The sequence below is a fragment of the Falco biarmicus genome, chromosome 2 (assembly GCF_023638135.1).
Source record: "Falco biarmicus isolate bFalBia1 chromosome 2, bFalBia1.pri, whole genome shotgun sequence".
Taxonomy (NCBI): domain Eukaryota; kingdom Metazoa; phylum Chordata; class Aves; order Falconiformes; family Falconidae; genus Falco; species Falco biarmicus.
The window spans coordinates 106170015-106458372 of NC_079289.1; the positions used below are offsets into that span (position 1 = coordinate 106170015).

General features: G+C 38.3%; 3 protein-coding genes and 2 long non-coding RNA genes across 17 annotated transcripts; 4 read left to right on the forward strand and 1 right to left on the reverse strand.

The window, feature by feature from the left end:
• Positions 1 to 27636: 27636 nt before the first annotated feature.
• Positions 27637 to 85469, forward strand: TMPRSS15 (transmembrane serine protease 15). Its single transcript, XM_056329104.1, has 25 exons — positions 27637 to 27781; positions 30234 to 30364; positions 30638 to 30705; positions 31482 to 31526; positions 33765 to 33907; positions 40394 to 40588; positions 46219 to 46327; positions 49067 to 49176; positions 51137 to 51277; positions 52486 to 52635; positions 54932 to 55034; positions 55503 to 55653; positions 56862 to 57003; positions 61861 to 61950; positions 63233 to 63358; positions 63828 to 63959; positions 66322 to 66432; positions 69101 to 69233; positions 74955 to 75050; positions 78485 to 78534; positions 78981 to 79155; positions 81080 to 81261; positions 81510 to 81605; positions 82518 to 82657; positions 84371 to 85469. Exons 1-25 carry the CDS (start codon positions 27637 to 27639, stop codon positions 84524 to 84526), a joined length of 3120 nt encoding a protein of 1039 aa, XP_056185079.1. The 3' UTR covers positions 84527 to 85469.
• On the reverse strand, positions 72150 to 117448 carry CHODL (chondrolectin). 10 transcript variants are annotated; one of them, XR_008820270.1, is made up of 9 exons: positions 117265 to 117448; positions 100518 to 100830; positions 99591 to 99748; positions 96187 to 96234; positions 95721 to 95804; positions 93981 to 94083; positions 91491 to 91569; positions 89766 to 89844; positions 72150 to 77049 (listed from the first exon to the last, which is right to left on the reverse strand). XR_008820270.1 is itself a non-coding variant. In XM_056329069.1 (8 exons), exons 1-8 carry the CDS (start codon positions 117353 to 117355, stop codon positions 88098 to 88100), a joined length of 879 nt encoding a protein of 292 aa, XP_056185044.1. In that variant the 5' UTR covers positions 117356 to 117448; the 3' UTR covers positions 85607 to 88097. The 10 variants fall into 10 exon arrangements, 7 of the variants coding, with proteins under 7 accessions (XP_056185044.1, XP_056185043.1, XP_056185049.1 ...); XR_008820271.1 differs by lacking the exon at positions 72150 to 77049 and adding an exon at positions 85607 to 88100; XM_056329069.1 differs by lacking the exons at positions 72150 to 77049; positions 91491 to 91569 and adding an exon at positions 85607 to 88100.
• A 142-nt stretch (positions 117449 to 117590) lies between these two features.
• On the forward strand, positions 117591 to 203232 carry LOC130144747 (uncharacterized). The gene is made up of 4 exons (XR_008820231.1): positions 117591 to 118004; positions 121998 to 122093; positions 196942 to 197039; positions 201789 to 203232. It is a non-coding gene; the product is annotated as an uncharacterized LOC130144747 (long non-coding RNA).
• A 10840-nt stretch (positions 203233 to 214072) lies between these two features.
• On the forward strand, positions 214073 to 218384 carry LOC130144883 (uncharacterized). Its single transcript, XR_008820274.1, has 4 exons — positions 214073 to 214134; positions 214238 to 214646; positions 215972 to 217621; positions 217901 to 218384. It is a non-coding gene; the product is annotated as an uncharacterized LOC130144883 (long non-coding RNA).
• A 48602-nt stretch (positions 218385 to 266986) lies between these two features.
• C2H21orf91 (chromosome 2 C21orf91 homolog) lies at positions 266987 to 288004 on the forward strand. Of its 4 annotated transcripts, none has more exons than XM_056329005.1 (5): positions 266987 to 267140; positions 267555 to 267683; positions 281184 to 281717; positions 286451 to 286513; positions 287531 to 288004. In XM_056329005.1, exons 2-5 carry the CDS (start codon positions 267560 to 267562, stop codon positions 287689 to 287691), a joined length of 882 nt encoding a protein of 293 aa, XP_056184980.1. In that variant the 5' UTR covers positions 266987 to 267140; positions 267555 to 267559; the 3' UTR covers positions 287692 to 288004. The 4 variants fall into 4 exon arrangements, with proteins under 4 accessions (XP_056184980.1, XP_056184983.1, XP_056184982.1 ...); XM_056329007.1 differs by having other exon boundaries at positions 267077 to 267224; XM_056329006.1 differs by having other exon boundaries at positions 267081 to 267214.
• The last annotated feature ends 354 nt before the right edge of the window (positions 288005 to 288358 follow it).

Consider the following 288358-nt stretch of genomic DNA (forward strand, 5'->3'; position numbering starts at 1 on the left):
CCTGTTTGAGTGGGCTTTGTATCAGGACTATTAACAATTTCCAACTATGATCAACTGGATTTATAAGAGTTAGTTGACATTACTCCTAAAAAGCAGTGGACTATTCCTAAAGAAACAAATGTACTACACCCCTAAGATTAGCTGATCGTTACAGATATTAGAACATGTAACCTAATTATCTGTATCTGTCCATTTTGGGTGATAAAAGGGACATATTTCCTTGCTATCTAAATGCCAGTATACAAAAAAAGACCTAATGAAGCTGAACCCACAGCTCCAGGAAAGAACATTTTAGTTCTATTATTCTGCAAAATTGCAAGAGGACTAATACAGCCTGGGGAAGATTGTAAAATGAATTATCCTTAACTGCACTTTCCCTTATGGCCTGATTCCAAAGCAAAGCACTTTCCTTTCATTCCCTATAAATATCTTTTTCTGTCATCCCCTGGTTTATTTTACTTTAGGGACATGATCAACTTTTATCTGCTTTTAAAGATCCATTTCTGACAGCAGGTAATGGCATTTGGAACTTTTTGCCTTCACTATCACTTTAGACTTTTTGTGCCATGAAATTGGTCTTTTTTTTTTTTTTTTTTTTTCCTTAGTTTGCAGATAGTAAAAGCTGATGCATCAGCTTCCTTGATGTTTCCCATCGGACACCAAGAAATGACCAGACAAAAAGCCAAGTCTGAATGAGATCAACCCAGAGGAAAAAAAAAAAAAAAAAAAGCAACAATATTGTTTTTTCCTCAGCTATTCATTTAGCTAGAATTTTGTATTGACTCTACAAAGTAAAGACTGACTCTCCCCAAAACCACTTTATTTAACAACCAAAAACTAATGTCCTCCTTTACTGTGGATGGAGGGGACACTCTACAGTTTAGTCACTTTGCATACTGTGATGTCTAAGTTCAAGGGAGCAATGAATAATTCAGGGTGCTTGCAGGGCTACCACACTCTGGTTCCCTATATAGTCCACTGAATTGATCCTGGATATAGATCCTGAATTTGTCTCCTTTATCCATGCTACTTATCCTATATATCTATTCATCAGGACAAAATCCCCTGAATCATCTGCCTGGATACACTTTGATGTTGGTGATCAGTGTGAGGAGTCCATGTGCTCTGTTCTGTGAGCAGCTCAGTGGCGTGGAGTGAAGATTAAAGGTCTCTGACCCCTCTTCAGTCATGTCTGGCATGGCTGAGCCACTGCAAGGAGTACAATTTTACTCTGATACAGGCCAGTGGAAAAAAAATATTCTACTTTAGAGAGCCCAGAAAGCACTTTGGATCCATAAAAGGTACTGTGACTGAGAGAAATATGTCTGGTGTGCAGTTCACATGGGTTTTACCTAAATCTGCACTTAACTTAGAAGGATGTCATGCATGGTCTTAGTACAGCTTAAAATAAGGCATTTCCGACTTACATTGAAAGACAGCCTAATATGCTATCACATATTATCTCTGGGTGCTGCTTATGTTATAGAATGAAAAATTATGCCAAGAAAGGTTTAAAAGAGACAAGAAAAGTTAGATTAAACCAATTAATTTTTTTCTGAAAATATGAGATTTACAAAACGAAATAAGAGAGGGGTTTTATTAACATTTAGGCTTATATTCATAATTTTGTATTTATTAAAGATTTTTTAAAAGTTCATGTCTACTTAAATTATAATCATCACAGTATATACAACGTACTATGAAAAATAAATGCATTGGTTGGAAATAGATATTTGATTAGATTTCTAATTTGAATTAGTATTAAAGACAAAAGCTTAATGTCACTGAAGTAACTGTAATTATTAACTGGACTGAAGCAATTAGGGTGTGAATAAGAAATAATAGAAAAATAAAAAGTAAAATTTGCATACAGAAATTTTGAGGAAAGCATTTGAAGCTTTATGGTGTGTATTTTTCTGGGAAATCTCTTAATTTTTAATATACATGATAATAGAGAGAAATGTTCAGAAACTTTCTGAAGTCCTTGGAAAAGGTCCTTTGACATACCAGGAGCCTAAAATCTGTGTAGACTAACCATGCGTTATTAAGGGAGTGCTTTTAGAAGGATACATCTTAAGGTGCCTGAAAACAGGCTGCTGTCAGGCAGGTCCCAAAATCATGAGTACCGAACTGGTGTTCAGTGAGCACAGCATATACGCACAGTCAAGTGTCTGTTTAGAATTTTTAATGTCAACTCCACTGAGCAGTGAAGCATCACTATGAAAGTTAAACAGAATGGGCAATGTAACTACAGAAGCACAATGCAGAAACCCTAGTGATGCAGACAGCACTATAAAACCTCATCAGTAAGAGTCAAAAAACTTGGTTTCTAATTATGGAAAAAGAAAACAATGTTTTATTTGTCTGAGTTAAAATAGGAATAACATTAAAAGAATAAGCTTAAACAATAAATAAAATGGCTGCCTCTTGATACCTAATATGTTTTCCCCAAGAGGTGGCAAATTGAGCAAGGAACATAATTTTTAAACTCAGGACTCTGATGTTGAAAAATAAAAATGTTTTAGTTTGCCAGAAATGTTAAATCCTCTTTTGGAGTTGCAGTAACATGCAGAATAAAATTCACAAGAACTAAAGAGTGACTAGTAAGTAGTTCTCTTTTCTAGAACAAGAGACAGAACTAAAGGTTTTGGTGCAACTTCCTGAGAAATGAAATGTAACTCTGTAACTTATCAAATTATGACTAATATCTGACATATATTAGGCTTAACATTTTGGATTTTGATGTCTTAGAGCACATATCAGAAAGATTTTATTATTTGTTTATGAAGTCGTGGTAAGGGCTATATGTGGAACTGGAAAGTATCACAGTGAGTACATAGTATATCTAACTCAGCCTATGGGGCAGAGAAAGGAAGCATGGGGTAAACACAAATGAAAAGTTGTGTTGTTTTGGTTGCACTCCTAACTATTCCACTCTTCCATGTACTGCCATATTCAATATATTCAGTTATTTCATATATATACACCAGTAGTTTCCTATGTGAAGTGTGGATAATACAGGTTTCCAAACTACCTGGCAGTAGAAGAGTAGTGATAAACTAGCTAGCCTGTATAAAAAAAGATAAGGCAATCTATAAGACATAAGGTATTAATTTAAATTACAAGTAAAAGCTAAACATACAAAGCATTAAAAGTTCATTTTAATAACAGAAGTGCTGAATAAGATTACATAATGTTCATGTAGTGTAGTCTTATAGAAGAATTAACTTGTCATGTCATACATTATCTCTTTTAGTTGGCTTAAATGGTAAAGAAATGACATAAAAATTAAGAATTAACCAAGTGCCATCCATTTGTAACTCTGTTTCATTTTATCATGGGTTTTTTATTATAAAGTCATACAATACTCATACTAAACTATTTGCTTTTTAGGTACAGATAAACCCTTCTGGTTTTTAATGCATTTCTCCTTTCAGCCCAATCAGAAATTATTTTTATATTTTGAAGTCTGGGAATTTTCTGCTTTAACTTGATATCATTAGTTCTATTTTCAATAACTTTTGTAATGAATTTTTGTAATGAATTATGTAAACTGTAGCTGATAGAAAGATACAGGGGAGAAAAAAGGGCTTTAAACACAGGCAGATTCAAGAAAAACAAGTATACAATCTATGAGGAGTCCAGTATTCTCCGCTCTTACATTCTTTGCCAGCTGGTGCAAAAATATAAATATACCTTTTCAAAATTAGTTACTAAGAAATATAATTGAAAAAAAAAATATATCTTAATGAATGTTCCTGTAATCTAGAGTTGCACATTTGAAATTAATAAGCACAAGTACTGTACTGGTTCCACTGAATAAGTAAAATGTAATTGTCATTAACATACTACTTTTCATGACAGCCATTTTAAGGAATTTAACAATTAATGAGACATCTCTGGTCATGTGTCAATACAATTGAACCTTATGTCTAATCATAGAATGATAGAATGGTTTGGGTTGGCACTGACATTCAAAGATCATCTAGTCCAACCTCCCTGCCATGGGCGGGGACACCTTCCAGTAGATTAGGTTGCTCAAAGCCCCATCCAACCAGACCTTGAACACTTCCAATGACAGGGCATTGTCCTGGTTTTGACTCGGATAGAGGTAATTTTCTTCCTAGTAGGTGGTACTGTGCTGCGGTTTAGATTTAATGTAAGAATTTATCAATAACACACTGATGTGTTTAGTTGTTGCTAAGTAGTGCTTACCCTAGAGTCAAGGACTTTTCAGTTCCCCATGCTCTGCCATTGAGGAGGTGCATGAGAAGCCAGAAGGGAGCAGAGCCAGGACAGCTGACCTGAACTAGCCAAAGGGATATTCTGTAGAGGAATGAAGGTTGATTAGGATTGATAACATGCAGCTGTGGCCTTGCCTCAGAGGCAGTGGGTTGATTGACATGGATGATGTGCAGGTGTAGCTCGTTCCTGCTGAGTGGTTAAATAGCCCTGAGGATTGTGGGAGAGGGGGCTGGATGGAGGAGGAGTGGTGTGGTCTGATCTCTGGAGGAAGGAGAGACAGCACAGACAGTAGAATCTGACCAAGGGTAAAGCCTTGTTGCAGTCTACTGGTTTGATTGTGCTGCAACAATATTCCATAACAAAGAACATTATGCTAAGTATTTAAACTGGGAAGAGTTAGATGGGAGGAACCAATTGCTGCTGGGAGACTGGCTGGATATTGATCAGTGTGGGGTGAGCAATTGTATTGTGCATCACTTGTTTTTCTTGGGTTTTATTCTACTCTCTCCTTTTGTTACCTCCCTTTTCATTATAATTATTAGTTTTATATTTTAACTCTAATTCAATTATTAAACTGTTCTTACCTCAATCTATGGGTTTTACCTTTTTCCAATTCTCTTCCCATCCCATGGGGGGCAGGGGAAGTGAGCAAGCTGTATGGTACACAGCTGCCAGCTGGGGTCAAACCACAACAGTGCTTTTTGGTGCCTAATGTGGGGCACCAAGCATTGAGATAATGACAGATCTGACATCAGCATGTTAGAACAAATTTGTTATAAACATTCATTATATTAGTTTTGTCAATGTTGGTTTATTTGCTCTGAGTTGTGCTACTTGTCAGAGTTGGATTGTGTAACAACTTACTTGTACCATGTGTTGCCTGTTGGGCTGTTTTATCACCTTTGGGGACTGGGCTAAGGTTATTGCATTGTGTGTTGTAATACCGGTTTATGGCATGACAGATTAGCTGGTTGTGAAACTAGTCTGGTACTTGTACTCAGCATTGCTGTCACCTCTGTACTTCGGGAGCCATCTATTGGAAACTACTAATAATTACACCTTTTAACTTCTCAAAGAGCCAGCCTAAGGAGGAGACATCTTCCCATGTCTTCTCCTTCTTCCCCAGGCTAATTACAATAAAATTTGAAATACCCTTGGGATTTTGAAAACAGCATGGTCCTATTTCTAGGAACCAGAAACGTGGTTTAGGTCTTGTTTAGGGTTAAGCAACTATTTGTGGCTACTCCAACCCTCATGACAGGTGCTACAGCTACTCCAACCTCTGTGACAAGCACTGTGGCTATCCAAACCCCAACAACAGGCACTACAGCTACTCAGACACAAGCAATGGGTGATGCAGCTGAACCAGAGAACCAACCCGTGCTGGTATTAATCACCCCCATGCACAAGAAGACATGGATATGAAAGAGTGCATATAGTAAAGGAGGATGAAACAGGACCATTACAACAAGAGGAAGAGGCAGAACAAGAGGATAATCACTCAACCCCTATCCCTGAGTAAGCAGCAGGATATGCAAAGAGATTTCAGCCATCATTCAGGTGAGCATATTATCACCTGGCTGCTCCAACGCTGGGATAAGGAGGCTAGTATCCTGGATTTAGAGGGTAGGGAAACAAAGCAACTGGCATCACTTTCTAAGGAAGGCACTCATTGACAAGGCAATAGAAAGAGGGACACAAGTCCTCAGCCTCTGGAGGTGACTCCTTTCAACCATGAAGGAAAGGTACCTCTTCAAGGAAGATGTTATTTGTTGCCCAGGTAAGTGGACTGCAATAGAGAGAGGTATCCAGTACCCGAGGGAATTGGAGATGATGTATTATGATCTGAACAATGCACAGTTACCCACACATCCAGATGAAATCCAATGCACACAACCCATGTGGTGGAAATTGTACAGAGCATTGTCTTGTGCCAGCTTATTGGCAGTAACGACCTGGAGAGATGGAGAGACACTGATAATGGATGAAGTGGTTTTCCAGCTCCAAAAATATGAAGACAATCTCTCTTCCTCTATTGTCTCATCTGTGGAGAAACTATTCCAGTGACTTGACAAGGATAGATCCTATTCCCCACCTATATGGACCAGTATCAGCTATTAACATTATGAGTTCTTTTGCTCAAGAGAGAGGACATAGAAAGTACACACCATGGTGTGCTTTGTGTTTTTATCTGCAGGACCATGAAGAAGACATGAGGAAGTGGGAAGGAAAGCCTACCTTGACCCTGGAGACACAATTACATAACTTGCTATGGAAAACAATCACAAATGTGTGTTCTTCCAGGAAAATTGCTGCTCCAGTCTCCAGTTCCCCAAGAGGAGTGGAAGGGCTGATCTTACTCCTGACCCCAGAGAAAGGAATATATATTTTTTACATCTGTTTTTTCAAGAATTAAGTGTAGAATTCTATGACCAGTACTGCAGGGGCCCTGCCTTCAGCCAGGTGGAGGAGAGGGACAGCCAGGTTTACTGGATTATGAGGATCCAATAGCCTGGCACATCAGACCCACAGGAGTATAAGGAGTATAGACACCAGTGCACAGTGTACCCTAATGCCATCAAGCTCTACAGGGAAAAAACCTATTTGTATTTCTGTAGAGACAGCAGGATCCCAACAGCTAATTGTACTGGAGGCTGAAATAAACCTGTCTGGGAGTGAGTGGCAAAAGCACCCCATGGTGACTTGACAAGAAGCTTTATGCATCCTTGACTTAAATTCTCAGAGAGGGTATTTCAAGGACCTCAAAGGATACTGGTAGGCTTTTGTTGTAGCTGCCTTGGAGATAGAGGAAATTAAGCAGCTGTCTAACTTGCCTGGTGTCCCAAAGGACCCTTCTGCTATGGGATTGCTGAAGGTTGAAGAACAGGTGCTGATCACTACCACAGTAGTGATCCAGCAGCCATATCACGCCAACTGAGACTCTCTGATTCAAATTCATAAGCTGATTCATTGACTGGAGACCCAAGGAGTGAACAGCATGACCTGATGACCCTTTAATAGCTCCATATGGACAATGTGAAAGTCTAATGGAGACTAACAGTGGACTGTTGTGGCCTGAATGAAGTCACATGGCTGCTGAGTGCTGCTGTACCAAATATGCTAGAACTTCAAGACTAACTGGAGTCAAAGGCAGCCAAGTGGGATGCCACAACTGATATTGTTAATGCATTTCTCTCAATCCCTTTGGCAGCAGAGTGCAGGCCACAGATCACTTTCACTTGGAGGGGCATCCAGTACACCTAGACTCGACTGTCCCAGGGGTGGAAACACAGCTCTACTGTCTGCCATGGACTGATCCAGGCTGCACTGGAAAAGAGTGAAGCTCTAGAGCACCTGCAATGCATTGATGATATCAATCTGTGAAGCAATAAAGCAGAAGTTTTTGAGAAAGAGAAGAAAATAGTCCAAATGCTTCTGAAAGCTGGTTTTGTCATAAAACAAAGTAAGGTCAAAGGACCTGTAAAGGAGAACCAAGTTTTACAAATAAAAGAGCAAAATGGGTGTCATCAGATCCCACTGTATGTGAACAACAAAGAAAGGGCAATTTCTCCACCAACTAGTACAAAAGACACACACTTTCTTAGGTATTGTGGGGTTTTGGAGAATGCATATTCCAAATTACGGTCTGACTGTAAGCATTCTCTATCAAGTGCCCTGGAAGAAGAATGATTGCAACTGGGGCCCAGGGCAACAAGCAGCCTTTGAACAAATTAAATGGGAGATAGTTCATGCAGTAGCCTGTGGGCCAGTCCAGACAGGGCAAGATGTAAAAAATGTGCTTTAACACTGCAGCCAGGCCAAATGGTCCTACCTGGAGCCTCTGCCAGAAAGCACCAAGTCAGACTGGAGGTTAACTCTTAGGCTTTTGCATTCAGGAATACAGAGGATCGGAGGCCTACTATACCCCAGCTGAAAAAGATCCTGGCAGCTAATGGAGAGGTTTGAGCTGCTTCAGAAGTGATTGGCCACCTGCTGGCCACACTTTTTATGCAGTCCAGCATATGATTGGCTTTTGGAAGAGATAAGGGCTATAATTTTATATTAGAGGAAATAAAATGTGCACAAAGACCCAAAATTATCATCTTAGAGGGCAAAACTTCACACAGCAGTCAACATCCAATCAATTTGGATTTCTTTAATGAAAGTTTATAGTGTGCAGACTGTCTGGAAGAGTATGTGTACACACACACACTAACTGAGTAGTTACTGAATAAGGTTACTGAACCACTCAAATCAAAAGTAGCTTGTGTGACTCTTGGACATAGATATCCAACAGGTATGGATCTGTGAGGTGTCTTCCTTGAACTTGTGGGAAGGATCATACTGTGTCTTTTTGACTCTGAATTAACTGAGTAAGTGTATGTCTTGAATAACAGGAAGTTTCCTGTAAAATTGCACTGTTTACAGTATCTTCTTTTCTTTTTCTTTTCTATTTTGCATAAAGTTCCTGGTCCTGAATTCTTATCTGGTATTTTTGGAGGAGCACAGTTCAAGCAGAGGGCTCAATTACTAGAAGAGTTCAACTTTTAAAGTGTAAGTATGACATATGTTAGACTCTGTGAAGTCTGAAATCGGGTCATGCTGTTACATTAATATAGCTATAGTCTGCTGTTAGAAATCCAAGGGGATCCTAGTCCACCAAAGGATGAGTGGAGTACAACTATTAGCCAAGTCTTCCTCCCTGATTTGCATCTTACACAACTTAATGAATTTGTTTTTCTTCAGCCGTTTGCCAGCATCCAAATCCACACTTTTCATGAAGTTTTAGAACTGAGATGTGTGCAGTCATTATGAATTTAGGTCAGTAAAGTGAGTTGTTAGTCATAAACAAAAGGAGTTTTGCCTATGGGTTGATTTTTATTCTTTTTTTTTTTGTCCTATAAAGCCACTAGCACGTGGTAGGTGTAGCTGGCTGTGTTTTATACAAGCTCTTATTTTAACCCAAGTTCTAAATTTCTATAGCCAAATACATGCCTATGGGAAAAGCATATTTTCCTCCACTTTTCAAAAGCTGAAGAAATATCTTCACTTTTAAAAAAGGTGTGGTGGGCAACACCTGCTTGCATCATACTATTGCCTGTAGGACCTCCTACTCATCCACTCTTTACTGAGAACATGTGAAAAAGCACCGCCTATAATGTTGAAGTTTTTCAGGAGGGGGGACCATAGCTGCCTCTCAAAGTAGGCCTTCACAGCTGAGCCAACAACCTCTAGTATATCACTGCTGGCTCCCTGAGTCCTTTCAGATGAGTCTTATCTGGACTAAGGAATTTAGGAAGAACAGTAGAAAGATTGTAAGTTTGTGTTTTGTACTAAAAGTTTGAGCTATAAGACACATCCTTTTTGTTTCTTATATTACAAATCCATAATAAAGTCATGCACTACAAGCTTTCAAAGGGCAAACAGAAATTGCCATTTCCTCATGTAAGCTTAAAAAAAAAAAATCGGTACATCTGTGTGCTGCAGCTGACTCAAACAATTGTCTTTCCAACATATCATACAGAACTACAATAGCTCATTTTCCAAGAGACCTCTTGCATTTTTTTATTAAATTTTCTCCACAGTTTTACAGTAAAACGCCTCAGCACTCTTCTAGTCATTGGCTAAGTTAAGGCTAACTTTGAAACTTCTTTACTTACTGAAATTTGGTGATAAGCTTTTTCCTGTTCTTTACTCATTTGCTTTACTTGAAACATTTTAAAAGGGAAAATGTGTAACATGAAGCCTATATGACCTTTTCATTACATCTGTAACTGTTTCTTGCTGTTGATTTTTTTTCTTTCCTTCGGCTGACTATATCAAAAGCAGCCCTAAGTAACTGGGTGGATTTTACTTGTGCAATAACGGGTGTTTTTTTCATATCAAGCTATTCGGTCACCTTTGTCTAGCATTTTTCTTCCTTCTGTAGATACTGGTATCTCTTCCAGTCGAAGGTCTGAACTGTACAATTTCTTCTGTGAAGACCTGAACCACTTTCCCTTGATTTTTCTTTTTCCTGTTTTAGCTGGTTTTACTAGAAAACTTTGTAGTTCTGTTTTTCTCGGAGATCTATTTTTTTGTTCTCATCTTTCTCACTGAAATTATTATCATTTGTATTCAAGAACACCATACTCTCTGTGTTGTATAACCTGGAAAAAAATCCAGAACAAACATTCAATAACAATATCAGTTGCTATCTTGAAGGTGCAGAAGGTTTCCTTTTATGTTCCTGCATTTGGGTTTTTTTTGTGGAGCAAATTCCATCCTGAAAAAGAAAGTTAGATTGTAGCTAAACAATTGCTGCCCTATATCTGAAATCACTTGTGTGCTTTTATTATGGTAATGTCTAGAGGTCTTATGACTGATTTTTCTTTTTTTGTTATCTTGTAACATGCTGTGTCTGTTGTGATGTCTAAGGTCACTAAATTACTTATATTCAGCTTTTTTGTTTCAGTGTCAGTAAGGCTTAAGGACATATTTGCAAATAGGTGTGAGCTTGTGTGCTCTTCTAAATGTAAGTCTTAGGCTCTGCTTCAGCAACCAAATCTATGTAGGTGTACAGTGTCATTGCCATGGCCACACAGCTCTCTGCTCACAGCAAAGATGATTGAATGCTGAAGTCTTTGCTGAAAAATTAGACTGAAGGTAGAATGTGCACATCTGTAGGCATATAACTGTTGCTCTCAATTAATGAGAAATTACATATAGATGCTCAAAACTGAGAGGTATGTCTCTGCAGCCCTAATTACTAGTGGGCAATGTTTGAGTAGATACTGAATTGCTAAGTAAAAAATGTATTTGAAGGGCCTTTTATTAAATAGTTTTAATAAATACTTTTCTCATTCTTTTAAATATATACAATTTTAATTATTTATTTTGTGTGTGTTATGTAGATAAATAAAAATATTCCCACACAACCTTAGTGAAGTGTTTTACTACCCAACAGTACAACTGTTAAGAAGTTACTCACCAGAAATTTAAGTCCTGCCCTACAATGGATGGCTTAGGGATTTTTCAGGAAAACTAAGGGAGCTGTAGCCTTCTCTGATCTCTCACTCCAGTATGCATTTAGAGTCAGAAACTTCTGGTGTTTTTTTACTCTGTGTTTGTTCAGTAAATTTTTCCTAGTTGTGGTTAGTCACCTAAAGGTCACTGAGTTTTACAACCTCTTAGTTTAAACTATGAATACTTCAAATTAAGGTTTTATATTGAAAGAGGATGGAGGTATAGGAGACAGCTTAAAAATTACTTTAGCCTAGATTATTTTACATCCACTTTAATAAATTGAAGTTCTTATCACAGCTGATGGAAGCGGATTATTGCCTAGGGAAGGAGGTAAAAAAATCCAGGTAACTACAAAGAGTCAATGGGTTAAACAAAAACCCTAAGAGAAAGATTGCTAAAACTCTGGTTTTAGCATTAGACATTTACTCTGGTTATAATGATAGACAGTGACTTACTCAAATTCCTGCCTGATGTGAGATACATAAAGAGGAATAGAGAAAATTCAAGTAACTTATACTCCATAAAAAAAACAAACCAGCAAAAAAACTGAAAGAAGAAAAAAATACAGTCTGTTCTCTCTACTAAGTAAGCTGAAATGATCTCACTTTCTCCCAGAAGACTGTGCAGTAGAATAAAAATTTTCCTTTCTATGCCAGAAAGAGGCTCTCGCTGAATACTATGCCATGCGAGCAGAAGCTTTCAAATAGTACAACAATTTCTTGCAACTTTTAGGTTTGGTTTAACAAGAAGGAGTATGATTCTTCTTTGGGTGCAGTAATGAGAATACAACCTTAAAGTCAGTTTGTAATAGCCCTGCTTTTTATTTTCAGCTGTTACAAGAACTCCCACAGCCCCTTGATGAAAGAAAGAGTGCTGAAAGCCACAGACTTGAGCACTTCTCATTCAGAATCCCTTCGCATTTAAGGGAGCAGCAACGTGGCATCCTCTCTTGTGGCTCAGCTCTCCCAGAGGAGCATTTCTTCCACCTGGCTTGCTATTCTCCACTCTGTCCCAGGCTGAGTAGCTCACAGCAGTTTTTTCCTCAGTGTCCTATTCTCTCTAGCCACCATCCCAAATAAAGGTTGTTTCCAAAAGCCTTTCTAAATAGCACAACAAATGGAAGTTTCTAGTCATAAGAACTGCAGCTATAATGATGCCATTAACTCTTAGCCTCTACATCCACTGTGCTTGGATGCCCACTGCTAACGGAAAGAAATGGAAGTGCCTTTTGGTCTTCACCAGCTATGCTAATGTAAGAATGCTTCTAGATGCAAATACTTCTGTCCACTACCTAAAGTTACCTTTACCTGTGTCACTCTCTCAGTAGTGCATACTGACCTCTGTGAAAGATTTTTAATGATCCCCCTCTGTTTTTTGTTTGAGCATTTTGTTGTAAGGTTGTGAGCATTTGTTTTGTTTGGTTTTAATATGGACTTGATGGTGAAATCGATATTTTAGCCTATGACTTCCTAGATAATACATTTTTAGCTTGGTGATTACAATAGTTTGAGGCATGTAGATTTTATGTTAATAAAAGTGAACATGAAGTGTTAGATATGTTAAGGGCATGTGTATTCCCTCAGATTCCTACTCCGACACATTCAGACAGGAGATGAAATATTTGGCTGCACTCTATTACAACGATGTATTTACAAGACTAGGGTTAATATTGTACTTTTTCATCTGTTTTCTGCATTCCATTTTCCTGAATATTACTAGGATTATGTGACCTTCTGTTGCCATTCACAGAGAGGCTGAAACTGTCTTGTCCGTTATTGTATCATGTGAAGAATACAGCCTGTAAGCCCTGGCTAAGCCTTTATGATAGCATGGAAAGTGAAGCTAAATGCAACTAGTTATAAGCCAGTTACTACCCAAAACCGCAGGTAAGACCTAACCAACCTGAATTTTTTGCTGAACAGTAGTTCAGCAGAATCTGGTTTTACTTTCAGGAAAACTACAGTGTTTGACCATTCTATAACGTCATAAATTGCACATATAGTGCATTAATCTCTTTGGTAGCAGTGTGCCAATTAATACAAAATACGAAGTCTTTTTGTTGGCTATTATGAGCATACCTGTGAAATACAGTTGATGTGTTTCAGGTTTTTTGTCTCTAAAACTGGAAAATACATTTCCACTAATAAAACCTTGGACTACCAAATATTCTATTATATATCTTATTCCATAAAGAAAATAAAAACTTTTTTCTGTTGTTGTATAAACTTACCAGAAGGATTAGGTAGACTTTTGTGCCCCTTCATAGAACTCATCTCTTCAAACTAATGTGATGTAGTTTCTTTATCCAGCTGAAACCATATATATGTCATAAGCTTTATTAGGAAAGATCTTTTCAGAATTTTTAAAAATATATCTACACACACAATCACAGAAAGCTTTATTTAGACCAAATTTCTGGACTCTTGTAGAGAACAGGAGGTAAATTGATTTTTTTTTTTCTTCATACACTATATTAAGATTCTTAAGAAAAAAATATTTTGGATCTTTTCCTCTCACAAAAGGAGAATATATGGAACTACAAAACCTTCTTTGAAGATGAATGAATATTCTACTTGTTACAGAAATATAAAATCAGAGCAAGTGTGATTAATAATTGTTTTCTTTTGACTATTGTGAATTATATTGTGTTAATATATAAGCCCTAATATCTAAGTCAAATTTTTTCTAAATAACTATTTGAAGGAACTATACTCTCCTGATTCATTCAGGATATACAGAGCTGAGATTACAGAAATGAGAGAACTCCTGGAGAAGAAATTTGATCCAGAGAGTTGTATGCCTTCCTGCCTTTCTTTCCTTCTTTCTTTCTTTTTCTCCCTTCCTTCCTTTCTCTCTTTTTTTTTTTAAACCAGATGTTTAACTTCTGTAGTCAGGCACTCTTAAATTTTAAAATCATGTAACCCTCTACTGTCATTTTAAAGAGTATTTATTCTTCTTGCATCTTTGAAAAAAAAGATTATTTAAAATGAATTAACAAAAGTTCTTGAAATACTAAACAAAGCAGTAAGTAGTTAGACAAAGCAATTAAACTGAGTTAGGCTATGAATACAAGGATATGCTGTTATGTTTTGTACAACATGAAAACAAATTTATAAATTTAGTTTTAGGATAGCATTCTATCTAGATAGTATTCTACTTTGGCAGAGTACAAAAAGGAGAAAAGGACAGAACAAGACAGCTTAGAGACAAGTAAAAAGTAGCAGCATAGGGAAGATACTTCAGAAACAAGTATTTTTCAATCAGGGTCTTAAAAAATACACTTAAAAATGTCAGAGTTTTTTGAAGATGAAATAAGTAACGCAGTCATAAATTTTCTCAAAGTAGCTCTATCAAGTCTGACATGGTCCACAAATTAAGAGGCAGACACACTCACTGAAATTAATGCGTTTGGCAAATAAAGCATATCTTAAGCACTTCAGCCATCTGCTTTTCAGAAGTTACTGATATTTGTTAATGTTTGGTTATTTTTTCTATAGTACCTTTTGCTGCATGTTAGAGAACTGATTTAGAATTTACTCTAAGACGTATCGGAAAATTAAATTCAAAAGAAGTCGCATTTCATTTTCCAGATCACATCAGATCTAATACTGTGAAAATAACAAAATGCCTGGACTTATATCAAGGATGATATGGGTCTGGGCCCAAGTTGTTACGTGCAGGCTTGGTAGACTTCAGTGTAGGAGAACGTAGAAAATTCTATCATTAAATCATTTTTATACAGTGAATAACTATGTTCTTCAAACATTATACTTGTTATTCCATTCTTGTTATGTTATACAAAATATTGTAAAATAGAATTAGTAGCTTAGTACATATAAGCGCCACAACATTAAGTGTATAAGGTATATTGTGCCAACATTGCATTAGGTTAGACTAACTGGACCAAAGATGACCAGGATATATTAGAGATACCAGAAAGAGGTGAATTAGAGCTCACCACAGGTTAAAATGTCAGAATAAATAGCCTAACTGCCAAGTATCTCATAATTTACAGCTTATAAACTTATGTGATTCCCTGTGCTTAAGATGACAAAAGAAAGATATGACATGACAGTATGGGCCTGACCATGCAATTTGTTAATGCAGGGGTTCTTGACACTTTTCAGAATTGAGCTGTTAAGAGTTTCCTCCTCAGGAGGTTAAAATTTCCTACTACCGAAGTAGTGTTAACTGTTGAAATTATGACTTTTATGCATTAACTTTTTTCCTCTTTTTTTTCTTGATATTTAATACCCACAGTGTCACTGATGTGTATGCTTCATATCATTGTATTACATGTAATGTTTATCATATCTACTTCATTATTATTTACTTACTCAATACATTACATCACTAAATTAAGTATTCTTTTTATCTGTTGTGCTGGGTCCAGCTGGGTTGGAGCTGACTTTCTTCATAGCAGCCTGTATAGTTCTGTGGTTTGTATTTGTGGCTAAAAGTGTTTATAACTCACTAGTGTTTTGCCTATTGTTGAACAGTACTTGCACAGTGCCAAGGTTTTCTCTTCTTCCTATTCTGACCCTCCAGTGAGTAGGATGGGGGTGGGTAAGAAATTAGGCAGGGACAAAGCCAGGTCAGCTGATAGAATTTGGCCAAAGGGATATTCCAGGCCATATAACACCATGTTTGGCAATAAAAAAAGACTATAAATACTTACAATATTCTTGTACCTTTGTAACTCCTTGCTACTGTTTGGAAGTTGGGGTGTCAAGAAAAGAAGGATGGTACCTCTGTTACTGGGCGTGAGTCACTGGGCATGAATGTGCTTGTTCATATCCCGCTGTACTGCAGAGATGGCGTTCATTTGAAGAAAGTTACATTTGGTCGAGGAAATTTTGAGCACCTTTTCATATGCAGATCACTCCTGGGCTAGGAAGGGACCAGATTACTGGCACCACGCTGAAGCATCACAGGCAAATGTAGTGCTCTGACACATTTAGCAGTTGTATTAAGCTTTCCATACAAAAGTTTAGAGGTGAACATGTTTCTCATTCTTCACCAAGACAAGATAATCCAAATTCTGTTGAAGGCTCAGTAAGTATGTAAACTTGGGATAATTACTGGACTTATATTTAAAAATAAATTTAAAAAATAAAGCAACAATATATATATAAAGTAGGGTTTTAAAAAACGCAAGGCATGAACAACTTTGCCAGATCAATGGTCATCTATCCAGGTAATCTTAATAGAATGCTTTGTGTCTCAATAGGAAATACCACTTAGGAAGCATGTAGAAACCTGGTTACCCCCAAATCTAAAAACTTCAGTTGACCTGCTTTGTAACTCTCCTTAATGCTTCTCTGTTATTCTCCAGGTACAGAGAATGGAAACTGCTCATTCAGCAGAAGCTACACTCAAAATGGGAGTGCCCCAAGGGTTTTAAGTAGTGTTTTAAGTAAATTTTAATGATGTCCTCTTTATTGTTCCTATTAACCTTCCTAATGGTGCCCTCAATATTTAATTTGCTCTCCTGGATGCCACCATGCACTAAATTGAAGATTTCAGACAACTGCTAACAATTCTCCCAGGATCTTTTTCCTGAGTTATAACTGCTACTCCCAGCTTTAGCACCACATGGTCGTATTTTAGGTATTTTTTTTGTAGATGTATGATCTTGCATTTATCGATGCTGAAGGTCATGTTCCACCTTTTTTACCTGTTAATTCAGGTATGAGACATCCTTGTCATTAGTGCATCTGACAAGTACCCAAAGCTTAACGTCAGCAGCAAACAGAGATTTCACTGATTCTTCCTTTCTTTAGGTCATTGCTGAAGAAGCTGGCTCAAAAAAAATCCCAGCACCAGTCCTTGAAGGACTCTTTTCTACTCTGAAAAGTGAAAATTAAGCTTTCTTCTTTGCTTTCTGTACATAAATCAACTTTATGGGTCCCCATTAAGAGACCTATCCACTAGCTCTGTGGTAACTAATTTTCTTTAATACTTTTTCATGTGTAATCTTGCTAAAGTATTTTGAAAATTGAAATATTTCCACCATATCCCTTTATTTAAATGCCTATTGACACCCTCACTGCACATATTTAGAAAGAGTTGTGCATAATAATTAAGTCAGTATTTTGGAAATGACACATTTTGTTCATCCAAAAATAGACATTCAAAAACACTGAAGTAATTGTTTACATACTCGCCTGCTTACATTTTAAGATTTCAATTTAAAAAATATTTGTATCCTTCAGTTTACAACAAATTTACACTGTTTCCTTCAACAGTTTCTTTTAAAAATTGTGTTTATCAAACAATTTCTTTGCTGTTACATGTGAAATTCCACATTAATATAGAGAAGAGTAAACAATGAGTTCCTTTAAGAAAGAAAAACTGTAATAATTAACACATGAATTACTCCTGTTGGCAGAAAATATCTTTGCACATTATGTCACAACTCAGTCTATGCATTTTTATGTTTTTCAAAAGTTATGAGGAATCTTTTTTTACTTTTTTTTTAACTTTTCTCATATTTCTGGGTTCTTTTTACCTTAGTTTGCAGGGGGTTTACCTGGAATTTAGTTTTCTTCTGTGTTTGTCATGTCCTTCCAACATATTTTTTCTTTAATTTTTATCTCAGCAAATCTAAATCTCTTTTTGCCAGAATCTCTTAACCGTCTGAATTTTTATTTTCCACTGAGGACTGATTTTTTCAGAGTATGTTACTGCTTAAAAAAACCTGATTTTTCACCTCATTTGTATTTTATTTAACAAGGGAATTGTCTCCATCTCTGTGACTTTTGAATTAGCAAGTGTATTCTGTTGACTTTCACAAGGGCAGTGTAAATGCTGTTAACTATACCATCTGTTTCAAAAGTGTCATGTTTTTCATGCTCTTTTAGAAAATTGTTTAGAAATAATTTTCCAACAGAAATATCTCTAGTTACTTTGGTTTTGTTTCATGTAATTCTTAGTCAAAACATAAATGATATAACAGCAATAAATGCTATCTATAATTCTACCATGCCTTTATCTCTTAAATTTTTGATTTGTATAAATATTATTGTTTGCATAATCATATTACACCATTTAATAGGTATTTTACTAGACCACTTCATTCTGAGAAATTGCCTATTTTCTTTGTATTTGACTATTCATGTGATCACATGTGACTGCAGTGAAAACCATTGTTCTGGGAGATTATGCTCTTTTCAGCCTCTACATACTTTCCTTTTAAAAACACTGAAAAAATTCATGTGATGACACAGTTTGTGCCCTCAAAGGAAACTGTATGCTTATTGAAGAAAGTCAGATGTTTGCTAGTGTAGAAAAATATTTTATTTAAGAAAGAGGGGGGAAAAATCAAAGAAATTTCAATAAACCGGTTTTATTTTTCATGCCTGTTCTTTTAGGAGTCATCATCTATCATGGTTATTCTTCGTTACTTCAGGGGGAGGGGGAAGAAACTCAGGCTTAATATTTGTTATAAAAGATGTGGGACTCTGCTAATTAAGCATTTACAGATTCTGAATGTTACATCTGCATTGCCCTGACACCACCATAAATGTCTGAAAATGTGTTACATTTATGGGTCCTTATTCCTCCAGAGCAGAGCTTTGGAGGCCAGTTTCTAGCAGACTGTGCTAAAATTCTTTTGCCCCATGACAATAATAACTCCTAAATATATATGGATTTTTTTTAGCTCGTAGTAACAGCAAAACCTTGCAACACAGTTGTATCCTAACCATGATGCCTTAGAATGTATGTAGAACTCAATCTAATCTGCTAATTTTAAATTAGATCTTATTATTTTGTTACTGAAAACAGTTTAATTTTCCATTTAAAGTTTAAAGTATTGACAGCGGTATGAGTGTTACATTCTTGTTTATCAACAAAATTGAGAGTGTGGTTACACTTCTGTAATCTTTTATCACTTCTATATGTAAATGAGAACAGAGATCTCAAATCCATTTGCAGGGCTAGTTCTTAATAAGACACATTTTTAAAGGTAAATTATTCAAAATGGGTACTTATTCAAAGTTGGGGAAAATCAGAGGGTTCATAGGCAATGTAGTGATTACAGGCTTTTGACAATTCTATTGAAATAATTGACATATCTGTTAGCTGGAAATGCTGAAACTCTTCTATACTTGTATAGAAAAATTAAGATGGATAAATACAAGCTAAAATGCTAATATATTTACAAAATTTAAAATTATTTCTAGTAGAATTGTATTGAAGCATTGCCTTCTCATTCCCTGTCCCTCCCTTCCTATGAGGGAAAGAACATTGTATGAAATCTGAAATATTGGTCTTACCTACAGGGAAATTTTTAAGGCCTGATTTTTGGCAGCATTACTATTTAGTTAGTTTCTAACTATGTGGTGGGTTTTTTTACTTTTTGCCGCGTTTCAGACTGACTTAAAAGAGAACAGTTTTTCTTTTTGGCTTGTGGCTTTTTCCCCCTCCAAAGCATATCAAATCTGTCAGAGTTGATTTACACTTGTAAGTAAGACCTTTCATGCAGAGTAGTCCTGTGTTCTCAGCTGTCCAGTTTCATTGTATTTTGAGTGGCAATTCTGATTTTTAAATGGAGACAAACTGAGGCTGAAAGCTTGTCATAGAAAAAAGCTATCCAATTTCAAATATCACTGTTAGCATTTCATGTGTTATATATACATATTTGATACCAAGGGTATTTTCCTATTGTGAATGGACATTAAAATAAAGAATTAATCAACAGTTTTAACAACAGAAAGTTGTAAAACTTTTTGCCGTTCAGCATTTTTTGAAAGAGATAGTCTTATTTTTGTAACACTCTTAATGGATAATGAGGAACAATATGAACACAATGACCAAGACTTGAACTCATGTTCAAATAGATGAGTCCAATTATATGAACCTTTGAGAAAGCAATTACATGCTTAGTTGACCTCATTTTCAAGATCCAAGAGCATTTTTCTCATCTTTCTGTGTTACCTGTCAGCTATTGTTAAAATTATCATGAAAAAAAAATAATAGGAAACGCATTGTGCATTCTTTATTTCTCCATTGTTTTGTCAAATGTCCAATGTGAAAAGTTAATTTGGTGCAAGAAGCTAGATAGATTATCACAAAGGTCTAACCTGGATGCCTTTTCTCATGTGTTTAAAAATGTAAATTATCTTTTGCTCAGTAATTATTTTGAGGGTCAAGTATAGAGGACAAGAAAATCAGCAGTCAAACCATTTAGTGATCTAACTTTAGATCTGTGTTTTGTTCGAGGGACCTTGAAAGATAGAGTACAATAGTTTCCTTGTCATGTCTTTTCTTCAAAACAAGCACATATTGTCCTACTGTTATGTTGTTAGTGTAAAGTGGGATTTTTCAAAGGATTCTGCACAGATGTAATTCTTCCACAAGTCAGGCTCAGCTTCTGCTGAAAGTTCTACCACAAATTTCAAAAGGAAAGGAGCAAGACTGAGGCCAAATGGTTTTGGAAGGATGTGCAGACTATTTCTAACATCGAGAAGCATCATGTTGTCAAAATACCTTGGAATATGTGTATTTAGAGAGATCAAAGCATTTCAAATGTAAGCATAAATAAGCACCAGGTAAATGCTTATTAGTGCCCTTTGACAGTTTCTTTGGCCCTAGCTTTCTCCCCTTTTTGTGCACTGTTTTTATGAGTGAACTCCAGGGATTTCAGATTTACTACTTCTTAGTCTCCTTTAAATTGAGTATTCTCCATCTGGCCTGTGTATCTGATTATTCCTTTGCTCTGGCTGATGTGGTCAACCACAAATAAACCATATGAGGTGATAAAAAATGGCATAATAATGGAGATATTTGAGGGTTTGTTTCTTATGGTCTCCCTTTCAGAATTTGTCAGTTAAGAATGCTGTCACATCCATGATATAGTTACACAGGAGTACCAATGTTTCATAAAACCAAATTGGATTTTCTATACAGATTTCCCAAATCATTCCAAATGCTTATGTGCAAACTTTTTTGGTCTTTGTAGTATTGATTATATAGATTAGAAACAGAAATAATTATTGCTGCTTAGGCATTTCTCACTCTTCCTGCTAGGGTTTTCCAGGTTTGCAAGAAAAGACATCAGTTTTAAATGTGAATTTGCCTAAAAGAACCAGAGATTTAACAAGATGACCTGGAGACTGGGACTTCTAAAGCACTTAAATTTCAGACAAACAGCTGCTATTACCATTCTTAATGCTTTAATTCATATTTGAACATGAAATTTCCCATTTTTTGTATTTTTGAGACACATTTTTGAACACATATCAAGAATAACAGTTTGGTAACTAGCTTGGACAATCTTGGGAAAGATTTCCAGAGACTACACAAAAAGATAAGCATGCATTTTAATGACAGTTCTTGAAGTTTTAAAGCAGTATTTCTCCACATGTTTTGCAGAGGTTATAGATATCATGAAATGGTGTACATAAGGTGGGAAAAGGTTAGACTAGCCCATATCTAAGTATTTGTTTCAGATCTTTTTCTTTTCTGTGTTTTGTGGCCCTTTTGTGGCCAACAATTAAGAAGTTTTTATTCCAAAGCTTCTTTAGAAAAAAATACATACTGAAAAAAAACAGAAAAAGTATTTTGCATTTATTCTGTCATTTTGAGTAAAAGCTAAGGAAGGCAGAGGAGAACCATTCCCCTGCCATTTTAATTTTCAGTGCTTCCACATTGTAAGGCACAAATCTGTATGCACAGTAAAGCTGCTGTAATTGCTTTTATTCATAGAAACTATCACATTGTGCTAAATTTACTGCTGTTTCAGCTACCACTCCACATTGATTTTTACATTAATTCAATCACAGCAGCAATAATGCTGCTACTTCCTCTTGACCTTTGTCTTTTACCTGCTTATTTTGCCATTCAGTGTTATCAGTTAAGACTCTGATTCTTTCCCATGTGTGCCATATCTGTTCCTGCCTTGTCTTATTTGCTTGTCACAGAGAACTTTGCATTGACATGCTCTTTTCATTACTCAAATAGTTGCAAGCTATTTTCTGCTTTCTTCTGTCATCAGCCTCCACAAACTGGTGTTTCATTTATTGATTGCGGTTATCTTCACTTTGTTCCCACAATCCCCACCTTTTTTCTTCGAGTAATAAGGGGGAAAGTAAGGAAGCACATGCATCTAGGGGTGCAAAGCCAGCTAACTAATTCAATATGACTGAGTAAAATTGTTTCTGAATGGAAGGTATCATGTTATACTCAGCTCACGATTTTAACCACCTAAGCAGACATTTATGTTTAAGTATTTATTTATGATGTTTCTTTAGTCAATGAAGAAGGATTGACTGCCTCCAGCAGAAAATTCTTCCCTTCATGTTTAGATCTCTAAATTTAGCTGAAAAATCTTCCTTTACTCCCAGTGCTACCTGCGAGCAATGTGATCCTTTCTGCTGAAGCAAACTGGATTCATCACAGATTTCCTTTCTGGAAAATCTGTACCACTTTTTATTATAACCCATTAGGAAACACATCTCTCTGATTCTGACAAAATAGGATTCTTGGATTCTGTGCTGGGAATTGTTGGAAAAGTGGGTGAATGTTGAGCTGCAGCTACCCAGTCAGACAACGGTGTGGAAAAGAATCTCAATGCTTTCCTGTGGAATTTTTCTGGATGTGCTTAAAGAAAGGAAATTATGATATTGTTGGTGCTGGGTTGTTTGGTTTTTTGTTTGGGGTTGTTGGGGTTTTTTTTGGTGGGGTTTGGTTGTTGTTCACCTTCTTTTTAAAAGAAAATCTTCCTCCAAATTGTGGGGAAGGTAATATATTCCACTTTTGCTTTATGTAAATTTTCTGCTTTCACCAAGCTGGTCTGAAGAATTAAAACTGCTAATGACAGCAGTGGGTTCTAATTAGTTTCCAGATAGATCAATTAACATGGAGACTGATTAGTTCCCAGAAATCCATTTGGATAATTTAATTGAATAGTTAATTTTAATCCATATTTCTGAATGCTTTTCAAGGGTTGTGTAGGATCCATGGGGATTTTATGCTTTTTTATTTCCTTTTTTGTTATAGGCTTATTGGAAGTCAGAATTTAATTAAATTGTGAATGCTCAAAACAGCATAGGTATTAGCTTGTGTGATGGGAATCTAAAACTCCTCAGAACCCTTTGTCAGAGTTTCAGTATGATCCTCCATATAAACTAGATGTATCAGTTCCTTAATTGCATTCAGTTACCCATTACTGTATTATTTTGCACATTACACATCCCATATGTTTAGTGATCACCCCTAGGAAACTTATTTCTTGTCAGGTGTGTATGTGAAAGTTCTTGTGTAGTGTCTTAGAATAAACACCCTTTTCAGATGACCCCATGAGCATATCTTCCCACTACCAGTAAATCCTCCCATGTGATAAGATCTACCAGAGCACCTCCTTATAACACTTGTTATTTTAACATATACCTAGAGCCCCAATTTGGGGAATGCTTCAGGACTGAAGGCAGAGGTCAGTGTCCAGTTCCCTTCTCTATCTTCCCACCTTTGACATACCTTAGCCTAATGGAGACCTGAATTACCTAGCCCTCTGAGCAGTTATACTTATTACATGACCCAGAAACCAGGTTCATTTTTTGGTTTAGTTTTGGAGGGGGTTGGTTGGTTAGTTGGTTGATTTTTTAATAGCCCAAACGATGTATGATTTTGCAGGGAGAATGGAGACATTTTTCCTTCATACTTTTCACTTGACTAAAATACAGCTCTTTCCAATTTTTTTCACCATTTTTGTGTTCTAATAATAATAAATGATGAATTATACAAATTAAAATATTTTAACTACTAAAAGTTCTGATAACATATTTAGTAAATAAGGTCCATGTTTTTCTTTTCATACAAAGTTTGACAGCTGGCTGACCACTGCCACATACCTTCCTCATCTTCAGTACATGCAGTTGGAAGACTTAACGGTAATCAATATGCAGGTTTTGGATTTTTTAAATATGGCTTTACTGAGAAGCTGTGCTTCCATGTGAGATCCCTTTTAAACTTCTCTATATGATGTAATAGTTAAAATAAGCCTATAGTCTGTTTCTGCACTTTCACTGCAGATCCATTGATTTGCTTTTCTGCATCTCTCTATGGAAGTCTGCATAGCAAAAGGGACAAACCATAGACATCTGAAAACAGCTACCATAAGAAAGCTGATGAAAATAACATTCAAGTAGTTTCATTAGTTTCCTATTTGCAAAGTGTTTGCCAATAGAATGGATAATCTGGTTTATTATTTTTTTAATTCTATATTCATTTTGTTAGGGGGAGGGCAAGTCTCTGAGGGTAACCAAAACATTTTCCCATAGCTAGCTAGCTATTAATGGAATGTCAGGCTTTAGGTATGTTTGTGATAGACTGGGTATTAAGGAATTATCTGAACACAACATCCCCTCCTGTCTCAGCAGTATTTTCACCCTGTGCTGGAGACTGAACAAGAAACCAAAAGCAGCCCAATAAGGCTATAAAACCTGTGGGGCTGCAGATGTGGATACAACGTAAACAAATTAAATTGTGAATCTGTTAGGCTTCTACCATGGCAATGACCTATTTATTTAAAAATGACCTAATCTCATTTTTCACAGTATGATGATAGTAATAATTCCAAAAAATTATCAGTTTTCAATACTTAAGTTGCCATGTTTTTCTGCTTCTGAATACATTAATAGAGTATTTGCCTTTGTATCATTTAAGTTATATCATTTATATTGTTTTATCCTATAGTTCACAAGTGGTATAAAACTAGAACTTAGAAAATGACATTCAAGTAGTTTCATTAGTTTCCTATTTGCAAAGTGTTTGCCAATAGAATGGATAATCTGGTTTATTATTTTTAATTTTATATTATTTTCTTCAGTGAATAATTTCTGTGCTGCAGGTTGTTCGTTACCTGTGAATACTCACAACTTGCAGTAGATGGAAATCCTCTCTAATTTGGTAGTAACACTGGTTAATGCTCATTCTTTTCCTGAATGGATTGCACAGTTTCAACAGTTTAGCCATGTAGCAAACCAACCAAATCTGACTTTCAATAGTCCTATCAGTCTACAGAGGAAATGAAAGTGAAAAATGAACTTTAGAATGATAATGAAAAGAAAGAACTAGACAGCTAATAATGCAGAAGGGGAATGAACAGGAAGACAAGTAAAATACTGAGGAACAAAAGAGTAGAAGGAAGTGAATAGCTAGAGGAAAGTCCAGCTACAGGCAGTACTTGTCAGTAAAAGACAGAAATGGCCTGACAGAAACCTCATAAAGTTCAACAAAGTTCAACAAGTGCAAAGTACTGAATCTGGGATGGAATAAGCCCATGTACAAGTACTGGCTGGGGGGTGACAAGCTGGTAGGTGTGTCTGATTGCTGCCTTCAGCTACCTAAGGGATGTTTGCAGAGAGTATAGAGCCAGACTCTTTTGAGAACTGCATAGTGAATGAGCAGAAATTGAAGCAACTTAAATTCCAGTAAGACATAAGGATGCAGATAGGTACAGGTGTTTTTTCCAGAGTTGTTGTGGGGTCTTTTAGCTTAGAGATATTCAGATCCTGCCTGGACATGGCCCTGAACAGCCTGATCTAACTTCAAGGAACCGGCTGTGCCCGGCACGGGGCAGCCCCGGCCGCTCCCCACAGGGGCCGCCCCCAGCCCCCTGACAAACATGCCACACTCACGTCCTGTCTATCATGTATTTATGTAATTCTGCCAGACATGGAATAACTTAACAGGCATAACTGAGCAAAGCGAGGTATTTAGACGTATTCTGAATTTCTTTAATAGAGTGAGTATTCAGAAAAATATAGACACTTAACCCCCTTGTTTTATTGCTGAATAATCACAAATAGTTAGAGAGCTACTACTGTGCCATAAAATAGCCAAGCAAAGTGTTCACCAGTACAAATTTAATCTGCTCTTATATGCACATAATTGTATTTATATAAAAACACACATTCATGTATGTGTGTATGTCATACACAATATATACAAAAGCAATTCTTACTCTAATTCTAGCATCTAGCATGATGACTAAAAGATCTCATACATTTGCAGGATACAGACTGAGTTTACTCTTGCTCTATAAAGGCAGTATGATTAAGCTGCTCTGATTTTTTTTTTAATAGTTTTAAGGTAATTATTTATTGTTAGTAATGTGAAATATTACTGAATTTCTTTCATTCTGTTATGGTAATACACTAAAACAAGAATCCTACTGTCAGGCCAAGATTTTGACTGTGATTTAGAGTGCTTTCAATCTGAGCAGTTGTGTTGCAGATACTTTCAAATATCCCCGTTCTCAAAGACTGGGCAGACAACTGTTATATCATCCAAGAGTCTTATTCTGAGCTATTCTAATCTCTTCCAATTTTTATTATCTCAATTTCTGTCGATTTATAGGTAGCTACAGCCCCTGTCTTCCAAAGATTGACTCAGACTATTTTCCCTTTCCTTTTACAGGCAAGAATATGGCTGGTTTGCTCAGATTCGCCTGTTCCATAAGGAGTGCTGAGGAATGTCATACCATAAATCTGGATTTAGGGTCTCTGATCCAGAGTCAAAACCAGTAGCTCACAGGACATGAAACATAAAATCAGTATTACTTTACTCTTTTGGAGCTGATTTACTCAAAAGATTTGACAGATTAAATTTGTAATAAAAAGTTTTGGGCTGGATGGTACATTGTTTAATTTAGTCTTGTTTTTATTAAGGATGCAGCACTGGCCATCCACAATGCTTTAACTTTATCAGGGGCTTGTATTCCATGGCACATTTATGTCTGGCAAGAAAATACAATACAAGCATACATTTCATGTTTTCTCTGGTTCGTTCTCCAGATATATGGTCAAAGAACTACGTCTTACACAGATTAAATTTGTACTGCTCAATTACCGTTCAGTGCTGAACACATTGATGAACTGTGGCACAGTACTAAACAACTCATTTGCCAGCAGTTCCTGTATATATAAAATTACTGTTAAAGAAACTTTTTAAGCAGACTGATGAAAGATATGGCTTTCACTGTTGTCCTCGTAACTGCACTTGTGAAGAATTACCAAAAATAATGAATAAACAGTACATCTGACAGCAATATTTTATATTAAAACTAACTTTCAAACATCAAAAGACAAGAAATAGTGCAAATCCAGTGACCAACCTTACAATTCTGTGTTTTTGCTTATTCTTCATGACAGACACAATCTTAAATGTTTCCTTTCTGAAGACATTTCTTTTCTTCATATTTGCATATCTTGTGCGTGAATATGAGTGTTCAGGAATGTTGTAAAAGCTATGTCAGTGTAGTTTTATGGTGTAATTAATTTACGAGCATCTCCTATAAATATCTGTTCATGTAGATTATTACCCCCCTTTTCAGGTTGTGTCTGTTGTCAGTCCTTAATCATACAAGCTCTCAAGACAGAAATGAAGCTGCAAAAATCATCTGATAAGAAATATGTTCTTCTTAGTTACTATGAAATTTTGTTTGCTTCTCTGCTGGCACTTTTTGTGTGTGTTTGTGTTGGACTGATTGTACTTTCATGGTTATCAATCCAGGAGTTAGAACGAGGTAAGTAACCACTCTTTAACCTTTTCAGGAGTTCTTTAGCAGATGTTGATACTTTTGAAACCAGTAATATTATCATTGGAATTATGTTTCCTATTTCATGCTATTATTTTAATGCTGGGGGGTATAGGGGTGGGGGAGTATGATTTCCTCCTCTGCTGGAAATCGATGTGAACAAAATAGGCAAAAATACAAGTACTTGAAACATGTCCTGAAGCCACAGAAAAGAATTTACATGGTTTAGACATTAGGAGAGGTCCCTGGAATTCATAAACTAGAGAAAGTAATATAAGAAATTGCGAATTTTTGCTTTTTTTTCCAGGTATCAAGTTTTTCTCAGAAAGACATTGATAATCCACTGAAGTCTGTGGGGAGCTTTAGGTGTTCTACATCTCTTGGAATCTTCATTATTAAAATTAAAAAAATAAGTCATTTGTTGGTGTAAGAGAGATCCTGCACTAGACAGTGTCACAAACAAGTGGTTTAGCCACTTAACCTAAGCCACTCATTTGTAACAGTCCACTCCAGCCCCATGTAAAGTTAAGGTAATTTTTTTAGTATTTAGCCAGTGCTGAGAATGTGATAGAATCAAGCTACTAATGCTCAAAGTAAACTAAAATTAAAAATTGACATAGGATGACAATGGAACTAGAGTCTTGGTTTAAAGATCCTCTGGATATAAGTTAACTGTGCCCTGGTAAGGTCACACCTGGAATAATGTGTCCAATTCTGGTGAGCTACTGGTGAGAGCCCAGTGTAGAATTGTTGATGAGATTGTTGATGAGATATACAAAAGTTGTCTGGACGTGGTCCTTGCTAACTGGCTGTTGGTGGCCCTGCTTGAGCAGAGGGGTTGAAACAAATGACCTCCAGAGTTCTCTTCCAACCTCAGCCCTTCTGTGATCTAGATTTTGAATTGAAAGGAAAATGATTTAAGTCTATGGAGCTGTCACAGCTAATAGCAAAAATATGTTTTGAAATGAGGAGAAGGAAACAGGCTAGGCAAAAGGTTCAAAAAATGTATTTTTTCATTACAGTGAATTTTGTAGCTGAAAAAGTAATTCTGATACACTGAAGTTTTTGGTGCCTTCATTAACCAGAATTCCATACTATTTCATACAGAAGCACATGAAGACTAAACTAGCTGTAAGCCATATTTTAAAATAATCCTGTTTTGTCAGAATATTCATGTTTATACCTTTAGTTGGTAGTGTTTTTCATTCCAGATTTTAAAATTTGTTCTCCCTACTGACTTTCTTCCCTTCTTACCAGAATACTATCATATTCTTTTAAAATAAAATGAGCTTAAAGGTAATGGTGGTTTATTATTGCATCTAGAGACAGGCTTTAAATTAATGACTTAGGGTTTAGATGATAAATAGGCAAGAATTTAATCATGTACAAATAATAATTATAAAACATTGTAAAAATTATATTTGACATATATAACAAAAAACCACAAACCTTTACTATTTAAAAACGTTTGTTTAAATAGATTTGCAATTGTTGTAAGGATAAATGAATTTCAAAGAACCTCAAAGTAGTCTGCTGTTACTAGTTGATAGTAGCAAATTGGTGTCCCTAGGCTGTGCCTTCCATCACAAGCTGTTTATTGTAGTATTTTATTAGTTACCTGCTTTTGTCTTAAAATTTGTTTTGGATGTTAATGCCTTCACACGCAACCTAAAAATACCACTGGTATTGTAACAGGTAAGCAAAAGTCACTTTCTATCAATCAACCACATTAATTTGGGTCTTATCTGAAAATTTCCAGTGTGTTACACAGTAAGGAAATATTTAAAATGTATCATGAATTGCTTTATGCATACCTCATATGATGTAACGTATTAAAAATCAAGGTTAAATTTGCAATAAGGACCAGTCACCTAGTGTCCTCATAAAACCTCCCAACATTTCATGCATGTATTGATAAGAAAGGTCAGGTCAAAATTAGTTTAACTGGTCTGACACTAGTGTTTCCAGTGTTGTCAGCAAAAGCAGCATACATTTATATAAAAAGTGCACAGCATTCAATACAGAAAGTGTGAAAAAGTAATTTTTAATATTTTTAATCCAGAACACACAAAAATCTAATTCACTATTATTCTTCCCTTGTATCTTTGCTCCTTGTGTTAGACATAACTGGACATACCTCCCCTTTATACATTCACAGCACTGCTGGAAAACAGGATTTAAAACAGAAATAAAAGTAAGGAGAACCCAAAGACAAGTAGTATTCATATAAATTTGTTTGCAGTTGTAACTATTGTGAACATTGAAAAACATCTATCACTTTTTTTAAAACCGGAACTAGGCAAAATATCTCTGATTACAAAGCAAACCAGAAAGCTAAAACTTGTTGTATTGATGATCTGTGTGGAATAAAATCTAATGTAAAGTTTTTCATTTATTTCTATATAATTCAGAACACTTAATTTTATTTTTAATTATCTAGCTAAAGCAGATGGGAATGCTCATGGCTACATAGGAACATTTAAAATACTCTCTGGGACATCATTCATTCCTGCTTTGCAAAACAGATCATCAGCTGATTTCAAAGTCCTTGCCTTTGATGTTGAACAATTGGTAAGAACCTGTTGGTCCCCAGTTAATTAAAGAGTATTTGGTAAGTATATGAATTCCCTAACATGACCTGCTGTTGATGGCTTTTTCCTCTCTCCAAAATGAGATATTTCAGGTCCTGACTTCAGAATTCAGTATATTCCTTATTTGTGAAAATCAGTGAAGCATCAAAGAAAACGTTTGCTTGTGTAGTCTAGATTTGGGAATGAAAAAATATTTATTATTAAAAGTATGAATGCAGTCTGTATTGGTTCAAGATTTTCCTCTTCCATATAGATACAAAATGTCTTTCAAGCAAGTGATCTGAAAAACGAATTTCAGAGATGTGAAATTTCCCAGTTCAAGTAGGTACAGTTTAATTAATTTTTGCAAACATCAGAAGTCCTCACTTAGCCATTTCTCTCAGGAGTGCTTGCCAACACCTTGCTTTTCAAGAGACTCTTTGGAACTTCCTATATTATACTTTTCATGTCTTCCAAGTGCTACTGTGGGAAGTTTGGCAATAATGTTTCCCCTTGGGCAGACTTCCTTCTCAGACTCCTGTATGTCCATGCCTTCACCAAACTAGTAAGGCTGAGCCCTAAGACCAACTCACAAAACATCTACATTTTTACATTTTTAGGGTTGCTGGCCCTTGCCATCTAGAAGAAAGTTCAGGTTAGAGATCTGCTGGTATAAGCCAAGGTGAATGGAAATATACTCATATGTCCCTATGGACATGGATCTTCTTAACTCATACTCCTTCAGTTGTTAGCAAGTGAGGCTGTCATTTGACACCAGGTAAAGCTGTACCCTGTGTGTCCTAAGGAGTCCATAAAGTAGATACAGTAAGACCTGCTTAATTTATTAAAGTTTGTTTAACCTCATTTTTCAATATCCAGTTATGTTGGTTGTCCTACTAAAGGCCCACTGGCAAAAAAGTTCCATATATGCAGTGAGGTCTGTAGCGTTAATTTCATGTGCAATAAGGTCCTGATTCAGCAAAACACTTGTAATACTGTCTCCCATTACTAAACAGTTTCAGAACACACTTCCATCCTATCCACAACATTATAAACTCAAGGGGAATCACATTTTTTTGTGTTGTATTTCGTTTTATTGTTGGGGTTTTTTTCTACAGGAAACCTGAAGATGGCCATGAAAGATTCAAGAAACCAGAGACTGGGTAATTACATAAGACAAAGTTTACTTAAAATAAGGACAAAAGACAATGATGTTATTAATTTAGAAAGTTCTTCAGTGGACACTGAATAGATGAAAAAATACATCTTTAGAGACTGAATGAGGCCATCTAAAGAGCTTATGAAGCTTCAAGACATATCTTTACTTCAAAAACATGCTTTAGGATTAGAAGAAATAAAAAAGAAGCAATCCTTTCTGGGACTGCCAATTTAGAACGAAAAATGGGAAAGGTGATGACAGTGAAGTAGGTAGGAAATTAGCTAGTAAGAAGGGATATCAGTTTGTGCTGAGCTTGCTTGTGGAAAGCTGTTTAAGCTGGGGGCCAGATGTCACATTATCATTAGTAACTTAAGTTTTAGATAAATAAAGGTCCGATGACACACTGTGATAAGCAAGAACAAAACAGAGGACAAAAGATTAAGACTAGAAAAACTGGAAGACCTCGAGAAATAAATGATATAATTAGTTGTCTTATAGGTGAGACCACAAAATGAAAGTACATGCTACATGACAACAGACGATGCAGATCTGTGATTCTGTGACCCCAGCTGTTCTGATGATACAAATGTTTTCTTAAATATATACAGTGGATAAATATCCAGACAAGACAGTTCATTTGAATGACCATGCTTACAAAAGAAAAACGGATATTAGCCAACTCTGAAATCATGTAAGTCAAAAATGGAATGCCAATTTGGATTAGAGCAATCTTTTGACTGGAACAGTGAAGGCATAAGCCTAATTGGCTGCAAAGTTGAAGTATGATCACTTTGTGAAGGATTTCACAACATCAAGGGAATGGAGTGTACAGTGGCAGGAGTAGGTCAGTTCTAGGTTTTTGTCCTTGCGAAGGCAGATCCAGTCAGCACAATCTGATTTCTGTGCATACATTGGGGCTATTCTCATCAACATTTAGGCATCAGTAATGGAGACATCTCTGAGCTAGTTGCTCAAGACACTTTTTATAAGTGATGGGGTTTGAGTTTTCTCATCTGGTCAATTTAGGTGCCTTTCCTAGGAGGTCAGTTATGCCAAAGAACAGCTTATTTGTTTATATAGGAAATCTAGATATCTGCAATATAAATATCTGTATTTGGTAAAACCAATTCCATCCCTGTATCTTGATGTAAATACTACAGAAATCACAGAAAATCTGATGTCTGTGAGTGTTGGATCTGGCTTTTAATACATCAGTAAGGTTCTGTCTTCATTTCTGCTTTGAAATAATACTTGAAATATTACTTTGTCTCAGAAACTTTGTCTTTTAGTGTAAAAAGTGTTTACCTCTTTGGGCAATCTCCTTTTTACTTCATCCTTGAAACTCTGCTGAGTCACAAGAATAGCAGTAAAAGGTTTTGTTTGCTCAGCATGGCTTAGAGGTTATCAGAAACATGTAAGAAATTAAAGAGGAGTTTTTCCGTATATGGCAAAATGCAAACTATGCACAGAAAAATGGTGGAATTAATCAACCCTATCAAAAAGCACTATTGCGTCAGTTGCAATTGGGTCGTACAAGTGCATAAGAATAAAAAAGTTTGCACCTAAATTTAAGTAAATCTTTAGAAAGCACCATATTTTGACACTACCTTAATCTAGCTACAAATATGAAACTTAATAATAGTATCTAGAAAGGATGGGAGACAGTAAACAGAAAACTGGATAAAATTCATGCTCCATAGAATTCAAATGTAGTTTAATCGCTGATTTCAAAATATCTCTGCTTTCAGCCATTACTGTTTCCTTAGGACATCCTCAGAGATGCAGAATCCACAGATGATTTTTGCTTTATAGAAGTGATCACTTGGTATTATACTTTTGTAACATGAATATATTATGTAAATTCCATAACACTTGAAGATTCACTGTCAATATTTTACAGCTTAAACTAAAAGACCTGTTGAATAACAATAAACCCACTTCTCCTTTAGTTTATTCAAATTCAGCTCCATTGCAGCAATTGATATGAATGCTGTTTTGGTTTTTTTCCACCATGAAAATAAGAGTAGATAAAGAAAAAAAGCTCTGTTTCTTCAAGGTTCAAACCTACCTGATAATCAAGAGGTGTTTCTTTATGTGTCATCTTTGCCGGCCAACACTTAAAGATACTCTGACTTTGCAAATGGAACCTGTATTGGAATGAAATATTGTCTGGATAAGTCATGCAGCAGATTTACTTCATTAGCTTGCATAACCAATTACCTTCTCTGTTTTGTGTTGCTAGTGTTGTTGTGATCTTCACCCTTTATTTTACGTGGATGGTAACAGTTGAGAAAGTAAAAAATGAGCTGGTTTGGGGTATCAACACAAATAAAACTAATCTTACCCAGACTTTGAAAATTGATGTGAACAGCATACAAGTCACAGGTAATGCTAGTAAACGTTTTTCCTCTATATAAGTCATTGAGAACTACAGGTAATGCGAGTGAAAACTTTGGCTCCCAAACAACAAAGGGATTGTTACTTACACTCATGGGTGCCCTCCTTCCCCATTACAGAACTTTTCAGTAGCAGCTGAAGGAACCTTTTACAACCTTGTCAACTAGAAAGTATGAGTCAGCATTGTGCATGTTCACTAACGAGTGAGTAAAGGACAAAGTAGTGATTTACTAGTGAAACCCACTCAATTTCATCTTTTATGTAGCATAAAATTTGCAATTTTGTTATCCCCCAAATTAAAGCAATTAAGCCCCAACTGTGTTGTTTCATAAGTAAATGCAATTATCATTCTGTTTTGCTAAAGAATAAGGAAAAGGGCTTAGCTGCACAGTGAGTGAAGACTCATTTATTGAAAAGATGTCATCAAGAACAACAAACTGAATAGAGTGTAGCTTCTGGAAAAGTGCACCCAAGGAGCAGAATTCATATTCATCTAAAGCTTAGGTAAAGTGTAAATGGAAAAAAAGGAATGTGGCTTTAAAGACCAGGTAGTTTTAAATTCTGAAAATATACAAATATGGTGATTTTATGTAAGTAGTAGAAAATTTATTAAAGCCTAAGTGGAAGCCCAACAAGATCAAGGGGAATCCTCTTTTTACCTCAATAACCTTCAAACCAGACCTTTACTGAGGATGAGGATAAAAAGCATTTTCAATCCTTTGAAGCGGAAGTTGATTAGCTGACATTTGAAGACCTGCTGGTGATACTATTAAGTAGTAACTGGTTGCTTTAAGAGGAGTGGGACATCTGGCATGCAATGTCTCTTACTCCATCCTAAAAAGTGCATTTTTTACTGAGTAAGAACTTTAGATATACAAAGGCTAAATTCAGAGTCTTGACATCTTAATTTCTCTTCACTACTTGCAACGCATATAATAAGTTGTTCTAAACAACTGCACATCACTGTGGAAAGTGATTGCTCATTATACATCAAAAATGCCACCAAAGAAAATTATGAAGAGATTTTTAAATGGTTGCATATCTATTGACAAATTTCGAAGTAGTCAAACTTTTCTTGTTGTGGATCATTAAAATGCCTCTTTTCACATGAAGCATTTCATATCATCTGTCCATTCATCAGGAGGGCTTCAATAAAATAAGAACTGTTAACTAATTAACAATCATAATCATATATAGCACTTTTGCATCCTATATTTCATTTTGTTCTGCAAGAGAAGTCTTATTCCTATTTCAGAAGAGGGAGGGAACTAGAGCACAGGTGTAACTTGCTTGAAATCACAGTTTTCACAGTAATTAAAAGTAACTTAATTTCTTGCAAATTATCCCAAGTTAATTTTAACTCATTTATCTGAGTTAAATATTATTCTATAAGACACAGGTGCTCTGAAAATCTTCATAGTATATAAAGTGTCAAGACAGATTCCCCAGATGAAGACATTTTATATGTAATACAGTGAATAGGCACTGAGGATTGAAAGGGATTAATGTAGACCTTTCCTCCTTAGGAAGACCATAGAGTTTGAGAAAAGGCCGGGAACAGGGTGAGATGGTCAAAAGGAGGGAAGCAGGATGCTGCTAGTGACTCAAAGAAAAATAGTCACAGCTGTTGGTTTGGGTTTTTTTTTTAAGCTTTCTTTCTCTAAGTCCTATAAAACTAGATACTGTGTTATATAAAAGTTTGTAATGAGCTTGCTTTCTTCCAGAAGCTACTGAAAATCCTCCTACAATGATGCCTTTAACTTCATCAGGTCAGTCTCTCTCATAAATGAGAAACTATTTTTTGTTGCCATTACAATATGAAGAAACACAAGACTTGCTGTTCAGCTGGTATAACTTAGTAAAGCTGCCTTAGCTGTAGCTGGGGCTTGACAGCTAGGGTCCATTCAGTGGTAGTTAGCCACCCTCCAACATTTCTGACCATTTGAGAAAGCAGTGATCTGAAGTCTGTAAAAAAGCTCTAAGACTAAGACTTTAATTAGTTGATCAAAACAAAAGCTGAGTCTCCATCAGCCAGCTGAGTCACAAGCTGAAGTTTTCACAGATTTAGGCAGGTAGATGAGGCTGGGGAGTTCTACTCTCATGCTTTGGTTACTGATATACTGAGCAATGTTGGTTGACAGACTTTCTTTCCACTATCACTGGAAGTCTTCTGACGATAGGGTATGAAGCAGACCAACTCCTTGGTCTCACAAATTCACGGAGTGCACACCTGCCAAAAGCCAGCCAGACAGCTGAAGAGTACAATAGGTGCTTTGTAGCACTAGATGCAAGTAGAGTTGTTGCATACAAAATGCATACACATACAAATTATCACATACAAATTCTTTGGGGCAGGGTACCAGACCAGGAGCTTCATGCAATTTATGTGCGCTAAAGAAATGCAGCTATGAATATAGGAGCAAAGTGTTTCTTGATAGTCTAATTACAGCCATAATATTATTAGTCTAGTTATAAGTCTACTAACGTGTATAGTCCAAAGTATACCACTACTACAATATATTTCCAATGATACAGTTAAAACTGCTAACACACACATTTTCTCCTATCTTTCCCTTCCTCTGGTATGCTGTCTCAGTGCTCCCCTGAGTCCTAAGTTCAATGTTGTTAATCATCCTCAAGAAGAAATTGGGAGGTGGTGGAGGTGCCAGTGGAAGAGGGAAGGGAGCTGGGAGTTGTTAGTAGCCCAGGCTGGAAGGGCAATAATGTTCCTGGTGTGGATTCCTTCCCCCTTGCTCTTGGGTCTGCTTGAGGTCCTTTTTGTATATTTGCTAACATTGTTTGCATCCTTGCTCTTTTCAGTCCAAATCCCATATGCCAAAGTTTTACCATATGTGGTATGTTTACATCTGCTGAATGCTTGGGGTTTGGCTCTGTTGACCCTAAAACCATCCTTATCTGCCTCACGTGTTACTTCAGTGAGTTTGCACAGTAACTGACCATTTGTGATTTGTGCTTATACCACTCATGGATCTGTCACTGTCCTGTTTTTCCTTTCATGGCTTTTGCTGTCAATTTGCATGTGCACTTTTAGGAGTTCCTGTAACAATTCCAGGTTTTTTCAACAGTTTTCAAGACTTAACTTCCCCATAACTGCTTTATTAGAACTGCTTGCTCATGCATGCATCTATGTTTTAGGTCTTTGAATGTTTCATTCCTTCCAAAATAGCGATTCTTTAGAAAATATATAGGCAGATATGTAGGTAGATACATATGTATATAACACTTTGGAAACTACTATGAAGATAAGTATGAAGATTTCTTCTCTGAGTGTATCTGTGTGGAAACAGTCCATCCAGCTGCACCCTTCCTGCACTTTCTGCTGGGCTCTTCTCCCTCTGCCAGATGAACTGTGTCCTGAAATTTGCTGACATAGAATGCCCTGTAATCTGTTTAATACAACACGGCCTAGCACTTAACAGTGTTTGCTAAGTAAGCATGTTTTGATAGAAAATTGGTAGGAAGTCCTCATGCAAGTTTGTGCGCTAGTAGATCTGGGAGAGCAGGAACATTAGGAAAAGTAAGTCTGTGATGTCAAATGATCAGCAACTTCTACCAGCAAAACTGATAGACGACAAACTATAGAGAAGGCTTTACTAATCTCTCACTTTATTCCTTCTGGCCCTTCATTTTATAAACTAAGGGACAGGATCCGATAACTGTAGTCACACATAGATCTTTCTCATCTGAGGTCATCATCATCCTACTCACACATTTGAGACTTAATGTGGAAAGGAAAAATAGTAAATAGGGATGCTAATGCAAATTCAAAGAGGAAACAAAAGACTATTTGGGAGCTGGAAACTCCAGGGCCATCCTTAGTGACTTATTAAAAGCACCACCGAGTGGAAGTTGTGTTGGAGCAATCACAAATAAGCATTCTGTTTTTCCAGGATGTTTTGCAGTTTACTATCACTAATAGAAATCTACTTATGTACCAAGGCATTTGTTCACGTGTAAATATGTATACACACAGGTGTGTATGTATGCCTGTATGTAAATATGCAAATACTTAATAGGTTTGAGGCTCCACTGCTCACTGCGATAATTGATTTGTTGAGCAATGTTATTTATAAGAAAATCTACATACAACTTTTAGTACTAATATTAAAGTTGTCTTAACTTGTCGTGTTTCCACAGATCCCGTGAGTCTAATTACAAGCTCCCTGACACCAACTTCAGGTCAGAATTTTAACATACCAGGAGAAGACAGGAAAGCATTGCTGTTATTTTAGTGAAAAAAACCCCTAAACAACTCTAAGAGTCTTTTGAAATTATTTAAAAGCATGTCACTAAAGCTAAAAGAATATGACTGAAAATACACTTGGGTTCCACATTATTTTTCTTGTTTATTGTGACATTTGGCCTTCAGGATCAAGCCATTCAAGCTGGCATTACCATATCATTACCTAAGATGGGGTTTGGGGATACAACAAATAATGCAAGTATAAGAGCAGACTAGCTGCTGCTTAGTTCTGCCCAAGCAACTGCAGTGCTCCCAGACAGCCAGTAGAGTTTTAACCCTGGGTTGTGTTTTCCTAGGTCCAGGACAAGTCATCACAAGCAAGTCCTCAACAACTGTAGGTAGGTTACTACTGGGGAGAAGCAGGGAAGTAATATGAAACAGTCTGAGATCTTAGAGTTAACGCTGTTTGCATACAGCCTCTTCTCGCATCATTCAGTTCTCATATCCCATTCCTACTAATCGATGATATGTGGGTCCATTTGATTTGACTAACAAGACATCTTCAAAGAGAAGGGACTTCTAAGACTGTATATTGTAGAAAAATGGTATATGTGTTGTGTATACTGGTGTATGTATTGACAGTCATGCTGACTGCTTGTTTTTGTTTCCTATTATTTCTTGAGGCTTTTTGGGAAAAAAAATAACCCAAGCAACTTTTAGCAAACTCTCACATGACTTCCATGGACAGAAAGCCAAAGCTGTTTGAATCTTTGAAAACCTCCCCTAGCCTTATGAAATGGTGAAATATATATGACATTTATAAGCATTTTCAAATGGGTCTAATGTATTTACTGCCATTTTTTAGTTGAGTATAGCAATTACATTGCAATTTAGGGTAATTTGCTTTTTTTAAAAAAGTCAGTTTTATTAGAAAATGTTAATTTATTTCTATCCAGTAGGTGGCAATGCTGTTTAGTTTTCTGAGTTGAAGACTAAAGCTAAAATTGATCGTACATGTAAACAATGTTTTCTTTCGTATTGGGCTTATGCAAAACATATTCCTAGATTATTGATTGGGTTTTTGTTCTGGGTCTAGAATGCACAGTTTCATCTCTGTTCATCTGTGCCAATTCATTCATCAGCACTGTATCACTTTCAATGCTTGACTGAAGTATAATCAGTTTGTTTCAGTTACCAGTTGGATGCAAAATGGCAGCTCTTCTTCTTTACAGTCTCCATCGCTAATACTGAAGGTGTTCTGTAAAGCACTTTGAAATGTTACAATACATCCAAACCAATTTCAGTCTTTGTCACTTACACTGATATACAATAAAATATCATACAAGTGTTTGCTTAATCTGGTTACAGAACTAACAGTTTTATGAAAAAATAATTCAAACAATAATGGTTAAAGGCTGAAGATCAATTTTACAAATCAATAGTTTTCCTTCTTGCATAAGAAATTTTGACCTTTTCCAGTAAGCATTTCCTGAAGGAACTATGTGAATAGTGCTAGTTGAACAGTTTCCATACAATTCAATGCAATTTTCAAGAACTTTGAAATTGGTAGTTTTCCAAAGCTTATTTTAGCTGCATGTTTTTGTTCACTTTCATAGGACTACTTGAATTCTACAGATGTCTAATACCAAAACCACCTGAAGACTAAAAGAGCATGTTCACAGTAGATGAGCATTTATGCTCTAGGAAAACACTGTTAGTGGATTCCACAGTTTTAAGGATCTAATCATGTATTTTTTTGCAGAAAATTGTTGTTAACTTATAAATTTTATTTGTAAATATGAAAAGAATAGGATTTTTGATATTCCTGATATTTCAAAATCCAGTCTTAAAGGCTTTCATTTTCAAGATATGCTGGTTAGAAAATGAGATTCTTTAGCATCATGAACGCAACATTGCGATGTGTTGAACTTGAAGAACTGGATTCAACCAAAACCAGAGACTTTTCACTGGTATTTAAATCAAAGTACAGTTTTCTCGTGTTATTCAAGCATAAGAAATTGGAAAATGTCATTTATTATGTTGCATAAAGTAGTTTATTTGGGTAGAGGAAGGAAATGGGAATTCATGAAAAATTTCTTTTAGCCCTACTCCAAACTGAGTTTAAAAAAACATGTCACTTATGAGAACTTCCTCCATTCTATGGCAAATTTATCTTTTTAGTATGTGGCATTGTATTCTAGGCTTCTAAAAATGCAGTTTTGTAAAAAGCACAGTAGAGTGGTTGATTTGATTTGTGCTAAAGTAACCAGAGGTAAGTCAATTTTCCTTTGTGGTGAAACTGCATTACTGCTGTGCTGTTATTGGTATTGTCCTTATTATTTCAGCTGAGTGTTTGCCACCTGCTGAACTTTGTGATGATGGTGTAACCTGCATTAGAAAAGATTTATTTTGTGATGGAGTCTTGGACTGCCCAGATGGTTCAGATGAATCTGAAAAAAAATGTGGTAAGAATGTAAACCTCTATAAATTAGTCTTTTTAAACATACTTAAACTTGTCAGTAGTTTGTAAATAGTCTATAGCCAATGAAATGCACAGTGAAGTCCAAATCAATTCTACTAAAAATAGTAAGAGTGAGTCGCATAATTTTTATATTGTAAATGGAAACAATTTTTTTTAAAATTCTCATTAATGAGTAATATGTTTGATAAATAATAAAGAAATATTACAATATGCCTATATTAATATAAAATAATGTAAACATACTTTTTGCTGTATAAATATTAATGCTATAAGTAAATATTATCTAAATTACTAAATAATATAGACATTTTATATTAAGTTATGCACCAGTAATATCGAATTATATTCTTTCCAAATAAGTTAAAATTATGACCCTATACAGCTATGAAGTCACATTACCTAGTATCAGAAACCGTGTAATGGCCTATCTGGAATCAGAAAAGAGGTTCCTCTTTTGATTCCAGCAATAAGAATATCATCATACATCACTACAAACAGCTTTTCCCAGGTTACTGTGAACACTCAGATAAGTTGATATTGTACATCCAGAAACTTAACTGGGGTGGGACAGGGTGGAGGGGAGGCAGTGGCAGCATTTTGCAGCTGAGGCAGGTGAGTGTGACTGCTGCCAGAGCCCTGGCAGGAGCTCTAACTCTGTTGGCCACCCACCTGCACCTCACTACAGCAAGTACTAGGGAATGGGAGCATTTGTATGACTGACAGAAAATGTTTGAGTTGCTGGCAGCACATTGGGGATGCAGGATCATGACGTGAAAATTTGGGCAACCCAGCTCTAGGTGGACCTCGCTTGAGTAAGGAGTTGGATCAGATGGCCTCCAGAGGTCCCTACTCTAACCTCAGCCCTTCTGTGACTGTGAAAATCTTACGAACCTGAAACCCGATTGGTTTTTAATGGAAAAAGTTTATATCCTTCAGTGCCAGTGAGTGAGTTTGGCTTAATCAGACTGTCCAGTTGCCCTGAGCACTTTTTTGTGCAGAGCAACCACTGCTCCATGTAGCAGTGAACACTGTGAAATTGTACTAAGGAGTCTGACTACGTTGCCGCCTACCAAAGTGTGTGTGCAGCTTTTTTGTAGGGAGACATGCATGTCAATGTCTTCATTGCTCTTTACAGTCTCAACTCTCAGTTAAAAGTCTTTAAAGTTTTCTTGCAAAGATAACTTTGCAAATGTTTTAGGAAAAGTTGGAGCAATTAACTCCCTAAGCCTTTTTTTTGTTTGTTTTTTAAATGTAGAATTAGTTACTTGCAATCTGGAAAGCTTATTTCCCTTCTGCTCTGAGAACAGCTTTCTGAGCTTTCCTGAGAATAGTGGTGGAGGCAGTCTGGTCTGAGCTTTAAGAAACATGTAAAATACTGGGCTCTGGTTTAAAAACAAACAAGCAAGTAAAAGACCAGGGTTTTTTTTCAAGAATCTGCAAGCCTGATTCCTGAAGGCTGGTGACATGCTGACCCCTTCTGTCAGAAGTGGAATTTTTGCCAGAAAAAAAAGGTGAACTCAGAAGGGAGATTTAGCTGAACTTTTTGGGGAAGACAGCCATCAAAATACTTCAGTAGAACATCCACTGAAACATATCCAGATGTCTCTTTAGCATAACAGCTGCATCCAGCTAGATTGCAACAATGGTGGACTTTGAGTAAGTCCCTCTACAGCTGGGTAAAACAGAAGCCTCAGTTAGGCCTTTGTTCCATAGCAAACATTGAGCTAGCATAACCACAAAGAGTGATTCAGTCATTCATTTCTACCATTATACTGTTATTTTGAGACATGGATTTTGTTTGGGTTTTTTCTTTTGTTTTATTTTATTTTATTTTAGATATAGCTTAATAAAAATGCAGATCCTTATAGTTAAAAAGTAGTCTTATACATCTCATCAAAATAAATGCTTTTTAGTTACTATGAATGATTAGTTCTGAGTTTACAAGTTTTGCTCACATTTTGTTAAAGATATTACAGCCAAACCTGTTATATAGGACAGAATTTAAGTGGTATTCATACATGTGTATACAAACAAAAGTAAGCTCAGCTACATGCAGTTGAAGCTATGTAGATATGACTCAGCTGTGCCCTGGAAACTACACAGTGGCTTAAGTTATACATTGTGTTTGAGTAGAGTTTTTCAGCGTAGGCATAGCCTCTTATGCACACAGCTTTTGGTTCTGATTTGCATCTCTCCCTGAGCCTCTACCAAATATAAGTTGTGAATGTCCTGCTCCTTTGTAACTGAGGGTATTATTTCTTACTCAGTTTTAACAGTCACTAAAGAATATGCACAACTGAGCTGAAAATTTCAGGAATGTGCATACAAGTAAAAATAGACAGAAGTCATAAGGAAACTAGCTGTAGTTACAGTCCACTTCAGGGAGTTGGATGATTTGCCCCTGTTCGTCTTCACTGATGCATGGTATTTCCAAGAAATTCATTGTTACCATTCGTTTAGCAGTTTCAGCTTATAACCTTACAGAAATACAATTCTGCCTGGAGGACAAACTGTTGCTTCATTACTCTTATGTTACATTTTCAGTCTTAAAATTTTCCATCCAAAACCTCAGAGCTTTTACAAATTCATATATTTAGGTTTCTTAGTAGACTTTCCAAAACTAGTACAATGAGTGGCAATAAGCCATATGCACATTGGGGATACCTGCCAATTTCTCCACCTATTTGATTTTTCACTTATGTCCCATCCCTAGAGTAATTTAATACAGTCATATAAAAGCTAAAATTGTCTAGATTTTCAGAAGTGCTTCAGAGTTTCACAATGAGATTTACAGCCAATTAATAATTCATGCTACAAGTGCTTTTCACAAAACAGTTGCTGCCTTTTAGACAACTTCATCTTTCATTTTCATCTTTCTCATTATTCCCTCTAGTATTTCTGATTTTAGAATATGTTAGTGGCTTTAAAATATAGGATATAAGGGTGAATTTTAATAGTCTCTTCCTGCATTAGACAGAATTCAGTAAAATCTCACATTTTCAGTAGAGATTCAGGCAACTGAACACCTTTTATTTTTGTGGGGTTTGTTTGTTTGTTTTGTTTTATTGATTAAAAATTCCTTGAAAGGTTTCTTTCTGGCCCTGCAATGCAGTGCAGTGACAAAAGGCATTACAAAAATGTAGTTAGCAATTTCAATAAAAGGTTCTCTAGAGAAATATGAATGTCTGAACAGCATCTATTAATAATGGCTGGCATTGCTGAAAAGCAGCCATGTAGCATGTAAGTGTAAGGCAAGGGAGGCTGGAGGCTGATCCCAGGAGGTGTTTCTCTCTGCAGATTCTCTTTGTGGTTATTATATGGCTACACTAACATTTTGTGATTCCCTACCTCACAGCATCACTACAGTACTGAGGGAGTTTAATCATACGTAAGCCAGGAAGTAATGTACTGCCCTTGGCAGAGAAAGGTCCTGTCAAGTAAAATATGTGGGCTTGATCTGACCAGTTTGGGGAGATTGTCCCTGCAATTCAAGGATAACAGGATTAAGCCCTCCTAATGAGCTCTGTATGCAACATCAAGTGAATAGAAATGGACAGCAAGATGTATGTTGGGGAGCAGTGAAAGTGGTTCCTACAAAAGGTGTCTCCTGTCTTATTAGGAGAACAACTGAGGCTTTTCTGAGGGCTCCAGAAGGAGACAGAAATGTAATGATTTCTGTGATCCTGCCTTCCTTTGCCCACATCTGCCTCCTCCCTGCAATGCGGAAGCACTGGGAGGTTCTTCAAGGAAGTAGTCCCAGCTGTCCTCATGCTCATGCCTGATACTGAGCACTGACTATTGCCAGGCTGTGGATAAGCAACCTAAGGACTTTTGTCTGAATCTTTCTGTCCTGTTTCAAGTTACTCACTGTATCTTAAGAGATAAGAAGAATCAAATAAAAGGGAATAAGAACATAAATTAATTGTTGACAAGAACAAACTTCTGTCATTAATTTTATTAAAACAGTATGATCTATCTTTTTTTTATTTCTGCCAGTGTTCTGAACTCCTTTTTAGATCAGGATGTGTCTTGCTAACCCCTTGTTAACAGTACCACTTTTTTGCACATTTCATTAATAACAAGCTGGGCACTTTCCTTCTCACACTGATTTGATTCTTTCCAATGGGAAATGGTTGTAAATATTAGTCCATTAGTAAGGACAGGAAGCACATGAATTAAAATGGACAGAAAAATTACTTCTATACCAATACCTCACTCTAAAGCTGTAGCCTATTCTGTTACAAATGTAATACAATTAGTAACTCTTTCATTCATGGACCTTTTTTGTCTATCTATTTAAAATCTTGGTGTGTTCTGTTTTCCTCTCAAAGGCCATAAAGATTGCAAAAGGGAATATGTTTCTATTCCAGCTTATGCATTAAACATATCATTGTTAGTGAAGTTCATTCTGCAGTCTTTATTAATAGTGTATGCCTGAGCCTGTCTGAAATAAAGCTTAATTTTTATGTTGTGTTTGCTAGTGGTAGAAAGAAAGAATTTTACACATATAAAATGAACAGACAAGGAGTCCTGATTTATCATTTTACATATAAATTCCCAGAGGAGGACTACGCTCAATAAAATTTCCATTTAATTTTCAATATGATTGATTATTCATAATGTGGATAGTCATTATAGGTATGATTTCATTTCTGATGTTAATGAAAAGCTCTATCTAATTTCTGATTACCTGTCTCAAATTGATGAATTTGTCCTTACCCCTCCAGATAATCATGTACGGGACTGATTTGATCCTTATTTGAAAGCTATATCATGCTTTCTGAAAAACTGAATGAAAACCATCAGACAGATTCCTAACATAAAGTTCACGAGATGCAGCAAAAGCTTCAACAATGCTTCAGTATCTGCTGAAATAAAAAACTCTACATGAATAAGCATTTCCAATCTTGCTGAGGTTAAAATACCTTTTAAAAAAATTTAAACTGAAGAACATGCATAGGATGGAATAGCAGCATAAAGGGAACAAAACTAACAAAAGCTTTCTGAAAAAATATGTTATGATGGATGACATTTACGTCAGATGAATGAATTCGATAGCTGGCTGGAAACTTAGGCTATCCACTTATCTCTTTGAGTACTTTGTAATATATAAGGCAAGGAACTAGAAAGCTCATAAAAATGGAGGTAGAAATAGTGAGCCATATCCCTTCTTACTTTTATTCACATGATATCAAATTGTTTCTGGTAGTGCAAACACAGTTTCCTGATTTAAAGTAGCTGTAGATAAGAACTGTTAAGGCAAGATCCTGTTTCCCTACCAATGTACAACATAAAATGAAGGAAAGAGAGTTGGATTAGTCAAATCCAACTGTTGAGTTTAAATTGTTTGGACTAGTTTGGATTAGTTGGATTGTCTCTAATTTAAAAATGAATTATCTGTACTGCTTTTCTTCTCATATAGTACTTTGAGATCAAATAGTCATAGGAATTAGAAGTGGGAGTTGGTAGTGTTTACTTTGTCTTCCCATTGATGCTTACCAAGAATTTCCAAAGTAATCCACGTAAACCAGTACCTAAGGTCACCCTTATTTTGGTTCTGATTCTGTTTTTCAAATGGCATTTTGACAAATGTTCTTCATTATATCTTTACAGCTGCGGTTTGTGATGGAAAATTTATGTTGACTGATTCCTCTGGGTTTTTTCACTCTATGAATTATCCAAAACCGTATAATGCAAATATCGTTTGCCAATGGATTATACTGTAAGCCATTTTCCAATAATTTTCTACCTAACATTTTTTTTTATTATGAGGTGATATTATTTCCTGTACATCAGCTTTTTGCCATTTCTATTCTCCAATACTCCAGCATAAAAAATATGTAATAGCATTTTCTCCTTTGTATTTATGTAACTTTTTTAAAAAAAAAAACAAAATTGTATGCCTAAAACCCGTAAGTATATCAATAATTTTCCCATTTGCAAAAATTCTTTGGTATTATTTTGATACATCTTGTTTATAATATGCATGCACAGGAACATATTTATAAGCTCAAAATAAATCACATAAAATACTTGCAAGATATGTGTTTCAAAGTATTACAGTAGATACTAGTCACTAGGTAATGTTTTTATATTATATTACTGTTAATAACAGACAGAATTTTCAAGAATTGCCTTATAATTTATGGGTACACATTTCATCTGGGAGTTAATAGAACCCATGCTCCTAAGTCATGTAGGAATATGTTTTAAAAAAACATGAATATTATTTGACATACCAGCGCCAAATGCCTTTTAAGTCCTAAGCACAAGAAGTGGAATTTGTTTAATCAAGGATACATACCCACAGGGAGGGACAGCTATTTGACTTTGACATTCTAGGTCCACTTCATAGGCCAGGGAGAAAAAAAGACAGCCATAGTACGTGATAAATCTCATATTAAAGTACACATCTAAAATAAGTGAGATGATTGCAAGTTGAAGCTCCTAAAAATCCCTACAATGACTGCCAATTCAGAAGTTACTGCTTTGAAGGGCAGCAATTCTTATTATGTCTTTGTAATAATGGCTGTTCTTTGATTCTAAGAAGTGTTAAATTGGTAAAAGAGTTTCAAAGAAGATTAAGGAAATGCCTATAAAACTGGATAAGATTTGGATTTCTTATTCCCAGTGCTCCTTTGAAAGTGCTAGCCTTTAAGTTTGCTCAGGACTTTGGTCTTCACCATGAAATTTCAGGAAAAAGTAATGGTTTTCTTTCTGTTTAGTACATTAGTTTCTTCTTATCTTCAGCAACACTATTCACCAATAATTGCTGGCTGCACCCAGTTTTAAAATACAGGTGTGTCACAGTAAATGCACAAGATTGTATCCTTGAGAATTTAGACCGGACTTGTTCCTCAGTTTATGGTGTTGCAGAATTTGAGCATGATGAACAGTTATGTCTCAAGACACTACTTCCTTCTAAGCTGTTAATTTTGCTTCAAATGCTGTTATGGCTGCAAGGAACACTGTATTAGGTAGATATCTGTATCAGCTATGTAGCTAACAGAAGTTTAATTTTGAAAAGAATCATGAGTAATTGCAAATAATACAGGACGTGCTGCAGATCTGTGTAATTACAGATCAACCAATGACAAAAATAATTATATGGTTTTATTTTCCAAGTATCTGCTTTAAAAAAAACAGGCAACACTGACAATAAAGGCCTGAAAAATTCAATGTGGTGCCAAAGTTTGTCTCCCTTTTGAACAGAATTGTTTTTATGAGGGAACCTTTTGAGTTTTCCAGTACATAATGAGAGACATTTTGCCCTATGATTTGTATTATCCCTATAAAAATGTGTTAAAAGTCACCCTATAATATATCCAAGATTTGATTTCTCTTCTGCCTTTCTTTGCCTAGAAATATTTCCCCATTACCTTTAGGAAAAGGTTTTACGTTTTCACCCCATTTAACTCTTCTCCAAATGAAGGAGTTTCCTCTCCTTTTAAAAGTAAAAGCAGTATGCTCAATATTTCCTTGCAAGATTAGCTTCCTGAAAGAAAGATTACCTTTCAACTATGTTTTACTCTTTTAAAACCAAGGATAATTTTTTTTTTCTTAGGGAGAAATATATAACACACACAAAGGCAAATGCAAATATTCAAATATTTACTAATCAGTACTGACAAGCATCAGCAGGTTGCTGTTGAAAAGTGATCTTCATCGTGTGTCTCAATTCCTGAAAACAATAAATAGTGGTATAGGAAGCTAAACTGATTTTGATAGTAGAGTTTTAGAATTCAGGCTACCCTATATGTTTGGTGGAAAGCAATGGGAGAACTACTTAGATACAGATTACTGAAAGAACATACATAACTGCAGCAAAATAAAACCCAGCATTTTTTATACTTTAATTAAAGTGCCTTTTGTTATTAATCTTACTGGATGATGGTTAGGTTTGATAACATGTTCCCAAACAATGGATCTGCAATCCTCAAATCTTTATGCAAATCCTGTTTCTGTCATAAGAGACATTATTTTGGACTTTCAGGGGACAGATTTTGCTGTCTTGCTATTCATATTGATACCATGTTACTTTACTATTCCTCTGACTTTAGGAAATTCAGCTGAGCAGTGGTATGTTATCTATTAGTAACGTATTAAAAAGTAACTGTAAACTAATAAGATGCAAAGAAAGAGAAAAAAAACCCGCAAAAAACTGTTCAGCTGAATATCTCATTCTAGAGTTTAGAAGATTCAGTTCCTAAAATGTACTTAACTCCAGTGAGTAAGTGAGTACTTGCACAGTTACAAAAGGTTTATGCCCTATTCCTTTGGTAATTTTACAAACTAGAAGTCAGCCAAATAGGTCATCTTGATTAATTATCTTGATGAATGTAATTTCACGTTGTTTCTGAACTTAACATCATTCAAGCACGTAATGAGTTTACTACAGTCAAAAAATATTACTAGAACATGACTTTCATTTTTGAGGTTTATTTTTCTCTTGTTATCTTAGAGTGCCTCAAGGGTTATCCATTAAACTGAACTTCACTTCTTTTGATACACAGCAGTATGAGGACTATTTAAATATTTTTGAAGGTATAGGACAAAACAAGACCTTAAGAGGTAAGGTTATTTTTCAGCTGATATTATTTTCCATTAATACGATTTAAGTGGTAAAATAAGTACTTTTAAGTGACAAAAACTGAATGCATATGTTTAAGTGGAAGAATGCATCTGTAAATTTACTCTTTAGGTAACTGATCTTGATATACATATCTACTTTTATAAAGTGACCAAAAAATGCTTCCCTAATGTATTAAGAAATCTCTGGCTTTTTTTTTTTTCAAGATCCTATTTGAACAATCTTGATAACTTGACCAGAGCCATGGTGTTGTGGGGTCCATGTTTCATTGAAAATATACTGTCAGAAGGTCCTGTAACATAAAATGAAAGCATCCAAACTGAAAAGCGTTGGGAAAAGTACTATGTTGCTTACTGGAATTCGTTACAAGCATGGCATTGCTTTCCTCAGACCTTGAAGTATTGATTCTCTGTCTCTATATTCTTTTCTGGAAAACGGGGATTTTGCCCATTTTTCACAAGGCCTAGTCTATCCAGCTGAATTTCATCAGAGTCAGAAGACATATACTTGAAGATAAATATATAGAGATAAGTCAGAAAGATATTTTATTATTTATCCTTATTTTTGGAAGCAGAGAGGGAATGGGAATTAGAAAAGTAAGACTCATAAAATAAAGAATGGAGAAATTCTGCTTTTTCAGTACCGCTTTGAATTTGACGTCCCCTTTGGAATTTCAGTTTAGATGTGATTGCTTCAATAATGTTCTCTGCAGAAACGATTAACTTGCCATGTTTTTAAAGACTGCTGTGGGGCTGACCTGTGATACCACAAAGACAATGTCAGACTGTCCAGTGGATTGCTTAAACCTGTGCAATTTGAGGGATAGATTTCCAACTATTAGAAATGCCACATGTAGAGGAAAGAAGGACTACAAGACATTTCCAGATTAAGAGTCTCCACTTAACTAAAAGAGCCTGGGAATGAGGAAGGAAAATAATGCACATGTAATTAAAAGTGTGAAAGATGATGCCCATTGTCTTTCCATAATGGCACTGTTTCAAATATATATTATTACGAGTAGGTAAAGAGCTCCTCTTCCAAAAAGTAAAGTCTCTCTATCTGAACAAAACTGGGCAAGGAGAAGAGAAAGAGAGGAGGCATAAACTTCCACAGAACAGTGAGGAATTCAGGGTTTTCTTTACCCTGAATACAGTCATTATTCTAACTGTCATTGCCTGGCATCATAGCAGCTTTAGGTGGAGGAGAAACTATTTACAATTACTTGTATCAATCCTCTCATTTCACACATATGGAAATTATATAAGTGAATTTAAATTATTTTAAAATTCAAAGTCCAAATTTAGATTTAGATAGAATCATAGAACTGCTCAAGCTGGAAGGGGCCATGAAAGGTCCTCTGGTCTAACCTTTCATGGAAAAGGGAGCCTAGATGATTTAGCACACGGTCCAGTCACTTCTTGAATCATTACAATTGTTCCTGCGCCGTATGCTTCATGTCTACATCACAAAATGAAATTCCTATGTAATTTCACAGTTTCTTTTACTCTTTCATTATCTGTAAGTATATGTGCTAATTGTTAAACTGTGAGAGTAAGTATTTGTAACAAAAATATGTAATCAATACTGTGATTCTAGTTTCAGAGTGCATAGCTGTGAGTTTTGAGAACATTGATAGCATAATAAGCATGGTTATGAAGATTATAGTATTAAATATTTGTACTATAACAGGCATTTCTCCACTAGCTGATACCCATATTGATGAATATGAGAGATGGCATGTGCAGAATACTTATATGGCAGCCAAACAGCTAAATGCCTTCAGGGTTTTGAAGCTATTGTAGGCAGAACCATAGTACAAGAGGGAAAGCATTTTTTAAGACTCAAAAAGCTAATCCACAGTATTTTTGTAACAGCACTGGAGATTTTAATGTGCACGGGATTGTTTTCTTTCTGACTGTATTATTCTTTATTTTTTCTCAGCTTCTCTCTCAGGGACTAATCCTGAGAATATTTACATTTTTTCTCATGAGGCTACAGCACAGTTTATATCTGATTCTTCTTCTGAAAATTACAATGGCTTTAATGCAACATACACTACATTTAATGCAAATGAACTAAAGAGTAAGTGTTTTCTTCTGTCTGTATTTGTTTGTTATCCCTAAAGTTTGGTGAAATTATGTTTTCAGTTCGATAAAATGTAGATGAAAAGGGAAGCAGTATTTTCTGGCCTCAGTCCACTAACTAGATTGACTTGGAGAAATTTCATCCTATTTTAAAGATCAAATCATTGATTTCAGTAAAACTGTCCACAGGTTTACAGGCCTATATCTAGCGGTAGGATGATGCCTTACAAAGTTAATCGGTTTAAATAAGAGTAAAACTCTGACCATATCTCCATCAGATACCTTTCAGCTAGTTTGTTCACCTGTGAATACTGTTGAATCACCGACACTAATCATTATTCTTTGATCACCTGACAGTATCTGCTCTCCAGAGTTTCTGATGTCCTAACTCATTGCCACAAGCAGTAGTCCCAAATGTTAGAACTAACATACAGGAAAATACCTCTTCAGTAAATAGGCATTGGAAAAAGATGCAATAAAATCTACAGTGACAACTAAATTCAGCAATATGAGTCATGCATTGGTGTTCTTTGGTAATCAGGAAAAAAAAATCAGATGCAGTTTGGACATGTGAAGCGTTCTTCAGCTGCTAAATTTTGAGCAGGATGTGAATAGGGGATGTGACTGGGAAGGGATATGCTGCAGGAAGCATCCAGAGTGCAATCAAACCCTTGATATGTGGAAGCCCTTGCTGGAGGCTGACCTGTACTTCAGGGTGCTATGAAAAGACCCCGAGCAAAATTTCATGAGAAGTGATGAGAATGTGGCAGCAAATATGAGCAAAGAAGGAGCAAAGGAGAAGGACAAGGAAAAGGGCATCCGTGGTACTTTTCCAGCTGGAGCAATCCAGACCTTGGCAGAGAAAACAGGAAAAGGGCAGGGTTAGCCCTGAGTGTTAGCTATGCAAGGGGTCCTCTCATTCCTCCACCACATTACTGGTGAAGGATAAAAAAAAAAAAGGTTAGAAGGTTGGTGAATGAGTGCGAAAGCATGTAGGGCCATCTTCAGCAATAGTGTTCTGTTAATAAGTATAAATGTCACATTTATTTCAGTACTTATGTTGCATTGCATAGAAGAGGAAATTGAGTTACTGTGGGCTCCAGTTTTAAAGCATATTTAAACATTTGTATTATTTGTCACTCACTCCTTTGTAGTTCTGAGAAAATGTCTCTACCATTTTTATTTACTAGAGGTTCTTATTCACAGATTATGAGAAAGTCAATTGCACTTTTGAAGATGGCTTTTGTTACTGGATACAAGATTTAGATGATGATTCAAACTGGGAAAGAGTTCAGGGTCCTACCTTTCCCTTTATGAGTGGTCCTGATTTTGATCATACATTTGGCAACATGTCAGGTAAGATCAAACAGAAGTTGTTTGCAGATTAAAGGAAAAGTTTGATTCAGCTTATGTTAAAGCAATGTACAATGGATTCTTCATACTGTATTATTAGGATGTAATTTTATTCTGCCATAAAAATATGTAAGAGCTGCCAGACAAAATGTTTTATGCTACTAATTGCCATCTTGTAGAAATACATCAAAACTAAAAGAAGAAGTAAAGAAATATATGAAGTTATTAAAGTGTGAGGTATTGAAAAGTTTCAATGCTATTACTATAAAATATTAATATATATAGGTGCCTTACCTGAGAAAGGAATTTCTGTTACGCAACAGTACTATAGGTCAAATAACTGCATGTTTACCTTAAGGGAAAAAAAACATGTATAGGTACATTTTAATGGAATTGCTTCTATTTAATCCCTATCTACTGGTGACATCTGCATGGTCATCACAAAATAATTTTGGTTTTACATGAAGTGGACCTGCTGGGCAGCTGTGTCCCCAGTTAGAATCACACACCAGACACACTAATTTTCAACACATGTACAAAACATACAAACACTCCAGCAACTGCTATAGCAAACCAACTTAATTGGAAGAGTTGATTATATAAAAAGAGTCAATATTGATAGGAATCAGATTTGGAAAGTATATCATGAATGCTTATCCCAGAATTAAACTCCAAAAGTGGTTTTTTTTTTCTTCAGCGGGAAAATCAGTCAATCTCTCAGCTGATTCTTCAGTCCAGCTAAAATTAATTAATATAATTTAGATTTTGCAGTGGTTATATGTATTCTATGCAAGACTTATACAAAACTTATTCAGTTATGAATAACTGGAAAACGCAAATTAAGTTTTAACAAGTTACTTCCAGGAAAAGAAAAATATTATTTATCATGTTATTGGATAGAAATTATCCACCTCTCTCTGAGTAAATGCACATTTTCTAAACAATCTTCAGAACACTGTTTTGTCTTTCTGCTTGTTACTTAGAAATACAAATCAGATGAAAGAATGTAAAATTTGTTTAATAAAATACTTGACAAAGATGTCTAGCTCACTTGAAATGTTAATTTATTTTAGGTGCTCTGCTTCACTATCTAGATCTAAGCTGACATACGTAATGTTGCTATGTGTAATATTGCTAATGTATTGAATATTCAAATTTCTACAACGTGTTTGAACTAAAAACATGAGCTGCATCATTAATATCTAGCTACTACATACATTCAGTGAGAGTGTAGTTTTGTTTTGATGCTCTTTGAAAGCAAAGGACTTAATACATACTCAGCAACTTATTCTGAATACTCAGAGAACTGATGAAACGAAGACAGAGAACTGTCATTTTGACTATGTGAAAACCTTTTCTGAAAAACAATGCTATGCTCATTTTCTCAAAACTAGACACCATGTATATTTTAATGCATGCTTTCTAAGTCAACATAGGAAATGAAAGGTCTGATTCAGATTTTAGAGTAATTTTCAGGTACTTTAACCTCCCACATGAAAAAGCTAGCTAATCTAGAAGTATAAATAACAGAATATAGTGTGTATATAATCCATATTATATAATTATATTTATAATTATTTGTAGATTCTCTGAATATAATATTTGCAAATATATGTATTAGATAGAATAAAATCTAAAATTACAGATATTATTTCAATAGACTAAGAATTTTATTTCAGGACTTCAAACTCTGCCAAATTTTGCTTTTCTTGTGATGCAATGCCTCTGTAGGCTGGCCTCATGTTATATTTCTATATGGGAACATGAAGTCCAAATTCCCAGCTACAAGGATTAACTTAGAAAAAGCTAAAACCCCGGTTTCCCCAAATAATGTATTTTGCTTGTTTATAATGCTTCACCTTGCTATAAAATATTCATGTAGTCATTCCCTCACCACCCTCAAAATACAACTCATATTTCCCATTATTATGTGGATAAAAATTTTAAAATGTCAGGATTTTTTTCTGCAAAATCATAAGAAATGTCAAACAGGAAGACGTTTTTATAAACTAAGTAGAAATCAATCAGGTGAATCACTGCCTTCACCAAATAAAAGGCAGATCTCCCACTGACTTCAAAAGGACCTATTTCATGTCTACTTCTGAGGAGCGTCTGCAAGCTTACAAGTTGATTTTAATGTGTCATTGACTGATGAATATAATCATTCACGTTTATTGTGTCAGGAAACTTCTGTCATGCAACACTGACTGTGCTTGATATTATTTTTAATGTAAAAATTCTCATTAAAAATACAAATCATTAATTTTGTACTGACTAAAATGTGGTCATTATCCTGCAGGATTTTATATTTCAACACCCATAGGACTTGGATTCAGAGAAGAGAGAGTTCGGATTCTGAGTTTGCCTTTGAACTCTTCAGATTCATCTTGTCTTAGCTTTTGGTATCCTTACATAACTCCTAAACATATACTTTGTTTAAGAATAAAACCAAATAGCTTTCTTTCATATATAATATTAATCCAAGTCAGTATGCCAGCAACAGAAGCCTGCTTCTGTTTGGAATTCCATGATTGGTTTCAATTTCAGGCCTGAAAGTTTGGCTCCTTTAAAGGTTTGATTCTTTCAGGTAGCTTTAATTTATTTTATTTTTCACCTTGCATCCAATATTCCTCTCTATACAGAAATTATGTTAAGAATCCCTGAAATGTTTTTTGTTGTGAAGCTTAACTAGGCTTCTGCAGAAAGCTTAGCAAATAACCAAGTAAAACTTAGGTGTAATCTAAACATATGTTTCTTTTTCTTTTCATGTGCAAATTAGCCCTTGTTCCATAAAACATTTTGTAAAGTAAAAAGCTTGATATTTTTTCATGAAATTTCACTTTATTCTAAAATTGTTCTTTCCCCTCTAGGTATTTCATGTACAGTACTAATGTTTATCGTTTAAGAGTTAGTGTAAGTAATAAGCATGGTGTGGAAAAGATCATTTTCCAGAAAGAAGGAAACTATGGAAACAACTGGCATTATGGACAAGTAACTTTAAATGAAACATCTGAATTTAAGGTTTGTAAACTGCTAGTTCTTTTTTTTTTTTTTTTTTTTTTAGCTAATCTGACATCCGTTTTTTCTGCCAAATGAACCCAGTGATCCACAGATCCAAAGATAATATCTAGTACTATTTACTAATGCATGTCATCAAATAAATATTAACATGCAGAAGACAAGAGTCCCCATTTGAATTGTCACACCATCCCCTTCCCTACTCTGGAATTTAAAGTGTTATTATTGTAGAAAACAGAAAACCTTAACATTGTCATGGGATAATCGATCAATGTTATCATGAAAGAGAGCTTTCCACAAAACAAGGGTGTTCAAAGCCTATCAAAATCTGATGTGGAGTTTAACACCTCAAGAGCGAGTATATGAGGCACTAAGACTTGAGAAGATTTAAATTAAATAACTTCTTATTCTGAAGCAGTGTTTTCACTAACTGATTACAGAATAATTCACTGGAAGTGTGTTCCAGGCACTTGCTGGTGCCACATGGTTAACTGACCTGACTTTTATCTGTAAACAAAAGGAGGAGACTTATGTTAGGCGTGTCCCTCAGCAACTCCCCACTGAAACTTCTTTTTATAGGTATTTGGGATAGCTTGTCCTGCTATAATAGTTTTGATTGATGCAAAAACACTGCCAGAAAGATACATTTACCACTTGAGGAAGTAAGTGCCTCTGTGACCTGGCTGCATCTGATTCTCAGCAAGTGTGTGTTTTATTATGGCAGGAAGAGTGCTATACCTACTTATATTTCACCAGCACAACTTCCTTGACAGCAGGATTGCTTTAAATGTGTGGATATTAAAGTACAATAACAATTCCATTTTTCATGAAAGATTAATTCCAATTTTTCATGAAGATATGCCCGTAGATCAGGAGAAGTTTGGACTGGTGAGTGATACAGTATTTGTGTTTCAAAAGTTACATATATTTATATATAAAAAGTAAAGTTATTTAATAGCTTTAAATTATGTTCATAATTTATACAAAGAAGTTCCTGCATCTTTAGAATGAGGCACTTGGTTTACATAGTGCTGTTTTGTTTTGTGAGGAATTCTGTCTCATCCCTGATGCCCTCCTCTGAGTATAGCACCAGCATAAATTACAGTGGAAATAGGATCATTCAAGAAGGATGACACAATGGTTCAGTATAGGAAGCTGAAAAATATTTCATTAAATTATAAAATTCTATAATTTTTTTTCATGAACTTCAGGTTATTTTTGATGCCTTTAAAAAGCGTGGTCCCAGTGATATTGCCTTGGATGACATTGGCCTGACAAAGGGAAAGTGTAATGAAAGTTTGTATATAGAGCCAACTGCGATTCCAACTGTTACTACTGTTCCTTCAGCTCCTAGTAAGTAAACACTATATTACAGTTGATTGCCATTTCCTATTACTGTACTTGTGTATGAGTGATTCAGAATTTCCAGCTTTCACTTTTATAAAAATCTTTCTTCACCATTATAAAATTATTTTCAGGATAACGTACTAGGGAACAGGTTCCCTGCCCATGACTCTGTTGATAGCAACAGGACTGGTAGATTCACAGTTTAAGCTATGAGTACTTGAAAGAATGAAGGATAAAGAATTCAGAATTTTCCTCTAAAAGCTTTAATTAGTAAAGCTTCCAGGAAGCCACTGAAGGGGGAAGGAAGAAGAAGGAGAATTAAAATTATAACCATTGTATTTGAAATTATAAGTAATGTAGGTGGGGAATAAGAGAATGAGCAAAGTCACATAATGATATCAGTAGAGGTCTCAACAGTAAAAATTCACCAAGCTGTGAGAACACATGCACACTGAAAACTCCCCTATTTAGGGGAATTAATCTATTTGTGCCATAATGGTTTAAGAATGGAGCACAATATGAGTGTCTAATATCCAAAATGGAGGTATTACCTGGAACAAGGCTCAGAATGAATGAGTTCTTTCCAATGTGAAGCGATATTTGTTTCAACAAAAATTTAAATAGGGAAACAGAAAGGCAGGACAGTCAGCAGCTCAGGTAATGAGTAGACAAAAAAAAACCCCTATCAATGAACTCTTTCCACTCCCTAATCTAATGAGAGGTTTCAATATTTGCATAAATTATAGAATGTGTCAAAATCTAAGCCTAATACCTTCAATTTTGCCTTTGCTAACTCTACTATTTGTGGTAAGGCAAAAATTATAAGTGCTTGCTGTTAATAGTAATGGATGGGGCTTTTTTCCTGCTTGATGGTGCCTTAGCTCATTTGGTCTTACTGCCTTCTTGGCACCTCATCTAAGTCCCAGGTTCAGTGGGAAACTGGAAAAGGGTTGTTTTTATTTGCACATTTTTGAATCTTCTCCAAGTAGAAGTTAATGAAACATGAAACATCACTACCTATAGTGCATATGCACTTACCCAGACAGGTTGTACAGCCTGATGCAGACCTATCATGTTGCAGAGTCTTTTAGAGGAAAGCGGAGACATTTAAGCATCCTCAAAACATTCCAGTTTCACAGAGATACTTAGAAAAATCTCACTGAGAAAAATATGAAAAGTACCTGTACCCATCATTATAAATCCAGAAAATGTACATGAAAAATGAAGAAAGATTGCATACGATGTTAACCAGGTCCATGCACATTCATAGCAAAACCTGGTACAAATATGAATAGGTCTCACAGAAAAAAAATAATTAAAATATTTGATAGGGCTTTATAAATTATTGTGAAAGAGCCATGAACCTTTTGGGAAAAAAGAGATTTTTACAAAAGATCTATTCACAGATGGCTTCAAATCATTAAAACAAACTGAGCATGTTCCAGGAGCGTGTGCTATTAGATTTACTGTCACAAGGCACAGCTAGTTGCCCTCTTGACATCATATAGTAAATAAAAATGGTCTAAATTTAATAGAAAAAGACTGTTTGAGTTGTATTTATGTTGAAGCACTATGTACTAATGTTGTCATTCTATGAAATCTATCACTTCTAAATCTACCACATTAGGCCAGGTAAGAAAACAAACCCTTCTAACTATAAGAGCAAAATTTTGTTTTAGAGCTCCATCCTGAGACACAGGGAGATAAAGTTCAAGAACATGTCTCTGTCAGCAACATTAAATTTTAATAACACTAGTAATTTCAGTTATAATTTACCAAAGTGAATTTCGGAATTCGATTGTCATTTTCACTAAAGTAATACTGTGGAGAGGTGCTGATGTCTGCCACCTCCAGCCATCATTCAGGTGCTGTTGGTAAACATACCTCACAAGTTAGCATCAGTCTAAAGCAGGGGTCCTCAAACTTTTTAAACAGGGGCCGGCGCGCGGATGAAGTGGCAGATCTGCGGCTGCTTGGTTTCCCCCCCCAACCCGGGGGGGGGGGGGGGGGGGGGGGGGTGTCTGTAAATACCGGGGGCCGGATTGAGGACCCCTGGTCTAATGATTAGTGGTAGAGTGACCCTGTGGTAAATAGTAGCTTAGTGCTGCTGTGAAAATACCAAAGAAATATCGTTCAAATTATAGATGTCTACCCAATATATGGCGATGAAGTTTTAATATTCAAAAAAAGGAACTGGTCATGTGGCATAGAACTATTTACGAAACAGGTTAGAGAGGATCCATATTGTCCTTCAATATGATACAAAAGAACAGTCTAAGCTGTTGCTGGGTAAAAAACCTAATCTTTTGCATAAATTTGTTGAGGCATGCTAGGCATATGCTGTCTGTAACCTGCTGAAAAGAAAGTGAATATGTTATCAATCATCTTCAAAGAAGTCTGAAATTACTTTGATAGATATGGTATGAGCTTACTAACACTTGTTTTCACTACAAATGTCATGTCTGTAAACAAAAGATGAAAGAATCTGAGCTGAGCCAATTTCTTTTGCTAGACTTAGAGCTTCAGTAAGAGGCACTGGCATCATTCACACTGCCACAAAAGCTTATGGAATAATAAAAAAAATATATTTTAGTGGTGGGATAGGGAAGCTGGATTTGCTTTTGTCTTTTGCAGAAAACTGTCAGCCTTACACTTTCATCTAAACCGGATTGCTTTCATCTTCGTATTGATTTATAACTTGTCTCTTAACACAAACAGTGTGGAAATTACAGGGTAGATTCCACACTTAAGATGTGTATGTCGATATAAATTAATGTTTTGGACAAAGCACAGAGGATTATTTTATGAATATGTCATATATTTTCTACAGTGTTGAGAAAATTATCTGTTATGCTCAATGAAAGGACCAAGTTTATTGGTGCTGATTGCTATTTGGTTCTCTAACGAGTGACAGATATACAAATAACTCCACATAAGTTTGTGTTTAAAGATCACTGGAAATTTTTAAAACAGTTTTTCCAGACATGAGTAAAATCAATTACTTCCATCATTTTTCAGCGCAGGAGAACAAAGATCATTACTAATGTGTCTTGTAGTTAACACCAGATCAGATTTCACCATAAGTTGCCCCTACTCTGCTATTAAGAAAGTTGGTTTTGCTCTGCTTATATCATCAGATGATATGTCTAAGAATCATGTATTTTTCATGCAACTTTACAGTAGTTGTGTGTCTGTTTGTACGTGCAGTAATGTGCTATAAAAAAAGCCAGTGTAGTCTATATTTGTTTTCAATGGTATTTACAGAAAGTAGTCCTCACTGTGAGCCATACAGCTAAATCATAATATGCTTGGTGGTCAGTGTGTGATTGTTAACAGTTCCTTTTCCTTTTGGAGAGTTTGGCTTTTCTTGCCAGGAGTGATTTTGTGAAATAGAAAGTTCTAGAAGATGGCTGTCATGAGAAAGTTCGAATCTTTCTTGTATTTAGTGGGGCTTCCTCCCAGTGGGATTCAATTGGGCAAACTCAGTAGGACTTGTAGATTATGTCCCTAGTTCCCAGGCAAGTGGCTCAGAGTGTGCAATATGGACAGACATAATGAAACGCAAAATTTGAGCTATAAGGGGGTGAGCGTTAAAAGTTTAGCCAAAGTCTGAAAGTTAAAAATATAAAATCTAGTTCAAAGAATAAAACCACAACAAAGGAAAATAAAAAAAGGTAGATTTCTTCTGTTTTAACTTCTATTTCCTGAAGCAGGTGGAGGAGCCCTGTTTATTTTTGAATAAAGTAATTGCAAACAACAGAAGAGGGAACACACCAAAATTCATTCTTATGGTAAAGCTGAAATGAAAAGAAATAAGATTTCTTAACATGAAGTAAAGATTTTGAATATGAAGCTGACATATTTTGGATGTAAACCACCACCTAAACTATATATTGAAAGATAATATTGAATATGTAATGTACTGTTGGATATGTCTATGTGTGTGAATGTTTACATCTGTGTATATACATATCTACAATATTTGCTTTTAAATTTTGTTCATTTTTATATATAAGTACATACACAAGTTTATGATAAAAACCTTTCTTACTCGAGCAGTTTTTTCAAAGAAAAAAAAATGGGTACTTTGACCATTTACACAGTTTAACTGTAAAAGTTTTTGGGGTCCTGCTGATGAAATCTAACAGTGTAAGGGTGTTTTTGATATAAAGTTTATTTTCTAGATGACAAAATGGGCTTTATACTTGAGTATCTCTGCTAATGCTGCAAGATCAATTGGGTAATAAGCAAGGCATACAAGTCAACTGCATAAACAGGTTATATTTGGGAGGGTGGGAGAGTGGGAACAGCTTTCCCTCTTTCTTTGACATTTTCTACCTTTTACAATAATGTCCTATTAAATTATACAGTTGACTGTATCACACCTTTTTTTCTTCATATTTTCTGTCATATGCACAGCTTCCAGAACAATAATCACCAAAGGAAGGACAGCCTGTGTCCTTCACCTAGCTACATGCCAAAGACTTCTCATAGCACCACCGTGAATACAGTTGTGTACCTGGGCACTAGCACTTCACAAACAGCAATATATGGACTATAGCTGTACATAACACTATGCATCCATTGTATGTGTCAGCAGGTCTGACTTTGACACTATAACTAATAAGGACAGTGAAATTCTTACACGTGTTTTTTCCTCAATGCTGTGTCCTTATCAGTGTTGGCTTCTAACAACTCACCATTCAAGCTTTATATTAATGACACTGTAACTGAACCCTTACAGTGATGAAGTTAGCTTGAATATCCTCTTCAGAATTTTTTTTTCTAAATTATCTTTGATACAATGGAAGGCAAAAGTAAGACAATAGGTTAATTATGGTTTTGAAATGTTTTCTTTTTCAGCTGACTGTGGAGGTCCAGTTGAACTGTGGGAGCCAAACAGTACATTCAGCTCTGAAAACTTCCCAAACCATTATCCTAATCAAGCTTTCTGTAAGTCATTCTTCTCCAAGTCTTGGGAAAAGTTTAGCCATATAAAAGTAGATACTAAATCTGCTTTCCCAAGTCAGATGTTGTCAAGCAAATATTAAGCCATACACAATGGGATCTTTTAAGTAAACTCTGTATGGCACTTAGCAGAAGCTAAGGAGTTGTGCCATTTGAATAAAAAGTGATGAAGACAAGGATAATCCCTTGGAACGGGTTCAGACAGGCCAATTCCATCATGCATGCCTATTATGTTAAATACCTTTATGCCAATGCCACAACAAACAAAGTGCTGAAAGTCCCCATTTTAACATTATAGCTCAATGTATTTGCCAGGTTAATATCATCTCTTCTGTTAAGTAGTTTACCTAGGGGCAAAGAACGTGTGCATGCATTTTGGAAGGGATCCTCTCTTTATTGAGTGTTTCTTAACATACCAGTGAAAATGTTATTCTACTGATGTTATTTGATTTACATCGAGCTACAGATGACAAAAGTGAAAAAGTTTCAATGTGGCCCACTATGTGCTGTTGATGGATGAAGCAAGGAAGAGAATTTTGCCATTGCTTCTTAATGAAATTTTAATTATTTATTACTTCACCTTTAACTGGAGAATTGTGTTGGGATGCTCATCACAAGAGCTGTAATTTTGTGTTTCTGTCCCGCTTGAGATATGGCTTTCATTTCCAGGCATTAATTTCACAAGTTCCCAAATGAGATTCCTACTAGTGAGAAGATACTTCTCATTCTATGAATAGATTAAAAAAAATGTTTGGTGTTTTTTTTTTTACTTTCTTTACAAGATTTCCATAGTATCCATACTAACATAGGTTACATATGATAAAGCATAGGTTAAACAAGCAAATACTTCTCTTGAAAGACATCTAACTTGAAAGACAGGCTTCTGTCACTGATTATACAAATTATCTTACTATCAAGTAAGACTTAAGTCACAAGACTATTTGTCACATTTTCACAGTTACAAAAGAATTAGCTTTGCTATTTTAGGGACACAGTTATCAGAATGGTAAAAACATGCATGTGTATATGTCTTAGGAGCCTAAATCCAGTTTTCAAAAGTGTTTTAGAGAATGAATCAATTGAATTTTGGATCTTGACAGCATAAGTTGCTTTCAAAGATAAGATTTAGACTTCTGTGTCCCCTGGGTGATTCTTAACAGTTTAGCAGAGACAATTTTCCCAAAAAATACTTCAACATGAAAATGACACTTTAAATGTAACAACCAAAAAGCTGATTTTAGTGTGTGCATGTGTTATTATTTTCTAGGTGTATGGTACTTAAATGCTGAAAATGGAAAAAACATTCAACTTCATTTTCAGGTTTTTGATCTGGAAAATATTTATGATGTAGTTGAAATCAGAGATGGCAGAGGAGCCAATTCCTTACTTTTGGGCAAGTAACACCATTGGGTACTAAAATGAATGTAATCAGAGAGCTGGAAGCAAACTGATGGATATAATATAAAGAAAACTAATTATCCCTAATTTCATTCTACTTTTCTTCACATTTTTGGGTCTCAGAAATTATGAGGAAAATGAGAAAGCATACTGTATGTGACCTCACATTTCCCAAATGTTTGCATACACTCTGCTTTCTATGCAATCCAAATGAAATTAACTTCTCAATAAATAAGACTGCTCATGTATGTGGAAAAACAAGCATAATCTCTTAGCTGAACCTTATTTTTTATATGGCTATGTCAAATTTGGGCTTGAACTTTGATCATTGCAGTCTAATAACAGTTAGGTTTGGCAGAATAATTGTATTCATGTAGTAGCAATATTTGTTTTCGAACCCCAAACACTTTGAAATGCATAAGAACAAAACTGGTTAAATGTATTCATGTTCTGCTGGAGAACAGCTGTCTATACAGGACAAGGGCTATTGCCAGATGTCTTCTCTACAACAAACCAGATGACAGTAATCCTCCTTACGGATAAATCTGCAACAAAGAAGGGATTTCTTGCAAACTTTACTACTGGATACCATCTAGGTAAGCACATGAACACCTGTATTTAAGAGGTTATACACTGGTCAAATACATTGGAGAAAAAGGGGAAAGTGGAAGGTGACTCTCACCATTTGATCAACGAAATATGAAAATGTTAAAGAGAAAAAGCCTAGCAGTTACCCATCTGTACTTTATGTTTTCCAGCATGAAAAGTGATGGGTTTGTTGCTTTAGTGTAATTGGACCAATGTCTGTATCTCCTGCAAATCTGTATGATATTATGTGAAAAATTGACTCAAAATGTACCAAAACCTATTCAATTATTGAAGGTAAATACAAACTATTCCCTATACAAGACCCCAAAAAGAGTATCACTTTGTGACTCATTTGAAAGTGTTGTTAATGTATTCTTAAATGCATATGTAAGATATTATCAGTCACACCACTAGAAGAGAAAAATGTATATGGTAACTCTAATTACTGTTTGCAATATGGTCTTTCTTGCACTTTTAGAAATTTGGTCCTTAAGGTGTGAAGGACCTGGAAAGACAGTCTTTCACATATTTGCTCAGCAGTGTTTATGGTCCCAGCCAGTTCCCTTCTGAAAGACTTCTGTTTTTTTGGGGGGCTGCAATTAGACTGTCACTCATATAAGTAATTCACCAACCAGCTCTCTAAAACTATGCAAAGTGGACCCAAATGCTGAAGTATGTGGAAGAGCGATATGCTTACTAGGACAAACACTCACTCTAAGCCAAATCTTGATGGAGTTAATTAGAGGCTTTTTATTGCTTCTGTGGAAGTCTGATAGCAGAACAAAGTGAAGGAAAAAGTAGTTTGTATTCAGAGATGTGTGAAGTACCATTCGTTTCCATGAACAGAAAGTCAACAAGAATATATGATATTTTTCTTACTTTAAGCATCATAAAAAGGTATCTCCCAGCATGTTTAGCTAGCTGCAGCTTTTTTGTAGATTAACAGTAAGATCAATTTTCATAATCTTTAAAAAAAGTCTTAAGCATTGATTTACTTTTGAAAATCAGCTCCATTTAGTCCCATTGTGCAAGGCTGAGAGGTAGGTTTATATGGACATATGACCATTTTGCTGCTTCTTGTTCTACCTTCTCTATCCCATTTGTTCAGTCCAACACTATGCTTTTTATTTTTAGCTGGTTCAGCATCTTTGCTGAGCCAGCTTTGCCCATATTTTGTTGTAAAATAAAAATCAAGCTTAGCAAGGCAGAGTTCTCGAAGATGCCATTGCCAGTTCTGGTTAAATATATTTTAAAAGTTCCATTTGCATGAAAATTATGCTTATTCATGATCCTTGCAGCCAAAGGACAGAGACTAGTGTCATTAACATGCAGGCCCAAGGATAAAAGGATTGTCAGTACATAAATTAATTTTACCAAAAAAAGCTAATTATTCTTTGTATTTTATTTTGCCATGAAATATTGAGTTTTTGAAAAGGAAGCATAATTTGAAAATAAATACTATTGGGTAGTATGCAGTATAATAAAAAGCTTGTCTGAGTAAGAACTGAATTCTGTGGAAAATCTGCATCAGTTATGGCCACTGAACACATGAAAATCTGGTTCAGTCCTTTTATAGACCATATTCTTTTGATTCCATATTGTACAACAGGCCTTACTGACTAATAAATAAATCATTTTATATAAATATTAAAAGTTCAAAAGCAAAGCAATTATCTTGCCTTAAATGAGACTTTTAGATAATTAAATGCTTCAGTCAGTAACTCCAGGAAGATAAAATAAAGAAAATAAATTTTCTATAGAATTTGAGTTTATGAGTGTATATTTTCCCCAAATATATAGAACAGTGCCATTAAAAATACACTTTGGCCATAGAAAGAATTATAACTTTATATTTGCTCTCTATCTGATCTGCTTCTGTTACGCAACTGATATTGAAATTTCTGTTACTTTTGTCTCTTCCCCTTTTCCTCCAAGATAGGTTTCGAAAGGAGACTCTTGCCTTTCAGTGATTCTTTACTACTGTGCTTGACTTGACATACTTTAAGGTCTCTAAACTTTTGTGAAAGTGCTGAACATCTGAAACTTGGAATCATTAGCCCCTTTTGACAGGATTTAATCAGGATTTGACTCCAAAGTTTATTACATGTAACAGAAGAACACTAGTAAACAAGCAATGCTAACTATAGCAGAAACTACAAGGTATAAAATCACAGACTTCATTCTTAATTGGCTTCTATTTATCTGAAAATAATCTTTATTTTGAAAAAGAGATGGATAGGAAAGAAAAGGAAATCAAGGGTTCTGCATACTATCCACTCAACTTTTCTTTCAGGTGAACTGTATGATCTCCAGTGAACATCAACCTTCCTCATAGTTACAGATTTGTTTTCCTTTCCTTTTTTCCTTCAGGAGCTTGTGCAATTGATGAGCATCAGTGTGGTAGTGGGGATTGTATACCATTGCACAACCTTTGTGACAACCTACCTCAGTGCGAAGACGGCTCTGATGAAGCAAAGTGCAGTAAGGTTTCCTTCATACAAAGAGAAGTAATACATGCATATTGGGCAAGAATTACCTAGGAGAATGGCCACAAAACCTCAGCTAGCATAAACTACTTACTGCAGCTGTGTGCAGCCCATGCCAACTTACACAGCAGTATCTCTTTGAGTTTCTCAGGGCCAAACAACAAAGTCACTTTTCTGAGAAAGCATATGTGAGGTCATGAAGACCTCTGGAAAAGGTAGGAAGTTCCTCTATGCTTAAAACGGTGGCTGCTTGTAATGGCCTCAAAATTAAATGGAAATTCATTACCTGCTTTCCTTCTGTATCCATTTCGTATTCCCAAATTCTATCACATTTTGCTGTAATTAATTTGATTCTCACAGCAGTATACATTCTGCAGCGCAGAGTAGAGTATAAGAATCTTCTTGTTGGAAACTCCTAGATAGTTTTGTGGGTGTGAAGCCAAACTGCAGCACATGGCACCCTGCAGCCTGCCTGGATTCCAGCTTGTGGAGGCATTGCCTTAGGGTGGCAGGATTGCACAGCTGCAAAAGCAGCATCCATTGCTCATAGTGGATGTGCAGGCTCCTACCAGGAGACCAACAGCTGCTGTTGCTTATTCCTCTGGTAAAATGGTACTTTCCAAAATGTAGGTTTACAGTATTTGGCTTCATTTCACGTAACATGGAAATAGCATTCTCTAAACAATAATGTAAATGTAAAACTAATGTTTAAATCATGTTGGGCCTAGCACAGAAATTAAATTGCTGTTTCCGACAGTCTATTATGGAGCACTAATGGAAAAGTTAAAAGTGGGCTTTTAAGCTCAGTACAACATAATTTTCCTTTGTTTTAAAGAGGACTGCTAGGGATCAGGTATGTCCTTGGATGTGTGCTGGCAGTTCTCATTGATTTCAACATCTTTTTCATGCAGATATATATGTCTGTCTGTGTATGTGTCATATATAACTATATGTATACATATATATGTCTGAAGGCACAGATTCAGTCTTCACATTAGTGCAATTAACTATTTTGTTGCAAACATATTCTTCCTTTAAAATGCATAGAATAAAATTCACTTCAGTTTCTTCTTAAGCAAAGAGGACTTGAATGGGTTTTTCCAGTCCTTGCTAAAGAACATCTGAACAAGGTAACCATCACCTACATTAACATGACGTACATTTTCCCAAAGATTTATTCTTCCATAGATTGTCTATTACTTCATAAAAAATTACTCCACATTAAAGAACTTGTTTCCAAAAACCCATTTAATCCAAACATAGGCTGAATCAATCTAAGCCTTTAAATAAAATGGAAATTAAATTAGACATCCTCACATCGAGTCTTTCCAGTGTCCAAAAGTCTTGCCCATTTTCCTGAAACCAATTTCAATTTCTTATCAGAAGTGGCAATTTGAACTAGACAAACTGTCATTTTCAAATAGTTCAATTTCTGAAACTTCTTGTGGACTGAAAAGGCATAGGATACCTTCTCCTTTGCAGAATTCTAAAATATATGACATTTTAATTAAGCAGTTTTTAAGTGCTCAGTGTTTTATTCCTTACCAACAATATATTTGGAGAACATGGATCTGATGAGGAGAAAGGAAAAGGAATTATAGTACAAGTAGAAGAGAGGAGAAATGTCAAAAGTAATTTGGAGAAATCTCACAATACAAACAATTTGATTTTTCAAGACTGCTCAAATATTTCTCTTGACTGAGGTTTATCATTAGTTTATCACTGTATATCACTTCTTTCATTCATGCACTCTAGGTGTCAAAAAGGCATTCCTAAAAATCTTTTTTTTCTTCTTTTTTTCTTTTCTTCTTTTTTTGCTATAGTATGTATGCTTTACTTTTTTTCTGGAAACATTTTGGTGGAAAAATGTTTTCTGGACAACTAAAATTTTTTATAATAATTATTTTGGCAACCAGTAAATTTCAAATGCATTATACATTTTCCCCTACTTTATGCTAGCAATAACTGTCCTTTGCCTGAAATGCAGCTTGTAGCTCCTGAGACATATGTGGGATTCTGTTGACCTTCTTAAGCCTTATGGTCCAACTTCCTTCCTTACTATGCCAATAGCATAAGATTTTTCACCAAATAGTTAATGAGTTTCTGAATTTTATTTCTGAATATTTTGTTTGGGGAGAAGTTTTGATAGGAAGATTGGTTTTCAGGGAGATTTGATTTTTTTGTGTGTGTGCTTTAACTAAAGATGCAATGAAAACAGTGAAAATTCTCATGGCAATTGGAACTGGAAGATCCAATTTTTCTGTCAGCTCTGATTTTAACCTTATTTCCAGTCAGTGTTACTGAGCTAAAGCTTCACATAGTGTCTGGAAATTATATATTGCTGGCTAAGGAAAAACATTGGTTAGAACTGATGGAAAATATACTGTTTATTGTCTATTCATGAGACATTTGCAAAATACAGGGTATGAAACTTTCCTGAGGCAGAAATATAGAAGGAGATGACAATAACATTTCCTTCCTGTGGGAACACAACATCCTGGAGATGCTGGGTTTATTACCACTGTAACTTATTTTAACATTTTTTTGGTCTTTGCTGCCAATACTATGTCTGTTAATATTACAGTTCTGTTTGCTTGGGGTGGTGGGGAATGTGGTTTGCCACCTATCTAAAATGCTTCTGTTCATTTTGGTTTGGTCTACAGTGAGATTGCTTAATGGTTCTCTAAGCACTGAAGGGCTGGTACAGGCAAGAATTGGGAAGACGTGGCACCTGGCATGTGCGGATGACTGGAATGAACAGACTTCAGACAGTGTTTGCCAGCTACTGGGGTTAGAGTGAGTGAAAAACATTTATTGTCCTTGTAACTTGTTTGCAGTATATTGGTGTTTTCCTCATCATTTTACTGGTGTCTTTACCATCAAAAAAAAGGGCAAAAGTATTTTTCTGTGGCAAGTGAAGTGCTTGGTGTGCCAACAAATTTGTAAGTGTTACAGACCCTGTTTTGATGGCATTCATTACAGGACTGATGACTGAATATAGCAGATTAGGCATGTGGATACATAATGGAGAATAATGAGAGACTGATGTGGAGGTATTAGTCTTTTGTCGCTTTATGTCACCATTTACATCTTAACTTTTATAAGGATGGCTCAAGAATAAAGCTGGAGCAAACGGCAGCCTTGGCTGCTCTGTTATCATACTAATGTTCATTTCAAGTAAATTCCAGATAATCACCTGGCTATTCTGCTATTGGGTTCCCAGTCCATTTCATACCTATCATTAGACCTGAGCTATTGGGTGAGGAAACTATTTCTCTTGAGGCACACTTAGAAGGGGGAGAGAGGAGGGAAGTATATGACTGAAAAAATACATTTGGCGTCAGTCACTGTTTAGCAGAATTTCCAGGGAAAAGGTGGGGAGGTTTGAGTGCAGAAGTGTTGTATTTTTCAATCTATGGTAAAATTAATAGCCTAAATTCTGGCCTTACTTACACTGTATGCAACTTCACTGCCATTCACCGAATAATAAATAGCTTTCCTACAGTGCTGAGGTTTTCAGGGAATGTCACTTATCCAAGTAATAATCAAATTAAATTCTAAGGTTGCAATTCATTATGTTGGTCTCTGACCAAAGTAGGATGTCTGCCAATGTCCTTCTGATAAATTAATTGTAGAAATCACAGAGTTAAGGGGACTTAGAAAAATATCCAAGTGTTATTTGAAAATACTTTTAGTCATTGGATGAATGTGTGCTGGATTTGATTTTTTTTATTTTTACTTTTTTCCCTTTGAGTAAGTACTGCATTTACATAAATATCAGATAACTGTATGCACAAATCCTGATTGTAATTTATGTGTGTAGTTAACTCATTTATGCATGCATATAAGAACATGCAAACGATGACTAAATGTTCTTCTAGTCAAATACCTTGTTCTTTACAGTAGCCAGTAGCCTTCTTCCTCTGATTCTTTCTCCACCTGCCCTGCCTCCTTTCCCTCTATAACTTCTGGACACTAGTCATTTTGTGGTCTACTAGTTTAATTTACATTTTTAATTTTTGATAGGCTTCAGTGAACTTTGTCTTCCATGGTACTTTCTGTTACCTTTTAAAAATTACTTCTGCTTTTGTCTCCATAACATTCTGTGGCAGTACACTTCAGTTTGTCTATATAAACTAGTTGGATATACTTGCTAAAAATAATCCTATTACATTCCCTAGTTACATGTTTTTAATTCCGTTTCTTAGTTTATTACATATTCCCATTGTCAAGAAAAAATATTTTTAAACCTGAATTGCATCACATTCTCATATCCCGGGTGCTACTGCTGTTACTGATCCTACAGAATAGGATAAAATACTCATATGTATATACATATATTTAACTCCTGTAAGCACTATGCTATTTCTGCCTTCCATGAATCCCCCTGTAGCAATTTTGTTACTAACAGATGTTTGTAACAACAGGTCTTGAGTAGGCTATAGCTCATGCTCCCATACTGAATAATTACCTAGAATCATGCTTCATTAGAGAAAGAGGCTAAGGTTCATCTGGAACAATTTACTTTTGCTGTTAATTGCTTATATATTTGTTAATCTCATTTACTGTTTAATTTATGAAAAGAACTGAAATTATAGGAGTCCTGTAGCATATCCCAATTATTCATGTAGCAGGGCTAGAAAGTGCAATGTTCCATGCAGATTCTAATAAAACACAAATGTGAATCTTTTTGCCTCCGTTTTTCAAATCTGTGACTGTCACATTTGTGATGTGTGCCAAACAGGAAGCAAATCTGCAGGCATGCTTATGCGTTCATCTACAAAATATAGCTTAGGTAAATCATTTACAAATATTCTTAATGAGTCTGGAGTGCAAGGTGCACAAATTGATGCACTTGAGAAACCTGAACAAGACCCTTTGCTCAGCTTGCACTTGCAACTGTGTGCATCTGACAACACTGTTAAAACCCGATTATTGTTAGCATCACTTTTCCTTGAACCAACATTGAGCTTTTCAACATTCTACTAGTCGGGTGTGAAACGTTCTTGTTTCTCTGGGAGCAGAGCCATCTGGGTCTTCACTGAATTGCATGCAGGAATGGGGACAGACTGCAATTTTGCCATACCCAGAAGTCTAACAAGGGCTGAGATTTTAAGCCTCACTCTCAGCCCTGCAGTGTATTTTCTTCATAAATGTGCAAAATTCTTGAGAAGGAAATGAGGTCATTGGAGTTGAGATTTCCAGGTCAGTTAGGTTTTCATCCTCCCCACAAATGAATGGTCAGTAGTAGCTACATGCCTAGTTCCTGGAGACACCTCAGAAAATCCTGCCTTTGAATGTCAGACCTAGGGTCTTCAGTGTGCTAAGAATGTAACACGTAGCCTGAAAGGGGTGGAAATGATCCCCAAAAATTTATACAAAAAAAAAATTGTGGTCTGATGGGTAAGTTAGGATAATAAACAGAGAGCATGATCTTACTCTTCTGTAGAGCCAATGAGTGTCATATGCTGGATGTAAGAACCTGGTTCTCAATGTTTTCAGCATTAAGAACCAGAATTAGGACATTCCTAATAATCTGGTGATAGAATTAATTTCCCGATAGTTGTCACCAAGTAATAATATGCACTTTGACCTGAAAGCCACAGGAGGAATCTCAATGACTTTTTTTGGCTTTGTAGGTCCACAGCTTCACTTCGGATCAGACACTGCTTAAACCCATTGCTTAAGAAGCTTCATTTCAAATCCAGAAAGTATAGAGAGGTTACTTCTATTTATCATCTTCAAATTTTCATATATAAAATTGTGTGCACACAAGCATTTAGAAAACCGCAGCTCTTCATTTAAATTCACATGACCAAAGCTTTTTTTATGCCCAAGAAAATGTTCCCTGTTTGTAATTTACTACTATTCTTCATTGTTTGTTTTTCTGTCAGAAAAATCAGTGGATGAAAAAGAAACACTGCCCTGTGTCTCAAACACAAATTAAACAAACTGCAAACATTCCACAGCCTGAGAACTAAACAATTAATTGCAAAATGTGTGAACATGTTTTCTTCAAATAAGAAAATAGTTGGTTTGTTGGTTTTTTTTTAAACAGGGAAAAGAACTGGAGCTATCAATCATACTTCTTTCTATCCTTATTCTGAATTTTTTTTTCAGCATGGTACCACTTAATGTGAATCTTTCACAACATTTGTAACTCCTTATCGTTACTGAGCACTTACGAAACAGAAAGGCTGAAGTCATAGTGATCCATAGAGTATTTAGGTACATGAAAACCAATAATATCTGAGGAATTCACTGCACAGATATCTCTTTACATCTGTGCATAATAAACTTCCAAGACTGTTCTCTAAGTTTTCTGAAAGTTTTGCCTGGTGAACATGTTGAATAGATTGAGAGTTACTTAACACCTAGGTTAGCCTCTTAAAGAGCATTTTTGTCACAACCTGAAAGATTTCTAAAAGATCATCTTCCAAAACAGAAATTAGAGACCTGTGACACTGCATTTGGGGACCTGCAGAAGAGACTATATTCCTGTTACTAAACTGAATATCTCCAGGAAAAAAAGTACAAGATTTCTTATACTTACAGGAATGCTTAATCCTCATCATTTACCAATAAAAGGCTTAGAGATCTCCAGTTGTGTGTGCTTCAGTGCACTAAATAACTAAATGAAATTATCAATGTTTTTCTCAAAAAAGGGCTTAGATTTTATTTCAAAAAGCTTAATAAAGCTCCTGTGGTTACAGAGAAGCTCAGAGAAGTGCCAAACTGTAATCCAGAAATTTCAGCAGAGGAGTGGGAAATAGTTTGCTCAGTCTTTGCTGAAAAAGACCAAGAAAGATACTGAGGTGAGTCAAGAGATCTTCACGACTATTATGAGGTTGGTGGAAGCTTTGACTTGGAAGGTTTATAGTGTTTGCCCTATTACAGAGTCTGTTAGAGTAATCTAGTAAAGCACACGTGCATTCATTTGAAGTTTCCTGGTATAATATGCCATGTAATATATAAGCCAGTGATATTCATAAATGTACATACTCTAAGCTTTTCCTGACAACATGTTTATTTTTTACATCGGTAAAAGCTCCTGGCCCACTCTTTTCAAAGAAACAATTTAGTGCCTTTTTCACACATTTGTACTTACTGTAGCTCAGTGATTAGACTGGTCTCACTTAAGTTCTTCATTGTATAATTTGACTTTACCTACCTGGGTTGGCACTTCACTACTCTCCCAGACCATCTAACAGGTCAAGTCAGGGTTCTGGGGTAATTTCTGAAATACGTATTAGTGTACTGGTGTTTTATCAATATAAAAGTCTGTGAACTAGAGTGTACAGACACTATCTACCTATCTATCTAGAGACAGCATTAAGGCCTTGATCATTTCCAGGCTGAGAAATGCTGCAGTAATTACTTTTTCAGTAGGGTAGGTCATGCAGCTGTCCTAGTGGCACAGCAGAGCTATTGAACCCCTTTCTCCTATGGCCGGTCTTACTCTCCATACACAGCAAATTTGCAGGATGATTCTAGACTTCCCAGGAGAATGAGATTTACTGCACTTGAAGAGAAGAGATGGTGCTTCCTTCTACACAGGTGCTCCCTGTGTATTAAACCTGCACAAATTGTTCTCCTCTTGCACCTGAGATAATGTATGGCTAAAGGCTCAGGTGGGAGTACACTGTCACCCCTCAAAAAATTATGTAGTCTGACCACAGCTATCTTTTTTCCCCATGCTTCCTCAAGAGAAAGCAAATATGTTTCTTGAGTGTATGTTCCAAGCTGGTCATATGCAGTATCACAAAATATATGGTGCATAATGGGTTATAAAGTAAATCTGGATATGGGTTGTAAACATTAAAACAATTTATCTCACTGATAACACACAGAATTCTTGGTGTTCAAAAGGCCATAATTACAAAAAAACAGTTAGTTGAGGAATATACCCCACTTCAGAGGAATTGTCCTGTTCAATAGCAAACATGACACCCTTGACTCTACTCCACAAACAGTTATTTTGATTTGAACAGATCTACAAGGTGGAACTAATTTCTAAGGAAGGTGGCATTTATTCCATTAGGTTCTTCATGATATAAAATAGTTTCATTTCTTCTTTAGGCACAGAAGTATAGTATCGATGTAATTATCTCCCCTCAAAAAAGCAAAACTGTGATCTTCCAAGGTTCATCTATTATGGTTCCATTTTGCATGCTAAGTTTTAGATCCATATATTTAAAAATTGGTACTGCAAACCCTTCATTGTTACACAGAAAAACAGAAATTGATCTTTTATGCTATTAAAATAATTAATTTCTGTCTTTTTCAATATTATTGTAGTATTATAAATCTTAGAGTAAGATGTAAGAGTGAAAGTAGGTGAGTTGCATTTTAATTCATGTGAGTTCAAGCCTCAAATATCAACTGATAAATAGTAATTATTTCAGGAATAAAATGATGCAGTTTATTCAACCACCATAATCATTTCTCAAACATTCCTCCACTGGTGGAACAGGAAAAAAATACCTACAACTATGCACGTGTGTCTTTTCCTTCCAGGGATGCAAATATGTCATCAACTGTATTATTCACTGGAGATGGCCCATTTGTCAACATCACCACAACAGTGAACCACAGCCTAATATTTACAAAAAGGTGGGTAGATGGAGGTTTCTTCCTCATACAAAAAATAAAGTATGGTGGTGATCATTTCTACACTAATTTCTAGCTCAAGTTTATCTGAGAGGTAACATGATTCTATATGAAGTCTGGACTATAAACATACCCAGATTTTATTCTCTGTCTGCTGCTAAATTCTGTGTAACACTGGGCAACTCACTCTTCCCCTTTCCATTCTTGTCCATCTATCGTAAACTTAAAAGGAGATGCTTGCTACATTTTTAGCTAGCATTCAGGACAATCTTAAGTGAAGTCTTCATACATTTACTTTAGAAACGATAAATAATGCTATTTTTACAAAACATTTCTTATCTAGAAATCTTTAATTATGAATATGTAATATAGTAGAAGAATGGGAGTGGCATTCACCCATAGTTACATAGTGGTTATCACACTAGGTTCTCTGTGTAGTCAATGTAAAAATAAGCACTCCAAAGTGTGATCCATGAAGGTGATGTCTTGAAATATGATGAGTGAACTTCTGTAAACCATTGACTTTATTAATACAGACTTAGGACTAATTACTAAAGTAAGCAACCCACATACAGATATCTATATATAGACAAATCATTCCCTCTCAAAAATGACTTCTGGATTTGTCTCCACGTTTAGAAGTGAATCATTAGATGAGATGATCCTTGGCATACATTCAATTATATTCTAATCTTTCTCAGTCCAAATAACAGCTGAAGTGATTCTGAAGGGTCCTATACTCTGGTAAAGTTTCTTGCAGATTACATAAAAATTTAACTTTAGCACAGTATTATATTCTCAGGTAATTCTGGGATTTACAGTACACCTCCAAAAGGAGAAAGGCTTGCTATGATCAAATTATATATATATATATATATGACTTCAAGTATTATCTTTCTACTTATAAGAAGGGTTATTATACACATTTTTCTGGAATCCTACCAAAAGCACTAAGGCAGAAAATTATGTCTAATTGCTTTAAATGCTGAAACCATGTTGAATACAGCGAGTCCACATTCTTTTACATTTCCTTCATAAACATACCACATAGTAACAAAGTAGGAATTAATTCATAATTTGCCATGCTGTATTTTATCTACAGTAAAAAAAAAAAATACATTTTATGGTTTAATCTTACTCTGCTGATCCCAAACATTTGTCATTCTCATTGGTAATGCAAGTATCTTAAACTAATGAAATATCATTGCAAGCTATTTTTCTTTTTTCTTGAGTGGATATCTAAACCAGCATTGCCACAAGAGATCTTAAAGAGTAATGATTTAAAGATGTCTTCTGTTAATATCTATTAAACACTAGAGAGTGATTAATGCAGGAGGAAATGGAATAAGTTCATTTATCTTAGTTGTATATCTGCTGAAGAAATAGGTATCTTCTACCATGTTTCATCTGGACAGCTGATAGGAATCGTTTCACAGGGTGACACCATTTGCACATTTGCACACTTTTTTGGTACATATAATGAATAATAGAAAGATGACACAGATTTGATAACTTAAAAAAAAAAACCCACACCAAATTCATTAACTGGTAATCAAATTATAAATTGTATTTCTCACATTGTCTTTGGTCTTTATTCAAGCGTAACTACCATAGAAGCAAAAGAGGGTGCATATCATAGGACTTGAAAGCTGTGGTGGCAGAGACAGCGAAACTGTTCTCTGATGCCCTTAGGTAATGTATTTCTTGGCAGGATAGCTTTGTAACAGGGCAAAATCCTGCCTTGAATATATATGTGAGGAGATTCCACAGGCATAATTGCTTTTGCTAGTCCTAAGTGAAGATCATATTTACAGACGTCTCAACCACTCCACATTTCTTCCCGGCATGCTGCTTCATAGATGAGACTCAGAGAAGCACACAGGATGGGTATTCAGCACATGCAATGCCTCTGTTGCCTTTTGGACTCTCCTGTGCTGACCAAGAGGCAACTGAGGACCGGTGAATGGAAGTGCAGGCAAGGAAGTGGTTTTCATACTGGCAGCTAGGTTCAGAAAGAAAAAGTAGAAGCCCATGAAGTAATTTCTACTAAAGCAATCAGTAGGTACTAGTGGTGGGACAGAGACTCTCATTACATGCAACTCCCTGCTTCAATGTGAAAAAAAGGGGACAAATCTGTCATGTTGGATGTTAGTTTGACTAGTTTATAAATCTATCTAAAAGGAAGGTAGGATTGGATAAAGGAGCTAATATATAGTACCATTGCCCACCTCCTATGGAGGGAGCTTGGTCAAGAGTATTTAGTTGCCATGAAATTTATGCAGAAAATGGTATTGGTTTCCTGCAGGTTTATGCATTTCTGGTTGTCTTCCTTGTGTTTGTCTCACTACCAAGGCACACCTTTATGAAGTCAATACAGATTTGAATACAAATCACAGATTTTGGTTTTCAGTTTTTAAATTACAGATTTAAAATTATCTATCTTGAAGTGGAAAATGGCTATGTGAGAATATTCAGGGCTGGAGGCATGTCTCATTCTTACCTGCTCTGTAGTGAAAATCTAACTGGGGAGGTGGGGGGTGGTTACAGTTCCCACTTGCCCTTGCACCACTCTGCCATTGTGAAAACGCTGGGTCACATCATGCATTATTTCCCTCACAACGGATACCAAATTTTAGAGCAGAGTGAAGGATACATAGTACCGTTTCATGTTTAAAGTATCCTTCCCTTTTTTTATTTTTAAATTATGTGGAAATGCATACTGCAAACTAACCATTGGCAGATTTTTTTTCCCCTCTCTGATATATTTCTGTATGTATCAGATTTAAACTGCTAACACACACACTGTCCCAAGTGTTCAGATTCATTACCAGCTATGAAGATAATCTTAAAACCTCTGGGTACCAGAAATGCTTAGTAGTTTTGATCTGTGGTCATGTGCTCTTCAGGCTCTGGCTTTATATCTCTGCTAAATAATTTCTAATCCTGTATATGCAGCTATATATTTTAGAGTGCATTGTAACTGGTAAAAAAATACAGTCATATCAAACTAGGCTCTTGAATTCTTTGGTCACACTGATCTCTAGTGGCAAGGTATTGAAAACATCTCAAAAGGTAGAAAAAATAGCATATGCAGTTACAATTTTGTTGAGAATCTGTCACAGACAGATGACTCATTTCCCTAAAATTCAAGGGGAGTCTACTTTTATTTCTGCAATATAACACAAGTTAAGTGTTCATTGAAGAGGAATGTGTATAATTAGTATTATATATAATATAATGTTGTGTATTTATAATAAATATCTAATTAAATTTTGTTGGACAATTTAACCATTTGATACTGATAATCTAATGTACTTATATATTTAAGTATATATATATGCTTATATACACTTCTATATATGTGTGTGTATATATTTGACAGTCACTTAGAGGTATCTGGTGTGTAGATACTATGATTAATTGCATTTTCATTCTAGAGAACACTGTCTGAACAACCTGGTGGTTCATCTGCAATGTAATATAAAATGTAAGTACACATACCCTGGGAATATTTCACACAGAAATCAAATTGTTCAGTCCATAAAGCCTAATGTTTATAGCTTGAATTGAAAGGTTAGGGAATGGACTGTAAAAGCTATACTTGTAATCAGATAAACACAGGAAAAGTTACAGTCTTCACTTGTTTTCAGAGTTAAGTATACACTAGAGATGGGTCTATACTGAAAACACATATATAAAAAATCCAGAAGGTCTGAGGAAGAACATATCTAAATCTAAGTTATAAAGTTGCACCTTGATTTCAGCTATAAACCACCAAACTTTAATCCACAATAATAGTATTTTTGAATAGCAGTTCGGATACTACTACAAAGCCTATTTTTTCTAAGAATATTCACTAGTCTAATAAAACATGCTATATCCCCCTAAAAATCTACAAATCTATTTTATTTTATTGTTATTATTTTTTTTTAGCTTGTGGAAAACAACTAGTAACTCAGAACAATGGAACAAGGATTGTAGGTGGAAGTGATGCCAGAAGAGGGACTTGGCCTTGGATAGTTTCACTCCATTTTAATTCCAGACCCATTTGTGGAGCCTCTCTTGTCAGTGATGAATGGCTGGTGACAGCAGCACACTGTGTATACGGGTAATGTTCAGAAGCTCACACATTCTGACAATCCCACAACATACAAGTATCCAAATGGTGGACAGTCATCAATCAGTAAAGCTGGGCTGAAGCATGACCTGAGCCATCGATCAATTCCGGATAGAGCAAAACACACTTTCAAAGGAAATCACTGGGGAGTGGCACTTTTTAGAGGGTTTCTAGATGTTTACTGTTATATGAAGTTAATATAAATTCACAAGTACCTCTCTCTCCACTGACTCCAGGGCATCTTTGCAACTAGCTAAGATAGCCATATGACACCCATGCCATGTCTTTTTTATTTTAATGATGATGAAACACTTGTTTTATATGCAGTTTCCTTAAGGATGCATCAGATTACAAATAATTTATGACACTGATACAAAAAATTGACAGCCAGCTCACTGTTTAATTACTATGTTTTGAACCACTTGTGGGCTCAGCTAAAGGCTCCTTTACATTCTGGTAAACCTTCAGTCCTTACTTTAAAGCAGAGAATCACAGAAACTAAGCACCATTTTATGAACAATGAAGAATTGCACTTTAAATATATGGTATTAGCACTGAGCATTTGCACTTAACCCATAATTAATGTGGGCCTCCATTAATTAGTTGAATCTCTGCCAGTGGTATAAAGGATGACATCATACCTCATAAAGGTAAACTCAGTGTTGCCTGTTCCTCCTGTATATTACCATAAATTGATCAAGATTTACTGTTCATCATTGGAATGAATCTAGATTTATGTGCATTGATTAGGCAGTATTACCTATCCTCTAGATGGTGTTATTTGTACCACTCGAAGAAATTATGCATATTTAAATATTTTCTAGTGTTTGTTTCCATAACATCTGTAATAAACCCAAGTCTTGTAGAAAACTTGGAATGGCAAGAAGAAGAAACTGGAATGGCAAAAAAAAAAATCTATTAATATTCAAAATTACAGTAGAACTTTCATTATAAATAGCTAAGTAGTAAGGCAGTGGAGACTATGCCAATACAGTAATGGAGCTATATTCCACACAAAGACACTGAAATGAGAAGGACTAAGCCATCTTAGTTCTCATACAACAAATCCACACCTGTCTTGGTACTTCCTTTTCACTTAAATCACGTTTTTATTTTCACTTAAATCTCTTAAATTTTATCATCTTGACTTTGCTGGAATGTTCCTAAGTGGGAGCTTGCAGTTTCACACCTTAATTCTGAACATTTAACTTAAATGCTCATAGTTTAGAACGAGATAACCTCTTGATGTCAAACCAAAAGATCAGCAGAAACCAATTCAGTACAACAATCAGGCTGAAAACATATTTTTTTACAATTTTTAAAACTATGAACTGGTTGATTAAAAATAGCAAATAATTAATTTCCCTAACTTAAATACAGCCTCAAAAAAGCATGTGTAGCTCAGCAAAAAATGCAGATTATGTCACATTTTGTCTTGGCATTTTTTTTTATTTAGATTAAAAAATTAAGAGAGCAATTTTCTGAGCCTATGAGCTGCAGCACTTCCAGCGACATCTTAGACCTATTATTCTTTATATATTCCATAACAATTTTCTAACTGGGACTGATATTAATTGCCTGGTGGGCAGTCAGCAGTATTCTTCACAGTGTTTAAAAAGCCACAGTAATTTAGTTAATGTATTTTCCTCCTCTGCACTACTGCTTGATTAATTCTTTATAAATAATGCATTATAAGCTTAACACAAAAAATGAACCACATATTTCTACAGTGTAGATGTTTAAGATAGTATTACTATCACAAAATTGTAAGTACATCCACTACACTCTATTTATTTTGACAAAATGTGCAAATGCTATGAATTACCATGAGGTTAAAGATTAGCATTTTACCTAACATATTTTTTAAAACTTTCATTAATCATTCATAATTGTGAATATTCCTTGCAACTTCTAGGAGACAATTAAAACCATCTCAATGGAAAGCAGTTCTTGGCTTGTATGACCAATCAGATATGACACAGCCTGCAACAGTAGTTCAAATTATTGATCAAATAGTTATAAATCCTCATTATGTGAAGCGTACAAAGGATAGTGATATTGCTCTCATGCACCTTCAATACAAAGTGCAATATACAGGTGAGTCGTTATTTTCCCACAAAACAGATTTACTCTATTATGCAAAACTCTTAACTATGCTAAGAATACGAGGGTGATGGGGTGGGTGTACATTTTTCACAACTTAATCATTCTGGAGTCATTCCAGTACTTCCTGGGTATTTTGCTCAAAAAGTGAGTGTGAATTAATGAACATTTTCTTATGTGACTTCATAAAACCCTGAATACAGGGAAGAGGCTGACAGTGATTGCTTGTTTCTCATTCACAGATTACATACAACCTATTTGTTTACCAGAAAAAAATCAGCAGTTTTTACCAGGAATTTACTGCTCTGTTGCTGGCTGGGGTCGTATTATGAATGAAGGTGGGTCATCTGCTTGGAAAATTATGACAGGCATGAAGCTGTGAGGGAAAGCTTGCTCCTGATTCCACAGGGGTTGCTAAGGTAAAATAGTTTAGAGAGGTATTCCTCCATAGGAAAATTTGGGAACTATGCTCCTCCACTGTTCTTTCTCTAAAGCAAAGTAATAGAGTTATAAAATAATTATTAGAGAAAATATACATACCTAGGATCATTAAACTATGAAAAAAACTTATTGCATCCCCTTAGATGTTACGATGACTACTTTTCTCAACATGAAATATGTACATCTTATTGTCAGATACTGGGTGGGGGAGGAGGAAGATTAGTCTTTCTGACAATGTGCAAATGATTTTCCCCAGAAGTCAAGCATACTGACTGTAGTGTAAAATGTTATGTTCTGTTTGCATATCATTTGAAATCTCTGTGAAATCATAAATATGCCATTTCACTTCTACAGTTGCTTGTACACATTTGTTTCTACATTTTCAGAATAAAATTGCATTAAAAATTTTGAGTAGGAATTAGTAAAAGAAATTTTTAAAAAACTTGAAATAATCAAAGTTACATAATGAATAGTGAGGAAACATTGGACAATCCAAGCTCCTAAGCCCTTAATGATCCCTTAGATCTCCTCATTGTGAGTTCATAGTCACTGATTTTAGCAATCTTGATTTAATTATAACCAAATTCAGTCCCATTACACAAATGAAAGACAGGATTCAGTTAATGAGCACCAGTTAATCAGTGACTGTGTTACAGGGGTATAAGCCTGAATAGGACAGCAGCGAGGCAGGGTTTCCTGCTGCTCGGTAGCATGCTTAGCATGCTGGAACTGGAACAAAACCATCAGTGTTCTGAGCGGGATGTACGCTATTTATCACAGCAGCTAAACATACTTTGTATTTTCATCAGGTCCCACTTCAGATATATTGCAAGAAGCAAAGGTCCCTCTCATTTTGAATGAAAAATGCCAACAACAGATGCCAGAATACACTATTACTGAGAATATGATCTGTGCGGGATATGACATGGGAGGAACAGATTCCTGTCAGGTAAATACAAGTAACTTATTTCCACTGCTAGCATATACCACATCTAATTATTGAGTAAAATGCTCCCTGATCCCCTAATCATTAAAACCAGAACCATCACTGTCCATTAATGTGATTTCTACTCGCAGTGTTTTGCCCATTTAATACTTTATCAGGATACAAGTTGAAAAGATAAAAACCTATTATTTTGTGTCACGTTGACATAAACAACCATGGAAGGAAGATAAATATTTTCTGCACTAAGCTTTGAATAATTACTGATGAGTCATTCCCTGAAGGAAAGAGGGTCAAGCTTAGGGAAAAGCAGACTACAGAGAAATAAATACCAAATGGACTGAAGTCTCAGAAATGCTTCATACAGGAAAGGAGAGAGAGCGATGTTGGTTTCCCCCAGAATCTGTAGACTGGAGACCTTCTGTAAGTAGATGCCACAGTATGTTGGAGAGGCTGCCTTTCTGCATTGATCACATATGCTGCTTCCTGGGGATCTGGTTTTTATCCATTCCAGATCTGCTTATAACACAGTGCTTCTCCTTGAGGATATGGTCAGAATTGGCTGTCACATAATTTTTCTTCGAGCAACATGGAGTCTATAGCATGGAGACTGGCTGGTTCTCCTCAAGTCTGATGAGAAGCACTATCAAATAATTTCTCTTGCCTTGCACTCACAACCTAAGCCTTCATCAGGTGCAGTGACTTCGACTAGTTTAGTCTAGAAGGAAGAGTGTATGCAAATTTCCTTTGCCATTCCTGCAGCCTCCGTGGCTTTCCTCTTTCCTTTTTGCTTCTGAACCTCATACTGAAAAGAAAGCAGTGCAGCACCATAGGCTGATACAGAGTACCAGTGGCCAGTCTTGTGATCAGTGACCATTCAACCACAAGGAAAGATGAACAAGTGAGTCCTGATAGTGCGTCAGCCTTTAGGCTGCTGTCACAGGCTTTGAACATTTGTGGATGCCCTAGAGTTATGGGCAGAAGTATTTTAATGGCTGAATCCTTGCAGAATGTTCCTGTAAAACTCCATTCACAAGGCTGTGAGAAGACAAAAATAATTCTGGTTCAACTAACTTGATAGACAATGAAAAATAGTCACTGTTTTCTTCCTCATCAAAACAAGACACTCATGGCTGACTCATCCACCACTCAGGCTGTGGGATCAATCAAATTTGGTATCCCACACTATTGCAATGTGACCTCTGCTAAACTACTCAGAAGGAGGTGTGAGAAAAGGACGCCTCCTCTTCTGGCAGACTTGCCATCTTTTTCTCTAAATTCAAAACCGCTGAAACTTTGGGGCAACTGAAACTAAAAGTACATTTTGGCTGAATAGACTCAACTGAAAAATAATCCTACACATTTATGCAGGCTTTGTGGAAGATGAAGGGCTAAACTTAAAAGTAATAAGCAAAAAAAAAAGATCAGTTAAAACTCAGTCCTGTGCTGAAAGACTGGTAAGAGCTTAAGACTGCATCCTTTTTTTTTTAAAAAAAAAAAAAAAAAAGAAAAGAAAAAAATGAAAAAGAAAAAAAAGGAAATGGATTATCCCAATAATTTTTCCACTTGGAAGAATTCATATTGATCTCACTTCTGCTGCCCAAGATATATAGGGATACAATTTCTACGATTAAAGATCAACACAAACAAAGCATCATAAACAGGCTCTGCTTCAGAGTTGACAATGTTCAATTTTAACTTTTGAATTTCATATTGCAGGGAGATTCAGGTGGCCCTCTGACATCTGAAGATGATAACAAGTGGTTTTTGGTTGGTGTAACATCATTTGGCTATAAATGTGCACTTCACGAAAGACCAGGAGTGTATGTTCGAGTCACCATGTTTGTGGACTGGATCAAAAAAATAATCTATTAGCTTGATATCTTTTAATGATAGCAATAGAATTTAAAGGTTGAAAGTAAGCCATTGTATAATGATGTAAACCAGAGTGGCATTTCAGTCTCATAGTTAGATAAACTGAATAAATATTTAAATTATGGGGAGGAAAATATTAATTATTGAAAACTCCATTACCAGTGGAAAGCAAAATTTTGAAATAGATGCTGCGGGTTTTTTAATAAATAGTTATATAATTTATTTTTTCTTTTACATGAGCCCATGGGAAAAGTTTCTTTGAACATCAGTGCATTAAATGCATAGTGGAGGGCTTTACAAAACATGGGCATTAAAAAAAAAAGTTTACAAACTGCAAATGCTTTATTGAAAAATGGTCTAAAATTATTTTTTTCAGGTCAAACATTACCTGTTTTTATGTTTTTACACTGTATTTTTCAATGTGCATTTTCATTTCAATTCATAGTAAACTCTTCAGGAATCTCACCACATCCAAAGTGAAGGCATATGTTATCTTTTTAAACTGGGCTCATGGGAGTTCTTCTGTCTTGTCTATTATAAAAAGCTCTGGAATGAGGTTTATGGATTGTGCATAAAAGCTGGTATCTTGTATCATGCTGCTTTCTAATGAATAAACTGACTGTAAGCCAAAAGTTCTCTCTTGTGTAATTTGTTTGGAATGAATAGAGTTAAATAAGGTTTGAACACAGCTTTTTAGCTTTCTTTTTAGACAAGTGTTTTGGCAATTTTTCAAGCAATTATAGATATGTGCTTCTGTACACCAAGGCTCACAATACTGCAACCTCCTCTCATGAAAAGTAATGTTTTCTAAAAATGTTTGACAATAAGGAGTATTGGCTATTCCTGGTGAGTAAGAAGTAATAGGCTTCCTTTGATATATGACATGCTTTTCCTGTACTAGTGACTTTTAATACTGATTTTGTGCTTGTATAAAAACTATCATGACAGCCCCTTACAGCATTCTAAAGGGGAAAGAATATGAAGAAGGGTTTTTATCTTCTTGAGCTTTTTTCTAGATAGGTTTCTATTAAAATATAATTATCTACTTGTTGAAATGCCTTAAGTTCAATGGTGTCTTAGTGTAATATGATGTATTTCCTTTATTTGTTTTCAGCCTAATGTACAAATTTAATATCTCTTTAATTCCAAAGTACTGCATGAAAACATAAAATGCATTCTAACTTACTGTGTATGTGTATCTACACATGATGTATGATTCTTGTAAGCAGCTCCCACACTTGGTGCTTACAACACTAAATGCAGATATGAAGCGCTCAAAATACAAGGCTAGCTTACAAGCACAGGTTGGTGGTCACTGATAAAAAACACCAGGTCCCAAACTGTTTTCAGGTCTTCATAAGCATTAGGGGACTAGTTCAAGCATAAAATATTTAGTTTTATCAACACATCTGTAACCACAAGGAACACAGGCAGATATAATGAAGCCAGACAGAAGATAAAATGTTTTAGACTCTTTCATATAAACCACACAGTTTTTAACATTAAAATGTTAAAGTTGCAAATCCTGTCTTTTGTAGTGGATTACTGTTTCCCCTTTACTAGAAAACAGCCACTGAAAATAAAGTGTATTCTGCTATCAGTATAAATTGATTTGGATGAAGCAATTACATTAAAATGCTCAATTAAAATGTGACATGGTTTCTTCATTATTTACTATACATCACTATCGTAAATTGTGTTTCAGTCTGTTAATATAATACAAGAGCCATCTCAAAGCAGATACAGTCACTGGAAAAACGTGCTTCCAAGAAATACAGTAATATACTTTTACTTATGTGTAATTTTTGCTTCCCAAAATGCAATACATACATGTATTTTCAGTTATACTGTAATAAACCAGCCCATCAGACTGAAAAAATTGATATTATAAACTCTGGTACAGAAACATATATGTAATATAGACTAGCATAATTAAAAATTAAAATTTATAAAAATAAACTAATTTATATCTAGATAGAACTAACATAACCTTAGTTGACCACATTCTAACCTCCGTTCAGCTTCCACTACGTCAGTTGCCTGCATATTAACCTGTGGAGAAACCAGTCGTTACCAAGTTAAAATACATGGGCAGCATGGATTATTTTCAATTGAGTCACAGTTCCAAAATACTTTGAAATGGGATGGTAGAAGCTTGATGCTGACTTACACTCACTTGCACCCAAAAAAGGTTAAAAGATTAGAGAAGGAAACAAGAGCTTTCCTCTCAGACACTTCTTGCTTGCAAAAGGCCGCGATCACTACAGAAATAAAACAAAAATTATATTCCCTGGGGAAAATAAGGGCAGTGGGAATATAATGTTTTTAAAATGACAAACTGAAGCCATGCCATCTATCGGAGGACTAGCTAAGGTTTACTGTCCTTCCTTCAGTTCCTTGCCTCACCTACTGCTGCCATTTGGAAGTGATTTAGAGAGGCAGTGAGCAGAAGGGAATGTGGTCACTGCAAGGGGACCCCATAGCTATACATAAAAGCCAACAGGCTTATTTGAAGTGGCTTTAGTTGATGAAAACTGTCACCTGAAACTGGAAGTAATTTTCCTTTCTCTGTTCTGTAGGTTTTAATGTGAATATGAAAGACAGAAGGTCAAGGGGTGGTTTTTTTGTTTGCTTTTCTTATTAAACAGCAATTCTGTTGCTACTAATGGACCATGTCACATATATACCTGTGGGTTTTCTGGATTCTCTAAACCCAAACAAAATCCAAACATAATACCAGCTTAAAGTCTAATTTGTAAGTATTCTCTCTGGAAGTGTGCAGCACACCTATTTCCCCCCCTTTCTGCTCTTATCCTTACTCCTATCTCCCTTTTGAGTGTGGAAATAAGGAAAATAAAGACAAAAGAATTCGTGTATGTATGGGATTTGTATGTTTTGCATGGAAAAGAATTACCAGATTAAAGTTGAGAGTTATAATACTGTAGGATTGATCTGTGCATCATTTGTAGTCTTCCACATAAGAAGTTGTTCCTAGATACTAGGTAAAAGCTAAAGAAACTTAAAAATCCTAAGTAAAGGAAATACATGGAAGGAAACTATTTCCTTCCCCTAAGCAGGTGATATGATATGGAAATATTTTGTCCCAATAACCAATATTTCTTATTTACGTATAGAATCTGAGTACATTATAATAAAAGCATTGCATGCCACCTTCCGTTGGCCTTCACACAGAGTTTAAGACTGGCCCATACTGATAACTGCCCAGTAATCAATCACGTTCACCCTTGTAAGAAAGGCATCTGAAGGTGTTTGCTTTCTCCTAATTGCTGCATGGAAATCACTTCTGTGCCATTAATCATAATATCAACAGTTACACTTTTACACATCCTTTGGAAGTACAAAGGATGAAGAAATAATTAATCCTTAAATTAAGTTAAAGGGAGTTAATTCTTCAAGACCATAAAAAGAACTAAGTTCTTTTTACCCAACCGTTCCCAAGAAAGTGGAGTCTCTTGCCCTCAGTTGAGTGAAGCAATGATTAAGTCAGGAGAAAAACAATTCTGGTCTTGGTGATCATGCAGAATCATAGTATTTTTTGGTCTGTTTATAATCACTACAAAGGAAATTGAAGTAAGTGATCAAGCAAAGAAAGTTGTGACTTACAAGAAAAACTACAGAATATTTGAAGTAGGAATAGCAACACTTAAACTCAACTACAGAAGGCAGCTTCTTCAAAGAGGAAGTAAAAACATAGCATAACAGTAACTTTAAGATGCTTCCAAAAGTGCTTCAGCAATAGCATTGCACAATTAGTACTAGTGATATTGAACTTTTAAATGTTTTTTCTTTATCTAGAAAAATACACATACACATTTGTCTCTGAACTCAAAGCTGTGGTCAACACCAGCTAGCACAGCGTAGGTAACCCAGAGTAATACAGTTTTGCTTCTGTTCGTCTCTCCCCAGCTTCCACACAGTAGTAGTTTTGAATCTGTGTTAATGTAAAGCCAAATAGCTTGAACTCATGCTCTTGAACTCTTGCTGAAACTGCAGGAAAATCCCTTAACTTTCCACTACTGCACCAGGCTGTCATCAACAAATCAGAGTGCTATTGCTACCACGCAAAGATCTGCGCCTAATGGCTGGTGAAACTATTCTTATGGCACAGAAAGCTCTTATGGAACCAAAGAGAATGGACATTAATGATATTAACAATAACTCTAAAAGAAGACTTTAAATGCATTAGGGTTACATCTAAACCTGTCTATCAATTAACATAATAAACGCTTTTCTAGCTAATAGTCTGAGTAATGCTGGGATCAATCTATTAGTGCCACTTCCAAGAAAAGCCATTTGTCTTCACTCTGATACCTTACATTATTCCTAACAAACTATGAGCTATATTTAAATGATCTTTAATGCATTTTTTAAATAGGTTTACTGAAAAAAAGTAATTTTAATCTTAAAACTCTTGTCCACTGTGATATTATTTTTTTTCCTCAGAAAAAGTAAAGAATATTTTACTTAAACAACTAACGACTGCTTTCAAACGACAGCGCATTAACGAGGTATCACTCGCCAAGTTATTTATGTTGACCTTGGACCATTATGTCAAAAACTTATGATCATTCCCTGGAAAAATGGATTCATTATATGACATCAAATTACTTTTATGAATCCTTGAATTTTGCCACATCAGATCAATGTCACAACATTGCAGCTATCTCTGCCAGCAACCATGTTAATGTTTAATAAAACAATGTGTGTCTGAGAATCAAAAACTGTAAGTGTGCAAATAAATACTAAACAAATATTTTGTATAAAACATTTATGCAAAGATAAATAATTGTTACACTGTAAAATTGTCAGTTCCATTTACAGTACATCAACTAGGGTACAATGCATGAGAGACTAAAGAAAACAAAGAGGGTTTGTTTAACTACAAACAGTCTTAAAACTGATATACATTGTACATATTTCCCCATAAAAACTTCAAATGCTCTTCATTTCATTGCTCTCACAACTAGCTAACTTACAACTTTTAGCAAAATAAACACATACCCTTTATTTAGCATGGCATATTTTGTTACTGAATTAATAATCAAACATTATATAAAAATGATCTGAACATTCACCTCAAGGGGGAGCTTACAGTTCATTCTTGTAGATCCTTTGCATTTTCAAGCCATTCCAAGCTAATGTTCTCTGATAACATTATAATACAGCCTGACTGCAAAATGTTATTTTTGCTTTGTTTTCAGTCAGTAAATCATTATACCTCCATGCTACTGTCCTTCCTAGGCGTCTTTGAAATCCATAGTGTGGACTGGTTTGGACTGGTTTTTGTTCTTCCTTTACTGAAAAATAAAAATATAAACTGTTTTCAGTGCATTTGTGCCTTTGCAGTCCTGATTCAGGTTTGTGATCAGACCTGGGTATTTCATTCCCTGTTTAAAGGCCACCTTTTGTTGCTTTCATAACATAGGTTCCCCATCCACAAAAGGGTCGTGCCCATGCTGCAGTAAGCGTAACACCACAGCAGCGGGACAAGGTGAACAACTGTTACCAAAGTTACCAGACCACCCTGCTTAGCAGTGCTCCTCCCAGGAACTGAACTGACTTGGTCCACATTTTTTTTTTTTTAATTATTGTTTTCAGTTCCCATTCAACTGCACCTACTCATTCAGAGTGGTCTTTTCAGAGGTGGGTGTGGACACCAAGCAGGGTGGCGACAGGCTGGCTGCCTCCCTTGTCTGGGGGAACGGATAAGGGACAGGAGCACACATGCCCCCAGGCCCACACCAACATGCTCAAGGTGCAGCCCACCCACCCCGAGGGGCTACCACAACCCTGCCCGTGTGAATCCTGGAGCTGCACCCCTGTGACCGCGATACACCAATGGGTGCCAGTGGGTACTGGTACGCCAGAAAGCCTCTTCCCTTCAGGGCTTGACCTACTTCTAATGAAGTAATGGCACATGAATCAGACTCCTAGCAATGAATGATGAGTAGAAAGCTTCCTTAAGCCTAGTTTTCATTCAAAACTGTCAATAGCAGGTTTTGTATTGTGGTGGGTTTTTTTTAATAAAAGGCAAAAAACTTGTTCCAAAAGTACCTGTTCTGCAATACTGAAAAAAATGTTCACTCTAATCTTTACAGGAAGCCCTGAGGTACCCTGTAACTTGAAGCAGCATCTCTGCTACGGCTGCCTTAACACACCACTTTCCCTCACTTACCTGGCAGATGACAGCACGCTGCAGTCTACTGAGTAGAAGAGGTGGTTCATGAGCTACTGCAGCTGCATTTCTATCAAAATGTTTTTGTCTCTGGCCAGAATATTTCACGCTGTTGTTATTTTCAAATTAAGTGAAAGTCAGAGGTGGAGAAGCAGCCCTACATAATTCTGTAAGTTGGAAACCTGAGAGTCAAGATCCCAACAGGCCTACACATTTAGTTTTACTCCTTTCCTGGTGTGTAAATGTAAGCGAGTCTGCATTGATTTTAAATGTACTTTGAGGGAGCTGGACAGTACAGTAGGTTTTAGTCTCTCCAGACTTACCTCTGAAGTCCTACAAAGTAATGCATTATGTACCTGCGCCCATTGGACTAATTGAAAAGACTCCCTTTGGTTTCAGTGGACTTTAGATCAGGCCACAATGCTATAAACAAAGCAACTGCAATGAATCAAGTAGTTTCAGCACTTCTTTAAAAAACTGATTCACTACTTTCTTCCAGATTAATACAGCAAAATCGGGTATGTTCTGTAAATTAATTTGAATGGACAGCCCTTGCCACACAGCAGGAACATTTTTTTAATAACTTGGATCAGAACTTCAGTTGTATAAAATGAGCTTATCTTCAGCAAACCTATGCTAATTTTCAACAGCTATACATCTGGTTCAGGAAATAGGATTTGGTAAGAAAGGTAAGGAAGATGCAATAAATAGCTTGAGCATATCGCTGTTTCAACCATGAAATGCAATCATAGAAACTGAGAAATATACCAGGTTGGAATTTAAACTTTCTGCAAGGCATTCAGATGATAATGGAGATGGGTCTTTGAAGCAGTTTCTCCTTGCTTCCCTGGAAGAAATGAAAGGGAGAGCATCTAAGCATGAATGAGCTGATCATTTCTACTAGCTACAGGGAAGATGTTTTGTTTTGCCTTATTACTACCCTTTAAGAGCCCAACGCCAGGCAAAATTAGTCATGACCTTTCAAGCTAGGCATGTCCTGGTTGGCCATGGATTGTGGCTTTCAGAGGAAAGGTCACCATGTTGTGGAAGCCTAAAAAAGAATGAGAAGTCAGGTTCATTTGGGAAGTTGGGGATCCCTCCTTCCCCAGCAGGACAGAATCCCTTTCCTAAAGCTCTACAGTGTCCATCTAATCAGTTCAAGTGGTTGCCTCTTTTTTAAGTTTGCTTTTTGCCCAAGAATTGTGTTATTTGTGATGAACCAAAACAATTTGCAAGGTAGATCACATGTGAAATATAATTTAAAATATATGGGGAAACATTTTTTTAAAACAAAGTTATTTTTCAACAGATGAAAAATAAAATACTTCATTTTTGGTGATACCAGAATATCATCTTTTGACTTAAATTAATTTTAAAGAAAATTTGTTTTATTTAATTGACAGCTTTGGTGCAACCCAAAATGAACATTCTGAAAAAATTACCTGGTTTTATTCAAATCCATTTTCTCCCTGATTCTTGTATCATTTAATCTACCAAACTAATCAGCTAACAGAAAAAGTACAATCTTCCAAGATGTATTTCCAATATCTGTGTCATGCATTTTTTAAATCTTGGAAGTTCAGGTGAATTACTTCTGGATGAACTGCTATAGCATTCAAAGGCCTGATCAAAGCCCACTGAAGTCAATACTACTATTTCTATTGATTTCAGTGGGCCATGAATCAATCACTGTTTTCCTAGGAATATTTGAGAGCTGAACCTTTTCTGGAGAGAAAAAGAGCTGCCAGAAAAGTTATGACCACATATATCATACTTACCAGGAAATCCAGGTCCATTATAATAAGGGTTCCCAGATTTAGATTACTTATATCATTGCTATTTTTACACATATTATTCTTTTATTACACTTTTTGCTTTGAGTTTCCAACCATTTACCGTGCCAGGGCTGAGGTTTGGATACAAACTTTCACAAGCAGAGATTTGTCTACCATAAGACATGTTGGACAGTTCACATTTTCCTTTTCTTTATAGGAAAGAGCATAAAATAAAGACACTATCTAGTTTATGATGCAGACCTCACAATATCTTTTCTTTATGGTTACTTGTTTCAATGAGACACATTACTAAGGAGTGCTGCAAACATCACCGTACACTCACTCATACAGATATAATCAGACTTGGCATTTGGAATGTTTTCTCACTTGAAATAAAGTATTTCAGTCATTTGAAGAAAATGCTAAACAGAAATGACAAAAAAAAATACAGACTAAAAAGAGGAAATTTTTTTCTAATTTCCTAAAACACTGATGTGATATATTTCTTACTAATATTCCTGCTCTTCAACAGGGATAACAGCTTGTGATTCTGTTTATTACTCTTGTTATTTTACCAAAATAGTGTTTACCCATAAAATATACTTCAGTTTATACTCTTCTGGATTACATTAACTTGAGAACTTCCTGAAAAAAACCTGCAGAATGAAAAGTATCCTTGAAAGTTTCAGAATTACTAGATCAGGGGAGAAAAAAAAAAAATATGTTGTCATATCTTGGTATATCCTATTTTAAGAAAGATAAAAAATCCAAAGAATTTTAAAGCATGGACCAAAACATATCCTGTTTCATAGGCTGAAGTGTTTCCTATTTGCATAACACATCTGTTTGATACTACATCTATGTACACATATCTATATACTTTATACATCTTCAGCAGATATATGATGTACAAAGGAGTTGCACTGGCGTGTGGCTCAAAACATGTTTTTTCATTTTGTTTTCAATTTGTCTGCTCTAGTGGCCCATCTGCTGCTGGTATGGTACGCACACTGAAACAGTATCAAACAGCTGATGACCCCTTTGGTTCATCCTTGGAACAAACTGCACTTTTGGTCAGAAAGTGAGATGAGTCCTTGCATTCACACTGTATCAGTGAGAACCTCACTATTATTTCCTATAGCCCAGATGCTGTGTAGGTAGTAATCATGATGGAAGAGATGAAGCAAAAGTGCTGACAATAGCTGAGCCTATCAAATGGTCAGCAAAGATATCTTCTTCAGAAACAGGTGAAGTCCAAATGGTAATATACTTTGAGAGACCTGGAACTATTTCAGCATGTTGTGGAAAAACCTGAAGGTGAATGTTCAGTTGTAACAGCTGTAAATGACTTGGATTTTAATAGATGAAAAGATGCTTATTTGCATATTTGGGGACAGGTGTAAGCAGTCTTTCAGTATGAATAGCTTGCCAATGGAAATATGAATTCTGCATTATAAGACCATTATGGATTAGTATATTTTACCTTTTATGAAGCATCTGGAAACAGCAAGTCCCAAAAGCCACCAGTATCAACAGCAGTAGTGGTATAGTGGGTATTACGACATAAATTAGGTTTGGAATTATACCTACAAGACAAAAGTTCTCATTAATGTCTCCCATGTTGAAATACTCTTAACCATGTGAGTAAAAAATCAGAAATACATTCTTACACAAAAGAACATTTATACATTCCTTCTATACAAAAAGCTCAAAAAAGATTCAGCAATATCAAGAATAAAATAGCACTTCCACTGCAATATGCAAAACATATCTTAAGGATTTAAATTCTACATTTTATATATGCATCAATGAGAGATTTCCAATTTTGTAAGTGAAATTTCAAGTATTTTAACAGAGTACATTTCGCAGCCTATTAATTTTACAGTCCATACAACCTGTCTACTGAGTTGCCCTTACATGTTGGATTCTCACCCATGCAGGACCACAAGAGGAACAAATCCTGCTCTTGTTTCCCTGTTCCCCTTAGAAGACAAATATACACTCCCCTGACTAATCAGGAGTGAGCTAAAGGTGCTCCCCTGCAGGTCCCTGGATAAAAGGAGTAGGAAATGGTACAAGCTAAGACTTTGTTATCTGCCTACAGTACAAGACGGGATCTACAACTTCCAGAAGGGTCCGACTATTTTTCAGTAACTATATGCCCATGTTTTATAACAGTATGCATTTAACATACAAATTGTGGAGACTTTCTTATCCATTGTCCTCTTTTGAACATATTTTCACTAGCAAGAATAAATATGAATGTTCAGGTTAGGTTCGTTCATGAGTTTTATATAAACAGTATTATTCCTTTCAAAATACACTTCATCAGTATATCCATTCCTCCGGGGTTACAAACAACGGGAAAATCAGTTAGGAAAACCAGCTCAAATCCAGCCAAACAGTGTGGAAACGGAGCACCAGCTTTCATTAATCCTATGGTGTAATCCTGTAAAATCCTGAGTTGCTCCTGAGAGATGTTCAATTCCTTGAATTGAGGCCATGCTACAATTCTTCATGAACCTCGGGCCTCCAGTCAGGACATAAATTGCTAAATGAAGTAGCTGGGGCATTACAGCAAACTCCTAGGCAGTAGGTATCCATTTCCAAGATATGAAGTGCCATCTCTACTAGAAATCTCAGCAAAGAATTTAACTCCTCTTAGCATGTGGTGTTCCTTAAACACAGGGTACTTGGGGAGCTATGGCACAGTGCTTATTCTACAGATAACTGAACAATTCATGCTCTATTGGGAACGACTCATTTGTGTCTTTGTTATGAGTACCGAGTATCAGATATAAAAGATAATATATGCATCACATGTTTGTTACATGTGTTGGGAAAGAGGTGGGGAGGAGATGGAGAGGGGCAAGGCACTGGTTACCACAGCCTAGAAGGAGACGCTCCTTAGCTGAGTGCATACTGGTGAAATCTTGCACCTTGACAGAGACTCACCAGGATCAGACACAACGGTGCAGATTTCAAGGACTGGTAAACTGTAGATGTGGTTCAGTGTTTGGGGAGACATGGAAATGATTTGTTTCCACAGTTACAAAGAGAATGACTCTTGAAATGTTATTCAAAAGTATACATTTCCAGGGCATTTCCTGGGAAAACAGACTGCTTCCTCCCATTGACAATAATGGAAGTTGCTACAGATCCATTTAACAGAGTCCACTGTTAATATTTTTACCAGAACACTCAATTCATACAACCACATTACCTGTTTCAGTAGCAATAACATGATACTGATCTTCTGGTTTGCTCGTGTCGTAAGGATTTCCTGCTGGCACAGTTGGAAAGGTATCTGAAAAGGATATCAGACATTTTAGGAAAATAATGAGTAAAAAATATGGCTGTTATGTTGTTAAAAAAATTAATACTAATTACATCTTAATTTATACTGGAAAATGAGCATTTTCAGGATTGATTAAACTGCTGGATATATAAGTGTAAACACAATTTTATTGCAAAATCGGGATTACATCTGGAACAAGAATTATGAATGGTGCTGTTCTGAACAAAAGCCATATATTTGAAGATATTGCTCTCTGAAGAATTCATTTTTCCTATGTTTCAGTTCTAAACTATGCCTGTTATATTTGAGTTATTTTGTAAATTCTCGTAAACTATCCTTACAATTATGTGTTTACCATTGCAAGTCAATTTAATGTTTCAAAATTTCTTACCGTAATCTGGCTCCGCTCTGTCTCCTAATTCTTTTTGTAAGACATTATCTGTTAAATCAATATTTGAAATTGATTGTTGAAGAACAAAAAAATTTGTGTAATAAAACAGGTGTTTTCATCATTTTGCATGCAGTATCAGAGAAACAGACACACTCCTCAAAACAATAATTGTTTAATTCTTCAGCATTTAATCTTTTTACCAGAGGCTATTTGCAAACTAGTGTCAAATCACTTCCAGTTCATATTTTTTTGCTCCTTAGAAAAGGGCTATAGTTTATTCTAGTTGCAATTCTTGGTGGCCTCTGCTAGGTTACCGACTAAATTACTGAATACCTTAATTTCTTGGGCTGAATAAAACTCCTAACATATTCAAAGTTACATTTGTGCAGACGATCCTAAAACAACATAAGAAAAGAAGTGCTTCTGTTTAATACTTATAGTCTTATTCACCTTTCCAAAGTAAAGCTTACAGAATGTTGGCTATGAAGCAAAACAAAACAGTGCAAGTTTGTGAGGTTAGATGTCAGCTTCATGTAGTCTAGTTTTGCAAAAGGCAGCCCTAAAATACAAATCAAGGGCCGTGGATTCTAACACATCACATAAGGAAGTGAAATCACCGAAACAGGAATTATAGTATCATATTTCTTGTAATGCATCAGAACTGGAGAACCAATTCATCACTTTGAGCTGGATTGCAGAGGTTTGCAAGTTAAACTTTTGGCTCTTGTTACACGTAAATGTTTACAAATATTACAGAATTAATTACCTCATACTGGGCATAGGAATGGAACCTGCATGATTGTTTGAATAACATTACTTTAACGTAAGATTATATTAGCATGATAGCGTTATGAGCATGCAGTTCCAAGGGTCCTGACGAAAGACCAAAATGCTGGGAGAAATCAAAGAAGAAATAAAGCCTACTAGAACAAAGGCAATTATTTCATCTGCTCTGGTAAAAACTGGTTATGTTTGGCCATATGTAAAGACATCAAAATATCAGAGTTGCTGGCTTTAGTCAGCAGAAGGGGAGATGAGTTTTTAATTTGATTGCACAATCAAAACTACAGGAGCTGGACAGGAACTAAATGTGGTTGCAATTACCAACCCATAATTAAATTTAAGATTGCTGAATGATCAATATGATATAAAGCCAGACTGAATATTGCAACAGTAAATGTTGTCAAGGGAGGTACTATAAAAAGGGCTTAGGAAAATGAATGTGACTACCAGAAATGTAGTTGCTGCTTGAATAAGACTGCTTAATGAGCACTGCCCCGAATTTGCTGCTGATACAATTAGATGCAACTTCATCATGGTCACCTACAGCCTCTGTGTTTTGGCCTATGACTGGTATCATACACCAATATACTAAAGAGACAGGAAAGTTGTGGAAAAACAATATACTCAGATAACAAAGTGAAATTCAATCTGCATGTGGCACTTTAATACTCCTGGTAAAATGGATGTATTTTGTATTGCAAATGGTTGATGCTGAAGCTATTACAGCGATTTCGGGAGGAAAAAAAAAAAGTCATTTGTAAGTCTCACTAGGTTTTAGATAGCAAATGTAATTTTCTTACAAACACTGTGGTACTTTCTTCAGGTAGTGAAAGAAATACCATACACCTATTTATATACATTTATACATCTGCTCCTCCATGTGATAGAAAAATACATTTCTGGAGAATAGTCTGTTTTGCTAGAAAGCACTATTCCAACAGCTTGAAAAATAAATAGCTACAATTCAGTTGTACTATATTTAGCTGCATAACAATGTCAGTCATAATAATAATCTACCTATATATGGTCTGCCTTATTATGTACCTCATTACACAGCAGTAATATATTTCAACATAGTGAAAGAAATACAAATTCATTTTCATTGTTACTGTTGTCATTTTGTTTTCTGCCAAGCCAAAATACCCAGCATTTTTTCAGATGGTGAAAACAATATAAAAAAAAATTATTTATTATATCTCAACTAGAATGGTAGCAGTTCATTGTTATAGAATAATTATTTCACTTAAATTTGTTTGTTTTTAAAGATATGAAATATACTTGAACCAGCTCTTTTAATCAAACCTGCATTGTCTGACATAAAAATGTTGTTATTTTAACAACTTAAAATATTTTTAGTGTTCTCTTATTTCAAAATACTTGTTATCAGTTGTAAAAGTGATAAAACTGTTTATGTCACAGTTCCTTGAATGGCCTATGTGACCAAGATGGTAACTGAGCTCCTGGAGATAGTGATAGTCAATAATAATTTTATAAGCAGGATCAGATTTGGGGCAGGGTGGGGTGGGGTGAGTGGGTGGGTGGGTAAAATATGTGGGTATATCAAGTCTTCCAAGTATTTAATATTTGCTTGCAATATTAATTGTCATTAATATCCCCATTAAGATATTAGACAGTGAGAAAACTGTCTACCAAAACTGCAGGAAGAAAATAGCCTGAATCTCTGCAGACAGATGGATCTCTACAAAGAGTATGATTATTTCTAGATCATAAGCATAAAGAAAGCAGGTAGCAAACTGAAGAATTAGGTAGGTCAAATAGCTGCTAAGAGTAGGATTTCATATGCATTCTTACTTTCAGCTTAGTTTTTGAAAAGCAGACGTGTCATAAATTATTTGAAAATATTTGCATGATCTTGCTGAAAAACAAGTTTTCATTTACTGTAAGTACCACCAAAACTAGAAACTGTTACAGGCTCAACTTGAAAGTTTACTTTTCATGTCCTTTTTCTGTTTGCACTAAGTTCTAGTTTATAGTTCATGTTTCCTCTATTGACATACACAGAACCTATGTCATGTCTGGAAGTATAGCCAAATTGCCCAAGATCTGGCTTCTTCTGTCACCATCTGAACTAGTGTGCATCTGCTTTTCATATGTATAAATTTACATTCACAAATGCAGAATTTTCTTCCTGCTGTTCTGGACTTCACTATTTAAGCCAAAACTTATTGAAACAGCCATCACACAAGTTGGTCTAAAATGGTAGAGGTCTGCAACTACAAGGACAGTGTAGTTGTTTTACAGTAAGACCAAGAGATGTCTTGGTCATTGTACTTGATAGCAAGCAAGGGAGATAGGAAGTGGACACTTAAAACACTTTGTGGAGAATAAAATAACTAGTGAATGAGTTAAATCAAAGTAAACTGGGCAATGCATGGCAGTGAAGCTAACCATCATTCTTATTGAATACAAACAGGTTTATTTAAATTACCACTAGATTTGATAAGTTACATCCCATGTTAATGTCAGCTCAGGCACTCACAGACCAAAGCAATCAGTACCACAGGCCGCAAGACATTTGCAGATTCCCTAATAAAAGAAGAGGCAATTGCTTTTTCTAAAAAAGTGTCCCTCCTGTGGAATATAATTTTATTTACACCTACCTGGGCCATACTTGCAGATAAAATTGTGCTTCATGTTGCATCTATCATCATTCCATTGATAAAGGTATGGCCCCCCCAGACCAGGGTTTGCAGTCGGCTGATGATACATCACAACACAGGCTTCACTTCCACAGGAAGGCTCATCTGTATACCAATTTCTAGTGGTACACATAAAGACAAACTTTCACATTTTGAAGGTAAGGTTCATCAGGATGCCAAGTAAAGGAGTTTACATCAGTGAAGATGTGTCAGTCCCAATGGCCCCATCCTCTTCAAAGATATGCTTCCTTTCCCACAACTCCTTCTGTGAAAGGAGTTTAGGACCTGGGCTCCACATCTCTGTATCTTAAAAAAATCTCTGAGGTTTTTTTAAGCAGCTCTGAGGAACTAACACTCCACCGCTCTGCTACCTCTTTTCCTTCTTACCTGACTCTTACCCGTCCCTTTGCCCTGGGTCCTGTGAGCTGCTGCTACCCTGTTTTTTTACTTAGTCAGGAAATTAAAGGCTTTTCAAAGGACAGGGTAGAAACAGAACAATTTCCTCTAAATAACATGCATTCATTCACTTGGTGGATAGCTCCCTGATTCAAGCTGCCCAGAGTCTTGAAGAATTCGTCTGCCGGCTCTCAGCCCACATCCTAAAGACTCCATGCGTGGCAGAAAAGTCGCCAAAAGCCATACAGAGGCAAACTCATGAGATGGGAACAAAGAAAATTGTAGGCTGAAGCCATACTATGCCATCCCTTTACAGCTTCAAATTCAAAACAGTGGCTGGCAGCTCCTCTTTATCTGTAGAAGTTAAGGAATAATGCTACTAACTTCATAGGGCAACAAGTTTTCAAAACTTCTTTCTAGAAGACTTGCCAGACATTTCACTTTCCATTTCTTTCCATGAAACCTTCTCTATAAGCAGTTTTACAGACTTACCTGAATGGTGAAATACTTCCATCGGCCCACTGGTAGAGGTCAGGGCAAGCACTTGAGCTGGCTAGTCCATCACCACTTCTCCACAACCCAATCCAGAAATCACCATCAGAAATCCCGGAGCCTGATTTAGTGAGGTTTTGTAACATGTTTTCTATTAGTTGCTGCTCAGCTTCACTTTCCAAGCTCAGTAAAGCCCCACCATCAATTTCACAAGCTTGGCGGGCCTCCTGAAAGCCCACACGTCTAGACAAGTCCTGGAAGTAAGCTAACTTGTAACAAGAATGCTTGAAGTCACCATAGCACACCTTTTGACCTGAAAAGTATAAATATGACAGTGTTTAGAGTATAGTAACAAATACCACAACTGGAAAAAAAAAAAAAGAAAAAAAAAAAGAAAAACAAACCAACAAAAAAACCCTAAAGAAACCCACCCCAAAAACAGCACAGCATACATACAGTGATGGAGGACAGTAGGTTTTTATTCTTGTGCCTCCATGTGAAAGGACTTAAGGTAACACACTGACACTGCTGAAAACCCTAGCTTTAACTTAAATATCAGATGTCATACAATTAATGGGAATATATGGCTTTCTTCCCAAGGCCTGTGAAGCTCTCTAAGACACTGAAGCGTCCCACTACCTTCTGGAAAAACGTTCTCTGCTTTAAGAACTGCACCATCAGACCCCTCTATTAAAGCCAGGATCTGTGTGTAGGGTATCTTCTTAACTTTTTAATACTAATAGACCAACTCCACTTCTACTTTGAAATCAAAGCTATTTGATCAGGAAAAAAAAAAAGTTTAAAATTCTCAATGTTAGTGGCAGGAAGCAGCTAGCAATTCCTTGATTCTGCTATTTAACCTTGAGAGGCTGTATTTACAAGGACCTCACAGTTACTATTTGCTATAATTTGCTAAATACAACCTGTAAGGATGTGTGGAAGGAGAGTGTCTGCCTTTTTAAGGGTATCTGGTCAATGACTTTTCCAGTGCAAAAAGGAATACTAAGAAAAGAAACAAAGTACAGAGACATAAACCTGACAGGAAAACATAATGGCAAGACACACACAAAAAAACACCTTCTCAGGCACACAAATTGGTGGTCTACCAAGAAACTGCAGACAAACAGCATTTTGCAACTTGATAAGGATGTTGTGGGGTCTGATTGGAATATGCAGTCTGATGAGGGAACATATGGGGTTAGGGAATGGGGAGGAACAAAAGGGGAATAGACAGAAGGGGGTATAAGAGAAGTGGTGTAAGAAAGGCCAGTCATAAGTAAAACATGATGTGTGCGTGTCTGGATGTGTGTCTCCCCTAGTGACCTTCTGTCCCTGCCAGCTGACAAGGAGGGAACTTGCCTGTCTGTGTTTCTGTGGGTCCTGCACATGGGTGCTGCTGAAGGCAGCGCCTTCTCTGTGGCAGTCTGCATGATGGCCATGGCCATGTCCTGTCGGTGTGGCACTGAGATACTTGCTCAGTTTTGCTACTGTTTGAACCAGTGAAGGGGAAGGCAGCAGCCACATTCCTCATCTCAGAGAGGGGCCCTGGGTACCGCGCTGGGCACCAGTGGCCAGGCAGGAGGGAGCCCTGGGGCTGGAGGGAGCCCTGGGGCTAGAGGTGCTGGAGGAGGCAGGCACACTCTTAACAACCCTTAACACAGCCAACAGAAACTCCAGGTATTGCCAGATACCACAATACTATCCAGATACCATAAAAAAAAACCCTGTGATGCTTTCAGAGCTGTATCTGTGGAAAGAATCAAAAGCCAATGAAGAAATAGTGCTTATCCATCCCCGTTCTTTTGCCAAGACACATGCCTTTTTCCTAAAAAGAAAAAGCAGTTATCACCTTCTTCAACTAGTGAGATTCTTTAGAGCTTATTCAACATACACAAGATGTGGAATGAACAAACTCGCTGATCAGCTGCAGCTGAAATCCAGTATGTTTATTTAGGGACAGGAGAAGGGTTGTAAATATAAGGAAAAAAATTAACCAACTCTTAAAACAAGTATTGTCAGTATAGAAGTTTATCATTGGAAAAGAAAAGTAGGAGAGTTTATTTTACTAACTAAGGAAGAATTACTGAAGGATAACAAAGAAATAACAGGCAATACCTAGATTTTTAGAAATAAAAAAAAATTATCATTTTACTAGAAAATTTGGCAAGGACAGTATTTTGTTGTACCATGTCAGGTTTCTATTTGAAAAAATTGTATTTACTCTCATGCTTAAGCAAATCCAAATACATGATCATGTAAATAATCCTTTGGTTTAACTCTGAAGACATTTTATGCTGTTTTACCTTAGAAAATAAAATTGTAAATTGGGACTGGGAAACAGCAACATCATCCTATAATTTAAGCTGTACTTAAGGTTTTTAAGCCACTGTTTTTCTACACAGAATAAACATCAAAGTGAACAAAAAAGCCTAAAAGATACAATAAAGTTAATTCTTCTTGCTTTAGTGTTGCTTCATTTTTGTATGTAATGACAAGTAGCATACTTCCCATAGCAGACTGCATACAGCACAAGAGCTGACTGAAGACTTCTCTACTTGCATAGAGCACAGATCCAAGAATTTGCAGAGAATAAGCAGACTGTATCAAAGCTACATGAACATAGGAATGTAAAAACAGGATCATCTCACGACTTTTAGCTAAATCTGAAAGTAACTCTTATTTTTCAGATCTTTCTTATTGCGGAAAGCTAAATTACAGGGGCAGTAGGGATAAACACGTGTAGCCTTCTAGTGTTTCCCACAGTTCTTGCAATCTACCTAATTTTTTTTTTCTGAAACCTTTTCTTTATAATACCCTGTGAAAGTTCATTTGGGAAAAGGACCATTAGTAAGAGATGCATCTTTGCAGTCTCATTCTTACTTTGGCTTGGCAGGCAGACTTCTGAAAAGTCATTTGTTTATGAGTTGTTAATCTGCCAAAATTATACAGGAACAAGAATAACCTAATGTAAGGACAAGCTTATGCCACAGATATTTGTGGAAAAAAGCCAGGCTTTGAGATCAGAAAAGAGTACCTATTTGGACTTTCTCTGATAATGTCCTGACAATGCCATGTACATCCCAATTCCTTTCCTGCCATTTCCCTTTATTCATATAGGTTAAGAGCCTTGCTATCAATCAACTAGTAAGAGCCATAGTCCTAGCAGGGCAATAGTGCTGAAGAATCAAGGGGCAGACCCCTTGTTAGAGATGCATATAAGATAATGGGTTTATTTATAAAGCTTCTTTGAACAAAAGAAAAAATACCCCTATTACCAATGTATCAAAGCAATAACACCACATGCTCAAAAGTGGGAAGTGCAAGAATGAAAGCTGCATGTGAAATCACAGCTTGTTCCCTTCCTCTATAATGCTGCAATTCAAATTTTGTTAACATGATCATAACCTTTTTATTTTCCCAGGGAGCTCTGTCTCATTACAGGATAGAGTGCACAGTGAAGGAGAAGCTGATGAAAATGCTGCTCTTCTCCACTGGGTGAGTGACAATGGCTTATTGCCAGAGTACACATATGTCCATAACAGCACAAACATCCCAAGGCTGGCACTGAATTATGTAGGATACTAATATTTTGCAAGGAAAGGGGACCACACCTCTCCCTGCAATTAAAGATTGGATTGAAAACATCAGTTCAAGATGTATATGCAGATTTATGGAGAGTGCTTTGTCCACTGTCTTGTTCTTTTTATTTCCCTGAAAATTTTTAGAAATAAACTCTTTCACAATTCCTTTCATTCTGTGCACATACTCCTCCTTGAATAGTAAGTGAGCAATTCAGGTATCAAAATAACCCTGTCACTGTTTTAGTCATAAACATTCAATCCACCGAGATGAGTGGGCTGGCCACTATGGATCTCAATTCATGTGCTGTGCCTCCCTTCCACAGGAAACAGCTACAGCTTTCCATCTGTAACGCGTGCACCCACTCCCCTTCCCCATGTGTTTCTCAGGTGCCTGAAGCACCACCCTCACTTTCTGTTCTCATGCACGTTTCTGCTCTTCTGTGACGCTCCCAAAACCTGAATCAAATGACCTCTCCAACAGGACAAATAGGTCTTTTCTGGTTAACTGACAAAGCTTCTCCAGGGTACTTATCTCCCAGTCAGCTGCTGCACGGACACTCATGTTGCCAAATTTCTTAGCTGCTATAAAGCTTGTGCCTATAAGCCCTAAGCTGTGCTGTGTACTGCTCCAACACAGAGGTTGCATCAGTGTCAAGGCTCAGCTCCATCACCTGCACCAAGATGAGGAAAGCAGGTGGGACTGTACAGAGTGGGAGAAGGACATGCACTTGCAATGCACAACAGCAGCACAGCAGCTTGAGAGGTGCCACCACAGCCCCTAATACATGCCCAGCTTTCCAGTGTCGTGTGTTCGGAGCAGAAAGCCCTCTTGGAGCCTTCCAGAATACAGATGTGAAGGCCCAAGGGTTTATGTGAAATGAATAGTGAGTTAAAAATCTTGAAACTGTGTGAAGACTTTTTTCTTTTTTCCTTCCCCCAATCTTTGAGGATATTGTTATTGCAGATGCTTGTGCAGGGTTAAATAACTCTAAAATCAAGTATTACAAAGTGAAAGCATTGAAGTGAAAATTTCTGTACAACCCAACTCCTAAATTACTTCTCTTTCATTTGTTGCTCTCTACACCTGTGGCAAAAGAAGTAATATTTCCTTCTTACAGGTTGATCATTTGTGCAAGAATATACCTCTAGAAGACAACAAAGAAAACAGCAAGAAACCAAGAAATATTTGGCATTAAGACTCATCCGGTGTGAACAAAGTACGTGATGCAGAGTAGTAAGCTTTCTGGAAGAAGCTGTGAATTTTTTTTTTTTTTTGTAGTTAATTTAGTCCCTGTGTTTAGGCAATGACCTACTCTGAATTTTTTCTTTCTTCTTTTGAAGGGGACTTTTAGCTGCTGTAGCAAAGCTGGTTCAATGTGTTAATGGAAATCTGCAGTTGTGCCTTAATAGCTGGCAAATCAGTTGATGTTTTATACTCTTCTTGGAACATGCTGAGATGTCAAGTTTTCAAGCTTCATTTTTTTTTACAGCTTTCTCTACTAATTTCTGGACTACAAAGCAGAAATAATTTACCAATGAAAAATTACAGAATGGACTACCTTGTGTAGCAGACAAGGTAAGTATGGAAACATTAACTGTGGGCTATTTTACATTCTAACATCTTTGCAGCAAAGACTCCACTGTTAATTCTAAAGCAACATTTGCCATTTCAACTGCATAAATTGAATTCCAATTTTTCTATCACAATTGAATAGTAACTAGATTTGTAAGCATGTCTGTTGGAATGAATCAGCTAAGATACTATGCAACGTGAATAAATAGAGGCAAGTTAGGTTTTTACAACCTTCCCACAAAATCTGCCCTGTGCTGCTTGAGAGATGAAAGAAGGAAATAATTGTTTCCTCACAGGGTACCCAGAAAGGGAGAGGAAAAAAAAAAAAAGGCATGCTATTGTATTTAGTCCTCCCTTCAGCATGAGGCCAAAGATCTATTTAGTTTAATAAGATCCAAGAACTGATTCTTGTTTTCCCTTACAAATGCTCAGACAAGGTTTCAACCACCTCTACCTGACTATCTGCAGATGTGGAGTGCTTATATATTTCCTTTCATGAAGTGTATCAGCTCCTTAATCCTTGACCCATCTTCCCTCACTCAAGCAGAACAGAACAGACCCTAGTCAGAAGTAGGCAGAGAAATAGAAAAAAACCACTCTTGGCTTGGTGTCGTGAACCATTTTCTGTGAGCCTTACCTTTTCATCAGCAATTGCTTGCCTGCCTGTTGAGGGGAGAGTGCTGTGTTGAAGCAACAAGAAACGGACAAAGACTGTTCTCTTTTCGCAGCTGGAAAACTGCAAGATTGGGTCTCCCCAGTTTCCTTAATGGAAACATCGCCAGGTTTGTTCTTTCCACCCCTCCTACGTACACCAGCCATACCACACAGCTCTGGCCCTGTTCCCTCAGCCTCAGCAGCTCTAGTTGGCTACTGCAGAGAACATGAACTCACTTTGTCTCACCATCCTGTTAGCTGAAGAAAGCAAGAGTACAGCAGTACTTGCTCTAAGACGTGCTACCTACCATCTCCATCCATACAGATCAGTTTCCATCTTTGGATGTCACACAGCAGCTCCATAGCAAAATGTGTTGATATCAACATTAAAACAAGGATAGCTTTTAGCTGAAATACTTGGAACTTAGTTAAAACATTTCTACAGATAAATCGGGGGGGTGGGGGGGTGGAAATCACATCAAGAAAAGGAGAAACAACCAAGTTCTCAGCTGTTATTTCAGTCAGTTATGTCTCCATTATGTTTTAATAATGATGTTTCATTATGCAGAAATAATAGGTTCCTTTAGGTCTGTCATGACAGAAGTTATAGCAAAATGTCATTTAGAAGTGAAATTACTGATAAAATACCCAACTCAAAGACTTCTCTCCTTAAGAGCATCAGGCCCAGCTACACCCCCATGGGCCACGAGGGAGGGGTACTATTATCTTGAGGAATACCCATGACTCAGCTGGAGGTTTTGAAGATGTTAGGTAGAAGATAAGCTCCCTGCTGGTAAATCCCATTCCTCTTACTCTTGAACTTCACAAACTAAGTTCTGGGTCCGCTGCCATTAGAATCCACCTAGATTTGTGGGCAACAGCAGCCATATGTGCATAGCATGTGTGAGGAGAGAACAACGGGATGCACAAAGCCTGCTGTAGAAATGTCCATCACGGTTTCATACCGTGACTTTTTTCTTCCCAAGATAAAGGATTCAGCAGAAAACACGAAGAAGCATTTGGTACAAAGGAATGTGAAACATTTAACATTGATCAGAGTCCCAAAGGCAAGCATGAGGCTGATGGGGGCCTCTGAAAATAAGCAAAATAAAGACACAAGGACATAAGTGAAAGCGATCATGAAATAACAGCAAGATAGAAATCTACATAAATTACCAAAATATTCCACTGGCTAAAAAATATTTCTCTGCTTGTGTTGTGAAGATTAGTCTTGGTCTTAAACCTGTATGAGCATATTGGCCTCAGGGGCTGCGTAACCAGCATGCAGGACACTGGGCACCATTTGTTTTCACCTGCCCTCATGTCACAGGGTGCTCCAAGCCAAGTTCCAGTAATGCACTTCAGAATGTAACCAGTAAGAGGCTAAAAGGTATTAAATTTTCCTAATCACATTTTGATTCAAAGCTGATGCATCTTGTCAAGTGACCTTTGTATCATCCAGTCAGATTTTGATTGGGTTCAGCTGCTGGTCATGTTTTGCTCTATTATGTTACTGATGATGATGTTTTACTGCATCATATTTGTGTCCATCTACTGAATTTAATTTGGTTTTTTTGATGATTCATATTACTTTTTCTAAAAAAATACTACTGTGATAAGATTTCATAATTACATTCTGTCTTCATTTATGATAAAAGCAAATTGCCATCTTCTCTCCCAAGGTTTATGATACTGAAGACACATTGTTCTTTAGTTCAGCCAGTATTCAAATCACAGATATTGCTCAGCTCACGCTCCTGAGCAGCTTAAGGAATTCCACATGCTCACAACTCTGTCATTCAAAAACCAACTGCTATACAAATCATATGCCAGCCTATATCTGTATTAATATCTTCAAAGCTAACTCTTCCATACCTTAATAGGTACTTTTTTCTCCCACTCTCCTAATAACCAAGTCTGCAGAGAGAAAACACATTCATTATTGATTTATACTTTGTCTGCATTAGGGGGTGTGTCTAATTGTCTTAATACAGTTTGTCTAAAGTGATTTTTCTTCTGTGAAAAACTCCCAGAGGTTCCAAGTCCCTTTTAAAGGATTACATAAAATAGCTGAGGGCCACATTTGCCTATTAAGTAGCTGTACTTCAGGTAGATATGTATACAGGCAGACAGTTTGTATAAATCATATCATACAGCCATTAGCATGCAGACAATGTCTAAGGTGGCTTACCTTGGCTGGCCCCAACCTTTCTAATGTGCAAAACTCATCTATTAGCCAGGCTTCTTACAATACTGGTAATGGAGTCCCCTTCTTGCTAATTTCCTAGGCATTAGCATGTAAAACTTACAGATGTATAGATAGCATGTATAAAATAATAGGCAAAAAGCAAATTCTTCCTCTCTCAAACACAGGCCAGAATCTATCTTTAGCCATTAATCATCCCATATCTTGTGAATTAGCAAAGACGATGATAGAGGTCCTCAGACACCAGCCAAACAGCCATCTCTAGGATTACTGCAACTTTCACAGAGAAAGAAAACAGGGGATGATTGAAGTTGTCAGTAAAAAGTACTGTATTGTACCATTCATACAGAGATCTAACACAGTTATGCAGAATATGACACTACACAAGAAGCTTTGTCCCAACCCAGTCCCTGCCTTTATTTTTTTCTTTTGCCATGGGAAGTGTTTATCAGTTCATTTATTGCTGAAATTGACTTTTCATCTGTACATCAGCCTTTACTAGTTATGCTATTATGTTTCTAAGCACCTTTAGGGACAAGGAGTTGACTTGGTTATTACTGAATAACACTACTCTCAATAGACCCATAATAGCCACACTTGCACGAAACCCAGCAATCAGAAGACAGTCTGAAAGGAGCATTGGGCACTTTTGATTTAAATAGTAAAGATTATTACTTATCACTAACACCTGGATTTTGCCATGTGGCTGAATACAAACACAATTTAAATGAAATCTGATAGTTTCCCTGCATATTGCAGCAAGATAGCCAATTAGTAAAAGATGATTAAAAAATATATGCATACGACAAGTATTGATCTGAATAGATTATTATTGGGAAGGTTTGTTAAAGCCTCTATGTGCTTAGAACCTGTGCCATTCTAGGTCCTGGGAAGCTGCAAGCAAGAGTTCCTTGTCCTGCAAAACATAGGTAAGTTTTTCATTGTGTGGAATACAGTGCTGGGAGGATTTGCCTTCCCCAGAGCAGGCTACAAAGTTTGTCTAGATTTTCAAAGTCAGGGATGTGGAGTTTCAGACACCAGCTTGTTCTTGATGTACTGGGAACTAGAATACCTGCCCACATGAAAGGCTGCCATCTTCACCAAGCAGGTAAGCGACAGACAGACTGTCCTGGCTTTGGCTGGGATAATTTTCTTCCTATACCTGGTACAGTGCTGTATTTTTTTTTAAATTTAGTATGAGGATAAGGTTGAAAACATGCTGATCTTTTAGGTTTTGCTAAGTAGTGCTTACCCTAAGTAAAGGACTTTTCAGTTTTCCATGCTCTGCCAGTGAGCAGAGCCAGGACAGCTGACCCAACCTAGCCAAAGGGGTATTCCATTCCCTAGAGCATCATGCTCAGCATATAAACTGCGGGGAGGTTGGCCAGGAGGGGCTGATCACTGCTCAGGGACTGGCTGGGCATCAGTCAGCATGTGGTGAACAACTGTATGGTGCATCACTTATTTTTTCTTGGGTTTTATTCCTCTCTTTTTGTTAGCTCCCTTTTAATTGCAGTTGTTATTATATAATATTTTTTTTTCAGTTAAACTGTTCTTATCTCAACTCACAGGTTTTAACTTTCTCCAGTACTCCTCCCCGTCCCACTGGGAGGTGGGAGAGGGATAAGTGGCTGTGTGGTACTTCCTTGCTGGCTGGGGTTAAACCACAACATAGACTTATTCATTTCACAAAGTAACACACACATTCATTTCTTAGTTATCTTCTCAGCCCTGGCACATGTGGCAGGTATCTCAGGCCACTGATAACAGGGCTGTAAAGAAGTAGCTTGGTGTCTAAATCTCATTAGAAGCTAAGCAACACTTCAACATTCATAATTACCCTTGCAGGAAAACATATGATTAGAATTATGTAAATCAATACAGGGTGTCTCCAACTTGAAAATAAATATCCATTTTTATGAAACAGTTTTAGTCACTGATACAAGTGATACGTCAGTGTCAAAAAAAAGAAATCTATAGAAGTACTTCTTCCCCCTAGCCCAAATCAAATCATTACAATCCTGACAGTTTTCCGTTCCTTTGAGTGAAACACACCTACTTTTTGGCATCAGTTCTGTTTTAGATATCTAGCACATTGTAAATTTAAAGCCTGAGATTCATTTAGCTTTTCCTTAAATAACTTTTCCTCTCTTCTGATCATGTGAACTTTACAGGTATATATCGTAGGGCTCATCACAGCAGACAGACACTTGCTTCTATAAAGGTGTCTGCGCACAACTGCACTGTCCTAGGGGCTCATGCAAAGTGCTAACATAGTTGCCTTCCCTTCTCCTGCATTAAAAGGAACAGAGACTGCTGTCAGACCTGTGTTTTTCCCCTGTCTCTTTTTGAGAGGTCTAGTAACATTGTCACGGTGAGCAATGCAAGCTCCTTGGCATCACCAAGCATGAGGACAATGCACTTGGAAACTTAGCGCTGGTATCCATAGACATGATAAGCTTGCGTTTCAGCATGGTACAGTCTGCATCTTCTCAACTGGCAAGAAGAAAAAAGTCACCAAAAACATAGGGTATGGAACACAAGCATTTTATTTTGCAAGTTATACTTAGGATCTCAGGGTCCCTAACAATGAATTATGTTTGTTAAAAAATACATAACTACCCAAAGTATAACACTCTTCATGGGCATAAATAACCCTGTAGACACAAGCAGGTAGGCCAATGGTAACACCCAAGTATCAGTGGAATCTATTTGAGCCTATTCAAAGTAAGAGGAACTAAGATGTGTTAGAAAGATGTACACATCCTCAAGTCTGCTTCAGGATATGCACTATTTAACCAGAACTTTAAAAACCCACCTACTGCTGAAGCTGTTAGCAGTGTTTTTGCTTGACTGTTTTCATTTTTTCTAACGAGTCTTGTATACACACCAACGTATAATTTTTTAATACATCACAGCCTAAAGACACACCAAAAGTGTTCCATCATTTCAGCTGTTTAATAAAAAAAAAGCATAAGTAGTGACAAACACTGACATGACTGGCAAATTAAGTCCCTTCATCAATAGTTTTCGGTGTAGCTGTGAAGACCAGAACAGATTTCCCAGATGCTTTTAAGACAGACATAATATGGCAGCTAGTAAGTTGTTAGCATGTTGTCAAATAGACTTGACAAAAACTGTAGACTCTGAATGGCTCAAGTATAATGTGTGCCAGCCTAGGGGAGCAGGGAATATTCCTATTCTCCTGTCCCAAACCAGCAGGCATTTTCACACATACCTAATTTTATTTACATCAATATAGTCCCTCAACAGGATCCCACAGGCATAAATTCAAGTACTTCTGATAGTTTCTGCTAATTGCTTATTTCTTATTTTATTCTCTAGAAGGAAACAGTTCATAAGTCTTTAGTCACTGCAGATACACTCTTCATCAATCATTATCCAGAGAAAGCTCAGTCCATTCTCTTATTCTTTTTCAGCAAAATTTGACTGCCTTTTTCCAAGTGCATTTTCATGGATTTGTTACCAAGATACCTGTATTTGCCACAAATGTATGTAAAATTTAATACATGTGGATGTGAAATTAGTTTATTCTATTATATTCTATATATAGACTATAAATATATACTATATATAGAATATAAATATATAACTATATATAGACTATAAAAATATAAGAATATAAACTATATTCTATTAGTTTAGTCCATTATATACGGACTTAATTTCCTCGGGTAGAACACTTCACATACATCTCAGTACAAAAGTACAATAGGGTGACCATCTTTCTGCAGTAGTTCCACAATTAAAAGAGAAAGCAACAGCAAATTTGTTGCTTTTTTTTTGCTTTGCTCTTTCACCTTCTACTTTAAAAAAAAAGTGCAAAAAGCCAAACCACATGGGATCTTACAATTGGTGACAGTTCACTTAAAGCAAAAATAAAAAGGACCTTTGAGGGGAGAAGAAATAAGTTAGAATATTTTTCTCTTAGGGTAATTTATCCTTATAATAAGGTCATATGAAAGTAAAGCATGATTGGTTAATTCACATCACATGTATACAACCACGTATAGGAAGAAACTGTTGAGATACAGTGTGGGCTTCATCCCACCAAACTTTAGTTATTCACAGTCCACATCTGAGCTGACTCACTGGCCTCACTGTGTAGACAACTGCAAGAAAGAGGCATTTTTAGAGTGATTAGCTACATACTGCAGCTACATTTAGATTTAGTTAGGGACCCAGCATTTTCTAAGATTGCTTGGAACTGAAGGTCCTGCTGTCTGTCAGTGGTGGAATGGGGACTGCTTAAGCAAGAGACTCTAATTTCCAACTAGCAAGTGACAGGTATGAGTATGGGCTTACAGTGTAGAAATTACAATCAAGTCATTGCTTCATCTTATTTATCTCACATTAGTACTATATATATTTTCTGATCCATGAAAGATTTGCAAAGAGAAAATATTTATGAGAATAAGTTTCAAGAAAGTGCTGTACAGAGTGCTTTATGAACCATAGCATGTTTTCCTGCAAAAATCTCATAATCGGGTTTGATCTGCATAGGATCAGACCTGAACTAACAGCAAAGTCAAGGTACAGAACATGACTTCAACAAGGCAAGGGACTTTTCTGCACCTAGCTGCTGTGCTGGGACTGTACACCAGCCTTGTCTCACTGGGAGCAAGAAAAGGCTGTAGCAGACAAGCAGGCTATCCACACTGTCCTGCACTATGGTAGCTCCCTCCGTGGTAGGTATCTTTTCTTGAGCCCGTTAGCCAAGTATGGCACTGGGACTTGGCAATCATGAGTTTGAGAATTGCAATGCCTTCCTCTATGTTTAAACAAGATATTAAGAAGGGGAAGTTATATTCCTAGATAAGTAGCATGCTCACCTGAGACAAAACACTAGAAGTTTAAGTACTTTGATATTTCTACACTGCTGTAGGACTTATCCACCATCACACACCTCAGGTTATCAAAACTGTTTTCATCCATACACCAGTCACAGCAGTTGACCTCATACAATATATCTTCCCACAGGGTATTAGGGAATTTCTTGGTTAGGAGCAAGGCCTGTTTAGTAGAAACATGTATTATATCCAAGAGCCATCACCTCATTTCACTTTAAGAACCTAGATCATTGATTTGTCCCCAAGAAGCCACTGCTCAGAATAGGTGCATAAGGAAAGGAATTAAAAGGATTCTAGGAGTTAAGTGCCAAACTTCCCTCAGTTCTCAAAGTGTCAGCTTTAGTGATTACTGAGACCTACAGCTGAATAATAATAAAAAATAATCTCATACCATGTGGGCAAGTGTGTCTGTTAAAAGCTTTTCTAGTATGGAACTGGATGCTGGGCATTCCCAACAAAACATTACATTCAATACACAACTGTTGCATATGTATCCCATAGATGAGAGTGCCAGGTTTTTTTCAAATTATAAATTCTCAAGTTCTGAGCTACAAATTTAGTATAATTAGCAGTCCATGACAAAAAAAAGCCAACCCACAAACAAAAAAGACCAAAACCAAAAAACACAAAACCCCACAACACACTAGAAGGTTTCATCTACAGAAAATACTTGAAAGTCTAACAGAAAAAATTCAGGCGTAACAAGCAGGCCAAGCCAATTGAACTAAATTAAATTGTGCCTTTTAAAAAAGGGTTTGTTATCTATTCAGTTCACTACTTGTGAAGATACTTCTTTAATTATCTTACTTTATAATACTTTATGACCAGCTTAAACCTGGTCATAATCTGTGCGAATGAACGTATCCACACCTTTAAATGCATTTGAAGCAAATAGGCAAATAAGTTTAGGGGAAACTCTTGTCGTTTCATGACGCATCAAATATTTGTAGTTTTTTCCATTAAGTGTTTTATATATCCAAATACTGTTACACTCAATTAGATCCGTATTTCTTTAAAATACCATATTAGTATTTAGTTTGCTATTGATGCATAGCAACAAAGAGCAAAATTTAAGAAGCCATAGAAATACAAAAAGACAGCAAACAGCAGTCATTAAACTATAACATCTATGATTAATACATAGGCTGTTAAATGATTAGTAATAAGATTAGCTTGCATTTTTCCTGCCCAATAGATACTTAAGGTAATTGCATCTTTGCAAACTGCATTATCATCACCTCCTGTTCTTCATGATGTCATGGGACAGCAAGGCAGACTCAGCAGTTTCTCCTGAGCCTACTTTGATTTTTTTTCTTTAAGAATCAATTCTCTGGCAACACTAGATATTAGAATATGAAGGCTGTGAGCACTGTTCACAAAACATCTGTTTAACTACACTACAAATTACAAAGCATTTGTATTACTGCTCTTCAAGAATTCCTAAATTAAAGATTATGAAGAAATAACACCCAAGTGTGAATTTTTTTATGCCAATAATCACTTTAATTATATCCTGGGTAAGTTAAGTAACTTGGAATAAGAAACAGAAAACCTTTACCTAAGGAAGAGGCATTTTGAAAAGGCTGATCCTTCCTTCTCTGCCTTCGTGACACTATGGTCAAAATGGTTGCAGTTTTGCAATTATTTCTAGGTCTGCTGCAAACTAACTGCAGTAAATGGGAACCATTCTACAAGGTCCAACCAACACTCAAATCACTTTCAGGAACAGTTTCTATTCAAGTGATAGGAATATGCATTTAACTTTTTTGGAATGAGCAGCGAGATTTCCATGCATTCGATATTATCATGATTGAAGCATAAATCAGCAATTTTTCAGAAACAGGTCTGTTTAAGATGCAGACTTATGATTTTAAATGTAAGCCTGTAAGTCTAAACTGTTGACTCTTACCTAAGATATACAGATAAGCTAGAAGGAAGTCAGGTGGACAGCACACACTGCCCCCATAATTCAATAGTACTATTTCTTGTTTGAAAAAAAATGACAACTACCAGTAGTACTAGACCTATCCATGTGCATGTGGCAGGATAGGGGTGTGGTCCCTGAGGAAAAATGAAAAGTTCTCCTGCCAGTATATCAGAATATTCTGGCATAAGCACACTAAATAAATTTGGCTGTTACTGTCTAGAGAATCTTTATCTAAGGAATACAATTTCAGCTGATACACCTGATAGTACAGAAATGGTTCCTTCTGTAAGTCACTTCCAGATGTCTCCCGTATTCTATTAGCCACGCATTAGCTGCATAATACAGTGACATGACACGCATGCTTTGAAGTCCTTTGGGGAAATACGGTCTAGAGCCTATATTCTTTGAAAACCCCAAAGTCTTAAATGCATCCAGGAACAGTTTGACTAAGCAGCATACACATACTACACATTGTTTTAAAAGCTGGACCTCTATTCATTTTGCTGCATCTCACTTAAATGCAGAAGCTTCAGCTGTAAGATTAAGGGACAGGGTTTTCTTTGCCCCACATGGACTCCTGACTGAGGCTACTAATGTAAAATGCATCTCATGGATGAGTGATCTTCACTACTCCTGAAAATAAGTGTTACATAGTATTTACACAAATCAATAAACTAAGAGCTTTGCTGTATCATATATGACTCTATAATTCATATTACAACAGAGGCAGATGAACTATTTTGAGGTGCACTTCAGGCAGGCAAGCTTTTTCAAAACGTTGGAAGTACTGCTACTTAGAGATCGTTTCCTAGAAGGTGCAGTTTTACCAGAAGCCAAACAGCACATCACAGTTCCGCATGTAAACTTGCTTCAAATAAGACATCACAAGAACAGTCGCTTATTGCACTCCATCAGCAATGAAGAGAGGTATCTGAATTCAGTAACCAAATATTTGCTACCAAAAAAACCTACAAAAAAGTTTTCTTGACGTGCCACCATGACAGCCCCTGAAACAATCATTCAGAAGTAATTCGTGGTGTTCCTAGATCAGTTTGGAGAGAGGTAGGTACACAGAGATTTACACACAAGTGCAGTCAAGTGTGTAAATCTTCATTTCAAGAAAGACTTATGAATGCGCTTGCACACGCAACATGCCTCCAAGAGGGGGTTAGCTTTAACTTGGAGGATTTGACTCAAAATACAATTAAAAATAGCCTTTCCATTAAGTTTAGCTGCTTCTGAGCATATGCCTCTGTGTGATGGAAATACAGTGATCCTACAGCCCTTAAATTAAATCCAAGCTCGTGTTTAGATACAGATTCCTGAAGTATTGTCTTCCTCTCAATTTTGAGAGTTGTAGACATGCTTACATGTACCAGGACTACCCCGTATGCTCTCAGAAGTTTGCTTTTTCCTCCTAACTCTATTACAAAGAAGAAACATTCCTGCATAGATGCAAACCAACCTCAACGTACAGCTGTTCCTCAGCAAGGCAGCACAGCAGGTACACGCTCTGTCTTTCTGAACAATGAAAACGGAGCCGCGTTATGCAGGCGATCAATCAGCTCTACAGATCGGCCAGTGCAAGACGCCACCACACCGGCAGGAACCGACGAGACCGCGGCAGCGGCCGGACAGCCAGCCCAGCCCTCTGCCCCCGAAGACCCGCGGCTACAGCGGCTCCCCGCGCTGCCGGGCCCGGTCCCCCACCGGCCGCCGCACGCTACCGAGAGCGGCGGGACCGCCGGAGCCCTGGGGACCGCCGCGGCGGGGGCGCGCCCCCCAGCCGGTGTCACAGCCCGCCCGCAGCACGCGGGTCACTTCGCGGGCGGGTCCGGTGCCACTGCGTCCCCTCCGCGGTTCCGGCTCCCGTACGCGCGGAATTCCCACACCGGCCGCCGCACCGCACCGAGGCGCTCCGGCCACCGCACTCACCGCTGAGGACGCGGCCGGCCAGCCCCCCGGGCCCGCACAGCACGGCGACGGCCAGCACCGCTGCCAGCCCCAGCCCGCCTCCGGACCCCATAGCGGCCGCCCCGCTGCCGGGTCCCCTCCGAGAAACGCTCACGGCAGGCCGATGCCCGCCGGTGGTGAAGGGGCGCCCGCCCTGCTCCGCGCCGCCGCCGCCGCCCCTCCGCCCCGCGGCCCTGCCTATATCTGCTCCCCTCGCCGAGGGCCGGCCCAGGCGGGCGGCCGGGACCGCCCCCGCACCGCCCCCCGGCAGGCGCCGACGGCGGCCAGCCCGAGCCCCGACCCCGCCGTGGGGGCGCCCGGCGGCGCGGGGGCGGCGGCGACGCTGAGGGTCCCGCCCGGGGACAGCCCGCTTTCGGGTGGGCAGGGGGCCGGGGGCCGGCGAGCCCGCACCGAGCCCTTCGCCGGCCGCCGCGGAGCTGGGCAGGGAGCGGCAACGGTACCCGGTGCCCGGCGGCCACCCCCCGGCCACCCCCGCTCCGCGCCCGCGGCTCTCGGGGTGCGGCTGACGTCCAGCCCCCGCCGGCGGGCCGGCCGGGCTTAGGGACTGGCCTGCCGGCTGGCGAACGGGATCAAGAGCCAGGTCCGTGTGGATTTCCTATCTGTTAAAAGCTTTATAGACTTTCCCGCTCTGGGTTTTCCCTAGCAAGAACACAAATGTACTATGGCCAACTTATAAAATGTATTTCTATCCATCCATACAGGTATGTACATACTGGATAGTCCTTTTCTCGCTGCCCGAGAAGATACTGCAGTCAAATTCACCTTACTGTCACTCTGAAAATACCCTGGGGTAACTCTTTGGACCTCTTCAAAGGACCACTTTAAAGACTTTGTTCTTCCAGGTTAAGTTTTTTTCTACAAATAGGGTTTGTAGAGTTCCTTTGTTACTTTGTGTATTTGTGATTGCTTTGCTTTTTAAAAGGCATAGATCATTACAGATAGGTTTAAAAGACACCTTGTGTGCAAATTACTTGATGGTTTGCCAGTCAACTTCATCTTTTTCAGAACTCAGCTATAGACCATATATGTACAGCATATTGGTAAGTCATTTTCCATTTTGGTGTTTATAGCCAGGTTTTGAAGTCAATACATCTCAGATTAATCAGTTTTTTTAAACACTTCATGGATTTCCTACAGCTTTAAAGCTACCTGAGATCAGTTTCTTACTAAATAAAACCTTGGAAGTTTATAAGTAGCAATGGAAAGTTATTTCAAGCACTGCTGTGTTTTGCTACCAACTTTTTTGATTTAATGGCAGAATTATTTGTCTGATTGATACAGATTTTTTTACATGTAGGTTTTAGTCTTCCAAGCCAATAAATATTTTTTTCTACATCTATAGGTAAGTTGAGCTGTGATCTAAAACTGGATGTACTGAACAATGCATTCTGAAATGGAGAAGTTATCTTAAATCTCCATGACATCTGAGATTCAGCATTTTCTTCATGTAAAACTGATGGTATGCAGAAAAAGCATGACCAAAACCTGTCATGAATACAATAAGAATTTTAAAATATCTGGTAATCAAAGCCTTTCGGCTCTATATCTTTTTTAACTACTCCTGTGTTGCAAATATGAGGGAGTTCAAGTTTGTCTGAATTATCTTGGTTCTCAAGTGAAGTTCAGCCAAAGGAGGTGGGGAAAATTAGAAAGATGTTACAAGTTTTCCTGAGTGCAAAGTCTCCTGCTGTCTCAGAAATGACATATGGATAGCAATGGATGAAACCCTCCAAACTGATGGGAATCTTATGTTGAATACCAGCCATAGATACTGAAAAGGTCTTCTTTCTTTTTCTTACGTCTCTGCAAAACTTTGTTAGCTTGCCAACTCCTAAAGCCATGTTGAAATTAAATAGTCGTAGATTTGCATAGCTAAAGAAACTCTCCAAGCATCCACAATACCATCACTTTTCTAGTGGAATTAATAATATGCAGAGAAAAACCCAAATTCTGTCTTTAGTAAATTATGCAGCAATTTTTTGACATGCTTTATGCTGGTTTCTTAGCCAAAATTTTATATACAGTGATTTTTCCTGGCATTCCACTGTTTTCTGCACATCTCATCACACAAGTCTCTTGAGAGGAAGGGGTGGGGGTGGTGGGGTAGGGGTGAGAATAAATGCAGTTGTGTTGAGACCTTTTGAGTCTTTTTGTTGAGTATGATTTTTCATAATTATCTGCAGAAGTTTTCCAGGCTTGTCTTCATCTTACTTGCAGCCACTTGCTGCTTTCTTTCCTGCAGAAAGAAAACACAGAGCCTGGTGACATGGCATCAGAGGAGCTTTCCTTACCAGTGCTACTTTGCACCAGCTAAGAAGCTACCTATTAATCTCTGCTTCTCCCCATCCCTTTCATAGTTGAAGTTGTTTGGTGTTTTTTTTCAGGAAATGGTGATTTCACTTTCACTTAAAAATAATTGCTTCCCAGACCTGGCAACTGGATAATTTGCAAAAGTTCATCTGGGCCTTCTAAACAGTGGAAACAGGACTCACTGATTCACTCTGTTGCTGCTGTGGTTTCATCCACAATGTATGAACATAAGACACGGTGGCATTGTGAAGCAACAGAGCAACATAGAATTTTAAAAAATTACAGTATTTGTATTGCAACTCAAAAACCTAGCAATGCATATTTCAAGGTTCTGGTACCTAGAATAGGAATAACTTCTAGTGCATTAAAAGTTTATAATCGTTATTGCAAAATCCTAATATCTTGTATGTCCATGAAATAACTCTTTGAAAGGCAGACTGTCTTTTCTCTGGTATCATTATTTTGCCATATTGCAAGGTTTTATTTCCTAATCTGGAGAATATGAAATCAGAAAGCAAATAGTTTAGCTGAACATAAAGCTTTCAAAATATTTCAAAGTATTTCAAATCAGGGCTAGGTACTTTCCCAAGGTAACTTTTAGTCTAAGTCAAATTATTTGCCAAATGACAGAAGAAAATGAATAAACTTGAATGGTTTTGTTTTGTAAGGTACCTAAATCATTGGATAACTTCATGGTATTTAGCCTATGGATTTGTGAATAAATATGTCATTAAATGCTGATGTGTTTCTCCTTACTGCTTTTTGAACACTTTATAGACCAGATTTGACCGATCCTAAAAGATTGTTACTATTTAGTATCACTAATCAATTTTAAAACTAGCCTAGAAGGGGGGAAAGTGGAAATTAAGTTGGAATAGTTGTCCTCTGGGGTGCCTTAAGACTTCCTCTATCTATCTTACCATTCACCAAAGTGATAGTGCCATGTACTTTGATTTCATGAAGTGCTGTTTAAAATCTGAGTTACAGCTGTTAGCTCAGTTCATTTCTCAGCAATGTTTATTTTCATTTTTAGTTTAGTTTTCCCACTCATATCTAAAATTCTTCTGTCATTTGCCCATGAGCCTAGATGATGCAGTCTGAAGCTGCCCTGGTATACAACTGAAAGTAGGAGAAGAAAAGAATTTTGTACATTTACCATGTGCAATGGCTTGCACATGGATAATTTATTAAGTAACTTTGCTAGAGCTCTATCAATTTCATCTCTCATTGGCTTCCAAAAACGGTTTAAGCTACTTAGCTTCTCCTGCCAATTTCCTTGGGACTATAATAGCATTATATTTTTAATGTTGGTTTGTTGTGTTTTTTTATTCTGTAGTTACGGAAAAGAATTCAGTACAGATGCTAAAAACATTTGAGAAGATGTAAGATGTACTAGAGGAGGGAAGGGATTAGAGAAATTTTAAGATTCTTTCATGCCCCTTTAGCAGCATCTGAGGTACCATCCACCCCTAAAGATAACGTGAGTCCAAAGAAGAAGATGAACAGAAGAGAGGGGAGAAGAAAGGAAATGTGCCATCATTCGTTATTCAAGCATCTAAAAATGTTAGTGGTCTGCATAGCTGGGACCAGTGAGGTGCACTGACTTGAACTGCGATACCCCGGTTAGAATGGCACTGTTCCCACCTTCATCGGTACAGCTCTGAAGCCAGCTAATTCAGTGCTAACTCAGGTATTTCTGCATAATGCTGCATTGCACAGTGCAAAATGCCATTGTGGCTGTACGTGCAATGCAGTATGACTGACAGTTACACCAAGTTCTGCCAAGGAGGACCAAAGTAATTTAATTTCCTTCTATTATAATCCATTTAGATGTAACATATAGCAGAAGTAGCTTTTAAAAAAAATGAACAAACCATTTTAGATAAACAGGGTTTCTTAAAGGCCACGGGATATTTATTATATATTAGCACAGAAATTTTAAATTCACAGATTTTTAAAGCATTCTTAAACTGTGATATCTGGTATCTACTAAAATAACATGATTTTCCCTCCCCTTAAAATCCCATTAAAGCTATTCCTAAGCAAAATCTTCATGTCTACAAACTGAATTTATTAATATTTCTTGGGTTTGGATCACATTAATTGGTAGAATGAAACTCTGTATATGTTAATTCAGCCTGATTCTCCAACCAGATGTAAAATACTAACACTGAAGTGAGCAGCAGTTCTGTCAGTAAGTCATGTTTTGAATTGCCAAGATGAACTTTTTGAAAACTTTAAAGCTTTATTAGGAAAACATATTCAAGGCAAAGAGGTAACTGAAAACAAATATTGTTAGAAAATTCATCTTTCTGAGTAAAAATAGTGGTTCACTGGAGTTCACAGCTGAGTCAAATTCCTAGCCACTTCCTCTGTCCTCTCAGGGGAAGCAGCAAGTGCACAGCAATATCCTCTGAAGACGTGTGCCCAGCTTCGAAGTCCATGTGGCCTCTACTGGAGGAGATAAGCTATATCTTTGGGTGAGCGCAAGCATCTGCATACCTCTACTTGATTTGTCTCAATGAGAGCTTTAATCCTGGTTATTGGCATTCATCAAATACCATGTAGCAAATTTGTGACAGTAGAAATATTAAGAATAATATTGTTCTTTCACTGTGATACCCTGTTTTCCCTGTGTACCAGAGATGATGACAGGACTTCATTTGGATGTTAGGGTCTGTACCTATTACAGACACCAGCAGCTTTCTGTAAGCCTTGCTACTGTACCCTGCATGAAAGATGCACTGCACATTTCCTTTTTGCTATGACCTTTGTGATTGTCCAATCTTATTTTGTGCTCATATATTTTATCAAAATCTTTGCAGTCTGGAATTTTCTGTAGACTTTCTGGACAGCAGGTTTGTTCTTGAATGTCATGAGATTCACTCATTAAGTTTTCAGACCTTGTTTTTCTGCTTACTATTAAGTACTATTGTGACAACTGAGTTGGACAGGTATGCTAGAGGGTTGATCCAGTGCTTTTGTGAATCAGTAACAATGTGGGAGTGAGTACAGATCTTATCTTGTACTTCAGTCAAGTTGTTATTTACCCCTAAAAATTTTATCTGTTTCTTAAAGCATGACTACTAGGCTGATGCACCCATTCTTTCCTTCTCAGCTGCTTTCTAGCATTTAAAAAAAACAAACAACCCACGATTCAAAGAAGGCGTGGTAACCAATAGACTGATGACTATAAGGTCTGCTCAGCAGTAGCAGTTGTCTGACAGTCTCAGGATCCTTCCTTTCTCTGTGGAACCTGAGCTGTGGGTTGTGTTTTGCCGTTTCTTCTTACCGTTAGAGGTATTTGTGCCTATCAACAGAAAAGGTTCGTCTAGGCTGTCGGAGACAAAGTGAGAATAGTATATTATTTTTGAGGACATAGTGATGTTCCCTTTTCAGCACTTTATTGAAATGTATTTCTCAGTTTTTCACCACTCTACCAATGCTTATTCTTTACCAATCCTCTGCTCCTTACCCTGTTTTCCTAATTTGATAATCCTGTGAGTGTTACAGCGATTATCCTGCAATGTTAACATGTCTTGGCCCTCTTCTTTCAGCACTAGGTTTCCCCTAACTCTGCTGCAGCTCATTCTTCCTCCTCCTGCTAAGTCTGAATCATCTTCTGTAAACCCTGTAATACTGTGAAAGCAACTTTGTAGTGCAGCTTAGTCCTGATCTCCTGCTAACTGCAATGATACGGCCACATGCAGAACCTTCTTATTCCCTGCCACACCTGTCTTTTTCATCTCGATTCACCAATAAGCCCATTTGCCTTCTCAGGTTTAGCTGTCTTCTAATGCTGAGACATGGCATCTACATGTCAGCTGAAGAGGTGATAGTACTAGGCAGCTGTGAAAGGTTGGGGTGTCTTCTCCTTCTCTGGGAAGGACTTAATGTTTCTTAAGCAGAACAAGGAGTCCTGCCTGTCAGTGTTTTCTTTCGTCATAGTCTCAACTTTTCAATGCACTAAGCTGTAATGCAAATCGATGTTTGAAAAGAAGAAAAAAAATCCCCAAACCCACCTTTGTTTTACAACCTTTTTCTGTTTCCTAATATGTTCTGATCAAATCATGCAATTTGTTAGCAAGAACTCTCACCAAGCTTACATCTTTGTGTTACAAAGTTTGTAGAGCATCTGCTTCTCTCTCTTCCAAGCAGAGGAAAGAGGCAATGTTGATGCTGGCAACATTACTCAAAGTCTACATCATACAAATAGCTGTTTGAGTCTTTTCCTCCTGGCCTGGATAGGTCGGCTTGCATCCCATAGCCAGCCTACCTAATGACTAAGGACTTCCCATCCAGTGGCTTAGATCTTTAATTCCTCTGTAAGAGAAGGAATCATCCTAATTCTCAGGCTTCAGTACGAGGAGGATTAACAGCTAGGTGCTCCTGCCTTTGCTACCTTTGTCTTCTCCTTCGTTCCCACACAAAAACATGTTTCCTGCATGAAACCTTCACAGTCCTTCACAGCTCAGGCTTTGTTCTAGCCAGAAATCCTGCAAATCAAAGGCTCCCAAAAGCTGCCCCTTGCTGGAAGCAGCAGGGGTGGTAAGTGGTGGTGTTCCTCTAAAATTTCAAATTTCTGGCCTCCTGTCTTTTTGGTTCAGCTGCTGGCAACTGAATCCCAGGGCAGCTGGATCTCAGCCCTGTGCCTGAGCAGCCAGTGTTCCAGACTTGTGTACATTTGCACTTTTTGTGTATGGATACAGTTTAAAAGTAAAAGCTTTCTGTAACAAAGATGGGTTGCTTTTATAAGTATAAATTTGGGAAGAGGAATGGTGTGGTGGGGAACGTGTTCATCTGGTAGCTAGCTGTAAATAAGGCAAAATCTGCAAAAGCATGGACTTGTTACATCAAGCACACCTAACCTTTAGTATACCAATTAAGAAAAATGCTTGGTATTTACACAGTAAGATGATAGACTTATATTTGTATCCTACATTGCTATACCTACATTGTTCCCTGCTTTGTTTACTGGCCTTTTAGCATTTAATTTGAAAGACTAGACAGAATGGGTCATTGACATGATCTAGTTCTTTGACTGGAATCAAATGAACTGTGATGCTGAAGCTCTGGAATAAGCTAAACCAAATGTCATATTGCTATTCTGATGCTGCTATTGTAACCTAACAAGTAGCACTAAACCAGCAATCTCCATGGATTTGTACTCTTGAACAAACGGTGGTGTTTTCCAGATGCAAAGGCTGTTAAGGCTACCTACACCTTGAGGAATTGCTTCTCTAGTAAGGGGTAGCTTCATCATAGATCTCCCTTCAATAAGGAGAACTACCATGGTCTCAAAACATTCCGTAATTCAGATGGTGGTAATAGGGTGTCAGCAACTCCTCACGGTTTCGTGATTCTGATTCCTGGAGAACTGAGATTAATTCACTTGCAGATGTCAACCGTTGCTAATTCAGCGATAAGGTGGCTGATTCAGCAGGAAACAGAATTAATCAACTTCCAGACACATACTGGTATCTCTTTTCATGAGTTAAGCTATTTGTGATCCTCCTTACCTTGCAGAAGCAGGAACGCCAGTTTTAACTACTGTTCTTGCATTCCCAATGAGGTCTAATCAACGTTAGGGATGCCAGGAACTCTAAAGGCTTGGCTCTAACGCTTCTGTCTAAAACTGAGCTTTGGCAACTGATACCATCTGAACATGCTACTGATCCTAAATTGTGCTGTTTTCCTCCTTTCCTTTCATGCCTTTCTCCCAGCAACTTCCTGAAGAGAACCCCTCGGGGAGGGGCAAAGTCAATCCACACACAAAATACCCTGCAGCAGCTAGTTTAATGGATACAAAGCATGAAATACAAATTCATCCTCTCTAGAAAGTCTAATTAGTAGATTTTACTTTGTCTTTAAAGAGAAGACTGCATAACCTCATGTGACTACATTGCTGAATTAAAGCTTCAGTTGTTTTAAGGGTGAGAAGTTTTGTTCAAGGAGGAAGGAAAGACAACTGCTGCCAACTGCTGCCATGTGCAGCACAAAAAAGAAATCTAAACATTTAAGAAATAAGAATTCCTATATGAAAACTTTGATAAGCAAATCCCTGACAAAAACTGTATAGCTTTATAGAAGGAAATAGGTGTTGATTCTGTTCCTAGAGAACATTTGGCAAAGGCTATTTTTATTGCAATAGGATAGGCTACCCAGGATACTACTACAAAAACAAAAATATCTGGGGGATTTTGTCTTAGCTAAACCTAAACAAAAACAAATACTGGCATGCCATGAATGCTGAATACACTTCCTACAATGAAAGCTCTATGTAATAAGCTTATAGAATACGTATTCTGATTTTAAATATCTGGAATACCTTAACGATATCTGCTTGTTAAAGTGATTCTTGTCAAATGCTATATTGCACAAGCTGACCCATGGCTTCATGAGTTTCCAAACTTGGGATGCTTCAGGTCTCTAAGGTTAAATGTCAAATGACAGGCTGTATCTACGAGGGGATGGGATGGAAAATGTGTCATGTCCTCTTCGAGGAACTCACTGCAGAAAACTGATTTGAATGTTTATTGTTCCTTTTGCAGACACCTGGCCATTCTTCTGCATGTGGTGTAAACTCTTATGTTTAGTTTTGTGAACACGCTGTAGAACAACTCAGCTATTAGGGAATGTATATAATAAAACTGGAGAGTTAGTATTACTGGTAAAGCTTCCACTGTATGGCTAGTCCACAGGTGAAATAATTAAGTATTACTCTTAACCTTTCCAGATCATCTTCCTAAATGAAGGCCACTTCAGTAAGTTTCTGAGTGTGTTTGGATTCTCTTCTTTCCCAAAATCGTGCTAACACTTTGGTGAAATAATTATACTACTTAAGTAACAATAAAAGTTAGTTACTTTTCATAGCTCCATGAAATAAAACTAAATAAGCAATTATATTAAAATAGAACAAAAAAGGCTAAAAGTTACTATAGAATCAGTCTTTGACATTTCTTAGCTTCATACAAATTAGCAATTTGCAAGCATCAGGCTAGTAGAACTGCTCATGAGAATTGAAATTATACCCAAAAGCAGCAACAGAAAACCTTTTCATTCATCTTTGAAAGATCACATTGTGGACAAAACCTTTGGGATTTTTTGAGTTGTTTAATCATGATTGCTTCAGTAGGAGAAAAAGCTTGGAAAATTATTTTTTTTAGCACTTTGTTTCAGGGAGACCCAAGCTGCATCAAGAATTAGAGAATATGTATTATATAAACATATATATATGTAAAAATATACTAATATATGTAATGTTTTAGTATATATTCTATTTGTGTATGTATGAGTATAATATTCCCCACTTTCCAAGTAGAATGATGATAGCTACAAAATAATGAAGTGCTGTAAGCATGAGTTTATCTGTTTCAAACCACTGCAAAACCCTGCTAATTCCTGTGTTCTATATAAGCTGCCTCAGTAATAAAACTGAAAAAAATATTTGATTATATCATTTGGGGCATCCATCTTTTTGCTTGAATTTAGAGAGTTTATAGACATAACTGATGCAATTGGGAATGTTAGATTGCTGTGTCTTCCTAGATTGACTTTAGCCAAGTGACTAATGATAGATAGTTGTGCCTTTTAAAAGTGGATTAAGTTGGGTTTGGGGGGGGAACTGAAAATTTAACACACATGTAACTAAGCAAGTTATTAAATGATCAAGAGTGTGCCTGTCTGGGGTCAGGGGATGGTGACAACAAAGTGCCTTTGTACTTATAAAAGCATAACTACTACTTTCTTTTTCCTAGCTTTTATCATTTTCCCCAAAATACAAATATCAGGCTATTTTCCTCTTCTTTTCTATGTAGATTCTCCTTTTTCTTCCTAGATTTTTACACGAGACCAGCCCGTTCTCCTGTCTTCCACTGAAGCTGAGCAATCCCACTCCTGACAGAACCATGTGGTTTTGTCCAGAGAATTCCTGATTTTTCCTTTCTGTCATATATCTTGCTTAAACATTTAGTATTTTTCAAGTTAGGACTAAATTTCCCACTCGTAAATGTACTTTAATACATCATAATCTCTCACTAGTTGAATCCTTTCCTTTGGATATTGCTTTATCTCCATTTTAACCACCTTCATTTTCCCAACCTCTATTCCACTGATATGCTGTAGGCATATCTCTACATATGGTCCTCTTTTCTCTCTTCTTTTAGAAAAACACTGACAATATAAAGTTATTTTGCTGAAGATGAAAGAAAAAAATGTCGCATATACAAGGTACATGTTTCTGGACTATGAGCAGGGAGCAAAATTGGTTGAAACATTAAATGGAAAATATCTTAGTGTTTGTGGCTGTTCCAGCTGCCTAATATCAAAAACTTGAGAGCATTTCTTAGTAAGACGGACTAAAGGATTGCAGCCAAGTGGCTGCACAGGAACTGTCCTGGAAGTCGTGGTCTTAGCTGGCAGAATTGGCTACAGGTTTGTTGTGGTACTGAATTTGCTCAGGAAATAATTGGTTTTGCCTAATTGTTAAAAGCATCAGAAAAAGGCGTGAGTTAAATTACATATACAGTAAGGTACTGTATTTCAAACATTTTCCTAAGCATATTGGGGAAAGTAAAATAACAGCAAGGTATCTTAGAGAACTTGCAAATGTTTAAAAATAGTGCTGTAGGAAGGTCTGAGCAGAAATTAAATTTTAATTTAAATGTTGTTTTTCTTGTCTCTCCTTAACTGTTAGTTCCCAGTTGTCTAGTCATATCAAGATTGTCCCCATCTTGAAAGCACAGAAGCTAGAAACGAGTGGTTCAGCTGTCTGTTATAGGAACTGTATTTCAAAAGTTTTCAGTATCTGAGCATATTAAAGGTAGTTTTGCTGATCCAAATGTTATAAACAAAACTGAAATATCTCAAAGACCCCTATTCTGATTTCATCTGTGTTGCAGGCCTTGCCCTGCTTGCCCTAAGGCCCATGAGAGACTTACTGCTGATTTGAATGACTCAAGACCTGGGAATCCTCTTTCTACAAATAATACAAACTCAGTGTTTCTTCAGGGACTTTATTAATCTCGATTGACATGATGTCACTGAACTGTTCCCAAAGATCTAAGATATGTTCTCAGGCTGCCAGGACCCCACAGAGCCATATCTGAGATTGTCCTGAGCCATGTGATCTGTCCAAAATTGCTGGTAATCTTGCAGGGAAGCCGGGACTTAATTATGTGTTCTGCTTTAATTTGGGCTTATTATGTGGGAGATGTGAAGTATTAAAAGTCTTATTCTACAAATATCTTTGCTGGTGCTCCCCCAGTGTGAATGCACATTGCATGTTTGGGTAGCTGACATGCCCAAGGTCCTGGGGAATGGAAGGAAGCCTGGAAAACGATGGATTCCTCTGCAGTGAATGTGAATAAATTCATGGCACAAATTTTAATTTTTTTAAAAGTAATAATTTTAAAAGCACTACTGGTGGAAATTGGGCAAAACTGTTGCCCTACTATTACTTCCTAGAGAGTCCTACACTGCCATCTTCTGGGGGTATGAAGGGACAAGAACTAAAACAGTGAGGAAAGCACTGAGGAGCTGGAGAGCGCACTGTTTCCAAAGGCTGAAAAAGCTCCTCACTGACTTCTTAAACCAGTTTGCAAATTTCAGGAAAGAAGAGGACTACTGAACTCCATTTTGCATCTTTTTGACCTCTGAATAACCTGTACACTTACCTTTCTGATGACTGAGTACTCTGTTTCAGATTTTTCATCTGACTGTGGTATATGGATAAATAACCAAGAGGGTCTACTTGCATATTCAGGCCCTGACTAATAAAATATCATCATAGTTATGATAGAAGCTGGACAAAGTAACTTTGGAAGAGTTCTTAATGTTTGGTTAAAAATCTATTTGAGTTACACATTTGAGAAGTTTCACTTCTGTTTTATAAAAAAAAAAAAAGAAAATTTATTTTATAGAAACAAATCTTAGTTGGAAACTTCAGTCTGTGGAGGCATATTGGTTCAAATCCCCTACAAAGTAAATTGAGAGGAAACTATTATGTAGAGAATCTCTTTTGGTAAAATCAATTTTTACCTAATAATTCTAATTGCAATGAATCTGGAAGCCGATTGTCGTTTGAGATTCGCATTTGAGAACAGCAGATACTTAGGTTTTGTTTCGTATTTCTTCATTCTGTGGTATTAAATGAAATTACTCTTGTCATGTTACTACTTTCACATTAATACTTTCCACTTTATGACAAACCAGGTATTCCACATTAAAGCTTTGTACAGTTCGAGTCAAGGCTTCAGAGAATCCTAAAAACACAAGAAGTTTGCCAAACTGCATTTAACAAACAAACAAAAAAACCCCCAAAACCAAAACAACATAAAAAAAACCAAACCCCAAACCTGTTGTGATAGTGTGTCAAAATAAACCTTTGCAGTTTAGCATACTTTCTTCAAGCGGTGGACTTTTCACCCTGTTATGAGATCACATATTGTCCATATTCCATAATTTATATTTCATCGAGTTTTCAGATTTCAAACCTACTTGCTTATCCATGAAAATCAGTATAATTTCTGTATCCATTTATTAAGTTGTGATGGAAAGGACATGAGTCATCATTGGCTAACTTCACTTTGTTCAATACAGAATCAACTCAATAGCCTCTGAAGCTCTTGTAACATTTAGATATACACCACTACCGTGGCAACAACTTCTCCTTTAATAGTGATAGACAGATAGAAATATGTCTTACCACTTCCAATGTTATTAATGTTTCAGTCATTTCTAGCTATAGAGTTCTTCAAGTGTGCAATAGGTGTGCTTTCAAGTGTCATCACTACAGATGCAAGGTACAAAACAAAAGTGGCAAAGGAACATAAATGTTGATTTACTTCAAGGCTTTGTTTTTCTGTATTTGTAACCAAAAATACGACTGTGTTTATCCTTCCCCAAATGTCACCCTGATATCATCTTCAAGTGTTTGTTTAGTGGAAAAAAAAAAATATATTTGCAAGGACAATGACAAGGTCTGATTAAGGGTAAGTATGATCACATATAGCAATAATAAATAGCAAAGTAAGCAATTGTAACTTTGTAAGATCTAGAAAAGTGTTTCCCAAGCTTCTCGCTGAAGCTCTAGAGCTCTAGTTATCTTTACCTCTGTAACTGACTGAAATGGTTCTCTGAACTCATTAAGTCCACTTGTTGAAGGATCACCCTATTGAATCATCCTTAAAGATGCCTTGGATGCCACATTCATAATTTTTGTACTGCTTACGTACCTTAGGTACCCTTTTGATTCACTGATAAACTTGAGAAGCTCAGTAAGGCTGTTGTAATAGAAAGGACTTAAGTCATAACTGGCAGACTTTTAGGGCGTAGAGAGATTTTAGTGAGAGAAAACCCTTCAGCACTGATCTAGGTAATAAATTTAGCCATCAGAAATAAATTTTAGGTGTTCTAGTAAGTTCTTTATGGAAGTTGTTTGTGTTTGTGCATTAAAAAGGCCTGAGGTTTTCTTCTTCTTCATTTGAGGAACAGACCAGATAAAAATGCAATATTAAAAGTAAGCTGGGCAAGATAAACCCAAAACCCCAGTTTTGCAATCTGTAAGTGCAACTGTCAAGTTACTTCAGTTGTGGATGCCGAGAACTGTTTACTAAACAGCAAACAAGCTGTTAAAGAGGTCTCCAGATAAATACACTTTCACATGCCTTTTTATGAACTGTGGATTGAGGCAAGGGAATTGGATAAAAACTGTCTCAAGTCTTGTACAAAGGACCACGCTGAAGGCTAGACACAAAGTGGCATGAAACTAGTGGAAATGCTGCCAGTCATTTCCCTGGGCTCAGATCCATTCTGTAGCTATTTAACCTCATCTGCACTCGTTGGCATAACACTGATACTTGCAGCCAGGCAGGTGAAACCTCATCTAATCAGGGAGAACTGTGTTGTGACAACCTCACCCAGGACCACACACTGCACTGACTGGCATTACTGGGGTAACTCCTCACCTGCTATCTTGCCCTTTTGCAATATGCAAGCATTCATCCCCATAACTATTGGGAATTATAGCATGTGGATGGCATCTTTGAAAATTATACCATAATGAGTATTCTGCTTTTTAAAACATACTTCCTGAATAGTATTATGTGAACAGTAATTAATTCTGGTAGGCTCAAAACAGGATTATGAAACTACCGGCTAGTCTATCTAATCAATTTATTGCATCAAAACACCAAATAAAGAAACAGAAATGGGGAAAAAATACTCTGTCCACAAACTAGGTTTTCTTGTGCTGTGAATAAAAATATCAATCCCCTGAGGAGGAAGAGAATTGTGCTGCAAGTCTGCTGTAGCATCCATGGTACCAAAGCTAATATAATAATCATTACTCACGTCATCTTTGTGAAATAAAGAAAGAGAACAAAAGTTAACTGAATGATCACAAAAAGTGCTTGAGTTAGGGAGGATGCTTTTCTGGAAAGCTGACTTCTCTCCATACACTGGATTTAATCTTGACAATTTGAAACAGACTTGATCAGAAAGGAGAATTTTCCCCCTGTAGGAATAGTCTAATTTTTCTACCTGGAAGACCTAAAATGAAATGTGAATGAGAAGATTCAAGACCAATAATTACAATAAGGGCATTGTAAATGTATAAATACAGAGGTTTGTTTTCATTTTGGATCTGATCAATAATACCTTACTTCTAGTTCATAATGAAAGTGGAGTATTGAACCTGCAATTGAACACTGCAGTGGATTCACCTACTAAGAGAATCAAAACAAGTGAGCGTTTTCCTCCCAAGAGTGAATGACCACTTCTAAGCCTCTCCTCTTGACAGTGGCCAAATTCAGGGGACAACGTTATGACAAAAATGAAACACAAAGGAGACAGTTGCAGTATGGTGGGAAGGGACATATCCTGTAAGAAACTTAAATTACTTTAGGATTGAGAGTTAGTGTATGTAGCCCTTTTCTGAAAAACATTTAGCCTTAGGTTTGTTTCTAAAGGAACACAGTCTGGAATTTGGGCGTTGAAATGAGGATTAGGAAAGTGCACTCTTCAGTCTGTCTCTCTCCTCAGAAATCTGTGCTCCAGCACTCTAAAAGCATCCCAGCCTGCTGGGCAGAATGCCCTGTGGCTGATGCTGGGTCAGACTATTCTTCATGTTTCCCTCGTGCAACTACACCCTGGAACTGCAGCATACTGCTGAGGTCCTGAGTGTCTTACACATCTGTGTTGTGCTCAGCAGAGAGATTTGCCTTTCTGTTGTCTTTCTTGTTTCAAATTTGCCTAATGTCCAAAGTATGTATTTCATTTCAGGCCACCATAATTACTGAAAATCTGACACTAATTAGTTCCTATTTCGATTATCCCCTCCTGTCACTATTTCTCTCTATTACCCTTTACCCTCCTCACTTGCTTATCTCTGCATGTTTTCTTCTCTGAAGTTCACTCACGAAGTGCCAGCTCACAAAGCTGAGTGTTATTACTTGCATTTAAGGTCAGAATCCAGGAACAGTTGTCAAGATGGGTGTCAAATATTTTGTCAAATATCTGTGTGGCTATTTCAAAGTTTGAACATCTTGTACCCACTAAGGAAGGCTATTTCCCTAAGTCGGCTGGGCTGCTGGTGATCTGTAAGCTGGTGTCAATGGGTGGAAGCTTTGAGGCAGTGTGTGCAATCATAGTAAGTCTGCAGCACTGCCTAAGTCGTATTTGGTTCTGATTGCTAATCAAAGCCTAACCTTAGTAATACCTAAACCTCTTCTATTCTGATGTGAAAGCATATAAAGTGAGTTCATATGGGATCAAATAATTTGAAACATGTAACCATAATAACAGTATGTTAGCATTCAGAAGACCAGATGCAGCTTTCAGCCCTGTTTCAGTTGTCAGTCTTGTTCTAACAATAATTAAGTGAAAAGCTGATAAGACAGGGTAGTTTAGTCACCAAAGCTGAGCTTTGAGATGGGCTTCATTTCTAGCTTTTCCAGCATCCTGGAATGTATCTGGCAGTGCTTCAGATCCCAGTCGGTAAAATAAGGTTAACAGTACTGATTTTATATGTTACCTATGTTTTCTTTTTAAAGTAGTCTGCTACTTGAGACGGGCATGATTTCCTTCTGGATCGCACTAGCGAAGGTGGTAACCATAATGATCAGAGATTCTGGGCAACTGGGCAGCACAAAAAATAATGCTGAGCACAAAGTATTCCAGCAAAGAGCTGATGAGTATCTGCTTGCATAGAAACTCTGAGGATCTTTTTGCTTCTTTTTTATCGCTGGTGACTTGTATTGTCTTTGCTAGGGCATTGTGTTCCACTGTCTTACTCAAAGCAGAACTTTAGATTAGAATTCTCTCTTTTGATAAATTTAATCTGCAAGTTAATCATCCTCCTTTCTCCTGAAAGAGAAAAATGTCAGTTTTCTTCTGCCATTTGTGTTGGCTGGTATTTAGTCTTCTGACCTGTGTCACTGGGACACCATCAGGTGCTTGGAAATCTTGGCAACCTCTTCACTGCTAGATAAGGCAGTAAAAACAGTTCTGGTTTTATATTGTCTTCAATATTCAAAAATCTCTAATATTTACAGTATTCATAAGTTAGCCGCTCAGTATTCACATAACTATAGTCACTTCCCTACCTCAGCTCTTACCATAATGCTAACCATTGTAATTAATTTCATGTTTTTTTAAAAAAGATTTGCATACTGTACTTACAGACCTCGTGCAGCATGCCATTTGCACAAATAAACTGAGTGTAAAAAAATTAAGTGCTCAGAAGAACTAGAAATGGTAACAGCATAAAGTAAGTTCTGTACTGGAAGAGGTACTGTGTTAAATGCTCTATAAAAAACTTTGAACTTTCATTGTCAGACTACACAAAGTGTTAATAAGAATTTGTCAAAAAAGTGATTGGTGCAAAAGACCTGATTTTGTTTTATCTAAGTGTTCATTTATCTAAGTGCATATTTAAAGGGAGCAAGTACTGCAAGGTGTGTGGTTTCCTTTTGGGATTATCTTTGTAACAAACCAGAGGAGAATGGTTTACATCTGGTTGGTTGTCAGTTCTTACTTTCTTATGTGCTGTTTCCAAAATTTTGAAGGTTTTGGGGTTTTTTATTTTATTTTGACACACAGTTACAGCTGTGAAAATGCATTCCATGATATATTTGGTTTTATACGTGTAATCTCCTCATCTCTCACACCTTCTATAGAATTACACAGGTTGAAAACCCACCAGGGACAAGACTAGTCCCAGTTGAACCGCAGTGAAATTAGGCCATCACAGACCTTGCTTCTACTGGAGAATAAATGAGCTGGGGAAAAAAAAGAGTAGCTTGGCTTTCAGATTTACAGATGCTCTGAAAGAACTGGTAGTAATAAAATCCAAACAAAACGCCATTTTGCATGTGAACTGAGCAAATTTGGTCTGAAAGTTACTGATACGCAGTACACCCAGAAGTCTGAAATCAGTGTGGTGTGGCCTGTCTGAGGGCAACTATTTGCAACACCCAAGTTTTGTATACCATTCGTTATGTACCATTTTGAAGAAAACTCTAAGAGGTTCTATATGAAAATTAATAGAAAATGCCTGCCTGCCAATGGAAATAAATTGAGGTGAATCTGCCTGATCATAACAATATTTCAGAAATATATATGTATATGTATCAATATACCTATTGATCTGCATTTTTTAATGCACTTGTAATGCCTGCTACAGATGGTATTGTGTTCTCATGGACAACTTGATGGTTCTGTTAAAATTTTTGACAGCAGTCAGCCTGAAGGTTGTCTAACCAACCGCTCAGCCCACACACTGAGAGTTAAGTCCACCAAATGGATCCCTTTGCTATCTGGGTTTGTTAATTTACCAGCAAAACATTTGAAAAAAAATACATTTAAACCTTCCTGCCAACTGCATTAGATAGTCTAAGAATTGCTCTGTTAAGGTAAGGTTCTGGCCTGAATGCAGATCATTCTGGTTTATGGTGGCCCATCCAGATAAATAGGAGAGGATGATCTGTGGGTATCTATTTTACTTCTGCAGCTACCTTCCAGATAATTATTTTATGTGACCGTACCGTTTCAGTAAGTCTGAGGCTATTAGGAGTTAGAGGTCTTCATTACAGATCTTCTGTGGATGCTCCACTAAATATACAGATTTTTTTTCTTTAATTTTGAAGGAAAAATAGATAAAATGTATTTCCCATTTAATTCAAAGGAGCAATTCTATAGGGATGAGGTTAAAACCAGCTAAGCCATCTTAAGATATTTAAAACCTGACATTTATGACAGCATAAAAGCACACTTTTATTGGCTTACTACAGAATTTACAGTTACAGTTAAGAACATTACCTTACAGTGTGTTTCAAAGAATATTATCTGTACCACAGTACCTTAACTGGTAAATAGTTTGCTTGATGTATGTACATTACTTTGTTGACTTGCACTTTACTCCATGATAGATTTCACAGAATCATAGAATGGTTTGGGTTAGAGGGGACCTTAAAGACCATCCAGTTCCAACCCCTCTGCCATGGGCAGGGACACCTACCACTAGACCAGGTTGCTCAAAGCCCCGTCCAGCCTGGCCTTGAACACTTCTAGGAAGAAGCGTGCACAACTTCTCTGGGCAAGCTGTGCTAGTGTCTTGCCACCCTCACAGTAACCTAATACCTAATCTGCATCTAAACTCTTTAGCTTAAAACCATTACCCCTTGTCCTATCACTTATAGAAAGGGTACAGTGACACTGAAAGTAATAAATATAAGATTTCAAATGAAAAAAAAAAAAGAAAAAAACATTTTTATTGGCACAGTAGAGAGAGAAAGAAAAAACAGTGTATAAAATCTTGGCATAAGGAGTCTACACTTGTGAAATGAGGCCAAATCAGTGAGGAAAACCAGTTAAAACAGAGCTTCAGCATGCTGTTCATTTTCCAATAGTTTAAAAACAGAGAAAGACTGAAGGCTTAGTTGTGAATTTTTCACTGAAGTACAAGCAGTGGTATATTTTATTGCATTATGGAAAATGGAAGGAGTTTCCTCGTTCCAAAAATAACCCACTGCACTATTTGCCACAGTTCAATATTACTCTGTGTGCTGCTCAGAGGCGTACTATGGATGTGCAGTTCACTATAAGGGTTCATCATGTTGTGTAGGACTGAAAAAAAAGGCAATATCAGTGGTTTTTAGTGATAACTTTCACACAGCACATACCCTGAATGGGTTGCAATTAGATTTGTTCAGATAACTTGACAGAGAGACAGAGGTCAGGTCCTTCTTGTATGCATAACAAAAAGCTTAAGGGCTGTTTTGCACTGAGGAGGTGCCAGTTCTTTCCACACCACATGACATGCACAAGCACTTGCAAAGCAGATAACTGTTCATTAATATCTCAGAAAAGGTGATAGCCAGTTATAACTTATTTGTGATGCTGGAAACCCCAAGATGGTATGGTATCAGATGGACGTATGGTCAAGGCACAGCATGCTGCACATATCCCAGTTACAGTTCACCAGCTCTAAAATCGCTGGTATTCATATGGAGTCTGGGTCAAAGTACAGATTTCTCAGTCAATGATAGGAGTCAGTTCTGGAATATGGACTTAGCTTTGAGGAGTCCCTTGGATAATGCATTCTAATATTCTTATCTTGTTAAGAAAGCTGCAGTTCCTGAACAGGTGCATAAAATATTTCAACAGAACATGACAAGGTACTGTACCTATATTCAAGATTAACATGCTTTGACTACATGTACATCTACTAACTATACATTGACTCTCTTTATATGTTGACTAAATAGCAATCACATGACATCTATGATGAAGAGGCATACACCTAGATTAATCACTATGTGGATCACAGGCTCCTTGTGCAATATTTTTCCAGGCTAACCACTGCAAGGGCATTTTGTTCTTTGTTGTTAAGATCTGAACTAAAGGCAGGCTACTGTGAACAGACAGGAAGATTGACAGGTTTTGGGGAACTAAAATTTCCAATTAAAGTTAATATGAGCTAGCATTACAGGTTTTAATTTCTAGCCATTAGTGATTTAGTATAATGAACCTCAGATTCATTTTTACTTGGGGATATCTACATTAATGAAACCCATATTATTTAGCAAATCCATGAAGTGTCTTGAATTTTCTGTGTTAAAATTGATTACTGTCTCCATGCCTTACATACTGTCCTTACTTAACTCCTACCCTCCTTCACAGTGTTAGAAGTCTACCATGTAAGCCCTCTGAAGTCAGCAGAAATTAGTCAATAGGAATTAGTGAAGACAGGTCTATGTCAAATAACAGTGAAAAGATACCCGAGATATACCCCCATATTTTCCTCCCTTCTGATTTGTTTTCCTCTTATGTCTTCCTCCTGCTGCTCTCTCAGCACCTTGACCTTGAATACTGGCAGTGTGGTGTCATTCTACTTCTTATCTCTTCTATCTCCATTCTTGTCCTCAAGTCCTTCCCTGTATTCCTATTGTTTCAGGGAATTCCTATTAAACATTTCTAGTTTGTCATGCTATGAACCTGTATTGGGTTTGTGTGGCAAGGTTCTGGTTGTGGGGGGGGCTACAGGGGTGGCTTCTCTGAGAATGTTAGAAGCTTCACCCATGTCCGACAGAGCCAGTGCCAGCTGGCTCCAGGGTGGACCCGCCGCTGGCCAAGGCTGAGCCCATCAGCGATGGTGGTAGTGCCTCTGGGATAATGTATTTAAGAAAGGGGCAAAAAACTGCACAACAGCAACTACAGTCAGAAGATAGGAGTGAGACTATGTGAGAGAAACAGCCCTGAAGACACCCAGGTCAGTGCAGAAGAAGGGAGGAGGTCCCTGAGGCGCTGGAGCAGAGGTTCCCCTGCAGCCCATGGTAAAGCCCACGGTGAGGCAGGCTGTCCCCCTGCAGCCCATGGAGGTTAATGGTGGAGCAGATATCCACCTGTAGCCCATGGAGGACCCCACACTGGAGCAGGTGGATGCCTGGAGGAGGCTGAGACCCATAGGCAGCCCACATTGGAGCAGGCTTCTGGTAGGACCTGTGGCCCCATGGAGAGAGGAGCCCATGTTGGAGCAGGTTTGCTGGCAGGACTTGTGATCCTGCAGGGGACCCAAACTGGAGCAGGCTGTTCCTGAAGTACTGAACCCCATGGAAGGGACCCACGCTGGAGCAGGTCATGAAGAACTGCAGCCCATGGGAAGGACTCAAGCTGGAGTTCATGAAGGACTGTCTCCCATGGAAGGAACCCCGTGCTGGAGCAGGGGAAGAGTGTGAGGAGCCCCCCACCCCACCCCGAGGAGGAGGAGGAAAGAGCAGCAGAGACAACATGCGATGAACTGACCGCAATGCCCGTTCCCCGTCCCCCTGCACCACTGCGGGAGGAGGATGTAGAAGAAGTGAAGTTGAGCTCGGAAAGAAGAAAGGGGTGGGGGGAAGGTTTTTTAAGATTTAGTTTTTATCTCTCATTACCCTACTCTGATTTGATCTGTAATAAATTAATTTCCCCAAGTCGAGTCTGTTTTACCTGTGATGGTAATGGGTGAATGATCTCCCTGTCCTTATCTTGACCCAAGAGCCTTTTTTTATTTTCTCTCCCCTGTCCAGCTGAGGAGGGGAGTGACAGCGTGGCTTTTGTGGGCACTTGGTCTCCAGCCAAGGTAAACCCACCACAGAACCAGTCAATGAAAGTTTCATATGGACAACCAGCTATCAGCAAGCCAATATATCTTTCCCAAAATGGATAGATAGAAATCTTCTAGAGAACAATTGTGATTCAACATTTCTGGTGTTCAGCTCTCTGCACTTCCACTTCTGTTCTGCCAGTCATTCGTCTTTCAGCAGCCAGGCACGTGACACTGGGGTGATGGTCAAGAAGGAGGCGTAGACTGTGCAAATGGTCCTTATGTTTAGAGGGATAATAAAAATAAGTATATTCAAGTTATATCCTCTCTTTAAGGAGATCAAACCAGATCAATTTAGTATCAGCACATAAACCTCTCATCCCTTTTAATATTTACTAGCAAAGGCAGTAACTCATGCAGTTCCTTGTCAACCTGGCTTTAAGGCTGTGGGACTTTTCATTAACTGAGACTCCTCTGACCAGCTGAAAGGGGGCTATTTTGGGTCATCTGAAATACAGATGCTTACAGTGATGTTTCATTATGATCTTTGTCAAAGTTTGGCTATATAAATTCATCAGTGCCATGTGTCTGTTTTTATCTCTACATGGTTAATTAGACCATGCCAAATTTCCTGTTTTAACTAGGTAGCTATATAAATATATAGCTTATAAATCAGCTTGTTTAAAAGCTAAATTAAGAATCTCTACTACTATAAAACCTGTACTGTGCACACACTGTTGAACAGAATTCAATAATCTAGGTTAAGTAACAGTAGAAATTCCTCCTACCCATTCAAGCAACTAAGCAATTATGTTTATTTTATTATTTTATTAATTTTTAATATTTGTAAATGGTCTTCAAAACTACAAAGAACCAGCAGCATTGAATTGGGAGACCACTGTAGATCAGTCAGTGTGGTCTGGTAATAATATCAAGTAATTCTTCCCATAGCCTTGTAAATTGGACTGATCTGCTCATTCATGTTATGTATTTGCAGTGATATAGCTAATCATGTCTATTTTTATTTCTATTTACTGAAATCAGTGATGTCATCAGTGATGACAATTCACAATTGCTTTTTCTATTTATAGATGATGCTCATTTAAGGAACTTTTTGGAATAGCAGACTGCTATCTCATTGGTTATTTCATTAGATTTTAATCCTGAATCAGTTTAAATAGCAAAAATAATGAATTTTTTATCTTATGAATCAGATATGACAGTTTTCCATGGGAACATTGAATTTCACTGTTCAGCTATTTCTGATTAAAATCACTCAGAATTGAGATTTTGAGTTGTTTTGTGGCTGAGATTGCAAAACCAGACGTCCTGGCATTCAGAAGCATTCTTCCCTTATTGAATCTTACATAAACTCTCTGTCTAGCCTAAATCAGTTGTAATGCACCAATCAGTGTAAGTGGAAGAGTGAAGTGCATTATGGTAGATGCAGTGTGGCATCCTGGCAGTAGCTCTCCGTTACAAGATCCTGGCTCATGAGACAATGAATAGGTTATGCAGGTGAGTTGTTTTATCCATGAGCTCAGAATACACGGGGCGGGGGGGTGAGACGGGATGGATGGACAGGGAGTGTTTGTTTTGTTGGATTTTTTTTTTTTTGTTGAATGGTTTCTAGGACTTATTACAGCCATAAGTAAATAACTTCTTCAGAGTACAGACAGATGGGAATACATTGATCAGGGAACCTTTTTCCTTTTGACATCTCTGAGCACGTCTGCATTTCCATCATTCTTCATGGATTTTCCTCCCACTTACGTGTCAAAAGTTGTAGCCTATCCAGACATCAGCTTGCAAGTCTGATGGACATAAAATGCTGACTTCTATATATAGATATGTGATTAGGACATGCTTTTGCTGGACAGGCATAGCCATAGTCAGCAGTTAACATATCTGCAATGAGAAAGGCAGGAATTTACGTTTATTGAATTGGAATTAAGCTTTGCAGGTGCCAGCCCATAGAAGTTCACCGAAACTTCACGGCCAGCAGCCACGGAAATGGAGTATCTGCTGAATAGGGTGTTAAATTAGCAGGGCTGCTGAAGCAGGCTTGCTGATACAACGTTGTCATATTTTAGTCTGTCAGAACCGTTTTGTGCGTGTTTCTGACAAAAAAGATGAATTTCACATGACAGATCTCTTGTTTGGTGAGATGCAGGGTGATTAAGCTGTTAATACAGTTTTTTTATTATTCCTTTAGAAATATTCAAAGAGTATTTCTTTAAATACAGCTCAACATTGTGTGGCAAAGGTTGAGGCACCTGTGCAGCAGTGAAAGAAGGCTATCTAAATATGAATGACTAATTATCAGGGAACGGGAAAACACTAGTTTTCTTTCATAACTGAGATGGCTTCATCCTATTCAGAATAATCTGTTGGGAAAATAATTAGCATAAAGAAGATGGAGTTTTGATAAGTAACTTTGATGTTCATAATTATAGTAATTTCTGTATAATTTCTTTCATTTATGCTCATGTTTTATTTCAGTTTTCTCTTTCAGTCATAAAAGCTGATATTAAATTTTAGATTAAACCTATCTTGATGTAGACAGCCTCCTTAGGAAAAACTGTTATCTTTGTATGGTAACAGTGGACTTCACACAAATTTGCTGTTAGGATTTCATTCCATGTCTCCAAATTTGTCTTCCCTACCATAATAAAACACGCAGATTAAAGTGTTTGGAAAGGTCTAGAAGTATCAAGTTTAATATGGCAGAATAAGAAGCCTTTTTCATTTTGTTTGTATAATGTTCAATATTTTCCACGTTATTCTAGACAAAAACACATCATCCAAACTGTTGAGCAAAGAGTGGAAATATTTGGATTGTTGTGCCATCCAAACAATAAAGGCAAATCTTCCTGACTTAGCTTCTGAGTCTGAACAGGGAGTGTCTGCCAGAGGGTTCCAAAGGTTGCCAGCCTATACTTTGTGTTTCTTGTGCTTAGTGGCATATAAAGATTCTTATTCTGTCTTGCTTTCTGTAAAGGTCTGTAACGTATCTCAGTCAGCTGACAAATCCAATTTCTTACACAAAATTTCTTACACGAAAATGAAAAAATAGTTTAGACATTACTCATGCTTTTCAGATCTATTTAAAAATGACTCTATTGAATAATTGCCACATCCCTCCTCTCATTTGCTAAGGAATTAACTACTAGGTTATACTAGTAGCTGATTTGGTGTTACATTGCTCATATTGTTCCTCCCATTGAGGAACAGCACTGATAGGGAGACTTTATTTGTCTCCTTTTCTGTTTACTTTAGTGTTTGTGTTCACGCGTTGTTTCATAGGAATGCTTCGAATTCAGGATGCCTGCTCTCTGAAACCCGGCTTAAAAACACCAGATTGTTGTGAAGTACATTCTATCACTTTTTTTTCCCCACAAATACTATTATGCATAAAAGGTTAATGGAGTTCTCATGGTTTGTGTATTTAAACTATACTTCTGGCTGCGTACAGCACAGGGATTCTGGATATAACTTTTTAGATGGCTAGCTATGCTACAGGAGGAAGACACATAAAATGCAGGGGTGTTGAAGGATGAATTGTTGCATGTGTCCCACTGAAATACAGGGAGACTTTTGTGCAATAAAATTACTGTCCTGCGAGAGAGAGTTCTGGTCTGCTGCCATGCAACTCAGCCACAAACTGTTGAGCAAGACAGGGAGTTCATGACCCCCAGTGCAAACAAGCTATATATTGAGGATGCAAGCAGGGACAGGCTGCAAAGGAGGAATCCAGAAAAGTTGTTCAGGCATGAAGGGATGGTGCCAGGAAAACCAAAGTTCAGCTAGAGTCAAGACATATGAAGACATAAAGGGCAACATGAAGTGCTTCTACCACTATATCACAATGTTTCCCAGACCCCTGTGCTTAGTGGCAGTGTTCAATAAGGAGAGCTACCAGCAGCAGGTGAAGACTGAGTCAGGAATAACTTGACCAGTACAAGTCCACAAGACCATCCAGGGGTGGTGAGAGAACTGGTCAATGTCCTTGCAAAGCCACTATCATATTTGAAAGGGCATGGAAATCGCAGGGACTCCTTTGATGAATGGACCAAGGTGAATGTCACCCTCATTTCAAAAAATGGCCAAGTAATCAACCCAGGGAACTGCAGACTGGTCAGCTGCACTTCAGTCCCACAGAGCACTTCTGGGAACAGTCATCACAGATTTAGCAAGGGTAAATCATACCTAATCAGCCTGATTACTTTCCAAGATGAAATGTCTAGGTCTGTGGATTGAAGAGTAGCAGATGTCATTTACCTTGACTTTATCAAAGCTTTTGACACTGTCCTCCACAATATTTCTGTGTTCAAATTATGGTGTTATGGTCCAGATGAACAGACCAAATTGACTGGATGGTTAGGCTCAGAGACTGATGTAATAAGCCCTACTCTAACTGTAGGCCAGTACCAAGTGGAATACCAGTGGGGGTTATCCTGGGATCTGTCATGTTTGACATCTTTGTCAATGACCTGGAGGAGCTGATGGAGTGCGTGCTCAAGTTTGCAGCTGACATCAAATTGGGATGAGCTTTCACTACTCTTGAGGGCAGGGCTATCATCTAGAGACATCTAGACAGGCTTGAGGAATGGTCCAAAAGAAACCTTATGAAAATCATCAAGGGACAGATGAGTAGTCCTGCCCCTTGGAAGGAAGAATCACTGATAACAATATAGGCTGGTGACTGCCAGCCTGGGGAGCAGCTTTGCTGGAAAGCCCTGGGGCTCTGGCCAGCATCAAGCTGAGAATAAGCCAGCAGCCTCCCCTGGCAGCAGAGATGGCCAGCAGCACCCTGGGCTGTATGAGCAGGTGCACAGCCGATAGATCAAAGGAAAGGGTTATGCACCCCTGCTTGGCGCTTGGCATATCAGATCTATACTGCATCCTGTTTTGGACCTACTAATACAAGAAGGATTCCAATAAACTGGAGAAAGTTCAGCAGAAGGACAGCAGGACGGTCAAAGGCTGGAGCACTTGCCCTGTGAGGAGAGGCTGGTGGGCCATGGCTTCTTCAGGTTGAAAAGATGAAAAAACAGAGGTGGGGGGACCTAACAGCTGCCTGCCCATACATACAGGGAGGTTGCTGAAGAGGCAGGTACAGGATCTTTACAGCAGCACATGGCAGGAGAATGAGAGACAGTGGGCATGAGCTGAAACAAGAGAGGTCTATTCTGAGTATAGGGAGAAACATTTTTTTCTTAGAGGACAGAAAGACAACGGAGCAGGTTGCCCAGAGAGACTTCATGGGCTCCATCCCCTGAGGATTTTAAGACCAAGCTGGCCAAAGCCCTAAGCAGCCTATATGGCCTTGTAGCTGACCCTCCTTTGAGCTGGAGGTTGGATGACAGACCTCCAGAGGTCCTTTCCAAACTGAATTATCCTGTGATCTTAAGGATGGGTTTTGAGATGCTCAGTTACAGGAAATCATTGGCAGAATGGTCTGTTAATAGGTGAATTCCATTAAATTCTGCTTTTCTGTGATCCTGATATGGCTTTATTAATTGCAAATTACGTATTTCCCTAGAATATTATAGAAATAACATGATAGAAAGACATGTGGCAAATGAACTATCTGATGCATTCTGCAGAAGTTGATTCAATTCCAGTTCTTTTTTTCTGATTACTTAGTGTTTTGGACATCACAGATTAGGAAAAAGAAAAATATCTGTTTGGCTTTTTGAAGGCAGATTACTTAACCCTGTATAATCTGCTTTCCAGGAAAACACATATTTTCTTATTTTCTGTTTCCTATGCATCAGAGTAAAAGGACTTTCTGCCACATCATCATCAGAAGTCTATGGCAAAAATTCATAAAAAATGAAAATAATTTCCTTAATAATCAAAATAGGTTCTTTATTTTTGTTTATTTTTATTCCATTTATGGCCAGTTGCTACTAGAAGTAGTATGCAGTGACTTCTGAGGCACTTGCTGCTACCCACTAGTTCTTCCCAATGTGCAGCTGGCTTCCCAGCAAATTTTCTGGTCCTTTAAAATAGGCATACCCCCACCCCCAGCCACCCCCTCTTTCTATAAGAAATGCAGTTTTATCTTGAGGTGTACTTGCTCAGGCTAAGTTTTCTGAACATTCAGTTCCAGTTTGGTATTTTTGATGTCTTTGAGACCTCTGTACAGGAATGCTTTGATAGCACAGCTGTTTCCTAGTAGTTCCAGATTCTGGACCCTGGGGATAAAGTGAAAAGTATCGTCAGGGAAGTTGCTTTATTTCAGGATCTGTTTAGTAAGAAATAATAGGAAGGGTCCCCACTTGTTTTCCTGTGGTGGAGAATCATTTCCCATTTTTATTTGGCTTTGTTTTAGGATGAAATAGCAAAATAAAGCAGATCATTACCTAACTACAATTACATTACACAATTCAGTGATTTTTGTTAAGAAAATTAATAAGAAATCATCAATCACACTGCTCTGTAATTGCAGCTGATGAAGTCAGTTATTGACAGCAGTGCAAAAGAAATGCCATGAAAAGAGCGAAGATTAAAGGTTCTGGTCATTTTCACCAGTTTTGATGAAAAATATAAATGTATGATAAATTGATTTGTGGGTAGAGGCATATTCAAAGCATTCAATTATTGAATCTGACAACGATATTGAAGAAATAAAGATAAGACAAAATGTTTGAAATGTTGGCTAATTTATAGCAGTGAGACAATTAACTGGTGTGGCAATTACATTCAGGCCTTCTCTAAAAGCTGCTTCACCACATTGATGAGAATCTATTTGATTACTATACTTAACTGTAGTCCATTGCCTACATTGGCTGCACACACTGAACCAGCATCAATATTTGCTGCAGAGCTGAGACTGGTCTTCAGACACACAGCGTTGTGCTTGTCAGGAAATCCTACAGGCAGAAAAGGGACACGCCACGCCTCTGTTAATTTCTGTTTTTTCAGATTCTTTACTCTTTCTCAGTACCCTTGCACTTCATTCTGCTAAATACTTCCTATTTCTTCCCTTGTGTCATCTTTATATCCATGTGTCCATTTCTCTTTTATCCTTCTCTCATCAGGCAAATCTCCAACTCATCTAAGTCACTCACACAGACTACTTTACCACCTGATTGCTCTGTTCTAGTTCTCATATTTTAACATTTCTCCATCAAAATTACCTCTTTCATTTGATTCCTTCTCTTATTTGCATTCTAACGGGATGCTTGTTTCCACCAGTAACATCTCAACATCCAAAATAAAAGCATTATAGTCCTTTAACCTACACTGGTCAATTTTAATGGTAGTTTTTGGAAATGTTTATTTTGCATGCTTTTTAAATGACATTGTGTAAGAAGAGTAATGCGTCAAACTGCTTTGAGACTTCAAGGTGCTCCTATCTGACAGGAAAAATAAAGAACTACAAAGGCTGCATAATGTAGCTAGTCAATATAATACGTACTCGTCTTTGGTTTTGTTTAGCTGTAATTTTTGGTCTTCTGTTTTTGCTACATAAAACCCAAAAGAATACAAAAGTGAAATGGTTTAGGGCCATGTAGGGAAAAGAAATGTCATGTAAGTAGCACAACTTAAAAAACAAACAAACAAACAAACAAAAAACCCAGCAAAACAGAGACTGTAATATTTCAGGTCTAGAATATTTCAGGTCTAGATTTACCCTTCAGGTATTATTTGTTGCTACAAAACTCCAGCACATGTTTCTGGAATAAAGACAGCGAGTTTGAAGCAAAGCTGCAATGCAGACAAATACATACATAAGCAGGAAAGATACTGTCTTTGATAAGGAGGTGCTGAGGGGATTACCAGTCAAGTATATTTAGCAATTATCTACACTGAATTTGTGATATATTAAACCTTCACACAATATAACCAATGCTTTAGTCTTACAGCAAGCCATTATTTGTTCAGATAACAAAAGAGAAGAGATTCTTCTACCGTGAGTATGAAAGGAGATAATTTGTCATGCTAAAATGTCATTGATATTGCATCCTTAATATATCTGCTATGAAAAAACCCTGGGTTTAAACTACAAAAACTGTATTTGGATCATTATGATAAAACTGAGAGAACTCTTGCCTTAAAAGCAGCAATATTTTTCAGTCTAAACAGCTGCCGAAAAGCCACTCCATTTTGATGGGTTTGTGTAAGATTACCGTCATAGCCTGCAGGCCCATACCTGCTTGGTGAGTTGTGTTGGTAGATGTCTTGGTCAGTCTCCTCTTTCTGAAGAACCTTAGAATGCTTATATTTGAAACTTAAGTATGTTAATTTAGGTAAATCAGTTTTCTATTATTCTGTATGTATATTCTATTTGTCTCAAACCACAGAGTTAGATGTCACATGCATGATGCACCATGAGCCCAAATTATGTTGCTCTAACTTGAACAATCCACAAATGTCATCAGCCAGGCAAAATTCGTGGTGTGAACTCCAAACTTGTTTTACACATTTTTGTTTAGAAAATTCATTAAGACACTATTGCAGTGACTTGTCTCTAAACAGAAGTAACAAAGGCACTCAGAGATGCATTTCATATTAGAATTTGGCTCTACAGTGTATCATACCTATCATTCAAAGTAATTCTGAATACCATGTGTCAGACTAAACAATCACTTCAAAATACACAATGTATTATTCATCTGTCTTCCCTGACACAAAACAGGGAATCTATTGATTTTTTTAAGCCAATTTTTGTTGTCGTGTGAGGCATCGCAATTACTATTAACTATGATATTGTATGGGCAGTGAAATACTCAGTGCTATTAGTTAATGTGCAAGCAAATATCGACCAGTAATTTTCAACAAGAAATGTAATGATACGAGACATGAGTGTTTGTTCAGCATTTTATTTTGACAATCTAACAACAGGAGAAAACCTCAGAGTCAGAATGTAACTACCATCTAAATTTATGCAATGATTTCTATCCATCTAGGTTTGGCAACACTGTCTGTGAGCCAAAGGTCTAATGACTTTAGCTTTAGAAGAAAATCAATGGAATGCAAATAATTATTGAATTGTCATAGACTAAGCAAAGCAGCTCAAAGATTTAAACAAAAGGAGGGGGTCTGATTCAAAAAACAAAGACTTGCTACTTTTTCCCTTGAAATGCAGCAGCTTGTGTCAGTGGTGCTTTTGTTTTGTTCGGAAAGAATACTGGGAAGTGGAGTGGCAAGCACGTTTAAGACAAAAAACCATATACATTCTGTGATAGGAACAGTAATATTTTACTTTTTGCATCCAAGAGCATTTATGTAATAAACTGTCTGCCATGTGTCAGTGCAGCAACAGGCACTGTGGCATAGAACTTCTCGTGGTACCCCTTGGATTCAGTGATGCTGTGTTCCTTGCCACAGGGATGGCAGTACCTCTCAGGCTGCACCCCCACTGATGTCAGCGCTGAAGCATGGATGCAGTGTGTAACCCAGTAAATGTGATTTTGCCATTGCTACCAGAGGGCCACAGACCCTGGGCTTGCCTTAGGCTGAGCTGGCCTTAATAGGTGCCTCATGGCCAAGTGAGTGGGAATGGCTTGCTCTGGTAAAATAAGGCCTAAATTTGCAATGCAGAAAGGAAATTCACATTTCTCAGACTAAATAATTGTATAGCTAGGTGAATCTTTAATACTAGGAGGATTTATTTCGTGGTATCCTTTCAGGCATAAGTAATGTCCTTTTTCAGATCTGAATATTGGCGTTAGGTAATGTTGCTGAACACCTACAGGAAAATGAGAAGTATTTGCTACCTATTTTGTGTAACTCAGGATATGGTGAAATGAAGCAGAAGAGTGGCTGACCTCTTTATTGAAAGCCAAATGATTTTTCTGGTAACTTTGGCTATACCACTAAAAGATGAAAGATTTATTATCAGATTACTAGGAAACACAATGCATTCAATTAAGATTTGAATCTGTGGTCGCATGTTTTGAATTCTTCATCACAGGCAGCTCGTTCATGAATCACTCATCATTTATGAAATACATTATGAGAATGTATAATGTTCACTTTCTCGAAGAAGGAATTAGAAGGAAGTCAATTATTTCAACAGACTCTATACGATTAAAAACATTATTTCCCATCTCAGTTTCCTCAGCGTGAAATTAAGTACAGATTAGTCATATTCAGTGTAGCTTCCCTTTGTTTATTTTAAATTAACAGTACTATATTGTAACCCGGTAAGTATGGTTATACATGCCACTGCTGGGGGCAGGCATCAGGCTGTGGCAGGTCCCGGGGGTGGCTGGGCTGCCCCTGGCCTGGGCAGGGCTGAGCTGGGTTGACCAGGCGCCCCGTGGCCAAGCCCCATGGCCCAGCCTGGCTGAGCTCCAGCTCTGGGAGCGCTGCTGGGGAAGGGGCTGACAGCGCCTGCTGGACAAATGGCCCCGGGGATACTGGGGGGCTGCAGGGAAGATTTCACCCCCTCCCTGGGAGCAGGGGAAAGGGAAAAGGCTGGAGTGAGAAAATGTGTAACAAAGTGGAATGGGACATGAAGTTGAGGACACAACCACAGACAAGGGGTAAATAAATACTAGGAAGGTGGGTTTGTCCCTGTAACTACTTTGTTTTATTAATGAGGCTTTTTTTCATTGGATAATTTGAAGTATTTGACTGTAAAAATGCTAATTAGACAAGCAATAAATAGGATGCTGCCTTTACCCATAACAGTATTTTGAGTATAAAACTACCACAGACAATACATCTAATTTAAATTATGGTCATTAGTATAACTAATCATTGATTTGTTAAAAACATTACACCTTTATTTCAGAAAGACAGTTTTTTCCCATTGCACAACAATAGTTAAACCAACCTTGTCCCTCAGTTAATTTACGTATTAAGGATTTTCCAGACATAATTTGCTGCCTGTCCTTGTTTTCTTTGAACTGCCACAAGGCACATTTCAGCATCACAAACACCTGACTTTCTTCTCACTGACTCCAGAGCATGTATCCTTGCAAAATGCTTGAGAAACAGGGAAATTGCTGTGTAACTTATCACCTGAGGCAGAGAAATGGTGATTTAACAGTGGTTCACAGAGGTCTGTGGCAGAGTGGAGAGTTAAACCTTAGCACTGTAAGGCTCAAGATCCAGGTCCCTACAGCCACTAACAGCAAAGCTCATCCACAACGTTATGCATTGCTGACAGTATTAGTAACCGTAACACTAGCTAGGAGTTATGGGGAGGAACAAAGCCAGGTACAGACCTTGAAAGGAGCTATCTCTTGGACTGCTGGTTGCTCAGGAGCAGCTCATGGTCTGGAATTGTACTGTGTCATTCTCAAATGAAAGAACTGTCTTCAGGACTTCGGATGTGAAACGGTTCATATCTGAAGAATTATCTGCCTCTGGGCAGGAGGGGTCTTGTGCACTGAACAGGGGTAGTTTTGGTAGCTAGCTCTATGAAGCTGAAAAAATGCCAAGCATGCACAGAACCATGAAGTCACGGTTGATAAGAAAACAATATTCTCACTCTGACAAGATCTGTGGTGGTTGTGTGTGGCTTCACAGTTGACATGATCAAACTTCATAGCTTCCACTACCACTCTTCATCTGTTCACTCAACATATTGCTTTCCCAAAGGCACAAAAAGTGTGAGGTGTTTTCCTTTTCTCCCCTCTCAGAGTGAGAGGTGCCCTGGCAGGGAAGTGAGCAGATTCCACAGGACCCACTGTCTGTCGAACAGCACCACACAAGACTCTAGAGAGACAATTGTAAGCTAAAGGATATCAAAGGTGATTTTTTTTGTCAGGCCTCAGCAGCAGAAGTGCAGATGGTACACTAGCAGAAATTATTTGCTAATAGAATATTCCTTCTCTTTCAGTTTGAAAGCTTTTAAGTGTAACAGATGGCAGTCCTATCAACATAATGTAAGATAAGGGACATTGGCTCATACTGGAACACCACTGACCTGACTGATAATATTTATGCACTTGGAGACTTTTTTTTTATACCTTGATTCCCTTAATCAGGCAAGAGTTACTTCCAAAGAGGCACTGTTGCCGTCTGGAAGTCATCTGGAAACTATTCAAACGTCACAAAGGTCACATTAAGTGACTAGTCTTATTTCCAGTGTGATATATTTCAAACCATAAGATCCCTTCACAGCTGAAGCAATTCTGAACATTTGCTTACAGAGGGAGTGGATGTTTAATGAAGAATTACTGGGACAGTTTTCTGAAATCAGGTGAAAGCAAGCTGACAGGGTTGGAAGAATCCTATCAGTGCAGACATTGATTCACTTATTTTGTCTGTCTTGGATTCAATACTTATCGCTCAAGTAATACAAATAAGATCCAGTCATCCAGATTTTGGAGGCTTTCAGTGTTCACTGTATCTGCAAGCCAACCTTTTTTTAAACAGAACTATTATTGTGTATCTGAAACAATAGAGCACATGGACTAGTACTAACTAGACCTACATCCAAGACTGCTGAAAACATTAGACTAAAGGCACAATCCTAATCCTACTTGTCCCCTAGCTAATACACATTGCCAACATTTTGTCTGGATTGTAATTGTTGTTTGATTTTTCTTCTTAATCTATCTTATACATAATGATTGATGGAGCACTGTAAGATCTTTAAATTCTGACAAGCAAATCAAATATCTTTGCTACAGAATCTGATCTGGAATCTAAACCTATTAGCTTTTTAGGATATCTCACCAGTAGGAAATTATTTAATCTATTTATTTTAATTCTCCTGCCTGTAGGACATCTCTCTATGTCTTGGAAATAACATTTGACAAGGACTTCAACATTATAATGTTAGGATTATAATAATAATTAGATCCATTTGCAGCATTTCCTAGTCATATTATAATATAATAGTACTGTAGTAAGAACTATTCAGTGTTTAGAAGAAAAAGCTACAGACCTTGGCTTCTACTTTTTATACATTGTTTACAATATTATTTCAGAAGCATTGTGACGGTAATTCTTTCCCTGGCAATTGTTATTTTTTCCATTTGCAGGTTTTCTTTCCTCAATCTTGTTTTCATTGAAATAAAAATGAAGGATTTTTTTCACTTCAGCATTAGTTTAGTGATTTGATACATGATGCTTAGTTAGCATCAATTTTACTGACAAGAGGACAGACCTTTTTATCTCTATGTTGTCCAAAGATAAATGCTATAGAACCTTCATAAGTACTAACGATTTTTAATTTATTTGACAATCTAATAGGTGTTAGACATTTCCAGTTCCATATATAATGATATAATAGGCACTGTGTTAAAATGTCCTTCTGTCTGAGATCTGAGCAGGTTTTTCTATATATTTATACATATCAAGTGAAAGCTTCCATAAGATGTAGTAATGAAAATCACTGAACTTTGATTCCCTGTGTTCCAACTAAACTCACTGACAAACTTATCTTCTGCTAAACCTATTCTGTTCATAACTTTTCTGCTAACAGACCTGCCATTAGCTGTTAGTCTCCTGTGCAAAAATCAAGTTTATTATCTCCCAGTTCATAGTGCTTGCCAGCTTTTACTCTGCTTACAATTCGACTCCTGTATTTTTTGTTGCAGTTACACCTGTTCCCTATATTCCTTCCTTCCTGAAGATCATTTATGTCTTTTATCTTTCCTTCTAAAAAGCCACCTGTTTCCTGAGGTAACAGGGTAGCTCTTTTGCTCCAGTCCTCCATTCTGCTCTGTTGCACTGATTTGTTCATTTGCTTCACACTGTCTGAAATTCACTGGCACATTCTGGTCCCGTGCATCTATCTCCCCCTCCCTGTGACGGTGGTCTGCTCTTTGATCAATGAGGTATTTTCTCCTTTATGCGGGAAAATCTTTAGTGATGAGCAAAAATTGACCTAACATAGGAGGTCTTAAAGACCCACTTTTTTTTCCACAATTGGTATTACGTTGACCTTAATCCCACAGTAGATCTTTTCAGCATCAAGCTTCCAAAATTATGAAATGAGCCTACGTAACAAGCAAGTTATGATAGACTGAGAAAAAAAAAACCATGTGACATGACACCCACAATGGTGTATTGATACTGATAAATTGTGAAGACTGCAGAAAACACAGTTCCTCAAATGCAGGGAGTAAGGTTGCCTTCTACACATTTGTCTCAGATGGGATAATTTACAAGTTTTTTGTTCTAGCCAAGGTCTGAGCCTGGGAAGATGTGCCAAAGCAGTGCAACAGGGCAGTACCTGCTCAGTGGGATGGAGTGTTCCCTTGTATAGTATGAAATCTGTTTGGGAAAGGGTGATTTTGACTCTGAAATGGATTTCCACAAGAACAGCAGAATGTTTCACTCAGGGGTTGTGTTCTTTTCATGTACTGAAGCACTGCAGCAAATCATAGAGGGTAATGTCACTGCCGAGAGCAGGTTGCAAGAATATAAGTAAAAGTGTTAGCTGGATTTGGGATAGTAACTTCTATCCACTTCAATATAATAGTAGTTGTTTCAACTGGAACTGTTTAAGACGAGCAGTATTCAAAGGCAGTGGATAGATATTTGCTGCTCTGAAGGTACCATTTCTGGAGCAGTACCACATGCAACACCATCAGTCTCCCTGTAGATCAGACAAGAACTAAGACGTTAAGGTTGCTAAGGCATACTTTCAAGATGCTGGAGTATTCTGGGTAGCTTAATATGCCAAAGCAAACAACATCTGAAACAAAAACGTAATGAATTCTAACTAGCCCCAAAGGACTTGTAAGTGCTTTTAATTGTTCAGCCAGTTCCTTTCAACTGTTGACATCTGAAAACATTGTTTGCTGCTCTCAAATACGGAATTACTTCTGTTAATGACACTTTTCATTAACTAAATTTTCTTGAGATATTTAGCCTACTTGTTTGACCTCTCACCTGAAGGGCAACCTCTCAAACAATAAAGTTATTAGAATAGAAAACAATGTGTTCTTTTGTACTGAATGCATTTATCACTCTGTGCATGCAAAATTTTAGTGAGCTACAGGCAGAAGTCTGTAAATTTAGATATGCTGTAGGTCAAATCTGAGCTCTTCCTCTTAAGCTGATGGAAGAACTGATGGATTGTTATTCTCTTTTTCTCTTTTTTTTTTTCTTTTTTCTTTTTTAAGCTGTGTGATTTACAAAGCCCTACAAATCAGCACCATTTCAGTATACACGCTTGCTGTGCAATTTTGCTACTCAGTCACTTCTGAAATTGATTGTCAAGGCTCTTTGGTGCTTGGTTTGTATGAAGTAGAAGCCAGGTCACTTTGCTGATTATTAGGGATAAGCAAGCCGAGCCAGATAGACAATATTGCAAGACACTAAAAATAAGAATGATGATGATGATGATGATACTAATAATACTACTAATACTAATACTAATACTAACGTACATTTGAACAGGTTTCTCTAGTACTAAAAAGCCTTCCTAATGAGTAAATTGTAATAACCCATAATGTAAGAGCAGAGCTTTTTCCTGATCATGTTTTTAGTAACAGTTAGTGCCTGATAGTCCATGGGAAGTGACTACTAACCTGACTCATTTTTAAATGCAGTTCTCAGCTTGCAGCTTGCTTGTAAAGTCCTAATGTGTCTTTTGCTTTCTTTCCATGGGGAATAATGCTGGAAATATCATCCATCCACCCCTTCAGATGTAAGAGTAAGGTAGATGGATTCACAGCAAGATGATGATGATGTGTGTTTTAAGTCTCTTGAGATACTTGTCAGGTTGAAATATACTTAGCAAAATGTCTCGTGCTGAATAACAGAAGAGGCAGGTTGTTGTCTTTGGACTGCAGATATGATTTGTGTGAGGAACCTTGGGATTGTACCTTCTGTCTCCCTTGTTTCTGTTATGTTGGCTGGGTGGTGGACAGTAAAGGACAAGGCAAAAAAGCCATTGTGATGCCACTTTCCAGCATGTTGCTCCATTTGCAGCTGACTTCTAAATAGTTTCTTAGATCTGCCTGAGTAGAGATCAATAAAGCTTCTTTTAACAATAAACATGGATTTCTATTGGCATTTCTGTCAAAGAAATTGTGGAGAAATGGAAAGGAAGTCTTTAGCCACCAAGATGCCTAAAACCACACAAAAAGTATTGGAGACAGAGCAGTGACAGCACAATTTAGTTTGTTCTGTTTTTTTTCTTCCCTGTTAGTGAAATGAGTTCTCTGTGCCCATGCATCTAGCATTCCCTTCTAATGGAAACCTGAGTACTGAGGTCTCCTTCCACCACAAAATTACAGCATGTCTAGGCAAACACTTTTCCAATTGTATAGGTACAGGCAGTATCTGCAGGATTACAGGCATTAGCCTTGTTTCTTCACTGTTCTTCAACCCATAAATTCACTGTAAGGGAAGTTTTCACAAGTGTTTGGGTCAAAAAACATGGTCTGAGGATTTGTTGTCCCATGTGGCATAAAAGATCAAGGCTCACTTCCTAGGAATATTAAATACTTTTACTGAATAGAATTCATATTACTGTATTCATAAAACCTTTGATGATGACAGTTATATTAGATAACCCCACTTTGTATATCAAATTGAAGTTTGTAATAAGGTTTTGGTCTTTTGTGATACCTAGCATAACTGTAGAAGGGGAAGAGTGGACAGGAGTGCTAAGTGACAGTCTTCTGGCTCTTTCTGCACTTCACATCCCTTGTTTGTTTTCTGTCAATGTAACAAGCTCCATTGGAGGACCCAAGCCATTCTTTTCAGGCTGACAAACTGCAAAGTGAATGAAAGTATTAGCTGAAGTCTTAAGCACCAAAGAAAAGTGTTAAAGTTCCTAATTTAAAATCTGCCTCCTTCCTTCACATAGTGTGGTTGGAACACAGCAAAAGCAAGAGACAGAAAACAACAAAAAAAAAGTGTATTTTGGCTGCATCTGACTTAGGGAGAGCTTTTCCTCTGCACAGTTTTACTTCAAAGTAAAGAAAAACAAACAAACAAATGTATCTGAAAGTCTTGCTAACCTGGTAACAACTCTGTATAAAGGGAAAGCTGTTTTTCAGAGGGACAGGGGAGAGAACCAGAAGATTCATACAAAAGAACTTCAGGACTCACAACCAAAGATCACATGAGCTTGTGACAAGAAATGGCTATCTCGTAGTTTGGCAGGCAGTATAATCACTGCTTACTGTACCTTATACTGTGTGGTATCTGGTAATCTTTCAGTGCTGATGTCACAGGATTGGTATCTCCTGTAAGGATACAGGAGATTGTATTTTCCATAAACTGTATCTATTAAGGAAGTAATCAGTAACTGTAAAGCAACTGAGAAAATAGTGCATTTCTGTTTACTAAGCAGGGATATCATAACTAAGGCACACTCTAATGAAACACCTTGCATGTCATTAGTTATGTATTGCAGATGGGCTATTGCGTGAGCACACTATAGAAAAGAAGAGCATAAAGGAAAATATGATACTATAAAAAATGATGGGGAAAGTAATAATGGGATATGAACTTTTCATTTACCTTATGACTAAAAACATTTTTACACAATGGGACACCTGGTATTCCACCAGAGTGAATTAGCAAATTGGTATTGGTGGAATATGAGAAAGAGAATAGGAAATTGCATATTTTATTTGCATTCTGACAAATCTGATTAGAATAGCGTGTTCTGTGCAATGCTAATGATTTAAGCAGAAAGAGAATATATTATTTAAAAAAAAAAAAAAAAAAAAAGAGGACAAATTCTTGACTCCCTGGCTGAATGAGTTTTATATCTGTCTATGAAAACAGGCTGAGAGAGTTGGAGTTGTTCAGCCTGGAGAAGAAAATGCTCTGGGGAGACCTTGTAGCAGTTTTCCAGTACCTAAAGGGGGCCTACAGGAAAGCTGGAGAGGGGCTTTTCACAGATCATGTAGTGATAGGACAAAGAGGAATGGCTTTACACTGAAAAAGGATAGATTTAGATTAGATATAAGGAAGAAATTCTTTACTCTGAGGGTGGTGAGGCATTGGCACAGGTTGCCCAGAGGAGTTGTGGATGCCCCATCCCTGGGAGTGTTCAAGGCCAGGCTGGATGGGGCTTTGAGCAACCTGGTCTGGTGGAAGGTGTTCCTGCCCACAGCAGGGGGCTTGGAACCAGATGATCTTTAAGGTCCCTTCCAACCCAAAGCATTCTATAATTCTATGATATGAGCTTTAGCTTTAGCATATGGTAAATACCGATATGTCCACATATTTCTTGCTTTTACACCATTTCCTTGTATCTTCAGAGAATCTTACCATGGTTTAGTTATAAGAACTTCTGTGTCCTGCTTTTCATAAATGCTACTGCTGATTCCCACAAGCCCTAGTTTCACTGTCTTTTGACAGAGACAAGGATTACAATTTCATAGGCCAAAGAAGGGGCTGGCAATTTGGCAGTAATTAAAATGCAAGGAGGTAGGAGCATTTCCATCTTGCAGCGAAGCCAGAAGTAATATAGTAGAATCAGTAGAGCACTGATCCATAGCTGCTAAGTCACCCCAAGACTATAGCAATGTGGCAGTACGCTTAGGGAAGCAACTGTCTCTGTATAGCATCAGCCTGCACTGGACGACTATCCCTGTCCCATTTGGTACCACTCAGTGGATTCTCTGAACTCTTTGCTCAGTATGGATGTCCCTATAAATCTTTAGAAGCATGAAGTCCAGTATCCTCTTTTTCAGGTATTCAGCTTAGAAAAGTTGAAGTTTAAATACATATTTGAATCCATCTTCAGAAGCCTTATAGTGGTCATACCTTACAAGATCACTTAGCTCTGTGCTTTATAATAGATACCCAAGTTTGGAAACAAAGAATTCGATTTTTAGTTTCACTATAGTGTGATGGAATCTTTGCCTTATGTATAAGGAAACTGCATGTGGAAATCGTATAGCTATAGGGTGAATTAATTAAGCACTGGCCAAGCTTAACATTTTAGAGCAAAAGCATGATTATTACAAATAATTCAACTTACACATTGGTCAATGCTGCATTAAACATGGCAGATCCATTTAGATGTTATACAGCCTTGTGACCAACTCATTCTAAGCTATTTCTTTGTATTAATTTTCAAGCTTTATCTATTTTGATACATTGTTTTTGTTTACAATTAAAGTAGAGGTTTTTTACATTTAACCTATTAGTTAATCAAGATATATTTTTGAAGCACTCTAAGGCAATTTCTTTATTCTTCAGGTGTGTTTATTGCTATGTTCATCATTTTACTTTATGATGATCAGCCATTTTACTTTAGCAAGGAAAATTGAAGGAACCCTACTCATTTAGTTTCTCTCTGACTGGCCCAATATAAATGACATTTTTTGTATAAGTAATTATGCAGTACAAGAAGAAGAGGTTTCATCTACAGTTTTTCATAAAAGTTCTCTGTGGACTACTTTGCTGATAGTTAATTGCTTTGGACAGTAAAGCTGGCCTAGAACTCCTATAATTTTACTTTCTTCTTTTTACCTGGCAGGTTTCTCTACTCATCTAGACTTTTTATCACTCGCTTTGTACCACCTAAACCGTGTGCAAATCTTATACCTTTTCCTCAAAGCAAGGTCCTTTCTTCTTTTAAGTACACCTTTCTCATCCACAAGCCCATCACATCCAGTCAACTGCATTAGGTAACTCAGAGTAGCTTACAATGTAATGGGAGTGGAGTTCGAGCAATCCTAATCAAACTATCCGTGACTTTTAAACCATATCGCTGCATTTATCTTGAGAGTCACTCATGATTTTTGGACACTAGCAATTTAGGTTTTGCTAATCTCTGAATAAGTAATAGATTATATTTCCGTGGGTAGTATTTTTATGTGATAGCAACTCTTGTTTTAATATACAAGAAGAATAATTCTGAATTAATAAAAAAAGTAGTCTTGGGTCTTATTTTATAGAAAACTCACTGAAACTCCACCAAGGAACCCAGGTATTATTCGATCCCATTCGTTATGGGGAAATAAAAAGGCACTTTATTTTAACAATAAATTAGTTGTGCTTCAGTGGCACAATAAATTAAAAGCAATCAAGTAGAAATGAAGGTCAAAATTCAAGGTGCATGCACATAGAATATCCATAAATCTTAAAATAAAAAGGAGATGTTCTTTTCAAAATGGAGATGACGAAAGGAGAAGATGTTAGGTAAAGAGCCAGAGTGTGTTGAAAATGGAAGAAACTCAGAATGTCAAATTAATATAAATAGGACTAAAATGAAGCAATGTTTAGATGAAATGAAGTTCCACAAGATCCACCACAACTACAAGAAATAGGAAGGTAAAAGCACTGTTTCAGAACAGAGACATTCATCGTCACTCTGAGATTCCACCAGGTGGTACATCCCATTTTAGGCACTTGATCCACAGAGAGCACAGCTTAAGTTAACGAGAATACACAGAATGTGCTGCAATGTTAATTGCTTAAAAGGCTTTTATTTATTTATAAGCTGCAAGATAGAATAGCAAGAGAATAGGTCACAACTCAGACAACTCCTGAGGAGTGCATAAAGTTACTTTTTGCATGATTTCCCTCTTACTTATGGGACTGAAATTATTGTTTCATTTACTGCACATATGGGATGAGGACCTGAACAAATGTACAGCTTATAATCACTACTTCACTGTACGTCTGATGCATGCAGTTTTAGAAGCAGTGAAGGAAAACTTCTCAGTTTTCAGAGAAGTATGTAACTTTGTCAAGGTCCAGGTTGTCCTGACAGCTGAAATGGCACACAAAGTGTATTCAGCTGAAGGAGAGATCCCAGGGGATTTGTCTTCCCTGTATATCTTTTCTTCTGAGTCTCTGAGCTCACTTGAACAGAGGCAGTGTGCATCAGTGTAGTCTGAAGCTTTGGAACTCTAGGTTCTTGAACCTGTAAGAAAAAAGCTGGCTCCTTTCCTGCTGTAGTGGTTTATGTGAGTTCATGCAAAACATGTGAATAAACATTAACTATTTCCCTATGCTCTTTCGCCATCTGCTCTACTTCCTTAGTTTAAACTGTCCCAAAAAAAAAGCAGCTGAAACCTCCCATCATGGTTCTGCAGGGGGTGGTACCTTCTGACATGGGGGTGGCAGCAACCAGCTGAAAGAAAATCATTAGCTCCAGCATCTCCTTGCTTAGGGAATGTATGTCAGTACCATAGGACGTAGATAGTCAAAAGCTAGATCAAGAGGATTATCCTGCTACAATAAAGAAGACAAAATGCATGCTTGTGTACTGAGGAGTTCCTGAGCCTTTACATTAACCGTGGTGTATTCCTGTTATCCCAAAGGAACTGTAATAATCTGCCCAAGCTGATAACCTTCCCATAAAGCCAAACACATGACAGATTGAAGAATTCCATGAAATACCAACAACTAGACAGAAAGTGCAATCAGAAGGGTTACTTTTAAGACTATGAAGAGAAGACCTCTCCTATAGTCACAGATACCTCATGCTGGAAGTCTGCTTTATGTCTGTGGCTGCTTTTTGCTGTACCATGCCACCAAATAGGGACTGACTGTCAAAGGATTGAATGTCTTCTGCAGTCAAAGTGAGAAAAGCAGTTTTGACTGTTTGGCCCAGCTGTCCTTCTGTGGTGTGGGTTGTCTCCCTATAGCTGTTAAAGTCTACAGAGCGAACTGCTCACAGATCTCTGTGAAAAATAAGTGACTTAGCAGGACAGGTTGCTTTTAGTTCAGTGGTCAGGTCAGTTCACTAGTTGCATTTATATGATGGCCACTCAATGCAGTTGTCTGGGTGCACAACCAGGGAAGACAGAAGGTTAAGAAGCAAAGGACAGAGCTGTCAAAATAGGGACCTACTAAGCTGACTTCACAGCTGAAGGCAGGTTACTGTGAAAAAAGAGTTAAGCCAAGGCTTGGCATGCAAGAAACCCCATCTGAGGGCTTCCAGCCAGGATCACAGAATCATAGAATCATTTAGGTTGGAAAAGACCTTTAGATCATTGAGTCCAACTATTAAACTAGCACTGCCAAGTCCACCACCAGACCATGTCTTAAGTGTCACATCTACAGATCTTTTAAATACCTCCAGGGATGGTGACTCAACCATTTCTCTGGGCAGCCTGGTCCAATGCTTGACAACTTTTTTGGTGAAGAAATTTTTCCTAATATCCAATCTAAATTGTCCCTGGTACAACTTAAGGCCATTTCCTCTTGTCCTACCGCTTGCTACTTAGGGAAAGAAACTGACACTCACCTTGCTACAACCTCCTTTCAGGTAGTTTCAGTAGAGAGTGATAAGGTCTCCCCTGAACCTCCTTTTCTCCAGGCTAAACAACCCCAGTTCCCTCAGCTGCTCCTCATAAGACTTGTGCTCCAGATCCTTCAGCAGCTTTGCTGCCCTTCTCTGGACATGCTCCAGCACCTCAATGTCTTTCTTGTAGTGAGGGGCCGAAAACTGAGCACAGGATTCGAGGTGCGGCCTCACCAGTGCCCAGTACAGGGGGACAATCACTTCCCCAGTCCTGCTGGCCACACTGTTTCAGATACGGGTCAGGATGCTGTTGGCCTTCTTGGCCACCTGGGCACCCTGCTGACTCATGTTCAGTGGCTGTTGATCAACACCCCCAGGTCCTTTTCTGGCACACAGCTTTCCAGCCACCCTTCCCCAAGTCTGTAATTTTGCATGTGGTTGTTGTGACCCATGTACAGGAATTACTTGGCACTTCTCCATGTTGAACTTCATGCAGTTGGTCCATTTGTCCAGCCTGTCCTGATCCCTCTGCAGAACCTTTCTCCCCTCAAGCAGATCAATGCTCTCCCCCAGCTTGCTGTCATCTGCAAACTTATTGAGGGTCCACTCAATCGACTCGTCCAGTTCATAGATAAAGATATTAAACTCTCCCCAGCACTGAGCCCTGCGGAACACCACTTGTGACCAGCTGCCAACTGACTTTAACTCCATCCACCACCACACTTTGGGCTCAGCCAGCCAGCCAGCTTTTCATTAGTTTCCCCCCGCATCCAATAAAGGATGGAGATTCTCCTTAACCTTCTTTTTGTTGCTAACGTATTTATAGAAACAGTTTTAATTGTCTTTTATGGCAGTAGCCAGATTAAGTTCTAGTTGGGCTTTAGCCGTTCTAATTTCTTCCTGCGTAATCTCACGACATCCTTAGAGTCCTCCTGAGCTGCCTGCCCCTTGTTCCAAAGAACTCTCCTTTTTTTCCTGAGTTCCAGCCAAAGCTTTGGAACAACTCTCAGCTGTTCAGACAGGCTAGTCTTCTTCCCCACTGGCTTGTCTTTCAGCACGTAGGGACAGCCTTCCTCTGTGCCTTTAAAATTTCTTTTTTGACGAATGTCCAAAACATGGTGACCATGTGCTGTAAAGCCTTAATTTGATCTCAGTCTGCTGATTTAGTTTTCTTTTAAAAAATCTAGTAGGTTAACTGATCAGTTAGCAGGCTTTTTTATAGCAGACCAAATGCCAGTTCTCCTGAAGCTGATGTAAAGCCGACAGAAAGCTCTACATTTTGTGTGATCAGGCTGACTTCACACAAGTTCAACCGTATGTCCATGCTTCGTGTGGCCAAATTTTTCCTGTTGTGAGGCCTGCCAATACACAGATTTGTTATTTTATGATGGTAAATCTGTGCCATTATCCTTGTGTGCCCTACAGAATATGAAGTTGGATCTCAGTCTAATGGCAAGCAACATGCCTAGTGAAAGAGCATATTTACATATACCAACTGAAGCTTTACTCAATGTTAATTTGTATTTGTAAATATGTAGCTCTTGCAAAGGTCTTTTTTATATAAGTCACTGCTGAAAACTTCTAGGATGAGCTAGGTATCAGACGAAGTCAGATGTACCCTAAAAGAGAGTTAAAGTTGGAGGAATGTAATATAAGTTTAAAGAATAAACTTTAAAGCATTAAAGGATTTATGATAGGATTCCACATGAAGTATTTTTGCTTAAACTGCTTGAAAGTCTTTCTTGGTATAAGGGAAGGAAGTTATGGAACCCAGAAAAAAAATTGTTTGGTAATAACTACACAATCTTTTGTTGGCACGTTCTTAAATGTAGATGTTTAGTGTACATTGCCTTTCCAATTCTTTCCACACTGTTTTCAGTAAACAGACAGAACTGAAATAAGGATAGTGGATATTTCTCTAAATTACTCCACTTTCCCAAATGGATTCCTATTGATTTTGTGAATGCATCTTCCAAAAGAATAATGTTTCTGCCAGCTTGATGTGCCAGTCTCTACTTTAACTTAATTACCACACAATGTTGCATGAGATTGAAATAAAACCTTGCTAGCTGAAAATTAAGAAAAGAAATTTTATCATATCATGGTACATATGTGTCTTCAAGCAGATCAGAGAATAATTGCTGGTTGATTTATACTTCATCCCCTCTGCCCATGGAGTCAGCCCTCCCCGGTCAAAGTGTTTATGCTGTGGTCCCCGGTACTCAGCTTTTGCAGCATTACATTATTGGCTGTGTGAGCCAAAGCTATTGTTACTTCCTAATAGATTTATGTGTTATCTATGCAAATCCCTTGTGTTATGTACACAAACCATACTTCTCATGAGCTTAGAAATCCCTTAAGATAGTGCTGCCTAAATCATAGTCTCACTGAAAATACCTTTTAGTTTTTGAACAGCTGTGCATTTGAGCCCACTGTTAACGTAAGGTAATTGGAGCATCTGGCTAAACTTTTTTCAAGGTTTGCTTTGGCAGTAGCCTAGCTGATAAATATTGATGAATCTGTATTTGAAAGAAAACTCTTTGTGCAGAGGTCTCAGCAGAGAGGGCAGGCAAGGAATATAATTTGGAACTGCAGAGCTATACATCTGTGTTGGCCAGAGTCTGTGTTGTTGCTTTTCTTGCTGTGTGTTATACGAAAGGGACTGATTTGGAACAGGGTGAACTCTGCCTCTTTCCACTAGTTCCTTCCTTGTATGTTGGCCAAGTTGATATCTCTCAGGGGGAGCTTATGATTGTTCCTTCTGTGGGAGGAGCAAGCGATGTTCTGGGGAGAGAAGCTGCTGCCGTGCAGAGTGAGACAGGTGAAGAAACCAAAGGGGACACACAGAAAATGAGTACAGAGAAAGACTGTGGATTTCCAGAGAATATGAATACACATTTTGGGCAGTTATGTGGTGATTGTTATAGGGAAGTGGCTACAGCTCTGGCTTAGAGTCCTAGTCCCATCACTGTTTTAGGAACATAGGACTTCCAACATTCATCTCATCCCAGAGCTCATGTAAGACAGTTCTGAGGCCCAGATTCCTGGAAGTTTCCTGCAACAAGTTAATACAGAAAGGTCTTTACCCAAAGCATCATCTAATATTTGGGCCAGCAGCAGGGTTAAAATAGATATGATTGAAAATCAGTCTTCACAAAGGGGAAGTGACAGTATTCAAGGGAAGGTTCCATCTAAAGCCAGGAAATTTCTTTAAAAATTAATTGTAATTAATTTATTTACATTTTTAATTAATTTAATGAATAATATCTTAAGGTACATAGATGTACACTAGAGTTCCCAGACTCAAAAATACTACTGTAGATTATACGAAGGGAGGAGAAAGGTCAGGCTATAGTCTTCATATGTGGAGTGTACTGCTTTAATTGTTTATCTACTGAGTTCTAACACTTAATAGTGGCAATGGGGGTTAACGTCATTGTTTTGTCTTTAGCCTTATAACACTGATAGTTTACGGAAAGGTCAAGAGCTTAGAGAATCTAATTCATCTGATTCAAATTTTTTACTTTTCTTAAGTGCCCAGTGAATATGACTTGCAAAAGAAAGATTGAAAACATGACTCATACTACCAACCCTCGGCAAATAAGCACAAGATAATCTTTTTTTCCCTAAAACTAAGGTAAAAACACTGAAACTGTCTTATTATTTGCAGGTGGCAGTACTGTACCTATTAGTTTCCAATGGCTGCTTTTAGTTACTTTGCAAAGATTAATTAAATGGAAGAAAGTAATATGGTTTAGCAGAAAACTGGTGAGACCTAATTTCTTAGAGTTTTCTTTTAGCTTACACCTGAGAGAGCTGTAGCCCTACTACATCCATAATGAAAGACCCAAGAAGATGGGGATCTGTTATCCTAATAGTTATTCATCTGAATCTAGAAATATCAGGTCTACATCACGCATACACTGATAGGTTTAAAAAGTCATCATTGCCTCAAACAAGACAACTTGGGGTTTATTGAGCACTGCTAGACTGTGAACTCACACACTAGGATTCTGAGTCCAGAATACTAGTGGTTACTGTTTCAGCTGAAAACTCAATGTTGCATCATATTAGAAAGGTAAATAGAAAGAAGATGCTGTTTAATGTAATTTTATGGATTTTTAAAATATTAAGTTTAACATCTGCTACCAAATTAGAATCTGAAAACATTCTTCCAGCATGTTGCATTTACTAAAATTCTGGGTTTTTTAAAAGAATTAATATCCTAAATCTAAAACAAACAAAAATTAAATATTAGCTAAAGGGCTAGACTCATGGATGCACTTTGTATTATGGAATCTCCTATGTGAGTGCAAAATGAGGCTAAAACATTAGCTTCTGTATTTGCAGCATTTAAAAAACATTTTGCAACATTGCTAGTAAGTACACCTAGTGCAGCCTGTGGTGAATGAGTGTTGAAATTTTCCAGCAGAAAACAAATAGAGTCAAATTCCAACTTATGTTAAACTGATGCAAATCAATTTCCTGTCTGGGCTGAAAATCAAAGCAGGTTTTGATCCAAGTACTGTGCATAAATCAGGTATTCATCGTATGTAAATTGGTACAGTTTCGCTCCTTCCCTTTCAGTCATGTAATTTCAATGGATAATTTTTCTCCTGTATACATACGTACCCCACAAGCTGATCAGTTTAAAGCTCAGCCAAGAGTATATTCAAATCATTCATAAAAGCAGTATGAGTCACATAGGTGACTGAAGTATCATTCCTGTGGTTACGATGGCATTAACTATGTTTAGTGTTTGGGACTCTAAGGATTAAAGCTCTTTCTTTTCAGGTGTTTCTATCCACTTATAGTCCTCTAAAAAATATTGGAATTAAGACTGTAAAAAAAAACTCCAGTGAGGAAGATACTTCAAAAATATGTTTTAAATAAACCTATGGCATTGACAATTTTTATAACATGGAAGAATAAAATCTAAGATTATAAATGGACCAAGTCATATTCAGAAAACTTTGTCAGGTATAGGAGCATTGCTATGAAGCCGTTTCTAGTTTTAATATGTTTTATGAAGTTAAAAAGAATGTGCTTCAAAATGAGAAGAGATAAATCTTTGTACAGGGAGTGGTATGTTGGTGGAAGTCTTTTTTCATAGAAGAATGTAGGGTGTTTTAATTTGTAGATAGGTTCAGGAGGAAAATAAGCAAATAAGAAAAGAAATCCACTAAAACCACCAAGAGACTGTGAAAAGTACATAGAAATACAGGGATTTCTGTAGCTTGCTGAAGATGCTTTAGAAATATTTGGGAGAAATACCACATGTATGTGGGCTTTTGCCTTCTCTGAGCGTCTACTTAACATTACGCTTCTCTAACATGACACTGAGCAACACAGACCTTTATTCAGGCCCACTAAATTCTTGATCCTGAATCTTGGATTCAGCAAGACTTTGGGTCTCATTGCAAAGTTACAATTGCCTCTTCACTACAAAGTTAACTTCAGGGGCTGGCAATCCCATTTGATTTTTTGAAGGTGTGTATCCTAGTTGTACTCTTTGGTCCTTGCTGGTTTTGCATTCCTTTACTTGAAGCAGTGCTTCTGGAGACCTCCTGTGACCTGCAGTTATGCCATAGGCTCAGCTCCTTCAAAGCATGACTGTCATTTCCTAGGTCATGTGTGTGGAGATGTTGTTAATCAGTGCTATATTAGGATGCTTTAGGTTGCAGATTCCAGTTTCCATTTTAGTTCATGCCAAACTTTGAATCTTGCTATGGATAACAAACATAGGAAATGCTGGAATTACTACACAAGTAATTCACTTAAAACAAATGAGGTTAGTATTAGGTCCAGAATATGAAATAAAGCATTTTGGCTTCATTCTCTGAAAAACGAATGCAAGAGATCATTCTGTGTGCAGTGTGGTGGACTGGTGATTCTTAGAAACTTATGAAAAACAGCCGTCTATTTATAACTTCCATGTAATAAAGACAATGTATTTTGATTATGGCGAAATTTAACATAACCTGCAGCATGACCCTCCATAGTGACATCGACCATAGTCATGGGAGCAGGTGGATATTGTTATCTAAATTTTTATAAGTCAATTTGTTTACTAATTTGGCACAATCATGTATGAAGGCTCCTGTAAGTTGTCAACAGTTTTTTTTCACTACTGTTTTGATAGATCGCATTTATCTTGTCTGCTAGCCCACAGAGCCCTAACTCCATGTACAGGCTAGAAATGCAGTTGTAGTTGCATACCACAAAAATGCCCACCACAGAGTCATGCTGAGGTTAAGCCACCATTGAGCTGCAGTGCATGTAAAGGCTATTGGACATGCTCTGTGTTGTATATTATATGGGATAATATTGTAGATACAGGGGAATACTGAGTGAGTGATTTCTCATAAACTATTGGACTGGCCAAAGCTGCATACACTGCCAATGATTTCCAGTCCCACAGAAGGAAATAGGCAACTGGTTGGAAAATACTGCCTGCAGGAGGAGCTAAGACACTTGAGGGTCTCCCACCTCCTGTGCCAGTGACTTAGGTTTCCTAAATGAGGAAACAAATGGAATGCAGTGAAAGTAAATTGTAAGGAACTGGGTTTTCATGGGTGGTTCCCATAGGAGCCCACCAGGAAAAGCATGAGTGTTGCTGTGACTCTCGAAGGCAGGAAGAATGAAGAAGAAAGCACCTACCAATGTACACCTCTGTAGGATATGGCTTCCCCTTCTGCTCTACAAATTCAGAGCAGTTAAGTGGTGTCAATCAATATCCTGTTGGAGAACTCACACATCTATTTCTGTGTGAACTCCTCAGCGTACCTTTGTTAGCCAAAGGACTGAAAGCAGCCGGTACCCTGGCAGTAACACAACTGTTCCTGTTTCTAGCTCATTTTGCCCAGCAGTGAAGGTCATACTCCTTGTACCTTCTCTTTCAGAAGCTCTCTCTTCTGGAAAACGATTTCACTTCATACTACTAACAACCCCTCTGAGGGGTTTAGTGGTCAATTCAATTTGATTTCTCCATTAAGACAAAGGAAGTTGATAAAGCAAGTCAAAAAAACAAGTAAGGACCAGGTATGGGCCAGGTTAGAAACACAGGAATTCCAGGAAAAGAGGAACAGGATTTGCACATTGTTTAAAGTGAGGAATGGAAACAAGTAAACTCTTTGATGTGTGTTTTCAAACATTGTGCTTCATTTGAAAGGAAAAGGACTTGAAAATGCAACCTACAAATTCTAGCAGCAGCCTCCAGATAAGCATCGCTTATTAAGCTGATAATGTTCCTTCTCCCTGGAGGAGCTTTGTGGTCACAGACTCCTGAGAGCAAACCACTATCATATTTAGTGTATGATTCACCTGGAGCCCTGCCAGGCATGCTAGATGAAGAGGTTTATCACATCCCCTGTGCTTTCAATTGACCTGTTGCTTGTTGATGTAGGGGATGGTGTTCTGGGCAGTCTGAAGAAAGATAGAGAGGGCTCCATACAGAAATTCTCAGTATAATCCAATCTGTTCAAGCCCACGAGAGGTATGGTATTGATTAGAGATGGACAGGTCTCTTCACCTTTTCTGAATAAGACAGAATAGGGTAATGAACATGTCGGAAAGATGTCCACTTTCTTCTCACATGATACATTACCTTAACACATCTTTGGCCTATTCCCAGATTTCCTTTCAGACCCAGTTTCCCCTCAGGAGAGGAGGACTCCCACACTAATTGTAGTCTCATTTCTAGTGAGTTAGCAGCAGCTCTGCTTTATTACTCCCCCCTCATATGCAGAAAATGTGGCCTGATCATGAACCATTCCCATGGCAGCAGGCATATCAATTGCCCCAGCTGTTGTACTTTCATTTCTACCATCACATTGAATCCTTTAAGACATTTACAACTAAATTACCACGTGCAATGTAGGAATTTTGTTTTTATAAAAGAAGTCTAATTCATATCCAGGGTTTGATGGTGGTTGGTTTTGGGGGGAACCACATGCATATTTCTCATCTTCCTGGAAAGTGTAGGGGAAAGCAGGAGGTCAGTACAACAGCATAATTTTGCCAGTCTTTTACTGAGCAAATGCTTCAACTACAGGACGAAAGCTGGATAAAACATTGTCTGATATGATACAACTGAGCAAGCTACGATAGCTCTTCAGAAAGCCATGCCCAGTGTGGGGTAAGAGCTCCAAAAAGCACTGGCTTTTTAAAGCCTGTGGCCTTGTGGACTTTTTGGAGTGACAGATAAACCACAGCAGTGCACAAGTATTGAGGTTCTTTACTTAGGGCAATCACACGTTCCTCATCTGTCGTTGCAGGTGTTGAATGACTGGAATTAGAATTTGAGATTGACCAATGTTCAAATTTGTGCCACCTGTTCTGAGGCTCCATACACAGCCACATGCACCAGCAGGTGATGTTGGGCACAGGTGCTAAGCCAAGTGTAAGATGACAGTGTGGATTGGCCATTGCCATATGGAGCAGGTTGCCCACAAGATGTGTTGTGGCAGACCCCAGCCTGTCCTGGTGAAGTGATCAGCAGGTGCACCTGAGTGTGAATTCCATCATGCTACTGCTTCCATGTGTCTCTGCAGGTCATCAACTCAGTATCTGTATGTCCCCATTCTGAGAAAGCTGATTGCAAACCTTTTCCCATGTATTTGATCCATATTGTGAGGACAGAACTAGTTTCATACACAGATTCTTTTTTTTAGCCCATTAAATGCCAGCTAAAAATAATGAGTTATTTGTTCTTCTTTCAGAGAAAGAACAAGCTTTGAGAGTGTTGGATATTTTTTAGAAAGCTCAGAAAATGTTGCCTTTTCTTTGCAAAATTATGTTTTATAAGATCAAGACTGTGAGTGAAAAATAAAATTTCTGTTTACTGTTGAAACTAATTGATCTTCCTAACAACGTGAAATGTGCTTTTTTGTTTCAACTTGGTTATATAGTTCAGCTTTTATATAGAAAGCAGAGTGAGAGAAAGCTATTAGATCAGTGAGTCTAGATTTCCACAGTCTGAATTATTTTAAGAAGCATTCACTCATCAAAAATAATAAAAAAAACAACCAACTTACTAGGACCATTGTTTGATAAGCTGTTAAAGGATCAAGGGGAATTATAGAATTTAAATATTACTGCAGTCTTGTACATGTCCCTGGGCAATATTGACAAAATCTGACTGTTTCAGTAAAAACATCTCACCCAGAGTCATGATGGCCGGAACCCAGCTGCATGCCACCTCCTAGAAGTTGTTTGAGCCATGGATCTGCAGTTATGATTCCTTGCATTTTTTTCTGTTTCCAGAAAATTTGGAATCAGCACATTGACTGTGCAGTGACAAAAAGCCAACTGAAAAAAATAGATGGCAGATCAATAAATAACAACAACTGACAGAGTGACCCCACGAGCTGCTCTCTTGGTATTGTCTAGACTACTCTCCTGAAATCTGTAGGTTTGAATTACTTCTGGCAAAGGAACAATTGTGCCAATGACTAAGATATTTTGTAAAAGTAGTCATTGTAAGTGCTGTCACCAGCTGTAGATGTATTTGTGACCCAGGAGCTCTAAGTCACATGTCCCTCAAATGGAATTGGAATTCAAATACTCCTCCTTCCAAGCATTATTTTTTTTTTTTTTTTATTTAATTAGCTGTCTCCTTACTCAGCCATCGTGCTTCTGTGGATTTCATCCCTAAGTGTCTGAACAGGGCTGCATTGCCTAGTGGACCTGCATAAGGCAGCTGGACTATACTTTTAGAGAAATGAGGAAAAGCTGGACACTCTTAGGCTAGAATTTCCCACTGGTCCTAAATTCTGGTGAAACAGCAAGGAGAGAGAATAAAGAAATTCAAGAAATGTCCAGCTGTCAGCACTCAAACACAGAACATGAAATGGCTCCTTACTAGGGTTCCAGGTAACTGACTGACTGAACACAAAAAGAAAGATGGAAAGCCCAAACTATCTAGAGATGTAGGGATTAAAACTGTCGTTTGGAATAGCATGTAGGGAGCAAGCAGAAGGTGAGGGAGCTCTGTGATGTCCTGATGTGTCTCCAGGCTGAGGTGTAGCAACTGAATGATCGTATTTCTGCATGATCAGAAGTTTACTTATATCCTGCCTGTGACTCCAAATCCTTGTAAAGAACAGTTGGACAAGGCCTCCACTTGACTCCTGTGTTCAATGTCAGCTTGTGAGTTTATTGAGGAACATCTTTCAAGGCTTCCCTTTGGCTGCAAATTAAAAACAGTAGTGTATGGGGAAAAAACAAAAGCAAATTCCTTACCAAAGTAAAACTTCTCTGACAGTTATGTATATGAACACTTTAAAAAGTGTTTGTACTGCATGTTAGAGAGAGAGATAAGTATGTTTTGTAAGCTACAGTTATATTAAACTGGAGAAACCCACCATCCTCAGGCAGGCCAGAGTAAGCAGAGTTACTGAGGAATCTTAGCCTGTGCAATGAGGTGGGTATGCTCTAACATACAAAGTGGCAAGTGTCTCCCTTAGTTTTCACAGGCAGCTTGTATCACCTCCTCATTCACTGTGAGCTTGAGCAAGTTAGACCTCTGCCAAACCCTCTCAGCTACAAATTTCAATTTGGAGCCTTTGTTTTAGTCCAGGGAAGACTTGGACTGTGTTTCTGGTTTATGGTAAAGTCTCAGACCCCAGTGTCTTGGGTTATGGTTTTTACCACATTCACTTTGCTGCCCAGACTATGTACTTGCAATTGCAAACTTGACTTTTAACATAATTAGTGACAGAGCTCTGCTTTTTAATGTCAAGAGATTTCTTGGCTGCTTTTCCCAACCTGCTGCTCCCAGAGTTTGGAGCCTGTACTGAGCCTGAAAGCCCATTACTGGTTGTCATCAACGAAATAAGATATCAAAAAAAAATTGCTGATGCGTCATTTACTGCAACTGGACACGACTTAATTAATATACTGATTTTATGTATTTAGTAATAAGTTTAATTGATTCTTCTTCCTTATGAGCGTACAGAAGGGCTAACTACTCCTGCAACAAATGTTTTACTTATTGTTTTAAAGGCATTTGGAAATTGTCTTATAAGAACTAAAACATTCTCTTCATATGCTTCCCTTTTTCCCTTCCAGCTAGCTCATGAACTAAGAACTGAATCAGTAGAAATTATGCTCAGAGCTGATGGCTCATCTATTTCCTTTCTTTGGCTGCTTTTACAAGTAGGCAAAGAAGGTGCTGACTTGGCAGGCTTCAGAGCCAAGACTTTTTAAGACCAGCTAGTGATTTGGAGTTCTTATGTTTTATATGCCTGGCTCGAAACACTGTAGAGGCAATTGATTTTCAGAGGAATGGCACTCAGCACTTTGTAGAAATCCAAGCCCTTTCTAGCACTTTCAGAATTATTGAATACTTTTGAAAATCTGGGTCCAGGTCTTTGAGTTCAGGGTCTGACAGTGAAAATCTGGGTGCAGTTTTTCTCCAATGCCTCTGAGGGTTTGCCCTGGCAGAGCCCTTTAGAGGAGAGAGGTTCTCTTCGGGTGTTTCTTTTCCCCTTCACATGCTCCTTTTGTTTCCTGCCCTGTTTAGGAGCTGGGAGAACTTTACACAGCTTTCATTTCTCTAGATAAAAATAAAATCCATTATATATCCTGCTTTGGACCTCTGGAAGTACTTTGAAGTTCAGTTTGAGGCCATAGGTGATTTGGGTGGAAAACAGAATGACAGAATATTTTGAATTTTTCAAGTTTGTTAATTCGGATAAAATTACAGATAGATTCATAGAAGGGGGGGGGGGGGGGGGGGGGGTGTGTCTAATCTCTAGCCAGTGCCTGCTTCAAGTCACAAGTCAGAGCATACAGAGGATTGAAAGCAAGCCCACAAACCCAAAGGTGAATATATGTACATGCTGTCTCGTGGGATACAGCAATCTGTCAGTCAGAGCAGTCAGGGAAGTGTGCGCTTTCTGCCTTGCTTCCTGGGTCATCGGGAAACACACTAGCTGATTTCTCTGGCTTTCAGCAATATACGGCTACAAATGTCAGCTCCAGTGTGGGAACAGCCAGGGAGAGATAAAGCTATATATGTTTATGTCCCAATACTTTCTAACCAAATGAAAGTACTGAGGGAAGAGCGGTACCTACAAAGAAAGGATGAAATGTTTTTTTCCCTGAATACATAAAAAACAAAGGCAACATTTCACACAAGAAAAAGTGTCTCCATTTTTATCAATAGGGACTATTCTGTAGGCACTGCGTAGGATTTAGCTTGGATTGTGTCAAGTAGAATGGGCAGAGACTGAACAATACAATATAAATGGAATGAGATAAGAAAAAGTCTTGGGTTTGGGGGTTTTTTTCTGCAGATTAAGAAGCAGTTGACTTTAAACCAGCAGGTTAAGCTGCCAGCCTAAGACTGATAGCTGTGCTGTGCTATCCAAAGTTGAATAATGGGGTCCATAGACTGTTCTGAGTGGGTTAACTCAGCATCTCAAAACAATCTTAATATCAGTTTTATAGTTCTCCTAAACAACCTTGTGGTGCAAAATTGGAGTGGAGATGGGGGCATAATATAAAGAGCATTATGTTAATGATTTACCTATAAAATTAGGTAAATGCACAATCATTTTAAGAAGAAATGTAGTAAATTAATAAGTAGTGTGATGCATTCCTATTCTAAATTTCAAGGGCAAAAAACTATTCTGATTTCTTTTCTCACTGAAGTACTTTCCTTTTTGGCTATAATTATTTCACCCACATGTACAAATTTGGAAAGAATTTAAAAGAAAAAAATCAGGTGCAAGGCATCACATGGCAAATGGTATGCCAATTAACTCCATTTTAAACATACTTCCAAGGAAGAACCACTTCTGAAGGACTTGACTTATCAGATGAGTGCCAGGACAAGGAACATCTAAACATCCAAGAAGTTTCCTTTAGCTGTCCATAATCACTAGTTTTCCTCAATTCTCTCTGCTCCACTGCCATCATAAGAAGCAGTTTTCACTACTTTAAGATTGGGTATTTCCCCCACGTGTGAAAGCTAAGTGTTTTCATTGCAATATAAATCTGAATAATATTTATTGCCCTAATATAAAATAATCTCCTTAAAAATCCAGTATTGTGAAACTTTAAGTAGATAAAGCATAAGTGTTTTCTTTGGAATTCTGTTGCTAATCCCATGCCATACAGACTCAAATAATGAAAAAGAGTAGAATAGGGGAAAAAACTGCAAATCCTGAAATAGCCTGTTACTTTTTAACTGCAGTGAGCTTGTGCTAATTTATTATCAAAGAAGTTATTGCTCTTGGACAAGAATAAATTTAGTATATGAAACTCACTGATTGTCCTCCAATATGATGATAGTTATATAAAATTATTGTTACATATAGTATGCTGTCCAGTTGCACTTTGCTCATTTTACTTTGGCTTTCTGTTACACACCTGCTATCTTGGCTGTAAGCCCATAATACAAAAGAAAAAGGGATTTTTAAAAGTGTTTGTTTCCTCAAAAGAAAATCAGTGTAAAAGTCTCAAAAGAAATTCAGTGTAAAAGTCCATAATATTGGTCACTCTGAAGAAATACAAGACTATAAAAGAAACTAACTTGAGTTTTTAATGCCACTCTCCATAAGAACATCTTTGATTAGACATACCTGGTGCCTTTAAAAGTATCAAGGCTCGTTGAAAAAACTAAATAAATCACCAGTCCTTTTAAAATGTTGATTTATAAGTCAGTGTAATTAAAATAGATACTCATCAATTTCGCTGAAACTTTAAAAGGGAAACCAGACACAAAGGGCTCTCCTACTTCATACAGTCAAGTAGCAAAAAGCAAGCCAGTGGTTGGTTGGCTTGTCTGAGAAAAAAACATTCTAGGTGTATCGTCACATTAAAAAATATTTTAGCCCCAAATGCCAAACTGATCCACAGGATTTCAGAAGAGAAATGTTTATTTGCCAGCTATTTCTGTACTAAAATTAGCAGGCATACTGCACTGCTCAGACAAAGCAAGGGGAAAGACCTATACCATGGATATCATAAAAAGTAAGTATGTACACTCTCTTAGTTTTAGAAACATTAAGCCTGGGTAAATTCTAAGGAAAAATAATTATCTCAACCTACTTAATTTGCTAATTTAATACCCTGCATTACACCATTGTTCAAATGTGTAGTTCATATATGTTGTGGCTGAGAATATTTCTTGAGAAAGATTTGAAAAAATCAATAGTGAAGATTATATAATTGATATGAGGAAGAGGAGGAAGGAGAGGAAAACAATTTCAGTTAAATAGGGTAAAGTAAAATTTGTATTTATAATAATTTTTGCCAAATTCAAAACCTCAAAAATCATAGTTATGATCACCAGAATTTTTGTACATAAAACCTGTAGAAGCTGTATCTTAAAATGTCATATGTCAGCACTTGTTAGTACCTCAGAATGATAATGAAGATAATGAATTATTTTTTAATCTATGAAATTTCTTTGAAGTAAGTTAGCAACAGTTCCACATATCTCATACACAATTTGAAAAGCCATGTGTAAATAAATAAAATTTGGACAAACAAGGTCATTTGAGAACCGTCTTCTCTTCAAAATCATTCATCCTCTTGATCTGATGAAACTGACACCAAATAGGCCTGTATATAATACCAGAAATTTTAAAATGTTGCAAAATAACCATGAATCCAGCATCACTTTCACAGGAGTAACTTATGGTTGTCTTTTGCAGAGATAAAAATGTTAGAAAAATGGATTATCAAATAATTATATGGGGTTTTTTCCTCATAAAATATACAATAAGCCTGTGAAATAACCTATAAGTATTTAATCTGTATGTCATAAATGTTATTTAAATATTATGTTAACCTTAGAGGGATTGCATATGTAACACGATGGCTTGGTGCTGTCTAGCAAATTGACTCCACCCAAAATGTCTGTCACAGACTTCTCATACCTTGGAGAGAAGATAATGGCTGATGTAATTAGAAGCAAACACCAAGCCAAACACTAGAGCAATATTTATGTTTAAAGGCTTGTTTTATACTGTGCTGGGACCCAAATTCAATTGCATAGCAAGTGATTGAACAAAGGCTCGTACTTGTGTAGGTTTTGAGCTATCCTATGAGTACCTGCAAGAAGAACCTATGAGTCCATATTTTCCTCATAGGTACAATAATATATACAAGTGTCCATCAGCCTGCAGTGGGCATGTACATAACTGTGTGTTTACAGTTATCAGGTATCAACAGAAACTGAAGCAGTAGACAGGCAGGGTGTGAAAACTGTGCTACCCTGAGAAGGTCATGGATGTGTCTTAAATGCTGAAGCAATAGGCACTTAAAGATTGTCAGTGTAAATGAATGCAAACAAAACACCTGGGTGTGGCAACACAACAAAAGTGTCCTAGCCTATGTTTCAAGAAATTCAAGTAGACTTACATCTTCTATTTTGTTCTAAGGTCTGAGGTATAATCAATAAATGTTATTAAAATTAAACAACATCAATTCCTAGTCACAGGAAGGTGAAAGCAAAATATGCAACTACTATCACTGTCAGAGCTGCTGAAATAATCCGAAATATAAAAAAGTTGACATTTTAGGAAATGTTAAAATGTAAATCCTGAATTTATTTTAGAAAATTCTGCTTTAACAGTTCCTGTTTTCATTCTTTGTAACTTTCTCTTTTGTGCTGGACTCCCTATCTCTTATTTCCTATCAAATATTGGAGTCTTCACATTTGCTGAGCTGATGCTCAAGTCCTGTTCATAGTGCATGAAGGGCGACACAGTTTGAGGTGATCACTCCATAGAAGAGAAGAGAGGCAGCATGTAAATGAACCACAATTTGCATGAAGCAGCATAGTTTCCCTCCTGAATCAGAATTTTAGAAGTCTGGGGATATTATTTTCCTTTTTTTAAAAATTGAAGAAAAAAAATCTGTCTTGTATTTTTTATTACATTCAAAAATCTGAGAAAATCAGAAACTTATGAAAATATCCAATGAGTAGAAAATCTAATGGCATTGCCAAAAGTTTTGATGTGATCAATGTTTAAAATGTTCAGCAGAACCTCAAGCTGAATAACTTGATTGTAAGACCTCATTTTTTAATAATTTTGGTCACAAACTTATCAAAGTCTGTCATCTAGCCAAGCAGCCAAAATGTTACCGTGCAAATTCAATGATAATCACAAGATGGTAACATGAAGCCACCATCATGGTAACAAGAAAGATCATTGAAATTAACAGTCGTTGAACAAACCAAAGACATAATTGATTTGTGTGAACCAATCTGGTCAATCAGTCTGGTAAACAACAACAAAAAAAATATAAACATCTCAGCTAGTATTTCACAAGAATAATTTAGCCTGTTTATGCGCAAAATATATGTAAGGCTAGAGAAAATGAGGAAGATCAATTAAGCAAATGAATCCCCACCTCTGTGGTGCTGGCTGACCTATGCCAATCACTAAACCTGGGCATCCGTTCTGATGAGTGCTGCATTCAGGAGAGCGATACGTGCAGCAGATTTCGTCGCTTGTGTTTCATCAAGTAAATACTGCAGGTGGTATAATCAGCAGAATTAATTCAGTTAGACTGTGTAAGAGGCTGCCAAAAAACTGTGCTTGATGGTTCACTTTGCTAGAGTTTCCAGTAAGCATGTCGCTAGTGCTAAATGGCTTGGGAGCTGCTGCATGAGGAGCTAAAGAATATGCTGAGCTTTGTAAATGTGTCCATTTTATATAGTCCATGAAATTCACACTAATTGATCTGCAAGGAAAAGCAGGTCCCCATTCCATTACCATGTCTTCCAAGTGCCTTTTAGGAACCAGCAAAATCGATACGTTTCTGTAAATAAAATGTGAACTATAACTGTGTGGTTATAAATTTGATAAAAAGCTGGCAAATTTAAACTAATAACACTTTAATAAAATAAGTATCAGTGTATCAGTAATTATATCCCCATGGCCACATTTAACTTGAAAGAAAATAATATACATATGAAAATAAATACTTCATAATTTACCGTTATGAGAGGTGTTTGCCTCTACCTTTTACTGTTTCCTAAATGTGTTTTAGTGTTGTTACTTTACTTATATTTTAGTCATGTTGAAAAAAGACCTATGAAGATGCATGAGCAGTTTCATAGGCGGTCAGTCAGCAGCTGCTGCTGCAAGCCAAGGTGGCTGGGTTTATGCTATCCCAAGCTGTCCCAGATGATGAAGATGTGGATATGCCTGAGCTCAGCTCTCTGCCCCAAGTCCAGAGCTCAGCAAAAAAGGCCTAGCCTTACTGTCCGTGGCCCACATTTTCTGTTGGAGAAGCTTAGTCCTTGTAGGCTAGAGACTTTCCCTGTTTTCCCAAGCCCATAGCTAGTCATGCTTCAATGAAACAGCTTTCCACATAATACTATCAACAAGCTCCCCTGTGGTGTTCAGACAGTCTATGGGGGGCGTGTTGGTTGGATCTGCCGGTCCCTGGAGGAGGCCATTAGCTATGGTGACCAGTTCATTGCCTCTGGCTGTCCCAGCTCTTGTGGCCACATTGACTCAATGCTGCTTTTGACTTGTCTTTCCTGACTTTGCAAGAGATGTTGTCACTCATCTCGAGTGTGTCCAGCTAAAAGATTCATGTCTTGCAACCATGAAGCAACCTATTCTAACACAATTGTTCCTTTGCAATCTTTGTTACCCATCATGAAGTACTGTTGGCTCTCAAAAATGAAAAAATCCTGTCAGGCACTTTTATTTCAGTTTCTCTTATCTGTTTTTTTTCATTCTGCAAGTCCCCAGTGACTATTCCAGTTTAACATTCAATTTGCATCCATTTGTAGATATAGAAAAAAAATCATCTCTATTTTCAGTACATGATTAGTCTGCCAGGTGCCTTTTGACCACAGCGCTAATCAGTTTATGGGAAGTTTCAGCTGAGGCTGGCCTCTCATAGACAGAATTATACAGTTTTTATATAAATGGATGGAGGCCAAACCCACCTCCTTTCTTTGGGCAAGTGGCATTTTGTTTTTGCTCACACCCATTAACATACAAGCCACCAATCTGCCAGGCTGACTATTTTGTCAAGAAATTGAGTCCAAACTGCCCACTGAGCTGTGTACAGCCAGTTTAATTCTGTGCTTTCTGTTACAGTACCTCAGCAGTGCTAGAATCCCAAGCTCTCTATCAAGATTTAGAATCCATGAACACTGAACAGTTTTGCACATCAATGCTTTTAAGATACTATGTCTAGCAACATCACAGACAAATAACGTGCTGGCTTCATTTCTCTCCTGTGACATTTAATTTCCAATACACAGTATATAGCCATCTTTATTCAGTTGTGGGTCTGACAGTTTTAGAACTGGCATCTCAGTATCTCTCACCTTTTCAAAAATGCCTGTTGCTATGTTTTCACTACTTTTCCCAAAAGAGTAAGCAGGTTGTTTCTGTATTCATCATTCTCAATCCATACTATCAAGCTGCTGAATTTTTTAGTGAGATAAATGAACCAAATGATAGTCCCATACAATGGTGCTCTCCTGAAAGTTTTAAAAAAAACATAACTTAGCTTGTGCTCTGGTTTCATAACCAACCAGAGCCCTGGCAATCATTTAGGCAGCATAAATGGCATCAGCTAACTCCCCAGTAATTTTTCCCCTGTAAGTATTGTGGAAATATAGGATAAAATAGGTTGTAAGGCTAGTTGGTTTTGGAGGTTATATAGCCCAATCCCAACATGAGGAAGTGTTCACTTGTTTATGTTATATTCCTTAGAAGAAAAGAAAAAGGAGGAGGAGAAATTTTATAAAGACATAAATTGTAAATCTGTGGTAGGACTATAGTTCTGGTATTTAGTCCTTTGAAAATTCACCTACATCCTAAAAAACATTAACTGCCCTTCCAGAAGTGCACCTTCTTAACAGAGGGAGCAAGCAGACATGCTTTGAACCTGGTAATGTTCATTTTCTCTGATAATGCTACAAATTTAATGCCTTTCTACGTCTTTTGCCTCATTGCCTATATTACAGAGAAACTACAGTACAATGTTTGTTTTATCTTATCATCCTGCAATAACAATAAATAATCTGCAAATTTTATCTTCTACTCACAGTGCCAGTTTTGGCACCATGGACAGCCTTTATATTTATGCGCAGCATAAGTCAGTGAATGTTTCACTTCCTTTTATACTAATATTCCTATTAGTATAAAAGAGTATAAAAGCCCTGCAGAAACACTTTCCATTGCTTCTGTGAAGAATCCCTCAGTCGTGTTCTGTGTCCCCTACAACTGTGTTTGTACACACTTGCATGGCAATGGAGTATAGTTCTTGTTTTGGCATCTTTTTTCAAGCAGGCTTGGCATGTGCTGTGTATATGGTTTTCTACAGTCCTCTGTGGAGGTTGTTTTCAGCCTTGTTGCCACACACCTGTTTTATTTGTAGTTTGTAGTCTTCTCATGTCCTGTTTACTGTGGTCTTCCAAAGCCTCATGAGGCTCTGGGCAAGTCATGTGGGCTCAGAATTTCCTCAGCAAGGACATAAGGTTGGAGTTCAGAAAACAGGGCCAGTGCCAGGGGGTGGTGACCTGGCAATGAAGCTGTCTTGCAAGAATGTATCGCAGATGTGATAATCCTGATGGCTGCTGAATTAGAGCACTAATCACTCCCATTAGCTTCAGTCTGCCTTCCTTTTCTTGCCAATTTCAATGTCTTCCTAAGTGATTATTTCTGAATCTTAAAATAGTTTCTTTGGGGGGGACTTACCTAGTCAAATGAGAACACTCTGCAGTAAAGGTAACTACAACAGTGTTAGTTACTTAGACTGTAATCAACTACAGAAAATAGGTATTTCTAGCGAGCACTTCAACATACCCTAAAGTGGATTTCTAAAATAGATTAATCATGTTCCAAAAGATCATACTTCTCTCCAATGGCTATAGACAATTCTGTACAAATCATTCAGAGAAACACCATCACCCTAGGCATCTGAAGCCAAGTGAGGATTATTACTAGCCTTTAAATCTTCCCAGGTTTCCGTAAAGGACTCAGTAAAATCTACTGTTTAGCGTTATATTGGTAATGAGTTCTATGTTTTCACTTCTCTCAAGTGCTGTGTTTCAATTTTTTGTTAGAGAATGGAGAATCCACAGGTTTTGTATGATAAGTAGCTTCTCTACCTGTTTTAACTGGAAACAGTTAAACATGACTGTCAGGACCAGATATGCCCAGAAATAAAATTATTTTCTGCCTACACCTTCAGTTTTGATGGCACCTGTAGCTTGAAAGTGCAACATGGAGCACTGTTTAAATTCTCTCCAGCTGTGCTTCACACTCCAGAGAGTACTTTTGTTCTATCCCTACTATGCCTGGTGTTAGTGATCAACAGGTGCCTAAGAGATCTGCAGCAAATACATTGTTCTTGATGTGGTTCAACTAACTGGGCATGACAACAGCGAAAGCTATACCTTCTCTGCAGTCCCTTTTGCCTTCCTGTACTATTGCCAGTCTGGTCCTAAGGTTTTGCAGGAGGGATCTACTCCTGAGTTTGTAAGGACTTCGGTGGAAGTGAACTTGTTGGGGGAGCTGTGAAGGTTCCAAGACCCTTCCCTGCTGAGTGGACTGAAATTCATCTTGCCCAGAGAAAGGGAACGCAAAAAGGGTTGCCCTTTCTTCTTTCTGCTGCACCAGCAACAGAACAGCAATATGCTAACTATTTAGAGCACGAGCAGTCCAACTAACTTCTTACTCTGCTGGAAACGTGACAAGAAATGGGGAAGAATGCTCTAGAATACAAAAAGAGACAGATGGTCTGTTAAAAAAATTCAGCAGTGGCAAATCTTTCTAAGAGGCAGTTGGGGTCTACAAAAAACCTGAAAGAACCAGAGGAAGCTAAATTACTGCTGCTATTCCAATTTTGTGTGTGCACAGTTAGGCGAGCCTTCGAAATAGAGGGCCAGGGTCTTCACTGCATTTATTTAGGCAGAGATGCCAGTAGTGAATTTAGCAATCAGTCAGCTGTCAATGCAAGCCAGTCCAAATGTAATGTTTGTATTGAATTTTCTGTGGGAGGCAGAGGTAAGATGAGGTCGAACATTCTCTCTCTCCCTTTCTCTTGTCTCTAATTTAACTGTTGGAAGACTCAATGTGATGCATCTGTGACTAAGGTAGATGTGATGCTTAGAAGCAGAAAGGTATTAAAGCTATTATTCTATTGTGAAACAACTGATTAGGATTCCCATCTGAATATCGTATTTCTTTTTGCCATGTCTAGGTGCTGAGATGGGGAGCACCTCCCCATTTCTGCCAAACCACCAAGGCCCAATTTTGGCCCTGATTGGTTTAGTTCCATTACTTACATGCATGTTAACAGGAGCGGCAGTCTCTCATAGAAAAAAAAACAAAAAAACTTGAATTCTGTGACAATGGTATTTGCTTCGTTGTAACGAGGTAAATCATTACAGTTATAGAGGATATAAAGCATGACACAAGTGGTAAGGCTATCATCAGTGCTTGCAAAGAAAATAGTGGAAAATGTTTAGAATGAGAGCCTTGTGGCTCAGACCAGAAAAGGTGGCACTGGCTGCTAGGACAGCATGGACAGTATTGAAGGATGGCAGATGAATACAAAAGGTTCGGGAATTTAGTTTTTGGTTGATGGAGAAGAAACTAGGAAAACCTTGTGGAAGGTCACTGAGCTATCAAATATGTAATGGGACCTTTTCGAAGACATAATTAAGCCCTTTTTTTCAAACTCAGCATACAATTGAGAAAGTAGAGCCTGTGCACAAACCACAGATGCCACAGTAAGCACTGTGATGATGGCTGAGGTACTCAGCAGATGTCAGCATCTCCAGGCATTTGATCTGCCTAAGCAAGCTGCAGAGGACAGCTTTGTTACTATCTTAACAAGAATTCCCCATTTGGATTCAGCGGCATGTGCTATTATTTCTGTGCATTGTATCTTGGTTCTGGGGCCTTTATTTTTTTCCTTTCCATAGAAATCTAGCCAATTTCACAAAAACACCTTGTTTCTAGAGGAATGCAAGGAGGTGAGAAGTGCCTGCAATCCCTTTGAACTTCACCGGTTAAAAAGAAATTACTGTTCCTAATTACAATATTTTGTGACACCAATCACTCCTCAAAAATATAGCAGTGTGTGCGAAATAACTGCTTACCTCACCTGAGAAACCTTCAGCTGGAGAGGAAGAACTGGGGATGCTAAAGATAAATCTCATAGCAGCAAGGGCCAGAAAGCAATACACAGGAAGCTCAAAAGATGGAAAGGAGTTAAATTGTGGAGATTAAATTGAGGTGAAACTCACGCTGCTCTAGTTACATTTGCTGACTGACCACCAAATCAGTTCAGAGTGACTTTGTACTTCCAGCTTGTTAATGAGGCAAAGCACCAGATTCTCACCACCTGAAACCTGGTATGGAAAGCTGCTCCTTAGAAAGTGCCTGTCTTTCTGGGGATGTTAATATTGACACACGTTCCTGGCATCAGCATGCTTGCCAAGGAAACCACATTTTCTTGGACAAGTATTGCTGTACAGTCTTCAAACAAATACTGGTATCAGGTCATTCTGTGTCTGTTCTTTATTCTTTACTCTGCTGTACCATGCACTGATGAAGCCAGAAGCAATAGCTCTTTGAAATTATTAAGCGGTGTTTTCTCTAGAAGTGCTGTCTTAGATTTATGTAGATAGGGCAAGGGACCAACAAAAGATGCACCAGAGTAGAATGAGCAGAGGGGCTGTCTGGATGGAGAATGGATCAAGTTAGAAGACTGACACAAAATACTATTTTTCTCTTTCCCTATCCTTTAAGAATGGCAGGGAAACAAAGCCACACAAGAGTAAAAGGGAATCAAGTACTCTGTCATTTGTCAGGTGCCGGCCCTGGTCAGCTCTGCCACTGGCTCTCTGACAGACTTTCCAAGTAAGTGAAAGACGAATCAGAATTGGCTTTATGAGACAAGGTCCTATATACACGGTCTGTAGCTAGGACAGCATATCTACATTATTATTGTCCACGTAAAAGAGAAGACAAACTCGAACAGCACTAGAACAAGGAGACTCATTCTCATTTGCCTTCCCCTACAAAACTTGTTCCAGAAGGTGTTTCATCTTGCCATGTAAAAACTGCTGTCTTCATATCTCCTTAGATTAAGTTTTGATATATAATAATTTCCCTGGAGTTGAGCTACCCAAGACTTTGACCTGATTTCTCTTACTAGTTTTTAACCTCTCTAGTTTCATTATAATAAGACTAAAAGTGTGTTTCTAAATGTGAGGTTTCTAAAGCATTAGAGAAAACTGAAAGGCCTCTTGAGACAGAAAGTAGCCATCTGAAAATGCTGATCCATGTTTCTGGCCAAGAAGGAGGAGTATACCAACTCCATGCCTTCCTAATCCTGCAAGCTTCCCAGCATCAGTTCACTCCAGCACCAGTTCACAGCACAGGGCTGATTTGATTTTCACTGATTGCCAGCCGCCTCAAGGGGCCAGCTGCTCTAGCAGCTGGACACCAGCCAGGAGTAAAGTGGCCCTGGCCACCATCCCCTGTGCTGATGGCAGGGGAAGAAGGCATAGAAACTACTGCAGCAATTGCTTGAAGATTCCTGAAATAGAACAGAAGCCCAGCAGCTGCCAGCTACTCTAGTTTTCAGGTCATCTTTGACCCCACAAACTGGTGCAAAACTCTCCTCCTGGTTTGGTGGATCTAGCTCCATGAGTGTATGCTTTCTTATACTTTTTTCCACTTATCTTGTTATATTACAAACAAAAAGTGGTTGGCTGTACAAAAAAAAAATTGTATGTTTGCTTATTTTCTAAAATCAAACAATCTACATTAGTCAATTTAAAATCTGTGTATCACGGAACTGTAGATGGTCAATATATGAGACTAAAAGCAGAAAAAGTTCTTCTAGATCCTTACTTGAAGCAAGATTCATACAGATTTTAACATCTCAGATAAACTGTAGAGAGTTTAGAGAAGGATGGATTAGAGATTAGAGAATCTGGAAAAGCACAGACCTAGCTAGCTGTGGCACTTACCAAAGCACAGCAGAGCCCAGTTACAGAAACCTTTCCAGCTCCCAGTTACCCAAGCCAGGAAACCAGTACGGTACAGGATAGCATCCTGAAGGCTTGCTGGCTCAGACAGGCAGCGTGGTGTCTCTGAAACCATAGTACCAGCTCGACACAGGCCAATGCTATACTATGTTTATCATAGATCTAGTAAACAATGTAGAATCCACAGGTATAATTTTCTACATGTATGCTTACCTGCAGATCTGTCTTTTCTTATGCCAAGGAATAAAGGCATTAGAAAGGTACTAGTAGCGCTTCTTTAACAATATATGAGATTATTTTAAAGGTCAAAATATTTTCCCTTTTGAAAGCCACACTTTGGAGTAAAAATAAAATGTCTCTTTTCTAGTACTATAGACACATATACTAAATTATTTTTCACTATGAGCCACCAGTTATTAGTAAAAGTGGCATTTTCAAATGAAAAGGTGTTACAAAGTAGATACAGGTCAGTATGACAATAAACAGCAGTCTTACACTAAACCGAAATTTAAACTGGCAGTTGTGTTTAAATAAGTAGATTTTTAATAAGTAATAAATCACCTGATAAAATACATTATTATAGCTAAAGGAAGATGAAAACTTTTCAAAACTTTTTTTTTTTCCCGAATTTCATCTTTTTGCAATAAACCTTCCACGGGTCTAGGAGAAATGGAGAGACTCCAGAATATGCCACAGCCCAATATTTAAGGCATTAATCTGAGATGTGGGAGAGTTAAGCAGTCTGCACATAATACTTCTGAACCTAATTAATAACCCTAAACTCATTGCTTCTGCAGCCAGGCAGTCCACCAGCGGCACTCCAAATAAAAGCAACATTGGTGGTATATGTGCATAATTCATTCCCTAGAGTTGTTTTTTTCTTGCATTTATTTTGTGTATGTTAACAGAATCAATTGCCACCATACTCAGAAAAAAACATCTGTTAGGCTTTATTCTGGATTTGTTTTGTTTTCTTTTAACAAATACTTTTTTTGCCTTTTTTTTAAACAGACTTGTATCTTACACATTCTGCTAGAGCTATGGCAAAAAGACAAAAAATGCAAGTGAATATGTAGTTTTTAAACTTGATTTGTAGTTCTATCTATACTGTAACTACCCACTTTTTATTTCAAATTCTCATTTTTCATAGAAATATAATAGTCAACAGTACAGAACTGTTATACAATATCAACAGTGCTCTATTCAGTTAGCTACCTTCTAACCATCCACATATCTCTAGGTAAGCTCCCCTGGAATAAAATTTACAGTTAATATTGTTATAATACAGTTAATAAAATAAAATTTGTTACAGGCAAAGTGATTTGCTTGTATCCTATCTATTTTTGAGATAGTTATTTGCAATAACTGAAAAAAAACCACCCCTCTATAAATAATGGAGTTATTTACAGAATAGGATATTTTCCATCTTTTCAGACAAATTATTTTACATAAATATTTTCTAAAGTAGTTACTTAAATTTTTAGGTACTATTTTGTTCAATATGCAGACTTTGATACATGCTATAAACATACCGAAAAGTTGTTCAAAAGAAGGTAACAATGCCAGATTTTGCACAGTTTTTTAATTTGAAAGTTAAAAGATGTGATTTATTAAATACTAGTGATACTGATTTATGCTTCTTCAAGAGATGACCCTTTATAGGTATTTTCCGAGTTTATTCCCACAGGTTCAAAGATATTCTTAGTTAATTCTTAAGTGGGAAAATATCACAATAAAACCAGGTGGCTTCTGTCCCTCACCAATGCACATACACTAATAAGGCAACTATAGAAAAATTACATAAACACATTTGGTTGTAAACTCTAAGGCTTCATCCACCTAGACAGATGAAATCCCAAACACCTCTGGGTTCCTAACATTTCTAAATACCTGTTGTCAGAGGAAACCTATACTTTCAAATAAGCCTCTACATCAGCCTGCATGCACTTCAAAGGTCTCCGTATAGCTTTTGAAGTACACTATCCATATCCAATGCTAAAGCTTTTCTAAGTGGAGACTGGCAGCTGCAAAAATAGACTGTAAATCTGGTTTCAGCCAGACTGTAAGTAGATTTAAAGGCATATTTTAAAAAGTCCTGAGAGCCTGTCTTGAATACTGTGCCAAGAATTTCTACCTTGACATTTTCACTCAGTAACTCCTTTCCCTAGTGGCCCATCAGAAACCTCTCTGCTCCTCATCACCTTCCCCTTAATGCTTCTTAAGAAAAAACAGCGCTGCATATGAAGTCCCTGATGTATACTGCCTCCAATGAAAGGCCAGAGCAAATGGCCAAGGCTTTATCTGTAGATAAGAATGCAAGTATTCTTTCCACAGGCTGCCATATTGATAGTAATAGGAACAAGATAAACACACTGTGCTTTAGTCTTTAATTCTGTTATAGAAAGCAACTGCTGTGGACTGCGTTCTTCCATTCTTACTCAAAACGACCAGAAATCTCCTCTGTTATTCCTTTGCTCCACACTTGAGTCTTCAGTCCATAGCATCTTGAAGATAAAAAACAAGAATAAAAACTGGTGAACCTAGCTAAGTCACTTCTTCCTGTATCACGAGGTGTCAAAATGCTTTACAAAGACAGCAGTCATCGTTACCCTATGACTGCCGTAAAAATAAAGGTATATCAGTGACATACGCAACTTCTTTAAGGTCAAAGTTAGTTCTTTAAGCTCATCAGGCACATCAGTGTGATGGCAAGAAATAGGACCTTGCCACTCAGGTACCCAAATGAGTTATTACATCAATGAATCTGCAGTGATTTTTAGTCCATGGTATCTGGTATTCACAAAGAACACAGTTATTTGTTACAGGTGGATATTCCTTGTTTGAATGTCTCAATTCCCAGTCTTCTGAACCCAAATCTAGTACAGTAACTGTCAGCCTTTTCTATAACATGAGTTTCTGTTATTAAAGAAACTGGTTTGAGGGACAGTTTTCCTTAAGGAAATGGGATTTTTGCAAAGGACCTAATGACAATCATCAACAGGAAAAACACATAATTACTTAATACCCTCACATTAAGACTGAAAGAAGAAAAGAACTTCTGGATTCCTTTTACTGGGAATGGGACTTAATGCCATATTTAAGCCTCTTAGATTCAGCATATTCCTAAAATACGTTAATTAGTTTGAACTAGACCACCTTCATAGGCCTTTGAAGGAATGATGTCAGGTAACTTTGTAACATATAGGGCCCACTTTGTCCAGATTTAAAATAGGTAAGTGTCAGTGCTGGCAGGAGACTTGCCTTCTTCCTGGAAGATTGTTGCAGCACTCTCCAAACTACCCAGCTGCAACAAGGTCTTTTACCATCTCATACCAGCATACTCTTCATGCCAATCCCTCTGCTGCCTTCTCCTCATCTCACCTCATCCAGGGCCTACTCTCTCTCTTCTCTTACTTCTTTCTCCCCTCTTCTTCCTCGGCTGCTCTCTCTTCACTGGCTCTCAACCCCTTAACAGAACCAGCCACAGCTGCACCTTACCTACATCGGCCAACCCGCCGCCGCTGAAGCCAGCACACAGCTGTATATTATCAATGCTAATTAACCCAGCTTCATTCCTCTACAGCAGAGTACTAAATTATTTTTTTTTTTTATTTTATGTAGCAAAAGAGAAAAGAAAGGAGCATGAGAAGAACAGTTAAGACATTCTGGGTAAATGCAAAGTGCTTAAAAAATGTCCTAGGTGGTTAACAGGATGTTGAAGTGTCATTGTTTTTTTCTAAGGTAAACATAAGAAGTTACTGCTTTTGATAGCCCTGCCAGTGGCTTGAAGCCCTTGCTCCTCATTCTTGCCTAACAGATGTTTCAGAGGAACTGTTCCAGTACCTTCCTTTGCCCTTACTGACCCTTTTCTTGGGAACTAGGATTCAGTAGTGCTCTACAGCGGTGCAGGATTCGTCCCAAATTAAATCCCTTGTGAAGTATGTGTATTACAATCACAGGAGCTTTGTTTCACTTTGTGAGATTTACTGTGAGGTTTTAACATAAATATGGAGAAAACAAGTCCATCTCTTTTCATGTTTACCATTACAGCATCCATACAGTGTTTAGTGCTGTGGTATTTTGATAGGAAAAAAAAAATCTATCTAAATATTTAGACAGTACAGAATAACTTAGCAGTATTAATATTTGCATTGTTTTATTAGTAGTGTCATGATGCCAAAGAACTGTTGCTGAAAATTAATTATTGATGAAGAAATTAATTACAGTAAGAATTCACTGGAGGAACAGTAACATCTGGCTTCATTCTTTATGATTTCCATTCTGATAAGGCTGTAAAGTCTAACAAAATTAATCAGTAATAAAAAGCAAGCATCGTAATGTGTTCTGAGAGGTGGAACTATATATGCTATACTATAACTGCCTTGTCTAGGTCTGCTTTCCAGTGTATTTATTGTATTAAAATGTAACTGTTGACAGCTATGGAAAGGTGGTGGTGCTTTTTCCTTCAAAAAAGATTAGAGGACACCCACTCCACTGTGGCTGTTAAGCCATACAGCTTCTCCCAGAAAGGGATCAAGCCATTTCAAAATCCCTTAGCCCTTTTTCTCCCCTGCTGCCACTCAGGGCTTGCTTCACTTTCTTGATGAGAAACATCTCATATCCATCCTTGTCTTGGCTTTGTCATTGTCCTTGTTTTTTCCACGCTTCCCTTTTACTCTCTAACCTATATATGGTGAGGTCCTGTCCCCTAAAGTCCTCGTTTGGTTCAATTAGATACAGTGATAATTTTAGTGTATTAGATGTGGGAACACAGCTGTCAGCCAGGCCTTCCACCCTTCAGGACTGGGAATTGTCAAGCCCAATCTGAAAAGCATATGCATAAATATATGTATGCACATATGTATGCATCTGCTCCTGTATAATTCAGATGAGTTCCCCTCTCTCAGCTTGGCATTACCTTTGCGAGGCCAATGCTGAGCTCAAGCAGGGAGGCAAGAGCAGGGAAAGCAGTAGCAAGAAGCTATGGAAAATAACGTCAGCTGTGTTTGGGGAATGGGCTGTGAGTAGGATTTTACCAAACTCAAGCTGATTTTACCAAATGCAAGTGAGTTGTGTCTAGCACAGCTTCAGTGCCTTTGTCCTGTAAAATGGGTAAATTTCTCACAAGCTGGGATGTAAGCCCATGAGCCCACACAGCTTTGCCATGGAGGTTTACGAAGTCAGCTCCAGAAGTGATATGGCACCGCAGCTCTACACCTACTCGAACAAACCAGGGCATATCCTTCCTCTTCCATGAGCTCCAGACAGGGCTACAAACGTGACTAACCTGAAGCACATTTTGAAGCCCAGCTTTCTTTTCAACGTGCAATTTATATGCATCCTCTTATTAAAAATGATACATTTTTATCATATATATATATGATATACAGAAGTGCATTTCAACACACATATATATACACAAATATATATATATATACATAATATAAAAATACATATTAAGGAAGCACTAAGATGTTTTGTTGAATAACAAGCATAAAATCACTTCCTGAATTAAGGAAAGGAGGTTAAGAATGAAGTACACCTTGGACAGAAAGTACCTGCCTATAACTTAAGCAGTGATTTACCACAGAGACGGGGAGGGTAGTCTGACAACTTCCGTCACCTGAGACCTATGTTACTGATACAGCCCATAATAAGGAGACCCCTTGGGGAAAGGATTCTAGATCCGTGATCTATATATTCTCAGAAGAATGTCTCATAGAAACTGCAAAGATTTTAAATATCCTTTTCTAGGCTGTGTGCTGCAGTGGGGTCTGCAGGCCTGCTAGAAAGCTTTGCTCATTCAGCATCTGGAGGTGTCAGCTTCAAAAATGATGTTTTAGCCCAGGGGCTTAGCAATTAGACCCTGACCCATTAAGATGCTGTACTTAAGACCTCTCCAAACCCACTCCCTGCCCCCTCCTCAGTGCAGTACCAAGAAAAGTAACAGGGCTTTCTGTAAGTGGCATGCATTTCACCTTAATAGTATATCACACGAAATAAACCCAATTCCCAGCTCCATGGAGTTAATTGAGTTTCATATTTGCGGGATTCCTTTACATTGCAATTGATTTTCAAGTTTCCTTCTCTTCTTTCTTGAAATCTTTAATTATTCCTGGCTTTCCTCTACATTTTACCGTCCAGGCTTTATTACTATTGTTATTACTGTTCAGAAATTTTCCAATCCTGGTGGGCTTTTTTGCATTGCACAGAAAAGCATGAACTCTGTACCATTTCTGCAAGGCATGCTCTGTCATAATTCATGAACTTTATCTGTCCTGTAAATAAAGGTGAACTTCTTATATGCATTTCATGTTAGGGAAACACCACACACATTCTCATGATCAGGAATAGATTTTTTTGCAATAGGCACTACAGTTGGATGAAAAATATGGAGGAATATTTCTGAATGAAAAAAATCTGGTGACTATTTTTCTGAAGTTTGGGACCATTTGTCAAACTGTTCATAGGAGGGGAAAAGGGAACTCTGAAAAGCTATTTATTTCAGTGTTTTCTAAAGAAGTATTTAGCCTTATTATAGTAAAAAAAATTTTCATGTTTTTTTTTTCTTACACTTTTTATTTTAGAAATAGAAAAATATTCAATAAACCCAAATTTTTTGTATTACACTTAAATCAGATATTTTGTTCCAAGTTATTTAGATTCATCAGAAACCCAAAGAATTCATTTTTACTCAACTCCATCACGCAGGAATGTTCTTAGGCAATGCCATTTTAAGATACTTCTAACATATCTCATTGTTAGTATGGGCCAGAAAGTTTTCATTTGAGTGGCTCTTAGTCAAGCATAATTGGTATGGAAAGTGCTACTACTGAACCATCACAGAAGGAATATGGAGACACTGAAAAAGGACATAGTGATCAGCTACACAAGGTCTAGGGCTATGGCTTTATGAAGATACATTTTTACGTTATTTTACCCCAGTTCAGTAATTTGATTGTGATTTCCCACAAAACAAACAAAGAAACTGTGCTGAATGTAGGTGTAGATTGACTGTGGTTACTGCCAGTGTAACAACAGATAGTCTACCTGGAGACACCGATGTTTTCTAAAGCTCTCCAGTCTGAGAGACAACTCAACCTGCTCTGGCTGGAGCATCATGGTTTTGCATTCTGTCCTTTTCAGGAGAAACAGGTATCTGTAACCCAGATAGTGTCTAAAGCAGGAACAAAACCATTACCATTTTGTTGAGCCCTCGGTGAGTTACAGAGAGGCACACACAAAAGCACTTTTGTTTGCATTTTGTGTCATCAAAATGCCTGTAGGGCTGAATAGATTGCACTATAACTAATCCTAAAAGTTAAAAATAAAAAAGGTAGGGCAAGCCCTGCAAAAGTAATCATATTAGAACTGAAGTGATGAGATATTTCTATTTAAGGAGGATCATTTTGACATTCTGAGCTTTTACTCTGCATTTCTTTCATGCTTTCAACTTTTTGCTTATAGCCAAGAAGGCTAAAATCTTTTTTTTTTTCCCTTTTGCTGTTATTTTATGTAATGTTTTGACTCCAGGACCTAAGCTTTAAGAAAAATCTTATGTATCACAGGGCTCATAATAAAATTAAGAGAATGACTTCTTTTTTTTTAATTAAGGCTTTGTAGAAAGGAATTTTTTTTGAAGGCTACAAAAACTAGCACACATTTATATGCATATATGCACATGTGTACATACATATATGAATGACTAATGCTTGCCTATGTCCATTGGGGATTGTGAGCATGTTTGTTTTCTTGAAGTACCCAAAATTCTCTCTTCATAGCCTAAAGACTATATTTAGAAATTTATCCCTGGAATGCAAAGCTTTTTCAGTCAGATTCATAATGATTTTTCAGAATTTTATTTTGTCAAATAACTCAATACTGTGTGCCTCCGTGAAAGGTTTATTGCACATTTTCCTAGTTTGCTTTAGAATTCTGAAATATAGGTTGAGTAGATATTGTTCTATTATATCAGTTTCTAGACTCTGTAATCTTTTAATAACCTCTTCAACTGTTATCTATTCTGTTGCTAATTCCTCATTTTACTGTCTTGGTAATCTGATTCCTAGTGCAAGCAAATCTCCACCTTCCTCACTTTTTAAAGTCAATGCAACAATGACATTTTTCCTTATCTTTTGTGTATAATTCACCATTTCCTCTTAGCTGGATTTTTTTAATCCAAGTTTCTTCTGTGCATATTTAGAAAGAACATTACAGCAGAAATAGCTTGAGCTGTTACTAGCCTGCAACCCTACCAAAATGTACTACCAGTTCTCAGATACAGGGCGTGGAAAATTTAGGCTCAACTATGACATCTCGAAGTGCCACAAGAAATATTCATTTAGTGGAAAGCACCAATTCTTCTGAGTGAGCTCCAGTTCTTCTTTCTAGGGACCACTGAGCTGAAAATGTACCTTTTGACTGAATATCAGCTTAAAGTACTGATTACCCTGTTCATTAAAGATCTTGTTGCATCAGAATAGATTTGTCTAGCATTTGCTTCCTGTTTGTAATCCCATTCCCTTTTCCTAATACAGTGTACTGTATTAGGAAAATACTGTAATACAGTTCTTTTTCCTAAAAATCCTTCTAGTTCTAACACACACCTCAGCCACATTTCAGTGGTGCTCTCTGGCCTGACACAGCTGCTGTCCTGCACCCCTCTGCTGGCTGTTGCAGCATTGCATTAAATGACCCTCACAGATCTTTACAGATGGCAGCTCCTCCAGAAATCAACTGCAATTACAGTCACTGCCAGTGATGAAGAGAAAAGCAAGCCCAAGAGAAATCTTCCTGGCGTTCGTTATTGGTCCCTGGAGCTCAACGTAGTGGCCAGCAAATTCAATGGGAATCCCTCCACTGATTTGCAAGAGGTAGTATATTAAACCCATAGGGCTGTGTGAGCTCTACAGAGATCAAATCTGTGAACCATCAACAGTGTCCATGCTTCTTTGTTTGATGTAGATAGAGCAGGGGCCAGAAATCACCTGGAAGTCACCTGCTTCAGAAAAGAAATGCTGAAATTCCCCAGAAAGATGTGATCTCTTGGTCCTATTGCAATTCATTGAGTGCAATTTTTTCTAATGTCTGCTGGTATTGTGTTGATCAATGCTAGAGATGTATACAGTACAGATAAAAAGAGTTTTGCAACCTAGTAAACAAGTAATCTCTGTATTTTGGAAATAAATTAGGAAGTCCAGAAAAACATCTGGAAATTCTCTGGCCATACTTCTCCATGTGCAATATTTGTAACATTTTCACAGAGTTGTGATTTAGGGGGGGGGGGGGGGGGGGAGCGGAAATCCTGATCAGGTTTTGAGAGAATTTTTATGCTATCATGAAAGCTTCTGAATACTTCTAATTAACCTTGGTTTTGTTTTACCTATCGCAGCTTGTTGTCATAGCTTTCTTTGACAACAAAAGCCCAAAAAACTAAAAATCAAAACCCAAAGTCTTCATTTAAAGGTATTTTTTTTAATGGTCAATATAGCCTTCTTAGGGCTTTACTAGTTTCTTCACACATTAATGTTGCTTGCTTCCTGGAATGAAATTTACAGCAGTTTTCTTTAATACATCTCCCTCAGATTAACTGAAGCCACAGAATCTGACAAATATGAAGTAACAGCATGTCTTTATAAGCTACTTACTTGCATTTTTTAAAAAATTTTATTGCTGCACTCCAGCTAAAAATTAGATTCCTTTCAAACAACTTACCAATGCCGAACTCAATTTTCAGGCCAAAGAACTCTTAAGTGTTATTACATCCTGCACCTCATTAAATTTGTCTACAAATATTGCTTAATTCTCTTCTATATTAGGTGAGTAACTGTGATACATGTCTTTTAGCTCTGCTGAAGTTCTAGTATCTATCTCTCTCCTTTAACAAGCTGTATTTATTTTAACAGAGGCACATCTCTTTTCATAATATGAAATCTGAAGCTGAGATCTCTAGCAATCCATTGTATGGGGCCTACCTTATTATCCTTCACAAAATCACAGTTCCGTGTGTGCATTTCTGCAGCATGTCCCAGGTTTTGTTCTCATTATTTTACTCTGAAATTACTGGTCAGAGTGGTAGATACTCATGTCTGGAGATGCTTGGAGCAAAAAGCTTCTTCCAACAATGAACTAGCTGGTGCCTTGCTCTGTTTGGATACTGGGGAAGCAATTCCACAAGGAAGTCTTTTGCACTGTAAAAGGCAGCGGCTGTTTGCTGTCCTCCAAAGGGCAGGACTTCCAGCATCATTATATATTCCGCATAGGATGTAAAGAAATTGAGCTCTTGGCACCAACCTTTTCTCAATTAGTTGACATGTAGAGTGAACGGGTATCAAAAGGAGATAGCAATGAACACTGTGACGGTCAAGCTGCTGTCATCCATGATCCAACACCTAGCAGAGTCCACACCAGCAAAGCGTTTCACTGTGTGGCACTAGGAGGTAAGGGCGTGACTAGGAGTGGCTTGTTGCTGCTGCTATGTAAGCTTAGAGGCGGACATGGTTGGGTGTCAGCATAATATCCCCTTATTGAATAATACCTCAGGGGAATAAGGGGTGGGGGGCTTGAAGGAAGAAGGAAAAAGAAATTACCTCTGCCAAGGTTTGAAAACAGCTGGAGAATCAAGGATGCAAGTGAGAGAATGCTACAATTAAGTTTGCTCGTGCAAATTAACTCATTGTATGTTTCATTGCAGCCTTAGATTACTCAGTCAGAACACTTTCCATAGGGAGTTTTCCCTTTAAATTGTGCAGGATGAATCTCCTCTGCATAAAGAAGAGATTTGCGGTTACATCTACAAAATGCTGGACTTTCTTGCTGCATCTGTTGAAAGGTATATAATAAATAGAGCAGACTGCAGGAAGGGAAAGATGATATCCATCATAGGTGTTTGGGTATGATGTTGGGTACATTACTCAAAGGAGTATTTTTACAAACGTTCACCAGTTGAGTCCTCATTTTCCAGTCCATTGCCTTGCAATTTGGGTATTATCTTTGCAGAAATGCTGTGCACTTACTGTTGGAACCGAAGTTGGTGGGATACATACTTTAAATATCAATGTACAGTGAAGTCAGTGGGATACATACCTTAAATATTAATGTACAATGCTGTGCTGAAAGCAGTGTGTATCTGCATTTCTAATCCTGGACCAATTAACTTTCTGAGAAGTCTTACCTCATGATGCCGTATGGACATATAAACAAAGAACTTTATAGCGCTAAGTTCCTTGAAAAGTCAGATTATGTGTCTCATACTGAGCACTAAAATTAATAGATCATCAATTTTCTTCTCAGCCTCGATTGCCTTATCTGAAAAAATGAGACTAATGGGAGCCCCTTATCTCACATGAGTAGAATTAATGTTTATTATTAGAGTGAAACACTCTACTACTGACCAGACCTAAAAATAAAATAAAAAAAAAATTATGACAACTAGAACTGAAGATAAAATTAGTGATGAGAAAGACCATTTTATTTTCAGTGTTTCTGCTTGATGCATTGACCAGAGAGAAGACTGATGCAGGGATCCTGTGGAAAACAAGGTGTAATAATGAATTAAAGAAGACAATAGTGTTAGCAGATAAGAAGCTGTGAGTGGGTGTTGAAATGGCTCTGTTAAACTGTTCCTGACTTGAGGCTTTTTGTTCTTTTAAGGCTTTTTCAGGTGCAAATCCACTTCTGGGGAGGAGAACCATGGAGCAGAATCTGGACTGTTCCCCCTCTGCAGGTGCCGTCAATACATAACCCCACTGGTGGGTGCTTCTCTTTTCTTCCTAAAGGTGCACCTCTCTCTGCTCTGCAAGTGCATTTATGAAAACAAAATGGTTTGGGTTTTTCATAGCAGAGGCATATAAGCACAACTGAAAGCAGCTCTTTCCTCATGAGCACTTCCTCTGCAATTTTTGTTGTTGTTGTTTCTTTCTAAAAAAAGTATTCTGTTCTAGGCATTTCTTTCCTGGTATGTCATTTCTGGCATAGGCAGTTCCAGACAGAAGGTGGCTGGTTTATAACTGGCAGCTTAAGTAACTTTTCCACCAGTTTTTTATGCCTTCCTGTAGGTGTATTTTCCACAAATAATACTTCTCTCCTTGTAGGAGAGTTGGCACGTCTTTACAGTAGTGCTTGATTTTTCTGTGATTTCTGCCAACCCAAATTTCACAGTATATAGGAGCAATAAATTCTGCCTTGTCATAGATGGCTGGGATTTGAAGAGATGTTTCAATTTTAACCTCTACTCTCATCAGCATTAAGAAGTGACTGCTTGCCAATATAAACCACACAGTTGCCACAGCTGTTTTCCTATTCAGATGTGGACTAAAGATGAGTTTCTCAGACAGCATTAAAAGGACAAATGATAGCCTGTTACAGAAACTACTGCATTCTGCAACAGCAACGTTCCCTTTTCAGTGACTGGTCTGTAAAGCTGGAGCAATAATTAAGTCACTACATGATTTATGTATAAGTTCTCATAAATACACTGGTATTTGCTTGTATCATCTATTTAGCTTTGCCATAGTCAGCTTCATTGACTTGCATTTGACCACTGTTGCATCCTGCTGATGTATTCAGCTGAATAGAGATAGAAGTTGAGGAGCACTAAATGCCTGAGCTCCCCCGCCCTCTTCACCCCAGTTGTGTTATTTCTACCTTCTCTCACCCTCTCAGATCAGCATTTCTGGTACAGACAGGGCCTTGTACAGGCAGAAAGAAGCACCAAATGATTACAACTGCTACAGCTGAAAATATAGATTTTATGTGCTCAGCACCTCTAAAACATGATCCTTCCTTTATTCATAGCCAGTATTGGCTTTTGTTCCCTTCCTCTGTCCTAATACGTAGTTATGCACACACACACACGTGTGTGCACACACTCCAAGCACCAAATCCTCATTCTGCTCTGCAGAGCAAACTCCTGTGCATATTCTCCTTTCTGGTTTTGCTCTAGACTGTAGGTTTCTCACCAATTCACAGCCTCCTCTACCTACAGTAGCTTTTCACACCCAAGTCACAATCCTGTGCTGTTCTTAATGCCAGCTTCTGTGTGACCTGGGGTGGTATGTAGTGTTCTTCTCACCTTTCCCAGGCAGCTTTGGCCAGTGTACTGCTCAGAGGTCCAACTAGGTTTCTGCTCAGCTGCCTGCTGGCAATGCTTAGCAGCAGGAGCTGTTACTGTTACCCTTCATTACAGAACCAACTATCTCTCCCATAAAATCAATAAAACTATGGGGCTATCGATTAAGAGGCCAGACAACGGAGCTAGGATAGAATATCAGTAGTATATACTAATACATTCCACATGCTCTTGGCTCAGATAATATTCTTAAATGTTTGTCTTCTTCTGAGTGATCTCTTTGCTTTATCGTAGTAGATATTGACTCGGATTTTATCCATCCCCCAATAAAGTTGTTGCAAAACTGTAAAATAAGTAAAGAGTAACTCTAATGCAATTATACATTGATTTAATCCTGTTCCCAACATGGAAATGCTAAGTTCTGAAAAGCAGCTTTCAGCTGCAATCTATGGGATTTATCTCCAAAAGGGCATGGTATACAATTAGGTGAATACTGTTCCTCTCATCCGTTGTGCCATTTAACAATCAGTAAGCCCTTTCTCTTCACGCATAACTCTCTGCATAGCTGTCACAGAACCATAGAACAGAGCTGTTTATTCTCTAACATGACTTATTTTATATGGGTTTGTTGGCAATCAGACTTAGCTGTACATGCATAAGTTCCAAATCACTTGCTGTGGTCATCTTAATTGGCAATACTTTCTCACCTTTTCAGCCAACAAGGACTGGAAATGCTGGGCGGGGGTGGGGGAGGGGAACGGAACATTTCACATAGCTCTGCAGCCACCTGTCCACCTGAGTTAGCACTGATGGGTTCCTCAGAGAGCAAACCTCACCTGCCGGAAGACCAGGATGGAAAATACAACAGTGAAAACAGAGAGGTACTTTCCTCCTCTGCTCCACAAACTAGTGTTTCTGGAAGTAACCTTGGCTTGATTTACTGGAAAAGAATGATAAAAAATTTTGTAGATTGTAAGCCCTGCAATAATGAAATATCAATAACTCCATCAGCTGTTAAAACCCACTTGTACACAAACTTTACATTTATTTAGGTAATGCACCAGTTTACACTTTGGAGGAAAAAAAAAAAAGAAAAAAGAAAAGAAAAAGCATGAAAAAAAGAAGAAAAAAAAAACCAAGCAAAATAAAAATTAAATTGCATAGGCTACTTTAAACTGCAGCACAGAAGAATAATTATGTATTACTTCTATTTCCCAGTTCTCTGAAAACTATGGCAATAGACAATTGAATACATCTTTAGGTTTTGCTCAATCAATGGAATTGCTGCCAGAACTAAATATTTTGTTATGCCTATAAAAATTCTAGTGTGCTGTACTGACCGTGACTTTTTCCAGGGAGAAAATCTCTATAACTCAGAATCCAAGCAAAAAATTCATACTGCAGTCGTTCATACATTTAAACATAGTTATTTCCTGTATTTTAAAGAAATTATTTCTCATCATAATTCAATACCACTCCAAGGATTTAGACAGTTCTCATTTAAATCAAGTGGCTGAATCTCTAAATACAGTCATTGAGAACTTGTTACAAATCTTGTCAGATTTACACATATAAAATCAGACCCTAAACATTTTGCTGAGAGTTCAAAGCGAAGAAATTGGAGACTAAAAGAAATTTTGGCTCATTAATTATTGCACTGTTACCCTGGATTATACTGAACAGTTGTCTGTGGGTCCAAGTTCTTGTATGCAGAGAGGTCTGGCATTTCAGACACAATGATTCACATTAACATCTGTGGTAGGCATTTGCCATAGGTAGTGATGGGACTTTCCACAGCATACTCAAGGTAGGCAAAGTTCATAAGTAGTTTTTTTGCCTTGATGGTTTGTCTGTATTTCCAAATACGTGACCCTGGAGCTTTAAGTGAAGGAGAGTGTGCTAGAAAAATTGTTGGTCTAGGGATCCCACAAGGCACTTGATTTACTGCTGAAGGACTCTATTGAGAGAAGCTTATGACACAAGTGGAAGAGGCCTCGTATACATCTGATCAAATCACAGATTATTGGACGAGGACTTTATATTAAAATGTTTGTACTATAGAAGATGGGCTACTTGAAATTCTTCTGAATTCCTTAAGAAACTGCGTGTAAGCGTCAGGGTAGTCTAAGAAGCGTCATACTCAAATAACATAATTTTTATTCATTTATCAGTTAATTTAGATTAGAAATTCATTAAGCTGGCTACTCTGTGAGACTTCCAGAGGGCACAGATGGGTGGGTTTACTGGGAGAAAGAGAAGACCATCAGTAAACACAAGAGCAGGGGCTGTGCTTTGTATTTGTAAAGTCTCCTGTCCACACAGTGAGATGTATCCACCCAGACCCTTTGAGAGCTAGTGTAATAAAGATGCGAAGTGATAACAATAACATAGGGTAGTGAATGTGTAGAAAGTCACCTGTTCAAAACATACAAGCGGGCAGCCAGCTGCTGTGAGATATGTTTGGCTGCTACGTGCCCATTCAAGGCAACTGCCCTGGACAGAGCAAGGAGAATATGGGAGGGAATAGTCCCTCACTTTATCACCTACTGTGACTGTGTCACCTGCTGTGGCCAAGGAAGGATGAAGGACCTGGCATGTATTTTTTCCCTCCACACTCAGTATACACAATATCTAGCTCAGTTAGTCAAATTCTCGTGAGTCTCCCTTTTACTGAGCTGACCTTTCAAACTCCTGCATGCATGAGATCAATCACTTCGATTTTGGAACACGCTTCTCCACCCATCCATCCTCCCTAGTACAGAATAATTGGAGAGGATTAATCCAAACAAGCCAAACAGATGTTGGAGGAAGATTTCCTCCCACTCAGTCATCTTCTGACTGAAACTCATCTTGTCCTTATCACAGATGGCCCTTTCCATTTGTCAAGCATGTTAATTTACCATTTAAATATGTACCATTTAGCTACTACTCGAGACTTTTCCCTAACATTTTAGTGAGAGGTTTAGAAGACTCAAACAGGCTTGGTGCATGCAGAAGAAATTTGAAATCGTGACAGATTATAACTAAAATTTAGTTTTACCAATAGATTACATTTAAGTTACAGGCTTCAGTGATGGTGTTGATACAATAGTGCTGGTATCTTTGAAGGTAAATTTGTATTTTAAGTTTGTCCATTTTATGTAGACTGTGTTCCCATTGTGTATGGATCTTGTAATAATAATTAAAAGGCATATGCGTCAGAAATGGCTAATAACAGTAGGCGCATCATGGACAGCTTACCCCAGTAAGACCCCTTGGCCATTTTGATTTCCATGAGTATAATCTTCTAAATTCCATGAACTTCAAAGTAAAATGAACCTCGGCAGATTCAGTCTCTCACCTTTTACATGGAAAACAGGAGGGGCAAGAGGGAGGGAAGGAGGTAAGAAAAGCACTAAGGAAAAGTATCTGTCATATCTGTTTATCTCAGCTCCAGAAAGTCAGTAAACAATAAAGCAGGAATACAGACCAGATGGGACCAACAGAGACAACTGAAAGAAGATTTTCTTGGGAAGGACCAGAAAAAACCCTTGGAGGGAAGCTACAGATCTCCAAGATTAAAGTGTGCATAAAGCAGCAATTATGCAGGGAAGATGGCCAGCTTCATGGACCTGCTTGGGAAAAGCAGCAGCCTGGAGGCAGGCAGCACCTGAGAGCTGTGTTTCTGTGTTGAGCTGGAGCAAAGCAGGCAGCAGAGAGACAGTCCACAGGTGTCCAGAGGTGATGGACAGGCCCATTAGATTTTAGTATTATTGCTGAGAAGTCAGTGCTGCATTGTTTTGCGATGTGATGCTGCTCCACTAGGACCTGTGCTGTGTCAGTGAGCTGATTTGATATTCACTATCTAACATTTGCCTGATATTACTTAACAGTCAGTGCTTTCTGGTATCAAGCACCCTCTATTGGTTTAAAATATTGGGTTTGAGATTAATAAATTCCCCTCACTCCTATGTCCAGAAAATTTTCTGCTGCCAAAAATCCATGAGTAATTTTATTTAGGCAGTTTCGTAGCACTGTTGTGAGCAGAAAAGGTCATTTGCAGTTAAAAACATTTCCTCTCTGAAGCTAGTTTTACTACCAAAAATTGAAAATTACTATCTAGTCTTTGCTGAGAATAGAAATGCACTTTAAAATATGACATTAATTTTAAATGTTACTCTCATATGTCATGGAAATACAAGAGACTCTGCTATCTTCACCACCATTTTTATATACATATACATCTATATATATGTTAAACCTTTTTTCTGAGGTAGATAAAAAGTTAAATAGATGAAACAGAGCAGGTCACTAGCTGATTACTTTCACTTTTAGTTTGGTATCCTGCTGCAAAATTTAAATCTCCATTGAAAATACCGCAAAACTTGCGCATTTTCAGAGCGAAGAGTTAGGTTTTCACCCATTTTGAGTTTATAAATAAAAATCTAAGGTACCTAATCTACAGTAGGTGCTGGGTTTTGGTAGTAGTCATGGCCTTCAAAAGAAAAATAATAGAGTATCACTTCATAAAACCTTATTTTTTGGGTATAAGTATATAATATTCCATGATGCCATGTGAAGGTACTGGGGATTGTGAAGCAATGTGATACTCTCAGCCAAGGTAGCTAGACCAGGAGAAGTGCTGAGCTTCCTTCTGCACCTGAGATAACTAATTCAGAGTTAATCCAGGTTCCATCACACTGCGCTAAGCCTGGCCATGTAGATGTATGTATTACATTTTAACTGTCCCCATGTCTTCCAAAACCTACAGACAGCAGGCCTGCAAATACCACAGGTAAAATCAGAGCTCATGTAAAGTCCCTCATTAAATATTTTGCAGATACATTCATGTGCTATATGCCCCAGACTTGCTGAAATGTCAAGGTACAAACCAAAAATTAAAAACGTTTTTTTCCTGAGATAATCTACATGCTTGATTCACTCTCTTTTTTTTTTTTCATTTCCACCTGTTCATTGTCTGCTGTTCTCTTACTATAAATTAGTGACATATTTAAAGCTAGATTAAGTGATCAATGTAAATAACCTTTGCTTCCACACACTACAGAGTCAGATAAAGACCTGAAGACCAGTGAGCGTACACACTTAGAAGGTGTCTGCAGTATTACGTACTTTACCTAGCTTGAAACAAACATGTTGGAACATGCTAATTGTGTTTTCTTTTTCAATAGAAATCACATTCATTTCCTGATGTGCTTAGTAGATAAATAAAAGATTCAATTGGTACTACCAGAGGTCAATGAACTGGAATTCGGGAGGCAGAACTGAGGTATATGGGGAAGGATTATAGGAAATACATAAAACATTTGCATAAATTTAGCCTCAGAAATGGGTATTTATGTAGCTTTATCAGCAGCATCTAAGTTCAGCAGCAGCATAGAGCTCAATGCGTGTTGCATAAAACCAGCATGGAGGCCAGATACTCCAATGGGTTAGACTGGACCAACCATGTGTTTCTACATGTTGCTGCACCCAAGACCAAAGTTTCATGGTGCCAGCCTGGGGAGGAAAAGGCTGTCCAAGTTTGGGACCAGCATTAGCTGGGCCACTGCTTCAAGAATGCCGTTCAGATGATACCTGGCCATCTCCTGTGGGCCAAGGTGAGATGCAAAAGAGATTTCTGGACTGAAGTGTTACTTTTATGTGTTTCATGAATGACCTCTGGTTCTAGCTCCTGACGAGAGAGTGCATTCTTTTTTCCCCTGTACCTATTAAACTGGTGGTGGCTTTCACCCTTTGCCAAAGGTGATATTGCCACTGTCTTTGAGTGGTGGTTTCTGACATCTGCAAGAGTCATGGGCATTGCTGATCTTCTTTCTGAGGACAGATGAGCGAGAGAGAAAGTATGCGGGGGGGACTAGTTTTGACTTCTTTATCCTCTAGTGTGCTCGTCAAAATAGTGCAGATGGTACATAGTGAAAACAACTGCCCGCAACCAGTAAAAGAGACCATTTCCCTCCTACGGGTAGGACACTAAGACAGTTAAGTTTAACTGTGTCTTCTTAAGGATTGGTTCCTCTCCTAAGACACTCCAGTGTGTTTTGCACAGCTACATGCTACCCATTCAAAATATTTATATTGCTTCAGATTGGCCCTATATGTTAGGGTAACAGGACTGCTGGAAACATTCATGACAATCCGTAAAGCACCAGTCTTGCCAGAAAATCTTGATTGCTTTCTTCACCACAGTTATGAAATTAGTATGAAAGGCAAAGACTGTGGCCTTTTAGGCTGAACAGAAGCATTTAATCAGTGTGTCATGAAATCCTATTCTCAGAATTATTTTAATTGGTTTAGATAAGAACAGAACATATAGGTCAAAAATTAGCTGAGGGGCTATAAACAAAGGAGTGCACATGAGAAACCACTGTGCTGAATGCAAAGTAGAGAGTGAAGGGGTTTTCCTCCTTGTACAATTCCAGTGTTCAGCTCCAGAGCCATTATTTAATTTCTAGGAAACTGCTCATTAATAGACTTCAGGAAGGGTATTAAATTAAGGGCTGTGGCACCATAACTGAGCTAGAAAGAACTCACCAGGCCAAGACTGTAACTTACAAAAGCCCATAGCAAGGTGCCTAAATCCTCCAGTTCTCATCAGCTGCACTTCAAGCACATGCTTAATGAAGTTCCATTGCTAAGGTTCTTTTCCATCTCAGTCTTCTGAGTCTCGTGGTCCTTTATGTGCTGTGCTTTAGAGGGGAGCAAAAGGGCACTCTCACAGACTAGCTCATCAGAAATAGGGGGGGCTGAGGCAGGAGCTAATGCCAAATGGCTTTCCCTCCTTTCCAAATCTGGCAGTTCCCATGCAACAGTAGACTGTGGCAAGCATAGACAAACACGGCCAGCTGGAGTGGAGTAAAACTGCCAAGCAGGGTGGCATTTTCTCATGCAGAAAATGTATTAGAACTTCATGTTGTGTTTCAGATCCAGGAAAATGCTGCTGCAGGAGGAGAATGGCTAAAGGGCAACTAAAAATGCATGGTGAAGCACGGGTGGTCAGGGTTGCTATTTTTAAATTGCAGGCTCCTTGTATGGGGCAAAACACAAAGCTGTGCTTAAAAGCAACATGTATTTTGAGTGAAGTTTAAACTCCCTTCAGTTGAGGTCTGATTGAAACCTTTGTGTAAGGTGAGCACCCAGCGTTTGTTTTCTTCTCCAGCCTGTTTCACAGCAGTGTGGATGGGGTGGTTTGAGTCTGCTGTGAATTGCATCCCAGCGATTGTGCTGCTGAGGGTTGAATGGAGAGCTGTTCATGGAGTCTTGAGTTTTTTGGGGATAAGATAGGCACATTAAACTGTTTGCTGGCAAAGTGGAGAAGCAGCCCAAAAGAAGTTGAACATTTGTCATTTTTTGACGAAATGCTTGTGCCAAGCCTGATGACCACAATACATCCTGAAAATGTCTCTGTACATTGTGGTTTAACCCTAGCTAGAAACTAAGCCCCAATAGCTGCTCGCTCCGTTGCACCCCAGTAGGATGGGGGAGAAAACTGGAAGAGTAAAAGTGAGAAAACTCATGGGTTGAGCTAAAGGCAGTTCAACAGGTAAAGCAAAAGCTGCACATACAAGCAAAGCAAAACAAGGAATTCATTCACAACTTCCCATCGCAGGCAGGTGTTCAGCCATCCCCAGGAAAGCAGGGCTCCGTCACACATGATGGTTACTTGGGAAGACAAACCCCATCACTCTGACCGTCCACCCCTTCCTTCTTCTTTCCCCAGCTTTATATGTGGAGCATGATGTCATATGGTATGGAATATCCCTTTGGTCCATTGGGGTTCAGTTTCCCTGCTGTGCCCCCTCCCAGTTTTCCATGCACCCTCAGTCTGCTTACTGGTGGGGTGGGGTGAGAAGCAGGAAAGGCCTTGACTCTGTGTAGGAACTGCTCAGCAATAATAAAAATACCCCTCTATTATCAACCCTGTTTTCAGCACAAATCCAAACCCTAGCATGATACTAGTGACTATGAAGAAAACTAACTCTATCCCTGCCCAAACCAGCACAGTGTGTTTGCTAAAGGACTGATACCCACCAGAGACTAAAAACATTTTGACGTAAACTTTTTAGTTTCTTGGGTGCAGCATGTCTGGAACTCTAGATGAGATAATGGATGTCAGTCTAAACCATTAAGCACACCAGCTTTGTATTATCTCCTAGCTCTTAATGTAGCTTAAGTACTTAGGAAGCTTGTTAGTGATGTAGTGGATGTTAGTGTAATCAAATTTTACATTCAGCTTTAGGTGACAATGTTACTGTGGGCTTAGTTTTCATTTTCAGGTTTCTATGACAATTTGAATACTTTCAGTTGCTTATTACTCAGTCACTAAGAAAGGCTCTTAGTTTTTACACTCTTCCTAGAGCCTATACCTCTTGCTAAAACCCACTAATATGCTAGTGAAAGTTTTTTCCTGCGAAAATGACTGAGCATCCCTATATTGCAAGTACCATCACAAACTTCAGATTGTTTGTATTTTGTGCTACTGCAGGATTATCTACTACTAAATACAAATGTTTTGATGGTATTGTTTAGATAAAAGATAAAATTATTTAATTTCAGACCAGCTCTAATAATCTACAGTCCTGAATGCAAGCCAGTATGGCTGGGAAGCTGAAATCCAGCCTCTTCCTTCTTATTCTTTTTTTTTTTTTTTTTTCCCCATGACTATGCTAGCAGTGAGCAACTTTGCATGACCACATGGCATAAGAGCTGTTTTGCTGCTTCTCTGTAACAAGGGATGTACTGGAAGAATGGTACACACAACCTTTCTCTGTGCATCCATCCAGGACTAGCAATAATCTGGCCCTCAGGATTATAGTGGCAGTCGTGGATACTGATGTAGTGCCTAATTTGTCAGTTGTCTTGCAAATGGGTATTATTCAAACAAAGCAGAAAACAGCCTACAGTAAATTTTCATCAGCTGGGGGGGTGGGGGGGTGGGGTACAGGGAGAACCAAGTCAGTCTGTGAACATCAAAACTAATGTTGCCTGATGGGTTTTTATCTCAAAGTCTCTCTGCTGTGATTTTCCCATGCCTGTTGAAGGGTGAGCTCATGCGTGTGCCTTTTCCTCAGTACGCTTACTGATCGTAGACAAGTAGCATCTCTTCCCTCTATTCAGCCACTTGAAGGAACTTAATAACTTAATATCTTCTCCTCTTTTAGATTTGATCAAAATTGGACAGGAGATTCAAAAGATATTTGAAAGCAGAGTAGAAATAGACACACATATGCCTGCATACATAAAGTAATCACATAGCTGCCATTTCCTTATTAAACCATAATAAAACCAGTCATCACTGTAAAACACTGTGCAAGTAAGATATATCTCATATGCTTCTGCTTCAAACCTAGGACTTGCAGAAAGATTTTCCAATATATTTGTGTACCTTCTTAACTCTACTTGGTATCAATATTTAGGGTCCTATGCTCTCCAAGAATTTACTGCCAGATATATATATAGTGCAATACCTGAAGCACTTACAACTTTAGAAGAATATTTTTTATATTATTGAACGTTTTCTGAGACTTAAAACAAAGTATGAAAAATGTCTTTAAGATGTCCTTATAATTATATTCAGACTATTGTTAATTGTATTATATATTATATCATTTGTTTAAATCAAAACTTTAATTACCACTACCAAATAACTGCCTACCCTGGACAAGGTGCAACCATTTTTGCTAGTGTGGTGGTGCATTTTGCTGCCTTCTCTGGGCCAACCTGCAACCTCAGGAATCCCCATTAGGCCTTGGCATTTGTGCAAGGAGTTGGGCGGTTCAGCACCCCTGAACCGTACCAGTCACTCTTGCATGGCTAAGGTGGGGAATGACACTGTCTGTACCAACCACTGTGGCCTGGCCAAGGCAGAGAACAAGAGCGGGGACAGTCAGTTATTCCCTGACAGACCTGGTGCATTCCTGACCTGGATCTAACCTGAGTGGAACAGTACCATTGTTATTGGAACTTTGAAAAAATTACTGACTCAAGTCATGGCCAGGATGGAAATTTACTGATGACTGAAGCCAATCATCTCACAACCTTATAAACAGTGGTCCTGAGTGAGAATGTTTGAGCTTTCCTGGACGACAGCAGGCTGTGACAAGCACCTCCCTCTAAGTGGGGCACCACTTACAAAACACCAGGTTTGTGATCCTAGTGGGACCATCACCAAAAGCTGATGACAGGGCTTGGGCTGATACCCCTGCTTCTTGAGGTTCAATCCTTCACCCGTTGAGAAATGGAAAGGCATTCAACATGAGCATTTCACCGAACTCAAGGGGAACTTTTAACAGGTATACCTTTGTACATTTGTGCATATACCTCTATACATGTATCTCTTTTGTGCATGTACCTCTATACGTGTATCTCTTTTGTGCTTGTGTGCGTGTGTGTGTGAATTGATTTAGGTATCTCATAATAAGTATAGTATAAGTATTACCATCTTGGATGCATACTAAACCACTTTTGTAATTTAAATAAATCCTATCGATTCTCTTTGTAAATGTCACAGTCATAGATTAAGTGCTGCTAACATCTTATGATCAGCTTTAAACTGTGAATAAACCTCAGACATCCTTTAGATATACACTGTTTCCCCAGTCTGGGACTAAGATTGGACCTAGATGTACCTAAGCTCTATTAAAAGTTTAGAAAACAAGGGGATCTATTCTGAACCTTGTGACTCAACAGGAGGGTCTCCCTTACCCTTTTGTGTCTTTGATCTCTGTGTAAATCATTCTAGCTTGATTCTAACTCATGGTGATTGATGGTGATTCTTTAAACAAACTTAACTAAACCACCCATTTTGTAAACTGGTTATATCAAACATGACAAGTGTCCAGTGTTCCTGTCCAAAACAGTTTGTTGTAGGCAGTATGTCATGCAATTTCATCATATTCTTTCATGTATGTTAGAAGAGTTAAACGGTGACTGGGATAGGCACCTGCAGCTGGACCTACCTTTGGAGGTGGGATCTTAATTCTGTCTAAGTGATAGCAATGCTCATGATTTCCCTCTGAACCTTTTCTTTTTCAGTGTTTTTTTAAGGTCTCAGTCACTAGAGACAAAAAGCTTAAAGCAGAAGTTTCAATTCCTCATACCTACCAAAAAAGCTTAAAGCTAGTACAAACCTAAAAGAGGAATTTACCCCTGCTTTTGACCATTTACTTAGGAAAAACAAACACGCAAAGAAGTCCCTTGATTTTTTTCAGCTGATTTCACTGTTTGAGGAACCATTACTCATCACTTTCTTAATATTTTTGGCAGTACTTCATTCATTCAGGAGCAGATGTTGGTGTCATAATATCTCCATTAAGTCTGGAGTAGATATCATTCCTTGTGAGCAATTCTGTTGTCCTGCACTTAGGAGATACATCGTCCGTTGCTCATGATATCAACCCACCTACGGTAGGTCAACCTCTTCTGGAGGTCAGTAACAGAAATGCTGGGTAAATATTCGCCAGTCCTATGGCACTGCCTCCCATGCTGTAGCTCTAGGATTTCTGTGTTTTCACATGAGCTCCACAACTTACAAAACCGGACAGCTGTGATTTGATGCAGGCTGTATGAAGTGCTTTCTTTTGACTCAAGTGGGGCTGGTCTGTTTCATAAATAGTGACTGCTCTGAACCTACTGAGGCTGTGCCAGTTCTACCACAGCTTAAAGAAAATTAGATGAAGCCCAACACCCCCAGAGCCAGTAGGGTCTAGGATAGCACCTGGAGGTTTAAACTGGAATCAGATGCCTGTAGAGCCAGGCACTGTTCAAGCACACAACAAAACGTAGTCCTCTTGACACACACTGCTGGAAGTCTAAATGCAAGTGTCTTATTCAATTATAACTTTCGACTAAGAAAAACAGTAAAATTAATGATAGAATAACAATGATATATACAGGAATTAATTTAAATGAAGATTAATTTTCTGACCCAATAAAATCTTCCCTATCTAGGCGTTCCTAAAATATTATCACATTCTACAGAAGGCTTGCATATGCTGACACCAAATTGTGGGAAAAGACATTGCCCTCATTATAAAATACACAAAGTTGGCCGTTCATAACATTTTTACAAAGAAGTAATAATGTGTAGTTTATGAGAAGTAATGAAAATTATACCTGCAAACCATTAAGCTCCCTTTTGTTAAGAAGCTCTGAAGTGCTGATATAGTCCTGGTATCAGCAAATCTGCCATTTTATTGCAGTTATTCATTGCCCACAGCAATTCAACAGAAAATTAATTAGCATCACCCCACCATAAATCTCAACAGTATTAACTAAAATGCCAGTTCTGTAATCACTTTTCATTAAAGCCAAAAATATTAATTAAAATTGATTTTTGCTTGTGCTTTGGTAAACTGCTGCCAATGTAAGGATCTCAGCAATAATGCTGGGTGAAGGGAGACCTTTACTTAAGTGGATTTTATATATTGTCTTATCCCCTTTATAAAGATAACAATGTGTGAAAGGATGAGGGCTCTGAGCAGAAGCTGACAGGTTCCATGAAGAAGGAGAAAAATGTGAAATCACTAGGGAACGTAATCTCATTAAAACTGTAATATCCTATATTTTCAATACGGACTATGTCTGTCTTTCAGGCAAGTACCTATTAATACACCTCAATCAATAAACTATGGAGGATTATTTTGATGAATAGTTCTAACCATTTTAGTGATACTGGATAAATATATATGCCAGATATTTTTGCCTCAGTAGTTACCTTCTAGGGGCTTTTCTGTATGCCTGAAAAGTAACAGACTGCAACCTGATTCAGTTTATTTGGCTATTGTTTGTCTCTGTGTACTTCAGGAGGTGTGGAAAAACCAAATCTGTTTTAATGACGAACTTCTGCATCATCCAACGCTGTTCTCAGTGATGGAACCGTCTCAGCAACACAAAATGGGGCAAAAGTCTTGGGGGGAGGGGGGGGGGGGAATAAATCAACTAGTCCTGTAGTTAAAATACAGATAATGAGGCTTAGATTCTCATTTTCCTCACTGTAGCCTCAGCCTTCCTGCCCAGCTCATGGCCTGAACCCTAATCTTAGGCGGGTTCAGCTCAGCCAGTTCAGCATACATTCTTTTCCCAACTATGTCTCAACACATTCTTGCTTATCTCACTTGAGTGGCTTTTAGCTCCTCAGGCAGTGTCCCTCCTGGATCCTCCAAGCTCCCAGCAGAACCGGCCCAATTCCCCTTTCTCCCTCATCCCTACCCAAAAACTCACTCTCTGACCAGTTTCTTATCCTTGGTCACGTATGCTTCTTCCCCGGGTTAATCATTTTTGATGGGAGCTTCTTTTGCTGGAATTTTTGTCCATTCCCACTCAGGTACTTGCATCTGCAGGCAGACAGTCCTGATCCTTCAGAAGTTTTCGGCTCAGGCGCTCCTGTTGTGACTTTTGCCATCTCCCCTGAGACGCCATGGAGAAGAAGCTGTACTTCAGGCTATAGTTGTTCACAAATCCAACCCCTACGTAAAATTTTGCTTTCTTGAAGTGTTTTGTTTGGAGCTTGTTACCATGGACACACTACAAACACTTTTATTTTTCTTAGCTCAAAAAAGCTAATGGGATGTTGCCTGAAAATAACTATTTTTCATGAGAAATACAAAAACGTAAAAAGTATTGTCACTATTTCAGGTGTCAGAACAAGGGTATGTAAAATGAGTATCCTAATGAAAGATTAAATATAGTGGACTTTATAACAACTCTGGTTCTTCTTTGCATAACTTGCTTTTACCTGTATGTATAATATTCTGGATCTGTTGTTTTCTATTGTAGCTGTAGTAACTTCTATATACTAAATGTATTATCATAGCCTAGAATCAAGTATGTGAAGTGTCAATGCCAAGGATTTAATTATAAAATACACCAAACATAAAACTATTTTAATTTTTTTTCTGAAATGGATTATGATAAGTGATATGCTTAGAATAATAAGAAAAATCTGCAGTGCATTAAACAAGCAGAAGAGATTACTTCAATTCCAGTCCAGTGCATTTTCTAAATTTCCAATACTTGTAATGGAAAAAAAAAGGACAAATTTTCTTATAAGCGTGCCATAAATTGGGGATATAATCTCATCATGCATCTGCTCCATTTGCCATCAATTAGTTTGATGAAAACAAGCTAAAGCTGTGCAGTGATCAGCAATAGAGATTAAATACACTTCAGTCTTGATGGTACGTCTTGCCTTATCCATCTCACTGGCTATGGGACACCCCTACCTTTTTTTATAGCTCTGATAAAATTGCAATTTTTGTCATTTCAATTTTCAAAAATTTGTTATATCGTATTTTTTCCCCTGAAATATTTCCTTTCAATACATGTAGAATGAACTAAAAATATGTACTAGGACTGATCAAGAATTCTTTTGAACAGAGAACCCTTTCTCAAGTGCATTATGTGAAACTATGAATAGTAAAGCAATTGTTCAACCATTTCTGTTCTGTTTGTGATGTGGAGTTATAAAGCTAGACAGAGAATTCGGTCACTCCTTACAAATCTTTCTGGAACTTGAAACTTCTAAATACTTTGTATGTTATAAGAAATTACTATAAAGGAAGCATAATATATGTGGAAATTATCTTTTTCTTGGAAATGAAAGCACATGTGAGGTAAATATCCTTGGACAGTAAACCTTGGCAATGAGGCCTAATAAAAACATTTACATTTGCAACCAATTTCAGGCTCTTTTCCTCTCTTTATGGGGCTCCAACTATGATTCAGCAGTTTCTGAATATGGCCTTTTGACTTCCTGAATCATGTGCCTCTTCTAAATGAGCTCTATTTAAATAATTGCTTATATCACAAAAAAATAAACCAGTCTTTTCTTTACATTTTTTAACCTCAAAGGCAAAGCTTTGTGGCTACAGTTATAAAATTAAAGATTAAACCCACCCAAATTTAAATGTATAAATCTTCACCTTCTAAGTTCCAAAATACTATACTACTGTTTCAAGATGTAGTTGCCCCTATTCACGCATTTTTAATTGACCCTGCACTTTAACACATCCTTACTATAGTAATGATCGTTTTTATTCTACATAGATTCATGGATTGCAATTGTTGCTCTAAGCTGGGAAATGGCATCCTGAATGAGTTCAAGCATTTCACAAAACCTCTTAGTATGAAAACAATATCAATCCACTGCCAAGACCTTAAGTATGTCCTATTAACTTCTTGTCAGATTTGAAGGCACCCATTTTGCACAAAAAAAAAAAAAAAAAAAATGCTTTCCTAAAAAGAAACAGGCCAAATTCACCTCAGATTTCAGTTCATGGGCTTCATCGAGGATTCATTTAGCTAATGTGCCAAATAATTAATAGCTTTTTTAGTTCAGCCAACATTTCAGCCAACTTAATTTCAAATACTCTGCAGTCATTTTAACTCTTGGTTGAAAATAGTATCTCTTTCTCATCTTGCTAGCACTTATTTTAAAAGGAAGGAACGACGCACTGTAATAGAAGAGAATGTCTATCTAGAAGTTAGTTATCCATTATCCAGAAATTAAATATCCATTGGGAAGTTAAAAATTCTTCAACTGTCACAAACACAACATTCTTCTTTATGTCTGCATGCATTTTTATTGTGACATTCAATAATGGAATTGTTCCTTCTCACATCTCTGTCAGTCTTGCTTATTCTCCGAAGGAAGGAAGCTCCACAAAGCAGGAGTGAAGGAATTGCCCGTTGCGGAAGATGATGACTGTGCTTGTGGTCCTGAAGAAGTTCAGTCCACAGGCCAGAGCTGGCCCTCCAGAAGACTTTTGCATCCTGCAAAGGTGGGTGCTTACTCTTTTTGAAGGACATGCTCTTGAGACAGGAACCTGTCAAGTCACAGACTGATCCTTCAGTTCTGAGAGGTTTTGCATGTTGTATTTGCAGGAAGCGACACAAGGTGCTGAAAAGAAACACTAAACCATTCCAGATCGGTCACAGTATCATGCAGAGTTGAACACTTCTTGTGTGTGTATCTTTCCTAGCTCTAGACCACAAAGAAAAGAAAAAAAATTACTCTAGATAAACTGTTTTAAATGAGATTGAAATTCTGAAGCCGTTTAAAGACTGAAGAAAATCTTACTCACTGATAGTGCTATGGAGACTTAAGTACCAACTGTGAATATGGAGTGGATTTCATCAAAAGAAAACTTGAACGTTGCTTAAAACCCTTCTGAGTCCTTCTCTTGACCCAGTCAGCATCACCTCAATCATCCATGGACTTCAGTTCATCCATGGACAGTTCTTAACCAAACAATGAAAAAAAAATCTTTTTCTGAGACTCAGCTAGTAAAAGGTCAGTAGCATGGACTTTGTTTCCCTTCGCTACTTTTTAAATGTTACATTCTCAATAGGTTTTCATCCATTTTGTGCTGTAGTCAAGGGCCCTGCCACTCCTGTCAGATGAAATGGCATTATCTGATGGCCATCAGAAACAAATGTTTCAAGAAATCAGGAATTATGAGAGGAAATGTCTGCCCTCTGTCCACTGACAGCTGAGGTCATCTATCACTGCCAGTAAAGCATTTTTGGTTTTGTGTCCTGGCCCAAATCCAGACTGTGCCAGGCCTAGGAGATTAGTTGTGATTAGATGATGTTATAGTTGGCCTTTAGTTAGCTTCCCTTCTTTCTCATCTTAGCAATCAAAAATCAGAAATCAGGTCACAAAAACATAAGATTGGCTTTAAAAAAAAATGGGTTTTTAGCAGGTTCACTGTGGAACATCTTTATTTGTCTACTGCTACTTACATTTTTGAGGTTTACTTCCATCAGGCTGTCTTCGATAACCATTAAGGTTAGAAGCTTACATTTAAAAAAAAAAAAAAAAGGAAAAGAAAAAGGAAAACTCATTTGTCAGATGACTTCAGAATAACTGCAATTAGACTCAGGAAAAATCCTTCAACATTAGTCTCATGTTATGCATCTTATATTTCTCTAGCTTCTGAAATCCTACTTTCAGAATTGCTTGCAAACAGAAGCTTTCATATACTTCATGAAAAAGTTATTGTAGCATTTCTGGTTTGCTTGTAAGGAAAAAAAAAGTAACAAAAATGAATTTAGTGCTATCAGATATCTAAATCAAATAAACTGGAGAAATCCACAAAATAATGGGTGTCTTGGTCCTCTCATGGAAGTACATCATTTTATAAATGTACTTTGACATTAATCAACTTTGTCATTTCTACCTTTTACATGATCTTTATGACTCAAATTTTAAGATCAGACTGGAAATAAAATAATAATAATAAAAAAAAAAAAACTTTAAAGGGTGCCCATAGATGGTGAATGTTTGAATAAACAGATAAGTCTTCTGGAACTAAAGCTCTTCAGTGAAATATAAGCACGTTTCATTTAGCTATGAAAGCACTGGGCACATTACTTCTTTATTTGTATAAACAGTGTCCATGACTGGGTGCTTTTTTCCTTAACATTTCCCACTCCTGCTGTCTAAAAGACTTGTAGGTGGGTCAACAAAGATGAGAAAATCAATAGACATCAATAGCATGTGAGCAATAATATACACCAATAGACACCATTTCAACTCAATGCAAAATGAGACAACAGTTAAAATAGTAATGATTTTCAAGAGATGGACAACATTAGCATTTTTTATTTTTTAAGTTTCAGGTGTCTAAGAGAAAATCCACTGTAGACAGAAGCACAGCATGCAGTTGCAGTGCATGTGTACCTGTCCAAGGCCATGTGTACATCCAGGGAGTGAAGAAGGATGGGAAGCCGTAGGCTGAAGTTTTCCCAGAGCACTTGGGTACAGGATTTTCTGCCACCATCTGCTGTGATTAGTAGAATACAGCTCAGTGCTGTGGCGAAACGTAATGGAAACAGCTAAGACTCTGAATCTGCGTTCTGTAGCAGTCAGTTTGTCAGACCATGGATGCTTCAATGTGTCACTTTTATTCCAAATAAAAGCACAGAAATCCTCTTCAAGCAACTGTCAGTTGACCAGAACTGGAATGAAGAGACTGTAAATAGATCGTAAGAAATTTCCACAGGGAAATGCAAGGTGGAAAGACGTTGTTGTAAAGAACATTTCTGCCCACGATCTTTGGTTTAAAAACATACACAAGAATGAGAGGATTCTACACTTAAAAAGCAAGCATTCAGACAGTATACTTCTGTATTTTTTATTATTTTACACCTTGAATTGTAAGTAGCTGTGTTAGCAAAGTACACCAGGGGCACAGAGGACTGATGTGGAGGCAGATGAAGCTGAGTACCACCCAGCAGGGAACGAGCTGGATGCTTCTCTCTCCTCCACTTCAGCCACAGCAGTCAGGGATACAATAAAGTCAGGTCACTGAAGACCACACAGAGGACAAGGCTTGAGGAAGGGGGTGCCAAGGGCACACAAATGTCCCTCCCCGGGAGTTAGCAAATAGTATGATTATGACTGGATCTGTCAAGGTGCAGATGAATCTACAAGCTGATTTGCATCACACTCATGCCTTGTTGTTGTTCCAGAAACATTCATATGCTCTTTCCAATTTAGCAACTCCAGATACACTTGAGCTTCAAATGTATGATTAAATTATTAAGGTCACGAAATACTGCAATTTCAAAGAGACTTGCTTAGATTATATTTGCTGGCAACACAAGGTGGGCTTTAAACTGGTGTCGGCTGCTCAGAAGATTCACTCCCCAGAAGAATGTGTCACTTTCTCCCAATCAGTATAGAGGCGAAGGAACCCGTCCATGTTAAGATCTGATGCCATGAAATCCTAAGGCTGGACTGAAAAGATTGACTACATCACACAGTGAAGAAGAAAGAAAAGATATGTGTCAGCAGCCATTCAAGCGTGTACAATAGCACTGCTATACATATTAGTAACTAACCATTTTTTAAGTTTTGCAAAAAAATCCAAAACTAAGTGAAAACACTCAGACAAAATATGCTGAATCAAACAGCTAGGGGAGCTTCCCCTCAAAAGACACATTTTCCAAAGGATGATTAAGAAGTCTTGATAAAATGTCATTTTCCAAAATGAAAATATTATTTCAGAAAATGTCGACTGGCTGTTTCACCTAAATGCCAAAAGTCAACAACTAATGTCTTTCACAGAAATTCAGTAACAATCCTCTCTTTACTGGAGAAGAAACAAGTTTTGATTCTGTTCCAGTGAAAAAGCCACCACCTTCTGCATCATACTGCTGGCCACGTTTGACAGCAGGATGCTGTACAAATCTAACTTCTCCCAAATCACGCTTGACACTACAGACCACAGGAGAATGCAGTCATTCTTTCTAACTTCACAGGTATAGTAAATCTTGTTTTGTTGCATAAATAATATATGTTAAAAAGTTATCTGAGCTTCCATGTAGTCTGGGTTTGGGAATTCTTTGGAAAGGTAGAGGGATTTATTTATATTTTTATTTAAAGGAAATTTACCAAAACATGCACCATGCTAAAATAATTGCAAAGTTTTGGGACAGAAAGCAGGTATCTGAAAGTCAGTGAAGACTACATACGTACACCGGTTGTTCATTTTCATGATTTCTCCATCTTACCTTGTCTCTTATCATGCCTCTCTTCAGGGCCATTGTGGTCAATCAGCAAACCGTCCTCAGGAGAGTTTCAATACCTGAGCAGAAAACGGTGTGTCAAGTACGTAGTTCCAGGCTTAATTTCACATTTCCTGACTCTGGTGAACTGTAGCCAACCATACCTTTAACCTAATTTCAGCACATTTTGTGCCCAGGAATATACCTGTATTGGTATCTGCTTGGCAGTTGAACCTGGAATAGTAGAATAAAAGTGCCTTAAAGGATTGTGAGTGGTGAATACATGGAATACACATCTGGCTGGAATACACAGACAGATTTTGCTTCTCCGTTGACCTCACTATGCATTATGAACATTGCATAGCTGAATCATTTTGGTTCTGAAGCTGTGCTTATTTCTGGTTCATCAGGGTCTGATCCTAGAAACCCTGAGATTGGAGGTGCTTAAAAGCTTCCTGCGGAGCCCAGCGTCCTTGCAAAAGACAAACCTCGGTGAACTTCACATTTTCTTGTTACCTCTGGGTTTCATAAGCAAAGAGGTAATCTCTGCAATTTAATGTCATTACTGTGCTTTTCTTCAGTCAGTTTGGCAGAGATTCGTCTCGCTAACTTTAGATATTTAAAGGTGCACTGAAAATCAGAGAACACTGATTGTCTGGGTTCCCTTGAGAACCTGTGGAAAGTCAGGAACCTCTCAGCAGCACTTCGTCACACCTGTACCACATACTTATCTTGGCAAGCGATGAATCACTTGCTGGAGGTGCATTTACCTCAACAATGATTCATTTTAGCCCTGAATAGTCTGAAGAACTATCTTTAACCAGATGTTTAACTTTTAGACAAGCTAAAGTTCAATGAATCCCATCTGAAAGTCCTAAATAGTCTTTGCTGTTTATTTTGCTGTATTTCAAGTTAGAGGAGAAACAGAGTTTATTCAGTATGACCTAGTTTGGCCAATTTCCCTAGTGACTTCATATGATGTGTTTGTTATATATTTACCCACTTATATGAATGGTACCAGTACGTTGTGGTTTAACCCCAGCCGGCAACTTAAGTACCACACAGCTGCTTGCTCACTCCCGGCAGCCCAGTGGGATGGGGAGGAAAACTGGGAAAAGGTAAAGCCCGTGGGCTAAGATAAGAAACTTTAATAATTGAAATAAAGTAAAATATAATACTAATATAATATTAATAATTGTAATGAAAAGAGAGGTAACAAAATGAGAAAGATAAATATATAAACCTCAAGGAAAAAACCACAAGTGATGCACAATGAAACTGCTCACCAGCCACTCACTGATGCCCAGCCAGTCCACGAGCAGCAATCCCCCCCAGCCAGCTCCCACCATCTCATACACTGAGCATGACATCCCACGGTATGGAATATCCCCTTGGCCAGTTCAGGTCAGCTGTCCCAGCTGTGTCCCCTCCCAGTTTCCCGTGCCCCTCCAGCCCTCTCGCTGGCAGGGCCTGAGAAGCTGAAAAGTCCTTGGCTTAGTATAAACATCACCCAGCAACAACCAAAACCATCACTGTGATATCAACACTGTTCTCCCAGCAAATCCAAAGCACAGCACTGCACCAGCTACTGAGAAGAAAATTAACTCTATGCCAGCTGAAACCAGGACACAGTACAAGGAAGAGGATTCTGTGGCCTAGAAGATCCCTTTCAAGAGGAACAAAAAGGTGCTGGAGTGTGTCCAGAGAAGGGTAACAAAGCTGGTGAAGTGTCTGGAGCACAAGTCCTATGAGGAGCAGCTGGTGGAGCTGGGGTTCTTTAGTTAGCAGACAAGGAGACTCAGGGGGGACCTTATTACTCTCTACAACTAACTGAAAGGAGGCTGTAGGCCAGTGGGGGTAGGTCTCTTCTCCCAGATAACAAGTGACACAACAAAAGAAAACAGCCTCAAGTTGTGCCAGGGGAGGTTTAGACTGGATATTGGGAATTTCCTCACTAAAAGGGTGGTCAAGCATTGGAACAGGCTGATGAGGGAGGTGGTGGAATTGCCATTCCTGGAGGTATTTAAAAAAAACATAGATGTGGTGCTCAGAGACATGGTTTAGTGATGGGCTTGGCAGTCCTGGGTTAACAGTTGGACTTGATGATCTCAAAGGTCTTTTTGAACTTAAATGATTCTATGATTCTATGATAAGAAGTATATATCATACCTTTATACGGAAAGAGATCTGAGACGGGGCCTCACAGCTGCCTCTGACTGTAGTCCCATTCAGCTGAATGCTGTATGCCATGTGATCCTATAAATGTAACTGAAATATGTTATGATAGTCAAATTAGCTTAGAACTGGTTTGTTTTCTTTTGCCATATTTCATGGTTTTGATGTCAGTTTCACTGCCTTGTAACATCAGACCAAGAATTTTCTTATACACAAATGTAGAATTTTTGGTAGATATATTAGATGTGTGTAGTAATAGCAGACATCAACAAAAAAGGTAAATATAATTCCATTATACACAAAAGAAAAGGAACAAAATTTATAGACAATAAAACTTGAAGCAAGCTGTGTAGCAGTAATTCCCCTTTTTTCTTGGTCTTAAATTAATATGGACAGAGGTAAAATAAAACACAGAGCAAGTGTACACTTGAGGGACATGCAAAAACAAAGGCCTGTTATTGAAAGGATCTGTTGATAAAGAAACCTGAGAGCTGAACAGGAGACTCAAGACTTCACATTTAATTTATATAACATGCAAACATAAATACAGACATTTTTTCACTTATATGTAATACAAAAGAAATGCAAATACTATGACCACTATGGGGGGTTCATGGAAAAATTCTTACTGAACCAAGTAGAAAATTTCCATTATTTGAATTGTACAAGAATATGTCTCCATTGTGTTTCTACTCTGCCTGAATTCCATCACATACTACTTTCGATTTAGTGGCTAGGTTCAGTGACTAAATCCTTACAAAGCCAGAACTTTCAGAGAACCTGCCTAATTGGTCTTGTTTGAAAACTGCAGCCCTCAGTCTCTTACAGCAAGACAGCTAACAGAAGTAAAACACCTTCAGTATAACTGAGAAAGACTGTTAGGACCTAAAATTGAATTATAGTGAGGTAGGAGTTGTGACGGCCACTTGGAGAAATTTTTTTCATGAAATGATGAAGAAAAAGACCTTCTTGTCTATAATCAATACGACTGTTCTACTAAATCAATTTTTACTTCGCCATTAAAATGAATAGATTAGCAGAGATACAAGGGCAGAGTCAAAGCCACTGACAATAAGTCAAAGCAAATAGGATTTGTTCTTTTCAGCATTACTGTCAGAGCATAAACACGCAGTGTTGTTCATGATCAGATGTTTCTTCCACCTGCTCATTGCTTGCAGAGGCATGGACACCAAGCATTGTATGCCAGGTCCAGCTTCTGCAATTTCTAAACATTTCTGTATGTCATGAGCTCTGTTATAAGCACATGTAAATGAAGGAACGTGCTCATAAAATTCAGACTCCCTTAACCCATCCTTCTTTTTGGACTCTTTGACGTACTCTTTACACAAGGTAAAGCTGAGAAGTGGCTGAGGGCTCAGCCTGTAACAGCGTTCAGTCCCTCAGTCAGGCAGTCTTGCACACCTGCCCAGGGAGTCACAGGTCAGTGGCAGGTTTTTCTCACTGGTTGGTTCTTTTCCAGATCACCTATCTTATTGTTTAGGATGTTTGCATCTGAATTACCAAGTTTCTCTACCGAATGCCCCTTTGGGATTTCACTCAGTGTGAGATGGTAAGAGAACAGAGAAGGTGAAAGTTGGTGTATCCAAAATGCAGGTGGCAGTTTGGTCATATCATATACAGACTTCATACGTTCACATGGAGTTCATAAACTCTGTAGGTGGATTGCCTCAAATCATCACAGAGGCAGACTTACTAAAAATGATGAATGGTGCTTAGATAGCAAGATACTTTGGTTTCTTGCAGGTAAGAACTTCTCTTACTATAAATGTTGTGCCAGGGAGGGTTTTTCATTTTGATTTTGTCCTACAGGAGTAAATTTCCTCTGTGTCATGAAGTTTTGCACACATCTGGGCCTGGTACTAAGAGCAAATGAATTCATTCTCCATGCAGAGACAGTGAAAGGCTCCTTAAGCCTTCAGAATAGAAGCTCTTAAAGGCTTTGCAGATAAGCTTTTAAGTGCTTTGCAGATAAAATCAAAAGGTGAAGATAAAAATAGAATAAAAGGAATTAAAAATGGCATGCATTTAAAAGCCTTACCTCCTTTTGTCCCTATAAACACAATGAGCTAACAGGTTAATTACTTTCAAAAAAGTGAAAATTAGATTGTGACGACAATTTGGTACATTCATCACTAATGTGGACCATTTCTTCAACATTTAATGAATACCCCTTTTTAGGCTTCTTTTCCTTTCCTTTCTGCAGTGAGAATTACTGCAGATATTTCTGTTCACTCTTAAAAGTATTCACAAAAATTGGTTCTTGCAATTTGCACACTTTTTATTGTCACTTCTATTCCTATAAAATTGAACTGAGATGGCTAAGACAGACCAGGGTAGTTTCATGTAATCATCAGCCTGAAAATCATTCAGATCGTTCTCTCCAATCATTTTTACGCAGAATTATTTTGTTTCAAACATACCTCTTTCATAATGCTTTCTCAAATTGTTCACTCACCCTGCCTCCCAAGAAAAGAAGCAGCAGCAGATTTTTCAGGTTTCTAATAAATTGACACACATCAGATTGAATATAAAAGTGACTGTTCCTGTCTGTACTTACAGATGTGCCCAACGGCCAAATAACAACAAAAAGTAACTTAGGACAAGGTTCAAGGACCTGCTCTGAATCAGAAAATGGGAGGATTTAGAGATTTAATAGCAGAAGAGCCATTTCCATTATGAAATCAAACTTCAATCACAATACAACAGATATTCAGACAAGACCGGCTAGTGCATGCATACCCCAAATCATATTTTGCAGCACCCTTGAGGATGTATCTCATAGAATAAACCATAGAAACATAGAACCATTTAGGCTGGAAAAAGACCTTTGAGATCAGAAAGTCTGACAATTAAACCAGGACTGCAAATACACAACTAAACCATGCCTCTGTGCACCACATCTATGTGTTTTTTAAACATCTTCACGGGTGATGATTCCACCACCTCCCTCAGAAGCCTGGTCCAATACTTGACCCCCCTTTTAGTGAAGAAATTTTTCCTAATATCAGTTCTAAACCTCCCCTGGCACGACTTGAGGCCACTTCCTCTTGTCGTGTCGCTTATAACATAGGAGAAGAGACCTACCCACACCTGCCTACAACCTCTTTCAAGTAGTTGAAGACAAAAATAAGGTCCCCAGTGAGTCTCCTCTTTTCCAGCTTACAAAAAACTGAGAAAGGCAAGCTCTCCAGAAGGCTGCAAGGAGGCAGAGCAGCTCCAGCAGACAAGTGCTAAGCAGGCTGCCCTCACCCAGCAGCTGCAAGAGAGATGCAGGCGTCTGCAGGAGACCATCGAGCGCCTGACGACTCCCCCAGTGCCACTGCCCACCCAACGCACCGCTGGGGAACTGGGCACGCGATCCTTGCGTCAGCAGAGGGCTGGAGAGAGGAGAGAGCCTGCCGGAGCTTGGCTGGCACAGGACAAGGCAAATGGAGCCTCACGGAAGCCGGCTGCAGAGCTTCAGGCACAAATGGCTGCAGACAAAGGGGGTTCACAGTCCGCGAGCACCCTCAGGCAAAGGTGTGAGGTGTTACAGGGGTGGCTTCTGGAGATGGCAGCTGAAAACGCCAGGCTGCTGGAAGAAAACTCTCGCCTTCAGGGGCTGCTGCTCTGGGCAGAAAGGCTTCAAGCTGAAAGCGCTGACCTGCAGGGGCAACTAACACGAGCGGTAGAGAAGCAAAAATCTGCTGCCCAAGCCATCCGCCGTCTTCAAAGCCGGCTGGAGGATAGAGTGCAAACTGAAAACCATGAGAGAAAGGGTCCTTCTGTCAGAGGAGGACCCCGCAAGTGCGGCACAGGGACCACTAGCCAACAATTCGTGCACCATCCAGCAGGCTCTGGGACCACAACCACAAAAGCTTCAAACATTCGTAGCTCGATACAGCTACGATCCTTTTGCTGGCCCCAGTCTGCAGCCGGAACTGGAGCTTCTGCTAACTGCTGGACAGTATGTTCATGTCTTTGGACACGTCAGTGAAGACAGCTGGTATCTGGGAGAGCTGGCAGATGGCACAAGAGGATTCGTTTCAAAGAAGTTTCAGATGAGGACCTGGAAAACCAGAACTGCAATGATCCTCTTTATTACCTCTTCTGTCTCTCGCCTGTTTTGGAGGAAGATGAAGAGGGTCTAGAGGGGGTGTCAGGGGCTAAAAAACCATAGAAAGAGTGGATCAAATAAAACTGTTATTGTCAGCAGTAGTAGTGGTGGTGGTAGTAGTAGTAGTATTCTTTCATTTTTACTCTATTTCCATTAGGAAACTCTTCTTATTTCAACCCTAGAGTTTTACATTCCTTTCCCATTCTCCTCCCCATCCCTCTGGGTGAGGGGGGAGTGACCGAGCGGCTGCGCGGTACTTAATTACCAGCTGGGGTCAAACCACAACACACACACAAAGCACCCAGACAAGCATGTATCTGAGGACATGCCCTGTGCTTGCTGCTTGTGCTCCTTGGCAGCATTTCACCAACTGCTTCTTCCACAGGCTGCTTGCTCTCTGAAAAACATCGCACCCTGACCCGTCTCTGTTGCTCTTCTGAGAAAAGAAATAGTGCCCGGGCTTTCCTCCTTCCTGGAGCCTTGCACACATGCTCCTGTTCAGCCCCCTTCCCTCACTTCTTGTTCATCCTGTTTTCCTTGCCCCTTGTCCTGCTGAGGAGGGGAATGATGGAGCAGCTTGGTGTGCACTGTCATCCAGTTCCCCCAGCAACGCCAGTTTCCTCAGCCACTTCTCACAGGACTTGTGCTCCAGACCCTTCAGTAGCTTTGTAGCCCTTCTTGGGACATGCTACAGCACCTCTGCATTTCTTGTAGTGAGGAGCTCAAAACTGAACACAGTATTCAAGATGTGGCCTCACCAGTGCTGAGTACATGGGGACGATCACTTCCCTAGTCCTGCTGGCCACACTCTTTTGGATACAAGCCAGGATGCTCTTGGCCTTCTTGGCCACCTTGGCACACTTCTGGCTCATGTTCAGCTGGATGTGCCAGGCAGCTTTCCAGCCACTCTTTCCCAAGACTGTAGCATTACGTGGGCTTGTTGTGATCCAAGTGCAAGACCTGGGACTTCTCCTTGTTTAACCTCATACAATTGGTCCATCGATTGAGATTATCTTGATCCCTCTGCAGAGCCTTTCTACCTTCAAGATGAACACTCCACCCAACTTGGTGTCATCTGCAAACTTACTAAGAGTGCACTGAATACCCTGGCCCAAATCATCAATGAAGGTATTAAACTGACCCCAGTACTGAGCCCTGAGGAACACCACTTGTGACTGGCTGCCAGCTGGGTGTAACTGCATTCACCACCACTCTTTGGGCTCAGCTGTCCAGTGAGTTTTTTACCCAGCGTAGAGTACACCCATTCAAGCCATAAGCAGCCAGTTTCTCCAGGAGAATGCTGTGGGAGACAGCATTCAAGACTAACGTACAGGTAGTCAACATCCACAGCCTTTCCCTCATCCACTAGGTGGGTCACCTTGTCATAGAAGGAGATCAAGTTCATCAAGCAGGACCTGCCTCTCATAAACCCACGCTGGCTGGGCCCGATCCCCCAGCTGTCCTGCACATGCCACACAATGGCAGTCAGGAAGATCTGCTCCATAACCTTCCCTGGCACTGAGGTTAGGTTGACAGGCCTGTAGCTCCCTGCATCCTCCTTCCTGCCCTTCTTGTAGACGGGCATCACACTGGCTACCTCCAGTCTTCTGGGATCTCCTCATTTTGCCAGCAGTGTTAACAAATGATGGAGAGTGGCTTGGCAAGCTCTTTTGCCAGCTCCCTCTGTACCCTCAGGTGGATCCCATCTGGCCCATAGACTTGTGCATGTCTAAGTGGAACAGCAGGTCACTGACTGTTTCCTCCTGGACTGTGGGGACTTCATTCTGCTCCTTATCCCTGTCTTCCAGCTCAGGGGGCTGAATACCCAGAGGGAAGCTGGTCTTGCCACTAAAGATTGAGGCAAAGAAGGCATTAAGTACCTCAGCCTTTGTGGCAATGTCCACCCCCACCCCACCCCCGCCATTCCCCTGCATCTAATAAAGGATGGAAATTACCCTTCACCTTGCTGGGTTTTTTTAATGTATTTGTAAAAACATTTTTTTGTTATCTTTTACAGTAGTGGCCAGCCTGAGCTCTAGCTGGCCTTTTGCCTCTCTAATTTTAGCCCTGCATAACCTCTCAATATCTTTGTAGTCCTCCAGAATTGCCTGCCCCTTCCTCCAAAGGTGGTAAAACTCTTTTTTTTCCCCCTGAGTTCCAGCCAAATCTCTCTGTTCAGCCAGGCCAGTCTTATTCCCTGCTGGCTCATCTTTTGGCACATGGGGATGGCCTGCTCCTGCACCTTTAAGGCTATGTTCCTGAAGAATGTCCAGCCTTCCTGGACTTCTTGGCCCTTCAGAACTATCTCCAAAGGGACTCTGTTGACAAGGCTCTTAAACAGGCCAAAGTCAGCCCTACGGAAGTCCAAGGTATTGGTTCTGCTGACCCCCCTACTTACTTCTCCAAGAAAAGAAAACTATCATATTGTGGACACTGCCCAGGACGTCTTCTGACCACCACATCACCCACCAGTCTTTTCCTGTTCATAAACAGCAGGTCCAGAGGGACACCTCCCCGGCTGGCTACCGACCAGCTGTGTTGGGAAGTTATCTTCCACACGCTCCAGAAACCTCCTAGACTGTTTCCCCTTGGCTCTGTTTTGTATTTCCAGAGACCGTCTGGTAAGCTGAAGTCCCCCATGAGAACAAGGACTAGCAATCTTGAGACTTCTCCCAGCTGCTCTTCACCCTGGTTGGGTGGCCTATAACAGACTCCCACCAGGATATCAGCCTTGTTGGCCCTCCCCCTGATTCTTACCCATAAACACTCAACCCTATTGTCGCCATCATTAAGCTCTAGGCAGTCAAAACACTTCCTGACATACAGAGCTACCCCACCATCTCTCCTTCCTTGACTATCTCTTCTGATGTGTTTGTAGCCACCCATGGCAGCGCTCTAGTCATGTGAGTCACCCCACCATGTTTCTGTGATGATGACTATGTTATAGTCTCCCTGCTGAAAAAAACATAATAGAACAAACCAGCAAAAATTACAAACAATTGAATGCACAGGAGGAGATCTGAAGACAGTCAAGATACCACTTACACTTCTGCGACAGCACAGCATCTCCTAAAGTCATCTGGTCTCCTTCACCTAGCAAATGGGACACACCAGAGAGACTTATTTTGAGCTTATCAGGCCCTTAGGCAATATGTCTGTGCTAGTAAATAAAGGCACACGCTCAGGCTGAAGCTCTGGTCTGCAATTTTCCAGACTGCTTACAGTCTGTGTGCTCCCAGCACAGCTTTTGCCTGTTCACATGGTCCCAGGCAGCCAGGGGTATGTTTGAGGAAATACACATGCCAAGGGCTATTTCCAATATAAGGTATAGAGGTGGTCTGCCTGATTTAGGTCCCTCCATCCGCTGCGTTCCTCCAACATTATCCCATTAGGCTTTGCATCTTTTACTTGCCCTTATGTTTTAAGCCGGCACAGATAATAAATTTTATTAGCATCATGTGACCACACAGCTCTCACATTTTCCCAAATGCTTCAGACTGAAAAATATTATTATTTTGTCCTAGGGCCATGGAGAACCGCATGGAACTGAAGTGTGGATGCAGCCAGGCCATGCTACTGGCTTAAGAGCCAGAGAATTGTCTCTTGCCTGTTTTGTTCAAAAATATGTACAGGTCAATGCAGTTTACTGTGTATTTCATTCAATTACAAGTAGTGCTGGCTTCTTGCTCAGCTGGTCCGTGAGCACATTTCCTTTAGAACTGAGATTTTTCCCTGTGCGGCTTGAGAGTCCCCAGCCCTGACCCTGTAGTTGAAGGCAGCACGAAGTGGCTGCATAACAAAGATCCAGCTGTCACGAAGCATATTGCTACAACCCTTACTTTTGATCATCTACTTTCCAAGTTCAGAGCACATTTCTGTGAGCAAGACTTCAATATTTGGGATGCATAAACACTATATTGCATAAGTATTAATATCGGTGGTTTCTAGGGTGTTATTTTGGATGTAGTTGAGGGGTCTGCATTAGTATAACTCTTACCTTCTCAAGCCCATTCATTAAGAAGTTACACAGTGACTTCAACATGACACCTTTGAGTTGAATCCCCTTAGTTTCATCTTAAATTTATGTAAATACCAAGCTGACATCCACATCTTTAATATTTATACTATTATTTACTTTCTCATTAACCTAATTAAAGATCATGAGATTAAAAAAAAGATTGCAGTGCTCACTTAAATATTTACACTAGCAATGCTGGAATATTCTTAGAGAAAAGGATCTAGCGGCCACCGACCTTTTTAATGTCATGTGTATGAAAGGAAAAATTATGGCTCTCTACCACCTTTCAAACAGGGTCCTAGAGAGGTTCTCGCTGCAGCTCAGCAGTTATCGGTGTTCCAGCCCACTTCCCCATTTCTATTACATGGAAATATCTTTTTAAGATATCTTTTTAGGGACCCTTTTTTTCACCAGTCTGGTAAAGCTATAAAGGCAACTAAACAGCTTTATTCAGCACATGCTTCAGCTGAAAAGCAGAAGACATCACATTACCTGTCACTATGCTTACATGAAACTATTAACGGAAAACCTGGAAACCAAGAACGTTGCTGCTCATTTTATGTCATATAAACGGCACATTTTTAATAGGTTCCTAGACATTATCTCAGATCTTAATTTTTATTGTAAGGAATTGGTAAGCTATAATTTCAAATCCAGGCTCAATAAAATACTGTATTGTAAAAGTCAGCATAACCAGAGTGGCAGGAAGGAAGTAAAGAATAAAAGTAAGTATCAGTAAGTTTCTTAAATTAAATCACATCTCATGCTTTCCAGATGGGAGCAGGACAGTAATTCCCACCTGGTTATAATTTTTACCTATTCAATATGATTGAAAAGAGTATGAAAATAATGTGTATCTCTCCAGGCACATGTGCTGAAATGAAATAAATAATTCTTTACTACTTAACAAGAAGAAAACCTTCTTTTCTGATAGCTACTCTGAATTAAATATTTTAAGCTAAAGAATTTCAGATATATAGATATAGATATCTCTCTATATATAGATATATAAAATTGTTAAACTAAAATTAAAGTGGGCTGAAAATTTGCCTAATATATTGTAATTGTAAATAAAAGATCTGCATTGTTCTTGTAGAATATTTGGAACATTGTGAACTGTACTTCTCAAGACTTGTATAATTTATAATTTGAAAACATTTCTCATGGAAACCTGCTGTAGCCAATTTACTTGCAATTTAAAATTAATATTATACAGTTAGCAAAGATTAACAAAGGTTTGGATTAATTATCTTAATTCTGCCTTTTCTACTCTTTAGTTTAAAAAAACCCAGATCTCAACAAGAGGTGAAAATTTTAAAAAAGTATGATGTATCTTCAAATTTCTGATTCTACCAAAGGAAGGCTGACATCTAATGACTAAAAATTTAAGACTACATTCCAAAGGAAGAAAAAAATGAGCAGTAGCAGTGCAGGAAGTTATGGAACCAGTTCTGTGCAAAACCATATTTGTAGTCTTTGAGGAAATTCAGAGACACTTGTTTTCTAAGCAGGCATCAAGCCAAATCCCAAGTTTATATTTTCATTTGTGTGTGCCATGCTGGTGATACACAGCAGTTTTCAGCTTTTCTAACTGGTCTGCTGACATTTTCCCCAATATGCTGGTCATGATCCACCCTTGAACTGAATTCTCATTGAGCCCTTTGGAGGTAATGAGGCCATCAAGACCTATGGCATTTATGTGATCTCCAAGGCACGCTGGTGTCTGAGCCAGGCCACTAGACATCAGGTTGATAGGACCTAGGGAAGTGGAATGATGTTGAAAATTGAATCGAGCCTGTGTCAGCGCTGTACACAGGAGGATACTGTATAAAAGAGCATGACAGCTACCACGATGGTTTTAAAAGAAAGGATCTCTTTGCTGTATTTCGAGGACATGGAAAAAGAGGCTTGCCTAAGCCAAGGGTTCGGGACTGTGGATTGCAACTGGACACATGCCAGCCTTTTCATCCTGTGTTAGATGGCTAGGCTGAGAAAAAGAGAAAGGCCCACTTATCTGGGCATCTCCATCCAAGGCAGGTTACTCTTCCCACGTCTTTTGAAGATCAGTCAAATATTGTCTCAAAAAAACCATGAATTTTTTTGAGGACATCAGAACAAGTTAGATGTCATAACAGCAAGCATCACAACCCCAGAGTCTTTTTGTCATACTTATTCTCTTTGATCATATTAACAATGAATGACTAAAATTGATAACCAAACACTGTAAAAAAAAGCATAATAGAAGGGAGAATGGGGAAATTAATACATGAAACAGATGGCTGTAATACATATCAAAATGAATGACTTAAAGTAAATAATAAGGGCAATAAAATTACCAGCACTTTTTTCCATTAAAGTTATAATTAAAATAAAGGAATGGTTCATGATACTCAATCTTAAATGTTCAACTAATTAACATTAGTTGGCAAAGGTTGGCTGAATGATTACTATTTATCAAAGTGGCTCTACTACAAAAATGAAAGTGACAGAAAAATGAATTTTTGTGGGCCTGGTAGTCTGTCTTTGAGAATTAGTGTAGTTCCACTCGTGTGGATGACTCCATATCACGCTAGGATCTGTGTGGCTGAGCAGCAGACTTGTTGGAAGGAACCCAGGGGTCCTGGTGGACAAGAAGCTGAAGATGAGTCAGCAGTGCACCACTGCAGCAATGAAGGCAAATGAGATCATGGGCTACATCCACAGGGGCATTACTAGCAGAGATAGAGATGTGATCACCCCACTCTACTCAGCTCTTGTCACTCCAGGTCACACTTGGAATACTGTGTCCAGTTCTTGTCCCCACAACTCAAAAAAGACTTGGAAAGACTGGAGAGGGTCCAAAGGAGGGCCATGAAGATTATCGAAGAGCTAGCCTGTGAGGAAAGACTGAAGGCATTAGGTCTTTTCACCCCAGAGAAGGGTCTGGGGGACCTCATCACAGAATTCCAGTAGTTAAAGAGTGGCTGCAAAGAGGACAGTGGCTCCATCTTCACAAGGAGCCATGTGGCGAGGACAAAGGGTGATAGGTACATATTGCACCAGTAGAGGTTTCATCTTGATGTAAGAAAGAAATTTTTTTCTACAGTGAGAACAGTCAGTTGCTGAAACCTCCCCAGGGATGTGGTAGAGTCCCCATCACTTGAGGTTTTCAAGATGCGACTGGACAAGGTGTTAGATAATCTTATTTAGTCTCCCTTTCCCATGAAAGGCTGGACCAGAGGATCTTTCAAGGTCCCTCCCAACCTGGGCTGTTCTATGAGTCCATGATTCTGTAATTTCAAGGTCTAACCTAAAATCTCAGAATGTTTTCTGATAAATCGTGTATCTGAATTACACTGTGAAAATCATGCTACAAAGCAATAATAAAAACAATCAGGCTGCAATAAAAGCATAGTACTCAGCAACATTCAACAGAAAAAAATAGTAAATTTGAGGTGAAAATGTGAATTGTAAAAACTGTAAAATTGTATAAATTGTACAAAATAACACACAGTAGGTTACTCATCATGTCTTACAGTAGCAAATTTTTTCTGGGGTGTATGTTTTTGGAGAATCATTTAAATGCCTGACATTGATTTTTTGAAATATCTGTGCACTGTTCTGAAGGAAAAGTTTTTTATAATCTGGCGTGAGCAATATGAAAATATTTAAAGGTATCACATAGTATTCACTTCATAAAAATTGAATATTAAAAGGATTTTCATTCTTAAATTATCCTACTGTTCTTTTTACAGTTCTGAATAGGCTGAGGTCTCTTTTATTTATCTCACAGGAAAAGATTATCCTTCCCTTATTTTCTACTCACTAAAAGTAGAAAGGATCCAAAGAAAACTGTGCTTTGGGGTAAAAGTGACCCTTTTTTGACCAAATCTTCTTTCCTTTGTTAAAGAATTTTGCTGATGCCAAGTCTGATGTGATGGTGTTTGTAGCACAAAGCTATTTTTAAAGCTAGAGGGAATTTGGAGTAGTGATTTCATGCTATTGCTAAGAAAAGATTTGTCTTTTCTCATTCATATGACAAATGCCTAACAGATGTGAGAAGATTTTTTTCCTTAGATTATAAATGATGGTGCTCTCTCATAACCCAGAAAATAATATGATGGCTGAATGAAACCCAAAATACATCTGTATAGTGCATCTCTCTCTTTCTAGTGCCTACATGTCAGGAAGGTGACTCACAGTCAATTAGCACCTCAGCACAGCACCCAGCCCCTGGCAGGTGGATGGGTAAGGAGGTGCTTCATCCTTCATTTGCAGTTCCTTTTGTCTTGCTGCTGAGTTACACCTCAGAACTTGACAAGCACAGGCCTAGCAGAATATTTTCCGTCCTTACCTTCCCCTGAATCCCTTATACTGTTAATCAAAAGACACAGATTTTCAAGGACACACCTACTATTTCTTTTAGGAGTGCTATCCATTTATATAAAACACAAATAGGTTTATATAGCTCTATATGCAGTTTCTTAAACTTGATTTAACTCGGACATTAATTGGCTTTTAAGATACTACTTTTCTGATCATAAGGGATTAAGATTTTGGCAACAAATAAAGAAACTAAGGCTTTGGAATTAAAAAACAAATCAAAACAAAACAGAGAAACGTTGAAAAAAACTGAAGACTATATGGTAGTTCAATAACATTTATTTTCTGTGGTTGTCTCTCTCAAATATTATTTCACATAACAAGACTCCTAATCACAGTTCATTGTAATGTTAGCTTTGCCACAGCACCATCTATGAAATGTCTCTTTCTGTTACGTTTCCTCCCATTTTCATTCTTGTTCACGTTGTCTACTCAACAAAGCACATAAAATGCTAATTTAAAAAGATCCTTTTTAAGGATGAACTATTAATATGCATAAGCATAAATAAATCTCACTTGCAGAGCTGAGAATCAGGGGGGCTGTCACTTAATAATCAAATAATACATACAATGTGTATGCAAAAGCATAGTAAAATATAAGCTCTGGGTACAAGAACAAAACTAGTTATTCCTACTTTAATTAGAAACATAGATCTCAATGATGTCTGTTACAATGTGCTATCAGTTCTCTAACAAAGGCTTTTCTCAGTTCTTTGGTCATGTGAGCTACCCCGTGTGGGTGTGCAGTCAATAAAACAGCTGCCTGGAGAAAGTCTATGTTCAGGCTGTAGCTCAACAATACAGCATCTCCCGCTTAAAAATTCTTTATTCTGGATTAAAAACATCTTAACAACATGATACAAAACTCTGTTCCATTATAAACTCACTGTCATGACTCAAGTTTATTCAGAATATTTGTTGAAGTTTAATATACCATGAGGCTTCATGTGAGGTTAGACCAAACCAGATCATTTGTCCTCCCATATCTGTTGTAGACAACTTGTTCCCTCCTCCTGCCTGCTGCACCCCTTAAGTCCTTCAGAATTCCTGCTGTTGCAGCTTGTGACCATTGCCTCCTCTTTCAGTGTGCACTTACAAGTCAACACTGGCTCTATCTTCCCTATAACTTGCCCCTGACATACTGAAGGAAGATGTCTGACAAAAGTAAGGAATAAAAAGCCTGGAAGAGGGCAGGGACACGGGATGAGGAAGTAGGTCTTCTTCCTTTCAGCCATGCCTCATCTGATTGATTGATTCCATTAGATGACTTCCAATTACCTACCTAGAAAGGCTGTTTTATAAGGAAAGAGAACAACTCTGTAATGACTGAGGAGTTCAACTCTAAAATCAGCAAGGCTAAAATCAGGATCCTCAAACTTAGAAACAAGGTTTCACCTCCAGAATGCAATGGGGAACAGAGGCGAGGTCTTTGAGATGGTGTCTACCTTCAATGATACTTCCACAGGGTGTGCCCCACACTATGCTAGCCAGATGTATCAGGCTGGCTTCCAAACTATTTTAACTACAACCATCAGGGCAAGTAATAAGTCTAATGAACTCAGCTAGATTGTTTCCTGTTTCAAGATTAATTTGATCATTACCAGTTTGATGACCTGTGCACAGCTCTTAAATTCTGTGCAGGTACACCTTAAGAGTTAGATCCTCAAAGACATTTAGTTACTTAATCCCTATTCGGTAATGTTGTGCAAGTTAAGTATCTAAATTTTTTTTAGTCAGAGATGTAAATACTACTGAGAAGTTCACCTGAAGGGCTACAGTCAGGATCAGTAGCTGATTTCCAGCATCAGAGACTGAGTGGGGGGAAGAGCCAGGAACACTGATAAACAAAAGCTCAGGATTTTTTTCCAGGTAAACATCTTAAATACAGCAATAACATGAAATATTGTCCAGTGCATATGCACTTAAAAAAAAAAAAAAAAAAAAAAAAAAAAAAACGGAGGAAGAGGAGGGAGGAATTGTGGGTCATTTTTCAAACATGACTTTTGTCCCAAAGCCCAGCATTTTACTGCTGGTAATGACTAAAGTTCTTAGCAATGATGACCTGGTAGTTCAAAGGGGAGAAAGTGAATGCAAACAGAGGAAGGAAAAGCCCAGTCACTCTCCGTCTGGTCACTCCTGTCCAGGCAGAAACAGTCTCAGCATCCTGGAACATGACCCACACCCTAGAGAAGTCCTTCCTTCAGCTGGCATGGGCATAACACCGTCCAGAAACTCCATGCTTTCTCAGGCTGATTCCTATGGACTTTTTTGCTTCTGTAAGCTACAGCAACATTGAAAATCACTTTATAAAATGGGTCTGGGACCAGACTGAATTTGCCCCAGCGGATCAGATCTCACATCTGTCTGATGAAGGATCCAGTTCCTGACAGTATCAGGCATTTTGGAGGAAAGCAAGAACCCCAAAGTAGGTCGGTTCTTGTGACCTTATATACATATCACCACTGTTTGTATATCATCACCATGTATATCATCATGCTTTCTGCTGATTTAGTATTAGTTTAATTGCCGAAGCATTAAGTTTAACATGCTCTCAAATTTCTTATTCTTTGTAATTGTAACAATATTAAAGAAACACAGGAGAAGTTTCTCCTGAAGGTGTCCTTTTAAAACCACATGGACAGCACATTTTGCAGAAGTGCTTTGGCTTTACATGTGAGAAACCACATGTCCAAAAATCCCCAATTTATGAATGTCAATCAACCGAAATCGACCACATCCTTTGAGTCCATCCCTAGCAAGCACTGTAATACTCACACAACGCACTGCCAGTCTGCGCACAGAAGTTACACAGACCCGGCAGAATGTAAAAAAATTGGCCGGGCTCCAGTTTTCCGACTACCGGGAAGCAGAGCTGAGCCGTTTTTCCCCGCCCCGGGCAGGCGGCTGCCGGTGCCGGCGCTAAAGGTGCGGTGCTGCTGCCCCCCTGTGGGCACGCCAGACACTGCGCCGGGCCGGGCCCCGCGGCCCCGCGCCCCCGCGCCCCGAAAAACACTTATACCAAGGCACATCGCCGCAGGGAAGGCTTCCGAGCAGAGCGAGAGTAATCTTGGGAAGTGCTCTCTGCTCTGCTGTGCCTGTCCCATGCGTAACAGCAAAATATTTATCCAAAAAGTGGGTTCATTATTAAAAGCATCCAAAACCCAACAATCCAAAACTGTGTTTGAATAGTGTTGCTATCCTGGAAACATTCAAGATCACTTGATGTCAATGATAACAAAATCAAAGCTTTGCATTTTGCTTTCACAGCTCTGATTAACTGAACACCATGTTTAAGTGACAGAACCATAGAATCCTACAATCATTTAGGTTGGAAAAGACCTTTAAGATCATTGAGTCCAGAGGTTAACCTACCGCTGCCAAGGTCACCACTAATATATGTCCCTAAGAGCCATACCCCCATCAGTATGAACTTCTTCTAAGTAAAATAAAGTTCAGCAGAGCAATTTACATGAAATACAGGAGAGGCAAGGGGAGCAGCTGGAAATCGACATACCACACGTACATTGGTCGCTCAACCGCTTCCCTGGGCAGACTGTTCCGAAGAGCAATAGCACATTCACTGAAGAATTTTTTTTCTGAAATGCAATCTAAACCTTAAGCATAACTTGAGGCTATTTGATCATCTCATATTGCTTGTAACATACGAAAAGAGACCTGTGCCCATTTGCCTACAAATCCTTTCAGGTAGTTATCCTTTCAGATAAGTTAACTCTTATCCCTCAGCCACTCCTCTTAGGGCTTGTGCACCAGACCCTTCAGCAGCTTCATAGCCCTTCTTGGGAAACGCTCCAGCACCTCCATGTCTTTTTTGTAGTGAGGGGCCCCAAACTGAACACAGCATTTGAGATGCGGCCTCACCAGTGCAGAGTACAGGGGGACGACCACTTCCCCAGTCCTGCTGGCCACACTATTTCGGATACAAGCCAGGATGCTCTTGGCCTTCTTGGCCACCTGGGCACACTGCTGCTGCCTCATGTTCAGCTGACTGTCGACCAGCACCCCCTGGTCCTCTTCCACCACGCAGCTTTCCAGCCGCTCTTCCCTGAGTCTGCAGTGCTGCGTGGGGTGGTTGTGACCCAAGGGCAGGACTCAGCACTGAGCCTTGTTGAACCTCACACAGCTGGCCTCAGCCTATCGGTCCAGCCTGATGTCACCCCTTCCTGGAACATTTGTTCAAGGGAACAAAAGTGCCCAGCAGTTCCACAATTACTTGACCTGTAAAGATGCCACAGACTGCTCATAGTGCAGACATCCCATCACAGACCAATCATCTCATTTTAATCCTGGGAATCTCTATAGCTTTATACATCAAACAACTGAACTACCTCAGCTATGGTGAGAATAATAAAACAACATATAAGAAAACTCAAAAAAGTATATATTTGTTTTCTTTCAGTCTGCCTCTATGTATGTATTTCCTGATTCTGCAGAAATACCACATCTGAAACATCACGTGAAGCTTTTCCTGCCCTACCTCACATACCTCTTCGCTGGAAACATAAAATCTTGAGTTGTTTCTAGCCCAAAAGTGTCTGAAAAGCAAACAGTTTGTTATAAGCTTACACTGATTTTAATGTTCATGAAAATAAACCACTGCAGAACTATGGATGAACCACTTACAAGAGCTCCACATCTCTTTGAGAAAACCCACCTGCATTTTGCAGCTGAGATGCCTTATAGGGAGTGATCCGATTGATAAAAGCTGAAGGACCAGAGCTAGTCAACACTTTCTTGAGCGTTGCTTTTAAACAATACACAAGCGCACAACCATTGGCCTTCCTCTTCTTTACTTGTCAAGGGGCCATGGTTGGTTGAAGACCCCAGTGCTGCCAACAGAGTGACTTAAACCAGCCCCTTTGCCGGTTAACAGCGGAGGGTATGCTAACTCCCCTGGTCCCGCCCAAACCAAACCCCTGCCTGCCATGGGAGGAAACAGAGAAGGTGCCCACAAAGCATATAGGCAAACGGATGGGGTGGGTGGTGCAGATCGCTCCTCCCTTGGGAAAAGGCAAAACAGCCTCTGGGATTGGCTTCACTCAAGGACCTGAGTGTACTTGGTGGCTAATGTGGAGGCATGGGGAGACCCGGTGTGGGCCTCTAGGAGACCAGTCACCAGCAGTGTTCCTCAGGGTTCCATTCAAGAGCCAGTTCTATTCCAAATATTTATCAACACTATTGATGCGGGAGCTCCATGCATGGGTTTGCTGACAACACCAGACTGGGAAGTGCTGTTGGCTCTCCTGAAGGACAAGATGCCTTGCACAGGAGTCCCGACAGACCGGAGCATGGGGCAATGATTGATGGCATGAAATCCATACCCGGTCATACTAACACACCCATGCCCTGTGCGCTGGGGCCCACGACGTCCCACAGAAGGCAACAGTGCCCCTCTCATCTGCTGTGGTGGGTGGGGCCAGAACATCCCACATATGGCCACACTGACCCACCCCTCCATTGTGGCCTTGCAGCCAGGAGACCCCATATCTAGGGTCACACTCGCCCACCCCTGGCAGACGCTGCCTCTGCTCCTGCCTGGGGAAGGCAGGCGGCAGCTGACATGGGCTCAGGGGGCTGTCGTCCCTCGCGGACCCAGCAAAGGCGACCGGTGGTGACTGTTGGCAGCAGCGCTGGGTGGCCGACAGGCTGCTCCCCGTGCCTTCAGCCATGAGGCAGCGTGGTGCGGAACGGGGTCCTGTGGTGCGCAGCAGCCCCTCCCACGGGCTGCACCGTGGGGCATGGCCTGAAGGCCCTCCTGTGCACCAGGGCCACCAGGAGACGCAGAGCTCTTGTCCCCTGATGGAAACGGGCCCTGGGCACCGGCTGTGGCCAGCCGGCTGCTGGAGCAGAAGGCCTGTCTGTAGCATGCCCTGGAAGACCTGGAGAGACAACACGGTGCTCTGGAGGTAGAGAACCAACTCCTGAGAAAGGCAAGCTCTCCAGAAGGCTGCAAGGAGGCAGAGCAGCTCCAGCAGACAAGTGCTAAGCAGGCTGCCCTCACCCAGCAGCTGCAAGAGAGATGCAGGTGTCTGCAGGAGACCATCGAGCGCCTGACGACTCCCCCAGTGCCACTGCCCACCCAACGCACCGCTGGGGAACTGGGCACGCGATCCTTGCGTCAGCAGAGGGCTGGAGAGAGGAAAGAGTCTTCCAGAGCAGAACATACACAAAGCACCCAGACAAGCATGTATCTGAGGACATGCCCTGTGCTTGCTGCTTGTGCTCCTTGGCAGCATTTCACCAACTGCTTCTTCCACAGGCTGCTTGCTCTCTGAAAAACATCGCACCCTGACCCGTCTCTGTTGCTCTTCTGAGAAAAGAAATAGTGCCCGGGCTTTCCTCCTTCCTGGAGCCTTGCACACATGCTCCTGTTCAGCCCCCTTCCCTCACTTCTTGTTCATCCTGTTTTCCTTGCCCCTTGTCCTGCTGAGGAGGGGAATGATGGAGCAGCTTGGTGTGCACTGTCATCCAGACAGAATCAATCCCCCACACTACCTATCTTTTTATCCTTTCTATTTATTTCTTTTATTGTATTTTCTAGTATTGTGTTGCAGAAAAAAAAAATATAGCTTCTAGAACAATGTGCTTTATTGTTTTTTTCCCAAATGCACTTTTAATTAATACAATATATAAATAATAAATACTTCTATTGCTCTTCAGAGATGTATTGAGTGCAGTACATATTTCCGCAAAGAGTAATAATACACTCTTAACAGATCAGTTTCATCTTTCTCTTATATTGTCTATGAAGATGTGACTTTCTGAAATGCTTTTTAAGAGTTTGTAACATACCCATAATCCTGAGCCATCAAAATTTTTGAGTGTCTGTTCTTTTTGGTCTCTGGGGTTTTTTGTTTACTTTTCTTTTAATTTTAAATCCTTTTTTTCTTAACATTCATTTTGACATTTCTCTTCTTTTGGGCAAAATGTATCATAGATCTATTTGTAGATAATAACCACTACCTAAACAACTCTAATTAAACAAAATTGTGCTGCACCTCAGCTCTAAAGCTTCTGTACAAAATATTGACTGTCTTTCATTTTGTCAAGTTCTGTATGTTTCTATAACACATATATGGAGTAAGAGTGTCTGATTAACAAAAAAATATGCATATTACAGGAGCAGCAATTTTTTATAACAGCACAGAAATCTGCACTCATTTAGGAATCTGTTGTCCTGTAACACATCAGCCTGTTTGTTCGAAAGCTGGATGTAGCACCTTGCTTATGCAGAGGCACAACCCAAAAAATAGGTATCAGAGTTGTAGGTCCAAGTGACAAACTTCAGTCCTGGTTGTCCAGAGTTTGGAACTCAAATTTTGATGAAGCCCAATACAGAAGGAAATGAGGAACCCACACAACTGAGTGTCAGGTCGGACGTTCCCTGAATATTACATAAAATCCACCCCAAAAGAATGAGAGGTCAGAGTGTGGCACTTTGGATACAGATTCATACCCAGATCCAAGCCAAGTATCTTATGAACACACCCACAGTTACTAATAAAAAGACTCTTCCCGCCTCGAGCCCTGTCTTCAGCCCCAGAAAAATGATGTAGCTCCATTTGTGTTTTAGCACAACCCGACCAAATGGTGATTGGTCTGTGTGAGATTTGGAGCACTGTCAAAGAGATTGGGAACACAAGACCTACAGGCCTGCACTCAGGATTTGGGTTCTAAACTCCAAAATCTGCTCTAAAAAAATATTGTACAATTTTGGAAAAAAAATTACATGAAGCAATTTACTCTGTTTCATAGATGCTGTTTTGAATTGTGACATGACATATTCTGGCAGATCATGCTGTCATGTGAAACTCCTGTCTTTTTGCCCAATACCAACTGTTAGAAGTGACGCTGGCCTCTCAAGATCTTTCAGGCTGGAAAGAACAAATTTGGATCTGAGGTTGTCTTAGGAAAGGGGGCTTAAGTGGTTAACAGAAAGCATGTGTCATTTTCCACAGACAGGTTAGTTGCCTGTGGTCAACACCTTCTGGTTTGGTTTTGCATCTTTCTTGGTTTATTCTCTGTTGTTAATTTCAGATATAACTTATTGTGTCATTTCTCTTCATCTTCTCATGACAAAGCAGTTTGACAGGAACTCTAAATCCAGGAATTCCCTGGATCTAAAGTTCAAGACAGCTTTCTAATTGATCCATCCATCCTGTGCTACAGTGACAGAAAAGGAGAACCAAAAATTATTCAACATCCCGTATGGCAGCCCAGCTCTGTATGGCAGCAGTTTTAGGGGCCGTTTAGATTGACTCCCGTGATTTCTGTCATCCTGGAACTTGTTGGTTGATCACAAGCTTGGTCTAGCATCGATGTACTCCATAAAAATGTTTTGCACTTCTGTCTGGCTTTCTTCTAAGGATTTTAATACACTTCACAGCCAACTGTTGTCTACATGATGCAGAAAAGTGTGACAGAAATTAAAACCGATTTGCCTGATTTCAACAGTTTCCTTGAGGACTGGAAATCACATTCATGTCCCAAGACAATCTTATTAATTTATCTGGAATTTACTTTCTACTAAGGCAGTTATTTCCCTATTTTGGTTTTTTTCCCCCCACATTGTTACTGTAAGTAATTTTTTGTTTCATCCACAGGAGGGCAGCAGGAAATTTAAAATCCCATATGATACATTGTGATACCGCAGGGAGCTATGCAAATTTCTACATTATATCGAGAGGAAAATTCCATTCAAAAATCTTCTTTTTCTCCCAAAACAGCATGAGGAGTCAAAGCATCATTCTTTTTTTGCTGGAATTAATTTTTTTGAGAAAATGGAATTTTAAAATGTCAAAATGTTTCATTCCATCTTACTCCGACAGCTTCTCCTCCTGAGCACATCACAGTTTGAGTGCTTAGAGTCACAGTCCTCCATATGAAATAGATATGAAATAGAGTTTTTCTTCCATATTGTTTTAACAAGAAAAGAGATGGCAGACAATGTGGTTAAGACCACGCCACACCTAGATCATAAAGGCCAACAGAAGCACAGGAACCCAGGCCTGCCTTACACAAGGCATTTCATCAGGTCACCCAAAAGGGATCATTACACAAAACAGATCATTGGAAACTAAGAATCCAAAATGCCTTGGCTTAGTCTGTTCCAATCCAGCATTAAATATTTTCTGGAGAGACAATTTAGAAGTGGAAGAAAAATCAAAATGTTCTTTGAAGAAAGCCTCCATCAGTGAAAAGTGTCCTGCCCATTGAAAAATACAACTATATGGAATTCCTAAAGATGTCCATTACAGAAGACGATTTTCACCAATATTCAGTTAACTGCACTTTGCAAAAGCTGTGAAATCCTGTGAGCACCAATGTTTAGGTTTATTTTAGTAAATGTGCATTACTAATTCCTATTCATACTGTCATACGAACACAAAGGAAGACATTCAGACATCATGGCATGCTGAGATAAAAGGTTTAATCCACTTGGGATTATAAAATATCCTCATTTATACCTATATGCTTTTTAAGGAAAATTAGACTGGCAGGAGATTGTTCAAATGGCTTAGACTACAATTTTTACTTGCATCTAATTACTTCAGGTCTATGTGGCATTTTTAATGAAAGAATATTTTCTTTACTGATTCTGGTGAGTCACAAATTATATACCATGCTACAGCTCAGTCAAGCCATAGCTCAGTCTAGCTCAGCTTCTCACCATTGGTGCCTCTCATTTTTGCCAGTAAATGTACAAAGTAACATGAATGACACTTAAAGGAACATTGATGACTTTTCAGAACCAAAATCTACCTTATAAATATTACAGAGTGCTATCAAAGCACTTATTTAATCAACAAGTACACAAGTTAGAAAGGGCTATGGCTTATATATTGTTCCATATTATCCAAACAAGCGTTATGTGAATAGCAATGGAAATAAGACCACTGCACAAAGAGCGAGCTATGGAAAGTGAGCTGCATTTGTTATACTGCTGTAAAACTCTCAGCGTCTGTTTGGTTGCTGGGCTTCAGAAAAGTCACAAACTGTATTGATTCATCTGCTTGAACAGAAGGGACTTTTTTGTTTCTTACAGGTCTTCCTTTCATATACCATGTCTTAAAGCCCTCACCAGCTCTATTCTAAAGTGTACAGCCCAGCAGAGACCTTAACATGTATTCCAAAATATTATGTGTCCAAGTGTGTTCATATGAGTCTAGTCCCTTAATATTTCAGGTATACTTTGAACTGCCTCCTCATCACCTGTACTCCGATATATGTAAAATATTTCCATCTATTCATGAGCTTCTCTGTTCACAGTAGAAAACTGTGATATGGCCTTCATCCTGGGCTGATATCCCAGGCTTGGTAGAAGGGGTCTGAAACAAAATGACATTTTTAGTAGTTAGCTTCTCTGCAAATTGCTTAACATGTGATGCCTGAAGCCATCCTACAGGACAACATGGTGCCTGCATGCTTTTTTTTCATTGAAGTAATATGCCACTCCCTCACTCTGCCTCTTTGCACACCTTCCTTTGATGGCAAAACATTTCCTTGTCCTTCTAGCATTCAGGGTGAATTTTGTTAAGTAACCCAATGATAGGATTTGGCTTTGGGAACCTGTCAGAAAAAAAGCTGTGGTATGCAGCAGCAGCATCTCCGTTTCCCTTGCTATTTATACTAAACTGACATACAGCCACTGGAGTGAAACAATTTATTTCTTAGGAATATGAACATTTCTCGTAATTAATTTTGTAGATGTTGACACAGAAATTTCACTCTGGCAGTCATTGTTGGACATTTTATATCTAACATCTATCTTATTCACCTCTAGGTTCAGTCACCTTGTAGCAATAGATTTCTATTTTCTAATGTCCTATACCCAAGCAAATATGTAACATGACCTTCTAAGTTTGCCTGTGCACTAGATGAAAGGCAGCAATAGACACGTTAAACTGTTTTTTTCTGACTAGTAATGATTTAGCCTGGATCCCCAAATCACTGCCAAGCAACAAGAAAGCACATATTTGGTATGCTTGGATTGATATTTCTCAGTTTAGACAGCAGCATTTGAAGCTGCATTGTCAGTGGAAAGTACAAAAAGCTTAACTTGACTGAGCCCTTTTAATGAGCCCTCAAAGATGTCATACACTGTCTGTCCAGTTCTCAAGTGCACGCTCTGACATATCTAATAGCTAGTACTTTTGACAGAACAGCCAACTAAAGTCCCTATGGGCCTTTCATATCACAGCATCAGTGCTTAGCTCCAAGTACGCAGGAGCTGCCATAATACATCAAACACAGGGTCTGCCTGGTCCAACAGCTTGTCCCTCGCACCACCTGGCACTGGAAGCCTCAGAGGAGTCTCTGTAGTGGATAGTTATCAGTAACCTCTCCAACAAGGGCTTCTTCTGACCTCCAGTCATTCAGCGACTACGTGTGCATGCGTGACTATTTGTGTATGAGTTCATATGTCCCACACACAGGAGTTTGAAGTTTGCTTGCAACTTGTTTAGTGCAACTTGTGAGTCTCTTCATGCTGTTATAATGGAAATATTTTTGTTTTTCCACTTGTTTTTAAATAAGTTGTATAAGTGCCTAAACATTATTGTATCTTTTGGCAGAGTTCCACATAACAACTCTGTCTTGTGTGTAATCAGCTTGCTATTGTTAAACTATCACGCTTTATTTTAGGGGAGAGGAAATGTCTGTACCCTTTGTACATCCCATACACCATCTTTTACTAGACAGTATGCCTTTGTTCAGCCTTCTTACATTTGCTGTACAGTGCAAAGCATTCTGACCTACTCATTCTCTCACTGTATAAATTCATTAACCAATTGTCTTGATCAAGTTTGCTGCATTTCTCAATATTGTCTTATTTTTTAATATTTTATTTGCTATTTCTGTTTGAACTTTTACAATGTGACTAGAAGTCAGAGAATACTTGGGATGGCTTAAGCAGAAATTACAAAGCCTATGCATACATAGTGCTAACTTACAGAAGGAGATAAATTTCATAGTTCAGCCAATCTGAAAGAAGAAAAGGAATGGCCTAGTCCGTACTCACTGATGATCTTATTCTTGTTCCTCAAATTGACAGTCATTCTTTCTTACTCTCTAGTCCTTGTTCTTTCTGCTTCAGAGCTGAATAATCAGCCCTATTAAAACCATGGGAATTTTGCAATTCAACACAGCCAGAATTTCACACTTCAGGTGAAGATGCTGGAGAAACTGGAACATCCTCCACTCAATAGGCTTTTGAAGCACCGGGATACCTAGTTCCAAAGGTGCCTAAACCATACCTGTGCCTGCAGCTGTCTAAGGTTTGAAAGTACTGTGCAAATAAGCATCCCAGACTAAATGTGAGCCAGTGACCTCACTTTTCACTCCTTCCCTCAGCTGCACAGGCAAATGTAAAGTGACAACCTCACAGCATACCCACGACATCAGTTTCAGGCACAATTTCAATTACAGATTATATAGTTTATATTAAACTGATATCACATAGGATATTCAAGGACAGAAATCCACATATTTTTTTTCTGTGCAGGGATACCAAACCCCTTCTATCGGGACAAATAAATTTGTTATAATTTCCTGCAAATTGAAGCCTTTTCAAGAAGACGCAGTAAGGGTCCTCTCTTCTGAATTGGTCTCATGTTTAGACCGTTTGCAAGAGGTGAGAGATACAGATCTACAACCTCTCAGGCAGAGGCAGAACGTTATTCTATTTTTTTTTGTTATCTCGGCAAGAATTTTAAATACTGAGGTATCAGATAAATGAAGTTACTGTATCTGTCTTGTTACATGCACTTCATATAATAGTCTCTTCTTCACAGAGACTTGGAGAGAGCTTGATGAATTGGACTTGTGAAACACAATACATTGTTTAAGGCCAAGACAAGAGCAGACCCACTTGTTTTTCAGTGTTTTCTGTGGCTGTCTCCTGCTCTGCATGCATTTACATCATCTCAGGCACCTAGTTCTTCTCATGCATCACAGAAGAAGCCCAGGTTCCCAGCTGAGGACTGTGATTTTTCTGGGAGAAACGAGGTGCCCTCAAGGTTAGATGTTGCACTACTACATGTTGTACAGTCAGATGCAGTTCTGTTTACAGCTTTTAACTTGCTTGAAGTAGTAGTACTAGTAGTAGTAATACTAATAATAATAATGCAAAGAAGAAACCACATGTTATTAGATGGATTTGTATGACTAGGCGAAAAAAGGCTAACACCCCAGACCCATAAGCTCTCCCAGTATAATGTATTCCTTCTCCTTACAAACCTTGCTGGCTATATTCTTAGCAATAATGCAGTCTCACCAGGAGATTTGGAACAGATATAAAAAAGAGATATGTCATTCTTTTTTAAGTAAATCAGGCACAGGCAGGTTCTCTCCCTTAGCACCTAGCTTTGTCAAAGCTCTTGGACATTCCTGGATGCTGTAATATATCACCTCTTGTAAGATCTGATATTGGAGAAAAAGCACTTTGCTTTTGCTGTTAGGTATACAATAGTTAATCCTTTTTACAGAGGTCTTGCATTTTTCTCCAGACTAATGACCATTAGTTGCTGTATACTAGAAGGTAACTCACAGTGCAGAAATAATGTACCTGGATGGCTGAGATGCAATTTAATTATGTCAACAGCAAGCAAGCAATGTTCAACCCCATAAGCAGTAATGCTACAAATGTACTATACAGTACAAAATAATTCTATGGACAGCTTGGATCAAGCTCTGCTTGCATTTGCATCATTTTTGTGATGGTGACATCCTTGCATCAGAACAAGTAAAAACAGATTCACTTATCTTCTCCTAGATGATTAACAATAAGCAAACTAACGAATTCCATGTAAGTACCACTGTGCTTTCATTCACTGGATGCCTATGAAGGAACATTTGCATTCAAGCCAAGATCTTTGCTTGAATGAAAAATTATCCCCACTGGAATCAAATGAGGCTATTTGATATAAGTATAGAAATCAATTTAGTATCTCTCTCTGCTGAGGGACTCTGAGCCTAGGCTTGCTGCTGTTGAACTCATTGGATAGATAGGGCTCATTATCCTGTCCTTGTAGGAGATTACAGACTACTTCTATGGTCCAGCAGAAGACTTCTCGTTGGCACCAAGACCTAAATGCTCTGATAAGTGACTTTCATTTCTGCAGAGGCATAATATTACAAACTCTTCTAATGTTGTTTCCAATGCCAGAGCAAAATTCTGCCCTCAGTCTTTTGGGCTATGGAATCGTGCTGTGGCTGTGTGAAGAGAGTTTATCTTCAATATGATTTTCTTCACTTCCCACTGTTTCAGTGAGAGGAAATTGCAATTAATCTACTTCAATTTCAAAAAAAGAAAAAAGTAATTACAAAAATTATAGTAATTGGGGCATTCAGCTGCACTTCAAAGGATATTATTTTCTTCAGCATCCTTGCTGAAGTGTAGTTTCAGATTTCCTAATTAAATGCCCCCCTCCCCATTATTAATCTTTTTAAAAAAAAATCTTAAAATTGATTATTGCATGATTATGAAGTCACTGAAATCTAAGGATATAAGTCAATGACTCTGTTATATTCAATGGTCCTTGATCTTAAGAAAAAACCAGAAGTTGTTTTCCATTTAGTTGATGTAAATGAAAATATTTTTGAGCTTCCTGCAAACCCAGGGCCTAAACTGAAATTTCACTGAAATTACAGGAATTTTTTCCTTAAGTTAAATGGCTTAATGTAATAGAATGTAATGTCCAAAAGTGTCACGAGAATAGTGCTTCCATGAACAACAGAACTATTAAGCCAGGTTTCCTACAGAAATATGTCCTTTTCCTTTAAATAACCTCTTCTCACTATTACAGCCCCAGTTCCCTCCAGTTCCCTCTACCAGTCCCCTGGGCAGGGGATAACATGCAGCAGTGCACTGATTGCTGCCAAAGAAAATGGGTAACACTGTTCTCTTGCGTTTTCCTCAGTGGGAGAATTAAGGTCTCCTGTTTGAGCATTGGTTTTCACCAAGCTAGTAGGGGCATGGTATATTTGAGACTTTGACACTTCTCTTCATTTTGGTCTCAGCAGGTTCAGAAGTTACTTGATGATAATGACAATAATAACAATAATGTGATACAGTTAAAAATACTCTACACACACTTCTAATATCTACCTTTTTTTGGTTTCTGGTGCCATGCTACCGTGTCACTGCCCCTCTGATTCTCAAGACCAGTGGCTTCAATCTGGGGGGAGGGTATAGTGAGCCATCAGCATCCCAGCTCCTTCACTAGGACGAGCTTGATGTTGATGGTATCTTCTTCCCCACCTTAGGATCTGCTTAGAGTTATTTTTATATATTTGCTAACATTTTCAAACCTTGCTTTTCTTCATTTGTCTGCAGTCCATGTTACATTTCAATTTACTATATATGGTGTGTTTTACATAGATCAGACATTTTTTCTTTGTGCTTTTCGTTACCCTAAAAAAAGTTGTGTTTAGCTCCAGGTCTGTATTTCTGTAAAGGACTGTGGGTGAGCTGTGTATAGCTAAGGGGCCTCCAGGGCCATGCTGTGCCCTATCTCTGATCAGCCCACGCCTGTGCACCTCTAAGCAGTGTCCTGTGCTCCACTTCTGAAGGCCTCTGCTGTTATACCAGGGCTGTGTTTCCTTACACCGTGTCTTTGTGTTAGTCGTAAATATTTTGTTCCATTCAGAATAACTGCTTGTGACTATTATCTGTGTAAAATTACAGTCATACCACACAAGATAACCAAAGATAAAAAAACGCGCATAGTCACCTAGTCATTAGAAAGATTGCTGTCACATCTAAAACACACAAAGACAAAGCTCCAGAAAAGTCAAGACAAGTTTAAACAAAACAAATCTGACAAGCCTTCGTCCCGAGGTCTTGCAAAATCAGTACAAATCCCATTGCAAGTTACTAGCAACAGTGTTTTTATGAAGCTACTAGGCTGCAGTACAGTCACTGAAACCTTTTTTCTTTAAAAAAACAAAGTAACATGGAGAAAGGGAAGTAGTTAATTTCCTTTGTGAATTGCCTGTTTTCTTTACCATACTTCTATGTATGTCATTTCTAAGTGACTTTCAGCAGGGAAAAAAACATTTAAAAGGCTGGCACAGGTAGGAAGCTAGTCTGAGTACAAAACAGAAAGCAACATTAACAGAGGTCTCAGAGGCATGGCAATGAGAGAGGCAAACAGCAAGAAAAGTCACTGCAGCCCTTCTCCTCACTTCTCCTTACATTTAGTGTTTACAGATTGTTAGTCAGCTAATGCTCCTCCGGTTTCACCTGCAGGTGCTGCTCCCTGGTTTCACAGTGTTGCCACAGAACGTCAGAGACCTCCCCTGGGAACTGCAGATCTTACTGGACTGCCTTTACTCACCCCACTCAGACTAATATCCTAGATCTGATTTTTTCACATGTTCAGGTATAGCCCAGACCACATGGGTCATGTCCAGGTCAGGTGAAGGGCCCATAGGATACCAGGATCCAAGGCAAGAGACAGCAGGAAAAGCTGTGAGCAGTCCCTGGCTTGCTTTAGACCTGTGAGCAGGCTACTGCAGCCCAGAAAAGGCTGCAGGGGCTCAGGTGTGCCTAGAGGTGTTTTGAAACACAGGGAAATACTCCAGTACATGAGGGTTTCCATACCAGATGATCATGCTGTAAACATGTCTTGGGTGCAGGGAGTCAGCAGAAACAACTGACCTTCCCGTTCCAGCGCACTGGTACCCATAAACTCCCTTCCCACCACGCTGAGCCAGTGAGCCTGGCTATTTTTCATGCCCACACACCTAAGGCATAACTGGCTGCCAGCTCAAGCTGCCATTGCCTGAGCTGCTTCCAGCCTTCCTGCTGCTGACCCACGGCACTCACTGGCTGACTGCTGTTCCATGTCAGGCAACAAGATCTTCCCTTTGACACAGGTCGTGGTACTGCCAGGTGGGTATTAAAAAAGGAGGCATGACCAAGCACAGGCCTCCTGGGGATGAGCCATAGGCAAAAAGCTCCCCAGAGGCTCAGCTCTTGAAGAGACCTTTGAATCAGGAGGGAGTTGCAACTGCATGCTAGTAATTTCCTACTGATCCCGTTTCCATAATTGGAAAATAGATCTGTTGGCCCTTAATAAGGATTTTATGCTAATCCTTCACAGAGACTAAGGCAGGTACATAAACACTTCAGGTAGATGAGGGCAAAGGAATTGGCCTGGGAGAGATCCCTGGCAGGAAGAACTTGCATATTTCCTTGGCATTTATTTAGTTTCCAACCTGGAATGTACTTAAAAGTCTAATATGAAATAAACAAAGTTTTGGGAAGGAGCAGTTGACTGTGAAACGATTTAAAATTAATAGGCACTGCTTTTCATGGCCTTTTGTGAGATGTAACATTGTTGAGGCTTCCCCATATCCTCAGAAGGTCCATTTAGATTGAGTGCTAACTCCCTACAGTTTTATGGACTCTAAAACCTCATCTCCAAAACTAGTGAATCACCAATTAAAACCTGTAATGGCAACTGCAGCAAAGAAGCCATGACAGGTAGTAATAAGATCTTTCTTGTCTAAAGAAGAAAATGAAAAGTGCATTTACTTTCAAGAAATTGTCATCCTCACAAGACATTAAGAACAGCTTACATCAAGCTCCATGTGGAGCAGATGGAAAGAAAAATAATACTTAAGCTTTGGGAATGAGTCCCCTGTGGGGCTGATGTGCTGGCAAGATCTGGTTCATTATTTGTGGAAATGTATCAGGGAAAAAATTGAGTGAGCCTCTGTTGCATTTTCTCTAATTTAGCTGCAGTAAAATGAGCTGCAGTTTTATTCCCTGTTATAAAGTTGTGCACCAGAATCTAAGCTTTTATCTAAAAGCTTTTATCTACAACAGATTATGTTTCAGCACCTCTGCTGTGAAGAAAGTCTTCAAAATGGCACCTTAGTCTAAATCAATAGAATAACATTCTCCTTAAGCAGCAGATATGATTTTTAAAAACAGACACAATTTTCAGTTTTACTAATTTTTTTTCACACTGCTGAGTTATTGTAAAGGTTCATCAGAGGGCAAGGACATGGCCCGTGCACAGATGTCCTGTTCTGAGCTCAGCTACCTGTTTTCTCCTGGCTTTCCTTCAGTCAACTGTGTCTGATGCAGAACTGAAGTATGGTGCACAATGACCAAGCCTGCTTCTAGAGGTCCACAACCCCTTTCTTTTGCAAATACATATCATGAGACACATCATTGTTGAAGTTTCCTGTACACAAAACATGAACTGAAGTAAGATTGGGGGTTTCTTGTCTCTTGCTCCAGTTCATTTACCACAGTCCACACATCACCAGCTTCAGAAGAAAAAAAAAAAAATTATTGTGTTATTCTACCTACTCTTATAACTTACCCTACCAATGGCTAATAGTTAACTGTAAATTTATGACCAATTTTGAAATGCAATAATCAATTCTCCTGTGCTTTTATTTTTATTCACTATATTATGCAGAAAATCTGTCTTGCTGAATTTTTTGTACAAAATGTACGAAAAATGTACATCGTTTTCACAGGCAATTCGATGTAAATTTATTACTTTAAGTAAAAACTAATAAATAAAATATATTGCTATATTAAAATTCAGTTCAGAGTTTCCTGATGTTGTAAGTATTAAATGTAAAGTTCCTTCATACTTTTTTTAATTACATATTATGTTATTTAGGCAATTAATCTTTATTTCTCCAAGAAGGCCGTGTTCATAAAAGGACATTTATTACATCCCCAGCCTAGTGCCATGCAGAATTGGAGGAAGACAATGTGAATGACAGCTGCAGGGTTACGCTTGCAGGAAAACTCTATAAATAGAGCAGCTAAACTCAGGGACACACCTGCTGCTGTGCTTACAACACTCAATCCTCATAACAAGGTGCTAAGTATCATGAAGTAGAAAGCTCACAGAAATCACTAGGCATTGAGATGAACCATGCCTATACTGCAGAGGCACAGGTAAGAGTAATGCTAATGCTGCTGCAAAACCCCTGAAACATGTTCCTTTGAAGCATGCTGAAACATTGTGTGCTGGCCTCCACGGCACGGCTCACAGCGCTTACTTCTCTATGCTAAAAATAGAAGACAAGAAGGTGGCTTGTGAACCATGCCACCATCTCCAGTGCAATGTAAGAGGTGTATAAATGTGAGTTTCTTCCATAGTGCTTCCAAAAGCACCAGCTCTTCCCAAGAGCAAGCTTCCTGGGTAACTGGCAGAGTGAAAATTCCCTCAAAACCAATATTTAAAGCCAGTATGTAGATCTTCATAGAAAAATCCCCATCTAAGCACCTTCAAAAGTTCAAAATTTTCTTTTCTTGCCTGCCAGTTTTTCAATGAGTACAGTGCACTCGTGCTCTTCATTAAGATTTGAGAGCCTGCCCTTTAGCTTAAAGAGAAATTAAAAACGACATATTTCCCAGGAACTGGTAAATAAATAAAAATGTCAGGCAGTGTGAGAAAAGGGAGGCTGAAATGTGGAAAAAGAAAAATTGGTGAAATAGATATTACCTGCACTGTAGCTTCATCTCCTTTTGTGTGTTTGTGTATGACATGATAATGTTAAGGACAAAGGACCTCAGAAATAAGACAAGAACAGAAAACTTCAGTCAATGAATCCAACACCCTGCTCTCACAGATACTTACATCTTCCATAAACTTGTGAAACTCCCATCTGAAAACTGTCTAGGTTTTTCATCACACTGCTTTAATTAGCTCACTTTTTCTGACTATTAGAAACATTCTGCTAGGTTTCAAGCTGAAATGTACTGTGCCAGTTTACATACATTTGTTTTCATATAACCACTGTTCTTTGGTGTTCAAGCCTTTTCCATCGCATTCATCTGTTCATTGTAGGAAAAAGGAGCAATCATATCCCTTCAGGCCTTCCTATTGCAAGCTGAACAGAACAAAAGCTTACCTTCACACTTTTTAAGAAAGAACAGTATAATTAATCAGAAGGGAGACACATAGGGGAAAATCCTAATTCTGTCTAGAATAACAGCAAAACTATTGTTTATTTTACTAGGATCAGAATATTATCTATCACAGCCAGACAGGTGGTCGATAAACTCCTCATAGGTCAAATAAATCAAAGGCACAAACCAGAGATACTGTTAAATGCAGAGGTATGTATTAATCTTATTATGAGGTTGTGTTTAGAGTAACTTCCAGGTGTATGAAAGGGGAAGCGTAACCAGGACTTCTCTGCTAAGTCAGAGGCTAAAACCTTTATGAATCGTATGAGACAAGGGAGCTGTGAATGCTGTTAGCTTTTTCCCAGGATGGAAGTAGGTCTGGAGCCTTTCATTCCCAAAAGAAGATGAGGGATGGATGCCAGTGGCTCTGTATGGAGACTATGGGCTGCTGCACATGTGGAGCACACAACAGTCACATTCAGCCTTAGGTTTTGCTCACACTTGACCTACTGGCAATGTAAATGCAATGAGTTCATCTCTTTGCAAGTATTTCATTCATTTCCAAAGATTTATTGTAGTTTCTGTTAGTTGCATTGGGTTATTTTTATTAAAAAAGAACAATTTTCAATACTTTAAACTTTTAGATCTGTAAGAAAAGAACAGCTGGAAAACATCTTGCATCTCCCATAAAGACAGGGTGGTATGTTCCAAATAGATCCAAAATGATAAATTATATCATGCAAATATTCCATAAATAAGAATGGCAGCTCTCCACATTTAGTTTTCTTATAGTTATTCTGGCCTTTACTGCTGTTACTAGGAGACGTAAACTCACTCAGGACCTAAGAAGTGTCTGAGAGTTTTACAGTATTGATTGGAGGGGTGTTTTGTGGCGATCACTAGTAAATCAAGCCCAACAGCTATTATGCCTTCCATGGCTTGACAGGGTCCCATGAAACCTACTTGGAAGCTTATGGAGTTCTCTTTTTCCTAAGATGATGGAAGGAACTGCATTTAGAAGAAACCCACAAGTGACTTCCAAACTCGAGGAAATAGCACAGGTCAGGCAGTAAAGAAATAAAGCAAGAAAAGGTGGACATAAATAAAAAGCTGCTGGCAGAGCTGGGTGCTATGGTGCTTCATTATCAGTTTCCCAGGGAGAAATAATTTTGTGCAGCAGGTCAGGGTTGAAGGAGGAAGAGAAGGCAGGTTGCTCTGACTGGCATCCCACGAGTATGCATGTGTCATCTCGATTTAAAATTAACATCATTTGGGGAGATTGACTTGTAAGTTACATAGTGCTTTATACTAATCAAAATACGTGAAGAAAATTAACACAAAATCTTTAGTTCTCCTCTAGGGAGACACTTTTTAGCGTTGTTTCCAGTTGATTTAGCTTTTAAATGAGTAAGGTTATAATTGGTAATTAAGCTGGCTGCATTTTGGGCATACAAATGAAGATGAAAAGTGGAGTTGCAGCTTCTGAGGGGAAAATGAGAGCAAGCATATGGGAAGCAAATGAGGTTAATATGACACAATTCACAGCTTCATTAACATCAGCATGCAAGTCAGGCAGGCTCCCCTTGATGTTAACACTGTACTTGCTGAACTTCATGATCAGGTGTTAAGTTCTGTGACAAGCTTAGAGAAAACAAAGAGGTTGAGCATAGCTGCTAGATGAGAAAATACATAAAAATAAAACACTCACAAGCCTTACTCATACTCTGAAAGGTAAAGATAAGCCAAAGACACACTACTGAGATGTGGAAGACCTGGAGCCATCCAAAGCTTAGATGACATATGAATCAGGGTTGTGTCTGCTACAATTACAAAGCAGTCTCAAATGTCACTATTTCTTCCATTTTGTACAATAAAACACTTTAATTTTGTGGCTCATCAAATTTTCTGTATTAACACACTGATTGAGAAGCCAGGTGATTTGCAGCAAGAAACAGGAATTTTCCATACATCCAAGTGAGAGAACATACAAAAAATGAGAAAGATAACAACTGAATAGACTAGTACCCTCTGGGCCAAAACCCACTGAAATTTAATCCTTCCACTGAATTTATGAGGTTTTATGTGAGTGGGCTGTATGAGTATCTGGTGGCATCAAAATCTGGGATACTCATGATAGAATTCACTTTCCAATAGCGGGCTGTGACCTTCATTTTTTCTGTCTATATCTTACTAGTCCTTACAAATATGTTCTAAAAATTTTGGTTCCTTCTACCTCTGTTTATTCAGGTGGTCCCCTCTAGATTTTGGCATTAATGTCTCCCTGGGTATTTTTCCCAATGTGAGCAGTCAGAAACAGCTGCATTCGGGATCCCACCATGTGCAAAACCAGTAGCAATTCAGAAGAAAATCACTGTAACGTAGCCTCTCCTACACTCAGTAACAATTTGATTATAGTTATGAAATAATTTCAAAATGTTAAAGATCCATAAAATCTCCAGGTCAACGATCTTTTTCTGCTACGTTTTTTATAGCTTGTACAAAAATGTGCCCTAGATAAATATATCAGGAAGGATAGTGAATGAGTGAGCTAGATTTTTAAAAAAGCTCTAACCAGAAATATTAAACCCTGTCAGAGCATCTGGCAGACTTGTGAAATGTTAGGTCTGAATCCTGTACGTCTTATGAATATAAACAGCATCTAAGTAAACCTGCACCGAAAAGTAAGAGAACTTTCATTCAGATTTTGTTCACAGTCCTCAAGATTTCATCAGCCAGTTGTTATCTTTCCCTTAAAAAAAAAAAAAAAAGAGTAGCAATGCTATTTGACACACCTGATCACAATTTTACTTTGCCAAGAAACATCTTAAGAAATAAATTTCAGTTTCTCACTGTGAGATCATTCCATATGGCCAGCATGTATCATTCCACTTCCACCCCATCACCTTCACCCGCACCCCCAAAAAAATCCCCCAAACAACCCAAAACCAAAACTGTTTTAAGGGGTTTTTCTCTGTATGGGCAAGTGGAGGGGGGATTGAGAGAGAAAATCAAAGAGAGACAGCAGGTAGAGTATGGGAGACAGAGGAAGAAATAATGATAATATCTTCCCCATTTGTGTCTGCTTTTTGCAGCCCGTGTCCTCGGCTGGTACAAAGCTGACTTTCAATTAGGAGATGTTGCATCACTGTGATGTAAGAGGTGGCCTTGTGGGTTGCAGATAAAGTTAAGAAGTTAATAACTGCATTGCCAAAAGATATATCTGGTCATTTTATGTTTCAAATTGCATGCTGATTTGGAAGGTTACATACTGTTTTACTGAAAAAGAGCCAGAGCTACAAGCTAGTTACTGTACAGCTTGCTCAAGTAGGTCAGCTCTATTATGCTATTACCGTGCCGTGTCTATCCTTTTGGCTGCTCTAGTCCATGGAGTATAGCTTTTGTTTACAGAACATAATTTTATACATGAGATATATTTAGAACTAGAAATCTCCCATTGTTCCATTTACCTTTAAGTCTTGACAACCCAGCATTTGCAAATTTTTATTCTTTTCTGAATGTTATAATGTGTGTCATATAACATGGAGAATTGCTTGTGATTCAACAGTCCAAAATGTTTTGCCTTTTAAGCTGCTGCACAGAAGAAAGAATCATCCAAGCTATCCAGAAAATCACCCTTGATTTGGGATGATGACAAATACCTTTATTGGATCAGCCACATCATTGAGTCACTGCTCACAACATGCAAAGTCTGAAATATATAACAATTATAAAAATTGGTCAATTATGTGGTGAAGTGACTGAATGCACTAGCCTTATTTAACTGATCTTTAATGGAGAAGTCACAAGTTTCTATTCAGGTAATAACATCAAGTGTTACTACGACACAATGCATTTTGCAAATATGCTACTGCAAATATTCTACTGTTGAGCAGACTCTTGGCTTCTTGTATACATGAAAAGGCTGCCCTAACTTGAAGATTAAACAAGTCAACCAACAGAGGATACTAAGGATGTCTAGGCTGAAGAGGACGTTGAACTAATCATTATTGCAAGCATTCCTTTACATAGACTTCTGTATATGTAGGTAACAATTTTTTAATTAATTCTCTACCCATTTTAACTTGTTCTATATTATTTTCATGTATTTCTAGATGACATCTAAGATGAAGACATTTTGGAGACGGAGGATAAATTTTTTCCCAGAAATTCTGAAATGGACAGAAAATTAATTACAATATAGTAGATGCTGAGAGAATAAGCAGAACTACCTTACTCCCTTCAAAAAAATCAAACTACTGTTTTAAAATGCAGAGACAGGGAGCTTTGTGGTGTGGTAGTTCCATGAAGGAAGTCGGCACTTATGCTGCCTTTTACCTAATAATTGGTGAGATGGCCCTCAGAGAAACATGGCTTTCAGCTGGCTGCTCCCCAGCCAGGAAGAATAAAACAGAAAATCCCACCCTAGCATAGATGTAGTCATGCTTGCTTTACTTGGGGAGCTTTGCTGATGATTGAAGTGGAGCTGGGTGGCAAACATTAAAGAGAGAGCTTGGAGAAGCTGTGTCATAGCAGTGGTTTGATCAGTTTAAGAAGAAGCTTTAAATCAAAGTCTTCCTCGGCATAAAGATGCTCACAACTTTGTTTAACAACAAATGCTTCTATTCTCCGAAATATCTTTTTCCAGCTGATACATCTATAGTGATACAGTTCAGTTCTAGAAAACTGATTTTTCATGACTGCCAGTACATAACATTTTTACATATATTTTATGTGCTTTACACATTACACAATAAACAACATTAAATAATATAAATAAATATATTTCTATTTCCCCTAGTATCAATATATAGCTATCAGACTAATAATAAGCTAATATCAATAATCAATAAAATTGGACCATGTAAATCTAATTCTTCCCTACCTTGGACTCTGTGCAAGTATTGCTATCAAGGAATGTAAATATTGCCAAATTAAAATAGTACATTAGGCACTCACTCATTCTGCTGACATGGCCTTTGGCATAGGGTAATGAAAAATGCCTCCCCAGTATTGTCAATATGCATTTTCGTAGGTTGCCTACTATTTATTGTTTTCTGTTAATGTTTATAAGGCAGCAAGTATGTTATGACATCTAGACAAGCAGCATCTGAATGCTGTTAAAGTCATGGGGGTTTTGTACTTTAAGTCCCTTGCTGGGGTTACATGTAAATTATCATAATTTTTGATACACTGAATCCACCCAACAACATCCAGAGGCTAAACCCAGGCATTTTAGACTAGAAATAATTTGCATGCTGTTAACAGTGATGTTGATTAACCATTGGCCTGTTTACAAAGTGATACTTCTTTATAATAAAATGGCCATCTTCATAAAAACTGATGGTCTTTCTAAAGCCCACAGCTCTAGCAACTAAACAATCCATACGCTTGAGAAAAGAACTTCTGGATTTCTTTCCCCAGCTTGAGCTATGCATGATGTCAGGCTGGACTACTGCAAACATCTTTCTTAGCACTGAAGATGCTGATCTGTCACAAACAACGGGAATGACCTATAGCTGATACTTCTCCAGTGACCTGAGCATTGTTCTACATGTTCTAGATAGTTTGTGCTTTAACCCATTATCTTCCAAAATCACTTGGTATGCAGGAATATTAAGCTCGTTAACTGGTTAACTAGACACGATATATTAGCTTTGGGCTTTTAAATTTTCTGTTCTAAAAAAAAGTGAGACTTATGACATCTGGAAGTCTGTCAGTCCTAATGTTTTTAGTAGCCCTGAGTATAGTATTGAATAGAGTATCAGAAATAGGTATGGTAACCAGCAGTGACAGCATGTGAATATGCTATACATTATAAGAGTGACTAAGACAATTGAGCATTAGTTAAGATAAGCAAAAGTTATAGTATCAGAATAAATTTGAGGTGCAAGACAGATGTAAGCTTAGGCTTCCCACTGGCACAAGATAAGATTACAAGCAACAGTCTGAAGGCCAAGTAGCAAATAAACTTGCAGCCAGTTTGGCACGAGTGAATTTACCTTATTTATATTAAGATAGTATAATCATATCTCATTATTTTATATAAATTAAAGATTTTTTTGTACTATTAAGACAATATAAGGACAAGTCAAGTACCTCAAGTTTTCCTCTATTCTTAAACCTATAGCTCATGCAGAGGTTCTCAACTGTAGATACTCAAATTCTTCCTGATGTGTGGTCAATTAACTTGGATAAATTAGATCAGATTTCTGTCCCAGTGGCTAATTTTCTCATCAATGTTTTACTAGTATTTATTAAACAGTACAACCTTTATGTTACTCTTGATCTGGTTTTCTTCTTTCACTTTTTGTTTTTATTTTCATTTTGATTTCACACAGTCATCATTTGTTTACATTTCATAGTACAGAAACACATGAATTTGTCATGTCGTATTTGTAACAGACAACTGCTGATTTTCATTATATCGCACAAATGTTAAGTGAAAAAGAAAAAAAAAAAAAATCACCTGTTACCATGAGAGCCAGAGCTCTTCAGGGAAGGTTCCCAGAATATATGTGATTTCCTGGTTAACTTCTGGGGACCACCTAACCGGAGTGTCTCACCACATTTGTGAATAGCTATGGTGGTCTGTTCAAAGAATGCATCTGTCTAGTCATCCTCCTTAACCCCTGTTAATAATTTTTAGATCTTTCTCCAATCTCAGCCATATTTGGCAGAGCGACAAAAGTCTCAACAATTTTTTGCAAATTTAAGGTGGAGAGATATTAACAGTACCCCTATACTGGAAAACAGTGCATGTGAAAGTACAAAGCATTTATTAAGTCCTAGAGATATGTGAGAAGCAAGATGTTTTGAGTGTCTCAATCCTAAAACAATCTTTCCCATTACTTTATTCCTTCCTACTCACCAGAGTTTACTCACAAGGTACAAATCTGTAGGAAATGTCATTAGTACCAATGCTCACAGAACTCTGTGCTAATTCCATTTTCTGGGTACTTCCATGTGAATGAAATTCAGCATGTGGTTTAGCAGTGAATATGGTAGTTAGTGACCCATCTTTTGTGCTGTTACAGAAGGAAGTACCTTACCCAAATAGATTTAAAAGTACAAGGGGGGGGGGGGGGGGGGCGGGGGGGGGGGGGGAGAGGAATCAGAATGCTGTATTTAGTATTACGATATTTTAGGGTTAAAAAAGAAACAGACATAATGCTCATTAAATAGAATCAGCAGGCATCTGATTTGAAATAGGATTAGTTCCCCAATCCTGCTGTGCTGTTTTCATGTACATGGACGGATTAACAAAACAGGTTGGGTTTGAGCTTTTTTTCCCCCTCATTTCAGTTCAGGACTATCAGTCACTACTTTTTCCTGACTTTGCAGACTAAAACTTTTAATGAATCCATCAATGGAAACTAGGCCGCTGTCAACAATGAGACTAATACTAAGTGACACTCTTTGGAGATTAAGTCTCAGGCTATACACACAGTGATGTGTCATTTTAATTTTAATTAAGCAAAAAAACACAAAAACACAGCCTTGGCTTCTCATTAAGTTTAATAGAGACAACACGTATATTAGGAAGACGCACGGGGCACCACCTGCATTTTTCAGAGGCTGATAAATTGAATTAACATCATAGAAACCTAGCATGTTCAGGGATGGGATTAGGAAATCCAAGAACCATCTGGAGCTGAACCTGGTGAGAGATGCAAAGGGTAACAGAAAGAGCTTCTACAGGTGCAGCAGCAGCAAAAAGAAGACCAGGGAAAATGTGGGCCCACTACTTAACAGGGCAGGGGATCTGGTGACAAAGGACATGGAAAATGTCACGGTATGCAATGCCTTTGACTACCAGTAAAGACCAGGAACCTAGGCCCATGAGACTAGTGGGAAGTCTGGAGCAAGGAGGACTTAACACTCATGGAAAAGAATCAGGTTAGGGAGCATGTAAAAAACCTCAACATACCCAAGGCCCTGTAACCTGATGGGATCCACCCACGACTGTTGAGGGAGCTGGCCAATGTCACTGTGAGGCCACTCTCACTCCTCTTCGAAAGGCTGTAGCAATTAGGAGACATTTCTGAGGACTGGAAAGAAAGCAAATGTCACCTCTACCTTCAGGAAGGGCCAGAAGGAGCATGAAGAGAACTATAGGCTGACACTTCAATCAAGTGTATGTTTCTTGAGGCAAGCACAACCATCACAGAGGCATCCTACCACCTGCAGAATTACTACCATCAAACCACAGAGTGTAGAGAAGAAATAATTCAAACAAGGGCATTCAAAAGAGATTGTCATTCTTGACAGGTTTCACTGAATGCTTTTAGTTTGTGGTACAATTTTACACACGTATTTGACTTTTCTGGTTTGGTTTTTGGTTTTTTTTTTGGGGGGGCGTTGGTCTACTGAACTTTTTAGCTCTAGGAAATAAACAGGGGAAGGAACCACTTAATGTGTGTCACTTCTGATATCCTGTTAAAGAGCAGTTTCAGGATTAAAAAAAAAATTGGGAGGACAGTGTTCCTGCATTTGCTGCCACTAGAAGACTGTAGTACAAAGACAGCATACTGTGTTCAGATAGTACAACTAATGCTATCAGTTTTCTAGGTAGTAGATACTGAAATTGCTAAAATACTGAAACACGTAGCTCAGAAGCCACATGTATGGTAGACACCGATATACATCTTTCTGCTCTCTCAGATAGGTAACTATCTTGCTGTATACTTTTTAGGTTGGTATTTCAACATGTGGAAAGCCATTAAAGCCCACAGAAGTTTCATAACACTGTAGGTATACATGTAGGTTTCATAACACTGTGTTGATGTTGTAATAATATATTACTACAAAAATTCTCCTACCAAAAATCAGGGATTTTTGTGTTACTCTATGGTCCTCACATTGGGAGATCCAGCGGCACTCTCGCACTTCCCAAAATTTCTCACATAATGTTATATACCAATTAGCCAAAACTTCTACTCAAGCAACATGAGGCTGCAGATTACTTAAGATGGTATTCAGCAGACCACAGTTTGGCAGCCATAAGCCTTTGATAACAATTGCATAAGCATTTCTAGTAAAAGGGAACAACTGAAGAGAATGAAAGGTACAAAGCACAGTGACTGCATTTTACATGTTCAGCTCCAACAACAGCTCTAGGCAGCAACGCAGAAATAAGTCTTGGGTGAGATAACAGCATAAACTAATTCCTTTAAAGTTTGTGAGGAACTTCCACCAAAGAAAGGATTTTGTAAAAAGGCCAAAGGTGATTGAGAAATACACTAATGAGACAGTGAAGACTAGTATTACTGACAGAGTACATGAGGGCTGATGCGACAATAAAGCTGATTCAGTACAGAGGCAATTGATCAGAAACTTTGAAGAGGACAATGAGTTTGCCTTTGATGCTGATGAAACAGAAAGCCAGAAGAGAGGCATAGACATTACATCAGCAAGGAAGATAATCCTCACAGTGCAATTCCAAATGAGCTTTCAGAGAACACAGTGGAAGTCATAGGCATGAGAGAGAGAAGTTGCTAATAGCTGAGGTGTGAAGTGACAGGGGCGCTGAGACAGTCAACAAGGCTGAATCTTCTAATTGGCACGTAGCAAGAAACAAGATGCTACAGACACAGTATTCACATATAGATCCAGAGAAACTGCTACGCTGCAAGCGGTATTCAAATTAAAGACCTAAATGAGTGGAAGGGCAGTGCGGCATTCAGAGTAAGAAGAGGGAGAAAGAGACGTTTATGAGAGAAAAAACAGGACCTCGATGTACTGTGCTAAGTGTAAGCTGTGGTAGCTGCCCTCAAGGAGGTGGCAAAAAGGTACTGATTTTCGCTAGGTGTGGAAAGACAGGCCAGAATAGAGATGGAGAGCTGTGAATCATCAGAATAAGATACAAGTCAATGCCAGGTTCATGAGTAAGAGAACTAGAGACAAGACTCGCAGCTGTGAGGACTTTGGGGGATGTATTACAGATCCTGATTAAAAGCTGATTAACAAGAATCAGCTGCTTTACGAAAAATAGCCAAGAATTGGAAGGCACATGGGACAGAACCCAAAAGCCAATATAAAGTCTTGAACTGAGAAATGATGGAATGACTTACACTGTCAGACAATACTGAGAGGTCAAGGGAGATTAAGGTGGAATAGAAGGCTGAGATTTGGGCAGAAGGAAGGCATGCTGAGCTTGGGAGAGCATTTTCAGTGACTTGACATCCACAACTTGTAGATTGTGACAATCAAGGAGGAAAACAAGGCTGTGCCAGAAACAAGGCTGCGGCAGTAGACAACACATTCAGTAAACCTTGAAAGAAGTGTAAAAAGAACACTGTTGGTTATTAAAGGGGCAAGAGGTACTATAAAGGATATTTAAATCTATGGATCAAAAAGGAATGCATAAACACCACCTAGAAATTAAGTGCTATTTCATGATTATAATTAATCAATAAGATCTTGTTTGGATTAGGAAAACGTGTGTTCTGAACAGAAAGTCTGGATAAACCAGTCACTAGGAAGTCTTTTACCAGAACGTGAAGGCAGAGAAGTCACCCCCTCCCTCTGTCTCCTATTCAGGACTTAATTGAATACTCACATACTGATTTATCATGTCTCTGATCCACTGTAGCCAGCAACCTGCTATAAGCCTTTGTTTGTAAGACACAAATTGCAGTTGCTCCACCCTTGGGTGCTGTGACTCAGCAGCAATTTTAGGTTGGCTCAGCTTCCTCCATTGTGTGGCCTACTAGATGTACACAGTTGCAGATTTGTTTTCCTAACCTCAGAAACGATAGGACATGACTTTCCAAGGAATAATTTTTCACTTTGCCTGGATATTTAATTTCAGGGGCCAATCATGAAGCCAAAAAACTTAACAATGAACATCTCCTTTTCTAGCTGGTTTTACTGAGATGATATCTGTGAATTAGAACAGTGGTATTGGGGTTAGCTTTAAAAATTTTCCTTAGCAGTGTCTCTTCAAATTTGGTGCTAAGTTTACCGAGAACAGCCCTACACCTTCTTCTGTCACTGATTAATAAACAAAACTAAATTTCCACAGAGATCTCAAGGAATCTGACTGATATTGGTTACTTTTCAGTACCTAACCCAACAAAAAATCAGAATAACGGGGGAAATGGATAGAAGTCGGGAATACTTAAGCTGGCATTGCTCCCAAAAAGAGGACCATAGGATCATAGCCTGGCGGGAAGATACAGCAAAGAGACCAGATAAATGAACAGAAGGACTAGAAGTAAGAGATAAAACTGGTGATACGACATCGAGTTTGATGCAATTTCAGACTGCTACAAGGTCAGTCGCATTCCCACCCCAAACCCCCTTACACCAAATCTAGTCATAAAGTAGAATATATAGTCATTTCAATAAGCTGATCAAGAAAAACTTGGGGGGAAGGGGGGGTAGTTGGTTTTTTTGTTGTTGTTTTTGTATTTGATCACCTCAGTGACTCATTTCACCTTGCAGCACCCATTAGATCACCAGATCCAATAGAAAGGAAATGGCAGGGAGAACAAAAGTGGAACTACCTCTCTTCAATTAGGTTTTATAACAAGGGAACTAAGATTAGTCAAAAAAGGTTTAAAATAATCATTCTAGTAAAGGTTGCACACTGAGTGAAGTTAAAAGAGGACTGGGAGACTAAGAAGAGAAAACAGGTCACAAAATAGAGGAGTAAAGATTTGGGGTACAGCAAAGTATTCCTATCTACATTCATCCAGTCTTGCACAGGTGAAAGATAAAATAAACTAGGAAAGGTTAGAGAACACAATAAAAAAGGCATCTGTTTAAAAAGACAGCAACAACAAACTAGGAAAACCCCAGCAGAATACAAAAAAAACAGAAGAGCTGGACAAAATATGTATGTTTATTAGCTGCAGACAGAGAACTGCCTGAAGAATATGAACAACTGCCAGAGTGCCTGGAAAAGCCCCCATCGCCTGACCAACCAGAGAAGAAAAAATATCCCCAAGCCTATGCGAGAGCAGAATGAAGAGAGCAGAAATGGAAAAGAAAAAAGTCAGGCTGATTTTGAAATGCTTCCTTTTAGATGCTTTCAGGGGAGCTGGGCAGACCTACCTCACGCAGACACTGAGTTTCAAAGCAAAATTCTTTATAAACTTTTCTCCTTTCCTGAGTCTCTTTTAATTTACAAATGGAATCCCACACAGATACTTCCATTTGAGGAATGCCAATACTATTTGTTCTCTTTACTGGGTATTTGCTGCATATTTTTGATAATGCCCAAGCAACCCCATCTCTCCCTGGGACTTCTGTTTAACACTGTATTTTTCAGTAAAAATGTTTTTTTCACTTTTGAACTTCTAAACCTTCACTCAGGAAACTGGAACTAAGTATGTCTATAAAACACTGACACAAGCTTTCATTTCTGATTTTTCATTATTTGGAGTGAAGATCCTAATAAAGCTCAAGCTATGATTTCATGATACAGATGCCAGAGTACTGATTCTCATCCATGGATTACCCCTTCAGCTGCCTTCCACCAGTGCTTATAGGGCTGCACTGTGAAGCAAAGTAATGAATGAATCTGAGGTAGAATTAATTTTCTTTCTTTTAAATCTACAATAAAATACTGTGGCAACACAACCAAGCAGCTGGGAGAAGGTAAAGCAGTGGGAATTATTAAAACATGATCACTGCCAAAGCTTCTCCATAATGAAAATGCAAACTCAGCAGGGAAAAAAAAACTATAAAAAGACAACTGATCTGTTTGCTACTAAAATAATTTCCCAATGTAAGTAACCTGTTAGCTCAAATAACATGCACTGATGAATCAAGAGACCTGGGAGGAAATATACATGTGTATGTACAGATATAAACCACATCGTGGGCAGCATGCATGTGCTAAGAATGCACAGACTATCTTCATCTTGGCATTTGCTAGGCTTTTTCATAACTTTGCGCCTGAAACATTGGTTCTCTTTCAGTATTTTTATTGCAATGATCTCTATATTTTAGTGCAATTTTTTACAAAAAAAGCAGCTCAATTACTGAGAGCCATGCTGTCTCCCACATGTCATTTCTTAACAAGATTCATTGCTTTTTTGCCATTGGATTTCACAGCTGCTGCTGCTGCACTGTGGTGATGGGCTGTTGAAACTCAATAGCCTTTGGATTTATATCTGATTCTGAAAGGGAAAACACTCCGATATTTATGGACTTTCTAATCCTCTACCATCATCTGTCCAGTCCTTACCGTTTCTAAATCTTCTACCCCAGGCTGATATAATTTTTTTTCTGTCATAATACTGCTTTTGCAATTAAGTCAGGGTGCTGCTTCTTTGCCCTCCAAGTATATAAAAAAAAAGCGGACAAAGGGACAAGAAAATGCAACCCCTCTCCCAAGTCCAGTCTCAGCCCATGAGAAAAACAATTTGAGGAAGATTTCAGGAAGCTCTGAGATGAAACATGTCCCGCCATCCTCTGACAGAAGCAGATCTGAAGTCAATTTGCTACTTAATGGCTGTGAAGTATGGGACTAGCACAGCATGGGATTTCCTTTTTCTCTTTCTTTTTGATAAAATTGAAGAAAAAAACCCAAGTTAATACAGTGACAGAAACAATAAAAACTGTAGAGACATGCTTTGACAGAGGGGATTCTGGAAGATTATATAGTTCTTTCATAAGTAATCCTACTCTGACATGTAGGAATGCGTTGTATGTAATTTGTCAGTTGTGGAAATTCTCCAGACAGTACATTCTACCAGTTGTGGCTTCATCTACGAAGTGCAGGCACAGACCTCGCTTGGGTTTACTTTCCATTCAGATCATACTTATAACCTGTGCTTAGTATTTTCCATCACATCAAATATGTATACTTGGGACTTTTAAGACTGTTTCTCATGTGTTTCTCACACATTCTTTCTCCTCAATTTTCCTTTCATACACACTTGACTGTTAACCCTGTTCTACTAACTTTTTGCTTTCTTTCCTCCGTAGCTACATGAAGTGAAAACCACCAGTCCCTGAGGAGCTATTTTTATTCCCTAGAAAGTTCAGGTTGGAATCACCCCACCCTGAGCTATGGCCCCGCACAGTTACAGTTCCACGCAGGCCCTCCCGCTCCGCACGCTGGCTGCCGGGGGTCGGCCTCACGCCCCGCGGCCGCTCGCCCGGCCCGCCCTGGTCTCAGCTCCTATACGCAAGTTATTTTTTTCACTTCTAACAAAACCTAGCCAACACGAATCCCAAGCGTACGCTGTGTTACACACCACCAGCTAATTAAACGTAAATGTACGCTGCGATAATAGCGGAACGCGGCCCAAGGCGAGAGAGCAGAACGGCAGCGCCGCCTCCCCCTGCCCGCCGCGCCGGGGCGGCTTCCCCTCAGCGCTGCGCCCCGCCCCCCCCGCGCGGGGCACCACAGCCGCCGCGGTCTGGGCGAGCCCAACTGCAGCCGGGGGGCAGGGGAGCTTCCCGTCGCTGCAGCCGCGCGAAGGCCCGGAGAGGCCGTAGTCGCTCGCCCCTCCCGCGTTGTCGCCCTTTCTTGCCCGGCTCTGAGGCGACGCCAGCCGCCGGGATGCGGCGGAGCGCGGCGCCAGCACGCCCGGCCTCCCCGTCCCGCAGGAGCCGTGGTCTCGGCCGGAAGCGGCGGGCGGTGCCTGGCGCCGAGCTCCGGCGGCGGAGGCGCTGGCGGCTGAACAATAGTGGAGCGCGGCACCGGGGCGGCTGCGCGGCGGCCCGCAGCGGCGCGGCGGTGAGCGGGACGGGGACGGGCCGGTGCGGCTCTGGTGGTGGCGGAGCGTTCGCGCCGCCGGTGTGCGGAGCGGGGTGGGTGGAGGTGATGAGGGGTCTGAGGTCGGGGCGGAGGGGAAGCGGGGCGGGACGGGGCAGCCTCGGGGGGGGAGGGAAGGGGTACGCGGGCGCGTAGGCGGCGGGAGGGCTCGGGCCCGGCCGGGCCCGCGGGGCGGTTTGGCCGCTGCCCTAGCCGTGCCCCGAGGAAGAAACTTTGCTGGGACGCTGCCTCCCTCGTCCCGCCCTCGGCTGGCGGTTTCAGCGGGGGCCGGAGCCGGGCCTGGGGCGCTGCCTGCCGGGGGGCGGCCGGGGCTTCGCCTGGGGGGCGGCTGGAGTAACGGTCCCGTCCCTTGTCCCCCCCCTTCCCCCCTCAGAGGCACTATGAACGAAGAGCAGTTTGTGAGCATCGACTTGGACGATGACAACGTCTGCAGCGTCTGCAAGCTGGGGACCGAGAAGGAAACGCTGTCGTTTTGCCACGTTTGTTTTGAACTGAATATCGAAGGTAACGTCTTAGTAAGAGTCATCTTGTGCGAGCTTCAGTCGTAGATTGCTTACCTTGGAGCTGAACGCAGACTGAGCTTATCTCAAAGCTTTCCAGAAGGCTTAGGTTTGAAAACGTGTGTGCTTAGAAACTTTTTTGGCTGGCCAAAGTAGTCAGGTTGCAGAGTAGCTCGTTTCCAGTAAAGGTGGGTGTCGTAGCTGCTCTAGCGCCTGCTCCTCTAGGTGTAAAGATGTACCCTCATTTCAAGAGCTGCTGAAATGTCCTGGTGATAATTTCATCTTCTGATATTAGACCTCCGATGTTAATTCAGGTTAGGAGTTTTATGTTCTGCTTTTATTCAGGGTTTTTGTTCAATAGTTAAAGGTGTCTGCACAGAACTTACTGCAAACTTTAAAGCATAGTAGGTTTTTTTTGAAGCAGAATCAATGTTTCACTTTCACCAGAAATAATTGAGATTATTTCTTACTGCTTTCATAACGTGGTAATACATGTACCGTGATAAAGCTGAGTTTATTGTCAAACCTTCTTAAAGTCTGCAAACTATAAAGTGGCAATTTTGGCCATTCTTTAAAAGACCGGTCTTCTAATACCATTTTGGCCTCCAGAATTATAGTTTTAGAATTTCAAACCTTGTTTTGCTAAAGAACTTACCTATCTTTTTGCAGCTCTCCGTGTATGAATCAAGTGTTGGACATGAATGAGCGGTAGATTAGTTACTTCCCTTGAATTCAAATAAGCATTTTTTGAAAGTATAAACATTATCGCTTTATTCTGGGGGCAACAAAGTAATTTGTTCCAGTTATATAAAGTAGTATTTGCCAATTGTATGTGCATGTGACTGCCTAAGATAATCTGTATTGGTATGGGGCAATTGAATGGGAAGATTTTAACACTATCATGATAATACTGTTTCTTGATGACGGATAGTAAGATTTGTTGTGTGTTTGGTACATAGGAAAGTACACTAAAAGTCTTAAGATCAAGTATTTCTAAGTGGAAAGTGCTGTGAGATATGAGCACTGTACCCAGTGGTCTAGTCACTTATTCTGAACCCTAGAAGCATAAAACTTGACTGGAATGTAGGGAGCTGTAAGGTTATGTATTCTGTACAGTTATAATTCTGCATCTGACTTTCAATGCATGTATAGGTAATAAAATTTTCTTCTTATGTTACAGAAATCTGAAAAATGCATTAGTAAATTGTAATCACTTTTAAATACTGACTCAGTACTGTGTTTTGATTTTTAAAAAGTGATGCCTTTAAGGTCTTTCTTGCTGCTAGAGGCAATATATTTTAATCTGAACAATACTTTCATACTTCATTAGTAGTCTGAATGCTTAATGCTTTTGTTTAGAAGGTATATGCCTGTGTATTTGCACTTTTCAATAAAAGTCAGAGCAACAATCTAACATAAGACAACCTGTCAGTCTGCTTGAGTTTTCTTACTGCTTTAAAATTATAGGTCTACAGTTCTCAGTGTGGAGTGGGATTAAGATGTTTCTCTCTCTAGGCTTTAAGATGAGGAAAAAAATATTGCCATAATGAGAATTAAGTACTTCAGTTACCTTCAGAATGTAATTTATTTTTGGAAGTGGTGAAACAGATAAAACAGAACACATTAAAAAATCGCTGGATGGTTTCTGTCTGTGCTCAGTTTTGCGATAAGCTGTGGATTTGTTGAAGTTACTTCTTACGGATATTACTTTACAAAATGATTTCGTGTTTTAGCTAGAACAGCTTTTTTTTTTTTTTTTTTCCTTCCTGGAACTCTAAGTAGCCTTAATAATAGTAGAGACTTAATCTGTGCAGCAGACTACTTTGCATAATCTTCTAAATTTTCAGTTAATTTTAAAGGAAGGCTACTAGAGCAGAACAGTGATGAAAGCTCACCTGAAATTACATGAACCATTCTTAACCTTTTATTTTGCATAGTAAATGAAAAATATTAATATGATTGATTTCTGTAGCATCAAAATGCCTCAATTTCTGATATTCTGTGTTCTCTGTACCACTTCGAAAAAACGTGCTTATAGGGAGAGGAGGCTTAAGGCCAGCAGAGGCTGTGTGAGTGACATTTTATAAAGAATCATCGTAAGACTTTGTAGCAGAACCACTGCATGAGCCAGCCCTTTACCATGTCCATGGTTCTGCCCTTCCTACTTTTGACATGTCTGCTACATTCCTGTATTTTCCTGTGACAAAGACTGTGACTTACATCTAAAAAAATAAATAATTTGGCAGCCCTGGGTAGGGAGTGAGATGAATAATTCACTAACTCTGAATGTTGTAGTGGATGTTTTCATACTGACCTTCTGCTTCTATTTTAATGAAGTTCAGCTGCATTATATCATAGCTACTTGTTAAACAGAATCAAGTATAAGTTCTATCAATTTTGTAGATGTGCTATCCCACACTTACAAATAAGTGTTGTTCTCACTAAAAGTTTGCCTTTTTATTTACCATCATATTTAAAGATCCAAGCGATAAAACACATTTTTAAGTAATTCGAGGGAGTGAAATAGGTTATTCTAAAAAGATATTAATGCAACAGCTAGGACAGTGCTTAAGGCTTGCTCATTTTTAGCATTGATGTGCGTGCGTGACTTGTCCCTCAGTGAAGTAGGAAATGCTGTTCAATAACAGGCAGCCTATTAGTCACAGCTCAGCATCTCACAGGATGTTTGCAGCACTCTGCAAACTTGCATGTGCTAAGTGCTGTCTGATTTAAGGGGAGTGTGTAGCACCTCTTCCATCCTTCCCGACCTCACTGGGAGTTGGGTCAGGTTAGAAGGGAGCATTGCGGATGCATGTGCAAGTGCTGGTGGACCTGGCAGTGTTAGCAGTTGGATTCAGTGATCTTAAAGGTCTCTTCTAACCTAAATGATTCTATGATTCCATGAATCTATGTATGAAATTCTGGAAGCAGCTTTCCCAATTTCCTTTTTTAAAAGGGTGTCTAGACTCTAATGCTTTAACAAAACTCATGAGGACAATTCTGTTTTCCTTCAGGCAAGTTTCTGATAGCTTAAAGCTGTCTGTGGTAAATCTGTGCACTTGAAACTGATCTAGCCCAAGACTTGATCACCTGAACCCCCCTGAAAGAGACTGTCTCAAATGTATATAAACGAAACACTACAGAAATACAATTTACCTGCTGCACTTAATTACATTTAGTTCAGTACTGGTGAATCTTTGTGTCTTCTGACATCCGAGTTCAACAGCTGTACAGTTTTGCTTGCATGTAGATGGTAATGTTGTTGATTGTTTTGGTTAATTAAGATGAGTAATTAGAAGTGAGCAAAGCTGACACCATCCCCATCTATGATGACTCAACAGACCTCTTCCTGGATCACAGTTGTGATATGTCTCAGCCTTTATTTTGCTGCCGTCGGGGTGAGGTTTTGTAACCTTTATTATGTGTGGACAACAGCTTGATAGTGATATGTAATTGGGGGCAGGGAGTCGTCAAGTTATTCTTATAGTCCTTTATAGAGAAGACTACAGAAAATCTGATCTATGGTCTGTCTTAATTAAATAACTGCTGATTTTCTGAATGAGGAAGTTATTTACTGTGTCATAAAACCTTTATGGTTTTTGTCAAAAGTCAGGTTTCCATCATAATTTTTTAATAGCAAATTTTTAGCTCTTTAATGAAATAAAATGGTAGCTTAGCCTAAAATGTGGTTGTTTTTTACAAAGTTCAGTTAATTGACAGAAACCACTAGTTTGAGTGCTGTCTGGAGTTCAGCTGCAGTGTCTGTCCCAGCATTTATTCAGGAGTGATGTATATGGATTATAGGGTCTGTTTCTCTGAAGTTGACTGAAAAAAGGTTAGAAAAGGGAAAACAGTCATGCAGAATCCCAAGATGGAGGTTTAAACTTTCTCCTATTACATGTTACTAGCCTTTCATGAACAGGGAAAGAAGAACATGCATGGGAGAGTTTGGTAGTGCTAATCTTCAGTCTAAACGGGGTGAGTGTGGGGAGGCAGTGTGTATGGAAAGGACAGTATTTTTCTCCCTGTAGTACTTGCTCTTTCAGCTCACTTAGTTTGAGGAGTCCACACGCTGAGTGGACTAAGCTGTGCATAAATACTTTCATTGCAAAACTAGCTTGCATGTCTGAAGGATAATTATCAGGTGATTTAGCACAACAGAATACTAATGTGATTCTTAAAGTTTAAAGTATGCACAGTACTTACATACAAAATACTAAACTAAAACTTTGAGAAATTAAGCTGATTCTGTACAGTGGCTTTAAAGTTCTAGATGAAGTTTAGACTATCCTGGCAGTTTGGATCTGCCAGAGTTTGATGTTGGCTTTTTTTTCCTTGTGCAGGCGAAATGAACATCAGAGTTTGTTGTGTACTGTTTTCTTTTTCTAAGTAGGTGTCAGAGTAGCAATCTGTGGATTGAAACAGGAGACATTTTAAATTCACATATAACTAGACTGCATAAGCCAGGAAATCATGTGTTGTGGTCAGTTGTGAGAAATTCCTCCTCCTTTTTTATTTCATTAAAGTATGGAAGAATGATAACTGAATTCTGGTAGGAAATACATAATGCTAACAACAGATTTGCGGTTACAACTGGAGGGTAGGGGGAAAATACCTGAACACACAAAAGAATATATGTGTGTGTATGTATAAATGCTTCATGTATTTGTATATATGAACAAAACAAAACCACCTGCCTGAGTATGATGTCCCTACAAGCTTCTTTGAAACTCTGGTTGTAGGGTTTCTGGGTAAGAATGTGGCGCTGATACCCAGCTGTGCCTTCTAATGCTCTGGTTACCAGGATCTAACAGCCTAGCCTGTTTTTCGCAGCCCAGACAGAGGCAGCTAGAGCAGTAAGCTATTGTGCTGCCGGTGGCGCTGCTTGGAGTTGTTTGTATACCTTCACATGGGAATGCATTGTGCAGTGCAGATGTGTCCTTCATTAATGCGTGCTTTGTGATCCTCTGGACAATGCCTGTGAAAATCCCAGCTTCAGGAAATTAGTACTTGAATGTATTTGTTCAAACATGGGACTTGTCTCTGAAGGTTTCAAAGTTGAAAGTCTGTAATAATTACAATTTAGCATTACGTTATTTGTCATTGATAATGTATCTATCTTAACCTGGTTTTATGCTGGTATGTCTTAATGCAGAATTATTTGAAAATATGTGAGTTTCCTGAAAGACAAGGGTTTGTAAAGGAAACGAAACTGTAATAGAAGGGGAAAATCTGATTCTTTGAGCTGATTTTTATTCAATCTTTTGCTTATCTGGTGCTGCTAACTGCGATAACATCTTGAAGAATGCTAGCTGACAAGCAAACTGGCTTGCTTCCATTTCTGTTTAGAGTTGAACAGTGGCTGAACAGCAAATGATAGTCCATATCCAGGTCTTGTAATACGAAAGAACAGATAGTGGGCATCTATTCCCTGACTTATGTTAAGATAGCTACATTTCCGTGGTCCTCTAAAGTGCTGATAGACTCATAGCATTTGAAGCAATTTCAGTATTAAGTTGGTGCATCCCAGTCTCCAGGTTGAGACAAAGATGCTATAAACAAAACTGCCTTAGTGCATGGCTTTTTTCCTGTTAAGGTCTTTAAAATCTTGTGTAATATCCTCATTCTGTGTTCACATTTAAAAAGAAATAGGGAGAGGGGAGGGGATTTAGTTGTTAAAAGCTGTAAGCACTCAAATTCTCAAATTTTTCCTTTTTTCTTCTTGCACCCTACAAAAGAATATCTCACTGAAACAAAACGGATTGTAAGGTATAACTGAAAGGATTGGAAACTGCTGTTTTAATTTCATTCTGTTCTTGCTTACAGAATGCATGCATATCCTTATTTTTTCAATGTTCATGAAATAATAACCAATAAAATACGTTACTCTGTCAACAAAAGCTAAAACATTTCATCATTGCCCTTTAGGCTAGACAGTTGAAAACTTGTTTCAGGGTAGCATTTGCACTCCAGCAGTATGACTCACTTCTGCAAACTTGAATGGACTTGAGGAACTTGCTGCAGTTTCCAGTAAACCTCTTAATTGTGAATTCAAGTCCAAACATAGTTGGAGATGGTATTCTTAATCTTTAAGTGCTGTTTAAGTACCACTAAGTAATAGTAGACCTGTATGGCTACTGCTAAAAGTACATTTTTGAATTGTCTGTGTGTGATTTTGGAAGGTTTGTACATGCAAACAAGTGAACTGAGCAGTTGTTACTTACCTGTCATCATCCAGAATACAAAAATACTGTCTCATGCCTTTCACTCTCTTCTAGGTCAGTTCAACTGATTTTTCTTACGAAGTACGAGACACCTTTAACATAGTAGTTTCAGTAGTAAAGTTTTCATCTGAATGTACTGCTTTGTCTGATAGAGTAGTAAATTCTCTTCTTAGATAGTTCAGTAGTTTATTGGGAAGATGAATTTTGAAAATATTTTTGAAGGATCAGTTGGATCTTGGTTCTGTCTTACATAGTACATCCTTGCTATGTGCTAGAATATAAATGAGCTAATAGAAATGCCGTGGGAGATGATTTGTGTGTGCTCTTGATGTACGGAATGCATCGGCTTTATCATTTGAAATTGAGGAGAGAACTTTAATTTAAGAACAAAATAATATCTGGTCTTTACAGGTGTCTGTTTTTAGAAGTTATTGAATAGCAGTGGCATTTTCCTTCTGGGCAGTCTAATAAATAGACTTAACTCACAAATGAAATTGCATGCATACACTTAAAAATAGCATTTGGCTTTAAGTCTTGTCAGGCAAATGTATTGGAGATACATGTCTCTAATGATCCTATTTTTCAGTGTCGGCAGAATTGTACGACTGAAGAATACCAGTTTTCTCCATCCCTTTGTCATTTAGACATCTGGATGACTTGCTGTCTTAGGTCATCACAGGCTGGTTTTATTCAATGTATTTTGAACAGGCCTTGGGATCTACTTTTAAGAACCCCCCTCTTTGAGCACTCTTAATAAGCAGACTGATATGCAGCAGTGACTTAAAATAGGCAGATGTGAACATTTAACGTCTTGTGAAGCACTTCCCTGTCTGCTGCAGTGCTGAGCCCTGTGCCCTAGGTAAACCATACTTGAGCTTATCGGATCTTCATGTTCCTAGTGGATGCTAGCAGATGTTCAGGAACCGTTTCGTGAGCTGGCTAAACATCCCTGTTCACAGATGATACTGTATGTGCATAATGTGCGAGGTGGACAGCTGAGAGGAGCAGCAGTTGGAACATTTCAGAACGTTTAGTGAAGGCTGGGTTCTTAAAAGTACACTGCAGTGGACTGGCACCCTTCGCAAGGATTCTTGCTTACTTACAGGATTAAAGGAAAAAGCATGGGTGCTTATCACAAATCTTTCTACAGTAACGGTTTAAGATGAGGTGAATTGTGCCTGAGAAGTGTTTCTTTACTTGCTGTGAAGGCAGCCTCCACAACTAGCTGAAGTATACCTTTTCTAAGTGTTTTGACTTAAACAGGTAAATTCACCCATGCTGCCAATACTGTACAGATTTGTGTTATGAAGTGTGTTTTTTTTCTTCTTTGACTGTCCTTAATAATCACATGTACTTTACACCTTTACGGAAGCTGTATGTATTGTGGATGCCAGCACTGTACTGAGAAGACAGCTTTTCCTTTCTCTATGGTCAGGTATAAATCTTACCCATAAGTATTTGTAAATTCTTTAAAGGGACTTTAATATAGCTTTAATTAACTAGTGCCATAGTACAAACTTATTAGTGACTATTCATGTGTATAGAAGTAATTCTTGTTAATTTTAGTTCACTCCATCTTAAATTCTGGGGGTTTTTTCCTCTTCAGCTGCTCAAGCTAAGGTTATTCAACCTTGCAAAAACAATTAGTTTCCATCATTGCATTATAAATTGCTAAGAAAGGAATACAGGCTTTCTTCAACATTATTTCTAATTGATGGAGCTGAAAGACCAAATAAGAATGTTTTTTACAAATGTATAACAAGCAAATGGGGGGGGGGGGGGGGGGGGGCGCCAAAAAAAAAAAGTGGAAGACAAACACCAGGCTCATGATCACTGTTTCTTTTAATGGAAACATTTATGAAGATATGTGTAATAGTCTAGTAGTCTTCAAGAGCATTCCTTTTGAATTGAACTTGTTCATAATAATATCCAAATAAGACAATAATCCTAGCCAGCTTTTATAGATAAATCTGAGCAAATTTTTCAATTGAGTTCTGTATCTTTATCAGGAAGAAGTTATACATAGTTATTGGTGAATCAGTTGCAAAGATAGAAACAAAGTCTTTGTAGACTTCTTAAAAAAAAAAACCACCCAAAACTTTAATAGGATGGAGACTGATTTACTTTCAAGTACAAATACTTTAAAATGGCATGGAATTTATTGTGGTGTGATTACACACCTTGTTATAAGGCAGATACTCTCCTTGCTGCCTGATACTTTGCACTTACAAATAACTAGTACACACTGTTGTGATGTCTACTTTATAAATTGCCTGATTGCTGGTCATTCATTTACAAAATTGTTTTGCAGAAGTGGATTAGGACTCTTATGTTGAGAACTCTACCAGTATAGAGGAAGAGTTTCGGCCTTGCATGGCTTACAAATTGAAATATTAAAAAAAAAAAATGCCTAAATACCAAGCTGTTAAATAAGCAGCCCTGTTCTTACAAGTGCTCAACATTCAAAGATATTGCTGAGTGAAGTGGTGCCATTCATATTTCATCTAGGACACATGGGTTGCTGGAATCGGAAGCAAATAATGGATGGCAAACATTTAACTTACATTCTTCTATTATTTTTCTTGAGGTTTGGCATCCCCTGTGAATATTGTTCATTTGAGGAATGATCTCTGGCATGAGCTTGTTTCCTGATAGCATCTGCTGTCTTAAATTAGTTAGATATGGTCTTCAAGATATTCCTGAATTTTTGTGATTTTTTTTTTTTTTTTTCACCTGCAGATAAAACTTTCCTGCTGTGGATGGTTGTAGGCTTTTTGGAGTTCTTTTTCCTTCTCTGAAAAAATAAATATGAAGGGTAGGATGTACTTGGACATAGTCTGCAGTCCTGTTCTTGAAAGTAAGACAAGGGGAAAATATACATATACCTACGAATGTGGGGAGAAAAAAGTTGATGGTTGTATGATTGCTGATGTGAACAACCAGCCAAAAAATAAAAAGATTGAGATGGATATTAGCAAACAGGAACTTTGAGACAGAACTGAAACCCTGTAAAAAAAAAAACCAAAAAACCAGAACTGACAATAGCTGTTTATCAAAATTAGGATATTACTACTTGTAATGCACAGAAGTCTTGCCTTGATTTATTTGTCTCTTTGTGTATATTGTTGAATAATGTGCCTTTTAATACTGAGTCATCTTTATATATCATTTGTTTTAATCATGCCAGTTTACCAGCTGGCAGATTTTTTGCAGTTATGATGAAGGAAAAAATATGAAGTAATCTGAGTAGAGTATTAAGTCTTACCAAAGAGAAATAGGCATCTTTTCTGCCTCATAAAGCTGATGGTATTGCCCATGACAGAAGTATTTGTGTCAAAGAAGCATACTCTTACTTGCTGTAATACTGGTATGTCATTACTAGTTTGTGCTGGCACAGCAGCTGCTATGAATGCTCAGCTCTTTTAGGTTAGTGGCTGATATTATTCACGTTCTCTGTATAGGAAAGGACTAATTATCACCTTAGCACACAAGAAAGGTTGAGGGTTGTTTGGGGTTTTTTTGCATGTATTTGTTACCGTAGAAATCCAGACCAGCTATGTGAAATCTGAAGCAAGTCTGTTAGCAATTCTACATTTTCTGTTCCTTACTGTATTGAAGAGCACTTAGCTAGACCCTTGCTGGATTTTCAGTGGAATAAGAGATGGGGAAGTACGTAAATTCAAGGAGGGGTGTGCGGGCGGGAAGGGATTGTTATTGTATACTGAAAGTGTTTTGGAGTGACATGTTCTGTGTGCAGAAACAGTGACATTATGGCTAATATGTGGCATATAAATAGCAAAACCTAGACTTCAGAAGAAACATTTTTTTTCTTCTGTAATGGTTGCTAATTTCTGATATTACTGGTATTCTGGCATATCTGGTATTGTTGAGTTCTGATAAAATAGATTTCTTTGAGCAGCATGCCTCAAGTGGGGAAGATAACAGTGTCCGGAGCTCTTTTTTAAAAGATTTGTCAGGAGGAGAGACTTGAGTGACCTTGGGTTTATGGCTTGAACATAAAAATCAGATGGGGCTTCATAAAGTTGTGATGCACTCATTCTTTTTTTTTTCTGTAACTGAAATGGTGTGTTTATTTTGTGTGGCCACACACTGCCATCTTACTGGACATGTCACATTTATTCTTGTGGAAATAATGAAATGGAAAGCCTCAAAGGATTTAAGTGGGTTTTTTTAGGTAGCCATGAACACAGAAACGGTCTGTGCAAAACTGTATGTGTCTCAGATTTTCTGACTGTGCTTTATGCAGTTCTCTTCCTCCTTCTTCTCCCAATCTTCAAGTATTTACTTTAGACAGGATTACTCCGTCCTGTGATCAGAAGATGTTGGCTTTATTCACTCACATTATGGTCAAGTTGTTAGGTGGGTTCCTGACTGTATAGAAAATTGTCTAAAACTTGTTTTTCAGCCAATCTGATGTTGTTTTCTGTAAGTAAAAGAAATCACTTTAAGAATCAACAGTGTGGCATGTTGAAGAATCACTTGGGTAAAGCAGATGACATTGAACAAATCGTTCTGGTTTTGTAGGGTTTGCCAGGTTGTGAATATATGCCATATAACCTCAGTTGACAGTGTTTGCTTTTCCTTGATGGCTTAAAGATTTAAGTGTTTCCATTATGCTACTTGAGTTAAGCATACTTGCTGTATTTAAATTGTGCTTGTAAGTCATGAAAACAAATGACTTGTCTTTCCTTGTTTTCACTAGAAATGTGTTTGGTTTTTTTAAAAGTCTCTGTAAGGATAGAGAGGGAAGATAGTCTTGCAAGTAGGCAGTAGATCATGTAGAGCTTAAGAAAAGTTAGTGAATGTCTTATTTGCTGAAAGAGGTTGATATTTTGAGCTGTAGAGGGAGAATCTTGACTCTACCCATGAATACAACATCTGTCTTTGTACTTTGCTCAAGAACTTCCTTCTTAAAAGGTGTCTCGGGCTAGGATGTGGTTTTTGTTTGTCCTGATGCTTAGTTCATGGACAGAAGTGTCTGTTTTCATGACCTTACCTTTCTCCCCTGCTGCTAAGAACAAAATAAATTCCACTGCTGTCCTTTAATTTCCCACACAGTTGTCATTTTGCCCCATAAATTTGGCGTATGCTCTTACAAACTTGACCAGAAAAGTAATGCTTTTGAGTTTCAATGCTGCCCAAGGAGTGGAAAATCAAAAATTTTTACTGGCTGCTCCCAATGTTTGAACTCCCCAACTTTAAACACCAGTTACCAGCAACAGAGATAATCAAAATGAAGTGCTTGGATTTGTTTTTTGCTAGTTTCGTGTTAAGAATTTTACTTTTGTACTTTTGTAGCTTGTTTCTGAGATTAGTTTGAGATTTTGCAGAATTTAATCACTTAAAAAAAAGCTTATCACTTTGTAGTCATTTGTGGTGGGGGGCTTAAAATTTACCACAAGAATTTAAGAGGGTCAGATATAACTGAGAACTGTTGTAGCATTCTGCTAATTGCTCGTTGAAGTCTCTATTATCAGATTTTGTTATGTGTTACATTTCATAGGTTTTATTTTAATTGCTTTTATATACTTCCTTCTGTGCTAAAAGGTAAAATGGCTGCCGCTGGGTCATGTTGCCTAGTTTCAGAGATCAAATTATGTTACCATATGTTAATTTAAATATTCTGGCTTTAGTAAGCATTGAGCACTTACAGCCAGTGGCTCACAGGTACATTGTTATTTGCAATGAGGAGCTTGACAGAATTGTTGTTCATGATGTTGGAAACCTCCCAAGTAGTATACTGGCTGTTGAGGTAAATGTTGAACTGTTCCTGGACTTGATGACTAAATCTACTGTGTTGGTGAATCTGAAGAAAAATAAATATCCACTGAAGTTGCAGAAAGTAATTTTGTTCTGGAGTAGTATTAACTACCTGAAATAGTCATTTCTCCTGTCATCTGTGTTCACTCACCAACTGTCTATCTTCACAGATGGTGTTCCATTACAACATGTCAATCACTACCAATTTGAGGTTTGAGTAGGTTACCTGCTATAGCTATTTGGATAGTCTTTGAAGGAGGACAAAGAGGAGAATAAACATTCATCTTACACAATGTCATGGTTTAACTCCAACTGGCAACTAAACCGCACATAGCTGCTCACTCCCATGTACCCCCATGGGATGGGGGAGGGAATTGGAAGAGCGCAAGTGAGAACTTGTTGGTTGAGATCAAGACAGTTTATTAGGTAAATCAAGGCTGCAAAGCAAAACAAGAAATTCATTCACTACTTATGGGCGGGCAGGTGTTCAGCCATCTGTCTCCAGGAAAGCAGGGCTCCATCATGCCTAACAGTCACTTGGGACGACAAACACCATTGCTCTAAATGTCCACTCTGCTTCCTTCTTCCCCCAGCCTTATATGTAATGTTATATGAGCATGATGTCACATGGTGTGGAATATCCCTCTGGTCTGTTGGGGTCAGCTTCCCCGGTTGTGCCCCCTCCCAACTACTAGTACACCCTCAACCTATTCATAGGAGGGGTGGTGCAGGAAGCAGAAAAGGCCTTGATTCTGTGTAAGCACTGCTCAGCAGTAGTGAAAACATCCCTCTGTCAGCCCTGTTTTCAGCACAAATCCAAAACCTAGCGCCATACTAGTGCCTGAAGAAAATTAACTCTACCCCAGCCAAAACCAGCACACATGAAATTAATTTCAGGACAGTTTAATGTTGACAGGTGTTGAAAGTATTAGAACTTACCTAGCTAGGCTGCAGGCTTGTACCAATGAAAAAAAAAATGAATGAGGGCTGAATTCTGAATTATGTTTGACCACTTGGGTGACAAGCTCACGCACTGCAGTATGTTTTTTGAGCAGGTGGCGCATAGCATCATCCACAGAAGATGGGAACACAAATGACTGCTCTCAGAATGGTCCTCAGTATTGTTCTGTAGAACTTTCTGATAATGCTTGCAATTATTTTACTTCTGCAGCTTATATGCTTGTTTGTGGGTGCGATGCAATATGTAGAGTTAGCAGTTTGCTTTGTCTGTATTATCATCCAAGAGGCACATGCAAGGTAGTCTGTTAAATCCTGCACTAGAGATTCCTGAGTGGAAAACCTTTTCTATGTTAAGGACTCAAGACTGAGTGGAATTTCAAAAATTTTAGAGAATCGCATATCCTTGTCGCCTACAGTCATTAGACCGTTAATAGGAAAGCATCAGTTAAGTTTTTGTTTTCTTGGTTGGTTGTGAGTAAAAATTTAAAAATTGAGTTGAGTATACAATAAGTGAATTTTTTTCTATTGTGTCTTTACAGGAGTACCAAAGTCAGATCTTCTACATACAAGATCTTTAAGGGGGCACAGAGACTGCTTTGAAAAATTCCACTTAATAGCAAATCAGGACTGTCCACGATCAAAGCTCTCTAAAAGTCCATATGCAGAAGTAAAAAATATCTTGAGCAAAAAAATTAACTGGATCATACAGTATGCACAAAACAAGGATTTAGACTCTGATCCTGAAAGCTCAAAAACATCCAGACACCAGCTTTTTAACTTCAGACATCAGACTGATAGAAAATTACTCCCACAATTTGACTCCCCAGTACCTAGATACTCTGCAAAATGGATAGATGGCAATTCTGGAGGCATCTCAAGTTGTTCACAAACTCTTTTGGAGCAAAGAGAATCCACTGATTTTGGGCTTGGTGTGTTACAAGAAACAGGTGCTACCTTCTGTTGCAGCAGTGTTTTGTGGCCTAATCACAACCAGGTCCAGAAAGCTGAAAAAGCTGAAGGCGCTTCACTTACCAGTGTTCACAGAAGGCATCCTCAATACAGCAGGGAAGAATGTAAGTATATAGCTATTTACATACAACCTAGCAAGCAAGAGCATTCTTTGTAATTATCTCTTGACCACTTAATGTCCCCCCAGGGCATTAATTCACATTCTGAAATCCAGCTTTTAATTGTTTGGAGTTACTGTAAAATCTGTGAAGAAAAATGCTACATGGCCAAGAAAATAGCATGGAGAGTTTGGTTGGTGTGGGAGATTTGTTTGGTTGTTGGTTGTGGGGTTTTTTATTTCCCTGTTAGTTATACCCCAGTGTGATACAGGACATGCCTAATTTACACAAAAAAGTTACTGTTATAGTTGATCACAGTCACTTCATACAGGGCTGTGCAACTGCCTGTGGAAATTACTGAGCTTCTGAAAATAACTGTCTTACTGAACTTGTGTGGTGCCTTGAGTTAGATTTTAGAGAGACCTGCTCTAAGCAGTAAGGGAAATTAGAGGTTAAGTAGCTGTCATGTTAAGAAGGGGTGTGTGTGTGAGTGTGTGTGTCCTCAAACCCTTTATATTTGATCAGTCTGTTGGTTTCCCAAAAAAGATGAGACCCTTGGGTCCGGCCAGCCTGTCCACTACCGGCATTTCGACAGCCCACTGTATCAGGGGATGATTTAACTAAACTACTCGGGGACCTTCCGCAGACAGCGTCACTGAGTCAAATCCCTTATAACAAGTACTCAAATCTCAAAAGATCTATAAAAAAATGAACTTCAGCTGAAGATTTTATTATATAGAATGCAAGTTTGTGACAGAACAAGGTTTAGAGATTGACAGTGGTAATACACTGACTGCAAAGCAAGCTTAAAACAATACACTTAACAGCTAGCATGAGTTAGTCATAGAAAAAAGTTCTTACTCGATAGGTGTCCCTATGGGGCAGCCTGTTGACTAATCCCAGAATTTATGATGGAGTATTCCCTAACTTCTCCCCTCATTTGTTCACTTTTTATACTTCATGGTACATAGTATATTCATTCGTCACACAAGATTGGCTACAAGTTCCTCGCTTCAAATGCAAATTAGTACACATCCTTAGACAGCGCTGCTGAAGTTCTCTACTGACTATACATGCTGTTCAAGTGGGGGTTTGCCCTCTCTCAGGGGGACTATTTGAGTTGGAAGCCACGATCTCCCACTACCATGATTATCTTTGTCCTGTTTTCAACTAATCTTCTGTTAATGTCAGTGGATTGCAACACCTTATCAACCTGTCTCCTCTTATAGCCAGAAGTTTCCTCACTTGAAGGCTTCTTTCTGCATAACTTAGGTAATAGTGTTCTTTTCGGTATCTGTTCTTTGTTTCTCATCCTTCCCAAGGCTGACTCCCTTGATTAGAAGTCCTTTCATTCATAACAACTTTAGGCAGTGGCTCAGCTTGACCTAACTGTATGCACAGATTTGTATGTAGTTAAATGCTAAATCAGAGTGTGGTAATTGGGGAGTTTAGATAACATACTTTAGAAGTGAGTGAGTGACTTTGGGTAGAGGTGTGGTTGGTACTACAGTGAGATTATTTCATCTGAGGGTAGTAATTTCACCACAGTGGTTGGCTCGGCAGCCGTGTGACGATTCTTCATATGACAACTGCTGTGCAATTTATCAGCTGCATGGTACCATCAAGTTCCCATTCCTGCACGGAGCACCACAGAGCCTGGCTGCGGTGTCTCCACTCCAATCAGCATGTGCTGAGCTGGCAGGATGTGTTGCTTAGGGAGCTGTGGTAAAGTAGATTCTGTGCATGCCAATCATCCTGAAAACAATAGCTGTGTTTTACCCGAACAAGCTCTCTGTAATACTATGCTTCTGTTAGGTCCCAGCTTTCTCCAGTTCCCCACGCGCACACACACACACACACACACGACCCTAGTAATCTTCCCACAGTAGCAGAGCAAACTTGTGGAGCAGCATAAACTTTTTTAATAGTAGCTGGATTTCCTTGTGCATTTTACTAGATTATTTTTTTCTGCTATTCATAGAGCATAAGAAAATGGCAAGGCCCTTATTGCCACCATGTCCACTTAAAGGCTTTATCAGTACACCTGAACAATCTTTTGATGACTGTGGTGATACTGAAAACAGCAAAAAAAAACCATTTTCCAATTATTTAAGAATGTCATCACTGGAAGAATACTTCAGAAGAATCGTAGGATATTGTAGTGTCTCTGGAATCAGCCTACATCACATACATTAGGACTAAGTTCCTAGAGATGGCTGCATCTTGCTTTTAGAACAGTGCCTGGTCCTAAACTGGAATATATGCATTCTTACTTTTGTAGATGAGGAAAATAATTGGAGAGGGTTTCTGAATTTCCAAAGACCTTAGAAAGAAGATGATAAAGCTGGTAAAATATCCAGTGAAAATTAGGTGATGAAAAACAAGGTAATACTGGAATTCAGTATTGGAAGACAGAATGAGAAAGAGGTACCGTCAAAAGTTGGAATCAGTTTCCTTAGGCTCCCATTTCTTCAACAGAGTAACAAACCTGGCCTTGCAGAGTTCAGTCATTTCTTGTTCTTTATAAAAGGATCTTATTTAACTGCTGTATGATGCTTCATATTGTATTTGTAGTTAATTAGTAGTCTTAAAGCCATAAATCAAAACAGATATGCTGTGCTGTTTGACCACCTGTCCTCTGGAGTCATAAATTGGGATTACATAAATCAGGGCAGCAGTTAACAGAGGAATTATAAAAGCTTGACCTGATTTATGGGGTTATCTAACTGAAGTTAGTGACTTGGAATGTCTCTCTTGATCTCGATTTTTGGGACAGGGAAACATAAAGCTGTTTTGAGCATAACAGGGGTTTTTTTTTCTGTTAAGACTGCATAATGCACTTTTGAGGCATTATTGCTTGTATTATAAGTATTTGTTTAATCTTTTTGCAGTATTTAGCTTTAAAAGACATTTGGAGACTCCATGATTATATAACATTAGTACTTTAGTGAAAAGCTTAGACTTACTCTGCCAGAATTAGTTACCTTCTTATTGCAGTACCTCTATTGTAACAACCTAGCAGTCTACTAGAAAAAAGTAAGGGAACTGTAAATAGCTCTGTCAGTATTTCTTTATAATTTACTGCAGCTATGGATAGTATAATGTTTTATTTAAATTTGGTGGCCTGTTCCTTCTCCCCTTCACTTTTGTATCAGAATTTTGGCATGAAACAGTCCTGTCCTGATACACGCACACAAAATGTGTGGACCTGCCTACCTGCTACAATTGATGAAGTGCTAATGAAAATAATGAAGAAATGGGAAGTAACATATTCCCACTGGGTATAAAAGGGGGGGGGGGGGGGAATCTTGACATTTTTGTAAAGCTGTCAGTTACTATATTAAATCCAGTCAGGGTTTTCATGGAGCTTAAAGGGTGGTAAGATGTGAGAAAGGAATAATCGGTTGTATTGATAGCCAAAGGTAGGAAGCAGTGCCACTGTACCTGGCTGTTGGAGGAGAAGGGTCAATCTGTTTCACTCTTAAGTGGCCTTATGCCTTGAGTAACAAGCAGGCTGTCTTAGCTATTGCCAGCTTTTGTTTGGCTATACTGACAGAAAGTTAGTATCCCACAACTGCAGGATATGAGAAAGTTTGAAAGAGAAGGCTTAGGATGATTGAATAGTCCTGTGGGTAGGGAAAACCATCCTTTTCAGAACTTAAGCTTTAAATTTACAAAAGAAACCTCCTTGCACTGAGAAATCTCTGACCAAAAGCTGTGTGATTGCAGCATAGGTTTTTCTCAAGTATGCAATGAGAGCTTTGCTAAGCTAGAGCATTGTTTAAAAAAAAAAATTAAAAATTACAAGGTATTAAAGCTTGTTCCAGTGCCCTGTATCCTCCTGTGGTCATCAGAATTGTCACTTTTTGCTGTGCTGCCAAGGGCATCTCAGCAGCAGGCATGGCACCAAGCTGTGCCTGTTACTGCTGGGTTGAGGGATTTCTGGGAAGCAGAAGTTGCTTCCCTACTTCCTGCTGTTGATCCAGAGCAGCATAGAATACTTCCATAATTTCCTCCTGAGGCTTAATACATATTTTTTTATGAGGATGATCAATGCGCACAGCCTGAGATACAGGAGGGCTTTTGAATGACGCAGAGAATCTTCTAGTTCTCACTAGGAACAAAGCACAAGAAAAATGAGAAGTAAACTTATTTTTGTATGCTGGTCTTTGTATCGAACTAAGATTTTTCTTCATCATTTGTCACCGAGGTGTGTGGTGGAAACAGTAAGTTATACACATAAAGCACCAAACTTGGTAGCCAAAACAAGTAACTGCATGCCGAAAATTCTGTCTGGAACCTGTTGCCTGTAGGCTTGCCAAGCGTAGCAGGACTTACCTCGGAAGTGCCCACTTGCTGACAGTTGAACACATGCACTTTCCGGGGGGTTAAACTGTAGAAACCATGTTTTGTAGTCAGAGGAAGGTAAAGTGTTTAAAGGTGTCGGGCAATTTACAAGCGATTCTGATTCTGAGCACTACTGTTTAGAGGGCCTGGCCTGAGTTTCCAGCTTTTTGACACTGAAGAGGAGGTTTTCCTATGGGGTAAATCTCTGTCAACATAAAAGAGAGAATTTTCAAACTTTCCACAAATGACTGATAAATAATGTTGCCTCTGATTTACTGCCACACATCTGTTGATTATTAGGATGCAAATGATGACAATTTGAGAAAACAGGAGTCTGCTTAGGGGTGCTTGGGTGACTTCAGTAGTAGTAATAACAGATTTTATTGTTACAGTGACTATGATGGCTCCTGGAGAGTTAAAGCAACTTAATGAAAAACTGCTCAAGCAAATCCAGGGTGAGAATTTTTCACTGCTCTTCGTTTTGGGTTTGTGTTGCTTTGCAATGAAGAAGTTCTTGTTCTAAAAAAAAGAAATTGCAATGGCTTTCCTGTCAGTTAAGTTTTGAACTGAAATCTGTCACATTTCCATGTAAACAAAAAAATGTTAGGTGCTTCTATTATATAACTTCCTTGGGTGTTACAAACTGGCACTTGAAGAATATGATATTTTCTTTACGTTTTTTTTTTTTAATGGAATCATAGAATTGTTTAGGTTGGAAAAGATCTTTAAGATCATTGAGTCCACCTGTCAATCTGGCACTGCCAAGTCCACTATCCAGCCATGTCCCTAAGTGCCACATCTACATGTCTTTTAAATACCTCCAGGGATGGTGACTCAGCCACTTCCCTGGGCAGGCTGGTGCAATGCTTGACAAACCTTTCAGCAAAGAATTTTTTCCTCGTATCCAATCTAAATCTCCCTCGGTGCAACTTGAGGCCGTTTCCTTTTGTCCCATCACTTGTTACTTGGCAGAAGAGACTGACACCCACCTCCATCAGCTTCTTTTCAGGTAGTTGTAGCAAGCCATAAGGTCCACCCTGAGCCTCCTTTTCTCCAGAGTAAACAGCCCTGGTTGCCCCAGCTGCTCCTGATAAGACTTGTGGTAGAGACCCTTCACCAGCTTCATTGCCCTTCTCGGGTGCTCCAGCACCTCCGTGTCTGTCTTGTAGTGAGGGGCCCAAAACTGAACACAGCATCCAAGGTGTAGCACACTTTTTCTGACACAATGAGAATCAATTTCATTTTGAGTTACGATCTGATCCACCTTGGCTCAGGTCACCTGAAACTATGAACTGGTGATCCTGTACGGTTGATGGCGCATACACCAAGCTGCATTGCAACCAGAGAAAGTGTTCTTGTGCATGAACCCACTTGAATATCTTGTGCCTCTTTTTGTAGTCATGTTCAGCACTGCTGCTTAATGCTATGAAAGTACAGGGACCAAGTGTGTTAACCTAATAATGTTCTTGCAGATGTGTTTGAAGAGCTGACACAGCAAGTCCAGGAGAAGGACTCTTTGGCCTCAGAGCTCAACGTCCGTCATATTGCTATTGAGCAGCTGCTGAAAAACTACTCCAAACTGCCATGTCTACAAATGGGAAGAGCAGGGATGAAATCAAATGTCCCCATATAAAGGGGATACAACTTCTCTCCTCCTGTAGAGCTAATTTTCCCTGACAGCTTTGATAACCGTGAAGTACAGCTGCACAGATACTTAGAAGCTTTTGAGGAAACTTGGGCAGCTTTCTCTTTGCATTCATAATCTATGAGAAGTCTTACTCCACTTTGGTTTAACAAAAAAGGCAAATATTTTAGGTATTAAAATCTACTGTAATAACATTTATTCACACTTAGGGATTCTTTTTTTCCTTTTATTTTTTCTTTTTTGCCCATAACTATGCATGAGCCTTGAAGTGAATTCTGTGTTTTGTTGATAGTAAAATTCTTTCTAACAAAAAATGACCTAAAGCCTGTAAATCTGCCTCCTTCATACAGAGGACAAATAAAAATTTGAATTCTGATCATGTTACATCCAAGAGAGCTTTAAGGGGAGAACAGTATTAATGAAACTCATGTTTTCTTATTTATTATGAGCAATATTTTATTATTGAAATTTTATACTAAATATCACTATTTTAGGTACTTTTCAGATCTCTTTATAAAATGTCTGAATTACTCTGTGTAATGTTTATGCCTTGTGTATGATTTGTTTATCCTTTTTCAGGTTTGTATCTTTCATGATACAATTTAAAAAAAAAAAATCTTGTTTCCCAAAGAGATGAATTTTATGTGTTAAAGAA

What these genes read in the sequence shown, in the direction of transcription:
- C2H21orf91 (XM_056329005.1), top strand. Translation starts at nt 267,560, where the DNA reads ATGAACGAAGAGCAGTTTGTGAGCATCGACTTGGACGATGACAACGTC. An exon ending in TTTTGAACTGAATATCGAAG is followed by an intron (nt 267,684 to 281,183) that starts GTAACGTCTTAG and finishes GTGTCTTTACAG; the next exon opens with GAGTACCAAAGTCAGATCTT. An exon ending in ACTGCTCAAGCAAATCCAGG is followed by an intron (nt 286,514 to 287,530) that starts GTGAGAATTTTT and finishes ATGTTCTTGCAG; the next exon opens with ATGTGTTTGAAGAGCTGACA.
- CHODL (XM_056329067.1), bottom strand. Translation starts at nt 117,355, where the DNA reads ATGGGGTCCGGAGGCGGGCTGGGGCTGGCAGCGGTGCTGGCCGTCGCC. An exon ending in TATCTGCAAGTATGGCCCAG is followed by an intron (nt 96,235 to 99,590) that starts GTAGGTGTAAAT and finishes TTGATTTAACAG; the next exon opens with ATAATGTCTTACAAAAAGAA. An exon ending in CAGAGCGGAGCCAGATTACG is followed by an intron (nt 95,805 to 96,186) that starts GTAAGAAATTTT and finishes TATCCTTTTCAG; the next exon opens with ATACCTTTCCAACTGTGCCA.
- TMPRSS15 (XM_056329104.1), top strand. Translation starts at nt 27,637, where the DNA reads ATGAAGCTGCAAAAATCATCTGATAAGAAATATGTTCTTCTTAGTTAC. An exon ending in TGAATCTGAAAAAAAATGTG is followed by an intron (nt 40,589 to 46,218) that starts GTAAGAATGTAA and finishes ATATCTTTACAG; the next exon opens with CTGCGGTTTGTGATGGAAAA. An exon ending in TACATTTGGCAACATGTCAG is followed by an intron (nt 52,636 to 54,931) that starts GTAAGATCAAAC and finishes ATTATCCTGCAG; the next exon opens with GATTTTATATTTCAACACCC.